General features: G+C 34.6%; 2 long non-coding RNA genes across 3 annotated transcripts; one reads left to right on the top strand and one right to left on the bottom strand.

Moving 5' to 3' along the window:
• Nucleotides 1-74,741: 74,741 nt before the first annotated feature.
• LOC105486074 (uncharacterized) lies at nt 74,742-202,367 on the bottom strand. 2 transcript variants are annotated; one of them, XR_011620526.1, is made up of 7 exons: nt 202,164-202,367; nt 151,958-152,085; nt 119,265-119,377; nt 119,083-119,182; nt 87,511-87,631; nt 81,344-81,465; nt 74,742-75,632 (listed from the first exon to the last, which is right to left on the bottom strand). It is a non-coding gene; the product is annotated as an uncharacterized lncRNA (long non-coding RNA). The 2 variants fall into 2 exon arrangements; XR_011620527.1 differs by lacking the exon at nt 81,344-81,465 and having other exon boundaries at nt 119,083-119,179.
• Nucleotides 202,368-202,414: 47 nt separating this feature from the next.
• LOC139362169 (uncharacterized) lies at nt 202,415-224,512 on the top strand. Its single transcript, XR_011620525.1, has 3 exons — nt 202,415-202,488; nt 202,584-202,857; nt 224,406-224,512. It is a non-coding gene; the product is annotated as an uncharacterized lncRNA (long non-coding RNA).
• The last annotated feature ends 63,846 nt before the right edge of the window (nt 224,513-288,358 follow it).

The raw sequence follows: 288,358 nt of genomic DNA, 5'->3' as shown, positions 1-288,358 counted from the left end.
CAGAATTTAGAATTATCAATTCCCAGAGGTTAGAAAAGGTAGCATCCCTTGAAGAACAATGTAGTTGCTTTAGTATTCTAATGAGCTCTAAGATAAAGCATGAAGAAAATTAAAAGTTTCTCTTCTCTGTGTGGTAGAATGGAAATCCTCTAATTAAAAAAACATTTTCTCTCCTACTCTGATTTATGGTCTTCTGTTGCTTCACCAGTATGCCTTTTACTGTATCAACTTCGAAGATTCACGTTGCTTCTTAGGAAAACTTAAGAGTTAAAGGCATGCTAGTATTTCACAAGGTGTGGGGAAGGGAGGGAGCAGTTCACATTGAATAAAAAAAGTCTAACCTGTAGAAAATTTGCTCACACTTGGTCCAGTAGCTATCAAACAGTAGGATGTTCTATATAATATGGACTTAGTAACCAAGCATCACTGACTTTCAGGGTGCAACTTTTGGTTATAGCCCAAGTTGAATGAGTTTGTAATAATGGAAATACATGTCAAGAAGAAGAATAGACCCTATCATTAATTCAATATTTTTATGGGTTTGCAGGTATTTTTTACAAGAAGATAGTAGAGAATCGAAGGGAAAGCAGATGTGTCAACCGGGAAAGATACATAAATTAAGGGACACAATCGTGTCAACAAGAGAGGAGATGTTAGGCACCTTAAGAAAATACCCTTGTGACAGTTTTTTTGTGAGTGTGATTTTGGGCCAGTCCAAGTGAGAAATCACTTAAAACATTCCTTTCCCTACACAGGTATGCATACATACCTTGTGGGAAAAATAAAGTTGTATATTCACTCAGCCTGGATTATACCACTTTCCTATACTTTCCTTGAGGCCAGAGAAGATGGCGAGTAGAGAGAGCAAACAGCAGCTCATAGCCTAACTGCAAACTGAAGGGGAAGAACACTCTACGCTTCCTGAGTAAGAACTTCTAATGAAACCATAGTAATTAACCATACAATTAAAATAAGTGACTTCCGAAAAAGGATGCTGTAGACATCTTTGTTCCATACACAGTAGATAAGAAGGACATACTATGACATTTGGCTTAATTCAATACACATATAACATAAGCTTAATAGAATCTAAGAAAGAATTGTGCCAGTTGTTGGACATAAAATATATTCACTTATTATTCAATAAATCCTAAGGAAGCCTTTCCAAATGTGATTCATTCGGTGAGCAAATATTTAAGAATAAGTAACAATAGAAATTTTAGAAATATTTCCCTTTTGAAAAGTTTTTAACAATCATAACAATAATTAACCTTGCCAGGCATTGTGATAACTAAACACTCCACATGTATTAATTATAACTCCCTGCTATCTCACAAGGAAGGTAAAAGATACTTAAATTTAGACTGGATGAGTAACCTCCATTAGGAAAGACTGAAGAGATCCAGAAAAATTAAATAATTTTATAACTTTCTCCAACAACATGACTAGAAATACAAATGGATAAGGAGATTGAATGAGCTAAATATATTTCATTCATTCTTTGCTTCTGAGTTTTCAGTTGCTTTTGTGGTAGGTAAAACAAAACATTAATTAACATGAAAATGTAAATGTGAATACTGAAAACTGATCTGCTATTTTATTTAAAATTGTAGCTATCTAATATCCTTGTATAGTTAGTTCACTCAATTATAGACAAACTATAATCAATCCCAGCAGGACACATTAGAGGCAATTATTATGTAAGAAATCATACTGTATTTTATAGAGTATAAAGTCTATCTCACCAGAAATAATACTTGCCTCTGCTGAATTATTTTAAAGACCTCTACTGGATGGACAGAATTAAGAAGAGAAACTTCCTAATTTTTGAGCTTATGGGGACCAAATGAATAAATATCAGGATAGAGATTTGGTGGACTTAGTCAAAACACTGACAAGATAAATGCAACTATTAAATATATTCACTGTACCATCATTTCTCATATTGATTGCAGGGGAAATTATAACCTCTTAAGCGGATAGAGTTGGGTCCCAGAGTTTGGCCTGAATCCTCTTCAATCCCCTGGAACATTCTAGTTTTGTTGGGGAATAGGTTAAATAAAAGATGCATAGTTATTCCCTAGTGCGAAACCTGTCTCTCCCTTTTAATAAGATGTACTAACATCCCAATATGAATAGATGTTTGAGAACAAATGATATTGTTTTCCTAGGATGGTAGATTGATATTACACCCTAAACTAATCAACAATAACTGTCTTGCTCTTATATCCTGTGTAAACAAACAACCAAAATGATGAAACAGAAAGTTTGAGTGTTATTGTAACTGCTATTGAGTAACAAATCCTGATGATTATAATGTTTTAATTGTGGCATTTTAAGATCTAAAATAATTCAGAATCACTCACAAATAACATTTAATATACTTCATATATTAAGTATATACTGCTTAATTATATTATTTAAAACAAAACCTCAAAATCTGCATTTGATATGTTAGATCACTTACAAAATTTCAAACATTCAATAAGACAAAAAGATGGTATTCTATAGTCATCTTAGATGAATTTAAATGTAATACTCATGGTTCCTAAAAAAAAAAAAAAAAAAAAAAATAGAATTACCATATGATTCAGTAATTCCACTTATGAGTATATAGCCAAAAGAATTAAAAGCAGGATCTCGATGAGATACTTGTGTACCTATGTTTATAGCAGCAATGTTCACAAAGGCTACAACATGAAAGCAGCCAAGTGCCTTTCTACAGGTAAGTGGATAAGCAAAATGCGGAACAGGTTGAGTATCCCTTACCTGAAATACATGAGACCAGAGTGTCATAGATTTTTTATATTATTGGATTTTGGAATATGATATATAATGATATATATTGGGGATGGAACTCAAGTATAAATAAGAAACTCATTTGTGTTTCATGTACAATTTACACACATAGCCTGAAAGTCATTCTATACAATATGTTTATATTTTTGTGCATGAAACAAAGTTTGTGCTAAGTACTTATGTGTGGAATTTTTCACTTGTGGCATCATGTTAGTGATCAAAAAGTCAGATTCAGGTATTGGAGCATTTCACATTTGGGGTTTTCAGATTAGGGATGCTCAACATGCATATAACTACAAATAATATTACTCAGCCTTATAAAAGAATGAAATACTGACATATGCTACAACTTGAATGAACCTTGAGGACAGCATACTAAATGAAATGTCAGTCACAAAAAGAAATATACTGTATGATTTCTTACATGTTCTCTCAGTAGTCAAAATCATAGAGACAGAAAGTAGAATGGTGGTTGTGACGCATGAGGGGGAAAAGGGAATAGGGAGTTATTGTTCAATGGATACAGAGTTTTAATTTACAATATGAAAAGACTTACCGAGATGGATAGTGGTGAGGGTTGGACAACATTATTAATGCAGTTAATACCATTGAACTGTGCACTTAAAATGTTAAAATTATAGATTTCATATTATGTGTATTTTACCACAATAAAGATGTAATACTCCTATATTTGAAATGTTGAATATGCATAATTACTTTAATTAGCTTGCCAATATCACTTTAGTGGTAGTGGTGACTCAGAGTGAAGAGTATAGTGTTTTCCATCACCAAATATCTTTACTTACTCACCAGCTGAAAGATTCCTTGTTAAGTACATTTCAACTTTCTATTTTCAAACGTATGACATTCTATGGTTCTACTAATTTAATCACCAAGCCGGAGCATGAAGGTGATAGAGTCCCAGTCAAGTCTGTAATAGATGTTCAAACAATTATTGTGTATGTCCCATAATGAGGAATTTTTTTTATGAGTCCATAATTACAGGTAAAGTCACAATGATTAAAACAACAGTTGATACAGAAAGCGTAGATAACTTCTGGAAACTCCCTGAAGAGCTTTACAAATAGTACTCAAAGTTTTTCTCTCTTATGTCACCACACGTATTTGAAATAGTTGAATATTTCATATTTGGAAGACATTGTCTTTGGAAAACATATCATGGCTGAGGGACTGTGCATCAAGAGATATACTCAGAGAGATTGAAGGAACCCATAAATGAGGAGATTGGGCATCCCAAGGTGCCCAAATGATCAGCCATCTGCAGAAAATAATAGCCCTAATTTAGTGCTATTCATAGAACAGAGCATGACAAGAGAGTTTTGGGGAGACCTTGGCATATGCCATCAGGAGCTTGGGACACATGTGAACACATAGATTTATATATATGCCGCACCTGCATTACAATTCTGTATATGGAGAGATGGGTAGAACCATTTTAAAGCATAAGATGAGATGAAAGGGCTGCCTGAATGCCCACCTTTTGTCCTAGGAAGAACTTATGTGTTTTCTTGTGCAAAATGAACTTAGCAACAAGAAGTTTTTCAAATTAAAAGTAGGCAAATAAACAAAAAATACAAATAAAAATGCTTTAATTTATTTTACCTAAATTCTAACCCCTACTTCTTCCACCCTTATCCTGAAAGATTCAGAAATGAGAGAGAAGAGTAGGACAGAGAGGAATAACCATGAATAAACGAACCATGTTTCTCTGACACATTGCAATATTGTGGGGGGGAAAATAAATAAAAAGTGAATTGGATTTTGATAGGAACATTAAATATATTTGCAAGCCAACCTTACTTACTAAAATGTAATGTATTCTTACTACTGAAATAGATGACCCCCAGAAGAAAGGAAGGGATATTTGAGCACATATAAGCCTTTAATCGGGGATATTGTCTTTTTCCCATTTGTATCCCCACCAAATTCAGACTGTTCAAAATCCAATTCATAATAGTTTTATTGTAAAAACTTTGTATGAAGTTTCAATGCAAGTAGACAAACACTCATGTCCCAGGAAAGAAAAGATGCATGTTTTATGCAATACCGCTCATGTTTAGTAAATACTTTTTTAGAGAGATGGCAAATGGCCCTTTACATTGTGTGAGTCAAGCTCTGTCATCTAGCTGGAGTATGCAGTGGCACCATCACAGGTCACTGCAGCCTTGACTGCCTGGGCTTCAGTGATCCTCCCAGCTCAGCCACTCCAGTAGCTGGGACTACAGGAGCATGCCAACATGCCTGGCTAAGTTTTTTAAATTTCTCATAGAGATATGGTATCATTATGTAGCCCAGGCTGGTCTCAAACTCCTGAGCTGAAGCAATTCTCTCATCTCGGCCTCTCAAAGCCTAGGATTACAGACTTGAGCCACTGCACCCAGTCACAGCCTACTCTTAAGCAGTAGAAAACCTTTTTGCTTGTGGGTGGGGATTTTATATAAATTATCCAGAATTCTGCATAAGCCATCTGTCTATTCTCACCTCTTGATGTAGTTATTCAATCATTTATTTATATCAGTATGAATGCATGGATATTAATTGTGTATGTTGGATTATAATTCAATATATTAATATAATTCAGTACTACTTTAATTTGTTCCTCAAATTATTCTATCTCTGACTATTGAAAGCTCTTTCAGTTAGCCCTCATGTTTCATTGTTCCATTAACATAGTTGTTTTGTGTTGTTTTGTTTTGTTTTGTTTCGTTTTGTTTGAGCACGTCCTTACTTTCTGGTACTTCAGATCCCCCAAGCTCATCTTGTATTTTTCCTCTCAAGTCCTAGAACAAGCCATATCTCCAAAGAGTCCTAATTGTTTTTATTAAACAATGGTACTACAAAGCAAGATTTAGGAATTAGGTTTGCTTGTTGCTACTAGGGGCCAACTGCTTTTGAAGTCTTGCTGATAATAAAGAAAGGAAAATATGTGTGTATGTAAACTATGATAGATGTGTATATCTATATAATATTTTCATATGTAACCATCTGTTTCTATATTCAGGTAAAGATGAGTTCTAATGATGTTTCCAACTATTTGTCTTTTTATCTCAAGAATCATTTTAAACCTCATCTCCTTGTTTATCAGTGTATTCTCATGATAAACATGGGAAATTTGGCTCCCACCATCTATCATGGACATTCTTAATTGTTCAATTCCAGTATACGTATTTGGTAATACTGAAATTAGTGTGTACCCCTGTAGGAAACAACTGTGTAAACTAGAGTTCTGTGCTTGTGAAGTCTCTTGCTTTTAGTCGTACATTCTCTCCACTCATTTCCAGAGTTACTTAGGTCAGCACTTTCTCTACATTCCCTTTAGTAAGGTTGTTTCATACTCCTTTAAAACATATTGATCGTGTAGTCACAGTCTGCCTTAATTTATAAAACCCCCAAATCTTCTAAAATATAAATTTGTGTGTAGTAAGGTTCATTCTTTTTGCTGTAAAGTTCTATGGGTTTTAATAAATGCCTAATGTCACTTATCCTGCATCATTGTAACATACAGCATGATTCCACAGCCCTAAGAAGTCTCCTGCACTCTACTTATTCAATCTGCAGTACCTCCCACCTACTGGCAATTGCTGATTAATCTTGTATATATTTCATCTTATACAAAATATCATACAGTTGGAATCATTCAGAATATGGCCAATGGCTTCTTTTACTTGGCAAGATGTATCGAAGGTACATCCACACCTTTTGGTTGTTTGACAGTTCATTTATTTTTTATTATAGAGTAAGATTCAATTATGTAAGTGTACCACCATTTGTTTATTCATTGACCTACTGAAGGACATCTTGAAATGTGATTGCTGGAATGTGTAGTAAAACTGTGTTTAGCTTCATATGAATAGCAAAACTATTTCCAAAATGACCATCCCACTTTTCATTCCAACCAGTAATGAACGACAGTTCCTGTTGCCCTTGATTCTCATCAGCAGTTGGAATTGTATTTTAGACTTTAGCCATTTTAATGCAGCCACGCACTACATAAAGATGATTTAGTTAATAAACTGGATATGTGATGGTAGTCCCATAAGATTATAATATCAAATTTGTACTGTATCTTTGATATGTTTAGATACACAAATATTTACCATTGTGTTACAATTGCCTACAGAATTCAGTACAATAACATTCTGTACAGATTTGTAGCCTAGGAACAATAGACCATACCACATAGCCTAAGTGTGTAGTAGTCCATACCAGCTAGGTTTACATAAGCATGTTCTATGATGTTTGCACAACAACCAAATCATCTACTGATGCATTTCTCAGAATGTGTACCTCCATTGTAAAGTAATGCATGACCGTGCATGTGTAGTGGTATTTCATTGTGGTTTTACTTTGAAATTACCTAATTAAAATATAATTTTTTCATATGCTTATTTGCCCTGCTGTATCTTCTTTGATGAAATGTTGATTTATATATTTATCCATTTTCGATTGTCTTTTATTTATCTTGTCAGTTTTATAGGTTCTTTGTATATTTTGGATACAAGTCCTTTATCCAAAATGCTTTGCAAACATTCTTTCTCAGATTTTGGTGTTTTTTGATAATTTTAATTTTGGCTTTCACAGAGCAGATGCTTTTAATATTAATAAAATGCAACTTAACAATTTTTCGTCCATAGATTGTGCTATTGCTGTCATATTTAAAGACTCATCACACAACCTAAGATGACAGGTTTGTCACTAAGTTTGGAAAATTCTTGGCCATTATTACTTCAAATAATTTTTCAGCTCTGTTCTCTTTTTCTCCTTCTAGCATTTTAATTATGCATATGTTATACTTTTTGACATTACCCCACAGTCTTAGATATTCTTTTGTATTTTTTATCATCTCTTTGTAATTCACTTATGGAAGTGTTTTTGACATATTTTCAAACTCACTTATTAATTCCTTGGCCATTTCCAGTCTTCTGATGTACCCATCAAAGGAATTATGTTAGTGGTTTTTATTTTTTCTTGGAGCTTCTACCTCTCTGCTCACATAACCCATCTGTTATTGCATATTATATCTTAATTCCAATACAGTTCTTAATTATTGATTATTGTAATGATTGTGTGATAATTCTAGTATCTGTGTCATATCTGAGTCTGTTTTTGATGTTTGCATTATCTTTTAAGATTTTGGATTTTTTTCTTTTCTTTAATATTTTTTATTTTTATTGAAAGCCAGACATGATGTCTTCAGTAACAGGAACTTAGAGTATAGGCCATTAATGTGATGTTTTCTAGTTAATTTGTTTGGGGGTTGGGCTGTGTTTGATGTTTATCATAACTGTAGGTGCCAAAGGCTTCAAATTCTTCCCCAGTGTCTTTGTTTTTGTTTCTCTTGTATTTTGGCTCTCCCTAAAATCTTTTTTTTAAATAGAGTCTATGCCTTGGAGATCTTTTAGGTGTAGTCCACTTTCATTATACTGAAGCCCTGTTGATGTGGTGTCGGGTAAGGTGTAGGTGATAGGAAGCATTCTATAATCTTATAATCAATCCTCAGTCTTTTAGTGGACTTGCTTTTCTGAGCTGTGACCTTCACAAGTATTTCTCATCTCAGATACAAAAAATTTCAACCTATATGTGCAAAAGCCCACAGGGAGAAACCCCCAGGGGAACCAATGCCAAGGTAAGAAAATAAACTGTAATTGATGAATTTCTGGAGGAACATTGTAGACAACTCTGGAAAGGGTTCAGAGTATACTATGGGGTTATATAAAGATATTTCTGTTTTTTCAGTGATGGTTACATGTAAGCATAACATTGTCAAATTTCATCAAATATACACTTAACTTTATTGTATTTTATTGTATAAAAGATGCCTCAATAAGGAAAACAATTGACTATGTCCATTTATTATGCAATTTAATTATTCAATTTTTAAAAAATAATTTGATTCTTATTTTCAGTATCTCTGAATTTCTACTTATAACAACCTTTGGCATATTCAATATCCTCCCGGTTTTTCTGAAGATATTTGTTATGCTTATAACTTTAATTATTGTTATCCCATTGCCATCAGTTTTTCTTTTACTTGTATATTACTCAATTTTTTATCTGTTTCATAGTGATTTTGTTCTTCCAATAACTCCTATTATTTCTGTGTAAACTTACATTTTCATCTCTAATGAAAGTCAGCTCTTTTTATTATTAAGGATTACTTGGAGTTTGGCCAACTGCCTCAGTCTTAGCCTACACATTTAAAGATGAGTTGATGGGCAGAGGCAGAGTCCCTGTTGTTGCAATTTGGGTATGTTCTTTTCTCTCTGCCACTCTTCCCATGCTCTTTGATTAAAGAGGCCATTGTTTTATCTTGTGTCCATTCATTTTTCAGTTGAAATTGCATAGCCCACAGCAGGGGTTAGTGGATTACTTAGGGCCTTTCAGGCAGCCTGCATATTTCTACCTTATCTCATAACAACCAGGTGAAAAGCATCCCAAAACTGCCACTGGAAAACTGCATGTCTTGTTTGTGCTGCCATCGTATCTCCTGGGTATATACTCATCTAGATTTTGTCTGGAAAACTTTTTATCTCTTTTCATTTGTTCATTCTTGTATTTCTTTCAGATTTCAGCTTTTGCTAACTTTTTTTTTTTTTTTTTTTTCATTTTAGACAGAGTCTTGCTCTGTCACCCAGGCTGGACTGCAGTGGCGCAATCTCCGCTCACTGCAACCTCCACCTCCTGGGTTAAAGATTCTCCTGCCTCGGCCTCCCAAGTAGCTGGGATTACAGACAAGGGCCACCATGCCCAGCTAACTTTGTATTTTTAGTAGAGCTGGGATTACATCATGTTGGCCAGGCTCATCTTGAACTCCTGACCTCAGTTGATCACCTCAGCCTCCAAAAGTGCTGAGATTACAAACATGAGCCACTGCGCCAGGCCAGCTTTTGTTATCTTAACAAAGAAAGGTCTCTGGACAAGATTCTACCCTAAGATAATTAAGTTAGAGTCTTCTGTATTTTCTAAGTTAAGACACCCCAATGGAATTTAGTGTTTCTTATGTCACAGGAATTAATTAGCTAAACCTTGTGACGTACAAAGCTCATGTATTTGCCTAGTAGGCAATAAGCCTTATAGGAACATACAAATTCTGCTTTCAATTTTACCTCCAAAACTACTCATCTATATTTTTATATTAATAAAACTAATTAAAGAGAAATGTCAAAGGTGTTTAATTCATAAGGAGAGCCAAACCTTGGCTAGATCCATCCAAAATAATAAAAACTCAAACATGCACAGGCATGTAGGCGCATACACGTTACCTTCGCAGAAGTCATTGTTATTTCATGATTTGGTCTGAATAGTGTAACAAAACAAAAATATATATATACATTCATATCCCAGGTATTTTCTACTATGGTATTTAACTGATTTCACCTATAGATAGGAATGTTCCACTAAGGTTTCTCCATACTTATTGCTGGACATATATAGTTGATGGTAGTGATAAAGGAAACACTGTTAGTCTTGGAATTGCAGTTAAGGATATTAAGACATTTTGCTTTATAGAAGTAGAAAGAAAGATTTTAAAATGATCAAATGTTAGAAGTTTCACTTGGACCTGGGGCTACAGAATAAAGTGACTCCTTTACCTATCTATAAGGACTTCAGATAATCAAAAATCAGTCCAGAAATCAGACCATAGTAGAAAAATTATCTAGTTTCTAAGGTTTCACTGTCTTTGGCTATGAAAGATTAATCATAATAACTAGTAGAATCAATTCTTTTGGGCACTTAATTTTTCTCTTTAGTAGGTCCCATTTAGGGCCTCGATAAATTGTTTCACTGATTTCAAATGTTGAGTCAGCAAGATGTAGTAATTAATGATTAACTAAAGTTTATACAAGAGTATCTCTTCTGCCCTTAGCTTTCAGGAATCTGGTTTCTCTTCCTATTTCTTATTGTTGCTGCCATTTAGAAAGCACCCCACATCTCTCCATAGTGGCCAAGCAAAAAAGAATACAAAGTCTATCAGAGAACAAAAGATTCTTGGGCCAGAAACTAACAGCATAATATGTAGGAAAAATCATCTTCTTGAAAAGCTGAGGAAAAAATGACAACAAAGTTGGCTTAAGAATAGTTAACAGAATATCTTTGGTATGTTTCTATTTTAATTAAAGATATGGATTGCTGGCTTCTTTCACTAATCCGGGAGAAAACAAATAGGGGAGATGGAGAAAGATGGGCAAATAAAAGCCAATACCATTTGTCCCCCTTATGCAGGAACATAAATTTTAACAACTACACACAAATGTACCGTCACAAGAATTAAAAATTAGGTGAGTAATCACAGTACCTGGTTTTATCTTCATATCACCGAAAAAGACATTGAAGTGTCAATAACATTCGTCTCCCATGCCCTGACACGGACCATGTGGCACAGAGAATCTGTGCACTTGGGAGAGAGAAAGCAAAGTGACTGTTAGGTTTTGCATTGAATTCAGTGCTGCCCCGTCACAGCAGAAAACAGAAGAAGGCTATATCAGCAGGCTGATGTCTGCCCAAAGAGGGAGCTTTGAAACAGCCCTTAGCCAGAGGGGAATCACCAATCCCAGCAGTTGGAGTTTGAGTTCTGGCGAGTCTTTCCATCATGGGCTAGAGCGCTCTGTGGCCCTAGGTGAACTTGATGGCCACAAGGCGTACAATTCCTAGGCAAGTTGTATGGCTGAATTGGGGCTGAGACTCAGTGGAATGAGAGGAATCATGACCTACAAGACACCAGCCAGGACAGCCAAATGAGTGCTTACACCATACTCCCCCAAACCCCAGCACTGGCCACATGGCACAGAGACATCTGTGAGCTTGGAGAGGGAGAACATGGCAACTTAAGGCTTTCCATTGAAGTCAATGCTGCCCTGTGACAGCAGATACCTGAAAGGATCAGTCACCTGCAGACTGAAGAGGCCCTGGGTTCTGAATAACCAAGAGTCATGCCCAGTTAATTCACTGTGGGCCTTGGGCTCTGAGATGTGCTGGCTTCAGATGCGACCCAGCACATTCACAGCTGTGGTAGCTACAATAAAAGATTCCTTCTGTTTAAGAAAAGCAGGGACAAAATATAAGGGAATTCTGTTTTGCATCTTAGGAACCAGCTCAACTGCTTTGGAATAGAGCACCAAACATGTCCTTGGGGTACCTGAGTCCAAGCCTGGGCTCTTGGTCAGCATTTCTGAACCTGCCCTGGGCCAGATGGGAGCGCACTATTCTGAAGGGCGAGTCCCAGGCCTGGCAGCATTTATCACAAACTGACTAAAGAGCCCTTGGGCTTTAAGCAAACATCAGTGCTAGCCTGGCAAAAACCATATAGATCAGTGGTGGTAGTGGGCACAGGGAGAGGCTCTTCTGACTGTGGAAAGGGGAGGGAAGAGGGGAACAAACTTTGTCTTATGATTTAAGTGCCAGCTTAGACACAGTAGAATACCACATTAATTTCTAAGGTTTTTGAATTCAATTCCTGGCTCTCAGACAGCATCTCTGAACTCATCTGGGGCCTGTGAGAATTTGCCACCCTGAAAGGAAAGACACAAATCTGACTGACTTTACCATATATTAATTGTAGAGCTCTGCAACCTCAAATAAACTTATGAGGTAGCTACATAGTGGTGACAGCAGACCCTGAGAGACCCAGTGCTCTGCTGGTTTCAGGTCCAAACCAATACAGGCCCACTGGTGGTGGTCATATGAATGCTTGTGCCCTCTCACCCCTAGTTCCAAAAGACTCAGCACAGAGAGAAAGAACTTGTTTTATGGAGAGAAAGTGAAGGTAAAAAACAAAAGTTTCTGAGTGATAATCCAAGTAATTCTTACAAAACTCATGCAAATCCACAAAGGCAGTACCTCCATAAGTCTACAAGAACCACAGCATTATTGGGTTTGGGAACCAAGTACCTTCAAATACCTGGAAAGCCTTCCCAAGAATTATGGGCACAAACAAGCTCAGGTTGTGAAGTCCACAAAAAATGCCTAACTGTTTACTGCTCAGGCAACAGTGAATATCTACAAGCATCAAGATCATCCAAGAAAAAATGACCTCACCAAATGAACTAAATAAGGTGATATGGTTTGTCTGTGCCCCCACCCAAATCTCATCATAATTTTAGCTCCCATAATTCTCACATGTTTGAGAGGAACCTGGTGGGAGTTAACTGAATCATGGGGGCAGTTTCCCCCATACTGTTCTTGTGGTAGTGAATAAGTCTAATGAGATATGATGTTTTATAAGGGGAAATTAATTTCTCTTGTTTCTCATCATCTCTTGTTTGCTGCCATGTAAGACATGGCTTTTGCCTTCCACCAAAATTGTGAGGCCTCCCCAGCCACATGGAATTGTGAGTCTATTAAACCTCTTTTTCTTTATAAATTACCCAGTCTCAGATATGTCCTTAGCAGCAGCATGAGAACAGACTAATACATTAGACACCAGGGATCAATTCTAGAGGAACAGAGATATGCAACATTTCAGACAGATAATTCAAAATAGCTCTGTTGAAGGCACTGAAAAAAAAAAAAAAAAAAGGAAACAAAAATAAAAATTCAAGATAAGAGAGAAAGCAAATTTGGAATTCTATCAGATAAATTTAACAAAGAGATTGAAATTATTTAACAGAATCAAGCAGAAAGTCCAGAGTTGCCAAATGCAATTAACATGCTGAAGAATTCATCAGTGTCTCTTAATAGCAGAATTGATCAAGCAGAAGAAAGAATTATTGAGCTTGAAGACAGGCTATTTGAAGATACACAGTCATAGGAGACAAAAGAAAAAAGAATAAAAAAGAATTAAGTGTGCCTATCATACCTAGAAAGTAGCCTCAAAAGGGCAAATGTAAGAGTTATTAGCTTTAAAAAGGAGGTAGAAAAAGATAAAGGGGTTTATCTTTAAGTTTATTCAAAGGAATAGTAAGAGAACTTTCCAACCCTAGAGGAAGACATTAATATTTAAGTACAAGAAGGTTATGAAACACCAAGCAGATTTAACCCAAAGAAGCCTACCTCAAGGCATTTAATAATCAAACTTTTAAAGGTCAAAGATAAAGAAGAAATCCTAAAAGCAGCAAGAGAAAAGAAACAAATAACATACAATGGAGTACTAATACATCTGGCAGCCAACTTTTCAGTGGAAATCACACAGACCAGGAGTGAGTGGAATATCCTATTTAAAGTGCTGAAGGAAAATAACTTTTACCCTAGAATAGTGTATCTGGCAAAAATATCCTTTAAGCATCAAGGAGAAACAAAGACTTTCCCAGACAAAAAAAAGCTAAGAGATTTCATCAACACCAGACCTGTTCTACAGGAAATGATAAAGGGAGTTATTCAATCTGAAGAAGAAAAGGATGTTAATGAGAAATAAATAATCATGTGAAGGTACAAAACTGACTGGTAATAGCACACAGAAAAATACAAAATATTATAAAACTGTAACTGTGGTGTGTAAACAACTATTATCCCAAGTAGAAAGACTAAACAAAAATCAATCAAAAATAATAACTACAAAAACTTTCCAGACATCAACAATACAATGAGACAAAAGAAAAAAAAAAGTTAAAAAGAGAATGGACAAAGTCAATATAGAGATTTTATTAGTTTTTATTTTGCTTGTTTATGCAATCGATGTTAAGTTGTCATCTGTTTAAAATAATGGGTTACAGGACTTTGTATATGAGAGAACAAGATGGTGAAACAGAAAGCTGCACAGATCATCCCTCCTGCAGGGACAAGTTAACAACTATGTATGCAGCAAAAAACACCTTCATAAAAACCAAAAATCAGGTGAGTGCTCATAATATCTGGTTTAAACTTCATATCACTGAAAGACCCACTGAAGAGATTTCTTTTTCTTAAGTCCTGAATTGCTGACACCATCCCTCCCCTTCTCACAGCAGTGGTGGCGTGGTATGGAGAGCCTCAGTGGGTGCTACGGGAAGGAGAACACAACAATTGTGAGGCATAAAACTCAGTGTTGTCCTGTTAGAGCAGAAAGAAAAACCAGACCAAACTCAGCTGATGTCCACTCAAGGAGGAGACTTTCAAACCAGCCCTAGCCGGAAGGTAATTGCCAGTCTCAGAGCTCTGAACTTGAGTGCTTGTAAACTTCACCATTGAGGGCCAGAGCACTCTGTGCCTCCAAGTAAATTTGAAAGACAAAGTCTAGGCTATAAGGACCACAACTCTTAGGTGAGTCCTAGTGCTGAGCTAAGCCCAGAGAAAGTGGACTGGGGGTATATGTGACATACTGAGACAACAACTGGTGCAACCAAGGGAGTGCTGGTATCACTCCTCCTCTAACCCCAGGCTGTACAGCTCGAGGCTCCAAAAGGGACTCCTTCCTCCTGCTTGAGGTAAAGAGAGAAAAGAGTATGGAGGACTTTGTTTTACATCTAGGACACCAGTTCAGCCATAGCAGGTAGGGCACTAGTTAGAGTTGTGAGGCTCCCATTCCAGGCCCTGGCACCAAGACGACATTTATATACACACTCTGGGCCAGAAAGGAGCCTGCTGCCTTGAAGGAAAGGACCTAGTCTTGGCAGCATTCATCACCTGCTAACTGAATAGTTCTGTGGCCCTGAACAACCGGCAGCAATAGCCAGGTACCACATCAACAGCATTGGTTGAGCCTGTGGGACTCACTGGCTTCAGGTGAGACTCAAGATATTACCAGATGTGGTGGCTACATAGCAAAAGTCATCCTGTTAGAGAAAAGCAGAGGGAAATGCAAATAGGACTTTGTCTTGCTACTTAGATACCAGAACAGCCACAAGGACATAGGGAACCAAGAAGGCTTTTAGGATTCCTGATTCTAGGACTTGTCTCTTGGACAGCATTTCTGGACCTGCCTTGGGCCAGAGGGGAGTCCACTGCCCTGAAGGATGAATCCTGGGACAGGCAGCATTCACAACAAACTGACTCAAGAGACCATGGGCCTTAGGGAAACATCAGTGGTAGTCAAGCAGGACTCCTCATGGCCTGGAATGGCAGTGGCTATGGGGCAAGGATCCTCTCCCTTTGGAAAGGGGAGGAAAGAGTGGGAAAGGCTGAATTTTGTAGTTTGACTGTCAGCTAAGCTACAATACAATAGAACAGCAGGTAGATGTCTAAGATTTTTGACTTCTCAGCCCCTGAGTCCAGAATGGAACTTCTGGACCAACCTGAGGACTGAGGGACATTGCAACCCTGAAGGAAAGGACACAGGACTGGCTGGTTTTGCCACCTGCTGAATGTAGAGCCCCAGGGCCTTCCGTGAATATACACAGAACCCAGGCAGTGGTTACAGCAGGCCTTAGATAAGACCCAGTGCTGCGCTGGCTTCAGATCCAACTCAGTGCAGTCACAGTATTGGTGGTCATAGGGGTGCCTATGTTGCTCCACCACCATCTTATGTTGGCTCCAAAAAGAGGGAGAAACTAGGTATGTTTGGGAGAAAGTAAGGGAAAATTACAAGAGTCTGCCTGGGAATCCAGAGGATTCTCCTGGATCTGGTCCAAGACCACCAAGATTGTATCTCTAAGATTCTGCAAGAACCACAGTGTTACTGGGCTTGGGGTATCCCCTAAAGCAAATACAGCTTACATCACACCACTCAGGTTTTTTTCAAATATCTGGAAAGCCTTCCCAAGAAAAATGGCTACAAAAAAGCACAGACAATGAAGACTACAATAAATACCTAACCCATCAATGCTCAGACACCAAAGAACATGTACTAACACAATGTCATCCAGCAAAACATGACCTCAGTAAATGTAATAATTAAGAAACCAGGAACCAATCCTGAGGAAACAGAGATATGTGACACCTCAGACAGAGAATTCAAAATAGCCATATTGAGGCAACTCAAAGAAATTCAAGATAACAAAAAGAAGGGATTCAGTATTCTATAGATAAATGTAATAAATGGATTGAAATTATTAAAATGAATCAAGCAAAAATTTTGGAGCTGAAAAATGAAACTGGCATACTGAAAAATACATCAGAATCTTTGAATATAAGACTGGATCAAGGAGAAGAAAAAATAATGAGCTTCAAGACAAGCCATTTGAAAATACAGAGTCAAAGGAGATAAAAGAAAAAAAAGAATTTTAAAAAGTGAGGCAGGCCGGGCGCGGTGGCTCAAGTCTGTAATCCCAGCACTTTGGGAGGCCGAGACGAGCGGATCACGAGGTCAGGAGATCGAGACCATCCTGGCTAACATGGTGAAACCCTGTCTCTACTAAAAAATACAAAAAAAACTAGCCGGGTGACGTGGCGGGAGCCTGTAGTCCCAGCTACTCAGGTGGCTGAAGCAGGAGAATGGCATAAACCTGGGAGGCGAAGCTTGCAGTGAACCGAGATCTGGCCACTGCACTCCAGCCTGGGTGACAGAGAGACACTCCATCTCAAAAAAAAAAAAAAAAAAAGTGAGGCATGCTTTGGTTAGCTGAGGCAGGTGGATTACCTGAGGTTGGGAGTTTGAGACCAGTCTGGCCAACATGGTGAAACCCCATCTCTACAAAAAATACAAAAAAAAAAAAAAAAAAAAAAAATTAGTAGAGTGTGGTGGCATGCACCTGTAGTCCCAGATACTCAGGAGGCTGAGGCACAAGAATCACTTGAACCCAGGAGTCGGAGATTGCAGTGAGCCTAGATCACACAACCTAAATGTTCATCAACAGATGATTGGATGAAGAATATGTAATACATATATGCAATGAAATACTATGCAGTCATAAAAAATGTGATCTTGTCATCTGCAACAGCATGGATAAAACTGGAGGTCATTATGTAGATAAAATTAGATATAGAAAGACAAACTTTGAATGTTCTTACTTATTTGTGGTGCCAAAATTCAAAACAATTGAACTCATGGAGATCAAGAGTAAAAGGATGGTTATTACAGGCGGGAAGGGTAATAGGGTGTAGAGGGAAAGTGGGGATTGTTAATAAGTACAAAATATGTATATTCTTGGAAAGGATAAATAAAACCTAGTGTTTGAAGATGGTGACTGTAGTCAACAGTAATTGAATGTATATTTAAAAATTACTAAAAGAGTATAATTGGATTGTTTGTAACTCAAAGGATAAATGTTTGAGATGACAGATACCCTATTTTCCATCATATGATTATTGTTTATTGCATGTCTATATAAAAATATCACATGTACGGTGGGCATGGTTGCTCACACCTGTAATCCCAGCACTTTGGGAGGCCGAGGCAGGTGGATCACGAGGTCAGGAGATGGGGACCATCCTGGCTAACACAGTGAAATCTCGTCTCTGCTAAAAATACAAAAAGATTAGCCAGGCGTGGTGGTGGGCGCCTGTAGCCCCAACTACTCGGGAGGCTGAGACAGGAGAATGGCATGAACCCAGGAAGTGGAGCTTGCAGTGAACCAAGATTGTGCCACTGCACTCCAGCCTGGGCAACAGAGCAAGATTCCATCTCAAAAAAAAAAAAAAAAATTGCATATACCGCATAAATATATACACCTACTATGTACCCACACAATTTTTAAGAAATAGAATAGATAAATATTTTTTATAGAGAATATAGAGCTTTAAGTGCAGTGGAAAGGAAATCTAGAGTTCCTAGAAAAAAAAGATAAATTTGACTATGCATTGAAATCTCTGAAACAAATACATGAAAAGAATTAAAAAATAGTACAAAGGAGTTTATTTTTTAAAAATTTACAAAAATGCCCCCTGCCAACCATCCTTAAACACTTTCTCATCCACAATACTTCACCAGAGGCAGCACTGTATATGTACACATACATGTTTATGTGTGTGCGTATTTATGAGTATGTATATATATGTGTGTGTATTGTCATTTGGAGAACCTAGGTAAAGAGTACACATAAGGCCGGGCGCGGTGGCTCAAGCCTGTAATCCCAGCACTTTGGGAGGCCGAGACGGGCGGATCACGAGGTCAGGAGATCGAGACCATCCTGGCTAACACGGTGAAACCCCGTCTCCACTAAAAAAATACAAAAAACTAGCCGGGCGAGGTGGCGGGCGCCTGTAGTCCCAGCTACTCGGGAGGCTGAGGCAGGAGAATGGCGTAAACCCAGGAGGCGGAGCTTGCAATGAGCTGAGATCCGACCACTGCACTCCAGCCTGGGCGACAGAGCGAGACTCCGTCTCAAAAAAAAAAAAAAAAAAAAAAAAGAGTACACATAAAATAACACACAAAACAGCATTTCTTACTACTGTATTTTTTATTTAGTTTTGCATTTACACTGCAGTATAATATACTCATTTCAAACGTCTCTTGGTTTAATTTTGAAACTTGTTGTTGCTGTTGTAGGTGCAGAAGTTTCCATCTTCCGTATGTTTTTAAGATGATATATAGAATAGCAGTAAGAAATGAGGAGAAGTGTTGGAAATACTATATTCAGCTATTGCTAGAGAAATTATTCACAATGATCCTCATACCAACTTAACTGAGGTTGATAACAAATGAAGCATTCCTAATAGCTGCAGAACATTAGGCAAATAATCTGCCTGTTTGGAGCCTTTTTTTTTTTTTTTTTTTTTTTTTTTTTTTTTTTTAATTTAACAATGAAGGTTTTAATGTCTGATGGCTCTAACAGAGGGTTTTTTATATCAGATGGGTGTTCAAATACTATGAGAGGCATGGATTTAAGTCCTTTCTAAATAACAATAAAAATGAATGTTAAGTAATTTAATGAGAAAAACAATTAAGAAAAAATAATATTAACAATATTAATCTTCCCAAAGTGCCTGAGAATCTAAAGAAATACTCAGTTATTGAATAATGGAGAGAGGAAAGATTTAATATGCTGTAATAACAGTGGGGAGGATGAACATAAGCTGAATATTTTCTGCTGTCGGATGCCTGTTCATGAGGCTACCTGTATCTCAGATGGGGATTAAGCACTTTCAAACCGATTCAAACATTTTCGTTGTATTCAGCCTTCTGAGAATTTTGACTTTGCCAGAGGCTTGCAATACTATAGGGTGAAACCTAAGCAATGATTACAAGCATGAACTCACTATGAGATTAGGTCTGGGTGAAAAATCCTAGATCTTCTCATCTTGTATGAGTGACACTTACTTAAATTCCGAAAAAGGGCAACCCCCTTTGGGTCCCCTCTCATTTTATAGGAGCTCTGTTTTCACTCTTAAATGTTGCAACTGCACACTCTTCTGGTCTGTATTTGTTACAGCTCGAGCTGAGCTTTCACTTGCTGTCCACCACTGCTGTTTGCCACCCTTGCAGACCTGCCGCTGACTTCCACCCCTCCGAATCCAGCGGGGTGTGCACTGCACTCCTGATCCAGCCAGGCGCCCATTGCCGCTCCACATCAGGCTAAAGGCTCGCCATTGTTCCTGCACGGCTAAGTGCCTGGTTTCGTCCTAATTGAGCTGAACACTAGTCGCCGGGTTCCACGGTCCTCTTCTGTTACCTACGGTTGCTAATAGAGCTATAACACTCACCGCATGGCCCAAAGTTTCATTCCTCGGAATCCGTGAGGCCAAGAAACCCACATGAGAGAACAAGAGGCTTGCCACCATCTTGGAAGCGTACTTTTTTCTTGAAAGTATAACCTCAAGAAAGTCATGGGAGTTCTGGGAGCAAGAACCCCCTGGTAACATTTTAGCAACCATGAAGGGACCTCCAAAGTTGTGAGTAATATTGGACAACTTTCACTTGCTATTCTGTCCTATCCTTCCTTAGAATTGGAGGAAAATACTAGGCACCTGTTGGCTGGTTAAAAATGATTAGTGTGGCCACCAGAATTAAGACTCAGGTGTCAGGCTGTCTGGGGAAGGGCTTTCTAACAACTCCCAAACCTTCTGAGTTTGGAAGGTTGGTCTGTTTGGAATCAGCTTCTGCTTTCAATTTTCCTGGGGAAGCCAAAGGCCGACTAGAGGCAGAAAGCTGTCATCTCGAACTCCCAATGTTAGCTGGTTGACATCATGGTGCAGCCAGAAGTCTCTACTCAACATTCGCCCATGCATGCACCCCTACCTTTCCTTCTGACCCATACTTCCTCAGTCCTGACCATGACTTTCTTGAAAGTATAACCTCAAAATTCTCCTTACCTCTGAATCTACTTCATCCAATCCCTGCCTCCTAGGTACTAATTGTTCATACTTTCATTTCCTCTCCCAAGTATTAGAGCAAGTTGTATCTCCAAAGGGATCTAAGGAAGCTCTACGCTGTGCCCTTAGGCATCTAGGCTATGAACCCAGGGAGTCTTGTCCCTTGTGTCCCTCCCAATTTAGGCGTACAGCTCTCAAGAGGCGCAGTTATGTGGGACCTGTTCTCCACCACCCTTGCCAGCACCCCAAGTTTGTAAATGGCTAAGGGGATTGCTATCCCATTGTGTAAGATGCTCTCCTACCTCGATTTGTACCCAGCTTACCCCTCTGCAATACAATCCCCAAGCCTTGGCTCTTTGGCCAGGGCCTTTGAACTGATGACCCAGTATTTTAACAACTGGAACTGGGTCTACCACAACATAATATATTAGGATGAAAGCAAATTGAGTAAGTCAAGGAGAGAAACAAAGAGAGACGGAGAGAAAAATAGAGGGAGAGAGAAAAAGAGAGATAGAAATAGTAAAGGAAAAACAGTGTGCCCTATTCTTTTAAAAGCCAGGGTAAATTTAAAACTTATGATTGATAATTGAAAGTCTTCTCCATGACCCTATAAAACTCCAATACTACCTTGTTGTCAGTGTAAACAAGGGCTTAGCCTGAAAACACTGAGACCACTGACAACCAGTAGCCTTCCTATCAAAAATCCTTAACCCAGGAACCCATGGATGGCCCAAATGCATTCAATCTGTAGCGGCAACTGCTTTGCTAACAGAACAAAGTAGAAAAGTAACTTTCAGAGGAAACCTCATTGTGAGCACACCTCACCAGTTCAGAATTATTCTAAATCAAAAAAGCAAAAAGGTAGCTTACTAACTTGAAAATCTTAAAGTATGAGGCTATTCTGTTAGAAAAAGGTGATTTAACATTAACCACTGAAAATCCCCTTAACCCAGCAGATTTTCTAACATGGGATTTAAATCTTAATTACCAAACAAAGGTCCAACCAGACCTAGGAGGAACTCCCTTTAGGACAGGATAATAGATGGCTCCTCCCAGGTGATTGAGAAAAAAAAAAAAAAAACACAATGTTTATTCAGCAATTGATAGGGAGACTCTTGTGCAAGCAGTTAGGAAAATTGCCTAATAATTGGTCTGCTCAAACGTGCAAGCTGTTTGCACTTAGCCAAGCCTTAAAGTACTTACAGAATCAAAAAACTCTATCTCCATCCTTACTCAAAAGGTTACCTACGCCCTGTCTGAAATGAATTTGCATAAGAACTGTTGCATATGAGAATGCATCCTGATAGGGCAGCTGGGTTGTTATGAAATATTTAGGAACACAGCCCAGCTCTAGAACTCACTCCTGAGTGCAAAGACAATGTTGGGTATGCTGGTAAAGGACCACTAGAATCCAGCAGCCCGGACTCCTTTCTTCATGGTCAAAAAAGGCAGGAAAACAGGTGCAAGACTGCTACATCGGTGAGCATAACTAATCCGATAAGCAGAGGTCCATGGGTGGTTATGTACCCTGGAAAGGAATAAGCATTAGGACCATAGAGGACGCTCTAAGACTAATGCTCAACAAAAATGACTACAAAATGACTAGGGGTGCTAGCATCCCATTTTTTTTTTTCTTTTTCTTTTTCTTTTTCTTTTTTTTTTTTTTTTTTCAGATGGGAAATGTTCCCCCTTAGGCAAAAACACCCCTAAGATGTATTCTGGAGAATTCAGTCCAGTCAGAGTGTATGTACCTTTTTCCTTGTCAGACTTAAAGCAAATTAAAATAGAACTAGGTAAATTCTCAAATAATCCTGATGGCTATATTGATGTTTTACAAGGGTTAGACAATCCTTTAATCTGACATGGAGAGATATAATGTTACTGCTAAATCAGACGCTAACCCCAAATGAGAGAAGTGCTGCCATAACTGCAGCCCAAGAGTTTGGTGATCTCTAGTATCTCAGTCAGGTCAGTGATAGGATGACAACAGAGAAAAGAGAACGATTCCCCACAGGCAAGCAGGCAATTCCCAGTGTAGACCCTCACTGGGGCACAGAATCAGAACATGGAGACTGGTGCCACAGACATTTGCTAACTTGCATGCAAGAAGGACTAAGGAAAACTAGGAAGAAGCCTATGAATTATTCAATGATGTCCACTATAACACAGGGAAAGGAAGAAAATCCTACTACCTTTCTGGAGAGATTAAGAAGTACCCCTCTCTGTCACCTGACTCTATTGAAGGCCCACTAATCTTAAAAGATAAGTTTATCACTCAGTCAGCTGCAGACATTAAAAAAAAAAAAAAAAAAAAAAAACCTTCAAAAGTCCACCTTACGCCCAGAGCAAAACTTAAAAACCCCATTGAACTTGGCAACCTCGTTTTTTTATAATAGAGATCAGGAGCAGCAGGCGGAGCGCGACAAACGAGACAAGAAAAAGGCTACTGCTTTATTCATGGCCCTCAGGCAAGCGGACTTTGGAGGTTCTGGAACATGGAAAGGCTTGGCAAATTGATGTCTAATAGGGCTTGCTTTCAGTGCCTACAAGGACACTTCAAAAAAGATTGTCCAAATAGGAATAAGCTGCCCTCTCATCCATGCCCCTTGTGTCACTGGAAGGCCAACTGCACCAGAGGACGAAGCTCCTTTGAGTCAGAAGCTACTAACCAGGTGATCCAGCAGCAGGACTGAGGGTGCCCAGGGCAAGTGCCAGCCCATATCATCACCCTCAGAGCCCCGGGTATGCTTGACCATTGAGGGTGAGGAGGTTAACTGTCTCCTGGACACTGGTGCAGCCTTCTCAGTCTTACTCTCCTGTCCCGGAGAACTGTCCTCCAGACCTGTCACTATCCAAGGGGTCCTAGGACAGCCAGTCACTAGATACTTCTCCCAGCCACTAAGTTGTGATGGTGAACTTTACTCTTTTCACATGGTTTTCTAATTATGCCTGAAAGCCCCACTCTTTTGTTAGGGAGAGACATTCTAGCAAAACCAGGGACCATTATACACCTGAACATAGGAGAAGGAACACCCGTTTGTTGTCCCCTGCTTGAGGATGGAAATAATCCTGAAGTCTGGGCAACAGAAGGACAATATGGATGAGCACAGAATGCCCGTCCTGTTCAAGTTAAACTAAAGGATTCCACCTCCTTTCCCTACCAAAGGCAGCATCCCCTTAGACCCAAGGCTCAACAAGGATTCCAAAAAATTGTGAAGGACCTAAAAGCCCAAGGCCTAGTAAAACCATGCAATAGCCCCTGCAATACTCCAATTTTAGGAGTACAGAAACCCAACGGACAGTGGAGGTTAGTGCAAGATCTCAGCATTGTCCCTCTATATCCAGCTGTATCTAACCCTTATACTCTGCTTTCCCAAATACCAGAGGAAGCAGAGTGGCTTACAGTCCTGAACCTGAAGGATGTCTTTTTCTGCATCCCTGTACATCCTGACTCTCGATTTTTGTTTGCCTTTGAAGATGGTTCGAAACCAACGTCTCAACTCACCTGGACTGTTTTACTCCAAGGGTTCAGGTCTAGCCCCATCTATTTGGCCAGGCATTAGCCCAAGACTTGAGCCAGTTCTCATACCTGGACACTCTTGTCCTTCGGTATGTGGATGATTTACTTTTATCCACCTGTTCATAAACCTTGTGCCATCAAGCCACCCAAGCACTCTTAAATTTACTCGCCACCTGTGGCTGCAAGGTTTCCAAACCAAAGGCTCAGCTCTGCTCAAAGCAGGTTAAATACTTAGGGCTAAAATTATCCAAAGGCACCAGGGCCCTCAGTAAAGAATGTATCCAGCCTATACTGGCTTATCTTCATCCAGAAACCCTAAAGCAACTAAGAGGGTTTCTTGGCATAACAGGCTTCTGCCAAATATGGATTCCCAGGTACAGCAAAATAGCCAGGCCACTATATACACTAATTAAGGAAACTCAGAAAGACAATACCCATTTAGTAAGATGGACACCTGAAGCAAAATTGGCTTTCCAGGCCCTAAAGAAGGCCATAATCCAAGCCCCAGTGTTAAACCTTCCAATGGGGCAAGACTTTTCTTTATATGTCACAGAAAAAAACAAGAATAGCTCTAGGAGTCCTTGCACAGGTCCAAGAGACCAACTCGCAACCCGTGGCATACCTAAGTAAGGAAACTGATGTAGTGGCAAAGGGTTGGCTTCATTGTTTATGGGTAATGGTGGCAGTAGCAGTCTTAGTATCTGAAGCAGTTAAAATAATACAAGGAAGAGATCTGATTGTGTGGACATCTCATGATGTAAACGGCATACTTACTGCTAAAGGAGACTTGTGGCTGTCAGACAACCTTTTGCTTAAATATCAGGCTCTATTACTTAAAGGGCCAGTGCTGCAACTGCAAACGTGTGCAACTCTTAACCCAGCCACATTTCTTCCAAACAATAAAGAAAAGATAGAACATAACTGTCAACATGTGATTGCTCAAACCTACACCACTTGAGGGGACCTTCTAGAGACTCCCTTGGATGATCCCGACCTCAACTTGTACACTGATGGAAGTTCCTTTGTAGAAAAAGAACTTCAAAAAGCAGGGTATGTGGTGGCCAGTAATAATGGAATACTTGAAAGTAATCCCCTCACTCCAGGAACTAGCGCTCAGCTGGCAGAACTAATAGCCCTCACTCGGAAATAGAAGGGAACCGCCAAGCAGATATTGAAACCAAAAGAGCTACAAGGTGGGACCCTCCATTAGAAATGCTTATAGAAAGACCCCTAGTATGGGGTAATCCCCTCCAAGAAACCAAGCCCCAGTACTCAGCAGAAGAAATAGAATGGGGAACCTCATGAGGACATAGTTTCCTCCCCTCAGGATGGCTAGCCACCGAAGAAGGAAAATTACCTTTGCCTGAAGCTAACCAGTGGAAATTACTTAAAGCCCTTCACCAAACCTTTCACTCTCACTGCACCTCCTCCATGACGCTGTACTACCAGTAGCTCCCCTTACCAAGAGCTTCTATGGAGAATGCAGCTTCCCAGAAATATTGATGCCCTGTCATATAGGAGTTTTTGTAAAGGAAACCCCACTTTCCCCACCCACATCCATATGCCTCTGCACTTCAGGCCACACATTTCAATCCCTGTATCTTTAACCTCTTTGTTAAGTTTGTCTCTTCCAGAATCGAAGCTGTAAAACTACAAATAGTTATTCAAATGGAGCCCCAGATGCAGTCCATGACTAAGATCTACTACGGACCCCTGGACCAGCCTGTTAGCCCATGTTTCAATGTAAATGACATCGAAGGCACCCCTTCCGAGGAAATCTCAACTGCACCACCCCACTATGCCCCAGTTCAGCAGGAAGCAGTTAAGAGTGGTTGTCGGCCAACCTCCCCAATAGCACTTGGGTTTTCCTGTTGAGAGGGGGGACTAAGAGACAGGACTAGCTGGATTTCCTAGGCCGACTAAGAATTCCTAAGCCTAGCTGGGGAAAGTGACCGCACCCACCTTTAAACACGGGGTTTGTAACTCAGCTCATACCTGACCAATCAGGTAGCAAAGCAAATCATACATCACCTGAGAGCACAGGGGGAGGGACAATGATCAGGATGTAAACCCAGGCATTCGAGCAGGGAGCCGCAACCCCCTTTGGATCCCCTCCCATTTTATGGGAGCTCTGTTTTCACTCTATTAAATCTTGCAACCACACACGCACACACACACACACACAAAGACTAAAAAAGTCAATTTACTCATTGAATAAATGGAATTAAACTTTTTGCAAGCAATATTTGGAATGATAAAATATAAATAAGAAATATTTGTGTTTGATGAATGAGAGCTAACAGAATACAAAGCAAAGAATATCATGAATCAAAAATATAATAATATGGTAAATAACTATAAAAATCAAGGCAACTGTATAATACAGACAAAAGCATTGTACATTTTTAGTTAAAAGAGCAATTATATAGAAGTATTACTGGTCAGGTTGTTTATGCAAAAGAGTCTTGAAAGATTTATAATCTTAGAATGAACATGAGGATTGGTGGTAAAAATAATTTCACGTTTGTCCATCAGCTATGAGTTAGCTAATAGCCAAAGGGAATGAAACATTGTCATTAAGGACAAATGAGAGATAATGAGATAGTTTATAGGTAAAAGGGAAGAAGGATGTAGATTTAGTTTTGTTTTGTTTTTACTTTAGTTATCTGGGAGATATGAGAGAACAAGTAGAAGTTACTAAACAGATTATTATAAAATAACTATATAAATAAGCCCCTAATATTAAAGTAAGTTTATAAAAGAGAAACAAAAAATAAATTTGGTTAAGGGTTTGAAAACCACATTTCCATTTCTAAGAAAATAATTACAGTGATTTATAGTTTCACAAAAATTACTTTATTTCTACATAAGTTTTTAGTGACATACAAAATTAAAACTTGCCTATGTTAACATAAGATTGCCACTCACTGGTTATTTCTCATATTAGCTCTTCATCTTGTTATTATAACACAAATTATATGACCTTAGTCCCACCAAGCTGTATATTCAAAAATCTAGGTTATTTATCTAGACTTTGTGTTTCAGGTTAAGATTTTGCTGAAATTGTGAGAAAAGAGATTGAGTTATAGTTCTTTCTTCAAAAAAAGTGAGATCCAAAACACATAATTTGAAAGAGATAGCACAGGTTGTACTTTATACAGTAAGCAGTTTCAGTATGCTTACCATATAAATACTCTGCTAAACTTGTACTTGCAAGTCTGGTTAAGGTTAGGAAAAGATCTATATCAACTTAATGAATACTACTTCTGCTGACGTACTCAGAAAAGATAGTTTAAATTACAAGATGTTACTCTTATATAGGACAGGAAATTTTAACAGGAGCTAGAATTCAACATATGTCATTTTCAATAGATCTTCATGATGTCTTTTCTTACTATACAGATTTTAAAGATTTATTTGCATGGAGTTTTACCCCAACAAATACTATATATACAAAGACTTGAACAATTTGATAAACAGTTTTCTTAACAGTGCTTATTATTTCTCTCATTTTTCAATAATTTCATTAAATGTGTTATCCAGTTTTCCATAGACACTACAAAAGTTTGGGTATAGATATTAATGAAAATATTTATGTGCACCAAAATATAACATTGCCATAGAAGTTATGAAGCAATGAGTATATTTTAGTTTGCCTTACATTAAATTTATTTATATCCTTATTAGAGAAGACACAAAAGAAAAAGAAAGCAAGAGTTTTTAAAGAAATTCCAATAAGTGCAAGCATTATTTAATGCTGGACATTTTTATTAATAAAAAAAGCTCACCTTCACTTGCACGTTTTAAAATAACATATTCAACCACAGACATGATATCTGAGTAGAGAAACATAAGTTTGATTAGATTATGTTTAATCATGGCACTAAATACTAAGTTCGATCATGACACTAAATGCTAAATTGATTTACATTTATTTACTGCTTTTAAATCTCTGAATATCAATTATTTTATCCAAAAATTAGGAATGAAATTATTGTAAATGATATGAGTAGTTAATACCAGAGACATTATGAAATAAACAATATCAATGAAGTGTTTGTATAACTCTAAACTGGTTTATCCTCACACACAGAATTTTGAGCTAATAACAAAAGTATCTAGTACTTTTTAAAATAACTAAAAGTGAAAATATAAACTAAAATACAGCTTAAAAAACAGAATACTTTTAATTCCATCAAAGTTTCTTTTTTGGCTGGGCGTGGTGACTCACACCTGTAATCCCAGCACTTTGGGAGGCTGAGGCAGGAGGATCACCTGAGGTCAGGAGTTTGAGGTCAGCATGGCCAACATGATGAAACCCTGTCTCTACTAAAAATACAAAAATTAGCTTGGTGTGGTGGCACGTGCCTGTAATCCCAGCTACCTGGGAGGCTGAGGCAGGAGAATTGCTTGAACCTGGGAGATCGAGGTTGCAGTGAGCCGAGATTGCGCCACTGTACTCCAGCCTGGATGACAGAGCGAGACTCCATCTCAAAAAGAAAAATAAAATAAACTTTTTTTTTTTAATCCAGTGTTAGGTGGAAGACATGATAACATTCATGTTTATTTCTTATCTATTCTTTCATGTTAAGAGAAAGGCATTCTAACATTTTATTTATAGAATAATTTTTTTTTGAAAATGAAGGGCAAACACATTCATAGATTGAAATTCCCAAGAAACCTAGAGTGTGAGTAGTAGAGATAATAGATAAAGAATTAATACAAATGTAGAAAATATTATTAGATTTATGGAGAAAACTAAGATATTTCAAGTACATTGGGGGAAGAAGAAGACAGGCACAAATAACTCCAGGAGACAACAATGGAAAACATTGAGATCAACCTTTTGTTTTGTTTTGTTTTTGTTTTTATTTATTATATTAAATAACAGTGGAACACTATCTAAAGCTTTTCTAAGGTAAGATTCCTTAACACAGTATATTATCTTGCTGCTCCCATGTACAAGAAACAAGTAGAAATTCAGAATCCAGGAGTCTTCTTTGAAAATTACATGACAGCACAATCCAGCTAAAATTGAAAAGGAGATATCCCAGCAAAAAGACAAATGTCCATCTATGAATTAACTTAAGTACCTAATGAAGATAATATCCATGATAAAACATTATAAAGATAAGTATGCTCAACCATAGAAGTAAAATATTAATAAAATAAATCAAAAACATGCAATTGCAATCATTTCCTCATTTCTGCATCAAAGAGTAAACATTGTCTGAAATTTATAAAGCCAGTTGTGAAAGTAACTCAATTTCTGGTAAATACAGTGTAAAGTAAATATTACTCATATAGCAATAAAATGCACTTAAGGAAGAAAGGAAAATAATGTAATAAAAATGAAAATAGAAAAGCATATAAGTATTTAAAATTTAAAGTGAAATAGGAAAATCATCATAAAATTAGTAAGAGAATAGAAAAATCACAGATGAGTACTTTCCTAAGCTTTATGCAACTGTTTTTGAATACCTGGATACAATAATATTTCCTAAGACATCTTAGTTTGAAAAATATGTCAAAGAGATAGACAGCCTAATGACAATGAAAGCAATTCAAGAAACTTCAACAATCAAATGTCACCCACTAAAAGGAATACTCTGAAGACCATTTATAAGATAATTCTTTCAAAGCATATTAGAATAAATTATTTCTGTTGTATTCAAATTTTTCAAGAAAGGAGAGTGAAGAAAAAAGACAAATGCTTTTTGTGAATCCACAAAGACGCTGACAATAAGCCTGGATGAGAAGGCACAAAAATATCATTATTTTAAAAACTCACTTATGAATTAAAAATAATAATATTTTAACAAGTAGAATTCAGGAAAATATTTGGAGGATCATTACAACCGAACAACATATAACAGGAAGGCAATAATTTGTCTTAATATTAGAAAACCTATGGTAAAATATATTCTATTGAGAATTTCAATAAATTTTGGTAGAAGTTCAAAATATCTGTTTAATATGAAATGTAGAACGATGTATATAACATAGTGCTTACCATTTAACAATTTAAAAAAGGATAATTTACAAGTCTATAACTTTCTGAGTTTCCCAGACAACTGACTTTGCAAGGCAACCAACCAATTTACCCAAACTCTAAGGAAAAACAGGCATCTGAAAGGATATATAAACACTGGTGTGCAAAATTAAATGCAACTGAGCACCAAGGACAATTCAACTACATATTATTAACAAAATAGTGTCTTGTGTGTTCTAATCAGATAATAGTGAAGCCTTGGGAGACTGCAAATATGAGGATAAATCACACCCAGTTGCAGGGTTTTCTCCACACATTTCAAAGGCACTTTAAAAATTGAATGGTTAAAATGCCCAAAGAGCAGCCTTGTGATAAAAGACTGAGTAGAGGTCCAAAACATTTATTGAAGGAAAGACATGAGAATCCTCCCCGATATTTTTTCCCAGATCCCCTAGGTAGTAAAAACCTTAACATACTGGGGAAAAGAAAGTAGATTTGATTTTCCACAGGGAGCTCAGGATAACCCATGACAGCTATAGAAAAGAAAAAAACAGAATGTAACCTCATGAAATCATTTAAAGTGCATGTGGATCAGCAAAATGGCAGAATAGGAGGTCTCAATCTTCATTACCTCCCAAATAAAGTTCAACTAGCTATTATGCACAGACAAGAACACCTTAGTGAAAATGCTTCAAATTGGAAATATGCCTAAGTCTCCAGCACAACTCAGAAAACAGAATAAAAACCAGAGTAGAAGAAGCGGTCTCACTTTGACTATGTCATCCTCTCTCTTCACACAAATGGGAACAGCACTGCACAGAAAAGATTTCTAGGGGTCAGTTTCTACAGAGGAAAAAGAGAACTGGAGGCAGATATCCAGCTTTCCTATCATTCTGAGACACTTTCCAGAAAGGTTACTCCAGTCACACCTCATGGGAACAGCAGGAGAAATTGGCATGGCTAGACCATGTGAGGTGAGGTTAACACAAAGCAAGGAAGTGGAGCCCACAATAATCAGGATGCAGATCTTGATGGTAGCTCTGTGTACTTGCCAACAGTAGTACTTGATCAGAGGTACCAGCTAGGAGCATTGCCCAACTGCAAGGCTGAGCTGCTTGCTCCTAGAAGCCATGGGAAGTTCTACTTAGCTTGAATTCTTAGCCAGCCTAAGGAAGAAAGTAATGAAGGATCTCCAAAAACAAAACAAAACAGAAAACAATGAACAAAATATCAGTAGTAAATTCTTAGCTATGAATAATCATCTTGAATGTAAAGAGGTTAAATTTTCCAATGAAAAGACATAGAGTGACTAAATGGATTAAGAAAAGAGAACTCCTTGGAAGACAGTGTGGCGATTCCTCAAGGATCTAGAACTAGAAATAGCATTTGACCGAGCAATCCCTTTACTGGGTATATAACCAAAGGATTATAAATCATGCTACTATAAAGACACATGCACCCGTATATTTATTGTGGCACTATTCACAACAGCAAAGACTTGGAATCCACCCAAATGTCCCTCAATGATAGACTGGATTAAGAAAATGTGGCACATATACACAATGGAATATTATGCAGCCATAAAAAAGGATGAGTTCATATCCTTTACAGGGACATGGATGAAGCTGGAAACCATCATTCTCAGCAAACTATCACAAGGACAGAAAACCAAACACCACATGTTCTCATTCATAGGTGGGAACTGGATACAGGGTGGGGAACATCACACACTGGGGCTTGTTGGTGAGTTGGGGATGGGGGAGGGATAGCATTAGGAGAAACACCTAATGTAAATGATGAGTTGATGGGTGCAGCAAACCAACATAGCACAGGTATACCTATATAATAAACTTACGCGTTGTGCACATATGCCTAGGACTTAGAGTGTAATTTAAAAAATAATAATAAATAAATAAAATAAAATAAAAAAGAGAAATCCTATTATATGCTGTCTAAAAGAGATTAATTTTACCTTTTAGCAGACATATAGACTCAAAGTAAAGGGATGGAAAAAGATATTCCCTATACACTGAAGCCAAAATAAAGCAGGAGTAACTATACCTATATTAGACAAAATAGAATATAAGTCAAGGACTGTAAAAGAGACAAAGTTGGAAATTATATAATTATAATAAGGTCAATTTATCAAGTAGATGTAACAGTTGTAAATATATATGCACCCAATATTGGAGCACCTAAATATATAAAGCAAATAGTAAAATATCTGAAGGGAGAGATAAAATACAATACAATAACAATGGAGGACTTCAATGTTTCACTTTTAGTAAAGGATAGATCATTAAAAGAGAAAATTCATAAAGAAACAATGGACATTAACAACAGTTTAAACCAAGTTGACCTTTACAGAAATATGCAGACCATTCCATCTGACAGTACCAGAATACACATTTTTTTCAAGTGTACAGAAAACACTCACTAGGATAAATGCTATGTTAAGTCAAAAGAAAAGTCTTCATAAATTTACAAAAGATTGAAATCATGTCAAGTATCTTGCCTGACCACGTGCTATGAAACTAGAAATCAGTAATAGGAGGAACTTCAAGATATTATCAAATATATAGAAATTGAACAACATGCCCTGAATAACAAATAGGTCAACAAAAATTAAAAGGGAAATAAAAAATACTTTAGATAAATAAAAATGAAAACATAACATATCAACACTTACAGGATGCTGCAAAGGCAATTCTTAGAGGAAAGTTTATAGTAATAAATGCCTACATAAAAAATATAGATCTCAAATAAACAACTTCATGTTACACCTCAAAAAAACACGAAAAAGAAAAAGAAACTAAGCCTAAAGGTAGTAGAAGAAATAAAAGTAAAGGTCGGAGCAGAAATAAATAAGAGTCTAGTAAAACAATACAAAGATCAGTGACAGTAAGAGTTGGTTTTTTGAAAAGATAAAGAAAATTTACAAACTTGTAGTTAAACTAAGAAAAAAGAAAGAAGACTGAAATAAATAAAATCAGAAATTAAAGAGAATAAAGAGGAGACATTACACCTGATACCATGAAAACCAAAAGGATCATAAGACTATTATGAACAACATGGCAATAAGTTAAACAACAATGAATAAATGAATACATTTATAGACACATAAAACCTAACAAAGCTGAATCATGAAGCAAGAGAAAATCCGAATGGACCAATAACAAGTAAGGAGCTTGAATTAGGAATAAAAAGCCTTCCAAAAAATAAATTAAAAAAGCTAGAGACCTGAAGGCTTCATTACGGAACTCTACCAAATATTTAAAGAACTAATATCAGTCCTTTGCGAGCTCTTTCAAAAAATCAAAGAAGACGGCACGTTTATATCCTTTTCACAAGGCTGGAATTACCCTGATACCAAAGCCAGGAAAGGACATCACAAGGAAAGACAACTACAGACCTACAAGTTAATATCTTTGATAAGCATAAGTGTAAAAATTCTCAACAAAATGCTGGCAAAAAACAAATTTAACAACGCATTAAAAGGGTCATTTATGATGCTCAATTGGGATTTATCCTGAGGATACAAGAATTGTTCAACATATGCAAATCAATACATGTGATACATACCATTGGTAGACCAAAAACAACATGATTATCTCATTAGATGCAGAAAAAGCATTTGATAAAATACAACATTCTTTTATGATTAAAACTCTCAACAAATTAGATGTAGAAATAATGTACCTAAACACAATAAGGGCCACATATCATAAGCCCACAGCTTACATTATATGAGGGGTGAAATTCAAAGGACTTTCTGGGTTCAAGATCTGGAAAAAGACAACGATATTCACTCTCCCCACTTATATTCAACATAGCATTAGAAGTCATCGTCAGACAATTAGGCAGAAAAAGAAATGAAAGTCATTCAAATAGGAATGGAAGAAGTGAAATTTTATCTGTTTGCTGATGGTACAATTTTATACATAAAAATCCCTAATGATTGCACCAAAAAAAAACTTTAGAATTAATAAATGAATATAATAAAGATGCAGGGTACAAAATCAACACACCAAAACTAGTAATGATTTTATATACTATTTCTTCTGAAAAAGAAATAAAGATAAAAATCTCATTTACAATAGCTACAAAAATAAAATCCTTAAGGATAAATTTAACAAGGGAGATGAAAGACTTGCACGCTGAAAACTATAAAATATTAATGAAAAAAATTGAAAGAGAAATAAATAAATGAAAAGATATCCCATGTTCATGAATTGGAAGAATTAATATTGTTGAAATGTCCATACTACCCAAAGTGACTTACAAATTCCAAACAATCACTATCAAAATTCCAATGCCATTTTTTATAAAAAGAGAAAAAAAATTATAAAGTATATATGGAAGCACAAAAAGCCTCGAATAACCAAGACAATACTGAGCAAGAACAAACCTGGAGACATCATGCTACCTGATTTCAAACTGCACTGCAAAGCAATAACAATTAAAACAATATAGTACTGGCATTGAAGTACAGTTGACCCTTGAACAATACAAGTTTGAACTGCACATGCCAGCTTATACATAGATTTATTTCTGCCACTGACACTTCTGAGACAGCAAGACCAACTTTGTTCTCCTCCTCAGCCTACTTAACATGAAGACAAGAATGAAGAACTGTATGATGATCTGATTGCACTTAATGAATAGTAAATATATTTTCATTACTTATTATATCTTAATAACATTTTATTTTCCTAGCTTACTTTATAGTAAGAATGGAGTATATAATATACATAGCATTTAAAAAATCATGTGTCAACCTACTGTTTATGTTGTCTGAAATTATTCTTATCAATAGTAGGCTATCAGTAGTTAAGTTTGAGGTGAATTGAAAGTTATACACAGATTTTTGACTGTGCATGGAGGTCGATGTCCTTATCCTCTGCATTGTTCAAGAGTCAACTGTAGATTCATTGACCAATGGAACAGAATAGAGAACCCAGAAATGAGGCCATGCATGTATGGTCAATTCATTTTTGACAAACATATCAGTAACACAAAATGAAAAAAGAGCAGACTCTTCAATAAATGATGTTGAGAAAACTGAATATCTACATACAAAAGAATAAAATTGGAAATTTACCTTACAGCATACATAAAAATCAACACAAAATGGATCAAATGCTTAAACATAAAGCCTAAATCTGTAGAAATATTAAAGGAAAACAGAGAAAAACACTACACAACACTGGTTTGGGTAACTTTTCTAAAAAGTATGAACCCATAAACACAGGCAGCAAAAGCAAGAATACACTAATGGGATTACATCAAACTAAAAAGCCTCTGCACAGCAAAAGAAACAACTGAGTGAAGAGACAACCTACAACATAAGAGAAAATATTTGCAAATAATACATCTGACAAGGGGTCAATTTCCAAAATATATAACTAACTCAAACAACTGAATAATGAGAAGACAAATGACTCAGTTTAAAAATGGCCAAAGGAAAAGAATAACTATTTCTCAAAAGAAGGCATTCAAATGGTCAACAGCTATAAGACAAAATGCTTCCTATCACTAATTATCAAGGAAATGTAAATTATAACCACAATGAGATATTACCACACACCTGTTAGAATAGGAATTATCAAAAGGAAAAGATAAATGTTGGTGAGGATGTGAAGAAAAGAGAGCCATTGTACATTGCTGATGGGAATGCACAACCATTCCCACATCTGTATACAATCATTGTGGAAAACAGTATGAAGTTTCCTCAAAAAGTTAAAAATAAAACTACCATAAAAATCCAGTAAGTCCAATTCTGGGAAGACATCCAAAGTATATGAAATCAGTATGTCATAAAGATATCCGCACTTCCATGTTCATTGCAGCATTATTCCCAACAGCCGAGATATTAAATCAACCTAAGTGTCCATCAATGGATACATTTTTAAAGAAAACATGGCATTTATAAATAATGGAATACTATTTAACCTTAAAAAAGGGAAGTAAATCTTATCATTTATAATGTCATGGATGAAACTGAAATTATATGTTAAGTGAAATAAACCAGACATAAAAGACAAACATTACATAATTTCACTTATATATAGAATGTAAAACATTTGAAGTCATAGACAGTAGAATGGTGGTTACCAGAGGCTTGGGGGTGGAGTGACTGTGGAGATGTTAGTCAGAGGACATAAAAGTTCAGTTACACAGAAAGAGTAAATTCAAGGGCTCTATTGTACATCACGATGACCACAGTTAATAACAATTAACTGTACTTGTCTCTGTGTGTATGTGTGTGCATGTGTATATATATATATATATACACACACATACACACACTCTATCAAGTATAATTGAAAATTGCTGAGAATAATTTTAAGTTTTCTCACCATGCATACACAAAAATGGTAAGTATATAAGATAATGCAGACATATATACATCAAAACATTATGCTGTACACCATAAATATACAGATATTACTTGTCAATTTGAAATGTTTATGATTACTAGAAAATAATAATATATTTGGAAAGAGGGTCTTCATGATGAGACTTTTATTTTTAGTTTACACTTTTCTGTCCCATTTGAATTTTCACTATATTCTATGTTACTTTTATATTAAAAATAGATAAAAATAAATATGTGGGCTGGGCGCAGTGGCTCAAGCCTGTAATCCCAGCACTTTGGGAGGCCGAGGCTGGTGGATCACAAGGTCAGGAGATCGAGACTATCCTGGCTAACATGGTGAAACCCCGTCTCTACTAAAAATACAAAAAACTAGCCGGGCGTGGTGGCGGGCGCCTGTAGTTCCAGCTACTTGGGAGGCTGAGGCGGGAGAATGGCGTGAACCTGGGAGGCGGAGCTTGCAGTGAGCCGAGACCAAGCCACTGCACTCCAGCCTGGGAGACACAGCGAGACCCCGTCTCAAAAAAAAATAATAATAAAATAAAATAAAATAAAATAATAAATAAATATGTGAATCTGGAAATACATAAACAAACCCTATTGTTCTAGCCAAAAGGACTATCAAACGAATTGGACAAACTGTATATTGTCTCCCAAATAATGTGATTATGAATTGCAAGAGTAAATTATTTAAATAATCGATTAGAGTGTATCCTTTTGCTTCTTAACAGAATGTATGTCTTATTGGATATTACTTTTGTGTTTATACCAAATTTATATGTATATCTGTGAACTCAGATTTTATTCCTCATTGAAAACCTGATCTGAACTTTCTATCTAATCCATCAATTACTTTACAGGCATTCCTGAGAACTACAGAACTAGAATTTGAGCAAAATTACCATGGCCAGTCTCTGAGAACTGATTTCATGATAATTAGAGCTCACGTTAATATTAAACTAGGGGAGAAAGGTGGATAGAATTGTTGAAGAAACTTCAAGTAAATTTCTTTGCTAAATTTTAGTAATGTAATTTTCTTTCCTCAAAGACCGCTGAAAATGCATATTATTAAATTGATATTTTGATTAGTTTTTATTTCAGAGGTTTATTTGTTCTATTTGAGGAAAGGTTTTGTCTTTGAAGTTTAGGACAAGTAGAAAAGCCTGATACTTTGGGGACAATGGATCAATATACCCATTTCTTTCTTTTGAAACAGAAAAAAAAAAAGACAATTAGTTTTGAAAAGAAACCTATTTCAGCAATACAATTTCATGCATTCCTAGATGCAACTAAATTTTTCATTGCTGTCACCCCAAAACATTTTACATCTAGAAATAATTTCATGGATCTGTTTGAGTCATGAAATATGGTACACAATATTGAGGTAAATGTATTACTCTAGGGATTTGCATGCCTGGCAGAGGCGATTTTATTTCATTCTATTCTGGCTGTCCAAAAGTATTTTTTTTTACTGAAACTGACATTTAATGTTGTAATTTTATATCTGATCAATGAAGCTTTTATTTATATCAAGGGCTTTCATGATGAGAAAATAAAAGTTACAATTTACAACTCCTCCAGTCTTACCAGGGCACATTTCCCAGGAATGGCTTTCCATACCAATTCAATTTAAGAGTTTACTAAATCGAATAAATAAATAAATACATATTTTACTACTTCAAACTTCTTAGGTTACCTGCAAAGTAAAAATTTCACAATTAACTCCTACCCCTTCATCAAAACTGTTCTTGCTAAATTTTGTCCTTTCTTGCTAAATCCATTAAATCAGTTTTAGTCCGCAGCTTAATCATCACATAAAACTGACCATATCTCAGTTCTTGCAATCTATTCTTCCTTGGCTTCATATTGTACATTTATCCTTTTGTCTCCCCTTTCTCAGCAACCTTTTCATATCCTCTTTGTAATAATTGATATGTAAATATCTGTGGAAAAGAGCTAAATTCAATTCTGTCATACTTATACTTCTTTTCTCCATTTTTTTTCCAAATAGATATTATCTACTGTCATAAATTTTAATGCCAGAATTATGTTGACAATTCACTTTAGTATATATCCACTTTATTTTCTAAAGTCCAACATTATGTGTTTACTCATTACTTTGCATTTAAACTGAGGTTTATCACAACTATCTCCTACTATACATCTTCAGAAATGAACACTTGCATTTCTTCCTTAAAATTTAACTCTATTAATATTAATATACATTTCTGTGAATTGTACAATCATATACTCATGCACACAAACCATAAAGCTTCAAATTATCCTAGAAATCTATTCTTCAACTCACAGGCACACACATTTCTATCCATTCTACGTCCCTAACATGACTGTCTTCACTACCTTCAATATTATATAACCATGTTATCTTTAGCCTATATATAAGAAATTGCTTCTATATAGAAGCAATAACTCTTTTGGTGTATTCATATTTTTATGGTTCCCAAAAAAGCAAAAATCAGTTACATCTTTAATCATTATGCCTAGTACCTATTATAAGACTTAACTATAAGCACTTGTTAAATAGTGTGGACCAATAAATAAACCCATCTAATTAAAATATTCCTTAAAATTCCTTTTCTTGAAGTTTTGTTGATGAGTAAAAAGATCAGCTGTATCAGTGAGAATAATTCAATTTATATATTTTCTTTTATATTTTCCTGCTAACTTAGCTCTCACTTTTTAATATTTCTTTCAATTTGATAGGAAATCACCTATACCAAATTCTGGAAGAAGCACTCTTTCTAGGAATATATTGAGTTAGATGCCAAAGTTCTGCTATTCCCTGGCTGCATGAAGCAAGGAAAGCAGTTTATTCCTAATATCATTAGCAGGAAGTAGGTTGAAAGAGGCAAGAGCAGGGAAGTATAACCGTACAATGTCTGTTTCATATTGGTTGCTTCCTCTCTGGAATATTAATAGTACTATACATACATATGCTTTGTCATGTGACTTTGCACTGGCCTTCACTGAAGCCTGAGTATATGTTTCAACTCTGTAGATCTCAAGCCTGGTCATATGATGGGCTTGAAGCCTATGGAATGTCGGTCAAAGTCATAATGTTAGTTTAAAAACAAAAACTTAGAGAATTCTGCATGTTTCTGCCTATCCCTTTTGTGCTTCTACTATCTGCCATAAGAACATTCCTATGATCACTGAACTACCAGATGACTGGAATATGTAAAATGAGGACAATAAAATTTTGTACAAAGTGAGCAAATCCGTTCACATAAATTAATTTCTTTAGGTCCTGTCACAACCACTTACATTTTACCAGATGGTCCCAAGTGTAGTAACTCATTTTAGTATATATATATACACACACTCTAAAATATATATAAAGATATAGATAGATATGCTAAATACATATATACTGAATGAAATGAATATGTGTGTATATATATCTTGTATTTTATTTTATATACTATATATAAAAACATACAAATTTATAACTAAACTATTGGTAAGCAAATTGCAGTATATATGACACATAGTAGAAATGTAAAAACTATAATTATAGAAATGAAGTAGTTGTTTATTTTGACCGCTTATGACTTTTATTTGTACGATGTGATACTGACTAAATTCAAGACCAGTTATTGGACTGTGCTAAATTCAATACCATTTTGTAACTCAGGACCCATAAGACTTCTGGTAATAATCATTTTCATTCCCTATCAAGCTAGAACATCACTATAATTGCTAATTATATTCTTTTTACTTATATATGCAAACACAAAATCCTAAGTCTAAAAAAGTTGTAAAAAATATTTCCACAAGAGATATAAACTTTTATAAATTTTTTCTGTTTCATACTGAAAGTCACTAATTTAAAATTGGTGATGTTGCCTTATCTTGCCTTCTTATGTATCAGCCACTTTGCTTTCCACATCCAAAACAAGTCTTCAAAAAAAAATCCTTTCTATTTCTTTCTATTTTTTCATTTAGTTTTTACTTCTTAATGTGGATACTAGGCCTCTATACAGGAAGAATGGGTTTTGACTATGATGAAGAATTTAAGACCAGAAGACTTAGATAGAGCAGAGTGTTGTTATGGCAAGAAAAGGAAAGATAAAACAGGAGGTAAAGCAGAGGCCATCTAGAACTGTGCTCTGAGTATTAAGTATAGATTAAAAACCAAGAATCTTGGTGGACAAGGAGCTGGGGGCTTTTGCTACAGTAATCTTCATGTGAAGCAGTGCAAGATGAATGCTAAATAATCCTAGACTGCAGAGGAAAAATAATTGTGGTAATTCTTCATAAACTAATTTTTTTACTTATTTCTTGGCTTGTGGAGTTTCCATCATTTGCATCTCCTCATCAATAAAGAAGACTTTGCCAATGACATTTCTGAAATTTGTATTATTTAGAATTCTACTATAATCAACATATTTTGACACTATAGATTCTCTATCCTCTTTAGAGATTCTGTTATTTCAGCATCCCCCACTCTCCCAGCCCAGAGTGAGAACTGCTGATAACAGAAGTTTGATGATGATCAGCCAGGGACACATTGCTTCATGTGTAAGTAACACCAGAATGTAAGAAAAATGGAAACAAATGGGAGAACATACTAAGCGATGTAAAGATAATAAATATAAACTATAGTATATAAGGAAAAATGGAAGCAAGTAAGACTCTAAACTGAATAAGAGACAATACTAGTAGAAATGATAGATTTATAGTTAAAATTTAATTAATTTTATAATTAATTTAAATATGCAATTAGCACATGCCTCTCCTTTAGTTAAAAAAAACAAAAACAAAAACAAAAAACAGGTGTTTAAAATAAACCTAAAATCTGGCTAGGTGCAGTGGCTCATGCCTGTAATCCCAGCACTTTGGGAGGCCAAGGTGGGCAGGTCACCTGAGGTCAGGAGTTTGAGACCACCCTGGTCAACACAGTGAAACCCCGTCTCTACTAAAAATACAAAAATTAGCTGGGCATGGTGGTGCATGCCTGTAATCTCAGCTACTTGGGATGCTGAGGCAGGGGAATAGCTTGAGCCCGGGAGGTGGAGGTTGCAGTGAGCCGAGATTGTGCCATTGTACTCCAGCCTGGAGGACAAGAGTGAGACTTCATCTCAAAACAAAACAAAACAAGATAAACCTAAAATCTCCATCAAGTTCAACCAATTCTTATCTTCTTTCCTTCTCTTCAACTGAAGACAATGTTTATGATTTTGGGTTCTATACTTGCAGATAGTTTTTACATTTTTTATCTACACAGGCAAACACATTTTAATATTTTACTTTTGGCGTATTTGTTTTTGGTTGAAGGTTAACATAATTCTAGTCTATATTAATTTTTCTGAACTTTTAAAGAAACTAAATAATGTGTATTTGTGGTGGATCCATGTAGATACATGTGGATGTAGTTCATTCTTTTCAAAGTTACATGGTAGGCCGGGCGTGGTGGCTCACGCCTGTCATCCCAGCACTTTGGGAGGCCGAGGTGGGCGGATCACAAGGTCAGGAGATCGAGACCATGGTGAAACCCCGTCTCTACTAAAAATAGAAAAAATTAGCCGGGCGCAGGGGCGGGCGCCTGTAGTCCCAGCTACTCGGGAGGCTGAGGCAGGAGAATGGTGTGAACCCGGGAGGCGGAGCTTGCAGTGAGCCGAGATTGCGCCACTGCACTCCAGCCTGGGCGACAGAGCGAGACTCCGTCTCAAAAAAAAAAAAAAAAAAAAAAAAAAAAAAAAAAGTTACATGGTATGTTCATATCTGTCTATACGACATATATTTAACTATTAACATTTAATAGATATTAATGTTTTTCCTTCTATTTTTCACTACAACAAAAATTGCACAATTTACATCTTTGACTATGACTCATTAGAGATGAGTAAGATATTTAATAGGGCAGAGGTATTAAATGAAATTTTGGAAACCATTAATTTATATGTGTTTTTATTGGCCAGAATTTAGTTTCATGAACCACTAACTGCAAGAGACTGTGGGAAATACAACTTTTCGATGTACCTGAGAGGAAAATTCAATAGAGAGTTATCACGGCATTTTCCATACACTTTCAATGACCTTAGTCAAAACCAAAAATTTATTTATGTTGAAAAGCTGCAGCATAATGTTGGCAGGAGCAATTGAGCAATGTGCTAAAAAATTTTTGTAACTGAATTGTATATTTTATTTTTGAATTGAAATTTTATATTTAATAATAGAGGTAAAATAATTATTGTTTTAAGAATATTTCTAATCTACTCTAAATACTGTTTTCATTTTATGATGGTGATATTTGTTTTCAACCTCACATTTGACTTTTGCCTCAGATCCATATTAATTTTTAATATTTTTTCATTATTTAAAATATATGTTTCTCATATCTTTATGAATATAAGTATGTATTTATAGATGTGTGTGTATATATAAATGTACATGGGAGTTTGTATATGTGTCTGTGTGTATGGTTGCTCTTTTATTACAATTGGTATAATACTTAAATATTCCCAAGTTAATTGAATTTTGATAAATGTGTTAAAAATCTTTCCATATAATGATGGCTTAATTATTTTCCTTGATTTTCTGTTATTTTGTATTGTAATTTAAAGACTATTTAAAAGGTGAAATTTAGACATCAACTGTGATTACTGACTGTTACGGGCTAAATGTTCCTGTCCACTCCAAATTCATATGTTGAATCTCTAATCCCCAATGTGGCGGTATTTGGAGACTGAGCCTTTGAGAGGCAACGTGAATTAGATGAGGCCATAAGGGTGAGGAAACCTCATGACGGGATTAGTGCCTTCATGAGAAAAGACACCAGAGAGCTTGCTCTCTTTCGCTGCATGTCTAGGTATTTTGGGAAGATCACGTGAACACATAGCAAGGGAGCAGCCATTTGCAACAAGACTAGAAGAGATCTTTCCCCAGAACTGGTCCATGTTGGCACTCTGATCTTGGACTGCCCAGCCTTCAGAATTGGAAGAAAATAAATTTCTGCTATTCAAGCCACCAAGTTTGTATTTTGTCAAGGCCACCTAAACTGAGTAAAACACTGAAATCTGAGTTTAACTTTTTTTTTTTTTTTTTTTTTTTGAGGCGGAGTCTCACACTGTAACCAAGCTAGAATGCAATGGCACGATCTAGGCTTACTGCAACCTCCACCTCCCAGGTTCAAGTAATTCTCCTGCCTCAGCCTCCTGAGTAGCTGGGATTACAGGCGCCCGCCACTACACCCAGCTAATTTTTGGATTTTTAGTAGAAATGGGATTTCACCATGTTGACCAGGATGATCTCGAACTCCTGACCTTGTGATCCGCCCACCACAGCCTCCCAAAGTGCTGGGATTACAGACCTAAGCCACCATGCCTGGCCATGAGTTTAACATTTTATTTTGTTTTATTCCACCCTTATCTCCTCATTTTATAAAAGCTCTGATTTGGCTTTTTGTTTTATTTTACTTTGAAATTTATTTTTTCTATACTTTCCTTCAAGTTTTTAAAAGTTATTTTATATCCTTTACTTACTCCTAAATTAATAGCATGTATATATAATTTCTATGCCATCATCTAGTCTATTGTCTCACCTTTACACAGAAAACTTTTTCATTTAACCCTATAATATCTGTTAATGAAGACTCAACAAGAGCCTTAATCATCAATTAAAAAATAATTTGAAAATGTTAGTAATTGAAAAATTTAGCAGAGCACGGTGGCTCATGCTTTTAATCACAGCACTTTGGAAGGCCAATGCAGGAGGTTCACTTGAGCACAGGAGTTCAAGACCACACTGGGCAACATAACAGGACCCCATCTCTACAAAATAAAACATAAAAAAATTAGCCTGACATGGTGGCATACACCTACACTGCTAGCTACTCGAAAGGCTATGGCAGAAGAATCACTTGAACCCAGGAGTTCAAGGCTGCAGTGAGGTATAATTACACCATTGCACTCCAGCCTGGGGGACATAATAAGACCTTGTCTCTAAAAAAAACTGTAAAAATGTAAACAAAACAAAACAAAAACAAAACAAAACAAAACAAAAAAACAAGAAAAAGAAAAAGATCTCCTTGGCTCTCTTATGTGTGTAAATCAGGGTGTTAGTCCAGATATTTAGAGGAGGATGATATTAATAAATTCAACAGTCAAGCTAGCATGGTGCCTCACTCCTGTAATACCAGCACTTTGGGAGGCCAAGGTGGGTGGGTCACTTGAGCCCAGGAGTTTGAAAACAGTCTGGTCAACATGGTGAAATTCCATCTTTACAAAAAATACAAAAATTAGCCAGGCTTGGTGGTGTGCGCCTATAGTCTCAGCTACTCGGGAGGCTGAGGAGGGAGAATCACCTGAGCCTGGGAGATTAAGGCTGTAGTGAGCCGTGATCATGCCACTGCACTCAAGCCTGGACAACTGGAGTAAGATCTGTCTCAAAAAAAAAAAAAAAAAAAAATCAATCAAAATATTATTTATGCTTATACTATCACTTTTTGTTAAAGGACATTTCCTCATATTTTAAAAAATTATCTGTTCCCATAAGTAAATTGCAATACAGTTTAAATTTTAGCAGAGATATTTGAATTTCATAATGTTAAAAATATTAGTTCAGTTACCTTATAATATATGAACTTTTTAAAGTGAGAGCAGTATCCTAAAGAATGAGCAGAATTTGTTCATTTCTGGGTCAGATAATTATCATTATTTTGCTCAGTGTAGCTATTTGTAAGATTTCTACTTCTATGCAATCTCCAAATAAGCTAATTGTTGAGGGAAACCTTTTTATCTTATTTTAATTTTTAAAACAATCTCCTCCATATTCCACAAACATCACTTTTAATTGCTGAATGAAAAAATGTATTGCAATGTTTTCAGCTATTCTTTAAGCAAGGTTGTGCAACCTTACAACTTCATCACAAGTAGAAATTTCTCTCACTTTCAGAAGCATATCAATAGCATGTTTAAAACATATACCTGCCACTTTGTTTAATTGCCTACATGTGATCCTACACATTGAATAATTAAAACTAGAGTAAAAAAAAATTAATTTTTAGGACTCAACTGTTTGATGGTTTTGTTACAAAATAAAAAAATAAAATAAAATAAACAGCCTTATCGGAAATAATGTGAAATAAAACAAATGTAAGATTAAAAACAAAACAAAACAAAAAAGACAGATTTTTCAAAGACCTGGAAGAACAGATGTATGATCAGCATCACCCTGTGAGTGACAATGCTCAAGAGGTACAGGAAGTAGGTTTCTCCATCCCCTATTGCTCTTGTGAGAACACAATGCTGAATACACTCTACAGAGATTTGGCAACTTAGTAACCCATGCAAAGCCCTTTTGGGGAAACTAGGAAAGCAGAATAATAATGGAGGAAGTAATAGTACCTGGGTAAAAAAACTACAATCTCTGCTTCAAAGGATAAATGCCTTCAATTAGAGAACTGTGCATATTTTATCAAGACCTCTCTACCTGTACATGCAGGTAGGCATAATGCTGTTTTGGAGTGCTATTTCCAAAAGAATGGTACCTGACAATTAATGCAAACTTTGTATTGTCTTTTATTCTTTTGGTAGATCAAGGCTCCACTGGACTCAAAGATCAGCTAGACTAAGTTAAGGGTCCTGCATTGGATTTCCATTCACTCCATTGATCTGCTGATTCTCTTACAACCATGGCTACCTGGAGCATATTCGTCTCAAAATGGACGGCAAAATGGCAAGAGTGAAAGCCAAAAATATGAGCACACGCAATGTCTCTACTCTGGTAATTTCTGCTAATATTGTGTTGGCTAAAGCAAATCACAAGGCAAAATCCAAACTCAATGAGCAGCAGAATTTACTCTTCAGACGGGGGCAGTCATAGCAAGGTTTACGAAAAGAGGAAAACATGTAAGCAAACAGTATAACTCTGCCTGATCTCTGAGTCATAATTATTAATTTCCCTTCCATTTTCAAAATGCATTTACTTCTCCAAGTCACCAGAAAATCTTCTCCCATCATGTCAATACCCATTTAGAGAGGTGTTGTAAGAATGACAGATAGTAAATGCTAAAAAGTAACTAGTATACATCTTTGGATATAGGAGAGGCATTCTGTAGCTATTAATATTAATCCTAACAATGATACAAATGACATTTAATTTTATTGTAATGTTAATACAGTTAAACACCATTCTATATTTTTAGGTAAAATATTATCACTATGATATGTTAGGGGATATTTGAGTTAAATGTTTTAATATTACAATAATATACTCATATGTTAATCACAAGCACATTAACTCCTGAATGAAGAAAACAGAATCGAATCAAATGAGTTAGACAGTCGTCTTAAGACTTAACCTTCAAATGGAAATGATTCCAAGGGAATGCAAAATCCCTGCAAATGCAGAATTAGCTGTAAAATGAATCCTACTTATGTAATGGACCCCAGAGGTACAACACACACACAAAAGTCATCCTATCATAAATAGATTTACACATATTCAAGTTGAAAGGTAATTTACTTTTTGAATTAACAAACCTGATACAACCCTGATTTGTTCTATTTAGAATGAATATGGAATACATCAAGCACAATAAATAGCAAACAACTGGTAATATTCCCCCAGTTTTAAAAAATGATTTAGTTTTCACTAAAACTAAATTCATGCAATAATTGCAAATGCTATTTTATCCTTTGCTTGTGTCCTAATCAGCTAGCTTTCAAGTGATTGAAATTATTCCCTTTTTTTCTCCTTTCTTTTCTTTTTTTTTTTTTTTTTTCCCCCAGCTGCCAGATGGAAATGTGTGCATTGGCCTCCACCACATCATCAGCATCTCTGCTTAAATTCTGGTGAGCTCTGAGTGCTCCATTACCCATTGCATTCTGCCCCATTTGATCCAGGCGCATTTGCCACTTTGATGCCTTCAGAGTACAAACAAGGTGCACTAATCAAAGCTTCCCTGTTCCATTTTGAGAGAACCTCTCATCATTGCCACGGTTTCAAATCTGGTGCACAACATTACTACTTCATTTTGTTCCCTTTGATTCTATCAGCCTGACACTTTGATCCCTGCATTGCACTAACTGGACTCATCAAAGCTTTCACACTTTTGTTTTTGACAATCAGTGACAGAGATTCCAGCGGGATGAGAGACTTTTACTTTCCCTGTTTTGTTTCTGTTGAATTTTCAGTTATCAACTGTTTCCTATTTTTTCCAGTTCTAGAATGTGTTCATTAATTTTATTGGTGTTATATTTTAAAATGTATACTTATTTTTAACTAAAGCTTGCCAAAAGCAATCAAATATATCCATACCAGAGTTGTATATCTCAGAATTGTTTAATGTACCATGGTGTTTAAGCAATGACTCTAAAATGCCAATAGCTTAATGGAAACAATTACTGTGGTGTGTAAAGCAACAGCACTGATATAAACCAGAGTATGTCAGAGTTCCATCTTAGGCCAATAGACTTCATCCAATGACTTTATCAGAAAATGCTTTTTGTCTTACTGTTATATAGTTAGGAAGACTTCTGAATGTGTTTTAAATATATCTACTGTCCAGGTAAAAATGAAAAAAAAAATGCTCATAATTAGGTTGCCTTTCTTCAATTTTCTTGCATGAATGTTTTTTTATTTCAGGCCTAGAAATCTTGATGATGTGTTTTCCTGAACAGCTTTTTCATGACTGCTATCAAATCATAATTGTCCAGGGATCTATTTAACTGATGAAATAGAGTAGAAATAAATGTTCCAGGAGTCACAGAAGAACACTGGGGATTCTATTTTTGTAAGTCCTCTAATTGTACTTCCTCAATTCTGAGGGAATTATGGAGGGAACTTTTATGTCAATGGATAGGTTTTTAAGACCTCAAGGTTGATGGTTGGTGGTAAAAGTTGGAGCTCTGGAGAGGGGCTGTGTCAGGCTGTCTATGAGAGAAAGAAAGAATGTCTTCAGTGACTCAGGCTGTCTATAAGAGAAAGAAAGAATGTCTTTAGTGAATCTGTTACTTATAAGACTGCTCTATACTATTATTTTTGTATGAACGGTATAAATGAACAATTAAGTTATTATTTTTACCATTTAGGACTCTACAGATATAAGAAACAAAACAATTATGAGGTAAACGATTATCAAGAAGCATAGTGATGTTGATAGTCTTAATCTCTTGAGATTTTTAGGCACGAAAGAAAAGAAACCACTAAACTAGTAGAAACATAGGAAAGTTTTCATTTTGCATTCAAAGAGGTAAAAAAGTCTGTGACAAAAGTTGTAATACCCTCTCCTGAAGTACTCGCCTAGTTATACCTTTGTGTCTCTTGGTGGTTAAGTACTCCCTTGAAACTTCATAAATGGGTGTCACTTGTGGGACCCTCATGCTCCATGATAGACAAGTCCTACTGATGATACTTTAATAATATAACCTTCTCTCAGAAAACTGAAACACATTATAGAACAAATAATTTGTCCCTGTCTTCAATAACCTATGTCCTTAGGAGAGAAGAAGGAAGAAGAAATAGGTGCATTGGTGAATGAAAGAGAAAACGTTTGGAATATCTTGGATAATCATAAAGTAGTGAATTTTTTTTTTTTTTTTTTTTTTTTTTTTTTTTTTTTTTTATGATGGAGTCTTACTCTATGACCAGGTTGGAGTGCAGTGGCGCGATCTCGGCTCACTGCAACCTCCGCCCCACCGGGTTCAAACAATTCTCCTGCCTCAGCCTCCCGAGTAGCTAGGACTACAGGCTTGTGCCACCATGCCTGGGTAATTTTTTGTATTTTTAGTAGAGATGGGATTTCACCATATTAGCCAGGATGGTCTTGATCTCCTGACCTCGTGATCCGCCTGCCTCGGCCTCCCAAAGTGCTGAGATTATAGGTGTGAGCCACAATGCCTGGCCCATAAAGTAGTGAATTTAAGCAAGATTTCAAAGTTCATTTCGGACATGTTGCCACACTTAGAGAAAGAGAAGAACAGTTAAAACAAAAAATGTCTAACAGTTTTCTCTATCGATCTGTGGGAGGTGAGGTGTGGCTCAAGTTTCTTGACAAAGGCAATGTAAATATTGACTCACTACCTTTGTTAATATAATATAATTTGGATTTTTCATTGATATTAATTCAATCAATAAAAATTATTGGAATTTATATTCTGATTTATAACAAGATGAATAGAATTGTTATATAATAATAATAATTATTATTATTATTTGTTTTTTTGAGATGGAGTCTCGCTTTGTCGCCCAGGCTGGAGTGCAGTGGCACCATCTCAGCTCACTGCAAGCTCCACCTCCTGGGTTCACGCCATTCTCCTGCCTCAGCCTCCAAGTATCTGAGACTACAGGCGCCCGCCACCGCGCCCGGCTAATTTTTTGTATTTTTAGTAGAGACGGGGTTTCACCGTGTTAGCCAGGATGGTCTCGATCTCCTGACCTCGTGATCCGCCCACCTCGGCCTCCCAAAGTATATTATATATACTTTATATATATAATATTCACATTATATATATATAAAGTGAGAAGAATCCCTTGAGTTGTGGTTTTCCAGAAACTTTGAAGAGCTAAGAAAACTTTTCTAACATTACTAATGAATGACAACTTGACAGGTCATAATATTTTCAAACAAAAAACCATTCATATCCCATACTTTGTAGACATTGCCTCATAAATTTCAAATTTATTTGTGAAGAGACTTGTGGGGCCCTATAGACATTTATTCAGTTCTTACTAAAATTGAATTTTTCCTTATTTTATTTATATTTCTTATAATTGAACATTTCCAATATGATGTCTCTGAGTTATTATCTTTCACATTTTTTCTCTTAGACTTTTGTAAAAATTTGTATTTTCATACATAATCTCCTGTTCAGCTTAGGTGTATTCTCTTCTATTATATTTAATACCAGAATTTGGTCTAATACATAGTAAGCAAAACAGCCCTTATAACATGCTTTGCCTTTAATAGTTGCTCAGTATACATGTAACTAAATGAATAAATGAATGAGAAAGATATTTAAAAGAGCCAGAAGTGAGGGAAGAGAACAAGCTGAGCTCATATTTGTAGTACTTCTTTAAATCTAATTGGTCATATTTTTATAAATTTGACAATCACTGTAAAAGTCTAGAAATAATTCACCAAATATTAATAATGAAATAACTTTTAGTGACTAGTCAAGATAATGAAGTCATGAACATAAATCTGCTCTCAAGATTGAGATATGAATATAGTGTTGGCAGTCAGTGAGGACAAGGATTGTCAATCTAACCACTGCCAATTGGAAACACACACACACACATATATATATATGCACATATTTTTTTAGCCAGAATCTCACTCTGTTGCCAGGCTAGAGTGCAGTGGTGTCATCTCCGCTCACTGCAACCTCTGCCTCCCTGGTCCAAGTGATTCTCCTGCCTCAGCCTCCAGTAGCTGGCACTACAGATGCCCACAACCACACCCAGCAAATTTTTGTATTTTTAGTAGAGACAGGGTTTCACCATGTTGGCCAGGCTGGTCTTGAACTCCTGACTTCAGGTGATCTTCCTGCCTCAGCATCCCAAAGTGCTGAGACTACAGGTGTGAGCCATGGCACAAGGTGGGAAACAAATAAATATATTAACAAATTACCAACAAAGACTGTATCAAACTTGTTCTCTTTAGGGGTAAGTGATTGATAATAATTATAATAGCTAATTATTAGTGACATACTATGTGCTAGGTGGTTTACTAAATATTTTACATACATTAATTCATCCTCTGTTGTCTCTTTAATCATCATAATCTTTTCCCATATGATCTGTCTACAATCATCTCATTCTGTCATCTTTTTTCATCCTATTTTTTAAATCTTCTTTAATCTTCTTTTTTTGTTTGATAACTGCTGCTATATTCTCTTGCATTTTTAAACTTTCCCCTTTCTGAAGATTTGGCTTATGTAATAGACAAGTTTCAGAGTTATGTTCTTCCTTCTCTTCTGAAACTTTAAATTATTTCAAAAAACTTATTCTGGGCCTATAGAATAGTGCCTAAGAAAGAGTGTGGGCTCTGGAGACAGACTGCATGGCTTAGAATCCTGCCTTAATTACTTTATACCTGTGTGAACTTTAGCAATTTACATAACTTCTCTGGGCTTTAACTTTCTCATCTATTAATTGGTACTTTGTGCATAGTGTTGTAAAAAAATGTAAGGATATACTATGGCAATTCTATTTCTTTTTTATTTTATGCCATTCATTTTGAGCTGCCCCTTCTCTAAGTATATATTAAAATCGTTAAATTGGTGAAAGGAGCAAAGCTATACTGATTGCCTTAAAATTAATCATTGTGAAATGTTAAAGCAGATGCCCAATCCAGAGTTTAGTTTTTATTTCATAATGTGAGAATTGACTATTTTACATAATAGAGCATTTAAAATTGTTCTCGATTCTTCTCTATCTGCCTCATTGTTAGTGGCATTCTCTCAAGCTGTTGTATGAGATCCACCTGTAATGAAGTTTCATGGAGGTAAATCTGGGCATCATTTCCTCATAGTTTTAGATAAATAACTGGAAATCTAGAATAGACTCAATATTAAGTCCCAAATGTCAAACTTTACATTTTTTACATATGCTTTAAAAAAACATTCAAACCTTTGTTACAGCTTACCAATAAAATTATTTATTTTATATACTTAAATATCTGATTAAAATTTAATTTGCTCTAGAAGCTTTTAGCATGCCTCCCATCCCCATCCTCACGATGGTATTATGCATTTTCCTTATAATTTATATTGTATTTAATTTATGCATTTTCATTAGAATTTATAATTTATAAGTTTTTGTAATGGTTATGAGGAAGATTGAAATATTAAAAGGAGGTTATTTGTACTCTTGGTTATATAAATGCCAATTGGCTATTTTGTTGTTTTTACTGTATGTATACAAAATAGTGAAAAACAAAATGTCACTTCTGAAGTTAAAATGATACATCACATCACTTTGGATATCATAAATCCATCAGTTGAATACAATCAAATCAAAGCATTCATAATTGGCCAAGACATGTATAGATCTGAGTAAGATACTTACAATTAATATACGTTTTGTTATATTCTCAGAAGAGATGCCAATGCCTCTTGTCCAAACCTAGATGTAGATATACTTTTTCTTTTTTTTGAGATTGTTTATTTAAACATTTACAAAGCATTATAATGGAATTTAAATAAATCTCAGATATCTTTGACTAAACAAATGCTTATTAATGTATCATGCATCATTCAGGAGCATATTGGCATATGCCACTTCTTTCATAATGTACCTATGACTTTGCATGAGATTTTAACAGATATTTGAATACATGCCATTAATATGAATAATTTAAAAGAAAACAGTTAAATTAGATATTTGAAAATCTAGCTCAAAATATTGTTTTTCAGCTGAAAAATGAGAGAAATAATTTCAGACATTGCTATACCATTAACATTTTGGAGTAAAATGACAAAATGATTCATTAAAAATTTATTGTATGTTTATTTTAGATAGTTCCTTTTTACTAATTATTTGAGTAATAGTATTTTAGTCAAATAAATTGGTTTTAACATTTTTGTAAATAATTAAAATTATTGTTTTCATTATAGCAGTAAGTAGACTTCAGCTCAAAAACGGTCAGTTTCTTATTTATACACACACACACACACACACACACACACACACACACACACACACACATAGTTTAGTTGGTAGGAGGGTACTTTGGCAGGCTTTCAGAGGGATAAGATGAAAAACTAGAGAAATTGTACCTTTCTTCTCTCTGATTTTGTATTTCTTGCATTTATGATATTAACATTATGTGAACACCAGTGCTTTCTTTTTTCAGAAAAGCATAAATCTAGATCCCTCTTTACTCTATAAAGAATAGAGAATCATCAGCTTTGAAGTAATGAGTTCACAAAAAAATTCAAAAATAATTTCAAAGATACTATATGACATATCTCATAGGGTAAAGAATGCTTTCAATAAAATCGCAGATTTGGAATTCTTTTTTAAAACAATGGTAGAGAGGTTACTCCTTTCAAAACAGTGATTAGGAGGTTTATGATTTTGCTAGAAAATACCTAGTTGATGTCTGACAATAAATACTTTTTGAATAAAAATGAGGTAAATATTTTGCAAGACTGCATAGATTTAAAAACTCATTTTAAAGTTTTCAAAAGTTTTTATTGTGAAATGTCCATACTAAAATGCATGTACAGAGTTTGAAAAATAGGACTAAGATGTATACCCTTCCCCATATTATTAGACTCACATAAAATATTTCTAGTCCTATAGGAACCCCAAATGTGCTGTGCAATAGCTACAGAGCTTTCTCTTTACCCCTGAGGTTACCACTCTCCTGCCTTTTGTGCTGTGCTCTTGCTTTAAATAGTGATATTTACCTGTGTTCATAAGTATGCATAACCTAGTTTTGCCAGTTTTGAAATTTACATAAATGAACAGTACTAAATAATCTATCTGTGATTTTAGTTTTTTTAATCAATATCATGATTATGATATTAAATCAAGTTAATGAATATAGCAGTATTCCTTTTGATTAGAGTGGAATATTCCATGATGTGCAAACAAGATTTAACCCATGCTATTGTTAGAAATCCTACAGGTTGATTGTTGTTTTTTGAAATCAAGAAGAACGTTCTGAGGAATATTCTTGTGTATGTCTCTTGATGCTGTGGCATAGAATTACTACGTCATGTTTTGTTAACTTCAGTAGTAATATTAATTTATTTTCTAAAATTGTGCTAGTTTATACTGTCACAGTCTGGAATTCTTATTATATCATCTCTCTACACAACTCAACAAGACCTTGTGTGGCTTTACATTTTTTGCGAATCTGAGGGGTATAAAATTACGTATTGTGGGTTTAATGTATATTTCCCTGGTTATCAGTGAGGTAAGTGGTAATGTACATGTTTATGTGCCATTTGCATGTCCTCTTTTGCAAAATGTCTATGTTTATTTTTGCCAGCTTTTCACCTTTTCTGCTTTATGAGTAAACTATATTTTAATCTGTTTATTATCTATAATAACTTTTTGCTAATTGTGTGCTATATGTATTCCCTGCTCAGCATTTTTACTCACCTTATGGTGTTTTTAATGAACAAATATATTGCTCAAAATGTTAATGTAATAGAATAAAACAATCTTTTGCTATTAGAAAATATTTTTTTTCTCTCTTTCAAAATCCTTACTAATAGTTTTTTACCTTTACTTTCTTTTACTTCTCTGGCTAACACCTCAAGTAAAATGCTGACTAGAAAATGGGTATACTTCTCTTGGTTCTGATGTTAAAATATAGTAAATACATTAGTATTTTACCATTTAATATAATGCTTGCTGTAAGATTTTTGTAAGTGCATCTGTTAATTTAATAATTGTATTAGCAGTTTGAAGTTTTCATCTGGAAGAAGTTGAATTTTATTAGATACTTCTGAATAAATTGAGATTATCATTTGTATTCTTTATAAATTATTTTATATGGTAAATAATATGAGTTAGTTATGTAATGTGGAATACCCATTCCTGTAATTATGATGCAGTATTCTTTGTATACAATTATTCTTCACTGTTATATTTAGCAGGATTGTATCAGTCTACATTTGTGAAATTTCTTGCGTTGTTTGTTTGTATTCCTCTTTTATGTTTCATGTGTTAGCTGTTACTGTGAAACAAATTATCCCATAATAAGTGATTTGCAACAGCAAATATTTACTACCTTAGAGTTTCAGAGAGTCAGGAAGCTGGGTGCGGTTTAGTTGGGTGCCTCTCACGCAAAGGTCCATTTGTAGCTTTACTTGGAGATGATCTCCTAACAAGTTCACTCTTGTGATTCTTGGCAAGATTCAGATTCTCAGGGTCTGTTGGACTGAGGCCCTCAGTTTTTCAGTGTCAGGTAACTGATGAATCCTCTCAGTTTTTTGCCAAACATGGTACATGTCACAACATGGCAACTGACTTTCCAGCAGATCCATGGGCAAGAGGGTTAAGAGAGGATGAATGAGATAGAAAGCTTGGTTAACCTAATCTAAAAAATATCATCTCATTACTTTTTCTATATTCTTTGTTAGATGCAAATTGCTATGTCTGGCCCACATTCAAGGAGGGATAATTACGCAAGGGTACAAATACTGAGGGATAACTAGAAGCTATCTTGGAGCTTCCTACCACAGTGATTTATTTTATTTTATAAATACATGTTATATAATAACACATATTTCGGCTTATTTATTTATACCTTCTTTTCTTTGTAAAATTATTTGTCTCTTCATTTTAAAATTTATGTGATCAAGAATTGTCTGATTCATTACATTTCTTAAAGACAAATGGAGCTCTGTGTTGCTATATTGAATGTTTGTATTTAACTTTTTCTTTTTACTTTCCTTAATTCCTTCTTTGTTGATTTTTCTTTTAGCTTGTGTGTTTATAACTTTTTATCTTTATTTTCATATGTAGTTTTAAGACTATGTATTTCCCTCTAAATGATGCTTTAATCATATCCCATAAATTTTAACATGTAATATTTTTGTCAATCAGTTCTTAGAATTTTCTAACTTTCATCAGGATTTCTTCTTTGATTCATGTTTGTAGAAGTATAATTTTAAATTTCTGAATATAAAAATATTTTTCTAAGTAGCTATCATATTTTTAACTTAGTTGCACTGGCGTGTTTGTGTTCTGAATAAATTCAAACAATAAATTATTTAATGTACCATTGTGGATTAGCATATTGACAAATCAATTTTTGTTTGGTGTCAGTTTGAGACAAATAGATTGTCTAGTTCCATTTGCATTGTTATCAAGGAATATTTGAGTCTGAGCAATTAATAAAGAAAATAGAATTATTTGGCTTATGGTTCTGCAAGCTGTACAAAAAGCATGGTGCTGGCATCTGCTCGGCTTCGAGATCGTCAGGGTACTTCCTCATGGCAGAATGCAAGAGGAGCCAGCATGTGTAGAAATCACATCATATGGGAGGAAATAAGAGAGAGAGGAATATTCCAGACTGTTTTTAACAACCAGCTCTTGTGAGAACCAATAGAGCAAGAACTCACCCATTACTGTGAGGATGGCATCAAGCATCTCATGAGGGATCCACCACCATGACCCAAACATCTTCCATTAGACTCTCACTTCCAACATTGGGAAACAAATTTCAACATGGGGCTTGTGGGGACAAATATCCAAACTATAGCATATAGGTATTTTATCGTGTAATGTTTTCTTTTTGCCTGAAAGAAATCTTCTGAAGGTTTTGTGAATTGACCTATGGTTGCAAAGTCCCTCTATTATTTATTTATTTTTGTGTGATCATGTCTTAATTTCACTTTCTTTTTTTTTAATTTTTTTTTTTTTTTTTTAGACGGAGTCTCGCTCTGTCGCCCAGGCTGGAGTGCAGTGGCCAGATCTCAGCTCACTGCAAGCTCCGCCTCCCGGGTTCCCGCCATTCTCCTGCCTCAGCCTCCCGAGTAGCTGGGACCACAGGCGCCGCCACCTCGCCCGGCTAATTTTTTGTGTTTTTAGTAGAGACAGGGTTTCGCCGTGTTAGCCAGGATGGTCTCGATCTCCTGACCTTGTGATCCGCCCGTCTCGGCCTCCCAAAGTGCTGGGATTACAGGCTTGAGCCACCGCGCCCGGCCAAATTTCACTTTCAATAAAAGTTTGAATATATAATTGTTAGCTGACAACTAATTTTCTTTAAGCAAAATTATAACATTATTCTGTTATTTTCTATTTTCAGTTGCAATTTATGAGAAACCAGCACTCAGCCCCATGGGATAACAAGGGGCAAGTGAATGAGCATAGAAAAGCATGGTTGGTAAAGTGGGGGTTCTCTTAGTGTTGAGGAAAACTTAAACAAAAGGCTCCTACAGTTGTGTGGACCTGGTGGTCAGAGGGAGCACTGGGAGTGGAAAAGTATTGAGTAATGATCTGAGTGAAGATAAACGTCTTGAAGGGTTACGGCCCTCCCCATTTAAGAAGGCCTCCAACTAGAAGCGCGGGTGCTAGGAATGCGGCTATGCATGAGAACATGACCCAGGCAGGAGGACCTGAGACCTTGATTGCAACTCCTTTCAGAGACCATAGCATATTGACTCTACATCAAGTCTGGTGTGAGGAAGTGGTTATCTCCTGTGACGTCTGTTGAGTAAAGCCTTTTCAATTGCCTATGGTCAGCCTGAACAATCATATAGAGTGAAGTTGGCGAGAAGCAGAATCCCTTCATTTCATTTCTTCATTTTTCAGGACCTGAACAAGAACCATGGGTTACCCCCATGTGAATCCAAACAGGTGAGTCATTTTTCAGGACCTAAACAAGAACCATGGGTTACCCCCATGTGAATCCAAACAAGTGAGACATGGAAGGGCTGTGACAATCACTGGGTACTAGTCTGAAGCAATAGCAAACCAAAGCCATGATCAAGATAACTCCAAGCAGTAAGATCAGACCTGCCTGAAGGGCTAAAAGTAACCATCAGTCCCAGTAGTTATTGTGATGGTTAATATTCCGTGTCAACTTCATTGGATTGAAAGATACAAAGTGTTGATCCTGGTGTGTCTGTGAGGGTGTTGCCAAAGGAGATTAGCACCTGAGTCAGTGGACTGGGAAACACAGACCCACTCTTAATCTGGGTGGGCACAATCTAATTAGCTGTCAGCAGGGCCAGGATAAAGCAGGCAGAAAACCGTGAAAAGGAAAGACTGGCCTAGACTCCCAGCCTACAACTTTCTTCTGTGCTGGGTATTTCCTGCCCTCGAACATAAGACTCCACGTTCTTCAGTTTTGAGACTCAGACTAGATCTCCTTGCTCCTCAAGCTTGCAGACAGCCTATTGTGGAACCTTGTGACCGTGTAAGTTAATACTTAATAAACTCTCCTATTTCTGTCTCTCTAGAGAACCCTGACTAATACAATTATCGAGTCAGGAAAATATGGGTCAGAGCCCTATCCCTGGCCAGAGGTATCAATTCAGACACAACATAGCTCTGGCCAGTAAGTTAAGGCTGACCTGAAGCCTTCCAAGCAGAGGTAGTGCCCTGATAGAGGACACACCCCAAGGGCATAGCTGGTCCTTCTGGAAGCAAAGCATTTACAATGTTGGGACACTCAAGCAGAGCATATATACACCTGTTAACATCAGGTTAGCAGGACCTCCAGAGCAGCCTATGGTCATCAGGCCTCCAACCCTAGGATTCCCAGGTCAGTCCAAAAAAACTCGGTTGAATCCCTAGTTTTAGAAGAGCCACCAGCAGTGGCAGTAGGTTTCAAACAGTTTTGCTTATTCATAACATCTGTTTTTCAGCCTCACAAGTATGAACAACAGCTGAAGGTGAGGGGTTCTGCATGGGATGTACAGCGGCTGAAGCCATGACTTTCTACTGTCTCACAGGCATTCAGGAAATGAGGTCATTCTCTGATGCTCCTTCTGTCGTAGGCGGGGTCATAAGATCACTGTCAGTTTGAATCTGAAGTGCTCACAGCAGCTGAGCAAGGCAGCATGGAGAATGAGCTTTTTGGTTTGTTTGTTTCTTTGGAGTACAAAAAAGCTTTTAGGAGCAGTAAGATAAAGATCATTAACATCCTCCCTGGTGCCTCCCCAGGTGTCAAGGTTTTAGTTTTGTTTTATTCACTGCTATCGTCAGTGTGTTCCATCTAGTAATAAAAACTTTATTATTTAAAAAAGTTATCAACTATTTTTTTTTGGGGGCTGGCACGGGTTGGGTTGTGTGTGGATGGAGTCTTGCTCTGTTCCCTAGGCTGGAATACAAAGGCGAGATTTCAGCCCACTGCTACCTCTGCCTCTTGAGTTCAACCGATTCTTATGTCTTAGCTGCCCAAGTAGCTGGGATTACAGGCACACACCACCATGTCCAGCTAATGTTTTCTATTTTTAGTACAGACAGGGTTTCACCATGCTGGCCAGGCTGGTCTCAAACTCCTGACCTCAAGTGATCTGCCCTCGTTGGCCTTCTAAAGTGCTGGAATTACAGGTGTGAGCTACTGTGCCCAGCTGAAAGTCATCACCTATTCTTATTTAGACTTTTCATCTGAGAGATATGTTAGGACAAAAGCATTTGTATGAAAAAAAAAATTCTACAAAGTAATCACAGACACATTATGGTTAAGAATTGGTTAGTATAAAATCTTGAAGTTTTAAAATATTTCAAAATGAGTTTACATATCTCCCATTCCTTGCTTAATAGCCATTGTGAGCTGTCATTGATTTGAGGCTTCAGAAAGAAATTGAAGGGAATGCAAAGCCCTTACAGGATCCCTCATGAGACTATGGTGTCAATAATTATAAAAGGAGAGTGTAAATTTGAAGAAAAGGGGATAGATAACCATACTGAACACGAGAAATACCCTTTTGAGGAATTGCTGCATTGAGACCTTAGATGACTTACATGCAGTCCAAGTTTGGGTTATTTTGTCCTCACCTATCGGTCACCTACACCTGTGATTTAATTTTTCATTAAGACATGTGATAATCCTGTGTCTTGGGGGTGATATGAAGCATTGAAAATTCATAGTATGTCCCATGTCTGAGCCCATTAATGTGTAGCTTGGGTCACAAACCTGGGCCTGCTGTCAAATGCACTGTGATGAGGAAACTTAACAGGAAACAAATGTACCCTTGTAGGACCTGAAGAGTGTGCCCTGAGTCCGTAGAATGCATGGGGATGGCTAAGCTAAACCCAGAGAAAGTGTCCACTGCCGTCAGGATCCTGTGAAACTCTCCTAATGCGATGAAATGCCCAACATGACCTACCTGCCAAGAATATTCTGGTTCTTGACTTGTGGAATATATTCATAGGTGGTGTATTTAACCTTGACCAGAATTTGCAGTGAGGGCAACTTTTCTTTGACAGTGGCAGTTCATATGTGTCAGCCCAGTCTAGGATGGTGTCTGAATTTCCATGGGCTGCCCTCTTGTGTATCCAGGAGGTAATCAGTCGCATATCTGGTTTCTCAACAGTGGAAGATACTTCAGTTTTTGTGTTTCGTTGACAGGTGTAGTCAACTCACTGGTTATGTTTCCCACTGTCAATGTGGAAGTCTGTCTAATAAGCATCCATATGGATAACAAAAGACTTACAAGGACTGGAATTGGTTTTTACCCAAATGTTTCCTCACCCAGGAGAGCTTATTTTGTAAATGTCTGTCTGAGACTTGCCAGTGTCTCCAACAAATAGTTGTATTAACTGTAACCCGTAAGTCAAGTAGGTTCACAATCTTCCACATACCCTCTATAATTTTCCTTATTGTAGCAATTATATCAGGACTTGGTGGCAAAGGCTAGAAGCCATCTGCATAAATAAGACATCAATACCAATAACACATTCAGGAGTGAAAGCCTTAACAAGAGAGATTTGTAATAACCAAAGGGAACCACTCATAGTCGATCTCGGACAGGGGTCCTTGTAGTGATCGCCTCAGACCCAAAACCACAGAGCATTATTATTATTTTTTTTAACTCATCTTGGTGCCAGGGATTTCAGGGAACATGGCTATTTATGTTCAGGCTCAAGAAATGCAAATTTTATTTATCTCATTGAACCTTAACCTTGGCAAAGGACTTCTGATATCCCCTACATCCCACCAAGGGAACAGATGTCTTGTAGTTTCAGGGACCACCTGGTAGAATTTAATCGTAAGTTTTCTGAGACAAGGGCAGCTAGTGAAGAACTAGGTGGAAAAGCTAGCTGAGGGTGCAGAGCTGTTTCTTGGCCAGGATTCCCACGGAGCAATGCAGGGCAGGCATATGAGAGGAGAGCAGGGCTTCTGGAGGGGATCAAATGAACTCTCCTGGTCTCATCATGGTGCTGGGCAAAGTATTAATATACCAAAGGGATGGGAATTCCTTTTTCTTCTAAGGTTTCAGCATCTTGATGCACCACAGAGTATTTATCATTGACCTGCTTAGTATTACTCAGCATGTAGAAGCCCCCTACCTCTCTCTGGTCTTATTGGTAGAGGGCTCTAGGCAATGGCTAAGAAATTGCTTTCCTAGCTTTTGCTGGACCCCTATGCTTGATCTCTAATCGGATTCACCAGATGCTCAGCTGGAGGGTCAGAGACTAATGAGAAAGACCAGTGATCCCGCTCAGAAATGAAAAGGTTATAAAAACCATTTCTCTAGCATCCTTTAAGAATATCCCAAACACTTTCCAAAATCCCCCGTCAGGACTGGTGAAGTGCCCACAGGCTTTGCTAGCACTTATCAAGGCCAGTTTGTGAAGTGTTCCCTGGAACCCTGAGACTCTTGCAAATGATGCACTTTCATAATGCCCCAGGTACTTTGCTAAAACCTCCCAAAGGTGTCTTATAAAATCTTCAGGCTTTTGTTCTTCCAGAGCTTTCTTCATAAACTATCCTGTTCATTGTACGAATTTGTCAGGAATCCAGCTAAGTTGGAGAGAATATGCAGAGGCTACCAGGTGTCAAAGTAGTCAATTAAAGCAACAAGCAAAAATGGAAGTTAACAGTCAAGGCTTTAATCAATTACATCAATAATATAAGCAAGAGGGTAAACCAGAGGAAGTGCTAACTTCTCCTGTTTTATTTTCCCCCATGAAACAATGTACTGGTTCGAAGTCAGGTAGATCAGCGCAAATGTAGGGTCCCCAAATTTTCTTTAAAAACAGCAGTGTAATGAGCAGATACTAAGAAATTACAAGATCAAAGGCTAAGTGGCAGTAGGGATCCAGAGAGGTAAAGGTATCCTAAGAGCTCTTCTACCCTGAGAGCATTTGTTAATATCTAGAACCCAAGCTTTTTTTACATGGCCTTGTAGGGCATGAGGGCAGAAACAAAAGCCACTATTCATCCAAGAGAGAGTCTACAGGTACTACTTTCTCTCAATACCTGGTGCACAAAATTCTATATCTTCATTCTAGGTGTGAACCAGAAATAAGCCCATCAACACCACCTTCACATCATGAAAACTATCCATAAATTTTTTATTGTGGCTAAGCAAAACAAGGGAGAAAGTCCTTCAGAATAATGAACCGCAGGAAAAGAAGTATATATTTGCAGCCCAAGCTCAAATGCCATGGGTGAGCAGAAAAAAACATGCAAGTTAATAATTTAGTTAAAAGTAATACTAAACTAGTAGTGCATCCAGGCAATTAAAAAATATAAATTAGAATCAAGTAAAGAAGGCAAAAGAAGCAAATAAAAAAAATACAAATCAACAGAAAATAGAAACAGACAAGTAAAGTCTTCAGATACTTTAATTATCTGTACATTATTAAATAATGTATGCTTAAAATGTGTTAAACTATATTAAAGATGTATGTTTACTCTATCTAAAAGATAAGAATTGAGCTTAAAAACATTGACAGGGAACGAATATAGTTTTAAAATGACCTCACATATTTGAGAAAAAAAGAAAAAGCAACTGAACATCTGTTTAAAAAAGAGACCATACGTAATTAAAATATGCAACTCTAATAACATATTTTTGAATAAGAGAAGGAGTTAAAACTTTCTAAATTTCATGGATTGTCTAGGAGGATGATGAAGGTATTAATTAATTTTAGAATTTGAATCATTAAGTATATATGTTAAAATGCCTATAATACTAAAAAAGATAAATAGTATACTTAATTTCCACAGTAGTAAATAGAAAAAAAAATCACAAGGAAATGAGCAAATAGGCACATAATAGAACAAATAGAAAGCAAAAATGATATCAATAATTTATTTTGTAGCTATGATGAAGACAGTGTATCATTGGTGGAATAATAGTCACTGGAACAATAAAACCAGTAAATGATAAAATCAATGTATTTTAAATATTATAATTATAATACATTATACATATATTGTGATACATTGATATACTATAATGAAATCAATATATCACTTATGAATGGACCCTGGATATATGGCATAGTTGATTCTGTCAAATATAGGCAAAAATGAAGAACAGAATAATTTATGATGGATACTGGTGCTATGCTCATGAATTTTTCATACTCATGAAAAGCAAAAAATGAAATTGACCTGTATATTAAATCTCAAAATAATTCAAGGTCAATCAGACTCAAATGTGACAAAAATGTGATTTTTGAAAAAAATTTAAATTGGAATAAAAAACAACCACTTTTCATAATGGAGGAGATGGATAATTTGACTACTAGAAAATTAAAACCATTGTTTTCAGAAAATTCCACAAACAAGGCAAAAAAGCAAAGTATTAAGTCAGAGAAGATATGAATTGCCTATCAATCACCAAGTATTGGCAAAGCACAAAATATCTCCAAGAAAAAAATATAAATTTGTAATCGAAATGGCAAATAAACAATTAAAATTATTGTTGATTCCAATAGTAATAGGTGAAAAGTAAATTTAAGGCACAATTATTAATAAAAGTATCACACAACAAAGCAGAAAGGCAAATATTAAAAAAAAAAAAAAAAAAACTTTCCAAATGGTAACTTTCATATAGTGATAGGAAGTATATACATTGTTAGAATCACATTTGGAAAGATTTTGACATCATCTAGAGAATTTAAAAATGCACAAATATTTTAACATAGCAATTTTACACCTAGGTACACACCCTAGAGAAAATTTTGCACTTATATCTTCCAGAAGACATATTTAGTCATAACTATAGCATAATATAATGGTATGTCATACAATTCATATAAATAAATCAAAGCTACACACACATACACACACACACAAATCTTACAACAAACATAATTAAAAAAAAAAAAAAAAGTCACAAAAGATCAAAAACAGCCTGAACTAAAATATATAATTTGGAAGTTCATACATTGGTAGTAGAACTTTTAACAAAAAATCAACAATGCCAATGCGGTAGATTCATTGACAGAGGAAGGAAGAGGATGTGATTAGGCAGAGAACACAGGGAGTTACAAACGTGCTTTTGTTGTCCCGGTTTTGACTTTATGAACACATAGGCTTTATATACTCTATTGCATGTATACAAAAATAAATCCTTCTATTGTTAAAATTTCCTACTCTATAGGATAAACTACACACTCCTAAACTTGTCAAATGAGGTCCTTCAAAATCTGACCTCATGCTACCTTTTAAATCTCATCTCTCAACTTTCTGTTAGGAGATTTCTGTTTCTAACATATAAGATAATCCAATGACTTTCTTACTTTTCTGACTTTGACCTTGCCCCTTATTCTGACTACCATTTCCCTCTTTAGTTTTTTTTATTAAATGAACAAAACCTTCATGGTAAAAATCAAATATACACTCTTATTCTTGTTTTCTCTGAAACTTTAAATCAAAATTAACTGCCTGTTTTCATGGTAGTTTTTATATTCTTCTATGATAACATTTATTGCATTGTATTTATTTATCTCCTTACATGTCTGTCTTCAAGAGCAAGACATACTACTGACCTAGTATTCATGTTATAGTATTCTTTGTCTTCCTGAATCACACAGAATTGTGTGATACTTTTTAGATTGATCAGCTTTGGAATTACCTTCCTGTTGAAATGTGAGTCCCTATATAAATTTTAAACCTCACTGATGGCTGCTTTGAAATTGTCTGAGTTGTGTTTTCTTTTTTTTTTTTTTATTGAGACCGAGTCTTGCTCTATCACCAGGCTGGAGTGCAGTGGCCCAATCTCACCTCACTGCAACCTCTGCCTCCTGGTTTCAAGCGATTCTCCTGCCTCGGCCTCCCAAGTAGCTGGTACTACATGCATGCACCACCATGCTCAGCTAATTTTTTGTATTTTTAGTAGAGACAGGGTTTCATCATGTTGGCCAGTATGGTCTCAATCTCCTGACCTCATGATCCACCTTACTCGGCCTCGCAAAGTCCTGGGATTACATGCGTGAGACACTGCACTCGGCCTGAGTTGGGTATTCTATTGTATGTCGACATCAGCATGTGTTCATGTGTCTTTGTGTGTGATGTGGGGGTTTAAATGTAATAACTGTGTATGATGTGTGGGTGCATTGCTGTTTCTGTTCTTCTGAATGTGGGTAGGTAAAGAAAATTGTGTAGATGAAATTCAGTATGCTCAAGGTATATCTAGCCTATTGAATGGAGAATTACCAGTTTTGCACTAATTCATTGGCTTTGCTGCTCATTGTAACCATTGTAAATGCTCTATTATACATAGACCTGAAACTGGGCATTATATTTTATTTTATCCACCCTTGAGAAGGGAAATTAAAAGGAAAATGAAAACCAGAATAGCATTGCATTTCTTATTATGTTTTTGAACCTAAAAACTAGTGGCAAATTCTAGGAAAATTTTACCAGTCTATGACCACGTGAAAAATAAAAGTTAAAATATCAAAAAAGTGAAATTGATGTGATATTTTGTATTAATTAACGTATTTATACTAGTAGAGGAAATTATCACATTAAGGATAAAATTTCTGCTAATTGAACATATCCTTTTATGTAATCTCTGCACAGATGTAACACATTAAATCTTTACCTTTTAGAAAAATTTTATTGAAATATTCTGCACTTATTTCTAAGGAGAAAAGCTGAATGCCTTTTAAAAAAATTGGTCTTACTCTAGTTTACTTCTGTTATTTTTCCATATACAAAGTTAACATTGCTACGGGCTGCAGGTGGTGGCTCATGCCTGTAGTCTTATTAATAACATTTTGGGAGGCCTAGGTAGATGGATCGCTTGAGCTCAGGAGTTCAACACCAACCTGGACAATATGGCAAAACCTCGTCTCTACAAAAAATACAAAAGTTAGCCAGGTATGGTACCATGTGCCTGTAGCCTCGGCTACTAGGGAGACTGAGGTAGGAAAATGGCTTGAGCCCAGGGGCCCAAGGCTGCGGTGAGCCATGATCGCACCACTGTACTCCAGCCCGAATTTCAAAATGAGGCCCTGTCTTAAATAAACAAATAAATAAAAATCACTGCTATGCGTTTAAAAACATACAATTTTGGAATGCTAAGCAAAATTTAGTGTCAAGTTGTAAAACATTTCACCTTATGTTTCCTAGATTCTTTCTGTGGTAACTGTACATGTTTTTCACCATTGATCATGAAACAAATCCCATCCTCCCCAAAACAACATCTGCTGAAACAGATTTGTCAGTAGAGAGGGTTTCCAGATCTGAATTGTACTGTTCAAACCATTGTCAGTATTCAACTAATAGCTACTTCCATTTTGGGGGCTATATTTAAGCATTCATTCTTGATTCAAGTTGTCTTGTTCCAAATACAGAAGTTAATTTTTAGATGTTCTGGCTAACTTTCAAGTCAAACTTATCACAGTCTACTGCCCAATTCTAGAATTCACCTCTGACCACTTAGGTCCTATGTACTGAACATGACTTAGTAACTCTAAAACTCATTTGCTGTTGTTCCTTCACATATCTTTCATATGCCAATTGACTAGGAGCTCTCTTGAAATAAGTGACTAATTTTATTCCTGATTATTTCCTCAATGTTTATCCTGTGGCTTGTGAAAAAATGTTCAATAAAAATTAAATGAATATGTGAATGAATATTATGATGGAATAAGATGATTATAACCAGAAATATCAATGAGAGTTGAGGATTGAAAACTTGCGGTAATTTATTTTAGGACCATGTCAACTAATTTTATTAATAATATGTTCATTTTTATCTCATGTTGTACAATGACCACAACAATGAGAAAGGTGGTAAATGTCACTACAAAGAAGGATGTGGTTTAATTTTATTTCGAGAAAACCTTTTTTTTTTTTTTTTTTTTTGAGATGGAGTCTCGCTCTGTCGCCCAGGCTGGAGTGCAGTGGCCGGATCTCAGCTCACTGCAAGCTCCGCCTCCCGGGTTCACGCCATTCTCCTGCCTCAGCCTCCCGAGTAGCTGGGACTACAGGCGCCCGCCACCTCGCCCGGCTAGTTTTTTGTACTTTTTAGTAGAGACGGGGTTTCACCGTGTTAGCCAGGATGGTCTCGATCTCCTGACCTCGTGATCCGCCCGTCTCGGCCTCCCAAAGTGCTAGGATTACAGGCTTGAGCCACCGCGCCGGCTATTTAGAGAAAATCTAATAAGTTATCTGAATAATCATATAAGTTATGAAATGTAACATAACCTTTACTGAATCATCTATTTTCTTTTAGTGAAAAAGGCATATTTTTGGATAACTGTTTTATAACATGCTCATTTTTAGATAAAACTCTTTGTTCTTTTATTTTTATTTCACGTGATATCAATGCATAAAAATATTGCAAACAGCTTGCATTTCTCTGTGCTCTGAAGTCAGCAATTTGAGCTGCAAATGGGAAGTTAAGTTTTATGTAGATTTCTGAAATTTTCTATGCTGAATAATACTTCTATTAGCTTGCAGGGGCTGCCACAGCAAAATACAACAGTCTGGGTGGCTTAAAAAACATTAGTTTATTTTCTCATAGTTCTGGGGGCTAGAAGTCTGAGATCAGGGTATCAGCAGGCGTGACTTCTCCTGAAGCTTCTCTCTTTAGCTTGTACATGGCTGCGTTCTTGCTGTGTTCTCCCATGGGTTTTTCTCATGTGTGTTTCTCCCTGGTTCCTCTCTCTGTCCTAATTTCCTTTTCTTATACAGACACCAGTTAGACTGGATTAGGACCCACACTAACGGCTTAATTTTTACTTTATCTCCTCTTTAAAGGGTGTATCTCCAAATACAGGCACATACATTCTGAGGAACTGAGGGTAGGGCTACAATATATGAATTTTGGGGTAAGAAGGTGGTACATAAACATATAAACATTTGAGTAAAATAAACACAGTTGCCTTTAAACTAGATTTTATTTCAGTATACTAAATGTAAATATATTTTTAAGATTATTCTAAAATTTCTTATAGTCCTAAATACACACACACACACACACACACACACACATATAAACTCATGTACTACAGAGCAACTATGAACCACATGTACAACAGTGGTTTAAACTGTACCTTTTCTATGTTTGGATATGTTTAGATACACAAACATTGTACTACATTTGCTGTTTCATTGTATTACAATTGCTTATAGTATTCAGCATTCAGCAACAGGTTTGTAGCCTAGGAGCCATAGGCTATACCATATAGCTTCAGTGTGTAGTAGGCTATACCATGTAGGTTTATATCAGTACATTCTATGATGTTTGCACATGATGAAATTGCATAAGGATGCATTTCTGAGAACATATCCCATCCTTAAGCAATGCATGATTATATATACGTACCTATGTGTATATATATGATTAATAGCATATGCTAGTGATTATTTACAAATTTAACATTTTCTTGAATTTAAAAATCAAATGTTTAACTATATAATTATAATTTATAATTAATCATTTTTCATCCTTTTCAGTAATTAACAAGGCAGAAAAAGAATAAGATAATTATTATAATAACATCTATATCTGCTTTTAAAATATGCTAAATTCTATTTAAACATATAATGTTTAAAAATGGTATTAGTGTCATCCACCTTAGAATGATATATTTCTAAGATTCCCTAAAATAATTTCTACTAATGTCTTTTTAATGTATAAGAAAAAGATAAAATTTCTTTCAAAAACTGTGTCTGAACAGTAAATGTACTTCTAAAATTTAGAAGTTTTTTTTTTTTTTTTGAGATGGAGTCTCGCTCTGTCGCTCAGGCTGGAGCGCAGTGGTCCAATCTCGACTCACTGCAAGCTCCAGCTCCTGGGTTCACGCCATTCTCCTGCCTCAGCCTACCAAACAGCTGGGACTACAGGCACCCACCACTATGCCTGGCTAATGTTTGTGTTTTTAGTAGAGACGCGGTTTCACCTTGTTAGCCAGGATGGTCTCAATCTCATGACCTCGTGATCCACCCACCTTGGCCTCCCAAAGTGCGGGGATTACAGGCATGAGCCACCACACCTGGCCAATTTAGAAGAAATTTTGACTAATTTCAGTCCATATAAATTGATTGAATATGAAGTTAATGGGCACCACAAAACGACAAGTCAGTATAACTTTACAGTAGACGGAAAAGTTTCTTACCTCTGCTCCTAGATGCAGAAACTTTATTTTTTCCTCTGTCTCTCATCTGTTTCTCTTCCCCACTCCATCTTCCTCTCCCTTTCTCTTTCTGTATGCAGTCAGTGACTGAAGCTCCTCAAAAATGTCTTGATGGGCCGGGCGTGGTGACTCGCACATATAATTCCAGCACTATGGGAGGCCGAGGTGGGCAGACTACCTGAGGTCGGGAGTTCAAGACCAGTCTGACCAACAAGGAGAAACCCCGTCTCTACTAAAAATACAAACTTAGCTGGGTGTGGTGTTGCATGCCTGTAATCCCAGCTACTCGGGAGGCTGAGGCAGGAGAATGGTGTGAACCCGGGAGGTGGAGGTTGCAGTGAGCCCAGATTGTGCCATTGCACTCCAGCCTGGGTGACAAGAGGGAAACTCCATCTCAAAAAGAAAGAAGGGAGGAAGGAAGGAAGGAAGGAAGGAAGGAAGGAAGGAAGGAAGGAAGGAAGGAAGGAAGGAAGGAAGGAAGGAAGGAAGGAAAGAAGGGAGGGAGGGAGGGAGGGAGGAAGGGAGGAAGGAAGGGAAGGAAAGAGAAAGAAAGAAGAAAGAAGAAAGAAAGAAAGAAAGAAAGAAAGAAAGAAAGAAAGAAAGAAAGAAAGAAAGAAAGAAAGAAAGAAAGAAGGAAGGAAGGAAGGAAGGAAGGAAGGAAGGAAGGAAGGAAGGAAGGAAGGAAGGAAGGAAGGAGAGAGAAAGAAAGAAAGAAAAGAAAGAAAGAAAGAAAGAAAGAAAGAAAGAAAGAAAGAAAGAAAGAAAGAAAGAAAGAAAGAAAGAAAGAAAGAAAGGGAAATAAAAGAAAAAAAAGACAAAAGAAAAACCAAAAGAAAACGCCTTAATGGCAACAGGAAAAGTCAACTACCACACAAGTGTGAAGACAAGAAAAATAGTAGAGCCAGTCTATACTCAGGAGCTGGATATTTTACATGTTTTTATTTTTTGTAGTAAAATGTGTTCATCTGCTTTGAAATCACCTTTTGTTTTGCTTTTCTCCTTTTCCATTTTTCTTTTCCTTTCTTTCTCTTTATCTGCATTGGAAGCAGCCAATAACCTTGTGCTGGGTATTGTAAGGATCAGTAATTTTACTTAGTAAGTAAGGCAAATACTTTTTTCTCAAATAGATGAAATGCAGGGAATTAGAAGAGTGTCTTTTTTGTTTTTATAGTTGGATGTACCAATTTCATATTCTTAGAGACTGTTTTACATTCTGGACTTTCAAAAGGCATGAGTTGTGTGTCAGAGAATAAATAATTTTTGCATTCCTGAAAGTTAACTAATTATTTATTAGAAAGTCAGAAATATATAGAAAGCAAGGTAATATTTGAGAAAGTGATATGGAATTAATAAGTGGTATAAAATTAATAAAATATATATTAGAGTTTCCTGTGAGATAATCCTTCATTTATTTATTTATTTTCCTTGAGGCAGAGTCTCGCTCTGCTGCCCAGGTTGGAGTGCAATGGCACAATCTTGGTTCACTGCAACCACTGCCTCCCAGGTTCAAGTGATTCTCCTGCCTCAGTCTCCTGAGTAGCTGGGACTACAGGCGTCTACCATCATGCCCGGCTAATTTTTGTATTTTTTTTTAGTAGAGATGGGGTTTTGCCATGTTGGCCAGGCTGGTCTTGAACTCTTGACCTCAGGTGATCCACCTGCCTCAGCCCATCAGTATATCATGAGATGCTATACTGTTATTGTCAGAAGTAATTAATTCCAACACATTCTTTTGTTTGTTTGTTTTTTGTTGTTGTTGTTGTTTTGTTTTGTTTTGTTTTTGTTTGTTTGAGACAGAGTCTTGCTCTGCTGCACAGGTTAGAGTGCAGTGTCGCAGTCTCCGCTCACTGCAAGCTCCACCTCCCAGGTTCACTCCATTCTCCTGCCTCAGACTCCTGAGTAGCTAGGACTACAGGCACCTGCCACCACGTCTGGCTAATTTTTTTTTTTTTTTTTTTTGTACTTTTAGTAGAGACAGGTTTCACTGTATTAGCCAGGATGGTCTCGCCCTCCCGACCTTGTGATCCACTCGCCTCGGCCTCCCAAAGTGCTGGGATTACAGGCGTGAGCCACCGCGCCCGGCCAAGAAGCTCTTGTAAGACTCAGCCACACAATAAATATCAACAATATTAGTTAAAACTCTTCAAGTAAGTGAATTCATTGTCCATCATATTAGATTAAAACACTTAGTAATGTGGTCGGTCATTTTTGTACTAAATGTCATTTTTGTACAAAATGCCTAGGCATTTTGCTAATAAAATTTGTAGCTCGTTTGATATGTTTGGGCATAGAGTAAGTGAAATTACATTCTCCAAACTTAAGTACATGAAGTAACACTTAAGATGATATATTAGGATATCAATTTATAATGCACATTATACAAAATTACAGCTATGTTTACCGTAAATATTTCCATTTTTATAGTTTTTTTCTTACTAAATGATTGAAAGTCAATATGCAAGCCCATATGAGAAAGTTAGCTTGCAACTTAAATTGAAGAAATATATCACAAGCATTAAAAATCAAATATGTTCATCAGATTCTAATATGTTACATTTGTCCTTAAGTGTGATTAAAACCTTTTAGAGTATATTAAGTAAAAGTATTATTCCTTCCTATTTATTTTCATGCCTATGACAGGTTATTCAGACACGTGTCAATAAGTACTAATCATATACTTTAAACTTCATACTTTATGACTTCAGTAGAAATCTTTTCAACAAAATATACTTTATAATTCAGACCTATCATATATAAAGTAAAATTTTAATGGAAGCTAGAATATTTGGGGTTGTGTTTATAATATTTTATGTGTTTATACATTGCATTTTCTCACCTTTTCGTGGGATCTGAAAATCATATCAATTGAGCTCATGGATATAGAGAGTAGGCTGGTTACCAGAGTCCAGGAAGGGTAGTTGGGTGTTGTCGGGGAGGTGGGATGGTTAATGGGTACAAAAAAAAATTAGAAAGAATGAATAGACCTACTATTTAATAGCACAATAGGGTGACTATAGTCAATAATAATTATACATTTTTAAATAATTTAAATAATGTAATTGGATTATTTGTAACTCAAAGGGTAAATGCTTGAGGGGATGGATGCCCCTTTCTCCATGATGTACTTATTTGACATCACATGCCTATATCAAAACTTCTTATGTTCCCCACAAATATATACACCTACTATGTACTCACAAAAAATGTTTAAAAATACAAAATATTTTTTAAAAGAAAAAATAATCTCGTGATGGCAAAAAAATTTAAAAATGTTGTTTATCATGATTTATGACATGTTAAAGCATGAATCCAGAAACAAAAACAAAAAGAGCTTATTTTCTTATTTACATTACTGTTTTTTCTCAGCATTAACAGGAAATGTTTTAACTACTATAAGTAATATATCTAAGGCGGCTAATATTCTATATTCTAAAACAAATAGAATAAGATTATTTCCCAAATTATGTTGTCACACACTGAGTATTAATGGGCATAAAGAAGGGAACAAAGACACCATGGCCTACTTGAGGGTGGGTGGTGGAGGAGGGTGGGGATTAAAAAACTATCAGGTACTATGCTTATTACCTGGGTGACAAAATAATTAGTATACTAAACCCTCAAGACATTCAGTTTACCTATATAACAAAACTGCGCATGTACTCCTGAACCGAAATAATGGTTAAAAACATAAATAAATATATTATTATAGTTAGATTTGTTAAAAACTAATGAATGTCATAAAACAAAAAGATAGTTAAATATTATTAGATACTATTTATGTAAATAGTAGTCTTAGACATGCATTTTTCTAAACTGCCAGAAATATGTAAAAACTTAACAATATGCACAGTAGTGAATTTCTATATCCATTCCTTCATTCATTTATTCATTTCTCTTTTATCAATTTCTTAGTGAGTTCAATAATGAGATGCACAGTTTTGTAATGAAAAGAGCATTTATACAAAGTCAGGCATATGTTTTCAATTTGAGCTTCGGTGCGATTATCTGTATACATGAAAAATATGACAGCTCACACTTAGCTTTAGAGATGAAATGAGTTATATAAAAGGATTTAGCAGAGTGCAAGGCATGTGGAAGGCCTCTGTGGGAATTTAATGTTTAATCATTATTATTTATGTGTGCAAAGTCCCATTGTTGTCTCTGGTCTAGTGTGCTTGCTTTTACACGTATACTATATACAGAAAATGTCTTAATGTTGATACCTAGATTCCTATGGTAATATAATTGAAGTTACAGGCACTGAACTTGGTTTAATTAGTTATATGAACTACATTAAAGAAGCTACTATTCAATTCAGAAAAAAGCAGCATTTGCCATTGAAGCTGTAAATATGCTTAGATATTCTATGGTAACTTGCTTTAGACTAGTCAGGTAAGTGTTGGGATTTACAAGTTTCATGTCTGGAGACTGTAGGAATTCACACCACTGTCTCAGAGTAAGATTCCTGTAACTCTAGACTGGATAGGGACTAATGAATCTTTTCATTTATTTATGAAAGTTCATGGTCTCTAATGGTGCGTCAATTCAGCAAATATTTACATAATTAGAGAATATACTTTGTGTATTATCTAAAGCTATTTATTTAAACTTTAATATTTAGAGGCCTGAAATTATGTTTTACTTCATTTATGGTGATTACATACATAAACCAGAAAGCCATGATACTAAAAGGAACAAATTAAAGCTAACCTTCATCTACTTTGAAATGTACAATGAAAATATTTTGGAGAACAGAGAGCTTTCTCTCCTTATTAACTTTTCAAAACTGAGCAGTATTTAAATCTATTAAATGGTTTTTATTATATTTCTCTTAAAATATTAGTCCAGCATTCTATGCCTATGACAGTTGATTCAATCACCTGGTCAACACAATCATTTTATTTTATGTCTGCTGTAGCTTTTAAGAGTGAAAACGTTCTGGTATTATTTGTGGAAAGGCAGTTTGTAGGAACAAATATCAAACTGTTGCTTTTAGAGGATCTGTTTTCTTTATAATTGCTACTGGCATTAACAGTCATCTCTGAAACTTCTAGAAAACTGGCTGATGGATTGGTATGCAGAATAATCAAAAGAGCCACTGGAGATAATGACATTCTTTATTGGGAATTGCTTGAAGAAGATTTCCCTTTTAGCAAGATAACTACCACATAGGGTTAGAAAGTGTAGAAAGGGTTTTCCTTTCCTTTTCGGCCTAAGGCAAAACTATAAGCTCAAATGGACTTTGTCCCTTGCAAGACATTTGCGTTCTTCAGCAATTCTTAGTTTAATGGGCTTAACAAGAAGAACGGGAATCTATTGCATGAAACAGCAGGTCAGCATTTGCTCCTGCTTTGACTGCTGTTGAAAAAAATCAAATCGTCTTGCACACAACAGTTAAAATATTTTCTTTTACCAAGTATGTTATTTGGTGTCTTACAAGGCTTATAACAACAACTAACAGGATTATTATTATTATTATTATTATTTTTAGCACACACTGTCTTCAATTCCCTTTCACACATTCATGTGAGTGTAATGCAACAGTATAAATAAATGAATGTTTTTTTAACTGTGCTGCATGAACCTAAATGACTCCTGGCTTTATCTCTTTTTTACATCATTTGTATGTTTTGGCAGGCATTTCATTTAGTTTTTGGTCTAATTTGACGAAAAAATATGTCAATAAAACACAAGAATTACACAAATTGCAAACTCCAAAATTTTACCAAGCCACACATATTGCTTAGAATTTCTTATCACTCCAAATGCAAGTTTGTTCCCTTCATCTCTTCTTTTCTATACCTATTTCCTATTGATATCTTCAAATCTATTCTATTGCATCACTCTTCTTGTCTTCCAACAGGTGAATCAGGGTTTGTGATGATAAAACTGACCTTGATTTGGGTGGAAAAAAAAAAAAAAAAGACAGTAACCCAATGCTGCAACTCAATGCTATTGTCAGTTCTGAATCAATTCCTTTTTTTTTTTCCCTGCACACTCACATACATTCACACAAGACCCCAGCTAGTACTCTAGGACAATGCTACCCTATGTAAATATAAGACACAAATGAAAACCACCTATTTAATTTTAAAATGTCTACTAGCCAAATTAGAAACAAAAAGAAATAAGTAAAATTAATTTTAAGATTATATTATTGAAACCAATAGATTCAAAACATTATCATTTCAACATATAATTAATGTGGAATTATTAAAGTGATGTTTTTACATTATTTTATCATACTGAGTCTTCAAAATGTAATGTGTATTTTATACTTTAATTACTGCTAGGGCATGTATGTGGGAAGGGGAGAGTTGGCAAGACTGACTTTGTTTGAGCACGTCTGATGAGCAGGCACCCTTGGCCCTGCCCATTTTCTGAGTATAGTTGTTCTGCATACCTATAAATTCTATAAACTGTCTGCTGCCTATTCAATAAATTATTTTTTTCTTTAGTTTTTTTAGTTTTATTTACCGGTGCTTTGCCACCAGGAACCCTGATTGATACAAATTTGCATCCCTTTCACCGGCTCCTTTTCTTCTGCATACATTTAAACCATCCTTAATAAGCAAAATCATTATTAGTTTGTTCTAAATAAACTGCAGTCAGCCATGCTTATCAAATTAACAGCCTAATTAACTGGATATACTGCTGTAAGCTTAATATATGAATTGAGCTGTAATGGAATATTTAAGGCTCTATTTTTAACCTTAGTACTTCTTAATCTTCTTCTCTCTCCCAAGCAAAGTTCTTTCGATACTACCACAAAAGTATTGCTCTTTCCAGTCTCTTATTTCTTTTATATTACTTTGACTTAATTTTTCACGTGCATAATGGAAAAAGATACAATGATTCTCCCTTTTCAAAGACATTCTTTATATAGTGTTGGTAATGATCCTGCAAAGTAGAAAGCTATTTCTGGATATACCTTGTTCAAAAGTATTTAAAGCCAATTTTCCCCCTGCAACCTCCACAAATTTTAGCATAATTTACAAGATCTTTAGATTGCTTTTCAAAATTGGAACTCTTGCATTTATATTCAGAATCATTTCCAGGTGACCCTCAGTTTAAAAATGGCAGCCATAGGACCCTTTTGACATCACAGCGTAAGACACATTATTCTCACACTGCTGAGTTAGACATTCCTTTAAAATATTTCCACAATACCTATATCTCGGCATTTCAGAATTTATTACAATGTATTATAATCCTTCATTCATTTTATGTCTCTCTCGTGTATACTCTAAAATTTCTGTGGAACAGACAATAAATATTTATTGAATAAACTGAAACAAATAGGCACATCATCAATATAATGGGATTTAATAAAAATGTATATATTTGTTTTAAACTTGTTACTGATAATTGTCCAACTCTAAGGTATTTTATTGTAGGAAAAAAACTTGCAACTTTGATATTGAACCTACATTAGAATACTTGTTTTGCCACTGAGGAGCTGTGTAACTTCAGTGAAGTTATGTAACATATCTGAGGCTGAATTCCTTTTATTCTATAATGGAGGTAACAATACCTGTTATGCAGTTCTGATGTCAGAAAGACAGGTGATTAGAAAGCTGTAGAGCTTGCTCTCTATCACTAAAGTCAGCCAAAATAACAAATATCCAACTACCTTTTGACAAAAATAAAGGAGAGCACCAGAGTATATCAAAGGAGTAACAAAAATTTATGAGCACAGAAACTCAGGATGGCCACAGAGAGAATGAAAAGATACACCTGGGCTCCACTACCACATCTCTCAGCCAGGCTCAGCTGGGAACTAGGAAGAACTTCTCCCTGTTGGGGAAAAGGTAAGCAAGAAGATTCCAGCAGCTACCCCTCAATATCTTGGACACCTATAGTCCTCACCTCTGGGGTCCCCTGCAGTCCTCATAGGCACTAAGCTCAACTAAGGGAACTACCAGGGGTCCATACAGTTGTGTGAGCCAGAGAGAAAGAGTAAACCTGTATCCTGCCACCAGTGGCCCTCATGGCTACTGCGCTACACTGTTTTGGATTTGGTACTACTGTTGATGCGTGTTTTGCTTCAGGGGTGAGTGGTTACTGTGCCTTTTCATTTCTGAGGCTAAGCTGTCAGTGAACCACCCCTGCCCAGTAATTCAACCACCCCAACCCAAGCTGCAAGAAGCTACGGCACTTTTCTGTGTGGGGCTAAGTGGCAGTGGAACCTCTCCACTTACCCCTAACAGTTGTGACTGTGGCTTGCCTTTTAGCACCCAGGCTGAAACTGCACACTTCCTTCAGGGAAAACAGTGCCTTAGTGGAACTTCTCCATCTACCCTTCCCAGTCACTGCTGCACCCTGTCTTCAAGATCTTGAGCTGGATCTGTGAGCTCTCTCTCAAAAGAAATAGCTATTTGGCAGAGTGACTCCAAAAAAACATTTCCAGTTGCTGCGGAATCCTGCCCCATAGAACGCCAGCTGAAGTCACACACTACCTGCCAGGGAAATGGTGCTTTGATAGAGCTATTTCATATGCCTCTCCCATTTGTTGCTATCCCCTGTCCCCTGTGTTGGAGCTGAAGCAGTGCCAGACATCCAGGGAAGCAGTGCTTCAGATGCCCAGAGCAGTCACATACTCCATTGCCTAAGCTACGTGGCACCATGCATCCCAGGGAAATGGTGTCTGGGCTTCCAAGAATAATCACACTGCTTTCGATTGAGCTGAAGGGGCACATTGGCCCCAGTGCCTTGGCTGAGCTGAGAAGCCGCACATTTAACGGCTAAGCTGATGAGTATCACACATCCCAGAGAAACAGATCAGTGGCTGAGCTGAGAAACACTGCCCTCTAGGGCAAACTATGCTAGCATTCCACTTCATTGAAGCTGGTCTAGCCTCCTAGAGTCTGAGCTGCTGAGACTTGTCTCTCTCTAGGGAGTGGAGTCAAGTTGTGTTGCTCCCTACACTCGGGGCTCACACACGCAAGCTGTGTACCATCATTTTAGGGTTTTGCTACCACTGCACCTGGCCTAACAAGTGTCTGGAATACTGCCAATTTCTACCATCTAAGAGCCTAGAGTCACCAACATACAGTGCCTCATTTCCTGGGACATAAATTGTTACTGAGTCCTATTGGCTTTCATTCATAATTTGCAGCAATATTCTGCTCATCAGGTCCAAACCTTCAGAGAACACCTTCTTCCCTGGAGTCAGGCCAAGACTCTGCCCTGTCCTCTACAGTCAGAATTACAACCACAACCTGGCCATCTGTGCCTGAGCTGCTAGGGGATGTCTCTGAGTCACAGATCCTGGCTGTTTGGGCAATCTACAGTAAACCCTGCACAGAGAGTGAAACTTCACCCCAACACTCAGGTACCAAAATGGATTTGTAAGATCTTAAGCCTAAGACTCTAGCTCCACATTCACTATGAGCACATGCACCTGGAACCCATTACCACTACGGATACTTATAGGCCATGTTGGATCTAACACTAGGAGGGATCCTCTTTGCTGAGTCTCCTCATTTTGGAGAAAACAAAAATAAGACTACCCCAAAATCCCTTGCTTCCAAGAACTTTAACTACTTATACTCTCATTGCCACTGCCACATATTTCTATAGCCTAAGTCACTGAGATAGTCACCGTTATTGCTGACTTGATCACAGCTGAAGAAGCTGCATGGAGAATATATCACTGTATCTACTTATTACCGGAGTCACCATACCTATCTCAACCAGAACAACCCAACTTCAGGTGAAAGTCTTTCTCTATGAAAGCCACTTGTGAAGTTTAAAAGAGTCAATTGCTGAACAAGATATACAGACAAAATGCAGGGACAAAAGAAACATGATAAAGTAAGGATATGTGAGATCACCAAAGGAACACAATAGCTCTTCAATAACATCCTCCAAAGAAAAAGAAGTCTAAGAACTCCCAGAAAAGATATTCAAAATAATGACCTTAAGGAAGCTCAGTGAGATACAGCAGACTACAGACAGACAATTCAATAGAATCAGTAAAACAGTTTGAAATATAAAAAAGAAATTTTATAAAGAGATAGATATCATAAAACAGAATCAAACTAGAAATTCTACAGCTGAAGAAATCAATGAATGAAATAAAACATACATTAGGCACCTTAATACTAGACTAGATTAAGCAGAGGTAATAATCTCTGAACTTGAAGACAGGTCATTTGAAATTACCCAGTCATAGAAAAAAATAAAAATATAAACATAAAAACTGAAGTAAGCATACAGGACTTATGGGACATCTTTTTAAAAATGCATATATTTGCATTATGGCATTAACAGGAGAAGAAGAGATGGGAAAAGGCATCGAAAATCTATTTAATGAAATGATGGCTAAAAACTTCCCATCTTGGGAAAATTGTGGACACCAGATTCAGAAATCTCAAAGGCTTCAAATATATTCAATCCAAAAAGACGTTCTCTAGGGCACAAGAGAGTGAAATTTTCAAAAATCAAACACAAAGAGGAAATTCTAAAACCACCAAGAGGAAGGCATCAAGTCACATATGAGGGAAGCCCCACTGGACTAATAGCAAATTTCTCAGCAGAAACTCTTACAGGCAAGAGATAATGGGATCATACATTCAAAGTGCCAAAATAAAAAACTATTATCAATCAAGAATACTATACCTAGCAAAACTATCCTTCTGAAATGAAAGAGAAAATAAAGTTTTTTTCCCACACAATCACAAACTGATGGAATTTATAACCATTAGACAAGTCTTAAGAGAAAGTTTCTAGAAAGTCCTAAATATGGAAGCAAAAGGACTATAATGATCTTCATGAAAACATGCAAAAATATAAAACTCACTGGTAGAGTAGATACACAGAGGACTAAGAGAGAGGAATAAAAACTTACCACTACAGAAAAACAAGCCATATTGATATATAATAAGAGAGAAAGGAAGTAGCAAAGGGTACACACAACAACCAGAAAACAATTAATGAAATCACAGGAGTAAGTCCTCACATATTATTAGTAATAACCTTCAATATAAATGGATTAAATTCCCCAACTAAAAACCATAGATAGGCTGAATGGATAAGAAAACAGGACCTAACTATATGCTACCTACAAGAAATAAACTTTGTCTGTAAAAACACAAACAGACTGAATGTGACAGAATATAAAAAGGTATTCCACACAAACAGAAACCAAAAACAGGCAGGGGTAGCTATACTAACATCCATTAAACCAGACTTTAGGTCAAAACTGAAGAAAAGACAAAAAGGTCACTCACTATATAATAATAAAATTATTAATTCATCAGGAAGATATAACAATTATAAATACAAATACACCCAACACTAGAACACCCACATATATAAAGCAAATATTATTACATATAATTGGAGAGATAAACTCCAATATGATAATAGTGATTTTAAATGCCCTACTCTCAGCAATGGCTAGATTATCTAGAAAGAAAATAAAAATAAAAACATATCAGGGCCAGGCAGAGTGGCTCACATCTGTTAATTTTAGTACTTTGGGAGGCCAAATGGATCACTTGAGGTCAGGAGTTCAAGACCAGCCTGGCCAACATGGTGAAACCCCATGTCTACATCTCTATTAAAAATACAAAAAATAGCCAGATGTGGTGACACGTACCTATAATCCCAGCTACTCTGGGGGCTGAGGCAGGAGATTTGCTTGAACTTCGGAGGCAGAGATTGTGATAAGCCAAGATCACACCACAACACTCCAGCCTAGGCTACATAGCAAGACTCCATCTAAAAAAAGAAAAAGAAAAAGAAAAAGAAAAAGAAAAAGAAAAAGAAAAAGAAAAAGAAAAAAAAATCACTGGATTTAAACTGTGCTTTCAACCTAATAGATCTAACAGACATTTACAGAACATTTTGTCCAGCAACAGAAAACAACATATTCTTCATATTGAGGCATGGAAACTTCTTCAGGACATACTATATGCTAGGCCACACACACACACACACACACACACACACACACACACACACAAAGCTTCAAGAAATTTTTAAAATTCAAAATATTATCAAGTATCTTTTTCTCACCACAGTGAAATAAAACTAGAAATTAAAAATAAAAGGAACATTCAAAAACATGCAAGTACATGAAAATTAAATGTGTTCCTGAATAAATGACAAATAAAGAATTAAAAATTATTTTTCATGCTAAACATATTAGTCCATTCTCACATTTCTGCAAAGAACTAAGGCTGGGTAATTTATGGAGAAAAGAGGTTTAATTGACCCACATTTCTTCAGGCTGTACAGGAAGCATGATTGAGGAGGCCTCAGGAAACTTACAATCAAATAAGAAGGGAAGAGGGGAAGAAATCACCTTATTCACTTGGTAGAGCAGAAGAGAGAGAGTGAAGGGGGAGGTTCTACAAACTTTCAAATGACCACATGTAATGCTATCATGAGATGGCACTAGGGGGATGGTGCAAAACCATTAGAAACCACCCCCATGATTCAATCAACTCCCACCAGGCTCCAACTCCAACACTCAGAATCACAATTCAACATGAGATTTGGGTGGAGACACAGAGTCAAACAATATTATTCCACCACTGGCCCCTCCTGTTCTCACATTTCAAAATGCAATCATGCCTTCCCAACAGTCCCTGAAAGTCCTAACTCATTCCAGTATTAACTCAAAAGTCTAAGCTTAAAGTCTCATTGGAGACAAGGCAAGTCCCTTCTGCCTATGAGTGTGTAAAATCAAAAACAAGCTAAATACTTCCAAGATACAATGGGGATACAGGCATTGGGTAAATGTTCCCATTCCAAAAGGGAGACATTGGCCAAAAGAAAGGAGCTATAGGGCTAATGCAAGTTCAAAACCCAGCAGGGCAGTTATTAAATCTCAAAGCTCCAAAATAACCTCTTTTTACTCCATGTCTCACATCTAGGTCACACTGATGCAAGGAATGAGCCTCCACTGCCTTGGGCAGGGTGGTCCTGTGGCTCTGCTGGGTATAGCCTCTGTGGCTGCTCTTAAGGGCTGGCATTGAGTGCTGTGAATTTTCCAGGCCCATGGTGCAAGCTGTCAGTGGATCTACAATCCTGGGGTCTAGAGGATGGTGGCTCTCTTCTTACAGTTCCATTAGGTAGTGCCCCAGTGGGGATTGTGCATGGGGACTCCAACTCCACATTTCCCCTCTGCACTGCCCTGGTAAAGGTTCTCCATGAGGGCTCCACCCCTGCAACAGACTTCTGCCTAGACACTCAGCCATTTCTATACCTTATCTGAAATCTAGGAGGAGATTCTCAAACCTTAACTCTTGCCTCCTGTGCACTCACAGACCCAACACCACAAGGAAGCCACCAAGGCTTGGGGCTTGCACCCTCTGAAACAATGGTCCAAGTTGTACTTTGACCCCTTTTAGCCACAGCTGGAACTGGAGCAGCTGGGACACAGTGAACCAGGTGTCAAGGCTGCTCAGAGCAGTGAGGCCCTGTGCCTGGCCCCGGAAACCATTTTTCCCTCCTAGACCTCCAGGCTCATGATGGGAGGGGCTGCTGTGAAGACCTCTGACCTACCCTGGAGACATTTTTCCCATTGTGTTGGCTATTAACATTCATCTCTTCTTTACTTATGCAAATTTCTGCAGCCTTGAATTCCTCTCCAGAAAATGGGTTTTTCTTTACTGCATAGTTGGGCTGCAAATTTTCCAAACATTTATGTTCTACTTCTCTTTTATATATAAGTTCTAGTTTCAGGTCATTTCTTTGGTTATGCAAATTATTGTAGGCTTTTAGAAGCAGCTGGACTACCTCTTGAACTCTTTGCTGCTTAGAAATATCTTCTACCAGATACCCTAAATCATCTCTCTCAAGTTCAAAGTTCTACACCTCTCTAGAACAGCAGCACAATGCCACCAGTCTCTTTGCTAACGCCTAGCAAGAGTGACCTTAACTCTAGTTCCCAAGAAGTTCCTCATCTCCACCTGACCACCTCAGCTTGGACTTCACTGTGTATATCACTATCAGCATTTCTGTCACAACCATTCAATAAGTCTCTAATAATTTTTTTGTTGTTGTTTGTTTGCTTTTCCTTTCTTTTTTTTCTTTTTTTTTTTTTTTTGGACACAGTCTCACTCTGTCACCCAGGCTGGCGTGCAGTGGCACAATCTTGGCTCACAGAGATTCTCATACCTCAGCCTCCAAAGTAGCAGGGATTGAGGCATGCATCACCAGACCTGGCTAATTTCCATGTTTTTAGTAGAGACAGGGTTTTGTCATGTTGACCAGACTGGTCTTGAAGCACTGACCTCAAGTGATCCACCCCGCTTGGCCTCCCAAAGTACTGTGATTACAGGCATGAGCCATTATACTCAGCCTCTAGGAAGATTCCAACTTTCCCTCATCTTCCTGTCTTCCTCTCATCCCTCCAAACTGTTCCAACCTCTGCCCATTATTCAGTTCCAAAATCCCTTTCACATTTTCAGGTATCTTTATAGAAATGTCCCTGTACTCTGGTACCAATTTTCTGTATTAGTCCATTCTCATCCTGTATAAAGACATACCAGAGACTGGGTACTCTATGGGAGAAAAGAGGTTTAATTGCCTTACAGCTCCACATGCTGTCCAGGAGGCATGCTTCAAGAGACCTCAGGAAACTTACAGTCATGGCAGAAGGCAAAGGGGAAGCAGTTACAATCTTCATATAGTGGAGAAGGAGCGAGAGAGAGAGAGAGAGAGAGAGAAAGCACAAAGAGAGAAGTGTTACACACTTTCAAAAAACCAGATCTCATGAGAAATCTATCATGAGACAGCATTAGGGGGATGGTGCTAAACCATTAGAAACCACCCCCATGATCCAATCACCTCCCACCAGGCCCCACCTCCAACACTCAGGATCAAAATTCAACATGAGATTTGGGTGGGGGCTGATTGTAGGTTATAATCTACATCAAAAAACTAGAAAAAATTAAATCAACCTAATGATGTATTTCAAGGGACTAAGAGAGCAAACACAAACCAAATCCAAAATTAGTAAAAGGAACAAGCAATAAAGACCTTACGAGACAGAAATACGTGAAACTGAGACCAAAAAAAAAAAAAAGACAAACATCAACAAAATAAAAGTGTTGGTTTTTTGAAAAGATAAAAAATCAGCAAATAATTAGGAAAAATAACAAGAAAAAAAAAAGACCTAAATAAGTAAAATGAGAAATGAAAAAGAATATATTATAAATGGCATCATGGAAATATTAAGAATCATTAAAAACAATTATGAACATATATACCCCACATACAAACTGAAATTGGAAAGCCTAGGGGAAATGAAAAAAATTCTCGGACACAGATGACCTACCAAGATTAAACCAAGAAGAATGGAAAACCTGAACAGAGAAATTATAAGAATCAAGATGGAATCAGTAATATAAAGTGTCCCAACAAGAAAACAGACTAGGAACTGATGGTTTCCCTGCTGAATTCTACCAGGCTTTTAAAGAACAATTAATACCAATTATTTGAAAACTGAAAAGGGGAAAATTCTCCCACACTCATTCTGTGAGGTCAGCATCACCCTGATCGCAAGGTGTTAGACAAGACACAACAAAATAGAAAACTATAGGCAAATATCCCTGATAAACATAAATGTAGAAATTCTCAAGAAAATACCAGCAAACCAAATTCAGTGATGCAAGGATGGCTCAACACACACAAATTAATAAATGTGAAACATAAAACCAACAGAAAGAAGGACCAAAAAATACAATTCTCTCAGTAAAGAGATGAAGTTATGTAAATCTAAGTTTCAGATAATGATGATTTTTGTGCTTAAGCATCCTAAGTTTAGTGAATCAGAGGGCTTAATCAGCAGATTTGAATTTCCTTTATACCATCTTTCACTAGAAACAGTATGGCCAAATTTGCTTATTTGTAATAAATTTGGTATTTAGTATTTTAAAATAATTATTCTCACTTGAAAATAATATACTTTTGTTGGAAATTTGTTTTGGTATATGTAGGAGGATTGTTGTCTATTGTAAATTAATCTACTCATCAATTAAACTATTGAGTGCTGCTACATAAATGGATAATTGCTAAGGGTATATCTCCTAGATGCAGTTATTTGAATAAAAGACAAAAAACAATGATTATAAGACCCTTTGTCTTAATGATATTTTGTGGAATAATTAGAATCACACTATATCTCCTAGATGTAGTTGGATTTTAAAAATTTGTGTCAATGAATTCATTTGGATGTCAATTAGTGATTGAGAGAGATGGGCAGTAGAACAGCCTAATCAGTTTATTTCCACTCTTAATTTCCAGGCTTGTTTGATAGACTTCTTTATATTCTTAATAACTTTAAAGCAAATCATAAAAAATGCTGTTTAATATTTTAACAAAATGTTCCTCTGGTGGGACAAAATGCTACTGCCCTGACCAAAATCCTGTAATTCATCAAGATTTTAGTCATTTTAAGGGTGTGTTATTGATTACTCATGTATAAGTGACTTTGCAATACATTTTCCAATAAGTTTAGTATTAAGGTCATTTTGACTTGTTATTACACATTATCTTGGCCTCTTCATTACAGCTGGTCTAGCAGTCACAAGTTTAAATATGATACTACATTTGATGTACCTAAAATTGTGTTGAAACACATAACTTCAAAAGGGTAAATTTTTTGCTATTAAATTTTTTATTCTCTATTGTATACAATCATACATGGGAAGAGCTTAAACATGCTTAATTTTCAAAATAGAGAACAATTTGGCAATGTAATGATAAATTATGCCTGAGAAAATAAAATAAACTATGTCAAACTCTCCTTTCCTTATAGGTGATATGTGTATTTCAAAATAACCATATGTTAAACCTTATTAAATTTTATGAAATACATTGATATTAGTGTCACTTTAAAAATGAGTTTCTATGAGGTGATACTGCTAGGAAGTACTGTTATGGCATCAAACAAGTGCAGTTGGCAATTATTTACATTCTGACTGAAATCTGAATTTTTTATCCCAGTGCTAATGGTACTAATGAAAAATAAGAAACTTTGTCTATTTAGCTGAGGACTATACTATAATAGGATGAGAGAGGAAAATAAACCCCATTACACTCATGGACTTCTTAACATGTCATGACATGGAAAAATGCATTCCTTAAAACAAAGTCTCTTCAGTTTTATCTATGATCTATAAAACCAGATTCTACTGCTTTTTAGTATTTGCCATATAATTAACTTGTAGAATTGGCCTTAAAACTATAGAAACATAACAGCTGTAGCTCTAAAAATACAGCTTTTAAATAATTTTTAATTGAGGACTTACATTGATACTATTTTTTAATGTTACCTTTTGCACACCAGAAAATAATGAATAACACCACAGGATTCAGAATCCTATTTTCTTTCAAAAATATAAAATCTTCATTTAGGTTAATTAAAAACAAATAATAATATATTATCTTCCAGGATAAGACATAGAAGCCTTAAATAAAAGTTTCTTGGGCAAGTATTATTTTCTCCCGTGTTTTCCAAATTAAGCATCACAGCTAAAGCCCATTCATTCAGTGAATAAACAATTATAGATCAATTGAAAGTGACTGGTTCTGGCAATAGAGCAATGAAAAAATAATGATTTTTTCTACTAATTATTGCATCTAGTGTCAAACACTCATATTAAATAAATCATAGCTAAAATAATAATACACTCACAAACATAAATAATATGAAGATATAATCAGGTAAAAGAATAAAACAGAGAAGCATGACATAGATTTACCCTGAAAAATCTCTTCTATTCTGAAATATAAATAAGATACAAGTGTTACCTAAGCAGATGCAGTGAGCGGCAAAACAAAGAGCAAGAATAGCACATTCAAAAATCCTTTTAAGAGGCCAGTTGGAACGGAATATCAAATGGAATACCAATCACAAACCTGCGAGATAGAACTGGAGAGAAAGGCAAGGATGAAATCATGCAACAGTGTATTGCCCATGTTAAAGACAGCATATGTTATGCAAAGAGCAATCGGAAACTACTAAAAGTTGTTTTTTGTTTTTATTAATAGTGGATGTTTGACATGGAAAATGTAAATTTTGAAAATGCTGTTTTAGTTAGAGTGTAGAGAAGTATACAAAGCTGGTTAAGAAGGGACCCATAGATCTTTTATGGCTATTTCTAGCTATCAACAGCATTCCTGTTCTCCTAAAACATTTTCCGTCAGGCTTCCAGCACTTGAAATGTAGCATTGATACAATATTTATCTTTGTATGTTTTGTTTTGCCATAGTAGACATAAGGAGAGCACATGGGAATCTATTATCATACTAACAGATGTAAGAGTGGAAAGATATATCTTGATGTATTTTCTGGAGTTTATGGGTTCGTGTTATTAATCCCAAGTTGCCTACAGATCCCAAGCCTATAGAAAGTGTATAAGGTTGTCAGATGCCTACATGTAAAATTAATTCAGAGTTGAGAGTTAGGACCATATGTGCAGGGTTTACAATCCAATGTATTAATCTATTACAATATGGTTTATTATGAGAGATGGATTATTATGTTGAGAAATTGAAAAAACTAAATCTTTTTCAATGCTGGTCAAAACGTATTTATTGAACTGGGCTTGTGTCCACTTCATTACCTATTCCCTTCCCATGGTACTGAAATTTTCAGTCTTTACCCATTTTACATTCCTCCAGTGATACTGACACCAAAACTACTAAGAAGGTACTGTGCTGGCAAAGTACTGATTAATTGTGATTTCTAAATATAATCACAGCAAATGCTTTTTATTTTCCTCTAAAAAAAAAGGAAATTCTGTCCACACATTCTATTTGATAACTGAATTGTGTGTGTGTGCATGTCATGTGTTTTCTCTAACTATATTTTGTTAGAAAGTTAATAATCATTCATGTAAACATGAATACATATAATTATAAAAATAACTGAAGCCATAGAAAGACTCAGCAGAAAAAATGTGATTATATTAGCATTTAAAAGAACAATATTAATAATTTTGTTTAAAATCCAGTTAAATAGTTTGGCATAGAGCAGTTAATGAAGTGGGAAGAATACTAGGAGCAAGTGTTAAAGAACATAAAGAAAGAAACTTTCATGCAATTATTTATTTAACTGTATACCAAATCATAGAGAGAGAGAGAGAGAAGCAAACAGAGAGCATTTTATTTAATGTTTCTGTTTTAGAAAGTAGCCTTTAGATCTGTTCATGAGAGTAGAGATTTGGTTCCTTCGGATAACTCAAGGAGAGAATGACATCATTTCATCTGCTCTCTAGGAGGGTGGAGTATTCATTGTGTTTCAAAAGACAAAACTCTCTTCTGAGTAAGATAAAGAGTTCTTTTGTTGTTAAGAACTGGAGCTCATTTTTTCATTTAGAATCACTTTATTGTGGAAGGCTACATCTTAGGTTTTGGGCATGAAATTAGCTAAATTGAACAAAGCCCCTGTTTTTATAAAACTTAGGGAATACTAATCACAGAAATAGGAATAAAATTACAATTGTGGTAAGCTCCACAAAAGGTTATTGACATAACAAATAATATAAGAAAATTTTCTTTGATAAAGAAGTTATAGAAAGTGTTGACAAGGGAGCTGAGATATGAAAGATGAGAGAAGTCAGATCATTCAGTATAACAAACGTCTTTGGACAGGAGAATGGTAAGTACATAGAACAAGAGAAGGCTTGAGCCCCTGAAACAATGTGGGTGTTAAATGTGATTGGGGTAAGAGTATGTTAGGGAGGAAGAAGAAATTTCATTTAAACTTTACGGTAGGTTACTATCTATCTTACCATCTCTTTAAAATGGTTAACCAGGCTCCAATTTATGGATTAAAACAATTAAATGAGAGCTCTTGAGTGAGGACATAAAGAGGAAGGGATTTTTACCAGGGAAGAAATGTGATATATGGAAAAGATCCTGTGACTAACATATAAATACTAGGTCCCATATTTAGGCATTCTTGCCTACAGAGTGTTAGAGACAGTAACTTGGAAGAAATAATCCTTGTGGTACAAGATTTTAAATGACTGACTTGTAATGCATGAACAGAGTCAGAACAGCAGCCCCTACACAACTTACAATGGCGGTTTCTCGGTGGGGTTAAAACATATATATATATAATAATACTACTTTGCCCTTCATGTCTTAGCATTCCACATCACTTTATAACCTTATGAGGAATCTTTCTCCTCTACACTCAAGTTACTAATAATTATTAGCATAGGGTAGGAAGAGGCTCTTATATCAGGAATTTGAGGCTAAAAGGAAGCATTAAAAGACCCAAATTAGAGACAGAAGGAAGTGATAATTCTGTTAAGACACTATTAGCTACCGCTTATTTAATGTGTATTGTGAATCACACACTGTGATAAACCTTTCATAAATTGCTTCATTTTATTTTCTCAATAACCCTATTGAGATATCACTACTATATTTAGACTCTTAGAGGTTATAAAAATTGATCAAGATCATTAAGCGTTCTGTGTGTAATTACAAAATCCATGCATTTCCTTAGACCTGTCAACCGTGTTGAATGATGATGGTACACTGAGCTACATGGGGTCTGAAAAGATGTCATGGAGTTTGAAAATGTGGGACCCTGGTAAGGTTAATATTCACAGAGTGATGAGAGATAAAGTCAGTTGTAGAGGAAAGAGAAGTGAAAAAAAGAAGTTAAAAAAACGGGAAGTAAGAGCTTGGTGTATTCATAAGCAATGGAAATTATACGACTGAGGCCAAGACAAATGAGATTCTTTTATTTTTCCCAAAAAGATGTACTGACTTTTAAAAGACAAAAAAAAAAAAAAAATGACAAGGTAGAAATTGAAGAATTCAGAAATTGAAGATGTAACTGACGTCAGAACTTTTCAGAGGTGGAAGGCAGGGATATAATTCATAGTGTGCAGATTGAGTGATTTGCCTAGGAAAGAAGTAAGCATAACTTTTTTTTGATGCAGAATAGAATACAGTAAAACCAGCTGAAAACAAACAAACTTTTTGTTTGTTTGTTTACCTGTGAAGTTTTTCTTTTCCTGCAGAACAACATAAACATTTCTCATTCTGGAATTCAAGCTGTCCATTAATTGGTATCAAATCACCCTTCCCTCTTGTCATGTCACAAACCAATCTTTTATTCAGGCTAAATCACTAAATTCATTGTTATTGTCATCTGAATACAGCTCCTGTTTTCGCATGTCAATGTCTCATTTAAATAGTTCTCCCAGCACAGATGTCTCTCCCTTCCATCACAGCCACCAACATCTCTTATGTCCAGTCTCAATCTACCTCCTCTGTAAAGTCTTCTTGAAAGCCACAGTTTAAAATTATCAATCATTCCTTCTCAGAAGGAGTTGCATGTACAGAGTGTTACTCATTTATAATTGTACATTCTGGTACTATTTATTGCATTTTATGAGTATGCATATATAGTTATGGACTGAACTGTGTCTCCTCAACATTCACATATTGCAGTCTTTTTTTTTTTTTTTTTTTTTTTTTGAGACAGAGTCTTGCTCTGTCTCCCAGGCAGGAGTGCAGTGGCACAATCTCGGCTCACTGCAAGCTCCGCCTCCCGTGTTCCCGCCATTCTCCTGCCTCAGCCTCCCGAGTAGCTGGGACTACAGGTGCACGCTGCCACACCCGGCTAATTTTTTTGTATTTTTAGTAGAGACGGGGTTTTACCATGTTAGCCAGGATGGTGTCAAACTCCTGACCTCGTGATTCACCTGCCTCGGCCTCCCAAAGTGCTGAGATTACAGACGTGAGCCACTGTGCCCGGTCTATATTGCAGTCTTAATTGCCAGTACCTCACAATGTGATTGTGGTGAAGACGGAGACATAAAGAGGAAATTAAATTAAATTTGAGATCATATGGATAGGCTTAAACCAATATGACTAGTGTCTTTATAAGAAGAGGAGACTAGAGATACATACACATACAAAAGGATGATCATGTCAAGACACAGGGGGAAGGTAGCCCTTTACAAGCCAAGAGGAGAGGCCTCAGAGGAAACCAACACTACTAACACATTGATCTCAGACATCTAGCTTCCAGAATGTGAGACAATACATTTTTATAGCTTAAGCCACCCAGTCTGTGGTATTTGCTATGATAGCCCTAGAAAAAATAAATATATACAGACACATATATATAACATATATATAAATATTAATATACATGGACATATACACTTACATATTATACATAAATACTATATAATATACCATACAGTATATGTAAAATACACCTCTTTATATACAATTGAATTTTATTTTACATATATCATCAAGAAATAGGTGATAGTTTCCTTAATATAAACATATATCACCCTTAATGTTTCACACAGTGTCTTATATACAAAGTTGGCATATTGTAGTATTTAAACATTCACTCTATGGAGCAAAACAGATAGGAGTTTTAGAAGCTTTTTACCTAACTCCTCTATAAACTTTCATACCACAGTTAACACTTCTTAGCCTTAGTTTCTTTACCTGTCTCATAAAGATAAGGAGTGTTTGTTCCTCTTAAGTATACTATAATATTAAATGAGGATATTAATGTGGAGTGCTTAACATTGATGGCAGCAGCAGGCCACTGAAGCCGCTGCCGCCATAGCACTAGCTGCAGCAGAGAGGCATACGTGGTGGCAGCAGGAGTGGCTGCAGAAGCAGCAGTGGTGGCAGTGGGTCTCCAGTGCTCCATGTTTCTGAGGAAGCCTACTGTGCCACCCCTACCCTTGCATGGTTAGGAAGGATCTGCTCCCAGGCCCAGAGCCTCTGCCATGGCCTCAACTTTGCTTCCTGCTGCATCCTGGGGGCCTGTGAGCACTTGGCTGAAGATGCAGGCAGGACTTGCAGGGTTGGTCCCAGGAGTTTCAGGTTTGTTTGTAAAGGGTTGGACAGGGCCGCCAAGTAACCTCTCAGGGGCCCAGGAACTCCCGGTCTTGCCCTCGCAGGCTTGGAGGTGTCTGCTCTCAGTCTCTGGCTTCTGACTGCTGTAGCCACCTGCTCTGAACATGGAGTAAGTTGAGTAAAGTTGAGGCAAAGCCCACAGGTCCTGTTGCAACCCAGCTGAGTGTGCACATGCTCAAAGCAGTGCTGACACACCAGCCCCCTGACACTTTGGCCCCCTCTGGATTTTGGGCACCAACAGTCATGCGAGGGTGGTCAGGGGGTGCTGAGGACAGCTCAGCACTGGCCTGCAAACACCCCTTGGCACAAAGAGCCTGGGCACCATGAACGCAGGCAGGAGGAAGACAGGCTTCTGGGTGGAAGGGGGTGGGTCCGAGATGAAGCCTCAAGCTGAGGCTTCAAGCTGAGGAGGGTCTGAAGTCTAGGAGCCCAGCTGCCTGTCCTGCAGAACACAGTGGGAACTTGTGGTGCCGTTTCCGGGCAGGCCCATTGTTGGGAACAGGCCCCCCAAAATCTGGCCATAAACTGGCCCCAAAACTAGCCATAAACAAAATCTCTGCAGCACTGTGACATGTTTGTGATGGCCATGATGCCCACTCTGGAAGGTTGTGGATTTCCTGGAATGAGGGCAAGGAACACCTGGCCAGCCCAGGGCAGAAAACCACTTAAAGGCATTCTTAAACCACCAACAACAGCGTGAGCGATCTGTGCCTTAAGGACATGCTCCTGCTGCAGATAACTAGCCCAACCCATCCCTTTACTTTGGCCCATCCCTTTGTTTCTCATAAGGAATACTTTTAGTTCATCTATAATGGATAGAAACAAAGCTCATCACTGGCTTGCTGTCAATAAATATGTGAGTAAATCTCTGTTCGGGGCTCTCAGCTCTGAAGGTGTAAGACCCCTGATTTCCCACTCCACACTTCTATATTTCTGTGTGGTGGCTTTAATCCCTCTAGCGCTGCTGGGTTAGGGTCTCCCCAACTGAGCTGGTCTCAGCAGTCCATAGCCTACCAATAGGCCGGCACACATTTCCTCCCCTCTGAGGCCTATAAAAGTCCCAGACTCAGCCGGACTCCAGGAGATAATGAGATGGACAGCCGCAGGGAGGAGTTACCCTCTCTGCTAAGAGCTGGACACTCGTTGGGATGACCTGCCTGGCAGAGAAGAGCTACCCTCTCTTCTGAGATCCGAAGAACTGATGTGATGACCAGCTGTAGAGAGGAACTACCCTCTCTGCTGAGAGCTGAACACTTACTGGGACATCCTGCCTATGGAGAGGAGTTGCCCAATGTGGGTCTCCTCTGAGCTATTGTATCCTCAATAAAGCTCCTCTTTTTCTTGCTCAACGTCCACTTGTCTGCATATCCCATTCTTCCTAGACACAGGATAAGAATGCCAGACCTGCCAAATGGCAGGGCTAAAAGAGTTGTAACACAAACAGGAAGGAAGCATGCCTCTTGCCCACCACATTATGGGCAACAAGGAGATATGAGGGAAGGAGAGAAAAGCTGCAGCTCTTTGGGTAGCCCAGAGCTAGTAGCTCCCAGAGCCATGGCTGTGACTTCCTCTTTAGGGCTCTGTGGTTCCTGGCATCTCCAAGCTTCCAGGTGCCACACAACATTCCCTGGTGTCAGCTGTAGAAGCTGCTTATGGAACTCCTGGCTCAGTCACAGCCTCACAGGGAACTGGCACCCATGCTCATGCCTGGAGCTGCCCACCCTCCCACAGCCAGTGTGCCTGGCTGTGCACAGTGACTGGACCCTACACTCGCTCACACACCTCTCACTGCTCTGCACCTGGCTCATCCTTAGCAAGTGTGGGATCCAGGTTGGTAGCAGGAGCTGAATGCAGCCTACCAGGCTGAGTGGGCAGAACAAGCCCAGTGGGCCAGAGCAAAATTTGGGCAAAAATTGGCCACAGATATTTGTGGCTGGCAAGTGACATCCCAATGATCCCATAACAATCTAATACAAGGTACAGAGTAATTGTTAGCTAGCATTACTTTACATAGTCTTTGATTCATAAATTTTAAAGTTACTCATTTGAGAAACAAATGATTTAAATATGCTCGAGCTCAATCTTCTAATAAATTTACTGCTAGATATCTTTAACTATTAAATATTTTCCAAGATTTTGTTTTTAAAATAGAATATATGGTTTCAGATTATATTTTTAACATTGGCTAGCATTTATGTATTAAACAGATATTTTGTAGAAAAGTACACATTATTTTTCTGATAATCCTGATAACCACAATCTATATGAACAAGTTTAAACTATTTTACTTCAGATAGTTTAAAATGAGCACATAGTCATTTATCATACAGAACAGATTTACAGGATTCTCATCGCTTAAAATGAAATTATTATAAGGAATGAAGCACTCTAGTACTCTTTTTCAAAACTTTCTGAATTGACTGTAGAGAGTAACCTATGATTCCAAACCAAAGAATAGGCAGATATCTTAAAAGATATTAAAAGAGCACCAAAGCTGCTTTTCAGCATGAGTTTCTCTCAAACTCCTGGAATACTGAACTACTTTGTACATACTAAAAGGAGGACAAAATATAAAACCTAGACTCTACCCAATGTGGAAAGTATAAGAAGACATCTTAGTTAAGTTGGAAGGCAAAAGCATCTCATTATAGAGCTGAAATAGTTTAAAAAACAAACAAACAAAAAAAAACTTAAACAAAAGGAATAAGACAGAAACTCACCTATTTCAATTGTGGCACTAAAGAATAGCAGGGGCAGATTCCCCCTGAGAATTCATACTACATCAAACACTGACATGGATGGAATCACTGAATTCCCACAGAGCAGTTGAAATATTTCGAGTAAATTAACATAAAATAATTTCAGATTGGTAGTACCATTAATCACTCATGAGAAATAAATTAACCTGTAGAAACAAATCAAGTCCTATCTTTTACAAATTTGTTCAGAAAAAGTGTCAAATAATATAATCAGTACAAAATCAAATGCTACAAAATACAAAAGGACTCAAAGCAACACAAAACACAGTGAATTAAAATCAGCGAAAACAATAAGCAGCTGAAAATATCTGAAGAGAAGATTTCAGGTAACAAAATTTTCAGAAAAAAAAATTTAATATTGGCTAATATATGTTTAAAAAATTAAAATAAAAATGAGAAAGTATAAATAGAGAACTAAAATTAAGGAAGAGCAAATAAAATTTTATAATAAACCAAAAGGGTATCTAGAAATGAAAAATAGAATTGTTGAAATATTTAAAACCAATGACAAAATTTATAGATTAATAGACTTAGCTGAAGAGAAAATCAGTTAACTAAAATAGATTTCTGAAAAAAAAAAAATTTCCATAAAAAATAAAAGTTATAAAAGATGATAGTATGAAAAACAAAGATCAAGAAATAGGTAGTGAGAACGTAAATTATACTCAGTGTTTGAAAAAAAGTAAAAAGGAGATTCTTAATGAATTAATTAAAGACATTCACAGATTCATAAAGCCATATAATACTAACTAGAGAATAGAAAAAGTAATTACACCTGTATCTACAATATAAAAAGACAACAACAACAAAACACTAGAAACCAAACAGAAATAATAATTAGACAACAAACTTCTCAATAGCAATAATTTAAAAAAAGTGATTTTTTTAATTTGATAAGCCAAAACACGATTAACCCAGAATTGTATTCCATAAAAACTATTTTTCAAGGGCGAAAATAAAATAAAGACAGGTTCAGACAATAAAAATCCAATTTATCAATAAAAGAAAAACTAAAGAATGCCCTCTAGTCAGAAGGAAAAAGCTCATTGATGAAAGGTCTGATGAATTGACCTGCAGAAACAAAGTAAGCCCTACCTTTAAAAAAATATGCTCAGAAAAAGTTCCAAGGAACATGATTAGTGCAAAATCAAATGTCATAAAACACAAAGGGACACAAAAAGAACACAAAACACAGTAAATTAAAATCAGCAAAAACAATAAACAGCTGAAAATATCTGAAGAGAAGATATTTTAGGAAAGCCTGATAAATATGTGAATAAAAATTGGGAATATTAACCATATAAAATTATTTACATGGTTATATTCATACAGAAAAATTATTCTCAACCATTACCTTAAAATATACACAAAAAGTAATTTTAAAAGGATTAGTCTTGAAAGTAAAGCTGCCTGTATGAAACTATACAACTTCTAAAATCTAGAAAGTGGAGAATATAATATCTGCATCCTTGGTTTAGGGAAAGATTTCTTAGAATAGAAAATGAGTAATGCCAAAATAAAAGAAAATAAGTTAGACTTTATTAAAATTAAACCTTTTGAAAATAAAAAGACACTAAGTAATAAAAAAGATTAAAAAGACAATATATCCAAAAAATTAATCTGAAAAATAAATTATTTACAGAATACATAAAGAACTCTTCAAATTTGGTAAAAGTAAAACACCTAATAAAAATGTATAAAAGACTTGAATAGAAACTTTCTTATACAAAGTGACTATAAAAAAATATTCAACACCTTATTTATGAGGTAAATTTAAATTTAAAACATAATGAGATTTCGCCTCATCCCAACTAGAAGGTTTAATATTAAAGACTTAACATGCCAATTGGTAATTAATATATGGAATAATTGAACATCAAATACACTCTTCATGGATATGTAAGGTTATACAAACCCTTTGGCAAAGAGTTTTATGGTGTAAAGTACATAATTACCATAAGAAATTCCACTTCTAAATATTCATTCATGAAAAATAAAAATACACAAAACAAAATACACGTATGCAATGCTCATAGCACAATGCTCAATGTTCATTATAAACAAAGGTGGAAACAAACCAATTATTCATGAACAAGAGAATGGATAAAGATAGATGAGGTATCAATATAACGATATACTAGGCAGTAATACAATGAAGGAATTCCTGGTGTCCACAGCTGCATGAATTGACTTGAAAATCTTTATGCTGAGCTTAAGAATCTGTACAATAAAGAAGACAATTTTATGACCCTATTCTACAATAGGCAAGTTCTGTAACAGTCAACAATAATTCATATTAATAGAAATCATATTAATGGTTGCTTGAGGTGAGAAGAGTGGGAATGATTTATAGGAAAAGAGCACAGGAGATGTTCTCAGGTGTTGAAAATTTTCTATATCTTGGTGGCTGTTATATTTAACAAGTGCTTACATTTGCCAAAATTATGCAAAGTAGTCACTTAAATTCATGGGTACATTAAAAAAAAAATCTCAATAATGTATATTCAAATAATATATATTGACCAATTTTTTATGTAAGAAAAATATCTCAAATTATTTTTAAATTTAGCATTATTATTCACCATAAACAAAACTTTCAATAGTTGCTAAACAATGACTGGTAAAATTCAAAATCTGCTCAAAGATTTAAAAAAAATCTCATGGCAAATTATGAATGATTGATTGTTTCATTATATGAACAGATATTATCTACCAAAGTTTTAAAACAAATATTACTCTTAATGATGAAATGATGAAATATTATCTTTACATAAGGATAATTTTTCACCAATACTATTTAATACTCACCAGAGGTTCTAAATTTTGAGGTAAAAGAATATGAAATAAAAAGCATAAAAATGGGAAAGGAAGATAAAAACCTATTTATTCACAGATATCAATTTTATACTAAAAACAAAAAGAATAAACACCAGTATTAGGACTTTAGAAGTATAATTTGTTGTATAGGAGGTTTATATACAAATATATTTCTATCTACCAATAATAAATTCTTGCATTTTAAAAAAGATAGCAGCGTAGCACTCTACCAGTGCCAGGAGCTGGACACCTACCTGATACCCCAGATCCCCCACAGCCACTACTGATTGCTGCCATCTGCAGGTACAGAGCCACAGGACCCCAAGAATGAGCTTACAAACTGGCCTTTACAGGCCCTGGGAGCTCCTCTCACTCTTCAGAGCTTCCACTGCCCTGGCTACTAAATATTTTATGTACATCAGCCTGAAAAGGACTTCTGGCTGTGCAAGGATCCCTTAAAGATTTTCCGCTTCAAGTCCCTCTCTTTGAAATCTGCCATGAGCACAAAATTATGGTAATTTTTGACCTAAGAAGATTTTAAAACCATTTAAAGGCCAAATAAAAAGATAGCATTGACAATCACAACAATATTAAGTAGCCAGAAATAAACTATATTCAAAGTCTTTGCAGGAGAATTATTACATTTTATTAAAACATGCTACAAAATTGACAAATTTTGTTGTTCTTAGATTTAAAATGTCCGTATTTTAAAGATTGTTTAAAATATTTAATTTGATCTATGAATTCAGTACAATCCCAATTAGAATCCCAATATTTTAAAATATAACTTAAAACCAATGTAACATTAGTAACAAAAATTGTATGGCAATGAGACCTAACATACTAGTGTACAAGAAGTTGTTGAGAGAACCTGCCCCATTAGGTATCAGAACTTATTAAAACTTACCATAACTAAGGCAACGTAATTTATTATAGATATAGAGTAATAGAAAATGACAAATTCAATCAATGCATATGTATAATCGTTATTAATGACAGCATGAGTATTGCAGTTGAAGAAAACAAAGAATGGCCTATTCAATAATTTATGTAGGAATAATTGCTTATTATTATGGATTGAATGTTGTGTCCTCCTCCCCCAAATTTATATGTTGAAGTCCTAATCCCCAATGTGATGATGTGTGGAGAGAAGGGTTTTGGGAGGTAATTAGGTTTAGATGAGGGTGACCACGGAACTGAATCAGCCGGAAACCTGATCTCAGAGTTTCCATGCTTCAGAGCTGTGAAAATAATATCTGTTTTTTAAACCATGCAGTTTATGTTATTCTGTTACAGCAATCCAAGAAGACCAATACAATTATACATTTGGAAAAAATGTAAATTTTCCTCCTTAAACTTTAAATATTTGAAAAAAATAGTTCAAAGTGAATTGTGGATATAAATGTCAAAGGAAGAACTTAACAAAATAGTGGGCTTTTTGAGATGAAAGTATGAATTTCTTTTAGAAAACAACATGTTTAAGCAAAAAGAAAAATATTTATAATTTGTATATTAAAATTATCTGTTTATCAAAAACATTGTATGGAGTCTATAAAGATAAGCTACAAAATGAAAAAAATATATTTGCAGCTCATTACTTGCATTTCACACACACAAAAATACAAATAAAAAATAAAAATTTTTAAGGCTTTCAAATTGTTTAAGAAGGAGGATATGACCTGTCCTTCTAATTTTGCCACACCAAGATTGCTATTTTTAGCTACCCAATTTCCCAAACAGTTTTGCTCCCAACCCTGTTTGTGACTTCTTTAATTAACTGGTGATGTTCTTTTAACTCTAATCCTCTTTTGTGCTAGCTCTGGTAATCTAATGCTATCATATTAGAGAGGCCAAACATAAATGTCACTTCCACAAATCTTCCCTTTTAGGAGAAGCTTTTATCTTCTTGGAAATTTAATAGTTAGGGATAAATATTACAAAGTGAATCAGTTCTAATATAGACAAACATAGGGAGCAATGGAAACACTCATTCATTTATACTACTTGAAGTGCAAATTGGTGCAACTATTTTGAAAAACAGACTTTCCCTAGTCAAATTAAAATGTATGCATACAAAATGACTTGAATCTACTCCAAGGCATATACCCAAAGTTTTACATGTGTGTGCCAAAATACACATCCTAAAGTGTTCATAGTAGCATTGTTCATAATAACAAAAAACAAAAGAAACTAATCCACATATTCATTAAAAGGAAATGGCAATATACATATGCTATAATGTATTGGACAGCAATGGAAATTAACCACTACATGCGTTAACATAGATAAATCACACAAATTTAACATTAAATGAGCAAGTCCACAAATAATGCATACAATACTATGGAATATTCAAAACAGGATAAACGGTTAGTTATATATAAAAGTGGCAAAACTCTAATGGAAGGTAATGGAACTATCACTATGACATTTGAGGTAATATTTACCTCTGGGGTTTTGCGGAGGACAATCAGAAAGAGCAGAGAGTTAGCGCTTACAGTACGAGTAATACTTTACTTTTTTTCACCTGACTGACCTATACATGTATACCTTTTTTAATTTTTAGAATGTAGTGATGTATTTGAACACTCTTTTGTGGGATCAGGTGTTTACTAATAAAAAACCAAATGATTATTGATGAAAATGAATGACTCTTGATCATAGTCCTGTAGAAAACAACAAACCCTTGCCCATAAATACTTACATTAAAACACAGGAATACCATTATACATACATATATAATTTATTTTTATATATTTATATAAAAGAAGTTCTGAATTCAAAATAATATGGACGATTAACCAGCCTCGGTTTCATTAAAATGTCAGAGAATTTGATCTTCATTTAATAGCATTTTGCAGAAATGAGCCACCATTTTACAGTTAAGGCTATCACTACTCAGCATGGCATTATTTTGGACAGGGAGATTGATATTTCTTGCAACAGGCTTCACGATAACCAAAGTTGTCTCACTTTACCTGTTCCTAGGGATTACAGATTAGAAATTATTAAAAAGAGGGGATTATATGATGTTATATCATGTAGTGTATGAATACAGAATTTAGACTAGTTAATTCAAGATTGTGAGCTCACATAAAAGACATAAAATTATGTACTTACCATCTCTTTAAAAAGTATGTTCTTACAATAGTCATCTGATTTCTCGTGATTAAGGAGACAATTAGTACATTTATTCCTAAAATAGTTACAGTCATTCCTGTTCATTAAATCATCTAGTGGTCTGGATGCAGCACCAAGTGGATGGGATATTGATTTCCTGGGGTTGCCATAACAAAATACCACAATCTGGATGGCTTAAGAAATATAAATGTATTGCACTTTTTACAGTTCTAGAGGCTACAAGTCTGAAGATCAAGGTGTCAGCAGGGCCTTGCTTCCTCTGAAGTTGTTAGGATTTGTTTTAAGCCTCATTGGGAGCTTCTGGTGATTTTATGGCAATCTTTGTTGTTCCTTGACTTATAGGTGCATCACTCTGATCTCTGCTTTCATGTCCATGTGGGGTTCTCCCTGTCTATCCCTGTGTCCAAAGGTTTCCCTTTTAAAAAAGACAAGAGTCGTATTGGATTAGGGACCTAGGGACCACCCTAATGACCTCATTTTAACTGACTATTTCATAATATGAGGTACTTGGGGTAAAAAATCCAAGATATTTTGGGGGAATTCACAATTTAACACATAATCTATGGTTTCATATGAAATATTTTATTAGTAATTTTAAATAAATTCAAAATTTGTTTACAAATAAAATTTTGTTTTATTTTAAAATTAACTATTCAATGCTTAGTTTTAATTTTTCATGCTGATTTATAAAAGCAAAAGAAATGGGAAATTGTTTACAAAGTAATTATAGTCTTGATGAATACTGAAACACAACCTCTAAAATTTTGATGATTAGCCATTGGCGTAAAGTTTTTCCTCTTATATTCTTCACATAAACATGAAAAACAGGTGTACAACATGCAAAATATCAAAGAAAATTCTTCTTTGCATAAAAATTGAATGGCATCTGCATTAAATCCAAAGCTACTTTAAAGAATGTGTAAGATTCTATTAGGACCAATTAAATTTAGATTTAGGGGAAATAAAATCTGAACAGTATAGGAATCCTGTTTTTTTGGAAAGTAAAATTTGGCTTTCCGAGAAAAAGTCCACATATTTAGATATACAATTATATTAATAAGCAATGGAAATGTAGCTTTGTTAAATTGTGTCCAATTGAGCAAACGTTTACTGAGTGCAAGGTATTGTTTAAATCACTGTGGTTATAAATGTAAATAAAGATCAGAAAATTTTCCTTTACAATCTTAGACTGATATTTCACACTATAGTTAATGTTCTTGTTTATTCTCTTAATTGGATTAAAAATAGGAACTTATTTTATATATCAATAAGTAGCATGAAAACATGTGATAATAATAAAGATAACTACAACTTTGAAAATTTGCCATGTGCCATCCACTGTGAAATACTATATATGAAGTATATCAGTTGATCCTCACAATCACACCATGAGATTTCAGGTACTTCAGATACTCACCCTTTAAATATCAGGAAAGTGACAATTGTAGAACATAAATTATTTGTACAGTGACACATAGCTAAGATGTGAATTGGAACCCGGGCAGCCCAAATTAAAAGCCAAAGCAAGTGTCTTAAAATCTTTATATAGAAAGCCCATATGTATAAATAACATTTCCATATTAGTCCTGAACTGCAGTTGGGAATATTAGAAAATTAGTAAATGGTAAAGAGGAGAGTTTACTTCAATAGTAAGAATCTTATCTTCCTTTATCTCTCCACTAGCATTTATTTGTGTGTGTGTGTGTGTGTGTGGTTTTTTTTTTTTTTTCTTTTTTACTTTTTGAACTTAAAACACTAGATAAGGCTTCATATACTACTGCATGTAAATTTAAGAACAAACTATATATATGTAACATAAAATAGTATACGCAAGAATTCTATTTACATAAAGTTCAAGTTCTTCATCTTTAAGAAACTGGTAAGACTTTGAAATTAGTATTCAAAGAAAAAAAGTCTATCCTGAACTACTCTGAACTTCTCCATCATTTTACATTTCAATTGCTATACTTTTGTTTTTCATGCTGTTCTTTATTTACAACATACGAACTAGATTTGACTACATCTTCATCTCGTGTCCTTTTAATTTTTTTCAAAAAGCTTTTTTTTAGGCTTTGCATGTATGCTAAAATGCTGAAATTTTAGTTTTAACATCTTCCTCTAGAAAGTTGCTATAATGAAACACTAAAAATACTGTTTGACTATTTTACTTATTATCCCACAGGAATTTTCCTCCAATTGCTTTGCCCTTCAACTTCATTTTCTTTGTGTATTTGTTAACATCTGCCATGATTAGCACTAGCACTGTGTTAGGTAGCCCAATAGGCCGACTAAGTTCAAGGTACCAGTAAAGACATACAACATGTCTGCAACACACTCTCTAAACCCTCGGCACACACACCCTTCTTTGAAAGAAATTATATTTAGGGTACCCATAGAACTTGAGAATTCAGATTTTTTTAACAATTTGATTATAAAATCTGATGAAATGATATATGATAATCTAGTCCAGTTCATATAATATTTTCAGACTTTTTGGGTTCTCTGTATACAAACACGCAGACATTCACACACACATATACACATGCACATAAGCATAGAAGTTATTGTCTTGGGATAGATCAGAGTACTATTGAACTGTCCTAACTTACCAAATGATTTATTTCATTTTTAATTATACATGAAGAGGATGTTTCATAATTTTTTTGTGCAAGAAAGTTATTCTGTCACATTGAGCATAAAAATGAATCAATTTTTGATCAATAAACGTGGGAGTCATGCAACTTTCCATATGACTTGATTAGACACATACCACCCCACATGACTGCACCACTTAAGCATTTTACGCACAATAAAATATAGGATACAGAGGCACAGGGAAGAATAGAACTTTTGGAAAAAGGGCTATGGAAGGCTCCATATGAGAGATGACATTTAAGCTGGATTTCAAAAGATGGATAAGAAATAGACAAGCCTAAAAGAGGGACATTTTAGATAGAAATAATAGTATGAGAAAAGATCGGTGCTGTCAAAGTCTATGGCAATTGCCTATTTTTCAGCCTATCTTCTTCTGAAACAGTATTTATAATCTATTTTCACAAAGCTGACTCCTTCTTGTCATTTCTTTCTCAGGTTTAGTATAACCTCACTCCACATTCAAGGAATATTCCCTCACAATCCAAGTAAATGTTTATCTGATCACCCAGTTTTATCAATTTTCTTTTTTCTTTTTCTTACTATTTATAGATAGGATGGCTGGGGAATCACTAAGAGAAAGTGATATTTGAGCAGAAACCTAAATGAGGTGAAATGATAAAGATAAAGCTATTGCAGAGGAATGTGCCAATCAGGTGGAGCAGTGAAAGCAAAAGCATGCATTAGCGTGGTATGTTTGTGAGCACCAAGACTGCCAACTTGGCACATGTGGTAGAGTTAGTGTGGTAGAGAGTGGTAGGACATAGTGGTCAGAGGTTGGATAATGAGAGGTTTTATAAATCACTGAAAGTAGTTTGAATTACAATTGTAATATGATAAAAAGCCATACAAGAAATTTGTAATGAGATGAGGAACATATCATTTACACACATTTTTTAAAAATGTGATATATGGGAAAATGACTATAAGATAGGCAATGTAGTTTCAGCTCAGAATATTAAAAAAAAGTTGTACCTATTATATAATCACAAACTCTTGGAAAAAATATGCCTCCAGAATTGCATGGTTTCTCCTAAGTAGGGAGACCACTGGTAAATTATTCTTAAAAATGTTTCAGCCATTCATGTTGACCCATCTAATATATGGATGTCCTGAATGCAGCATGAAGCAGAAAGACCAGTGAGTTGGACATCCCAGTGCTCTAGGCAAGAGAGAATGAATCCTTGGTTTTATCCGTTGAGGTTAAGTGAATAAACCTTTAGCGCCCTAAGGAGGTATGACTAACAGCTTTTCCAGGAAAATAAATATATTGCATTACCAGCTGTGTCTGTATTCCTATATCTCTATTTAGTTTAGTTTTTTTTTTTTTTTTTTTTTTTCAACTTGTTGCTATAGATAGGGTGAATCTTGAGAGCTGTATAAGTTTAGAGTAAACCAAACCTAAACAGAGCGGTAAGTTGCATTCTTTCTGCTGGGCCTACATCTGGTTCTACTTTAGAGTTCGGTAGGAATTTTTATCCTTTTAGATCAATGAAAAGCAATCAGGAAAATCCCTATATTAGACCAGAATGAGCCTTCACAGTGAAGTACAGCATACATTGAAAATACTGCTCACTTTTAATTTGAAGCGACTGTAATTAACGGATTGTGATTAATGTGTATTTTTCTTAGAAAATCATACCAATAGCTTTGTAGGTTTTCCAGAAATCTAGATGCAACATCAGGAAATAGGATGTAATTCTGCTATTTTCCTGTGACATAATCGAGAGCCCACAGTTTCTTCTATAGAAACATAATAATGGAATTTCTGCTAGTGATACAGTGATCCAATCATCCCTATTAAGCTTTATTACAAACTAAATACAAACTTATCAGTTTATATGTGCAAAACACCCACCATTAAATAAGCCACGTCAATTTTAAGTCATTGAAAAGTACTACTTTTACCAGAAACCATGAAGCACCATGGAAGATGTATATATATTGCTTAGTATTGAACAAAATGAGGAAAGAAGAGGTAGGGCATATCTTTGGTATCTGTCTCTTGATAACCCAAACCTTCAACACATCATTATTTCATGAAACCATAATAAGGTCTAGAAAGCAGGATTTTGGAATGATGATGTAAGGGTCACTGAAAATCTAGTATATAAACTTACATTAAAAAGATTTACCTAATCAACACATATGTACACAATAACTGCAGAATTCATATTCTTTCCAAGTACACATAAAACATTTAACAAACTGACCATAATGATGGACAATATGATGAGGCATAAAGCAAATCCCAACCAATTTCAAATGATGAAAGAATAGAGTATAATCTCTGATCAACAAAGAATTCAGCCAAAAATCACTCACAAAAAGTTAACCAAAAAATCCCAAAGTGTTTTAAAACAGCAACACATTCTAAGAAACTGATAAGCTAGATAAGAAACCACAACTGAAATCAGATTGTATTTTGAACTAAACGATAATGGAAATACAACCTCCCCAAACCCACAAGATGTAACTGAAGGTGTGCTTCAAAAACAATTTATCACAACTGCAGATCAGATCCCGCAAAAATTAAAGAGGGTAGTGGGCTGGATTGGGTCCTCCATAAAAACATTTTTTTTTTTTTGGTCCTAACTTCCAGTACCTGTATGTGACCTTATTTGGAAATAGGGTCTCTGCAAGTATAATCAAGTTAAGATAAGGTCACATTAGATTAGGATAAACCCTAATCCAATATGACTGGTGACCCTATAAAGATAGAGACATTTGGAGACACAAAGGACAGACACACAGAAGGCCATGTGATCATGAAGAAGAGATCGGAGTAATGCACCTACAGGTTAAGGAACTTTGAGGATTGCCAGCAAACACTGGTAGCTAGGAGGACACAAAGAAGAAATTATAGCCTAGAGCTTTTCAAGAGAGTATGGCCCTCCCAACATCTTGACACTGGACTTCTAGTCTCCAGGACTGTGAGACAATGAATTTGCACTGTTTTATGACAAAGTAAAATACCTTTCAAGATTACTGTTTTCCACAACTACAGGTTTGTTTGTTTGTTTTTACGCTATAAGAAGCATTTATTCTATAAAAGTAGTTGAATCTTTGTAAGAGTAGTAACCTTTGTGGCATTTTAATTTACTCCATTTCCATTCCCATCTTCCTAACTCTGCACTGTCCTCAAAAATAACAGCTACTGTGCAACCATGGTAGCTGCAAAAAACAACAGTGGAAAAACCACTGGAGTAGGCAGAATGAACCCGTCTCCAAAAAGCCTCATCTTCAACGAACTTCACTATCTTTTAGCTCCATGGAAACACTGAATTTGCAGAACTTGTCATAATTTCCTGCCTTAAATCTCCTCCACTCAGAAGAACTTTAACCTAAGGGCATTGTCAAAAAAAATGAACAGCAACAGTTCAAATCATATCGTCTGAAGCTGTGAAACTAGTTGTGATTGATAAAAAGCAAGAACTATAAATGAAAGTCTGGGGAATCAGGTGTCCCTAAGGGGCACTAAAAAGCTTCCACGTAGAGAGATCTAGGAGGTCGTGACGATTGTGAGCAGGTCCAGTAAAACTCTGTGAAGTCGCTTTATCTCTCAGTTCTGGTTGATGTTGAGGTCATTGCAAGAACTAAATGTAAGAAAGAGTTGTAAATTACTAGAGAATCGAAAGCAAGAATAGACACACACACCGGGGCTGTCAGCAAAAGATGAAAGGTAGAAGACTTAACCAAGTTAGAAGATCATTGAACAATGATTTGAGTGGCCATCCATCAAGGAGAATAAGCCTTAAATAAACTAGTCCCGGAATGTCACTAAACAAAAATCATCAATAAATTATTTGCGTAATATGGCATTTGAGACTGGATGAGTTTTCCAAAGGAATGAATGGAATCATAATAATAATGAAATATAGATTTCAAAAGAGGGAGACAAAAACCTGGATATTAGGTCGATGGAAAGAAATCAGAAAAGAAGAGATAGAGGCAACCAGGAAGGTGTGAATAAATCTACAAGTGTGCAACATTGGGGTCCAATTGAAGAAAGGATAACAAGGAAAAAGGTGCTATCAAAAACAATAAATATAGCTAAGTCAAAAATGAAAGAGTAGGAGATGAGGTCAGAAAAGGGAAAATGGGTATTGTGGAAATGCTGAAATTCTTAAAATGATTGAAGAGGTATAAGGGAGCATTACAGTAATGGTGAAACTTCGTTAGAAGGAAAAATAATTGAATTGAGATTAAGATACATTTATCAACAGCATTCATAATTAAACTGATTTTAATCCCTACAACAGATTCTTTTTCTACAGATTCGGGCACAATATTATGGTGTATGAAGCTCATTTCAATATCAAATATATGACAGATGGAATTTTGGAGAGGATTTTTTTTTAGTTGTATATAAGTGTACCCATCAATTGGACATAATGTGTCTAGTAAAGACAAAGAAAATCATACAATATATATCAAGAGAGAAAATTCAATAGAAAGAATTAATAGTATGTTTGCTGAAAAGCTTAACACAGACATACAAACTGAATTATCACAGAAATAAAAACTGAAGGAAATAGCAGCTAAGAACAAAGAGAATATACTGGGATTCTCAGACCCTAGAAAAGACCCCACAGAATTGGTGCTCAAACTCAGTTGGGCTTTGGCAGGCTGGTACTATAACACTTACATGATTAGGGTGGTTTGAAGAATTATGAAAAAGGGCCGGGCGCAGTGGTTCACGCCTGTAATCCCAGCACTTTGGGAGGCCAAGGCAGGCAGATCACGAGGTCAGGAATTTGAGACCAGCCTGATCAACATGGTGAAACCCCACATCTATTAAAAATACAAAAATTAGTCGAGAGTGGTGGCACATGCCTGTAATCCCAGCTACTCAGGAGGCTGAGGCAAGAGAATCGCTTAAACCCAGGAGTCGGAGGTTGCAGTGAACCGAGATCGTGCCACTGCCCTCCAACTTGGGTGACACAGCAAGGCTCAGTGTCAAAAAAAAAAAAAAAAAAAAAAAAAAAAAAAAATTTTAAAAAGTTAGAGACTGAAACTAATGGCTGCTGTGCAAATAAAAGGCAATTGCCAATTAAGCTGACAGAAACCGTACATAAAATTGGATGAAAGAAAGCCTTTCTCCTACCCTTCTGAAAGACAATAGCTTAATAATCTGTACAATATGCAAATATAAAGCTTAATATAATAAGCATTGAAAATCACTAAAGTATTACCAACTAATGAATAAACGTAATATAAAAATCCATTTTGTAAATCCTGTGTTTGCTAGAACTCTATATTTCAACTCTCAAGATACACATTTCAGGGGAAACTACCTTACCGATCAATTCTTTCTATCAAAAGATAGAAAGAAAGAACTCAGGTCAGAGATCTTCAATTTTCATTAGGCAGGGGCGTATAAATAAGAAAAGTTACATTTATGTCCATTATTTCTTAACATAAATTTTAGTAAGCACCCATTTACCCAAAAATAATCAGAAAATTGGGTCTTTTGGTTAATTGAACATTCTTGTAATTGACATTTGTCAAATATATCATACATGGATTAACAGTGTTCAAAAAACTAGAATAAAATTACATTCACTTGACATCAGAATTATAACTTTAAGGCTCTTCCCAGCTGTATAATTCTGAATCTCTTCAGAATACACAAGTGCTCAGACATTACTTAAACTGTGTCATTGATTTAAATTAATCAACAAATAATTATACTTGTATAACATTTAGGAGTAAAAGGTTAAGCTAATAAAACTGAATTGCTATTGACTCCTAGACACAGCTTGAAATTTGATTATATGAAATATATTTGTGAAGTAAAATTAAAATAAAATAGAAAATGTTATTGGATTAAAAAATTCTGCATTTCTAGTTGTTGGTTTTTCTTGGTTAATGGGTACATACTCTATCAAATTTTAATAAAATAATTGGAGTCTACCTTAATAAGATACATTTTCTAATATCATTATGACTTTTCTCTACACTTACATGGTATTAGCAATAAATTATACTAGCAACAAGTAATCAGCAATATATTAGCATTATATTTTCATTTCTCCTTTGAATTTATTTATCTGATAGTAATCTTTTACATGATAATGGAAAAAAATCAGAAGTTTCATATTTGTGCTATGAAAACTATTTTTACAGCAAACTGATTGGAGAGCATGTAATTTTTTTGTCTTCTATTGATCATCACTACCAGCTAGTGATAACTAAAACATAACAGTTTAGTTGTAATCCTTAAAACATAACAGTTTTAAAAATGTGGCCGGGGGTGGTGGCTCACACCTGTAATCCCAGCACTTTGGGAGGCCGAGGCCGGTGGATCATGAGGTCAGGGCATGGAGATCATCCTGGCTAACACGGTGAAACCCTGTCTCTACTAAAAAATACAAAAAGTTAGCCAGGAGTGGTGGCGGGCACCTGTAGTCCCAGCTACTCAGGAGGCTGAGGCAGGAGAATGGCGTGAACCCAGGAGGCGGAGCTTGCAGTGAGGCGAGATCATGCCACTGCACTCCAGCCTGGGCGACAGAGCAAGACTCCGTCTCAAAAAAAAAAAAAAAAAAAAAAAAAAAAAAAGGTATTGCAAATTTATTTGTTCCCTGAAAAGAAGATAGCCTTTTTCATACTGGAACTGTCAAAAACTATTACATTAACTGGTTCAAGTGGTACAGGTAGAAAAAAGGATATTATAGTTTAATAACTTAAAAAATCATTTGCCATGTTCCATTCTTTGGTTTATTAATAAGGTGTTCTGAAAACTATTACTATGTGGGAAGAAAAAAATTCCCACAGTATATTGTCATTACCAGGTATAGACTACAAATAATAAAACTTATAATTGGTTAAATTGTGAAATAAAGAAGGTTCTGATTAACATTGATCATGGCCACTGATTTTATTTTCCTTCAATTTTATTTAAAAAATTAGCAACCCCCCTAGTGAGTATTTTTTTTTTTTTTTTTTTTTTTTTTTTTGAGACGGAGTCTCGCTCTGTCGCCCGGGCTGGAGTGCAGTGGCCGGACCTCAGCTCACTGCAAGCTCCGCCTCCCGGGTTCCCGCCATTCTCCTACTTCAGCCTCCCGAGTAGCTGGGACCACAGGCGCCCACCACCTCGCCCGGCTAGTTTTTTTTTTTTTTTTTTTTTTTTTTTTTTTTTTTTTTTTTTGTATTTTTAGTAGAGACGGGGTTTCACCGTATTAGCCAGGATGGTCTCGATCTCCTGACCTCATGATCCTCCCGTCTCGGCCTCCCAAAGTGCTGGGATTACAGGCTTGAGCCACCGCGCCCGGCCCTAGTGAGTATTTATCCAAAGGAAAGGAATTCAATATAGTGAAGAGATATATGCAACCCCATGCTTATTGCAGCACCAGTCACAAGAGCCAAGATATGGAATCAACCTAAGTGTCCTTAAAAGATAAATGGGTACTGGCCAAGATGGTGAAATCCTATCTCTACTAAAAATACAACAATTAGCAGGGTACAGTGGCGGGCATCTGTAATCCCAGCTACTCGGGAGGCTGAGGCAGGAGAATCACTTGAACCCGGGAGGCGGAGGTTGCAGTGAGCCAACATTGCGCCACTGCACTCTAGCCTGGATGACAGAGCAAGACTCTGTCTCAAAAAAAATAATAAATAAATAAATAGAATAAAGAAAATATGGTGTATATACACAATGGAATACTATTCAGCCATAAAAGACAATGACGTCTTGTCATTCCTGGCATCATGGATGGGCCAGAAAGACGTTTGTTAAATGAAATGAGTCAGACACAGGAAGATAAATATCCCATGTTTTCACTCAAATTTGGGAGCTAAAGAATGCTGAGATCATAGTAGAGAGTATGATTGTGGTTGTTAGGGGCTGGGAAGTGAAGAGGAGAGGAAAGCACAGGGACAGGTTGGTTAATGGATACAAAATTACAGCTAGATAAAAGAAATAAATTCTAGGGCTCTCTATAGAATCGTTGGGTGAATATAGTTAACAACAATTTGTTGTATATTTTTAGAAAGCTAGAAAAGAGAATTTTGAATGTTCTCAATATAAAGAAAAGATAAATATTTGAAGTGATGCATGCGTTAATTACTCTGATTTGATCATTACACACTGTATGCATGTATTCAAATATCACTCTATGTCTCATAAATATGTACAATTATCACATCATCTTTTTTTTTTAATTAACAGCCTTATTGAGATCTGATTGGTATATAGTAATGGCATATATTTCAATTTATAATTAGATCAGTTTTAACATACCTGTCAAACTGCCAACACAATTGGAATGGTGAACACAAAACACAGCCAAAAATTTCCTTACAATTCTGTGTAATTCCTTCCTTCCATATTTTCCTGCCATCTTATATCCCCTGACAACATCTAATCTGCTTTTTTTTTTTTTTTTTTTTTTACTATATATTACTTTGAATTTTCTAGAATTTCATAAAAATGTGAACATACGGTATGCACTTCTGGGAGATGGGGTCTAGTTTCTTTCACTCACAACAATTATTTTGAGATTCATCCACATTATTACAGGTAGCAAAAGTTAAATAATTTTTATTGCTAACTAGTACTTCATTGCATGAACATATTGTCATTTGTTTATTTACTTGTTTATGAACATTTTGTTTGTTTCCACTTTTTGGCTGTTACACGTAAAACTGCTATGAACATTCATGTGCAACTTTTTGTACAGAAGTTTACTTTCAAAAATATTGGGAGAGGAATGGTTAGGTGATATTAGAGGTGTATGTTTAACATTTTAAGAATGCCCAAATTGTTTCTAAAGTTATTGTTACACTTTCATTTCCAGTAGCAGTACCTGAATCCCAATTATCTAAATCTTCACCAACTTGTTATGATCAGATGTTTTATTTTGGACATTCTAATAAGTATGCCATAATATTTTATTATGGATGTAATTTTATTATCCCAGTCACTAAAAATGTCAAACATCTTTTTACATGTTTGTCATTTGTATTTTTTTGCTAAAGTGTTGCTTACATTTTTGTCTGTTTTTTGAACTGTATAGTTTGTTTTCTAATTGTTGAGTGTTAAGGGTTCTCTATATATGCTAAATTCAGTCCTCTTTTAGATGTCTGATTTACACTTTTTTTCCCCCAGTTTGCGGCTAGTCTTTAATTCTCTTAACAGTTAGTATCTTTTAAAAATTAGAAGTTTTTAACTTTGGTAAAAGCCAATTTAGCATTTATTTTACCAATTCTAATTATAGTTTGTTACCTAAGAATTCTTTGCCTAACTTAAAGTCACAAATATTTTTATCTTATGATTTCCTTTAGAAATTTATATTTTTATGTTATATTAAGTTATATTAATCTTTTTAGTTATTTTTTATAGACGTGAGGTATCTATCTAAGGTTTCTTTTCTGGAGCCTGAATATCCAATTATTTCAACACTATTTATTTTAAAAATTATTGTTTCTTCACTGAATTGAATTGAGCTTGCATCTTTGTCTGAAATCAATTGGCTGTATAGGTTCCAGTCAATTTCTGGACTCTCCATTCTGATCCATTGATTTATTTATGTATCTTGTGTTTATTATTGGTTATTGTACATGTGCTATAATCACCACTTAATGAATGATGAAATCATGAAGATTACAAATGCCATCTATTATGTTAATTGGTTTTATTTTTCCTTAAGAAATATTTTTATATTTCAACATTACAATACAAAAATTTTAACATTCTACAGTAATATGTTGCTTAACAATGGGAATACATTCCGAGAAATGCATAAATGCATCCACAGGCAATTTTGTAATTATAGGAACATCATAGAATGTACTTACATAAACCTAGATGTTATAGCCTACTACACATTAGGCTGTATGGTATAGTCTATGTCTCCTAGGCTACAAATCTGCACAGCATGCTCTTGTATTGAATACTGTAGGCAATTCTAACAAAGTCATAAAAATTTATGACTCTAAACATATTGAAACATAGAAAAGGTACAGTAAAAACACAGTGTTATAATCTTCCGGGACCAGTGTCATATATGTGGCCTACCACTGAGCAAAACATTGTTATCTGGTGCATGACTCTGTATGTATAACTACACATAAACTCTCATATATATGTGTATATTTATATGTAGGATAGTCTTTAATTGTTGAAATAAAGTAATACAAACATATGTACTACTTTTCTTTTTTTTTAGGGCATGAAATCTGTGTTTATTCATTTATTTATTTATTTTTTCATTTATCACAAACCCTTGTAGAAAAGCACATCTGCCAATGATCTTTTTTTAATTTTAATTTTTATATTTTTTCACTTTAAGTTCCAGGATACAAGCGCAGAACGTGTAAGTTTGTTACGTAGGCATACATGTGCCATGGTGGTTTGCTGCACCTATCAACCCACTATTGAGGTTTTAAGCCCTGCATGCATTAGGCATTTGTCCTAATGCTCTCCCTCCCCACTTCCCCCATCCCTTGACTGGCCCCAGTGTGTGTTGTCCCCCTCCCTGTGTCCATGTGTTCTCATTGTTAAACTTCTGCTTATGAGTGAGAACAGGCAGTGTTTGGTTTTCTGTTCCTGCACACACACAATTTTAAAGTGAAGAGTGCTATATGTAACAATTGTCTGAAAAAAATCTTCTATATTAACGTTTTAATAAAAATGAGATAATCTTAGTTGTCAGTTTTTCTCTCCTGATATTATCACCATATTAGTATAAACTATATTGCTTATTTATTCTACAGTTATTAATGAAGCATCTACCTTTTTTTTTCTTCTTTTTCTTCTATAGTTCTTTTTTTTTTTTTTTTTTTTCTTTCTTAAGATGGAGTCTCGCTCTGTTGCCCAGGCTGGAGTACAGTGGCGCTATCTCGGCTCACTGTAAGCTCTGCCTCCCGGGTTCATGCCATTCTTCTGCCTCAGCCTCCTGAGTAGCTGGGACTACAGGCGCCCGCCACCATTCCTGGCTAGTATTTTTGTATTATTTTTTTAGTAGAGACAGGGTTTCACCTTGTTAGCCAGGATGGTCTTCATCTCCTGACCTTGTGATCCACCCACCTTGGCCTCCCAAAGTGCTGGGATTACAGGCGTGAGCAACCACACCTGGCTTATTTCAACTATAGTTCTAAGCATTGGACAATATCATTAAAGAAAAAAAAACAAAAATACTTACCCTTATCAAGTTTGCATTATATTTTGAAGAAATAGAAAAATAAATAAGTAAATTATATAGCATGTTGGAAGGTGATAAATGTTCTGGGAGAATTTAAAAAATCAGAGAGGATGATTTGGGCATATTGGTGAGAAGAATGTGTTGTTATTTTAAGTAACATAGTGGAAAAAGGCCTGACTGAGTTGTAGTAATATCTGAGCAGAAACTGTAGGTAGTAAGGGAACTAATCGTGGGAATAGCATGTCCAGCAAACCACAAGGCCCTGAGGAGGGAACACACCCACCATCACAAGAGACAAGCACAGGGGTCACAGGGCTGCTGCCGAGGGAGAAAAGGGGGTTGAGTGAGAGAAGATAGTGTGAGGGAGGTAACAATGGGGCTATAAGGGAGCATCTGGAAACCAATGATAAAATAGTTGGCTTTTATTTGGGTGTGATGTGCAGTCTTTAGAGAGTTCCGTGGTTTAATTTATGTCTAACCAAGTTTCCTCAGGCTACTGTGCTAAGAACAGATTGAAGGGGTCAAGAGTGGAAATAGGGATGGCAGTTAGGAGACTATTTAAATCACCAAGGTGAAAGACAATGACAACTTGACCCAAGTTATGGCAATAAGATGGCAATAAGTAGAGTCTAAACATATTTTAAAGGCAGAGCCAAGACGCTGTGCTGATAGAACAAACGAGATCATGAAAGAAAACTTCCCCAATTCTTCCCCAAGTATAATATGTGATACAGAATTAATGAATTCGACTATATACATTTGAACCACATATGAAATAATTAACTTAATGATTTCCCCTAGTATTCTAATATTTCTAATCCAAAAGAGGCTTCCAAAAAAAAAAAAAAATGCACACATACAATTATAATAGCACATAAAAATGTAATGTAATTTTCTTCTTTTATTTATGTGAATTCTTATTCTAGATCATTATAAACAATATTATTATCATCATCATCTTCATCAATTTTAGGAGGCCTCCATTTGCACAAAAGAATCATTAGAAAGGGCTAAAATGGGCCGGGTGCGGTGGCTCACGCCTATAATCCCAGCACTTTGGGAGGTCAAGGCGGGCGGATCACGAGGTCAGGAGATCGAGACCATCCTGGCTAACACGGTGGAAGCCCGTCTCTACTAAAAATACAAAAAATTAGCCGGGCCTGGTGGTGCACGCCTGTAGTCCTAGCTACTCGGAGGCTAGGCAGGAAAATGGCCTGAACCTGGGAGGAGGAGCTTGCAGCGAGCCGAGATAGCGCCACTGCACTCCAGCCTGGGCTACAAAGCGAGACTCCATCTCAAAAAACAAAAAACAAACAAACAAAAAAAAATGAAAGGGCTAAAATGTTGTTACTTTCCATTGAAGACGGTCTCCCTTTGTGTTACAAATGTGCACTCTATTTTCCATGCTTTCCTCACAGTCCTTTTCTAGGAAAAAAGTCTCAGCATTATATTTCTGAAGAGAGATGACAATATGTGAAAGCATGCATCTCTCCACAGTAATCATAATGTCTGGAATATTCTAATGTCCTTACTTTGGTAGACTGGATCATGGTTCTCACTTTCTACCTGTCTCTCAACCTTTTTTACCCCTGACTTTGTTATACAAGGTACCTTGTTTATCTCATACTTACTAATATTTCCTTGGCCAAAGCCAGTCATTTGGCCACATCCAATATCAATGGTTTCAGGAATACTTTCTATCATTTTGGTAAAAACAAATCTAAACTTAAACATGAGAAGGAGTTACACACAAAAAACTATATATCCAGGTTTCTTTTCAAAAATCAAAAATCAATCCTAGCAACACTAAACAAAGTTATAGATGATACAAAATATGACAAGTAGAAAGTCTAGTTGAGCCACTTTCTCTCCAGTTAGCCACTTCCTATCAACAAATGCCATTTGAGTAGCCCTCAAGGGTATTGACCGGAGTTGACCGTTTGGGGTTCAATCCTTGCTGTAGTACTTAATAGCTGTGTGACTTTGAGCAAGTTTCATTGATGATTCCTCAACCATAAAATAGAGATGATAATAATACTGTAGGGGTTTGTTGTGATAAATTAATGATTTAATGAATACAAATGGTCAGATTATTTTCTGGCATCTAGTAAGTGTTTAATAAATATAAGCCATTATTTGTCTTTTTAATAGTAAATACTATTTTTTCTATATTCATGTTTTTGGGGTTTTTTTGGCCGTTTTTTTATTTGTTTGTTTTCAGGGATGTCATTCAGTTCCCCAGAAGAAAAGAGATGGCATGCATAAGTTAGTATAATTAAGGAAAGATTTAATAAAAGGACAATGTTTAAATGGGTAGAGTGTAGGAATGGTGGGAGGTGTCAGTAACCCTAGGCCTGAAGGCTAATTTGACTCATCTGAGGTCAGTACTATATAATTGCTGTGTACTTCTCTTCAACAGGTTAAAAGGTACTTATTTACAAATGTTTTATCTGCAAAAGCTTATCAATACATACTATATTTACAGAGGTAAATTCAATGTTATGAAAAATTCCTGGAATTGTCTATAATGTCACACTTCCCTCTCCTCTTATATGTAGACACGTGGTAGATAAAATATTTTCTTAAAAAAGATAGAAAATATTTATAAGCATAGAAGCATGAAAGCCAGTAAACAAATGTTATTTTCAGGATAACTAAAATACTAAAGTAGTAAAGTTACAAGAAAGCAATTCAATTATTGCAATGGTTTGAATGTGGGTTAATGTTGTTATTGTGAGATTGGGCTAGTTAACTCAAGAGTCAGCTTGCTATAATGGCCAAGTGTGATGGCTGATGCCTGTAATCCCAGCACTTTGGGATGCTGAGGTGGGCAGATCACAAGGTCAGGAGTTCAAGACCAGCCTGGCCAACATGGTGAAACCCTGTGTCTACTAAAAATACAAAATATTAGCTGGTGTGGTGGGAGGTGACTGTAATCCTAGCTACTCAGGAGGTTGAGGCAGGGTAATCGCTTGAACCCAGGAGACAGAGGTTGCAGTGAGCTGAGACTGTGCCACTGCACTCCATCCTGGGCAACAGAGCGAGACTACATTTCAAACAAACAAACCAAAAAAATGAATTTGGCCCTTTTTGCTCCCTTGCTCTCACAATTTCTTGCCCTTCTGCCTTCAGCCATAGAATGATGTAGCACAAAGGCCCTTACCAGACGCTAGTACCCGATATTCCTCTCCCTGCCTCCTGAACTGTGAAGAATAAATTTCTTTTTGTCAATTTTTTTTATTAAGCTTCTCTGCTTCTCCTATTTTACACTGCTCTCAAAAAGATAATAGTTCCAAGTAATAATTTTTACTTATGATTAATGCTTCAAATTAGTCTGAAAATGGAAGCCAGTATTAAGCAAGAAGAGAAATAGGAGTCATCCTGATAAACTACAACAGAAACATTTTATGGAGAATGTTATCTTCTGTGGTATGAATAGAAGTATATTAAGTCCTCTCTTATCCTACAGTTTAGGAAGAGATTTTCTGCTGACAAAATCATATGCCAAAAATATGAATTTATAAGATAATTAATATTATGAATTATTTTATAGTCTTACATTAAATATCATTGTTGTGATTGCCTGTAGTAAGGCCCATGACAGATTCAAAGCTTATATTATCATACTTATTGTTTTTAAAAAAATATGTTTTAAGGTATACTCATGCTTCCTTTATTCATTTGTCCAATATGCACAGAAAAATGTAAATGTTACATTTAATTTCTAGTGTAGTTTAAGCCACTTGTTTGTCTCTCTCATGGAATGTTTATTTAAGAATCCTGATATAGCATTATATTTATTCACGGTACTTGTAGTTTTATATGGTCTCTCTAAAATGTCTACCTGCAAGGAATAAGAAGATTGGATTTGACACCAGATCATCTACTGACTGCAAAATAATTTTTATCCTCCATTGCATATACTTCACATTAGAAGTAGAAGACATCCTCACCTGAAACAGATGCAGAAAATCCTTCTTACTTAGGAGTGTTCATTTCTCACAAAATCTCTAGGTTGTCCAATGCTTATAGTGTGATATTCTGGGAATCCTTCTTTAAAAAAAAAAATCCGTTACAAATTTTGCTACAATACACAGCCTATTTTTCACACCCACATACCCACACATCCACTAACATTAGTTTTCTGAAGTGTGAAGCAGGACTTCCTGGTGGCATCTTCACATTTTACGTAACTGTTGATGAAGCCACTGCTGACACTGGGAATGTCACTGTAAAATCCTGAGACTTCTGGAGGAAAGAAAGTGTTATCCAATTATTTGCTTAAAATATAGCACTGGCAAGTAACTGAGAAGGCAGTATCAACCTAACTGTCAACTCTTCAAACTCGACAGCCTACCAGTTTGAGGCAACTTACTTGTTAAAAGCTTTTATTAAACAATTTAAAAACTATGAATTATAGAGTTTTCCTCAATTAGAAGACAAGAAGAAAATATCTACTTAGCAAAAAAAGAAAAAAGAAAAAAGAAAAAATGAGGAGATATGATTTAAATTGGTTAACTTCACAGTCTGAATTCAGGGGATAGTTGCAGAGCTCAGTTTGCATTGGGTAGCTCTCAAATGATTGTGCTCTTAAAGAACTATTTTGCAAGCACATCAGGAATAGTCTTAGAGAACTGTAATTCTCTGAATAGTTCAGAAAAAAACAAACAAAAAAAACTTTAGATTGAATTTCTCTGATCATTGAGGGTAACTGATATTTCCTTGGTCTGACTTATTTTTCATTTATATCCATACAGTTAATTGCAAACCCTTATGTCTATTTACTGTTCTATACAGTTAATTTTATATCTTGTTTCACCATTTTGAAATGGTTTATGTGAGGTCCTGATTATGAAAGCATAATTTTACTCTCACTGATCCAAACAGGAAGGGAAAAAAAACCCTTTACGTGAACTTATAATTTTAAACAGAGACAAAATTGAGATCATTATTTCAATTAACAATATTAAATGATTGTGATAAAATGCAGATGACTCATGAGTTATTGTTGCATTTATTTTTCCTGTTAATGAAGATAGTTATTAACTGGATAAGTTATGTGGAATTATTGTAATGATCATTAACTGAGTATATAGCCATGTTTCTTCTGGAATTTTTAATACTTTTACTTTTCAGAATCTATGGCATTACTTCTTAATCTTAGTTTTGCTTAAAAACTCAGTTAAATATTAAACATACCATACATAAAATTAGTATTTTTATCATGCAGCCACTGATGTGAATTCCTGTGTGTGATTTTGCTACAACCACTTACAACATTTGTAATACCATTTCATAAATCTTCGGCTAATGCATTGATTCTACACAGTAAAACATAAGTGAATAATACTTAAGCAAGCATAGATATCACTGTCCTCTATTACTCAGGCAAGTTCAAGAAATGGGTATACATTTCTGCTTTTAATATTTACCATGGAAAATTATTAGTAACTTCCATCTAAGCAATCTTGGAGATATTGACTTCTTGCTTTATTTACCATAATGTCCTGTAAACTTTATAATAAGCTTCATCTATACATATGATATTAATTTTAATATATTTTAAATGTTGATAAGTAAAAATAAAAATACAATGAAACTATTTTCATATGCATATAACAAATATTTATTGAATTCTTATTAAATGCTATGCATGACTTTAAGAAAACTACATACATTAATTCATTTATTCCTCATAACAACCCTATAAGATACAAAATATTATAATCTCATTTTTACATATAAGAAGACGAGGACACAGGAAAGTTAAATAAAATATCCCAAGATATATAGCTAATGAGTGTTAGAAACTGATTCCAAAGATAATAAACCTACTTCAGAAGCTAGAGTTCTTAAGGGCTACATTATAGAGAACTTCTATTTCCAGCTTGACTACTTTGAAGTAATTAGTTTTAATAATATTGTGTACATTATTAAGTTACTATAGTCTTTGTTATGTGTACATATGATAAGGTAATAGTTTATTGTCTCAAAATTCACTTTCTTAATTGATGACTTAGCAGCACAACCCTTTCTTTTCACTAAATACTCTTATAATTTTAATATGTATAGTTTGGGTTGTGTGTTTTCAGTATTTTGGAACGTTATGTACATACTGCTGCTTTCTTCCCAATATTTGTCCCTTCATTCTTAGGATGAATGAGTAAATACATGGCTACTTTGAAAAGAGTTTATATTTCTCATTCCATTTCATATCTAGGCATAGTCAATGAGATGATGTTTAATCAGAAAATGTCCTGTATTTTCTTCCATAAACCTTTTTTAAAGGTGAAAATCTCCTACCTATTCTTATTGTTTTTTCTTCCTTCCCACTGCCTAGAATGTAAAGAAGATGGCTTGAGCTGAATCAACCATGTTTGACTATGGGATTGCTCTGAGAATGGGATTTGCACAAGGCTAAGTAACATCATAGAAGTAGCCCAAGTGCCTGAGGACTTTAAATACCCAAGCCTCCATGACAGCCTCAATTTCCTTTCTTATATTGTTTATGTGGGAAAACAATAAACTTCTATTTTGGTTAATGCACTATTATTTTGAATTATCTGTTACAGTCAAACTGGGCTGAAAAGTCATCAAATCCTTGTGCCCAGCTTCTATACAAATAGAGATTGCTACTCTACTAAATTAAAGTTGAGTAGTATTGGTCAATGTTTTAGCAGGAAATATTTTCAGTAACTGTCCTTGAAAGGACAAATATCCTTCTCCATGACACAAATATGCTCACTCTGAGCGAATGTGGTCAGACATTCACAGTGGAGGTGTTGAAAGGTAGACCAGAAAGATAAAATGGAATCTGAATGGAATTATTTATTATGTTAGAACTGTTATCATTCCCCTGGTCGTGGCCTCACTGCTCTTCACCCCCACATCTTGACTCTGACTCTTGTCCATTATAATTATGCCTGGCTTGTACTAGTCTCAGTTTTCATTGAAAATTATTACTTTTAATATGAAAACCTAACGTATAAAATGGTAGTATTTAGTTGAATAAACATAATGACAATTGAGCTTTTTGATGACATTTAAATGCTCAGAAATATGACACAGGAAATTTCTATATATAATGATAGTATAGTAATTTAAAATATGTGAATGTGAAAAATTCAATATAATTATTCAATATAATTATTCATTATAATTTAATATAATTATTCATTCTATATGAGATTTAGAAATACTACATAAATTTATCTTGCATTTTTCATATTATTATTATTATTTTAGACAGAGTTTTATGCTCTTATTCATGCTGGAGTACAGTGGCATGATCTCAGCTCACTACAACCTCCACCTCGCAGGCTCAAGGGATCCTCCCACCTCAGCCTCCAGAGTAACTGCAACTACAGGCTCATGTCAACACACCTGGCTACTTTTTGTATTTTTAGTAGAGATGGGCTTTCTCCATGTTGCCCAGGCTGGTCTTGAACTCCTGGCCTCAAGTGATTCCCCTGCCTCATCTTCCCAAAATGTTGGGTTTAAGGGTGTGAGCCATTGCACCTAGCCATTTTAAAATATCATGTTTAAAAGATTAATGTTATTCATAAGTATTGGTTAATTGAACATCATTTTGGATATGCTATATATTTTTCTTCATTGTGAGACATATATGTCCACAAAAGATATTTCACTTGAAAGACTTAAAAAAAAAAACTTGTACAAACACCTTTTGTGAAAGAGACATATGACGTATAACACGATTATTGTGATTCACATCACCCAAACAAACATTGAAACACATAATTTGATCATGGATGTAGATCCAGCTATAAGGCATGGATTCTTATTGCTAGTGTATCTTGCAATAAGAGTGTATCTTTATTGTGACTATACTGAAATTCATATCGAGTTAGATATTTTTATGGTTCTACCATATATGATGTTCTGTTACATCAGAAATGATATAGAGCAACAAATCTAAGATACATGGATATGACTTGTTCCACTAAAAAAAAAATAACAAAAATAAGTAACATTTGAAGATAGCTGCTTTACTATTACCAAACCCTTAGAAAAATCTTGTGCATGGTGTTTTCCCATTACCCACTCATTTATTTAATTATATAAATAATGCAATCCATTGGAGTAAAATACCAACATGTCAAAGTGTTTGTTTATTTGAAGAGTTAGGTAAGATAATTGGTAAGGTTTTTTGACAAGCAAATTTTCTAATTTTAAGTAAATATTTAAAGATTATTGATAATATTTCAGGCACTCCAGGCAACATTTTCATGTACAGAGAAAGACTGATTCTAAATGTGTATAACTTGTAAAAATCAAACACTTGCTGCTTTAAAAATGATTTCGGGAGGCTTGTTTTTATCATATAGACCTTTCTTATAAAAAGTGAAGTGAGGAATAATATTGGAGTTATTTAAAGATTCAGCAAACTTAAATTGGAAATGAACCACTTTTTGTAGTACATTTGTGAAGCTCAGGAAAGATTTAGACTTTATTTGTACTAATAAAATGTCCCATTTTTATCAATATTTTAAAGAATATTTTTATTAGTACTAATAAAATGTCCTATTTTTATAAATATTTTAAGAATATTTTAGTGCTATTTATATGCCCTATTTTTATCAATATTTTAAAGAATTTTTTATTAGTACTAATAAATTATCCTATTTTTATCAATATTTTAAAGAATAATTTTTAAGTAGAAATATATCCTAGAATTGTATATTGCTCCTCTTTTCTTCCCATATGTATGTACAACTAGGGTGACTTCTATTTTCCAGATAATTCTTTTCCTGGGTTTAATCTACATATGCAATTCTCTATTCAACATTTCTAATTTTCCCTAAAATTTGTTTAACTGAAACTACAACTTTCTCCTTTCCCAAACAGCCAAATTTTCAGTATTCTATTCCTCAGGACACCAGTGATGTAGAAAATTAACCATAATTCTCTCTTCCCAAATCCTGTGTGTGACCATCACTTCCTAATCTACACCCACTAAAGCAAGTGCATATAGTCAGATTTTTGTATTCCCACACATGATGGCATTAATTTTAAGGATTAGAGGCTAGAATAATTGCCCAGTATTTTAGAATTAAGTATTTATCCCCTTCAATTCACTGTTAATATATTTTATATATTTATAAAATATAAATATTCTACTTCTTGCTTCAGTCACTCACTTTTACCTGTAGGAGAAAAACAACATATTCAATCACCTAAAAAATGGACGAAGGCGGTGTCAAGTTCTGCCTCTAACATCATCCCTTACTGAAATTCTCATCAGATATCACTCGCTAACCATACCAAATACTTGTAGTTCTGAAAGTTTGTTTTTCTAAGAATTTTTTGTTTGAAATTCTCCCACCACCACCCCCTTACCCTCACCATCACCACAATCTCTATGTCACCTTATCTCTATGAGTAAAGCCTACTCATTGTTCAAGAGTAAAGTTATATAACCTCTGTGAGGTTTTTCCTGGATTCCAGAGATACAATTTACCACTCTTTCCTTTGTATACAACTGTACCCTCTGTTTACTTCTACAGTGACTCCAGAATCTTAGTATTGTATTTACAGTTTATGTGTCAGTTTCCCCTTAACAGATTGAAAGCTCACTGGGGTGTGTATTATGCCTAATTTATTTTGATATTTGTACTATCCAACACGAGGCCTTCAGAAAGTCATCACTGAACGAATAAATGAATTACAAAACAACAACAACAAAAATAAAATCTATAGAGTCCTCGACCATGAGCAAAGATTTTTCATATTGCATCCTGCTGTGGTTTGAATGTGTGCCCCGCAAAATCCAGATGTTGTGAATGTGATAGCATTAAGAGGGGAGGCCTTTAAAAGATGATCAGGCCATGAGGCTCCTCCCTTGTGAACGGGTTTAAGGCCCTCATTAAAGAGACTTCATGCAACATTCAACTGGCTTCCCCTTCCACCTTCCACCATGTGAGATATAGCGCTCCTTCCCTCTAGAGGACACAGCCCTCACCAGACAACTGAACCCACTTCCCGACCGCCAGGACTGTGAAAAAGTTCTATTCTTTATAATTTCCCCACCTGAGGTATTCTACTGTAGCAGCACAGACTAAGATGCATCTTAAGAAATAAATTTCACAAATACGTAAAACACAAAATGTAAAAAATCAAGATTTCAACTTTACATACTAAAAACTCTAAAATATTATTTTCCTAGTGACATTTGAGTAAAGGAGTGGAAATCTGAAACCAAGTCTAAAAAAGAAACAGTTGTATTTCAGTTTTTCAAAAAGAAAGTGTTATTGAAATATCTTGATGATTTGAAAAATCTGTATGATTAGAATTACATAAGAATTTAGATTCTATTTGGGCTTTGTCATAAGAAGTTATAGGATTCTAGGAAGTTATTTACTTTCTCTGAAATTCAGTTTTTTGAGAGTAGGACTTAGTGACTTCTAAATTTATGTTTAGCTCAGAAACCTCAGAACATTTTATTTTATAGTTGTGGAGTTATATAATCTTGATAATCAAAATGATTTTTATTTTTAATTTCCTTTACTAATGTAAATAAAAACTAGAGCTTAGTATTGAAATGTAAGCTTTGTTCAGGAATTTTCTAAAAATCTTCTTCCTGCATGCTCTTTTCTTTAAAAAAAAAAAAGAAAAATTGTCAACACAGGTTTCCAGTGACTTTATTCAGTTTATTGGACATTCAAAATACTTCAGACTCAAATTTTCCAAATAAGTGATTAATTTTAATAAAACAGATTTATATACATATTTGGAACAACATCTTAACCATATTTGAAGTGTGAAAGCAGTTTATACCTTGCCCTGGCATCATGACAATTATATTTGCATTTAATCACACAGATGGAGGAAAATGCACACAGATACAGAAAAACACATACCTATTTCATACCCAGAAAAGAAAAGAAAAAAAAAAAAAAAAAAAAAAGCCTGAGCAGCCTGTCCAGTAGGTCCAGCTGTAGTTTTCAAAATAAAGGAAGCCTTGGCCTTTTCCTGAAAATTACTGACTCAGTAACAACAACAAAACCCCATTGTATCTTTGCTTTTTATACTTCTGCCTACAGGGATAAACCTGGTAGCTAGAATTCACAAACACATTTATGGGAAGGATTCGTGGGGACTTATGCTATTAAATTTATAGATTTTCCCCTTTTTTATTACCAGTATTCTTCTTTGTCCTCAGTTAGGGCTCCTGTGACTTGAAACAAACTTCTCTATTTCAACTTGTCTGGACTGGTTTTCTTTCCATATATCAGAGATCTGCTCTTACTTTTCGGAGGATGTTAATTCCTTTTTAATTTGTGTTTTTCTTTTCCTTAGCTCTCTATATTGTTTTTTGTTTTATCCAAAATGTATTGCTTTTCTTTTTCTTTTTGGCTTTGTTTTATGCGTTAAATTTTCTTCAGATGTTTGGTAATCTTTTGATGACTATTTACATTTAAGCGGGAGAAACTGAAATAATAAGTGGAAGCTGCGGGGTAGTGGCTTGGCTTGCTGAACATTTAACAGAAAGTTGTGTACCTGATTGGTGCCAGAGGACACTATGTCAGCCTAGAGGGACCTTGTCTCTCATGCCCATGTCTTTTAATGACGCTGTTGTACAAAAGCATACATTGTTTTACATGACAATATATACCTACAAGTAAGAGAAGATAGATCTGCCAAGTAAAGTGTCTTCTGGGGAGATTTGAATCCATGTCACATTTAACAAGCCATGCGGAGGTGTTTTTGAGCATAAGGCATTCTGTTTATATCATGCAATACTGACTACCAAGGCCAAGCTTACTGGAACATTGTGACTCAAAGATCTATAGGCTGGCTTTCCATTATCTTGTAGGTACTCTAATTCCATTTTATCTGGATAAAAATTAACTACCCTGATTTACTTTCCTAAGGAATGTGAAAGTGAGACAAATTAAGGGGAACAGACAGTAAAGGAACAAGAAGAAAAAATATCTAACAATTTGTAGAAGCCATTAGGCACTAGGAAGTATAGCACTAATTGTCTAGCATTACTAGTAAGCTAATTATATATCATATTCTATTATAATTATATTTTTTCAATTATCATAATTATAAATGTATAATGATTTTTATAAGCCAAGAAAATGTGGCATTAAAACCTTAGGGTTATATTCTGGGAAATCACCTAACTTACAAAAATTAATTTTCTCAATCCTCATAAACACCTATGAAGAAAATGATTAAACCTGTTAAAAAAAAAAATCTACTTTAAAAAGATTGGAGAGCTAAGACGACCATGAAGAAAAGGGGCCAATATCTGACAGAAGAAGGCAACAAGAGACAAACCCAGTGCCTCAGATTTCCTCTAGAGGAATCTGCCAATTCCAAATGAAGTGATCAAAAGACAAAACTGGAACAGACAAAAAAGCAAAAATTGACAGGCTATATCCAAGAATGAGGGTAAGCAAAGGAGACCGACCTTAATAGGGTCAAAACTCAGTTTCATGTTATCTCAATCCCTGAAACTGTTGTAAGAAAATTGCATAAACCTGGTCACTCAATAGAAGCAAATGTAAATCATTCCTGGAAAGTGTCAAAGATAAAGCTGGACACTAGTTAGAGTGTTAAGAATAGATTTTACTCAGTACTATACTGTTTTAATCACTAATATGCTGTAAGGAAAATAATCTAGCGTGAACTGAACTCAAATTCAATTTGTACTTAAGTGACTTGGCATTTTATAGGAAGAATGAGAACATAGGAAGGGAGGCAAGCAAAGGATTAGTAGAGGCAAGAGAATGAAAACTTCTAAAATTTGAGAAGCAGGGGTGTAGGTTCAGGTGAGATCCACTGGCATTTGTTAATCAGAGCTTATGGAAGTTAGACTTCTACCCCTTCAGGGACTGGAAGACAGGGGCCGTATCTTCAGGTCTTTGCTAGAACAAACAATAAACTCTTTCGGCATCCTTGAATTTTCTCTGGCATGCACTTTAACGGGGAGCTATGATTATCCTAAGAACTCAGCCTTCAGCTGTTAGAAATTACATTAGTGTTTTGTTCAAGTCTTAATAGATCAATTCTAAGGCCTCAGAAGGGACCTTAGAGGGCTCAGAGGAGCCTGGCTAGAGTTTGATTAAGGAAACAATCTTTGACAAAAGATAGTAACATTCCAAGTTTCAAATTTATCTCATAATTTTTCATAATTCAAGAAAGAACAAAATATATGGTGATAAGATAATGAGATAGAATACTCATATAAAATTTTCATATAAAATTTTCATAATTCAAGAAAGAACAAAATATATGGTGATAAGATAATGAGATAGAATACTAACAGAAAAACAAATAATAAAAACAGACCTTAAGAGATCTATATAATGAGATTATTAGATGTAGAATTTAAAATATTTGAATAGATCTGAGGTATAGATAGTGCAATTTAATATAAAAAATGTAAGATAAAAATATTTAAAAAGAAAGAACAATATTCTCATTGTTTGCAAATAGTGTGATTATACAAGAAATCTGGTAATCTCCAAACAAATGCTACTTAAATTATAAGTATTAAAAGTAGACCAAAATAAATGTCCACAATTTTTACATGAGTTTGAAAATACTATTTTTAAAATGCATTATTTACAATAGTCACACACACAATAAGAATGTTAATTGACTATTTTTTAGAAAGCAGTAACTATATTATTAAGACAAAATCTTAATTTGTTTTATAAAACCATACATATAATAATAATATGATCTGATTGTGAAATGACAAGTAAAATGATTTTCTCAGTGTAATAATAGGTAATACTAATAGCTATTCATGCATTAAGAATTCTTCTGAGAAATAGATTTACATATTCAATGTGACTTCACAACTTAATTTGAATATATAATAATATTTCAAAGGTAATATGGCCAAAATAAAAATATTGAATTCTTCTTCCTATCTCAAGGTGGACATGTATTATGCCTTAAGACTAAGGAGTTTTGAGGCACAGTGATTTGAAATACGTTGTTGTCAAACTTTCATTAAAGATGGAGACCATCTTCTAGAATTCAGTACTAAGGAGAAGAAAAAAAGGAACTGAAACTCTTTCCATATGCCATGGGGAATCTAGAAGCTTACTCCTTGTTTGTTGTTTGAACAGAACAAAAAAATAAATTAAACTATAATCTTTTGAATGATAAGATAAATATTAACATATAAGTCAAGCAATATTTTTGTACTTAGCATTGTCCTTCATATACATACCTAATAATCGCAATATTTTGATAAGCTATGAATTTACAACTGTTCACCAAGGAGCTAATTATAGATATGAACTTGATTTTATACTATTGAACACAATTATTAATACTTCCTTACACATTATGTGTTTTTAATCAAAATAAGTGCAAATTTGGTTCAACAAATACTTAGTAAATATCTATCACTTGCCAGGCACTTTCCTGTGCTCTGATACTATGGCGATTAAATAATAATAATAAATTAGATATTTATCTGCCAACATGGTTTCATGGGTTCAAAGTCTAAAGGGCAAAACATGTCATTTCAAAAATGAGTCCACTTATCCTTTTATAATAATAAATCAGGACATGGGCTATGAAGAAAGTGAACAGAGTCCTGGGCTAGGAACAATATAGGATGAGAAGAAAACTATTATAATAAGGCTAGTCAGAGACTCTCTGAAGTAGAAATAAGCAGAAATCTGGAGGAAAATTATACTTAAATATGAGGGAATGACATATGCAAAGGTATTCTGCTGAGGAAGGGGCTGGTGTGTCTAAGGAAATCATGGCCCATATAGGTAGAATGTAGGAATCTGGGGAGAATGTTGAAACTGAAGACTATGCAGAGACGCTGTAGAACATGGCTAAGAGTTTAAATTTTGTTTCAAGATCAGTTTGAATTTTATTCATGTGCCATAGAACCTCATTGAAGAATTTTAAGCAGACAAGATAAAGAGATCTAATTAGCTTTTTTAATGAGATTGCTCTGTATTGCAAGAAGAAAGGATAAGAGCTGGGACAGAGCAGAGAAGGTTTTGTCAAAAGGTTATCCCAACATTATAGGAAATTTGCAGAGAGTGGTTTGGGGTAGGGCTGTGCAGTGAGGATAAAGAAATGTGGATATGTTCTGAATGGATTTTATTTTGTGCTGCAAAAAAATTAACTAGACATCTCAGATTCACAGTTCTTTGCATCTTCTACCTTGAAATATCCTGCTTTATCTGCTTCTGAAGGTCACACATTTTCCTTTACTAGAAGCCAGCAGTTTACATTTTAGGGATATTGTAACAAAAATTTGAATGTGAAATGTAGGTTACACTGCATGATTTCTAAATTTAAGTTCAACTTGAAGTTCTACTTTTTTGATAAGAAAGGACATTTTATTAATAGGGGAAGTCTTAAAGTAAGATGTGCTTCTTAGATTATAAAGGTCATTTTCATCTCAGAACATTTTTCTTAGGAATGTAGATTAAGATACTGGTAAAAGGACTCTGGTTGGAGAACCTTGATCCCAGAACAATTAGATGTAAGTCAGGGATGGCTCCTTATATTTTTGGGACAAGAGAAACTGGCATCAGACAAGGTATGTTTAATCCAGTAATTAGGTCCATATTGGGTAGAAATGCTTGACTATATCCACACTATACCACTTCCGCTTGTTTGGATTAAGTCTTGGGTCTGAAGATAACCTTCAAAGCAGGAGTCAGAAATCATGTCTTCTAAAATTAATGATGTGTATAGAGTAGTTTTGAACAGACTTCAATTAACCAAGTCAAATATTATTTTGTGTTGCTATAACAAAATACCACAGACTTGGCCATTTATAAAGAAAAGAAATTTATGGTCAGGTGTGGTGACTCGCACCTGTAATCCCAACACTTTGGAGGGGGTAAAGGCAGGATGATCTCTTCAGGACAGGAGTTTGAGACAAGTCTGGGCAGAATAGTAAGACCCAATCTCTATCCGCTCAAAAATGTTAATTATCCAGGCATGGTGACTCAGATCTATAGTCCCAGCTACTTGGAAGGCTGAGGTAGGAGGATAGCTTGAGCCCAGGAGTTTGAGATTGCTGTGAGCTATGTTGTGGCACTGTACTCCAGTCCGGGTGACAGAGTGAGACTCTATCTCTTAAAAAAAATAGTAAAGGAAGATATTTCTTACAGTTCTGCAGGCTGGGAAGCCCAATATCAAAGTGCCAAAATCTGGCAAGGGCCTTTGTGCAGCATCAGACCATAGCAGAAGGTTGCAAAGACAAGACAGCACGTGAGCAGGAAAGCAAGTGGGGACTGAAATCCCTTTTACAACACACCTACTCCTGTGATAACTAACTCACTCCCTCAATAAAGACAAACTCTTTCATGAATGCAGAAACCTCATAACCTTATCATGTCTTATTAAGCCACACTTTCAAATGCTGTTGCATTGGAAATTCAGTTTCCAACACATGAACCTTTGGGGATACCTTCAAACCATAGTATACTGCCCTTGGTTCCCAAAATTCATATCCTTCTCACAATGCAAAATACATTTGTTCCATTCCAACAGCCTCACAAGTCTTAACTCATTCCAGCATCAGTATACAAGTCCAAAGGCCAGAGTCACATTTAAGTTCAATATGGGTGAAACTTAAGTCATAATTCATCCTAAAATAAATTTCTCTTCAACTATGAACCTGTGAAATTAACAAGATATGTGCTTCCAATATATAATGGTGGGACAAGCCTAAAATAGACATTCCTATTCCTAAAGGGAGAAATAGACAAGAAGAAAGAGGTCCCTAATAAGTCCAAAGGCCAATGGGGAAAACAACATTAAGTATTAAGTCTGGAAAATGATATTTTTTGACTCTGTGTTCTACATTCTAGTGGGGTGAGGATTGGACCCCAAAGCCTTTCGCAGTCCTGCCTTTATGGGTTTGCTGAACACAGGCCATGCTGTCTCTCTCACAGTTTGGTGTCTTCTACTTGCAGCTCCCTCAGATTGGTTTTGCACACTGGTAACTCTACAGTTCTGGTGTCTTGGGGTGGCCCTGCTTCCATGGATCTGATAAACATCACCTTACTGGGGACTTTCCACGGTGGCTCCTTTCCTGTGAGAAGTCTCTGCCTGGATCCCCAGACTACCCACAACATCGTTTGAAATCTAGGTGGAAGAAGTCATACCTACATAAATCTTTCATTCTGTGCACCTGCAGAATTAGCACCAGAGAAAACCAAACCCATGAAGACCAAGATGACCAAGAAGCCTAAGCCACTGAATGACTGGGAAGTGAGATTGAAAGTTTCTTTCCAAGATTAAGACTTTCTAAACCACCTTGTCAAACAAACAAACAAACAAACAAAAGCCTGTTTGTAATTTGCTCTTCAAAAATCTCTTGACAGGATGCCAAGTAGAAATGAAACTTACTCTTAAAATATATTTGAGATATAATTAATAATTTGGCTTAAAAAAACTAATGGCAGGAGTTCTAAGTTTTATGTCCATTATATAAAGAACTTTGAAGACAGCACTCCATTCCTTATGGAACAATCATAGCAAACAAACTAAAAATCAAAAATGTTTGTAATATCCATCAGATAACTGAGGTAGCAGAACAAACTGCTATCCTGAAAACTGGAGAAACATGTGAACCTAATGTAATAGTCGAGATCTCTTTACATGGAGCAGAAGCTACTGGAACCAAATGATAGTAGTTTTGATAAATAATTGAAGGCTGAGTGTGGGCTACGTTGAATATGAGAAAATTCTAGGGGCTATAGCCTTCAGAAGACCCCTCACTTTCATCAGCTTTACGTTCAACCCACCATGGTGAAGATGCAGGAAAGATCTCCCCATGACTATAGAAGGGGGACAAAAGGAGTAATCCTTGTTAATTAACACCATGACATTAACAAAGGCCTACTATCCTGAAGAAGACTGTACCAGAGTTTTCTAGAGCCTTAATAGAAGGTCTTTCTTCCTACCCTAGCCCTCACCAGTATTTCTATATCAGATAAGAAGGGGAAAAGACAAAGAAGAAAAAAAAAAAAAAAAAAAAAAAAAAAAAAAAAAAACTTACACAGGTCACAGGCCAGAGACACAGCATACTAAAAGACTGAGATAAATTTTAAGGTTATAAAAAGCCTTCCTCCCTCACATGTTAACATTACACCACCAGATATCATGTATTTAATAATAGTGGGTAACAGCTGAAAAAGTTGCAAGATACAGACTCTCTCTAATAAGGAATACTTAAGAAGCACAAAGTCATGAGGAGTGGCAAAAAGAACAGCAGAAAAATTTAAAGCCTCTGCCATGCATATTGTAGAGACCAAGAAAGAAAGCCCAACTTCTAGTTAAATTAACACAAATTCTCACAGTAGATAAATATTATACTTTGTTTCTATTATCTGATAAACATATCTGGTTTCTGGCAAAAACCACGAGGCATGCCCTAGGCCCTGAGGGAAAAGCCTGAAGAGATAAAACAAAGATGAGAACCCGACTCAGATTTGACACAGATGTTGAAATTATTAGACAGACAACCTAAAAATAACTATGGTTAATATGCTAAATACCACCATAGAAAAAAAGTTTACTGTTATAAGAAAGAACAGATGGGTAATGTAAATCAAGAAATGGAAATTTTAAGAAAGAATCAACAGAAAATTCTACAAATGAAAAGTATTGTAAGAAAATTTAGAATGTCTTAGATGGATGCATATTAGACTGGAAATGACCAAGGAAAGAATCAGTGAACTTGATATGTCAGTAAAAAGTACCAGAATAAAATGCAAAAAGAAAAAAAATGAAAAAACAGAACATGACATCCAAGAATGACAGAACAATTTTAAAAACTGCAATATAGACATAACTGATATAAAATCAGAAAAAGAAAGATAAAAGGCAAGCAATATTTGAAGCAGTAATGGCTGTGAACTTTTTAAAATTAATGAAACACATGTAACCACAGATCTCATGTTCTCATATTGCTTAGTACTACTATTCCTCCCCCACTCCAGAAGCAAGTGCTTATTGAGAAAAAGAAGCAGCCAAATTTAGCAGTTATTTGATTAGTTGCAGTTATAAAGTTGCTTTTTTTGTTGTTGTTTTTCACTTTACTCAAGTCTCTAGTTACATAAGACTGTTGACTGCTTCTGATTGGATGAGCTTAAGTTCTGTTTTACTTTTCCTTTGCTTTTTAAAAATTCTTAAATATATTTTACTTAAAAGAGCAGTTAATGTCACACCAATATCTTGTTAGTTGAGAAACTGTATACTTTTTATAAACATAATTAAAACCTTATAAAATTCAGAGTACTACTATTCTTAGTACCACTGTTCCTGAAGCTAAACAACTCATTCTTCCTAGTGCAAACTATAAAAGAATATAGAAAAAATACAATAAATTAGATAAAATGAAAACTCTAAGTGTTCAATTAATCCAAGCAATGATAGAAAAGGAAGATAAGGAGACAAAAAACGGAAGAAATAATTATAAAACATGTAGCAAAAGTAGTTGGATTTTACAGACAGCAATTAAATTGTATGACATTGACGGCATGTTTTTAAAAAGGACATAACTTGTAAGACTTAAAAATAAAAGCAATATACAACATGCTTTCAATAGATGCATTTTAAAATATAAAGTCATGGAAAAGTTCAGATAACATAATGGAAAAAGATATAGCATGCAAAATATAAAATCTAAAAGTTAATGTGGCCATATTAGCATTAGACAAACCAAACTGCAGTACAAGGAGTATTGCCAGAGATAAAGAGGGGCACTTCATAAAGATAAAATGGTCAATTGAATTTTTCTAAATATATACTAAATGCCAGAGCATCAAAATTCATGAAAGCAAAATTGGCAGCACTAAAGAAGAAAAGTATACATTTGTAATACTAGTGAAGAATTTGACATCCTTCTCTCAATAATTGATAAGGCAAGTAGACCAAAATATAATATTGTAGAAGATTTGAACAACACAATCAACTAAAACAATCTAATTGATATTTACAGATCACCATGGAGCTATAATATATGCAAATTATTAACTCAATACATTTCAAAGTATTGAAATCATACATAGTATCTACTATTAGCCCAACAAAATTAAATTAGATATCTAAAAAACATACATAGCTATTCCCCCAAAATATTTAGAAATAAAGCAATATTCTCCTAACTAGAACTACTGGTTAAAAAAGTAAATTACAAGGGAAAATAGAAATCATTTCCAGTTGAATGACAATTAAAGCACAATATATCAAAATTATTAGGGGATAAAATTAAATATTTGCATGGAGGAAAATGTATAGCTTTAAAGGCTTATATTATTTTAAAAAAAGGGGGGGAGGTATAAAATCTGTGAGCTAAATTTTCAACTTAAAAGTCAGATGAGCAAATTAAAGAAGCCAGAAAACTATATTAAAAAATTTTAAGAACAAATTAGTTTTTAGAAAAAAGAAAAGAATAGCAAAAATCAATGAAATACAATTCAAATTGATAAAAGAGTTGGTTCTTTAAAAAGATTAATGGAATGGATAGACAAATAACAAGAATGATCAAGAAAAAGACACTAACATTTTCAGCAACAGAAATTAAAACATGAGGCCAGGAGCAGTGGCTCACACCTGTAATCCCAGCATTTTGGGAGGCTGAGGCGAGCAGATCACAAGGTCAGGAGATCAAGACCATCCTGGCTAACATGATGAAATCCCATCTCTACTAGAAATACAAAAAAAAATTAACCAGGCATTGTGGCAGGCACCTGTACTCCCAGCTACTTGGGAGGCTGAGGCAGGAGAATGGCCTGAACCCGGGAGGCAGAGCTTGCAGTGAGCAGAGATCGCACCACTGCACCCTAGCCTGGGCAATACAGTGAGACTCCATCTCAAAAAAAAAAAAAAAAAGTCATTACTATGGATTCTATAAATATTAAACATATAATGAATTCATAACTATAAATAATATAAATAAGCTTTTGATAATATTTGAGATTCAGAAGAATCATTTTCTTGGAAAATACAGGTGACCAAAACTAGCAAAAGACAACATATAAGCTTTGAATACCCCATGTAGCTTTTTTTTAAATTTATAATTTAAAATCTTTCCACAAAAATTCTAAGCCCAGATTGTTCAATTAGTAAATTATTTCAAATATTTAAGCAAAATCACTGGTTAATTAGAAGATAAGTGAAGGCTTCCTCAAGCATCTAATTCAGCTTTCAAAAACTTCCAAAAGCATTCCTGATAAACAAAGTTATAGATTAATATCATTCATGTATTTAAATTGAAAAATTCTCAAGAAACATCAGCCAATTGAAGCCAATAATATATAAAATATGTTGCGGGAAGCCAGGGACCCCAAACGGAGGGACAGGCTGGAGCCACGACAGAGGAACATAAATTGTGAAGATTTCATGGACATTTATCAGTTCCCAAATCATACTCTTATAATTTCTTATGCCTGTCTTTAATCTCTTAAACCTGTTATCTTCATAAGCTGAGAATGTAGGTCACCTCAGGACCCTGTGATGATTGCGTTAACTGTACAAGTTGATTGTAAAACATGTTTGTTTGAACAATATGAAATCTGATTGTAAATCACGTGTGTTTGAACAAAATGAAATCAGTGCACCTTAAAAAGAAGAGAATATCAGCGATTTTAGGGAAAAAGGAAAATAACCATAAGGTCTGACTGCCTGCAGGGTCGGGCAAAAAGAGCCATATTTTTCTTCTTACAGAGAACCTATAAACGGACCTGCAAGTAGGAGAGATATCGCTAAATTCTTCTCCTAGCAAGGAATATTAAATATTAAGATCCTAGGAAAAGAATTGCATTCCTGGGGAGAGGTCTATAAACAGCCGATCTGGGAGTGTCTGCCTTGTGTGTTTGAGATAAGGACTCCTGCAGTACCCTCAGGCTTACTAGGATTGGGAAATTCCAGTCTGGTAAATTTTGGTCAGTACGGTTCTCTGCTCTCAAACCCTGTTTTCTGTTAAGATGTTTATCAAGACAATACGTGCACAGCTAGGCATAGACCCTTATCAGTAATTCTAATTTTGCCTTGTGATCTTTGCTTTGCCCTTTGCCTTGTGATCTTTATTGGCCTCAGAAGCATGTGATCTTTGTGACCTACTCCCTGTTCATACACTCCCTCCCCTTTTGAAATCCTTAATAAAAACTTGCTGGTTTTGAGGCTCAGGTAGATCATTACAGACCTACTGAAATGTGATGTCAGCCCTGGTGGCCCAGCTTTAAAATTTCTCTCTTTGTACTCTTTCTCTTTATTTCTCAGACCAGCTGACATTTAGAGAAAACAGAAAGAACATATGTTGAAATATTGGAGGCAGGTTCCCCCGATAAAAATTATATCAATATAACACTACCAGGAGAATTAACTTCAGGAATGACAGGTTGGTTTAACATTTGAGAATCAACCAATGTAAATCAACACATTAAAAAGCTAGAGAAAAAAATACATCATCTATGTAAACGAAGGAAAAAAAAACTTGCCAAAGATTATATATGTATTCTGGATAAAACTTCTCAGCAAATCGGAAGTATAAAATTAATTCCTCATCATTAATGGTGAGATGATGAAGTTTTAAAAGTTCCTCACCTATAAAAACGCAAAATGGTAAATTTAGCATCGTCCTTGAGGACTTTGTTAAAAAATGTGATAAAAAATAATATTTATGAAAACTGAAAATAAAAGAAATGCAACTGTTTGCAAAAATATAGTTATTTTAAAGAATTAATAATATAATAAAGCTAATAGAATTGTAAGTTAATATAGTAGAAAACTAAGATAACCTAGTTTTTTTTGTTTTTTTGTTTTTTTTTGAGGCAGAGTCTTGCTCTGTCACCAGGCTGGAGCGCAGTGGCATGATCTCTGCTCACTGCAACCTCTGCCTCCCGGGTTCAAGCAATTCTCCTGCCTCAGCCTCCTGAGTAGCTAAGATTACAGGTGCGTGGCACCATGACGACCTAATTTTTGTATTTTTAGTTGAGACGGAGTTTCACCATGTTGGCCAGGATGGTCTTGATCTCTTGACCTCATGATCTGCCCGCCTCAGCCTCCCAAAGTGCTGGGATTACAGGTGTGAGCCACTGTGCCCAGCCCAGTAAGCTAGATTTTAAATTAAATGTAAAAGCTAAAACTAAAAATATTCTAGATGAAAAACTAGCAGAATGTATTCATAAGTTGGGTCAGCAAAATTTTCTTAGGACAAAAAGTTCACATACGTAAAAGGGAAACAATAATTTAAAATTGGACTTCTATTTTAAAAATACCCTGTCCATAAAGATAGCTTATTAAGAAAATGGAAGAGAAAGCCAATAATTGATAAAAATATATTCCCAATATATTTATCTAACAAATAACTTATATAGAAAAAATATAAAGAATTCTTGATAATAAATATTAGAACTAAATATAGCAATTTAAAACTGAGCAGACACTCAAGCAGATACTTAAAAACAATATTTCATAAGGAAATGAGGTGGTGGTCAAAGTCTTTACCTATCAGGAAAATGAAAACTAAAGTACTTACTCAGGAAAATGAAAACTAAAACTACAATGAGACACTGTCATAACCACAAGGATAGCCAAAGTAAAAATATTACACCATTATTAAGACATACAGAAATTTGAACTCTAATACTCTAATAGTAATTATGTAGAATGTTGGAAGCACCTTAAAAATACTGCTTGTAAGATACAAAGTTAAAATACACTATGACCCAGATATTTCATTTTTACAAATTTATCTAAAATAAGTGAAGCCATTTTTGTACAAAATTGTATATCCAATTATTCCTAATTTTATTTGTAGTCCCCTAAGAAAAAAAAAAATAACTTGAAAAAAATAATCCCCAAAAGTCTATAAATAATTGAACAAATAAGCAAATTTTGATGAATTCATTTTATGGAAAATCGTAAAAAGGAATGATTTATAATTAACAAATAATATTAAGAACATGATGTTGAATAAAATATAAAATATGACTACATATTTTCATTTATCTGATGAAATTCTAGATCAGATATACCTAATCTATAGAGAAAAATATAAGACTAGTGTTTGTTTCTGTGTGTGTGTATATATATATATATGGCAGAAGTGTTCTGAATATAAATGAACATTTTACAAATTTATGTGATGACTGAAAGGTTCTAAATTGTAATATTGGTGTTTGTTATAAGAAGAAATGAAATTTCCAAATGTATTGAACTCCATAAAATATTTATTAAATTTTATCTCAATTAAAAGAAGTTTGGCCAAAAATAAAAACTGGCAAAAAAAATGAATAGAACACGTACCAGATGACTCAGCAATCTAATTCCTAGGAATTTTCCCTAGTTAACTGGAAAGTTATGTTGACACAAATCAGTATACAATTATTTATACCAGTTTTATTTATAATCACTAAAATTTGGAGACAATCCAAATATCCTTCAATGAATGAATGAATAAACAAACTGGATAACATTTATACAACTGAACGCTACTCAGTAACAAAAAAGAATAAACTACTGATTCATGAAACGATGTGAATAAACCTCAAATGCATTTTGTTAAGTGAAAGAAGTCAGTTCACAAAGGCTATATACTGCATTATTTCATTTATATGACATTATGGAAGAAGTAAAACAGTAGGGATAGTATTTAGATCAGTGGTTGTTGAGAGGTGGGGTGGAGGGCTAGGTTAACTACAAAGGGACATCAGATGAAAACATTTGAGGATGATGAAAATGTTCTGTGTGATGGATACATGACTCTACATTTCTCAGCCCACAGAAGTGTACCCACAGAGTGAATTATATTGCACATTTAAAGACAAAACAAAACAAAACAAAAATATGATGTCTGGGGGCCCAGAATGGAATAGAGACTGTATAAAAAATGAATTTTATTATATTACAAATAAATGATAAAACCATATTTAAGCAAGTAAGTAAAGGAACTGACTTTTTTTAGTTACTTTGGAAAGATGTTTTGACTGGATATTGCAAAGATAGAGAATTGTACAAAAACCAGTGTACTCTAGTAAACAAGTTTGTTTTGCACAGGGATATGTATTAGCAATTCTGAAACTACACATATATGAGGTTTGAGCAAATATGTAAATGTATTATAGGTAATACAAACCAATTTTTTATTTAGTTGGAAAAAGGAGTTTCAAAGGAGCAGAAAAGTAATAATGGAATGAATCTTGTGGTGTTAACGCCTGTGGACTGATCAGATATATCAGTATGAATTCATATTTTGCTCTATTCTGGGGTGTGTGTATGTTTGACATTATTCACATATGTGATGTGCATATGTATATTATATATAAACACAGATTAATAAAGAAATAAATACACAAATATATATAAACATGAGCTAGTACAGATACATTTATTTCCACATTCTGTCGGTGGAGTGGGCCTACAACTGATGACACTCTAGTAATAGTGTACCCAGGACTAGGGAAATAGTTCCTAACTACCACTATTCGGTAAAAGGGACAAGGGCTCCTTGGAAAAGTAGTTCACAATTTATTCCAAGTCTGGAAAAGGTAAAAGACGAGAGGACCCTGAAACAACTCGTGGTGGCAGAAGGTAAGAAAGGCTAACAACAACTAAAACACAAAGATAAGAGCATATCAAAAGTACACAGGAGGCAATTTGTTTTTGTCATTTTGTTTTGTTTTTAAAAAATCTACCCCTCTGAAATAAGGAGCAGGGCCAGGAAGGAACTCCAGAGATGTTTGGTTCTCATCTAGTGAAAACAAGCGTACATAAAACTATCCCTCTAAGATATTAAGTGGCCAGGACTGGCGCCGGGAATGATGAATGCTGGTGGGAATGATACACAAGAGACAATCTGAAAGAACCCCAAGTGGTCAACACTCAAACAGCTTGAAGAAAGTATAAATAAAAATATTATTGGCTTTAGACTAAAGTACAAACAAATATCCATGAGTGCATACTGATATAAAGAAATGATTGAATAAATAATATATGGATGATGACAACTCTCACAGAATAAATCCATTTTTAAAATGTTAAATAATTGAGGAAAACAGAAAATCACTATTAGAATGCCACAGGTATAAATGCACAATCCACCATGAATGTTAAAATTAGTGGGTAAAAGTTTCAGGCAAACAGAATATATGCATAGTCTCCATGTAACACCCCATAATATTTATTAATTACAAAGGAAGGAGGAGATCTATAGTATATAAAACTGGGTTATGTTACCTTATCTGAGTGATGAAGGGTAATATCACCAGTAGAAAGCCATAATATCATGTTCTCCTTGATAAGATACGATGAAAAAAACTTTACCTCTGAGGTATTGTTCCACAGTTCATTACTCCAGTTGAATAACGAGAAAGCATTGAAATAACCAAATTGTAGAGCACATTACAAAATTCATGAACAGCTCTCTTCAGTTTCTATGTCATGAAAAATAAGGAAAGACTGAGAAACCATCAGAGATTGGAAGTGTCAAAGAAACAATGGAAACTGAATATAATGTGGGCCCCTTGATTGAAACTTGGAATAAGAAAAAATATATTACCAGAAAAACTGGTGAAATCCAGATTAATAGTTTCATTTACAGTATTGTGCCATTGTTGACCTCTTAGTTTTGACAAATGTGCCCTGGTTACATAAAATGCTAAAATGAGGGAAAGTTGGGATGAAAAGTACACAGAAAGTATCTGTAATATCTTTGCAACTCTTCTGTAATCCTAACATTATTTTTAAAATTAAATTTAAAATATTTAAAATCCGTGGGTCTTTGAACATGTACCAGAAATGTGAAAAGACTATGGAGATTGTCTGTACTTTAAAAGTTTCAGTGAGTTATCTTGTAATATGAACTTCGTCTGGTGCAGATTTTAGAGTTGTAATTTTAATTAAAAATTCAATTTTCCATAGACTAAAAAATATAGACTCCCTGCTACCTACCAACATTCTCACTTCCCATCTGTTGTTATACCTTTTTAAAAATATTACAGCTCTATACAGGTAAAATTGATGTTAATAGATTAAACACAATTAACAAGCACCATTGGCAAATATTGATACATGTCTTCACAAAAGATATCCTCACCATTATCAAGAAAGCGAACATGCATCATCTCCATACTGCTTCATGTCTCTTGTAATCCCACCCTCCCCACTTCCTTATCCTTTCACCTTCCCAGGACAACACTGTTATCTTTCTGTACCATGTTGGTTTGCCATTTCTAAAGATTTATGTAAATGAAATCACACATAATTCTTTCTGACTTCTTGTACTCAGCATAATCATTTTGAGATTCATCCATGTTGTTGTGTATCAATAGTTAAATCTTTTTAATTGCTGAGAAGTCTTTCTTTATGTGGATATTACATAATTTATCTTTTTATCTGTTGATTGCCATACGAGACATTTCCAGTTTAAAGTTATTACAAGTAAAACTGCTGTGAGCTTCTGTGCACAAGTATTTGTTATGAATGTATACTTTCATTCATCTGGATTTTATGGTAGATATGTTTAACACTTTAAGAAATTGTCAAATTGTTTTCTAAATTGCATGTACCATTTTACATTCGCACCAGTAGTGTATAACATTTGTAATTCCAACACATTCATATTATCATTTTGTATAGACAGTCTTTATAGCCAGTCTAATAGAAATATAGTGGTATATATTGTAATTTTAATTTAAATTAGCTTTTCCTGAGTAATATTGAGAATCTTTACATATGCTTTTCATCTCTTTATGTATTTTCTTTAATGCAGTATCTGAGGAAAATTTTTATTTGTTTAATTTTTTTGTTTTATTATTATGTTTTGAGAATCTTTAATATATTCCAGATACAAGTCCTGTTCAGGTATTTTCATTATGAATATTTTTATCCCATCATGTGGCTTGATTTTTTATTCTCTAATAAGTCTTCTACCTACAGTTAGGATGGCATATTTTTTTTCCTTCTTTCCTTTTCAATGTCTTATTATTATTTATTAATAATTAATGTCCTGTTATTTAAAGTTAGCTTTTTTGTAATAAGTATAGCTATGTCTCTCTTGTTTTTACTTTTATTCAATCTTTTTTATCAATTTTATTTTTACTGACAATTTTTCTTATTTATTTGTACTATTTGGAACACTTGCATATAATGTGTCTATTTATATTAGTGCCAAGACTATAATCTTCCTCTGGAATTCTATTTGCCATAAATGTTCTTTGTTCTCTTTTTACTTTTTTCTACATTTTTTGATTAATAAATTCTATGATTTCATTTTATCTCCTTTGTTGTTTTATTATGTATAGTTCTTTATTTTATTTTATTGGTTTCTTTTGGGTTTATCATATTCATCATTCATTTAATACAGCCTAACTCCAATTGATATTACAGCATTTCGTTTATAGCACAACAATCTTATCATAGAAGAAATTTTCCATTTCTTCTTTCCTGGCCTTTATGACACTATTGTCATACAACTTACATATATATGTGCATATATATGTTAACGTATAGACACATATATTGACATATTAATGCATCTATTGACATATATGTCAATATATACATATGTATATGTGTTAACATACATGTTTACGTGTGTTAACATGCAAATGTTACTATATGTGTGTTTATCTATGTTAATATGTGTGTGAACAAATATGTTTATATAGATGTTACATATATTTATATACGTGTGTTAATGTATATTATGTATCCCACATATTTAAACAATTATCTTTTGAATTGATTTAAATAAAAAGAAAAATCTTTGATATTTCCCCTAGAGTTACCATTTCCATTGCTCTTCATTTATTTGTATAGTGTAAATCCATATCTCTATCAGTGTCATTTTTCTTTTGCCTTAGAAGAATTAACTTCTTTAAAATTTCTTACAACACAAGTCTTCAAGTGAAAACTTATTTTAGCGTCTGCATGTCTAAAAAGTCTATATTTTACTTTCTCTTTTGAAAGACATTTTCATTGAATATGAAATTCCATGTTGACCGTTTTCTTTCTTTAGCATTACATTAAATATTTTTCTCTTTTGTTTTCTCACTTGTGTTGTTTCCAATCTATTATCTTCTTTATTGTTTCTCTTATGTATATATTTTTTCTCCGACTACTTTTAAGATTTGCTCTTTTTTTAAGATAATTTTAAGTATAATATTCCTTGGTGTATTATTCTCCATATTTTCTGGTGCTTGAGTTTACTTGGCAAATTCAATGTATGACTTTATAATTTTCCTCACATTTGTAAACAAAACAGCCATTATTTTCTTCGAATATTTTTGTTGTTCTCTCTTCTATCTCCTTTAATTATGATTACATTCAGATACCTGAAATTGTTCTGCAGCTTACTGATGCTTTTTTCTATTATTTAAAATTATTTTTCTGTGTCTATTGTCTATTCCTATGTGTTCATTGTCACCACTTTCTTTTGGCAATGTATAATAGTCATTAATCCCAGCTAGCCCGTAGTCATCTCAGACCATTATAGTTTCCATTCCTGATTTCAATTTTGCATTAAAAAAAATATTTCCATAACTCTATTTAACATTTTTTTAAAAATGAACACAATTATAATAATGTTTTATGACTCATGTCTGCTAATTTTAACATCTGTATCAGTTTTGGTTGGTTTCAATACAATGATTTTTTTAAAATGGTCATTCATATTTTCTGCTTCTTCATATGCCTGGAATTTTTTGGCTAGATGCCATAAATTCTGAATTTTACCTTGTTCAATGCTAGCTATTATCCTACTCTTACAAATATTTCTGAGCTTTGTTTAGCACGCAGTTGCAGTTTGATCTTTTGAGGTTTTACTTTTAAGGTTTATTAAGTGTTTGGTCTATGAATAGTCACTCCTCACCCCAGAGTTAAAGTGTTCTGAATATTCTACCTGATGTCCTTTGAACTACAGGGTCTTTCATTCTGGCTGGTGGAAGCAGGTATTATTTCTGCTCCTCTGCAAGCGTCTGGCACTGTTATCTTTAATAGTCCCAAACAGTTCATTCCTTGCCTCAGTTCATTTCCACATAGGCATGCTCTGACCAATATTCTTCTGAACACTATGGAAGAACCCTCTGTATATTTCCAAACAAACTTCTCCACGCGGCTATTTTCCTTTTGCATGCTGTCCCATGTGCTGTAGCAGAGCTGACATCTCTGACTTCCAGAGGCTCAACATAAGAAGTCTGCCAAGCTCCACCTACCCTCCCCTTTTCTGCACAACAGACTGAAATCTATCTCAAGGCAGTAAATTGGGGCAACTCTAGGGCTCGCTGCTTGTTTTCAGTATCTTATCAACCATTATAGTATATAGGACCCACTATAGCATCATTCCAACCTATATTTTCAGTCTTATAGCTGGAGTCTATGTCTCTTTTATGCAGAAATAGGTACTAAATTTCTCTTAGTACCTCCACTATGGTTGTGCTCATGCTCTCCCCTTGGCCCAGGACACAAAGTTTTCTGTTTATGACTGGCTAAATCCTAGACCTTGAAGTCCTAGCTTAGAAACCTCCTCTTTCAAAACGTCTTTCTAATTGGTGTCACACCACAGCCTTGTTTCTGTATACTCTTCTTTCACTTAACTTACTACATTACATTATAATAATGTGTACAAATTAGAAGGTGATATTAATTGTGGAAAAAATTTTGTTTCACCATTGTATCTGTAAACCTTAATACAGATTAGTTTCTAAATATGTATTTGTCAAATTATAAAATTCTGTGTTTTTGTATCCTTTACAAATATATATACTGTGCTTCTAACTGTTGAACTATTTTATTAAAATAATATTACTGGGCAAATAAAACTATCATATTTGTTATGATTCAAGAGGTCTATAAATAATATAATTGTCTTTTTAAATTAAAAGCCAGTGATGTGTGTATTTAATTATTTTAGTTAATCAAAACATAACATTCTTAAAAATGTGAATGTGTTTATCAGTTCAGTGCTTCTACTATTCTGAAACCTTCACTATTTAATGAAATCACTGACTTCTAAACATAGTTAGTGTTTTTAATTTATTTTATTTGTTATCTATGATTGGTTTATAGTATAATTATATGTTCTTCATCAGTGATTAAGAACCTTACATAGGAATTTATGGGATTATATATATTTTAGTACATCTCGTGATTATAATCACCATAAAGGGACAATTTTCTCTATTAAAGTTACTGATTATTTGGTAATTAACATATTCTAAGAACTCTGCTAAGTACTGTTCTTTATACATAGTATCTTATCAAGTTTTTATCACAAATCTATACATTGGGTTTTATTTCTCCTTTTTATCAATAAGTAAATTAAGACTTAGAAAAGAAATTTGAGAGGCATAAAAATGGTTAAATGGTTAAAACTTCCTTGAAATTATGGAATAAATCAAGTTACATTAACTCTTGCCCATTTTACCAAGTGAACATCTCTACTTTGTGCATTATCTACAAGGTACAGGGGTTCAGACTATCTGAGTTATGTTATATAATAAAATAGTTTTAAAACAACAGCTTGCATTTTCATAGCCCTTTACAACTTTCAGCATGCTTTTACAAACATTTTCACTTCATAACCCTGAGGTAGTTAAGGCAGATTTATGTCTCCACTGTGCAGTTAAGGAAACAGAAGCTCAGTCACTTGAAATGATGAAGTCAAGGTCACAAGAAAACCCATTCTTTCTCACGAGCAGACAGTAGGTATTCTCTCCCTAGTCTTTCTGCTTCTTTAGAAAACAATAATGACCTCATAGCATCTATAACTCATTACTTTCTCTGGCAGAAATCCTTTTATTCTATATATTTTCATGGTACACTTCCTTTCCTTATTGTAAACAGGTCTTTGCTCACATGGTAGCTCCTCAGGAATCCCTCCTACCCTCTTCCAGTACATCTACCCGTCTCTTATAATGCTCTAAAATCTTAATCTTTTTTGAAGCTTTCTTAATAAAAGTTTCCTTTTCTTCATAAATGTTTTCAACTGCCTTCTATTTCTTTATTGTCTGTATAACACAATAGAATATGACTGAACCCTAGAGTTAGAAAAAAACCTCGGAAAATACACGTGTTTATAAAACTTGGTAATTATAGTAATTAAGTGAATTTTTTCTGATTTATTCATCATTACATATAGGTTTATTTTTAATTAAAGGAAAAATTGAAATATATCCTTATCCATTTTTATTTTATATGACTGTGGTACATTTTGATTATCCGTGCCAAGACTTTGTGATCATATACTGAAATAAACTAGTGACTCATACATTCACAGATTTACAATTTCAGCATGATGGTAAAACATTGGCAATTGCTGTCATTAAGAAATGTTGGTATATCTAATACTGTTTTTGAACCTTAACAAAATTCATGCTTTTGTTTATTTTTATCTATTAACAGCATCTATAAAAATCTGCATTTCCAGGCTGAGGCAGGAGAATGGCGTGAACCTGGGAGGCGGAGCTTGCAGTGAGCCGAGATTGTGCCACCACACTCCAGCCTGGGTGACAGAGTGAGACTCTATCTCAAAAAAAAAAAAAAAAAAAAAAAAAAAAAATCTGCATTTCCTAAAATCCCTTAATTATGTAATTTTTAAATACATTGAAATATCAATATGTAAATATTTAAAAATATACACTAATATCAACATAAGCATAATCTATTATTTTAATTTTGCCTGTAAATCATCTAGTTGATGACTTGTATTTAAGCTATACATCATTTATAATAGTAACTAAAGCAATAGTCAACGTTAGCTAGTTCTCCCCATAATTATGTGACTTGATAATTACTTACCAATTTTGAGGAACCATTTTTTAGATATTTTACACTGTACCATTTTAAGATTAAAAACTTCACTAAGATGTTCTTTTGGAATTTTGACTGTAAGTAAATGATAAGCCTTACTGAGAAAAAAAAAAAAAAAAAACTATTTTCTTCTGCTATGTGCATTCATTGTGACAGGTTAGGTGTGGTGGTTCACGCCTGTAATCACAGCACTTTTGGAGGCCGATGCGGGTGGATCACTTGAGGTCAGGAGTTTGAGACCAGCCTGATCAACACGGTGAAACACCCTCTCTACTAAAAATACAAAAATTAGCTGGGTGTGGTGGCATATGCCTGTAATCCCAGCTACTTGGGAGGCTGAGGCAAGAGAATCGCTTGAGCCCAAGAGGCAGAGGTTGCAGTGAGCCAAGATCATGCCACTGCACTCCAGGCTGAGCGATACAGTGAGACTCCATCTCAAAAAAAAAAAAAAAAAAAACTTCACTGTGACAAATTAATGTCATTATTCAATCTTATAATGCAAAAGAAAATTAAGTTAAGCTAAAAATTATTTAAGAGTTTTATTTGACACTTTTAAATTCTTAGTTATATGTCCTTCTGTAACTTCAAAAGGGGAAACCAACAGAGCAAAAGTAGTCTACGTTATATTACTTCTAATTAAAAATAAAGTATCACTTTAATCACTATATTTTTTATTCTTCTTTGGGAAAGTATAGCTTATAATAGTTCTGATAATAAATATGCAAAGTATTTTTTTAAATTTTTATTTATAACTGTATTTTTTACATATTTATCTTGTATTACTAACTGGTAAAGTTTTAATATAGAAACTAATTCACAAACTACTAGTTTTATATCAAGAAATGATTGCTTTCAAATAAAACAAAGGTAATACAATAAAGTCAGTTGGTAACTCTGAGAAAATAAATGCTAATGTCGTTACTTTTTATACTCTCTTTGACCTAGCACTCAAGCAATGTGGGCTTCGGTTTCATCATTGCGTATAAAGAGTAGGGGCTCAGGTTTAGCTTATAACTGCCGCCATGGTCTGACTGTTCTTTACACCCCTCTCACTTTCAAAACTGTTCCAGTAATGACAACTAGACAACTAAATCTATTGTCATCCTATATTTAGGGAAAACTATTCTGTTACAGAAAATGTTGACTAATATAAAATAATGTCCATTGGTTTAATAACTATAGAAAATAAGTTATTTGTCCCTTTCTAAGTTTATTTTATTCGTTATTATTTACTAAATTAAATATTGAGAATAGTATAATCAAGATTATTTGTATGTGGATTTTAGTTTTATAAATATTTCAGTATAATACATTTCAATGTACTGTTTGTTATTTTTAATTGTGGTAAAACATGCATACTAAAATTTACCATCATGACCATTTTTAAGTGCATAGTTGAGTAGTATTAAATGTATTCACATTGTTGTACTTGATTTATATTTAATGAATATACCAATCATGAATCATCAAATCACCCCCTGAAAATCATTACTTAATGGATCCCAAGCAAAATTACAAAAAAGTAAGAGTATGTTAAAAATCTCAAATTCATTTCTATATCCTAATTCAAAACCATGGGAACCCTTTTTATAGTGGCAGACACTGACCCTTGTGTGCAATAAGAGAAAGACAATACACAGTCTACAAGGCCACTTGAAATCCAGCATTCCTGGCACTGCTCCTGGATGCTCTTGGGGGTTAATGATAATCTCTGTATCAATAGTTGGAGTAGAATGATTAAGTGATTTGGCTACAGTCACACAGTGAATAAAACTAAAAATCTGGCCTAGTTTGTTCTGTTGCTGAATACCTAATGTGTATATCATATATATTGGATATTTGTTAAGTAGCATGCACCAGTAAAGGAATATGATTTCTGAGACATGCACATAGGTATCAATTTTTTCAGCTGAAGATGTGGGCTACAAAAGGCAGTATACATGTAACAAAGTCTCTGAAACAGAACACTGAGAATTGGTTGTTTTATTTTATTTTGCACAATAACCAAAGTGATTACTTTCAAAACACCTAATAAGGAGCCAGATCTATCTGCATTCACATTCTCTACTAAGTATCAATTAGTTTTGAGGAATTGGGCAAGCCCCTCAAACACTTAAAGCATCAGTTCCTTCATCTAGTAATAGTCACTTCTCATCTAAAAATGAAAATAACACTAATACCAAAAACATTTTCCTTGTTGTGAGGCTAAGCCACTTTTTATTACATACTTTTTGTTGCCATCTCAACCTCCTGGGCTCCAGGGATTCTCCCGCCTCTCGGACTCCCAAATAACTGGGACTAGAGGTGCATCCTACCATGCCTGGCTAATTTTTGTTTTGCTTTGTTTTTGTAGAGACAAGATTTCTCCCTGTTGCCCAAGCTAGTCTCAAACTCCTGGATTCTAGAGATGCTCCGCCTTGGCTTTCCAAAGTGCTAGGGATACAGGTTGAGCCACCACGCCAAGCCAAGTTCATCAGTTTTTATATACTGCTCAACTCAGTGCTTTAAGTTCTTTACTTGTTAATATAGAAATCATTATATCACCTATGTTGCATAAGTATTGTGATAATTAACTGAATTATACAGAATTTATTTAGAGCAATGCCTGGCACATAATTTGTGTGCAAAATGCTTTAGTCTATATTGTGATAACATTCTCTGTTTTATAAGTAGAGTTATTTTAGCTAGAAGAAAGAACTCACATGAGACAGAGGTTTTACTGTGATAAAAATGCAGAGCTCATCATCTGTGAGGACTGCTGAGACAGTGTATCTTCTTGGGAACTAAAAATTTTCAAGAATCCTGGTCTAGGAGCTCAAGGAGCCACCTCCATTTGGCAGTGGTAAGAGAATTTGAGAAGTTTTTGTCTCACCAATCAAGTGGCTGGGCTTCATTCAGGTGTCCATTCTGTTCAATCAACCATAACCACTGTCACAAGAGCTAAGATATAATGTATACAGAGCAACCACTTTGATGCCTCCTGATAGGAAAGGCTTCCTAGAAGAGATTCTATGCAACATAGTCAATAAAACTGTCAGTATAACCATTTTGAAAATGAAGAACCACTAATGGATACATTGTATTACCAAAGTGTATGCTCTTCATGAAAGGAAGAATCCTGTGTTCCAGGCTCTAGACCTTTCAATTTTTCAAAAATCTTTTATTTTCCACAAAAACATGAGAGTATAAAATTTTTAAAGTTCTAATTATCTGTACTAAAAGTCTATATTAGACAGTCTTTAAGACATTAGCTTACTTCCTGAGAACTATCCTCACCCATAGACCAGGCTGTTTCTACAGAATCCCACCCTTTCTCCTCAAACTCTTACTATCAAAATCCAGATAAATGAATCACATTTAGGAGATACTCTAAGCTAGAACAGTCACAGTCTTCTTCTAGGAACTGAGTCTTAACAGTTAGGTATTGGCACGAAAGTTGAAAGATTACGTAGATTCAACATCCTGAAGTGTTGAGGCAAAATAAAACGAAGATTGTGCCTGAAAAGTTCCTGAACAAACAAAATCAGCGAGGCCGTAAAAATAGCCTTAATGTTGCTTAAGACTGCAGACATCAATGAAACTAAACTTGGGTCATTTCTGCTAAAGGCTTGTGTTCCAGAAAAACAAAACTTAACCTTAGGTAATCCAAAACAGCCAATTAACACACAGTTACATGACCTAGCAAGGTAAACCAAAGAAAGTAATTTTGTAACTGTAACCAAAGAATTTATTTGTTTTACTTCCCTGTTTACTCTATAAATATTTGCATGTGATGTTTTATCAGAGTACTGAACCTCTTTTGGATTGATGCTTCCCAGTTAAGGAATTGCTGTTTGCTCACATTAACTCTATGATTTTATTGCTGTGCCACTTTTTCTTTTAACAATAAAAAGTGCTGACCTGAGAAATATAATTCCAGTGAGAGAGGGGAGTGGTCCTTTTTTACAGGAGAAGATACACAGGAAGAGGCGGGTAAGAATTGAGAGAGAGAAAAGTAAAAACAGAATTAACTGATTATAATTAACATTCCAGATTCACCTGATTTCTTCTTTCTTGTCCTCCTCCTCTAGGGGATATCTGAACACCGAAGAACTAACAATATTAACACTCTGCTCCTGCTTTCTTAAGTAGCTCAATTAATTTCCATTATTTGTAACCGAAAGAACCTGCAGTAGAACAAGGAACATGGAATTCAAAAAATCTAGTCTGTTAAAAAGTCTGTTTCTGCACCTCCTCAAGATCCTAATAATAAATGCAAAAAGAAAAACAAACTTTGGGCCAGGCACAGTGGCTCACACCTGTAATTCCAGCACTTTGAGAGGCTAAGGTGGGGAAATCACCCGAGGTCAGGAGTTCAAGATCAGCCTGGCCAACACGGTAAAACCTCGTTTCTACTAAAAATACAAAAATTAGCCGAATGTAGTGGTGTGCGCCTGTAATCCCAGCTCCTCAGAAGGCTGAGGTAGGAGAACCACTTGAGCTCAGGAGGTGGAGGTTGCAGTGAGCTGAGATCACTCCACTATACTCTAGCCTGGGCGACAGAATAAGACTCTGTCTCAAGAAAAAAAAAAAAAAAAAAAGTAGTGAAACAAATGCAAAGTATTTCACATATATGTATTTTAACAAATATTATCAAATAATCTCAGAGAACACTTTACTTTTAGAAATGTAAATGCATTCAACTATATACATGTTAAACATATTTTATAATGACACATGATATTGACTCATAAATATACATTATCAAATGCCTAAGACATACAAAAGGCCATATTTATAAATTTATTAACTATGAAAGAAGAATATTTAATTCAAGTAAAGAAATTTGCTTTGATCTTAATGATAATCATAATAAATTTGATTTATGGAGTGAATTATATTTCTTCCTATCAAACTACAACACAGAATACTTCTTGTTCTTAGCAATTCTTCATTATATGTTTTTGAATATAATAGCTGAGATTAAGAAAGGTTGACAATAAAAATAATGCATTTTCAACAAATTAATTTGAATTATTAAATAAAAACTTAAGTATATAGGTAAAAATTGGTTTGAAATGGCTCTTATTTTTATATCATATATAATGGCATTGTAATACTAAATCAAAATATTACTTTAGATTTTTAAATGTTCATGGTAGAGCATATTAAATGTGGTGACCAACCTCATAGTAATAAAATACCTTCTTAAGGAACAAAAGATATCTAACTAAATTTTGTATTTTTTTTTTTTTTTTTTTTTTTTTTTTGAGACAGAGTCTAACTCTGTCACCCAGGCTGGAGTGCAGTGGCACGATCTTGGCTCACTGAAACCTCCACCTCCCTGGTTCAAGCAATTCCCCTGCCTCAGACTCCTAAGTAGCTGGGATTACAGGCTCATGACACCACCTCCGGCTAATTTTTTTTTTTTTGTATCTTTAGTAGAGACAAGGTTTTACCATGTTGGCCAGATTTGTCTCGAACTCCTGACCTCAGGCAATCTGCCTGCCTCAGCCTCCCAAAGTGCTGGGATTACAGGCATGAGACACTTGGCCTGACCATTTTGTATGCTTATTAGAAAAATTTAAACTAAAAAAATATATTATAAGATGGATTATACCTATATATATATATAGTTTTCATTAATACATGAGGTAGCAAGGTAAGTATGAAAACACCTTAAGCCGGGCACGGTGGCTCACGCCTGTAATCCCAGCACCTTGGGAGGCCGAGGCGGGCAGATCACGAGGTCAGGAGATCGAGACCATCCTGGCTAACGTGGTGAAACCCTGTCTCTACTAAAAATACAAAAAAATAACCAGGCGTGGTGGCAGGCACCTGTAGTCCCAGCTGCTCGGGAGGCTGAGGCAGCGGAATGGCATGAACCCCAGGTGGTGGAGCTTGCAGTGAGCTGAAATCGCGCCACTGCACTCCAGCCTGGGAGACAACGAGACTCCATCTCAAAAGAGACAGACAGACAGACAGACAAACAAACAAACAAAAAACTCCTTAAAAGGAAAATCGAGGCATAAAGATGAAAAAATGAAAGTCAGTGCCTGTACTAGAACCAATAATCTTCCTAATGTTCACCTAGGGCTTCATCTTCTACCCCAGTTTCCTTCCACAAAGCCCAACAACTGTTTAATTCTATTCCAATGGTAAAGCGGGGAGGGACTACTTCTCCAAGAGTCTCATTCTATTTGTGTATGTTGTGTGTGTGTGTGTGTGTGTTGCATGTGCTGTCAAATGCTAATATTCTGTGTTAGCGGAGCAGATATGTGATGGCGTTTACACGAAAAGAGAAGATAATTTGCAAGTCATACATACTATATTTTGATTAAAATGCTGTTGACATGCTTTTTTGAAAAGGCCTTTTCTAAACTTTCTACACATTTCCTCTGAAACTCCAGTAGAGTTTCTGCATTATGGAATACACAAGGAACATACAGTGAGGGAAGATAGTGTGTTGAGAATTATAGTAGATACCTAAGTGAGCCTACTAGAAGGATACAATTTCCTTGGGTAAGACATGAGAATAAATAAATGCAAACTGGTTATCTTTAGCACCTAACAAAGTTTCCAGCATACAGTAAGTACTCAATAAATACTTTTAAAGGATAATAAAAGCTTTTAGAAAAGGATAAAACATTTTAGAGAAGCCCGGGAATTCTTTTGTTTGATCCTTTGTGTTGGAATAAAAATAAGGAATTAAAGTGGAAAAAAAGATAAAATCCATCTCAGTAAATTTACAGGAACCAATTCCTGGAACACTTTATCTACTTATTCCCATCCACATAGATTAAGCTATATATATATCACAGCAATGAGATAATCAAGTGCTTTATAAAATTCCTTAGTAGTCAGTCAGATTAATACTCATCTTAATTTTACTTATAAACATTAAAATTTATGCTATCTAAACAGACTGCCTTAACATTCATGAATTATGTGATATTATGTGACTTGCAATAATGAATAAAACATTTTCATTGATTTAATATAGACAGTATTTTCCAAGCAAATAGGACAATGGAGTAGATTGGTTATAATATCATCATCATCACTATCAGTCACAAATGCATGTGATATTGGTCTATTTGCACATGATGTTTTGCTGGGCACTGCTAACACCTTCTTCAGTGAATAAATCAGGAGGCAGATGACAACAGTCTTCTGGAAAGCAATCAAACTTTAAAACTTTAAAATAATATTGAAATATATGGTTAGGCAAGAAAAATGTTTGCCTTAAAAGTTCAGGATATTATGGGAAGTCAATGTAGATATTCAAGATTAAGTCCAATATAAAATTGTGCACTATATTTTGAGAGTGATACTTATCACAGAGCTTTTACTCTTCTAAAGTGCTTTTGCATTTACTAGAAACAAATTAGAGCAGGGAGATAACTTTTTTCAAAATATTACATTTATTTGAATCTCATTTATACAGAGCTTTGAATTTGGCAACATAATTCAATGCAAATCTTTCCAGTAACATGTCCTTTATCAAAGCTCTGAGATTTATTTCCAATTTTTCTACAAACAAGTCCCTTGTTTACTATCTCCATTTGCTATTTTAGCATGTCAAATAGCAAAATGAAAAACAGAAGGAAAATAGCATGAATCTGTCATGGCACTAAATACCAGCCCCAATTTTGCTTCCCTCAATCTTAAGGGGCAAAATGTGGCTGGATAGACAATAATTTTTATCTTCTTAATATACAGTATTTTTGTGTAGTTCACCACAAATCAGTCTCAAACTTAATAGGACACTTTAAAGACGCATCTCCCAATGTTCTTACTCAGTTCCATTATATTTTATACGTTCATTATAAGCTAAAATGTTATGTAATTGAAAAACAAGTCATGTCAATTATGTTTATTGTTGACAAAATGTTTACCCCATAAATATCAATTATTCCTAATTATGACTTGAGAAAGGTATAAAACTGATAAATTTCATCAAAGTAATCAAATGAAATAATGTTCTCCATCAATGAGACTCTTCTCTCTGTGATTTTAAAATGTTCACAAGCCACAAAAGTTTCAAAGCTGACATTGCTACTACAACCAGATTCCAGGATTACCAACACACACAATGCAAATGGCATGACTCTCATTTCACACCTATTTAAATGAGGAATTTAAAAGATGGACTTGGCCGGGCGAGGAGGCTCACGTCTGTAATCCCAGCACCTTGGGAGGCCGAGGAGGGCAGATCACCTGAGGTTGGGAGTCCGAGACCAGCCTGACCAACATGGAGAAACCCCGTCTCTACTAAAAATACAAAATCAGCTGGGTGTGGTGGCACATGCCTGTAATCTCAGCTACTCGGGAGGCTGAGGCAGGAGAATCGCTTGAACCCGTGAGGCAGGAGGCAGGAGGTGGAGGTTGCAGTAAGACGAGAGCTAGCCATTGCAATTCGGTCTGGGCAACAAGAGCGAAACTCCGTCTCAAACAAACAAACAAACAAACAACAACAAAAATGGCCGTTTTTCCTCATAATTAGAGTGTATATGGCAGACACTTTTCAGTCCTAACCATCAAAACATTTCCTCCTCTTTCTTCCTTGCCAGAAAGTCATTCCTCAGCATCTTTTTTTCACTACAATTTTGTCCAGAGAGAAAAAAGAGAGATAATTTTCTTTCTGATACAGAGAGAGGTAAGAGAGAAGCTTTCACACTTTTTGTTTTGAGTGTTCATTCAGTGAAACAGACATAATGATCCAAGTTGCTGCACCACTTTGTGACTGTTTGAGACTTGAAGCCATCTAACCTCTGAACCATCCATCTAAAGTTCTTACAATATGCAATCTAAAAATATAGGCTAATAATCTAACGACCTTTCAGATAAAACACCAAGATAATCAAGGTGAATGCTAATTTTTTCCCCCGTAGAATTAGCTATGTGTCAACTCTGTGTAGATTATTATTTCCGTAAACTGAAGTAAGAGAGAATAGTTTGAAACAAATTATAATATTAATTTTAAGAATTCATTTCACTTAGTATTATACAGGCATTTGCCTAAAGTCATGCTTCTCAGAATCTACGTAATAATTTACTTACTTTATAAATATAATGGGTGTGGTTTTCTTTTTGTGCCATGGTGTAAGCATGGCAGTATAATGTATAAAATAACTTTTTATCAAAAAGAATGTGTTGGAATTAATTATTTCTGACAATAACAGTATAGTATCTCATGATAGGTTGAGGCAGGTGGATCACCTGAAGTCAGGAGCTCAAGACCAGCCTGGCCAACATGGAGAAACCCCATCTCTACTAAAAAAAAAAGTACAAAAATTATCCAGGCATGATGGCAGATGCCTGTTGTCCCAGCAACTCAGGAGGCTGAGGCAGGAGAATCACTTGAACCTGGGAGGTACGGTTGCAGTGAGCGAAGATCGCGCCATTGCATTCCAGCCTGCGCAACAGAGTGAGACTCTGTCTCAAGGAAAAAAATAAAGAAAGAAAGAATTACCTCAAAGAAAACTCTAATATTAATTTTCTTAATTTTATACCACTTATTAATTTCATTTCACTTTCTCAAATATCCCCTTGCTTTCTACGTATTTCTGACTTTCTAATAAATAATTAGTTAACCTTCAGGAATAGAAAAATTATTCATTCTCTGCCACGTAACTCATACTTTTTGAAAACCCGGAATGTAAAACAATTTTTAAGAATATAAAAACATTCTGAGTTGTAATTTAAATTAATTAAACAATATAGTTAATAGAGTGCTTAACTGCCAAAATCTTTAAGTTAAAATAGTGAATAATATAATTACTCATGTTTATAATAAACAGTTAGTTTCCAGATGTTTTTCTTTTTTTTTGTTTTTTCTGATGAGGTCTCACTCTGTCTCCCAGGTTAGAGTACAGTGACGTGATCTCAGCTCACTGCAACCTCCACTTCCCCGGCTCATACAATCCTCCTGCCTCAGCCTCAAGATGAGCTGGGACTACAGGTGTATGCCACCACACCCATCTAATTTTTTTGTATTTTTGGTAGAAACGGGGTTTCACCATGTTGGCCAGGCTGGTTTCGAACTCCTGAGCTCAGGCGATCATCCCTCCTCAGCCTCCCAAAGTGGCTGGGATTACAGGTGTGAGCCACCCAAATGTTTTTCATTATTGAAGAAACATTTGCAAAAAAAACTTACCACCAAGCTTATTGTTATTACAATTATTACTATTATGGGAAATACTTAGAGGGTGAACACTTAACATGTTCATTTCCTTTTTCCAGTTTTTGTCTGTTCATTTTCAAATTACAGGAAAGTTGCCTTTATGACTAAGGTTAATATGTTTAATTATACCAAGATATATCACACGGGTTTTAAAAGGAAACTCATTTTCCCGTGTTGAGAAATCAGTCTGATGCTCCCTACTAAGACGTTTGGACAGATGATTATAGCTGTTCAGTCAATGCACAAGCTGCATCACTGCCAAGACTTCCTCCCTCCAGTCACGGATTAGTGACCTTTGGGCAGCTGCCTATGCAAGAACGAAATGATGCATGTGTGTGTCTGCTCAAATCCTCTATAGTAATTCTAATTGACTGCAGTGATATCTCCTGGTGACAGTGGAGAAGGTTGACAGCTTCAGGCCTTGTTGCAGCCAAAAAGCTACTCTTATGGAGATCTTAGATGAGTATATTAAGTACTTCCACTAGCTCAGCTGGTGAAGTTACTTTAGCTCACTTGGCATGAGCACTGGCCTGAGAATAGCAAATCAGCTCTTAAAACTATCTTCTTGTCATCTGAATTGTAAATGTTCAGTGAGCTAATCCACATCTTCTTTTATAAATAGAACTGACCCTGTAGCACTGTAGTACCATCGGGAAACTTTTTTCTCTGATTTTGTTAACTTTTCCTTTGCTTAACCCTGTTTGCCCTTCTATACAGAGTAAGTGGCAATCTTAGAATAGCTCAAGATAAAATATCATAAAAGAGGATCACAGGTGAACAATATAGTATATCAATGTGCTGGGCTTTTATGTAGTAAAAGGCTGTCAGGAGTTAGACTTCTTTAAATTGTTTGTTGCAGAGGAGTAGAGGAGTATCCACTTTAGAAAACTCAGAGCAAAGGAAACATTCAGTTAGACAACTCTACAAAGTGCTACTTCTTTTAAATAACATACATCATCAGAGTTTTCCCAAATTATCTGAAATGGTTCATGAACCTCTATTTTAGATGGTTTAAGGAAATGATAGAAGTTCATCATTTTTAATATACCATAATTCAACATTGAGAATAAACTGTTTCACTAGATTGTAATGATGTAGTCCTGCTTTAGGCTGGACATAACAGTATGTTTACACATTTTCTTTATCTAATGATACATAAAATGCTCTTTTAAACACAATCATAAACATCAACAAAGACATCTGAAGACTCTGAAGTCTTGCTTTTAACATATACAAATAATTGCCCAAGGCACAAAACTTCAAGTTTTCCAGCAAATAAAGCACGCAATTAACAAAGGAGCTAATTGAATTTTTTCTTACTTGAAATACTTGACAGAACAGACTATGCTTTATTGACTTTTACATACCCAGTTCCTTGAACATAGGACAGCATAAATAGTAGACGGTTAATAATTTATTGCTAAATACAGAAATGAAGAATAAATGACACTTAATTGCAGCAACACAATCTTGCCATTTCTGAACTTAATTGGAAAGTAAAATTGGCAAAATCAAATTTGGATGGTGCAGTGATAATTCATCTGTCCTCACAAGGATGTCCTTATAAGTGAATTTAATTGCTTGTTTTATCTAATTAGAAAACCTCTAAATATCCCAAAGATTATTAAGTTTTCCTCATTTATCACATTTTAATATTATCCAAGTGTTATAAATTACATTGCATAGGAATTTTACTAACATAGTTCTGTTTAGGATAAGTAATATTTTCTCATTAAAATTGTTTTTGTAATTTTTCCCCAAAACTATAAATCATATTATTCATATATACATCTTGTTATCTGGCTTAATTTAAAATTGATAATGCTCATGATATTTTCTCTCTATAGGAAAAGCAGAGCAAGTCACTTTCTACACTGATGCAGATTTATAAATGGATAAATCTAATCCCTTAAAACATACAATTACATATAGTAACACCCTAAGAAAGCAAGCTGGTCTTTAAGTTAGGTTTTAGTTCTGTGTTTCCAAACTCAGTTTCACAAAGGTTTTCATTATTGCTCATTTTAAATATCATTTGTCAAGTTCAAGTGCCCTCAGGAATACCTTCCCCTGTAGAAGCACAAATGATATGATTAGCATACTAATAAGAAACAGTGGTTAAAAAGCAAAAAGAGTCACTTGGGCTACCTCTGAAAGCACCAATCCCTTCACATAACCAAGATACCATTTATATGTTCTAAGATATTTGTGATGGAAAAGTAAACAAACAAGGAATTTCTATAGATTATAACAAGACACGTTTTAAAACTATTTGGTTTGAGATTCAGATCTGCTGAATTGCTTAATTACTCAAATTTCACTCTCCAAAATTATTTTTTATTATATTGTCTTATAATGACCTTAAAAGAGAAATTAAAATGCAGAAAAGCATTCAGGGAAATTTATGGTTTGCATGTCTTTTCCAAAACTCAGGTTGAAACCAATTGCTACTGTAACAGTATTAAGAGGCAGGGTCTTTAAGAGGTGATTAGTTCATGAGAGCTCCACCCTATTGAATGGATTAATGCCACTACCACAAGAGTGGGCTAGTTATTGTGGGAGTGGGCTCCTGATAAACAGATAACTTTGGCCCTCATTTCCTCTCTGTGTCTTGTGTGTTCACATGGCCTTCTGCCATGTTAGAACATAGCAGGAAAGCCCTCTCTAGGTGATAATACTATGAGCTTAGATTTCCCAGCCTCAAGAATTGTGAGACAAATAAACTCATTTTCTTTATAAATTACCCAGTCTGTGGCATTCTGCTATAGCAGCAATATAAAAACTGAATCAAATGCAATGGAATGATATGTATGAAAAAGTTATGTGCTTATTAAAATCAAGGCTATAGTTTAGATCTCATCTATCCTGTTATTTGAGTAAACATTATAATTAACAACAAAAGATCACAATTAAAAGGCCATGCGATAATTTTATTAACTCTACAGTCCCCACCAATTTAATTTTTAATTTTAATATCAGCAATATATAGTTTATCTAAACATGTGCATTTTTTTCTTAATGGAAGCATAGTATGTGCTTGTTTGTAGTTTGAATGTTCTCATCAGAAAGATCCAGCTTAAATCTAGAGCACTATCATTTCACTTTGTTCAATTGCTAAATATTCTGGATCAATTACTCACCTATAAATAGAGGGAATAGTGCTCAATAGAGGGGATACTAATCAATAGTGGAAAAGTGCTCAACAGCAATTGCTCAGTGAAAGGTTTTTTACTGAGCAATTGTATAATATTTTACATTGATAATAAATAGCATTACAAGTAATAACAACAATAATAGTAAAATCATGATTTTTAGATTTTATTATTGTTATTATAATAGTAATATTGTAACTGTATTTTGGATTTGAAAAGATCTGTAATTTGGATTTGAAAAAGAAAATCATTACTAATGCTAAGGTGTACTGCAATAATCATTCAGGAAGCTATGGTTGACAATATTACAAAAAAAACAAAAATCATGGTGTCAAATTTGTATAAACTAACAAATTCATCTTTCCACCAATACACAACAACATACAGAACTTTAGAACACAAATCATTTGCTATATTTTGTCAGTATACAACCAAAAAGGTATATCACAGCATTCTATGCGAACAGTCTTTCACCAAGGTTCACTATTTACTTTTTTGTTTCTTTGCTGGAGGTGTGGAAGGATGGATTTCATGGTAAATTGATTTTTGGAAGCCAAAAATAGCACTATGCTTTCACTTAAAATTTCACCATGCATATTACTAATTGACAGAGTTGAGGAAGCCCTACAATTGAAAAAATTGCTTTCTCATGTTCCTTGAGTGGTGTATCTACAGAAAATCTGTTTTGTAGACATGAAAGAAGCAGAAAGAAAAGATTAAGAACAGTAGAAGCAAAGATTTTCTTAGAATTAACTCATATGTAATGAAGCTAAATTTATTTCGGAAAAAAAATAAGCTTATTGGAGGGAGTTTCAATTTTCATGTGTACATTACAATGAACATTGGTCCAAATGGATAATAATCAGAGTAATCACATCAATAATTACATTGAATAATTTTTTTTTAATTGAGACAGTCTCTCATTCTGTCACACCCAGGTTGGAATGCAGTGGCATGATCTCGGCTCACAGCAGCCTCCATCTCCTGAGTTCCAGCAATTCTCCTGCCTCAGTCTCCCAGGTAGCTGGGATTACAGACATATGCCATCATGCCCAGCTAATTTTTGTATTTTTAGTAGAGACGGGGTTTCACCATGCTGGCCAGGCTGGTCTCGAACTCCTGATCTCAGGTGATCCACCCACCTCGGCCTCCCAAAGTGCTAGCATTACAGGCATGAGCCACCACGCCCAGCTGAATGAATATTTTAAGAACATAATGATAAAGCGTATTCAAACAGGAAGGGAAGAAGTCAAATTATCTCTGTTTGCAGATGGCATAATTGTATATTTAGAAAACTCCATCGTCTCAGTCCAAAAACTCCTTAAGCTGATAAGCAACTTCAGCAAAGTCCCAGGATACAAAATCAATGTGCAAAAATCACAAGTATTCCTGTACACCAATAACAGAGAGCCAAATCATGAGCCAACTCCCATTCACAATTGCTACAAAGAGAATAAAATACCTAGGAATACAATTTACAAGGGATGTGAAGGACCTCTTCAAGGAGAACTACAAACCACTGCTCAAGGAAATAAGAGAGGACACAAACAAATGGAAGAACATTCCATGCTCATAGAAAGAAAGAATCAATATCGTGAAAATGGCCATACTGCCCAAAGTAATTTATAGATTCAATGGTGTTCCCATCAAGCTACCACTGACTTTCTTCACAGAATTAGAAAAAACTACTGAAGATGGTATCAAGCTACCTGACTTCAAACTACACTACAAGACTACAGTAACCAAAACAGCATGGTACTGGTACCAACACAGATATATAGACCAAGGGAACAGAACAGAGGCCCCAGAAATAACACCACACATCTACAACCATCTGATCTTTGACAAACCTAACAAAAACAAACAATGGGGAAAGGATTCCGTGTTTAATAAATGGTGTTGGGAAAACTGGCTAGCCATATTGCAGAAAACTGAAAACTGGACCCCTTCCTTACACCTTATACAAAAATTAACTCAAGATGAATTAAAGATTTAAATGTAAGACCTAAAACCATAAAAACCCTAGATGAAAACCTAGGCAACACCATTCAGGACATGGCCATTGGCAAAGACTTCATGAATAAAACACCAAAAGCGACGGCAACTAAAGCCAAAATTGACAAATGGGATCTAATTAAACTAAAGAGCTTCTGCACAGCAAAATAAACTATAATCAGAGTGAACAGGCAACCTGCAGAATGGGAGAAAATTTTTGCAATCTATCCATCTGATAAAGGGTTAATAATATCCAGAATCTAAAAGGAGCTTAAACAAATTTACAAGAAAAAAACAAACAACCCCATCAAAAAGTGGGCAAAGAATATGAACAGACACTTCTCAAAAGAAGACATTTATGCGGCCAACAAACATATGAAAAAAACCTCATCGTCACTGGTCACTAGAGAAATACAATTCAAAACCACAATGCAATTCAAAACCACAATGAGATACCATCTCACACCAGTTAGAATGGTGATCATTAAAAAGTCAGGAAACAATAGATGCTGTGTAAAAGCGTTTGTGGGAGTGTAAGTTAGTTCAACCATTGTGGAATACAGTATGGAGATTCCTCAAGGATCTAGAACCAGAAATACAATTTGACTCAACAATCCCATTACTGGGTATATACCCAAACGAGTGCAAATCATGCTACTATAAAGATACATGCACATGTATGTTTACTGCAGTACTATTCACAATAGCAAAGACTTGGAACCAAACCAAATGCCCACGAATATCAGCATGGATAAAGAAAATACAGCACATATGTACCATGGAATACTATGTAGCTATAAAAAAGAAGTAGTTCATGTCCTTTGCAGGGACATGGATGAAGCTGGAAACCATCATTCTCAGCAAACTAACACAGGAACAGAAAACCAAGCACTGCATGTTCTCACTCCTAAGTGAGAGTTGTACAATGAAAACATATGGGCACAGGGAAGGAAACATCACACACTGGGGCCTGTCAGGGTCAGGGGAAAGGGTAAGGGTAGCATCAGGAGAAATACCTAATGTGGATGACGAGTTGATGGGTACAGCAAACCAACATGACACATGTATACCTACGTAACAAATCTGCACATTCTGCACATGTATCCCAGAACTTAAAGTATAATTAAAATAAAACATAATGAAACATGTCTTCAAATTATGAAGGACCAAAGATAGTAAAAAAAAAAGGGGGGGGGCGGTGGTCTTCAAATACATCAGCCTGTATGTCATACATCCAATTTTAAAAGTCCCTATAAATTGGCAGCTGCAGCCAAAGTACTGTATATAGCAGTCCTTATGTTTTTCACATGGTATACAGTTTCATTTGTTCCATAAGAGAAATATCATATATTGAGACTATGGTTATATTTGAATACGAAACACACTTAATTAGAATGAGAAGAAATCTATCAGGGAAGAATCTCAACTTGAGATTACAGCAAAGAGTGATAAGATGACTAAGAAAAGAAAGCAGGTAGGTTTTCCAGAACTCAACAGTGCTGAAACTCAAGAAATCCAGCAAAATAGTTTATTAGTTACCACAGAGCAAACAGCAGGAGCTTTGGCATGGTAATGAAGGATTTTCTAAGGTAGAGTCCCATGGGGGGAAAGGATGGGCCCTGATGGAGGAGGTGGTAAGGTGGGTGGTATCACCACAAAGAAGTCCAGTTCAAGGGCTCAGTACTTCTTGTAGCAAGGTAAGAATAAGCCATCCCCATCCCTTGGGGAGCAAGGAGTTGCATAGTAGTCACATGGTTTTCTTGACCTACTTAAGTGTTGATGTGACTAGCACTGCTTATTACCAGGAGATATTGGGCCTTGCTGTTTGAAATATTCAGCAAGGATCTGTAAGGACACTCAGGAACTATGGGAGACTACTTTCCCAAAAAACAAAACAAAACAACAACAACAACAAAAATCACCAATATCTGAATTAAATTAGCATAAAGAAATTAGATTTTGTAACATACCTACAGCATTTTTTAATGCTCCTTATGATAGTTGATATTCATATAAGATTACCTGAGAGCCAACAATTTTAACTCCTTTTATACCCTTCAAAGTAGCACACTCTCACTAATTTAATTTTTCTCTCTTTGGATTTTAGGGAGATGATCTACATGTTTAAGCATAACTTAATTTGCATAATAAATTACAAAAAAAATCCCTAAAATCTCTTAATTAACATTTTTATAACTTGATGCATCACTATAAAAATAGTGTAAAAGGAATTTATATCTGGGCCTCAATTCAGGTAAGTTTAGCTGAAAGTTTGGTTGTGGTCCAATTATTTCCCACACATTATGGCGGATCAAGCTATGGTAAGTTGAAGTTTTGTTATTTGGCAAAGTGCTATATATTTCATATTATGGAATGTATGAAACATTATAAAAATACTGGTAGTCATCTAAAAAGTGAAATCAAATAAAACAATCTTTGCAATCATTTAAATACAGAAAAACCAAATTTCAGAGCTATATTACGAAGTGTTCCTTTAGTATTTATGGTCTGGTAAAGGAGACATATATTTTCATGCATTTATGTTAAAGTGTGAATTCCAAAACCAATATGTATACAGTGCTAAGAGACTACAGAGAAGATTACTTAAAATATAGTCTGTGATGGGGGTAGCAATGACATCCTCCCCAGATATAGTGTTGTTTTAGCACCTTATCAGAGGAAACATTAACTGAATAAACAAGGGAAAGAAAGTTCAAAATGAGGGTACAATCTGAAAAAGAGCAATGTAGCATAGAATAGTGGTAAAGTTGGAAACTTTGGTTGGAGCACCAACCAAAGTCCATATCATAAAAGGCCTAGAAGATCATCTGGATTTGGTTTAAAAATTTCATCCATAAAGTCACGAAGAATCACAAAAAGGGGATGGCCAACTAAATGCAGCTAAGAACACTCTCAGAATATTGAGAGCAATGAGTTGCACAGATTCTCAGGCTGGTGTGGGACCTAGGCATGCCTCCCTCAACAGGGCTGATCCAGTAAGAGTGTGGCTTATTTCCCTACCAGGTCTCTGCCTGAGGGATGCTCATGACCTGAAACACCAAACAAAAATAATAATAATAGCAGGTAGAGTGTCAGAGTTCAGAGTTGCCTCCCACAAGGCTCAGGAGTGGACCTGGTTGGGGTGGGGTACAGGGGAATGCCACCTCTCTACCCCTCACACCACAAAGCACAGCTGCAAATCCAAAGTTACACAAAGGAGCAACTATCTACCACCCCATTGCTTTCAAGCACCATCAATTGAATTGCAGCCCAAACTACAATACCAAAAACCACTTTGCTAATTCTCTCCCATTTGAAACCTAGGGCAAGAATTCAACAACAAAGACATTGTACAGAGTCTGTCCTCTTAAAACTTCCAGAAATGAAGCCAATTGAATATACTCAATTTACACCAGATTTAAAGAAACACCAACCCTACTAAGTAAAACAGAATCAAAACAGGAATCCAGAAAATTTAAAAAGCCAGAGGGTCTCCTTATCTCCACATGAGTTCCCCAGCTCCCCAGCAATTGTTATTAATCAATCTGAAATGTATGATATGACAGGCATGGAATTCATATTCTGGATATCAAGGAATCTCATTGAGAGCGAGGAGCAAGTTGAAACTCAATCCAAGGAAGTCAAGCAATTCAATAAAAGAATTCAAGAGCTGAAAGATAAAATAATTCTTTCAAGAAAAATCCAGACTAAACTTATTGAGTGAAAAATTCACTGCAAGGATTTCATAATACAATCACAAGTATTTACGGCAGTATAGACCAAGCTGAGGAAAGGATCTCAGAACTTGAAGACCAGTACTACAAATCAACTCAGTCCAACAAAACAAATAATAATTAAAAAAGAACTAAGTAGAATGAACAAAACTTCTGAAAAATATGGAATTGTGTAAAGAGACAAAAATCTACAAATCACTGGCATCCCAAAGAGAGAAGAAGAGAGAATAAGCAACTTGGAAAATATACTTGAGGATAAAGTCTTTACAAATTTACCTAGTCTCACTAGAGACGGAAACCTTACAAGCCAGAAAAGATTGGGGACCTACTTTCAATGTCCTTAAAGAAAAGAAATTCCAACCAAGAGTTTCATATCCTCTGAAACTAAGCTTCATAAGTGAAGAGGAGATAAGAGGAGATAAAATCATTATCAGACAAGCAAATGCTGAGGGAATATGTTTCAATTATGCCAGCTTTATAATAGGTCCTTAAACAAACACAGATACAAAAAAAAAAAAAAAAAAAAAAGAAGACACCTGCTACCACAAAAACACACTTAAGCACATAGCCCACAGGCCATGCAATCCTCACAGTCAAATTTACATAACAACCAGCTAACAACACAATGACAGGATCAAAATCACACAGATCAAAACTAATCTTGAATGGAAATGGGATAAACGCCCCAATTAAAAGACATAGAGTGTCAGGCTGGACAAAAGACAAGGCCCAACCATCTGTTGTATTCAAGGCAATCATCTCAAATACAATGACAGTCACAGGCTCAAAGTAAAAGGATGGAGAAAGATTTTCCATGTAAATGGAAAATAAAAAAGGCAGGAATCACTATTCTTATATCAGATAAAACAAACTTAAAGCCAATAAAAATAAAGATGGAAAAATTGAAGGATATTACAAAATAACAGGGGCAATCCAACAAGAAGCTTTTAATACACTAATTACATATGCACCTAACATTAGAGCACTCAGACCTATAAAACAAATTATTCTTGGCATACAAAATGACTTAGACGACTACACAGTAATGGTGGTGTACTTCAACACCCCATTGATAGAATCAGATAGATCATCAAGGCAAAAAACTCACAAAGAAATTATGGACTTAAACTCGACACTTGACCAACTGGACCTGATAGATATCTACAGAATACTCCACCCAGCAACTACCGGATATATATTTTTCTGGACACTAAACATATGCTAAAATCAACCACACAGTCATAAAGGAAATCTCAGTAAGTTCAACCAATTGAAATCATACCAAACATACTCTTGAACAACAGTGCAATAAAAACAGTAATAAATATCAATAAGATCTCTCAAAACTATACAAATGCATGGAAATTAACAACTTGCTCCTAAATAACTCCTAAGTGAACATCTAAATTAAGGCAGAAATTTAAAAATTATTTATAATTAATGAAAATGGGCATATAATTTACCAAAATGTCTGGGATGCATCCACAGTAGTGTTAAGAGTAATGTTTATAGCCTTAAATGCCTTCCTCAAGAAGTTAGATCTCAAGTTAACAATCTAACTTAGCACCTAAAGAACCTATAAAAAAAAAAGAAAACAAATCAACTTCAAAACTAACAAAAGACTAAAATTAAATAATGCAATTGAGATGGTAAAATCCATATAAAATATCAATGAAACTAAGAGTTTGTTTTTCAGAAAAAATAAGATTAATAAGCCACTAGCTAGATTAACAAACAAAAAGAAGATCCAAATAAGCACAGTCAGAAATGACAAAGGTGATATCACAACTGATCCCACAGAAATACAAAACATCCTTAGAGACTACTATGAGCAACTCTATGCATACAAATTAGAAAATCCAGGGAAATTGAAAAAAAACCTTGGAAGTACACAACCCCCCAAGATTGATTCAGGAAGAAATTGAAACCCTGAATAGACCAATATGGACTTCTGAAATTGAATCAGTAATAAAGAACCAGCCAACCAAAAAAGCCCTGGATCAAATGTATTCACAGCCTAATTCTACCAGATATAAAAGTAAGAACTGACGCCAATCCTACTGAAACTATTTCAAAAAAATTGAGGAAAAGAGCTCCTCCCTAATTCATTCTATGAAGCCAAAATCAATCTGATATCAAAATCTGGCAGAGACACAATGAAAAAAGAAAACATCAGGCCAATTTCCTTAATGAACATAGACACAAATATTCTCAACAAAATATTAGCAAACTGAATCCAGCAGCATATCAGAAAGTTAATATGTCACAATCAAGTAGCATTTATTCCTGGGATGCACAGCTTGTTCAACATATACAAATCAATAAATTTGACTCACCACATAAACAGAGTTAAGAGCAAAAACCATATAATCATCTCAATGGACATGGAAAAAGCTTTCAATAATATCCCACATCCCTTCATGATAAAAACCCTCAATGGACTAGGCATGAAAGGAACATAACCCCAAAATAATAAGAGCCATCTATAATAAACCCACAGCCAACATCAAATTCAATGGGTAAAAGCATGAACCATTCCCCTTGAGAACTGGAACAAGACAAGAATGTCCATTCTCACCACTGGTATTCAGCACAGTATTAGAAGTCCTAGACAAAGCAGTCAGACAAGAGAAAGAAATGAAAAGCATCTAAGCAGGAAAAGAAAAACTCAACCTTCACTGATATGATTCCATACCTAGAAAATGCTAAATAATCTGCCCAAAGGCTCTTAGATCTGATAAACAACTTTGCTAAAGGTTCAATATACAAAATCAATGTATGAAAATCAGTAGCATTTCTATGCACTAATATGGGTCCAGGCTGAGAGTAAAATCAAGAACATGATCCCACTAGCAACAGCCACAAAGAAAATGAAATGCCTAGAAATACAGTTAATCAAGGAGGCAAAATATCTCTAAAAGGAAAACTATCAAACACAGCTGAAATAAATCAAAGACAATGCAAATAAATAGAAAAAATATTCTATGGTTATGGACTAGAAGAATCAATATTGTAAAAATGGCCACACCACCCAAAGCAATTTACAGATTCAATACTATTCCTATCAAACTATGAACTTTATTCTTCACAGTATTACAAAAACAACAACAACAACAACAACAACAACAACAACAACAACAAAACTATTCTAAAATTTATTTGGAACCAAAACAAATCCTGACCAGCCAAAGCAACCCTAAGCAAAAAGAACAAAGCCAGCGGTATCACATTACCCAGCTTCAAACTATACTATAAAGCTACAGCAAACAAAACAGCATGATATATTACAAAACAGACACGTAGACCAATGGAACAGAATATAAATCTCAGAAATAAGGCCACATACCTACATCTATCTGATCTCTGACAAGGCTGACAAAACCAAGAAAAGAGCAAAAGACTCCCTGTTGAATAAATAGTGCTAGGGTAGCTGGCTAGATATATGTAGAAGATTGAAGTTGGACCTCTACCTTTCACCATGTACAACAAATAACTCAAATGGATTAGACATTCAAATGAAGAGTTCAAACTATAAAAATCCTAGAAGATAACCTAGGAAATACTCTTCTTGGCATCAGCCTTGGCAAATAATTTTTGGCTAAGTCCCCAAAAGCAATTGAAAGATAAACAAAAATAGATAAGTGGGATCTAATTAAACTAAAATACTTATATATAACAAAATAAATTATCAGCAAAGTAAACAGCCAACCTACAGAATGGGAGAAGATATTCACAAACTAAGCATCTGACAAATGCTTAATAGCCAGAATCTATAGGCAACTTAAATCAACAAGCAAAATAATAATAAAAAACAATAAAAAATAGGCAAAAGTCATTAACAGGCACTTCTCAGAAGACACACAGCCAATAAACATTTAAAAATGCTTATCATCCCTAATCATCAGAGAAATGAAAATCACAATGAAATACTACCTCATACTAGTCAGTATGACTATTATTAAAAAGTAAAAAAACAAAAAACAAAAAAAACAGATGTTAGACAGGTTTCAGAAAAAAGAGAATGCATATACAATATTGGTTGGAATATAAATAGTTCTGCCACTGTGAAAAGCGGTCTGGAGATTTCTCAAAGAACTTAAAATAGAACTACCATTCAATCTCGCAATCCCATTTTTGCATATATACCCAACCGAAAATAAACCATTCTACCAAAAAGATGCATGTACTCCTGTGTTTATCACTGCATCACTGTGCTATTCACAATAGCAAAGACATGAAATCAACACAAGTGCCCAGTGACAGTAGATTGGATAAAGAAATGGTGATACATGTATACCATGGAATACTACAGAGCCATAACAAAGAACAAAATCATGTATTTTGCAGCAACATGAATGCAATTGGAGGTCATCATCCTGAGTGAATTAACACAGGAACAGAAAACCAAATACTGCATATTCTCACTTGTAACTGGGAGCTCAACACTGAACACATATGGACATAAATATGTGAACAATAGACACTGCAGACTACTGTAGAGGGGAGGGTGGGAGGAGAGGATATGTTGAAAACTACCTATCAAGTACTGCCCTCACTACTTGGATTATAGGATCTGTACCCCAAACCTCGGCATCACGTAATATTCCCATGTAATAAACCTGCACATGTACTCTGTGTAACTAAAATAAAAGTTGGAATTTTTTAAAAAAAAACACACAAAATATGCAGAGGAGCAACATCTCATAATGCATTATTTTGAAACAACCCTTTTTTATTTGGTGTGAAAAGGAACTCAAGGGACGTCTTAAATCAGTCAATTTAGGAAGGCAATAGAAGTAATTACTCATATGATAAATTATATGATGGCTAGAACTTAGATTGTAGCAATAGATGAAAATACAATGAAACATATTTAAAAGATATTGAAGAGGTAGCATCATAACATTTTTGGTGGTCAATTAATTGTGCTTAGTGAGGAATAAACAGAAGTTACAAATGATTGCCATCTTCAATACATGGTGATCAAAGGTATTATCAACAAGATGGGCAATTTAGAAAAAATGATCTGCTTGAAGACATTGTGGTAGATTGAATTAATACTCCCAACTGTTCACTCTTTATCTCTGTAATGGAATTTGCAGTCTTATGCATTGTTATGTCATTATCTTAGAGGAGTAACGTAAGACCAATTTTATTGACTTTGGGCATAGCGAAATGACAAGTTTTGACCCAGGAAATGTGAGAAGACATCATGTTTATTATAACTTCATCCAGGAGAAAGTTTTAAATGTGACTCTACAATATGGCTTGGGCTGTTGCATTTCTACACTTTTCCATGAGAATACATGTCCAAGATATCATTTGTTTTTCAGTCTGTATCCCAGAATTATAAGACATGTGGAGACCAGACAAGCTTAGCAGAGATACAATTGATGTACAGCACTCATGCAGTGTAAGCAAGAAATGTTTGTAGTTTCAATCAAATTTTAAAATGAAATAATTTGTTATCACAACACAACGTAAGAAAATAATATTTGGTTCAATTTCACAGTCTGAGTTATTTACTGTGAAATCTATGAAGACACGTCTGATAGTAAATTGTGAAGGTACAGAGGTACAGAAACAATAAAGTAAGAAGCAGAAGATGAAGATAGATAAAAAGAGAAAAATATACCTTTCAAACTCTCTTGGCATTAGTAAAACTTATTAAATTAGCTCCTTTTCCTTGGCACTAAGAAATCATCTCTAGCCCTTATATCCAAAGATGAGAGTTGCACAGCACAGCTCATAGTTTATGTTCCCAAAATAAGAAACCCTTATGGCTCAAAAAAACCAAGAGCAAAGATGTACGTAAGCCTGTGTTCAGTGAATTAGCATTGTACAATGATGATTTTTGGAAATCCCATTTTATATTACTATATCTGTGTCTAGTATTATTAGCATCTTGGGACTATTTTTTAACTCTGCAGAGTTATCTAATAGTGCCATCAGAAAAATAGTTGAATTGGTTTTGTTAATGACATGAAGTATTAAGATGTTCAATTTCCTTTTTTTTTTTTTTTTTTTTTTTTTTTCCTGAGATTGGATCTTGCTCTGTCATCCAGGCTGGTATGCAGTGGTGTGATCACCGTGGCTCACTGCAGCCTCAACCTCCTGGGCCCAAGCAATCCTCCAGCCTTACCCTCCTGAGTAAGTTAGAACTACGGACATGCAACACCATGTTCAGCAATTTTTAAAATTTTGTAGAAACAGTCTCACTATGTTGCCCAGGCTGGTCTAAACTCCTGGCCTCAAGCAATCCTTTTACCTTGGCCTCCCAAAGTGTTGAGATTACAGGCGTGAGCTACCATGCCTGGGAATAATGTTTAATTTCTAAGATATTTTGACTTTGCTTTTATTTCAATTTATTGCAGTCTTAAGCATTAGGTGGATATTTTCTTGTGTTAGTTCACACAATTAAACTGTTACAGTGTCTCATTATTAAGCAAGTTAAGCTCTTATTTTATCAGCAATGTGAATTAGGTTTTTATTTTCCCAACTCTTTGACCCTCTAGGATTGATGCAGCTATAAGAAAACGAACCATTTATAAAACAATAGTCTTGCCAAGTTATAATTCATCTGTGTTCCTAGGTTATTTGTAAAAATGATTTCTTCCTATTGTAAATATTCTTATTAATAGGAAATTTCTAGATTTTACATGTCCCATTTTTGTTATAAAGTCACAAGTATATCTGAACATGTGGTATCTATAGCCGAGAAATCAAAAATAAAAAGAACTCCAGGCTTTGTTATTCATTAACACTTACAAGAAAGAACAATGTATTGATTTCTGTATCTCTAGCATCTACACAGTACATAGCACATAATAAGCACTAAATAAAAGATGGAAGAATGTCTTTCCTAACCAAGGCAGTTTAATAATATGTACAAAGATGCATATACAGTACATAAGAAGTGTTTGGGAATACATGGGCAAAGTCAGATTTAGCCAGTGCTATTCAGGAGTTTATTGTTAAGAACAAGTTAATGAGTGCACAATTGCAACATGTAGACAACTATTGGGTATGCCACAAGAAACCCACCATTAACATGTGCAAGCCTGCATTTAAGCTGCATTTATGTGCAGAAAATCAGGTTATCCTTGAGAGATGAGGAAAGAAACCTTTTATGCAACGTGAGTCTGAGTCAGCTGTCAGAATTCCAAACAAAAAAGAAAATCATGGAGACAAGATTTCAACTGTTCAACATGACTCTGATTTTGACATTTCATCTGTATTTTTGAAGAGAGGCAAAAAGAATTTCTCAAATTTCCGAATGGGGGGGGCAGGATCAAACAAGAGAATAATATTTATTTTGTACTGCAGTAGTCTTTGTATATAAAATGTCAAATATTTTATCCTCTCAGTACAAGGAATGTTTCAGTAGATGCCAGTGGTAATGTCAAAGGAATAAATTCTTTGGAGAAATCTCAAGTCTACATCTTACATCTCAGTTGCATCTTACAGAGGAATCACCTCTGTAATATATTTTCTCTTACAATTCTAATTCTGTTTAAAAATATAAATATGTAGGGGAGATGTTTTGTTTTATGTGTTTATAAAATAGGCTGATTTTTAAAAATAAATTTTAATCTTTAATTGAATTTATAAGTGAGTTTTAGGCTTAGTTTGTCACAGCCACAGTATGGAAATGTAAATTATGACAACTAAATATGTATAGCCTTCATAAATGTAAATGTAGCTCTATTTTATCAATAAAGACCCCAAACTTTGTATTTCTTTACTTTGACGGTGATATGCAGCACATTTTTGGAAAAATAATAACATAGCAGAGAAGTAAAATGCCTGGTTTAAATGAAGGATATTGTTGTATGTCCTGAAACACAAAAAAATAACCATGACTCTTTAGATAAAAGAAGAAAGCTAAATTCATTTAGTATTTACTGTTCATTATGTCATAATATGTTATTGCATTTAATATTCTTAGTAGTTCTTTCATTTTTTAAAGCCCCATAGTTAACATTATACACAGCAGTTCTTTTCAAAGAACACTGTTAATTTCAACTTTCAGAAAACATAATTGAGGCTCAGAATGCTCAAGAAAATTGTGCAAGATCACAGAGGTAGCAAGCAAAAGAGATCTGATATAAAACTACTCTATCATTATTTTATTCATGCAGTAAACATTTATTCATCATCTAAAATAGGCCAGGAAATGTTCTAGATAAATACATCTCCAATGAACTTCGGAATTTCATGCTATCATATTAGGTAAATAATTTTATCTTTTTTTAGTGTCAGTTTCTCCATTCATAAAATGCAGATAATTCTACTACTTTCCACACAAAGTTGAAATAATATACATGAAATTGTTTTATAAATTATAAAGCACGGCCGGGCGCGGTGGCTCAAGCCTGTAATCCCAGCACTTTGGGAGGCCGAGACGGGCGGATCACGAGGTCAGGAGATCGAGACCATCCTGGCTAACACGGTGAAACCCCGTCTCTACTAAAAAATACAAAAAACTAGCCGGGCGCGGTGGCGGGCGCCTGTAGTCCCAGCTACTTGGGAGGCTGAGGCAGGAGAATGGCGTGAACCCGGGAGGCGGAGCTTGCAGTGAGCTGAGATCCGGCCACTGCACTCCAGCCTGGGCAACAGAGTGAGACTCCGTCTCAAAAAAAAAAAATAAAATAAAATAAATAAATTATAAAGCACTATTCAAATATTAGCTTAAAGTACTTAATTGGTACTACGTATTTGTATTCAGTTAAAAATATTTGTACCTGCAATGGAGAAAATAAGCATAGAACTTAGGGTAAGCACTCAGTGGTTGTAAGCCATATCCAGCAATAATTTATAAAGTACCTTCCCAGGTATAGGGCTAGGATAGAAGAAACAAAGAATAAAATTGTTTAGAAGATGGGTTTTGAATCCAAAACATGAGTGGGCTCCAAGTTAGAGTCAGAAGTATGTAATTTCTATGGATATAAGTCTTGGTAGACTTAAACACTGAATAAAAAAAATTTGGTGCTACCCTGAAGTGTTGCTGGTCTATGTGTTACATTGTTGTTGCTATTGTTGCTCTTGTTGTTGTTGTTGGGGAAGGGGGGTAGAAATGGAATCTTCTTTTTTAAAAAAAGAATGTAAAGTAGGCACATTATTGGTAACAAGTAAGGATATTAGCATTGAAGCAACAAACCTAAGTAAATAAATACAGAGAGAGAGACATGAAAGCAGAAAAAAAAGTAGGCATAAAATGAAAAACAAAAAGAGAAGATGAAATGTAGAAAAAGCAACTGGTGGCAATTCTAGCGTGATATATACTATTGCTATTTATTAAGTCAATTTCTTTATATATAAACAGTGATATTGTTTGGTTAATATATAAAGTGAAATATTACAAAGTCATTATAAGATATTATTATACACATTTAATTGGACTTAATATAAGGATCAATCATTAAGATCTCCTAAATGAATATGGTTTTGCTGGCCTTTTCATTAAAGTTCACATAATGTCTTAAAATTTTATATGTATCATGTCATGATTCTTTTCCAAATATATCTACATTGGCACATTATCAAAATAAACAATGAATGCTCATACCAATACTCAATATACTAAATAGCACCAGTGTAATGCTTAGAGTTAAGATATCAAATTAAAGAGTTATTGCTTTGTTTCAGATATATTTTTTATCATAAAGTCAAAATTGTAAAGCATTCTTCCAGAGCAAAATAAAAAAAATTGCTTTTATGATTGGAGTAGGTAAAGATGCGGGAAGCACACATTCATACTGAATGAATCCACACATTAATAATTTAGGTTGACTGTAAGAAGTTGGTCTTTGTTTTGCTATTTATGTAGACTTAAATTCTTAAAGTATTTATTTTATCCCATAAGCAATTAATTATATATTAATTGCTAGTTATAAAATAATGAAAGGATCACAAATTATAGTGAATTAGAGGGGACTTTAAAATTATATATTACAGTGATATTAAAATTTTTATAACATCAGAACTCTTAAGATGATATCTGATTTGAAAATCTGATTATAAAATACATAAAATGCTGGGTAATATTAATTTAATATCCTTTCTCATATATATAATGTCTGAAGAAAATGGAGACCAAGGAAGATAATGGGATGTGGTTTAGAAATGTTGTTAAGCAATTGAGTTGCCAGACGCCATCAGGGAATAGTCGGAACCCAGGTATTAAATCACTTTTTATATAAAGATCAGGGGTTTGTGAAAGGTAGAGATGGATTGGGGAATACTATACACAAAGCTAATTTTAGGATAAGATAAATACCTGGGAAGAGGTTTTAAAATGGAAATAAACTCGCTCCAAAGTAAAGCACACCACAAGGAAAATTCTAAACCTGCTTTATTACCTGATGAAGTTGAAAGAAAAAAATTTAGTCACAGATTGATGTCTGAATTTACAGTGTTATCTCAAGACTATTAATTTAATTAAGAGGAAATTAGTTTGTGGTGTTCTCAGGAACCTGACAAGATCAAGCACGATTCTTCCTGGAAGAATATCCATGTAATCCAGTCACAAGGATCACCTGAGATAAGACTTATAACAATGACAACTCACAATCAAAAATTACAAAACACAATAATGAATGCTGGTGAGGATGTGGTGAAAGGAGAACCCTGACACATTGGGGGGAAAACACATCCCATAGTTGGCATGAATGTAAATAGCATAGCCTTTATGGAGAACACTATAAAGGTTCCTCAAAAATCTAAAAATAGAACTACCACATGATCCAGCAATTCCACTGCTAGGTACATATCCAAAAGAAATACAATCAGCATATGGAAGAGATATCTGCACTCCCATGTTTACTGTGGCAGTATTCACAAGAGCCAAGATTTTGAATCAACGAATCAATAAAGAAAACATGGTACATATATAGGAATTAGTATTAGCCATACAAAATAATGAAATCCTGTTATTTGTAGCAACATAGATGGAACTGGAGGACATTACATTAAGTGAAACAAGCCAGGCAGAGAGAAACAAATTTCACATGTTTTTAGTCATATGTAGGAGCTAAAAATTAAGACAATTGAACTAATTGAGATAGAATGAGTGCAGTTACCAGAGGCTGGAAAGGGCACCACGGAGGAGTGGATAAAGTGGTATGGTCAAAGGGTGCAAAAATACAGTTAGATAGAATGAGATCTAGAATTTATTAGCAAAACAGAGTGAGTATAGTCAACAATAATTTATCATATATTTTAAAATGACTGAAAAGAGTGAAATTGGAATGTTCCTAACACAGAGAAATGATAAATGCTTGAGGTGATAGATACTTCAATTACCCTGATTGGATTATTACACATTGTATGCCTGTATACAAAAATCACATATGCCCCATAAAGAGGTTTAAAGAGACTGTTAAATAAAATTTATGTGCGGCCATTGATTTGCACTAAGCTCCTTCACTAAAAAGACAAAACCAATGTCAAGTCTAACTGTAATAGCTGAGCTTTAGTTAATTGGAGGAGGCTTTGTAACCAATTACCCAATTAAGCCGTAACCAATTAAGTGTTCCCTAAATGACACATCTATTTTCTATAAATGCTGTCAGATCATGTTATTGGTTGGAATTCTCCGAACCTGATCTGGTTTGGAGAGCTGCCCGTTTGTGAATCATTTCTTTTTTATTTTTGTTTCCTTTGTTTTGCTTTGCTTTGGTTTTCTTTGCTCAAATAAACACAGTTAAAATTTCAACTTGTAAAAGGTTTTTACAACTTTTTAACAAGACAAAAAGTTGAATCTTCTAAAAAATTAATAAATTTGGTAAATCTCTAACACCAGTCAAGAACCTAAGAGAGAACACAAATACACAATATTATACATTAAAATACAAATGCAGCTACAAATGCTGCAGATATAAAAAGATGGAAAAAACTACAAAAAAATTTTGAAGAGATTTTAAGCAAAATAAAATGGAAATGTTTCTGATAAAATACAATTTTCCAAAACTGATTCAAGAAAAAATGAAAACTAAATAGTATTAAACAATAAAAACTAAATCAATCATTTTAATTATTCATACACACACACACACACACACACACACACACCCCTAGATGGATTTTATAAGAAAACAAATTCAAGGAACCAGTCATTTCAATCTAATATAACATTTGAAAGTATAGCTACTCTCTTGAATCTATGAATTGGAGATTCAGAATCTTACTACTTAGACTTATTGCCCTCTCCTTTCTGGGTTACTCTTAGAACCATGGTCCTGTCAGCCTATAGGTTGCCAGTCGGAACCTCTGTTTTTGCACCGTACACAGCCACATGCAGTAATCCTAACTGAAAGGAATAAAGGAGCACAGTTTGAAAAACACAAATTTATTCCAACTTTTTTACTTACATGAAAGGATATTGAAGACAAAAGAATTTGTGTTTTTCAGTGTTTCTAAATGTTTTCAGTACTATTGACTACACGAAAAGTCTTTTGAATTAAAATACCTCACCCTTAATTTATGATGAGTTTATTTTCGCTGAAAGAAAACCATCAGAAACAACATTTTCTTCCCTATATTGAAAGGTTTATGTGGTTGACAAACTAGAACTCCAGACACATTTTCAACACCCAACACAAAGAAAAGTCATCTCCCATTTTCAGAAAATAAATTGTGAAATTGCATGTTAAGACACCACTTGGAAACTTCAAACATTAAGAACATGCATTTTTGAGGAGGGAAACATAAATCTTTATCACACACACACACAAATGCATAACATGAGTGTCTAAAGTAAGGAGATAAATATTTATGGGGTATCTTATCCTTTCAAAACATTTATAAGTAGGAACTTTCAGTTAGCTCACACAATAGAAGCCAAACGAGCTGCAGGCTTACATGACTAAGATAAGAGAAGATAAAACACATGGAATTACGCATGGTCATATATAAAATGAGAAAATACATACAAAATAAGAATTTCTTCCCATTTACCAATGTAATATAATACAACTTTTGGTTAGAATCAATGTAATTCTAAATTATTTTTAAAATCTTTTCTTTATGCTCTATATACCATAAACAACTCAAGAAACGTAGCTCATATGCTTTTTACAGCATTGCTTAAAGCTATAAGAAGAATTTTCATTTATCAGTACTTAAATATTCATTAATATTGCCTGTAGAAGTAGGTAGGGAAACAAATTATAATTATTATTCAAATTTTATTGTGTGTTGTTACTGATGGCTAATATCGAAATTGTTTTTATATAAAAGTAAAATATTAAAGCATTTAATAAGAAAAATTACCTTATCTAAAATATTTGGCACGTTTATAATGCTTAACAAATCTTTATAGTAACCAAATGAATGTTTTCTCATTTCAGATAATTAAAAGACTATATACTCATCTTCTAAGTATAATTTTAAACCCATATTTCAATTTCCAATCCACTCTTTCTAAATAAACAAGAAATAAATGTTCTGAAGTAGTTAATGTAATGACTTAGAAGTCTATCATTGTATAATGTGTTTAAGTTATGATCTGCTATTTAAATGATAAACATATGTATGTATATACACACATATACACACATATATATACTGAATGTATATGTACAACTTGCTATAAAAGAGTAGTAAAATGTTCAACTTTCTTATCATCTCAAAGTTTTGTATTCTATTATAACAATAATCACTACCACAACAAAAACAGCAGCATTTAATGGCACTATTAACTCAAGAACCTAAAACACCAACTACATTAATTATATTCATTATACTTAATTGAACATAATCATCTAACTTAACAATTCCTTGTACACTAATTAATAAAACAGCATGCCTTCTGGATCAGAAATATACAAAAATAGTTGTTCTTTATGAGATAATTTTGTTAAAAATGTGTGAACCACAATTTAGTATATATAAAAGATGTTGAAATACATTTAATTTAGTAATTTTAATGTGTTTAGTGTAATATTCACACTGATAATGACTTAAGAATATAATGATGGATTTTTTAATGTAAGCAAATGTTTTTCAATAGTCCTTGAAAATATTTACTGTTCTTATTAGCGTGTGATTTAGCCGAGTTTGCTACCCTCAGTAGTTATTCAAATTTTCATCTCGCCCATCAAATGCTTAACCAATCCATTTACCCTCACTCCAAGTACATGACTTTGTGTTCTACCTAATATAATATTTATTGCAACTTTGCCTCTCCAAATAATAACCTAAACTAAATATTATTCTGTTTTTACACTTCTCTGAGTGAAAGAGGTATCCTTGCTGTCCAAAGTTTCTGATCCCAGTGAAACTATTTATAAAAAGGTCAATAATTACTGCCATTATTGCTACATTACACTGATACTTTTTTATTCCTTTCTGCTCTTCTCTGGAACAGTTAACTGAAATTTCCTTCCTAAACTGTCCCCTCTCTTGTTTTAAAGGGCATCCCAACCTCCTGGTTTCTTTCTCAACCTCTTTGTGAGATTTCTTTCCTATTCAGTGACAATTTCACTACCATACTCACTTGCCTCCTTGGATATCTGTCTTTCCTTTATGTACATTTCTATCATATACATTTTAGTTAGATGTCCAACAGGTAACTCAAAACCAATTCCAAAAATAATTTAATAATCTGTTAGCCTCTACTCTCTATAACTAACCCCAAATCTTCTCCTCTTCATGCCTTCCCTAACATAGTACATGATGCTGAATTTCATCCCACCATTCAAGGCAAAAATCAGTGAGACATATAGACTTCTTCATAGATAAGCTGTACACAATTCCTATATATTCCACTTGTTCAATATGTTTTTTAAAAAATTTACTGACACAGGTTAATTTTAATCCCTTCCTCCTGGCTGGAAGTAGCCTGAAGAATACTCTTTCTGCTTTCAAATTTTCCACAATTCCTTTTCCACAAAAAAAGCAAGAGTAATTTATATAAAGTATATATGTGTCATAAATCAGATATCAATACTTGCCTGCTGGAAACATTCTAGTACAATTAAAATAAAAACTAAATTATTATTTTCTTTTTTGTCTTTATTGTTTTTTAAAAATTTTAGTCATTTTTTACTAATGAATAATATGTGTACATATTTATGGGGTTCATGTAATATTTTGATACATGCATACAATGTGTAATGATCAAATTGAGTTATTTAGGATATCCATCATCTTAAACATTCATTATTTCTTTGTGCTAGAAACATTTCATATTTTCTCTTCTAGCTCTTTTGAAATATACAATATATTGTTGTTAATTATAGTCACCACACTGTGCTATTGAACAATATAATTTATTCCTTCTGTCTAAATGAATATTTGTACTGATTAACTAACCTCTTTTGGTCCATGTCCTCCACACCCTTCCTAGTATCTGGTAACTATCATTCTACTTTCTGCCTCCATAAGATAAATTTGTGTAGCTACCCCATGTGAGTGAGAACAAATGATATTTGTCTTTCTGTGCCTGGCATATTTTAGTTAATATAATGACCTTCAGTTCCATCCATGTTGTTGTGAATAACAGGATTTAATTCTGCTGTATGGCTGGATAGTATTTCATTGTGTGTGTGTGTATATGTGTGTGTGTGTGTGTGTGTGTGTGTGTGTGTATAATCACATTTTTTGATAAATGGATAAAGAAAATGTGATTTTATATATATATACACACACACACACGCACATATATATATATATATATGTGTGCCCATTAGCTGATGAATGGATAAAGAAAATGTGAGATATATACATATAAATATGTATATATACATTTATCCCCATATATATATTTCTTGTTTCTTATATATATCCAATTTTAGGCCCTCATTGAATGAATAGTTTGCAAATACTTTCTCCCATTCAACAGATTTTGTCTTCTAAATACACATATATGACAAAATATATAACATATATGTGTGTATGTGTGTGTACATATATATGTGTGTGTATATATATATAATCACATTTTCTTTATCCATTTATCAGTTGATTGACACGGGTTCCTTCTGTACCTTGGCTATCGTGAACAGTGCTTAACTAAAAATAGGGGTGCTGGTATCCCTTTGATATACTGATTTTTTGTTCTTTGGAGAAATCCCACATAGTGAGATTGTTAAATCATATGGTAATTCTATTTTTGGTTTCTTGAGAACCTTCATATTGTTTTCGTAATGGCTGTACTAATTAACAGTTCCACCAACAGAGTACAAGAGTTATCTTTTCTAGTTCAATCTTATGAAAAACAATATGGAGATTCCTTAAAAAAAATGGAACTAACATTTGATCCAGCAGTCTAACTACTATCTACTCCCTACCCAAAGGAAAAAAAATCATTATTTTAAAAAGATAAAAACCAAAAATATCCACCTGCACTCATATGTTCATTGCAGCACTATTCACAATAGCAAAGTAATGGAACCAACAGGTGTCCTCAGCGGTTGACTGGATATCGAAAACGTGGTATAGATACACCAGATAATACTACACAGTCATAAAAAAAAAAAAAATGAAATTATGTCATTTGCAACAAGATGAATGGAGCTGGAGGCTATTACCCTAAGTAAAGTAAGATACAGAAAACAAAATACCACATATTCTAACTGAAAAATGGGAGCTAAACAATGAGTACACAAGGACATAAAAATGGAAATAATAGACATTGGGGACTCCAACAAAGGAGAGGGAGGGGGACAAGGGTTGAACAATAACCTATTGGGTACACTGTTCACTATTTGGGTAATGGATATGCCATAAGCCCAATCCTCACCAGTACACAGTATACCCGTGTAACAAACATGCACATGTAATCTCTGAATATAAGATGAAATAAGTTTTGTAAACAGCTGTAAAAATGAATACTTTAAAAAAAATATATAGTAATTTTGAAGAGTTCCCTTTCCCCCATATCACTGCTGGTATTTGTTAATTTGGGTTTTATTTTTTATAGTAGCCATTCTAACTGGGGTAAAATGATATCTCATTATGGTTTTGATTGGCATTTCCCTGATGATCAGTGATGTTGAGTATTTATTCATATACTTGCTGATCATTTGTAGGTTTTCCTTTGATAAACGTCTTTTCAGATTCTTTGACAATTTTTTAATCAGATTATTAGTACTTATTTATTTAGTTTGCTGCTAAGCTCAGTTTCTTGTATATCCCCAATATTATTTCCTCATTGGATGAATAGTTTGCAAATATTTTCCTCCATTCATCTGATTCTGTCTTCATTATATTGATTGGTTTCCCTTTCTGTTCTGATGTTTTTTAGCTTAATACAGTCCGGTTTGTCTATTTTTGGTTTTTGTTGCCTGTGCTTTTGAGGTCTTAGCGGTAATACTGTAATACCTTTGCTTAGACCAAAGACTAGATAAAGTGATCCTTACATACTCAACTAATACCTTTTTCCCCAGCTCCTTACACTCCAGCTTTCTGACTCTATCTAATCCTCTAGTACAAAAATAGTGTTTAAGAAAGCTGCTTGGAGTGATGCGGTATTCACTGCATGTGTCCAACTTGCACCACAACTGGAAGAACCCAAAAGGCAACCCACCCTAGGTTATATACCTCAAGGGCCATGTGACTCCCTGGAAAAAGTTTTAAAGAGCACCCTGCCTCCAGTGAACAGATACAAAACCGAGGCTATCTCAGAGAGTTCTGCCCTAACTTAAGATGATATATTCTGTAGGAGAGACAGAAAAAAAAAAAAAAAAGATTTAGTCTGTTTCAAGCAGTGGTTCTTCATCTAAAGATACTGCATTATCAGTACATTCTACAGTTTTTCTGAGATATACAGACAAACAAAGAAAGGAGGGAAAACTGGGTCAGTCCAAAGCCATCCAGAGAACTGTCCCGCATATGAAACTATAAAACTTGCTCTAAAAGTAATAATGTAATCCAATTTAAAATACTCTAATACTGTAATGGTGGTGAGTAAATCAATTTTAATGCTAATATAAAAAAACCAAAGTATTAAAAATAACCATAGCTATAATAATTTGTTAATGGATAGACAATATATAAAAAATGTAAAATGTGACATCAATAACATAAAATAAAGGAGAAAGATAAGTTAAAATGTAGAGCTTTTATATGCAATCAAAGTAAAGATATTACCAGTTTAACTTGTCATTAGGTTTTATAACTAAAAGATGTTTTATGTAAGCCTCACAGTAACCACAGAGAAAAAAAGTTGTAGTAGATACACAAATAAAAAAAGAAAGAATTAAAGCACACCACTAAAAAAAATCATGTCACAAAGCTGGACAGTAAGAGAGAAAGCAAGAAACTACAAAAGAGTCAGAAAATCAGTTTCAAAATGTCAGTATAAATCCTGACCTATCAATAATTACTTTAAATGTAATGAAAGAAATTCTCCAGTCAAAAGACAGAGTGGTTAAATGAATTAAAAAAAAAAAAAAAAAAAAAAAAAAAAGCTCCATCCATATGCTACCAGTCTACAAGCAACAACTCACTCAAGCTTTAAGCACACACATAAGCTGAATGTGAAGGGATGGAAAAAGATATCCCACACAAATGCTAAACAAAAGACAGCAGAGGTTGCTATCCATCTATAACACAAAATAGAGTTTAACTCAAATTTGTCACAAGGGGCAAAGAATTTCATTGTATAGTGATAAAGGGGTCAAAGAATCAAGAGGAAATAACAATTGAAAATATGTATGTACCCAACACGAGAGCATCTAAATACATAAAGAAAATACTAACAAAACTAAAGGACAAAATGACATATTAATACAATAATATTAGGACACTTAAATATATGATTTTCAGTAATGGATAGATTTTGCAGACAGAAATTTAATAAGAAAACAGTGGATTTGTATTAATACAACACTATGGACCAAATGAACCTGACAGACATGTATAGAACATTCTAAGATCACCAGAACATCCATTCTTTCTGAGTATAAATGGAACATTCTCCATAGATCAATGTAAGGACATAAAGAAAAGCTTAACAAATTTAAGAAACTTAAAATCATATCAAATATCTTTTCTGACCATAATGGTAGGAAATTAGAAATCAACAATAGGAGGAATTTTAGAAAATTTATGAATATGTGAAAATTGAACAATACAATTCTGTAAAACCAAAAAGTAAAAGAAGAAATAAAGATATGAATAAAAAGAGAGCTTGAAGTTCAGGCACGGTGGCTCATGCCTGTAATCCCAGCACTTGGAGAGGCCGAGGCATGCAGATAACCTGAGGTCAAGAGTTTGAGACCAGCCTGGACACCATGGTGAAACCCCGTCTCTACTAAAAATACAAACATTAGCTGGATGTGGTGGCGGGCACCTGCAATCCCAGCTACTCGGGGGTCTGAGGCAGGAGAATCGCTTGAAACCAGGAGGAAGGGGCTGCAGTGAGCAGAGATCGCGCCACTGCACCCCACCTGGGTGGCAGAGCGAGATTCGGTCTCAAGAAAAGAGATCTTGAAACAAATAAAAATTGAAACACAACATACAGAAACTCGTGAGATATGGCAAAAACAGCTGTAAGACGACTGTTTATGTACCTCAAATAACTAGGGAAACAAGAACAAAAGATCAGAGCAGAAATAAAATGGAGACTAGGAAAACAACAGAAAAGATCAATAAAACTAAAAATATTTCATAAAGATAAACAAAATAGCCAAACTTTTAGCTAGACTATAAAAAAAGAAAACATAAATAAATAAAATCACAAATAAAAAAGAAGACATTACAACTGAAACAGAAGTCCAAAAGATAATAATATATTATGGTAAATAATCATGATCCAACAAATTGCATAACTTAAAACACATGGATAAATTCCTAGATACATACAATCTACAAAGATTGAATTACTAAGAAATAGAAAATCTGAACAAACAAATAACGAGTAAGGAGGCTGAATCGTTAATAAAAATCCACCACCCATGAAAAGCTCAAGACCTGAAAACTTCACAGCTGAATTCTACCAAGCATTTAAAGAACAAATAACAATCTTTCTCAAACTCTTTCAAACAATTGAAGAGGAAGGAATACTTCCAAACTTTGTTTACAAGGCTCGAATTACCATGATATCAAAGCTAGTAAACGACACAAAAAAAGAAAAACGACCAGTATAGGCCAATATTTCTAATGGATGTAGATACAAAAACTTTCAACAAAACAATTAGCAAATCAAATCCTTCATTAAAACAAAAAAGTCACTCATCACAATCAAATGGGCTTCATCCCAGGGTTACAAAGATGAATAAACGTACGTAAATCTGTAAATGTGATATACCACATTAATGGAATGAAGAGGAAAAACCATATGATTATTTAAATAGATGCGGAAAAAACATTTGGCAAAATTCAACATCTCTTCATGATTAAAAAAAAAAAACTCTCAACAAATTAGATATAGAAAAAAATGTATGTCAACACAAAGAAGGTCATATATGACAAATATTCAGCTAACATCATACTTAACAGGGAAAAATTGAGAACTTTTCCTCTAGACTCAAGAACAAGACAAGGATGCCCACTCTCGTCACTTATACTCAAGTGGAAGTGCTAACTATGTTAATTAGGCAAGAGAAAGAAAGAAACATCCAGACTGGAAATGGGGAAGTTAAATTGCCCCTGTTTGCAAGGACACAATCTTAATACAGAGAAACCTTAATGATTTCACCAAAACTGCTAAAGCAATTAAACAAATTTACTAAAGTTACATGATAGAAAATTAACATACAGAAATCGGTAGCATTTCTACACACTAAAAGCAAACTATCTGGAAAAAAAAATATCAAGGAAACGATCATATTTACAACAGCTACAAAAAATACTTAGGAGTAAATTTAATCAAAGAGGTGAAATATCTCTACACATAAATCTATAAAACATTGATAAAATAAGTTCTAAAAGACACACACAGAAACTGGAAGATACCTCATGTTCATGGACAAAGAAGTACTCTTGGTGATACCAGAAAATGTATATACTTATGATAAGTTAAAAAGAACATGTTTTTAGGTTCTTATAATCATTGGCTTGCTACCACATGGTTGTTTGAGGAAATGTTAGGGGAAAGGTAACATAACCACCATGTAGAAAGAGGTTACTGAATGAAAGCGATATCTAACAATCTTCTTGACATCTCTTGGATGCTGTTGGTTATACCACCTCGATCTTAAATGTCTGTTGCAGAAAAATTAAGATATTTCAGAATGTTGGATGCCAATTTAGAGAAGTTAGGATTTTTTCTCATTCCTTTCCCCTGATATTTTACTTTCTATTTGGTATAAAATAGTCCATAATTTTAAGCCTGGATTGTTATTACTTGAATTTATTAATGGCTAGCATTTTGATTAAACTCTCTTGACTGGTTTTCTCGTGGTTAATTTTATTATACTTCAAACTCTTTTCACTTGACTTGCATTGCGGAAATATATTTATGTTAGTATGGGCCTTTATGTCTGAAAGAACATCTTTCTGTTTTCCTGCTATAAGAACATATGCATACTGGAATATTTTCATATTTTAGATTCTTTAAAAACAGACATAGAATTTATTTTTCCTTAAAATAAACATGGAATAAACAGAAGGTATGGGATACTAGAAAATATTATAAACTCAACAAATTCTATCATATGTATTTATACGTATATTTTATTTTGTATGTTATTTTTTACTATCTATATTTATAGAAAGGAAACTAAATAAGAAAAATAATGGGCTTTATATCTTTATTTAATTTCTTCTACTATCTTATCTAAAATATTTTACTTTGTGAATATTTTCTATCAAACATATGAATATTTGGATTTAGCAATAGAAAATCACTGTAGAAATCTGGAAGTCAATACTCATAGCTTATGCACCACACACGTATACATACATCCTTGCCATGACATTTTAATTCCATAAAATCTAAAGTGAGTATAGGAACATATCTTTTTGAGTTAGAAGTTTGACAATCAAAAATTCAATGGAAGGTAAAAACACATAAGTTTTTATTAATTTGAACATCAATATTTCAAGTGATATTTTGGGGAGCATCATGAAATAGGGAGGCAGTTTAATAGCTGAGGAAGACTGCTACCATAGATAGTTTTAACTCTGCCATTTGACAGCTTTGTGAAATTAAACAAAGTACTTTGCCCTATCTTGCTTTATTTTCCATATCTCTATGAACCTTAGTTACTAGCTGGTTACAAATCAAAGATCAAATCAATATGAATTGTTATTTGCTAAAATAATGAATGAGTTTGTTGGTTAAAACCTGCATGGACCTTCCTCCTCTTGTCCACTGATCTGTTGAAGATAAGGCAATGTCTTGCAGGTATCTGCTAATGAGTGGTAGGAGAGCTTCTTTTGGTTTGCTGTTATAGTGACAGAATAGCTTTGGGATTCCACATTTATGCCAAATACATTTCCACTCCATAGGCCATACCAAACCTGTTCTAGGTTTCATTTCTGGTGTTTTGTTTCTAAAGCAGAAAAGCCTGAATTTCAACTTCCTCCAGTTTAGAAAATATACTCATAGTCAAGTTACCTTCTGGAGAAATTTAATTCTTTGGAATTTGTTTTTACTTGCATTTAGGCCAGGAGATTATATTTTATCATCTCTTTACTTCATTTATTTTACTCTTGTATTTTTAGTGGTTTTTAATGAAAGAGGCAGTACATACCTAGTTTACAACATTTTATTGTCCATAAACAAAGCAATCTCCCATCCATATTCCTGTAAACTGGAGGCTTTGTATATGTTTCAACTTTTATTTTACGTTCTAAATAACAAATATGTTTTGAGAGTTACATATGGCCTCCTATTTTAAAGTATGAGATATCTAAGTCAGATAAAGTTATAAGCCAAATAATACTTGCTATCTCAGGTCATGTATTAACTCTGTTTGGAATGAAGACTATAATTTACAAAGCTAAAGCAATGGAAAATAGCAGAGAAAAGAGTAAAGTCAAAATTAAAGGCAAGTGGCCCTGCGCCCACAGCCACCATTGCCTGTGGATGCTGGCAGCCCTTTTGTCTGTGCATCACCAATGCTGAACAGTGCAAACGCATGCACAGAGGCTGACAGCCCTGAGCCTGCCAGCACCCCACTACTGTCATGCTGCTACTGCTACCAGTGCAAGCACACACAGGAATGCCGTAACCCTATTCCCACCAGTACCCTGCCCCAGCCAATATGTGTGCACCTCACCACACTGCCAAGCTGCTGGCACACATGAATGAGCATGACTACCATGGCTGCTGTACCAGTGAAGCACTCTGACTGGCGTCACACATTGGAGTGTTGTGACCAGCAGACTGGGAACAACTCAGCCCCTCTAGTCCAGCAGGCTCCCAACCTTGAGAGGTCAGAGAACAAAGCCAGGGGCCTAGTCCCATCCCCCGAGTTACAGCACACAGTCCAGGAGTGATAATCTGAAACTTGGCTCCCTAAAATCTTCTAGAAACAAAATTTAAGAGCTAACTGAACCCACATTACACCACAATAAAATCCCCAGAGGCATCAAATAAAAACAAACAAACAAACAAAAATTCAAAAGACAGAAACATCCGTCAATGATTGAAAGAACATCAGAACACACAGATAAGAAAGAACCTGTGGAAGAACTCTAGCAAATCAAAACCAGAGTGTCTTCTCGCCTACAAATGACCACACTAGGTCCCTGGCAATGGTTCTTAATCAGTCTGAAATGACAGAAATAGAATTTAGAACTTTTGTTTTATGTTCTTTTTTTGAGACAGGGTCTCCCTCTGTTGCCCAGACTGGAGTGCAATATAATGGCGCGATCTCAGTTCACTGCAACCTCCGTCTCCCAGGTTCAAGCAATTCTCTTGCCTCAGCCTCCTGAGTAGCTGGGATTACAGGTGATTGCCACCACACCTGAGTAATTTTTGTACTATTAGTAAAGACAAGGTTTCACCATGTTGGCTAGGCTGGTCTCACACTCCTAACCTCAAGTGATCCACCTGCCTTGGTCTCCCAAAGAAGTGGGATTAGAGGTATGACCTACCATGCCCGGCCAGAATTCATAATACTGCTAGAAATGAAGATCATTGAAATTCAGGAGAATTTAAAAGCCAAATGCAAGGAATCTAATGCATATAATAAAACAACACAGAAGATGAAAGACGAAAATGCCATTTTGAGAAAGAAGTAAACAGATCTGACAGAGCTGAAAAACTTACTTCAAAAATTTTATAATAACAGCTGGGCATAGTGGCTCATGACTATAATTCCAGCGCTTTGGGAGGCCAAGGTAGGTGAATCACCTTAGCTCAGGAGTTTGGTAACAGCCTGGGTAACATGGTGAAACCTTGTCTCTACAAAAAAAAATGTAAAAATTAGCCTACTTAGGAGGTAGATAGCTGAGCCCCGAGGTTGAGGCTGCAGTGAGCCATGATCACATCACTGCACTCCAGCCTGGGCAACACAGTGAGACCTTGTCCTAAAAAAAAAAAAAAAAAAAAAAAAAAAAAAAAAAAAGAATTTTATAATATAATAACAAATATTAACAGCAGAATCAACCAAGTCGAGGAAAGGATCTCAGAGCTTGAAGACTGGATCTCCAAAGTAACTCAGTCAGAAAAAATATTGTAAAAAAATAAAGAAAGAAAGAATGAATGAAACCTTGGAGAAAAATGAGATTATATAAATCGACCAAATCTCTGACTGATGCATTGCCATCCCTGAATGAGAAGTGAAGACAGCAAGCAATATAAAAAACATATTTGGGGATATTGTCCACAAAAATTTCCCAAACTTCACTAGAGAGGCCAACATTCAAATTCAGGAAATGCAGAGAACTCCAACGAGATCATGTACAAGTTGGTACTCTCCAAGACACATAGTCATCAGATACTTCACGATGAAATGAAAGAAAAGAAGTGTTAAAGGCAGTTTAAGAGAAGGGGCAGGCCATCTATAAATGAAGACCATAATTTACAAAGCTGAAGCAATGGGATATGACAGAGAGAATAGTGAAGTCAAATTTGTTGACCTTAACAGACCATTAGACTAACAGCGGACCTTTCAGCAGAAACCCTATAAGCCAGAAAAGGTTGTGGGCCTATACTCAGCATTCTTAAAGAAAGGAAATTCCCGATTGGCGCAGTGGCTCACAACTGTAATCCCAGCACTTTTGGAGGCCGAGGCAGGCATATCACCTGAGGTCAGCAGTTCAAGACAAGCCTGACCAACATGGTGAAACCCGTCTCTACTAAAAATACAAAATCAGCAGGGCGTGGTGGCATATGCCTGAAATCCTAGCCACTCAGGAGGCTGAGACAGGAGAATCATTTGGACCCGAGAGGCAGAGGTTGCAGTGAGCCGAAATCATGCCATTGCACTCCAGCCTGGGCAACAAGAGTGAAACTCCTTCTCAAAAATAAATAAATAAATAAATAAATAAATAAATAAATAAATAAATAAAGGAAATTCCAAAATTTCATATCCAGCCAAACTAGGCTTCATATGTGAAAGATAAATAATATCCTTTTCAGAACGGCAAATGCTAAGGGAATTCATTACCACTAGACATGCTTAAGAAGAGGTCCTTATGGAAGTACTAGACATGGAAATGAAAGACAGTTACCTGCTACCACAAAAGCACACTTAATTACATAGCCTATTTACAATATAAAGCAACCACACAATCAAGTCTGTGTAATAACCAGCTAACAACATGATGACAGAATCAAAACTGCACATATAAATATTAATCTTGAATGTAAATGGGCAATTAAAAAGCACAGAGTCACAGGCTGGATAATGAAGCAATACCTAACTGCATGCTATCTTCAAGAGACACATCTCATTCAGTGACACCCATAGGCTCGAAATAAAGGCATGGAGAAATATCTACCAAGCAAAGGAATAACAGACAAAAGCAAGGGTTGCTATTCTAATTTCAGACAAGACAGACTTTAAACCAACAACAATCTAAAAAGACTAAGAAGGGTATTACATAATGGTGAAGGGTTCAATTCAACAAGAATACCTAATTATAGTAAATATATATGAACCTAACATAGCAGCACTGAGATTCATAAAGCAAGATTAGCACATAATAATAGCAAGACTGCGACACCCCCACTGATAGTACTAGACAAATAATTGAGGCAAAAAATTTAAAAAGATATTCATGACATGAAATTGATATTTGACCAAATGCCCCTAACAGATATCTACAGAACACTCTACACAAAAACAATATACAATCTTCTCATCTGCACATGGCACACAATCTAAAATCTACAACATTGGCCATAAAACAATTTTTTAAAAAATCATACCAACCACATACTTAGACCATAGTTCAATAAAAATAGAAACCAATACTAAGAAGATATCTCAACATCATAGAATTACATGGAAATTAAACAATCAACTGACAAATGATTTCGGAGTAAGTGATGACATTAAGGCAGAAATCAAGAAATTATTTGAAACTAGGAGAACAAAGACAAACATGCCACAGTCTCTGAGATTGATCTAAGGCAATGTTGGGAGGAAAGTTAATAGTGTTTAATGCCCATATCAAAAGCTTAAGAAGATCTCAAATTAACAACCTAACATCACATCTAGGGAAACTAGAGTAACAACCACCAACGAACCCTAAAGCTAACAGAAGACAAGAAATAACCAAAATCAGAGTTTAATTAAGTGAAATTGGGATGTAAAACAGGCAAAAGATAAATAAATCCAGGAATAGGCTTTTTGAAAGAATAAATAAGTCTCTTTTTTTATTAGTCTAGCTAGTTATCTATTACATTATCTATCACTAGCTAGACTAATAAAAAAAGGAGAGAACATCCAAATAAACACAATTACCAATGACAAAATGAAGAATAAACTACTATGAACAACTCTGTGCACACAAACTGAAGAAAACTAGAAAAAATGGATAAATTCCTGGAAACATACCACCTCCAAAGATTGAACCAGGAAGAAACAGAATCCCTGAACAGACCAATAATGAGTTCAGAAATTGAATCAATAATGAAAAGCTAACCAACTAGAAAAAGTCCAGAATCACATGGATTCACAGCTGAATCCTACCAGATGTATAAAGAAGAGTTGGTACCATTACTGCTGAAAGTATTCCAAAAAATTGAAGAGGAGGGACTCCTCTCTAACTTATTCTATGAGGTCAGCATCATCATGAACAAAAACCTGGCAGAGACACACACAAACAAAACTTCAGGCCAATATCTTTTATGGATATAGATGCAAAAATCCTCAACAAAATATCAGCAAACGAAATCCAGCAGGACATTGAAAAGCTAATCCACCACAATCAAGTAGGCTTTAGCCTTGGTATGCAAGGTTGGTTCAATGTACACAAACCAATAAACATGATTTATCACATGAACAGAACTAAAGACAAAACCATATGATCATCCAAATAGATGTAGAAAAGGCTTTCAATAAAATCCAACATTCCTTCATGTTAAAAGTCCTCAACAAACTAGACAAAAACATTGAAAAAGCATACCTCAGAATACTAAGAGCCATCTATGATAACCCCACAGCCAACATCATACTGAAAAAGCAAAAGCTGGAAGCATTCCCTCGAGAAGGGGAGCAAGATAAGAATATCCACTCTCACCACTCCTATTTAACATATTACTAGAAGTCCTAGGCAGAGCAATCAGGCAAGAGAAAGAAATGAAAGGCATAAAAGTGGGGCAAGAGAAGATCAAACTCTCTATATTTGCAGATGTTGTGATGATTCTACAAGTAGAAAACCCTATAGTCTCTGCCCAAATGCTCCTAGATCTCATAAATAACTTCAGCAAAGTTTCAGGATACAAAAGCAATGTATATATGTCAGTAGTATTTCTATACATCAACAACATCCATGCTGAGAGCCAAATCAAGAACACAATCCCATTCACAATTGCCAGAAAATAAAAAATAAAATATTTAAAAGTATAGCTAACCAGGGAGGTAAAAAAATCTCCACAGTGAGAATTACAAGACATTGCTCAAATAAATCAGAGATTCACAAAAACAAATGGAAAATCATTACATGCTCATGGATAGAAAGAATTGATGTTGTTAAAATGGCTATACTGCCCAAAACAATTTACATATTCAATGCTACTTCTATTGAACTGCCAATGACCTTCTTCGCAGAATTAGAAAAAAAAAAATCTTAAAATTCATATGGAGCCAAAAAAGAGCCTCAATTGACAAGGCAATCCTAAGCAAAAAGAACAAAGCTGGAGCCATCATACTACTTGACTTCAAACTGTACTACAAGGATGCAGTAACCAAAACAGCATGGTACCGGTACAAAAAGAGACACATAGACTAATGGAAGTGAATAGAGAGTCTAGAAATAATCCAGCACACCTACAACCATCTGTTCTTCAACAAAGTTGACAAAAATAAGCAATAGAGAAAGGACTTCTAACCCTAACTCTATTTAATAAATGGTTCTGGAATAACTGACTACCCTTACACAGAAGAGTAAAATTGGACCCCTTCTTTACACCATATACAAAAATCAACTCAAGGTGGATTATAGACTTAATTGTAAAACCTAAACGATAAAAACCCTGAAAGATAATCTAAGAAATATCATTCTGGACACAGGAACTGGCAAAGATTTCATGATGAAGATGTCAAAAGCAACTGCAACAAAAACAAAAATTGACAAATGGGATTAATTAAGCTGAATAGCTTCTTCACTGCTAAAGGAACTATCAGCAAAGTAAACAGACAACCCACAGAATGAGAGAAAATATTATCCAACTTGCCACTCTGTGCCTTTTAATTGCCCTTTGTCAGACTATGCATCTGACAAAGGTCTAATATCCAAAATCTGTAAGTATCTTAAATTAGTAAACAAAAAACAAACCACCCCATTAAAATGTGGGCAAAGAACATGAACAGACACTTTTCAACAGAAGACATACATGGGGCCAAAAAGCATAGGAAAAATTGCTCAGCATCTCTAATCATCAGAGATACGCAAATCAAAACCACAATGAGATACCATCTCAAACTAGTTAGAATGGCCATTAATAAAAAGTCCAAAAACAGATACTGGTGAGGTTGTGGAGACAAGGGAATGCTTATACACTGTTCTTGGGAATGTAAATTAGATCAGCCATTGTAGAAAGCAGTGTGGCAACTTTAAGAAGTTAAAACAGAATTTCCAGTCAACCCAGAAATCTCATTATTGGATATATACCCGAAGGAACATGAATTGTTCTATCGTAAAGACACATGCATGCAGATTTTCATCACAGCACTATTCACAATAGCAAAGACCTGGAATCAACTTAGATGCCAATCATTGGTAGACTGAATAAAGAAAATGTGGTACATATGTACCATAGAATACTATGCAGTCATGAAAAAGAACGAGGGCATGTCTTTGCAGCAACTTCGATGGAGCTGTAGGCCATTATCCCGAGCAAATTAATGCAGAGACAGAAAACCAATTGCTGCATGTCCTTACTTGTAAGTGGGAGCTAAACACTGAGCACACATGGACACAAAGAATGGAACAACAGACACCAGGACCTACTTGAAGATGGAGGCTGTGAGGAAGGTGAGAATTGAAAAGCTACCTATTGGATAATATGCTTATTACCTGTTGACAAAATAATCTGTACACAAAACCTCCATGACAGAGTCGATCTATATAATAAACTTGCACATGGACCCCTGAACCTAAAATAAAAGTCAAAAAAATTTTTAAATAAAGTTAAAGGAATCTTTCAATAAACTCTTTTCTAGAAATGAGAAATAATTGATCCCTTAAATGATCCAATATCATAAATTGGTCTACATTTTAAGATAATACATTTAAAAATTACTAAAATATTTTCATATCTCTAGTAAATATTTGTATTGCTCCAGACAAAGTTTTAGGAATTCCAAATGTGTGTTAGCATTCCTTATCTCGTAATTTTTTTTGACATTAAAAATTTTATATATTTACAGTGTATGCATAATATTCTGATATATGTATACATTGTGAAATGGTTACTACAACTAGGCTAATGTATATCTGATAATAAATATAAGTAGATACCAAAAAAGAATTTTTAAAATTAAGTTGAATTCTTTATTTACCTTATTTATAAATGTATACTACTTATCCAGTAAGTGCCAAGTATTAAGGCATATGATTGTAAAAAGGAAAGACAAGTTTCCTTGGAGAATTCATAGTCAATTAGGGAAGATAGACAATAGATTTTGACAGGTGTTTTGATGGGGAAGTATAGCATGCTGTGAGAACTATTACAGAAGCTCCTAACCAGTCTAAGACTCTGAGAAATGATTCTTAAAAGGTAATATATAAGATATAATCTGAAGAGTAAGTAGCAGTTAGGTGCTGAAAAGGGACTGGTGAAATGGTAACAACATACGGAAAACCTGTAAGCAAAATATCAGCATGCTTGTACCAGGAAATACAAGAAAAGTTTAGTTTATCTGGAGCATAAATTGAAAGAGGAGAAAATAAACCGAACAGAAAATCTCAGGCCAAATTTTTTAGTACTTTGCATGTCATGTTAGTGGTTGGAGTTTTATGTTAAGCATAATGAAATGTTTTTAAAACATTTTGATTCACGAGGAGAAATGATTAGTTTGCATTTTTCAAAGATCACTTCAGTTAAATGTAATATATCAGTTGGAAAGTGTATATATATATATAGTATATATATATGAGAAAAATGACTAGTTATGAAGTTGTTGAGGTCAAGTTATGAAGCTAATGGTCAAGTTAAGAGATGGGTGTTGGCACTGGAGGTAGATAAAATTGAAATGGTTTCAGGACTATATACAGCAAGAATAAATTAGATTTGGTCGCCAAATGAAAGTAAGGTTGAGAAAGGCAGGGTAACACTAACTCAAGACTATAAATGAAGAGATTAGCTTTGAATAAGAAGTAATTCCTCTTCCATCTAAATGAGTGTTAATTTTAAATGTTGATGGAGGTAATAAAGGTGAAAATGTAGGCCTGTTGGCAGTAACTACTACTATGTTATGTTGTTTCTAATTTTTTAGGGAGGCACAGGGAGGACAGTGTGGCAGTTAAGAGGCTGAAAGTATAAGGACAATAATGAAGAATCACAAACCAATGAAAGTGCTGTTGACATAAATGACACTATTCTCAGGCAATGTTAAGAAAAAAAATAAACTGCATTTTCCAGTGGTGCCAGTTTAACAAGCTAGGTGATTTTCTTCAGGGAATTAGGTTTTAATTTTACCAGGCTGGTGGAACAGAGCAAGAGTATTCTGGGGCTACAGTGATTGAAGTAACATGACTAACCTCTCTGGTTTTTGGCAGGACTGTCTCATGTCTCAGTCTTAGCACAAAAGTCCTGAGTTTCCAGAAACCCCTAGTCTCAACCAAACTGTGACGGTTAATCACCTTTAGTGTTAGAAAAATCTATCATAGCAGGGTGGAGAGATCTAGATGAAATTAAAGGCATAAATGGACTTGAGGACCCAACACGATAGAGAAAAAATAAGTTAGGACGGCAAAGAAGAGAGAAAGTTGCTAGGAAGTGAGATTTAAAGGGTCTGAATTTAATATTCCTTAGTCCTGCAGTTGCAGGTGTTAAAGTCGAAAGAGGAGGAAACTAAAAAGTGTTATGAAGATAAGCTGTTGGAGATGAGAACGTGAAAGGCCTGAAAAGCAATATTGTTGGATGGGGTTTCTACAATTAGTATTAATAATGCACCTCATGGGACAACATTTTCAATAAAATGGTAGGTACTATGGATGTGTAAGGGTAAACGCATTTATCCTAATGGCATGAGCTCTAAATGGAAAAAGTGGATTTTCTTTTTTTATTTTTTCCATTTTAAAAAAATGGATCAAGGAATAACAACACAGAAACACTGAGGAAGTGAAGAGAACATTTACCCTAGTTTTGGACACTGATGTGTAGTCAGAGTATGTAAGACAACGAATTCCACCTGGAAGGGAGTCAAGGAAGAAGTCTCCTCAGGATAGGATCAGATTTTGTTAATGTAAGAAATATAAGAAATGTTCATTGAAGAGACTTCATTAATCCTTAAGAAGTGGTTTTTAGAGACAAATAAAAATGTTATTCTACTTGTAACCAGACCATAAATTTTTCCTTAACATTTTTTCAATGATGGGTGTGTACTAAATTTTGACAGGAGAAATATAACCTATACTGAGCTTTAAGACTTTGTAATGAAAAAAAGACCCTATAATTTTTCACTTTGTCCTTCAAATTAAAATCAAATCTCATTTCAACTACCATATGAGAAAATGCATAGAGAAAGCAGGTTTACATGGCAGTGTTAAATTATACCCCTAGACGACAGACAAAATAGACTCCCATGGCTAATGGAGATGTTCACAGTTAAAACAGAATCAGGCAGCCATGACTGGGTGAGAGAATGGTCACATACTTTGTGTTCTTGGGAAGATGTTGTAAAGGTGCTACAGAAATTCCCTTTCAACAGTCAAACCAAACCAGTCCCTATAGTTGGTGCCAAGATAAACTGTGGCTGGACTCCCTCTACCCCTGCCACTACTGAAACCGGTCATTTGAAAGAACCATCTGACAGAGATATCTGGTTTTGAGCTTGGAAACCACCCAATCAGAGCTTGAATATTTTGACCAATCAGAACAGAACAAGTTTGAAACTGCCATTTGCATAAACGTGCCTGAGTGAAAACCTGGGCGAGAATTTTCTCTATTTAAGATAGCTCCTTTCTTTGTTCTTCAGAGAGCACATTTTCATTGTATTGAAGGCTGTGCCCTTCCAATCTGCAGATTTGTTTTTTTTTAATAGAAAATAAACTCTTCATTTTTCCTCCATAGATCGCTTGGTCTTTTGTTAACAAAGCACCATAAGGTATAAAACATGTGACTGTCCAGGAGATCGAGACCATCCTGGCTAACATGGTGAAACCCTGCCTCTACTAAAATTACAAAAATGTTAGTCGGGCGTGGTGGTGGGCGGCTGTAGCGGGACCTGTAGTCTACAGAGCGGAGATCCACCACTGCACTCAAGCCTGGCCTACTGAGCGAGACACCGTCTCAGAAAAAAAAAAAAGGAAACAAAAACATGTGACCGTCGCAAGTCTGATGGTGATATAATTGACAGAATACGAATAGACACAGGTAAAGTATACATCTTACCTCTGTGAACCACAAACATAGCAGTCTCCTAGTCAGAACTATGTTTCCCTGGCCTTTGAATCCTCACAAATTCTGTCAGGTACCAATAGTAATCTCTACTGTTCGGATATAAGTAAAAAATATTACACTCAGCATGTTCCTGGGTATGCACTATAAGGTTCAGTGCATCAAAAAATCATGTTTTTCCCCTTGCTACCCAGGGTTCAGCCTGCTGGGGGTATCTTACTGCTTAAATTACAAACACATTATTTATTATTATAGAATGAGGATATATTTATCTAGTGAGCTTTAACAAAATAAATGGCAGATGTGGAATATTCTATATATCTTGATTTTAGTTAAATAGGAAGAAATTTTTTTAAATTATGAGTTTTTATTTTGTGATTTAATGTAAGAAAAAATAAATGTAAATTATGCTGATGATATTTGGATATAAAATACTTCTCCAAGTTTCTACTAATAATTTAACCATTTAAAATTCGGCACATAATGTTGAACTTGATAAAAACCTAAATTTTAAATATATGCATTTATTTAAAAATTGAATCTTCAGAAGTTTGGAATTATTCTAATTTGCAAACAAATATTCTGACAAAAAATATTTAATGCTGAAATATTAATGATATATTTGTAGTCTAATAAAATTGCAAATTATTATAAAGAAATGAATTTACTTAGCATATTTGTCCAACATGATTTTTACAAGCCTTCAATGTTTCTATAAATTTTAGAATTAGCATTACAAAGAAATTATAGAAACAATACTCTGTTATGGTCACAGTTACTAAAAACAAACAAAAAACAAAACAATTCTCATTCAGAAACCTTTTGAGATTCTTCCATGTGCAAGACACTGTGAAAGATACTGGACTAACAAAGAATCCAAAGCAGATACATTTTAGTTTTTGAATATTGGGAGTTTATATTCCAGCAAAGCAGACTATATAGAAGTAAATCATAAAATCATATTATGATAAAGGATATGATATAGATATATTAATTAATAGCTAAGAGTGTGGATTGTATGATAGAGGTACAGACATGCATTAGAGAACTGAGCTTAAAGCAAAAGTAGGAGTTAATTACTGAAAAGCACAACTAGCAAAGTGGGAGCAGAGGAATAAAGATAAAAGAATATATGTAAGAAAAGTTGATATAATAAGATGTATCAGTTTCCTAGGGCTGTGATAACCAGGTACTAAAAACTGGATTGTTTAAAACAACAGGAATTTATTCTCTCAATTCTTGAGTCTAAAAGTCTTAAATCAAGGTATCAACATAGTTGGTTATTTCCTAGGGGTCTGAGGGAGAAACTGTCCCACATCTCGCTCTTGGTTTCTAGTGACAGCCCAGGTAACACTTGGCGTTCCTTGGATTGTAGATTCAGCACTCTAATCTCTGCCACCGTTTTCACATGGCTTTATCTTTATGTCTCCATGTCTTCTCATAATGTCACCATTCACACTGGATTAGAGACTCGCCCTACTCCAATATAAAAGACTTATCTTAAATAATTGTATCTGTAACAACTCTATTTTCAAACCAGACTGCACTCTGAGGTCATGAGGGTTAGAACTTTAACCTATGTTTTTTTTGGGGGGGACGTCATTAAATAAATAACATAAGGGCTAGCATATATTAAGCAGTAACAAAGCAACGCGTATGCATTAAGTATTTTACCCTCAGTATATGGGTATTATATGGCTATGTGGTAGTTAAATGTTATAATCTTAATTTTACAGATTTAAATTTCCTGGTCACAGAGTTAAGCAACATTAAAGCAAATTTAAAAGTCTATATTTTAGACACTATGTTTCCTGCCTCCCAAATAGTTAAATTTAGTTGGATCCATTCATGGCATATGTCAACAGAGGAGTTTGTAAAATAAAGAATAACGTAAAAAATGGGATGAAATTTGTACTTTACTTGGAGACTATCATAAATTACATTTGTTTCTTATTCATATTCTGATCGATATTTCATTTAAAAAAATACTGGTAAACATATGAGCCATAGTAGTTTCAGAATATATTGAAAGAGAGAGGTATGTTAAAAGCTAGTGAAGTATTACCTAAGAGATCATGAATGCCTGTGATAGTGACAGAAGACAGACAAACTCCTAGGCAAGCAGAGTCAGGAAATCCAATCCTCAAAAGAAGGACAGCTTAAAGCCTGCAATCCAAGCTGCCAGTTCCAGATAGAGGCCACGGCTGCAGTGAGAACTATCCCTTGTCCTACCCACTCTCTCTCAATTGGTTCCTTCTGAATGATGTCCTTTAACCAGTCCAATGGTGCTTTTTCCAATACCACCCGTGGACCAATCAGCATACACTTCCCCATTCTAAGCTCATAAAGAACCCAGGACTCAGCCTCACAGATGGCTAACCCGCTTTCAGGTCCCTTCTGGCAGCTGAGAGTTTTCCTTCTGTCATTCAAAATTCTTTGCCTTATTTACTTTCTGGTGTTGACATATCTTATTCCTTTGTTGCAGGACAAGAACTTGGAAGTTGCTGAGCTGCGGATGGCGGGAGTAAAAAACTTGTAACCTTCCCTCCTGCTCCCCGAACAATGTAAGAGAAGAAACCGTTGAACACTACTCCCTCCTGTTAGCCCAACTGCGAGAGCTAAGTCCCTGGCTTACCCACCGAGCTAGTTGTGGGAGGTGGGAGTAAAAGAGCTGTAACCTTCTCTCTCACTCGAGGAACTACCCTCCTGCTTGCCAAATTACAGGAGCGAAAAAACCACATATTAGAGGAGACTTCAGGGTATGTTTATATCTATATTATAGGATTTTTAAAAGATTAAATGAAGTAGCATTTCTGAAATGTCTGGAACATAATGTTTGAAATAGAATAGAATATCAATAAATGGTGCTGCTGTCATTATAGTTGAATTCACAGAGAAAACCAAGCACTTGTGTGCATACACACACATACACAAACAAAATCCTAAAGACTATAAAGTTCTTATAGAAATAACATTAAAAATGTTTTTTTTTTGTTTTTAAAGTGAGGCCTTAATATAAAAAGTATATCCTGTAGCATTTTTAAAACTAATAATTTTATATTATTATTGAATATATCTAACCTCTTGACCATTTTTCATTGGCAGAAAATTAAGCCTGATAGTCTCTCTAAACAACTTTGTGCACATATAAATAAAGGAGGAGGTACTGCTTACACCTAAAACCTAATCTCAGATGAGTTATGGAATGAATGTAACTACTACTGAGCTAAACATTAAAAACAAATGTGTAACATTTCATAAAGACAATACGTGCAATATTTCATTTATACATAATGTTTATTATTTATGTGTGCATCTAATATCTAAATGTTATTCTCAGCTTTACCACAATATATAAGAGGGAATTCTTTCATCATCTTGACGTTTTGGACAGTTTACCATAATCATACACAAAGATTCAGTAAACTAGATTATCAGAAAAAAAGTAGTCATAGAATACAAAGTGGCATTAACTATTCAAGAGTATTTAACTTAACTAAATATATAAATAAATGTGTTCCTGATATGCCATTTCAAGGCAAGTTCAAGCCCCATACGAATGAGACAATAAGAGTTTTGTTTTGATATTTTAAAATTACCTTTTCCTGTAAAAGGGCCAGCTCCCTGGATTTAAAGAAGAAAATAATAGGAAAAGAAGGGCATTCTGCGAGTTCAACCTTCTCTTTCTTTTATTATTTGTTTTAACTTAATCAAAGTTGTTGTTGCTTTATATTTAGACTGAGATGATTTTATGTTTCTTAAATCCTAATACAAGAGTTCGAAATTACTAGAATTTTTCCTAAATATGTCTTGGGAAAATGGCATTATATATATAGAAATCTTAAAAATAGTACTTCATTTGACAGTATATCTGAGGAAAAATAAGGTTTAGTGGTTATCTTATTTGGTTTTGTCATGCTACAACAGAATACCTGAGTCTAGGTAATGTATAATGAACAGAAACTTATTTACCGTGGTTCTGGAGGCTGGGAAGACCGAGATCAAAGTGTGGCATTTGGTGAGAGTCTTCCTGCTGCACCTTTACACATGGCGGAAGACAGAAAAGCAAGAGCGAAAAGGGGGACAAACTCATTCTTTTGTAACAGCATTAATTCCACCCATAAAGCCAGAGCCCTCATGACCCAATCACCTCTGAAAGGTCTCATCTAATAACACTGTCACAATGTCAATTAAATTTCAACATGGGTTTTGGAGGAAACAAACATTCAAACCAAAGCAGTGGCTTTATGGAAGAAAATCCAATATAGAAATTCAGGAACAATACTACTTATTCCACTCTCCCTTAAGCAAAATGTAGTGTAAATACTATTTAATTCATTGTGCTTACCTGAAGACTAAATGTAATTGCTTACCTGAAGTCGCCCATTGATTTACCCCTTACAGTTAAATCTGGTGAAAATGAGCTTATAGAGATCCATGCTATGGTTTATAGGAAAAGTTGAAAAATAAAAATATGTAGTTTGCCCACCCAACATTTTTTCAACAACATCTCCTCAAAGGATGTAGCAAGAAATAATACAGTAAAGTCCATATTTCCATGGAGTAGGAAAAGACTTGACTAGAGTAATTATCAATATTGTTAGAAGAAAAGGTCAACATATATGCTAAATCTCTAAAAGATGTTATTGTTTTTATTAGACCCTACAGAGCTTAAAACAAATGTAAAAAGATCTCTCAGATGTACAAGTAACTTAAAATCTAGATCAGAATATGATGCACTTATATATTACAATATATTAAATAATAAACTGGCCAGACATTAAAAAATAGTGAGCTAAATGCCCACAGTTCAAGTAGTAAGACATTTGAGAAAGGGATAGTCGGCAAGATGAAAAAGCGATAAACTTAAATCCAAACACATGGCTCTTATTCCTACCTCTTACATTAAGTAGTTCTATGTATTAATTAAGATCCACATGTTTAGGCTTTTTTTTTCTTTTTTTTTCTTTTGAGACAGAGTCTCATTCTGTCGCCCAGGCTGTAGTGCAGTGGCACAATCTCAGTTCACTGCAACCTCCACCTTCCAAGTTCAAGCGATTCTCCTGCCTCAGCCTCCTGAGTAGCTGGGATTACAGGCGCATAGCACCACACCCAGCTAATTTTTGTATTTTTAGTAGAGACAGGGTTTCACCATGTTGGTCAGGCTGGCCTCGAACTCCTGACCTCATGATCCTCCCGCATCGGCCTCCCAAAGTACTGGGATTACAGGCATGAGCCACCATTCCCGGCCCATATTTAGGCTTTTTTAAGACTTCTTTTACAATTGCAAACACAGAAGACAAGTTTAATTATATTACATGACACTTCCAGAAAAAGTGAAAAATATTACCATTGATAGCATACAGTTCATAGAAACCATCATACAACCACTTCATTTACTAGAATTGACAGTTAATCTGATGATTTCTGATTTACCTAAATTAAAACTTTTTATGTTTATATGCAAGGCATATTCTGGGTTTAAGCTTGTAGGGTGAAAGTGTTACATATGTTGTGCTTCATATTGTTTCAAGTCCTCCAAGCTAGTTTTAATGTTATTTTCATGAAGTTTATGCTGTTGAACATTGAAAGAAGATGTTTAAATATTAGTTTAAATTGGGGTCTTTTATATATTACACAGTATCACCTCTTAGAAATTTCATAATTACCTTATGGATCATACAATTGCATAGTATTTTAAGAGTATAAATTCCAAATAAGTATTAAAATATGTTACTATTTTTATAAAATTGATAATTTTTTACTTTTTTGAAATAAAAGTAAAATCATTGTAAATAGCCTTACTTCTGTTTTTTGTCTGTGGCGCACAATGTTTCAAAGTTAATTTATAAGTGTAGCTGGCATCAACTCAACAAAAAGAGTCAACCTCACAATGGTTTGTGTAATCGCTCCTATCAGGGAATTGAAGACTTCCTGGTATATATTCTTTGTATAATATTTATAGGCTCTGGGAACTAAGGTTAAATTATAAATAAATTGAAGCATATTTTTATTTTTTAAAAATACATAATTTCATGAGTACATGTTGACTGTTTTTATACATTAATGTTCAGAGAAAATAATTTGAGTTTTGTTTCCTAAAAGCCCTAAGATTATGAAAAATAATTTACAACTTTTTAAAAGAGGATCAGCTATAGGGAATGCATAATAAAATGATTCATCATTCATGGTACTTGATATTTTGTTTTCATTGGGTACATTAAATTTAGCATAAAAAGATCAAGCAAAAAAAATATAAAGACTTTTTCAAACACCATTTGCCCCAGCAAGTGTTGGACTCTGTCAGTGAGTCATAGTGGCTGTTAACAACAGGGTTAAGTACAGAAATTTTTCTGCTTAAAAAACTTAGTTGTGCTCATTAAGGAAAAAAAAAAAAAGTTCAGCAGTGATATTATATTAAAAAGGAATTTCAGCATTGTTCATTGTTATAGTTGTCTGTTGTCATAGTCTGTTTTGTGCTGATCTAACAGAACACCACAGACTGGGTAATTTATAATGAACAGAAATTTATTTCTCACAATTTTGGAGGCTTTGAAATCCAAGATAAGGAGCCAGCATCTTGCAAGGGCCTTTTTGCTGTGACATAACATGGCACAAGACACCATTTAGTAAAAGGACAAAGAGAGAGTGAGACAGAACAAGAAAACCAGGACAAAATTGTCTCTTTACAAAGAGCCTACTCCCACAATAACAAACCCATTCTCATTACATTGACATTAATTCATTCATGAGGGCAGAGCCCTTATGGCTTAATCACTTCAGAAAGTCCCATCTCTTAATTCTATTAAATGGATATTAAATTCCAACATGAGTTTGGGAGGGAACAAGAATTCAAATCATAGCATTTATCAAAACTAAAGCAAGCTGTTAGGAAATAAAATTCTTCAGTTTTGAACTAAGGGTCATGAGAACCAATCTAAAAAGACATAGTTACTTTATAGTCATAGGATCACTGGTTTTAATATTGATTTTATATAAGAATAGTTTTTAAAATCCTAAAACCAAGGTCATATTTATGTCTAACCAAATAAGAATCTCTGTTCATAGATACATTGGTTTCAGAACTCTTCAAAACTATCTGAGATCATCCTTATGTTCATCCAGACTGATAACCAATGATCTATAATGCCATCTTCTTTCTTAAAAAACAGTCTTATAGAGATACTTGAGGCTGTGTGGTCAGCAAAATACCATAAATATTCTCTTCATTATAGATGATCAACTAGATTTATTCTTAATCAAAAGTGCCTAACAGTCAGTTGGAGGTACATACTACTGCATAGTAAAATCAAACATTTCATGAAATATAAAGAGCTTCCAATTCAGCACAGAAACAGAAAAGACAAACTTCAGTTTGACATTGCTTAAGCCCAGTTCCTGGATATTCAGAGGATATATTCTGGAAATTTGGGGATGCAGAGACATAAGTCATTGTCATTTGGGCTTGCCTCATTCAGGTTCCCAAAGCTGATAGTTAGGTTTGAAATTACTTTGCTCTAGACATATCTCTAATTATCATACGAAGTTTCATAGAATTATAAAATAGTAAATTAAATTTTAAACACAATAATTATGGGTCAGATAGTTTTTGGGGACAGAAACGGGAGCATAAAATTTGGAGGTTTCAGCCCATCACAATTCCAGAAATATTTATTATAGAATTTCCAGCTGAAATTAACCAACAGCAACATATCTTCCATTAGTTTTGATATAGTAATTTGAGAGAATCAAATTCAGGTTTTTACTTAGTATATAAACCTCTTTTGAAAATTTAATACAAGAAGCATTTATAACAAAATTGAAGTCCTTTAGCAAGATGCTCAAAAGGAGTGCACTGTTAAGACAGTGTTCATTCACTGAGATGGGAGACTTCATTTGATATGTACTTTGCCTATCACTTTGTAATGGCAAATATCATAATAGAGAATTTAACATGTATGAAAATATTCGACCAAACAATGTTTATTACTTCTGTTAGTAACAACATATCTTGAAAGGATAAAAATAAGCTTCACTCAAATATCTTCATTATAAAATGCAATATTAATCCGGGACCTATTAACTCTTTCATGGCTGTATTACGTAGGTTCAAAATATCTAAATTTACAATTATCTTTTTAGCTTAGCTTATTTTTTTTTCCTTTAACTATGAAGTTCTATAAAATGTAGAGAAGTCATAGGTCTAAATTGAAATAAATCAAAATAAGCTAAAAGAATGGAATAATCATATCATAGAAGTTCTGGCTTCAGTGCTAACATATTAAAGCAGCTAGGAAATTATCACTCCTGCCATCATAACTGCAAAAACATAAATATGGAAAGCCTGAAAACCAGTGACTTTTCTTGGACACATTAGAGAACTGAGTGCATTATCTTGTTCTTGCATTGCTATAAAGAACTACCTGAGACTGGGTAATTTATTTTTTAAAAATAGGCTTAATTGGCTCCAGGTTCCACATGCTGTACAGAAAGCATGCCTGGAGAGGCTTCAGGAAACTTAAAATTATGGCAAAAGGCAAAGAGGAAACAGTCATGTCCTACATGGCTGAAACAAGAGAAAGAGGCAGTGGGGAAGGTGCCATACACTTTTAAACAACAAGATCTCATGAGAACTCACCATCATGAGAAAAGCAATGGGGAAATCTGCTACCATGATCCAATCACCTCCCACCAGGCACCTCCTCCAATGCTGGAGATTACAATTTGATATGAAATTTGGTCAAGGACACAAATCCAAACCATATCACTGAGGCTGCAAGGCAAAAAGGCACTGGGAAATCTGGAGAGAGATATGGATCCAGAGAGTCACAGGCTAGATTGGCTTACCTGGAACAGAAACCACTAGAGCCAAAAACTGATAGGATACCTCACTGTAATTGTAACTGAATACTGAAAGTTGAGTATGGACTAGCATGAAACAGAGAGAATCCCTGGAGATTAATTCATAAAGAAGTCAAAACATTTTCGGGGGGGGATTACCTCCAGGAACTTCACCTCCTCTAAGTTCTCACAGGGGAAAGTTAAGAAAGATGCCTTCCTGGCTCTGGCAAAGTTAGAGGAAATATAACTATTTCAAAACGACTTAAGAGTGTTTGCCATAACAAAGCTCTGTGCTACAGAGTAAAAGACTATACCAGAACCATCCTGATTACATTTTACTGGAAAAGTTTCAATCTAGAGAAGCACCATATAAAAATTAAATTGATATGGATTTTATATCTAACTGTAAGACCTAAAACTCAAAAATTATATAAGAAGGTGTTGCTAAAGGAGATTAACATTTGAGTCAATGGACTGGGAGAGGCAGGCCTACACTCAATCTGGGTGAGCACCATCTAATCCGCTGCCATTGAAGCGAGAATAAAGCAGGCAGAAGAACAGGGAAGGATTAAACTGGTTTAGTCTCCCGGGCTTCATCTTTCTCCTCTTCTGGATGCTTCCTCCCCTGGAACATCAGACTCCAAAGTCTTCAGTTTTGGGACTCATGGACTTACACCAGTGATCTGCCAGGGGCTCTCAGGCCTTCAGACACAGACTGAAGTCTGAATTGTCAGCCTCCCTACTTTTGAGGTGTTGGGTCTTGAACTGTCTTCCATGCTTCTCAGCTTGCAGATGGCCTATTGTGGGACTTCATCTTGTGATCATGTGAGTCAATACTCCTTGATAAACTTTCCTTCATACATACATCTATCCTATTAGTTCTGTCCCTCTAGAGAACGCTGACTAATACAGTTGTATTTTATTTTCTAATATTTTGTGGAGGGTTATTGTATCTATATTCATAAGAGATATGGTTCTGTAATAATAATATTACTAGTAATATTATTACTATAAATTATCAGGACCAGATGTTTTCAATGCTGAATTATATCAAACATTTTAGGAAAGAATAATATCCATTTAATGTGGTGCTCTCATACGAATAAAGAAGAGATCAGTGGAACAGAGTAGAGTCTATAAGTAGATCTACATATAGGGTCCATTTATTTTAGATAAAAGTGCAAAGAAAATGCAAAGAGAAAAGGTTAATATTTTCAACACATTTTATTGGAAAAGTTTCAATCTAGAGGAATGCCATATAAAAATTAAATTGAAATGGATTTTATATCTAATGTAAGACCTAAAACTCAAAAATTGTATCAGAAAACCCTGGAAAAAATATTTATGAATTTGGGTTAAACTGATATTTCTTTAGCACGACATTTAAAAGCATAATCCACAAAAGAAAAAAGTTATGATTTACACCTTATAAAAATTCTAAATGCTCATTAGGTCTATTTTACCTAATGTGCAATTTAAACCCAATGTCTCTCGGTTAATTTTCTGTCTAGATGATCTAGCTAATGCTAGCAGCATGGTGTTGAAGTCTCCAACTGTTACTGTGTTTGAATCTGTCTCTTCATTTATATCTCATAATATTTGCTTTATAAATGTCGGCACTCTGGTGTTACGTGCACATACATTTTAAATTATTATATCCTCTTGCTGAATTTATCCGTTTATCATTATATCATGATCTTTGCCTCCTTTTATTGTTTTTTACTTAAAGTCTATTTTACCACATATAAGTATAGGTAACCCTGTTTGCTTTGCTTTCCGTTTGAATGGAACATCTTTTGTCTGTTCCCTCTCTTTATTTTCAGTCTCTATATGTCTTTACAGGTGATATGAGTTTCTTATAGTCTGAATTTAGTTAGGTTACTTTTTTTTAATCCATTCATAGAGTATAACTTTTCTTAAGTGAAAAATTTAATGCTTTTCCCTTTGAGGTTATTATTGATACTTATGAGCTTGTTCTTGCCATTTCATTAGTTGACTTCTGGTTGTTTTTTGTATCCTTTGTTCTTTCTTTGTTATTGCTTATTATTGTAGTTTCATGGTTTTCTGAAATGGTCCTATTTTAGCTTTTTCTATTCCTTGTTGGTGTGTTTGTTGTAACAGTGGGTTTTACACTTTTATGCGTTTTCATGATGATAGATACCACTCATTAACTTTCAGGTATAGAACTCTCTTAAGCTTTTATTGTAAGGTCAGCCTAGCATTCAGAAATTCCCTCAGCTTTTGCTTGTCTGAGAAAGACTATATTTCTTTCATTTATGAAGAATACCTTTAGAGGATATATTATCCTTGGCTGGCAATTTTTCTTTCAGCACTTTGAACATACCATCCCATTCTTTTCTGGCTTGTAAGGTTTCTGCTGAGAAATCCACTGTTAGTCTAATTGGTTTCCCTTATAACTAACGAAATGCTTTTCTCTTGCTGTTTTTAGAATTATGTCTTTGTCTTTGAATTTAACAATTTGACTATGATGTGCTATAGGAAAGGCCTTTTTGCATTGCAGCACTCTAGGGATCTCTGAGTTCCCTGTGTCTGGATGTCTAAATCTCTTTCTAGACTTGGAAAGTTTTCAATTCAAATATTTGGTCACATTATTGTGTTCATGTGACACTAAGGCTTTGCTCATTCTTTTCAATTCTGTTTTTCTTTTAATTGTCTGACTGGGTTATGACTGGGTTATTTCAAAAGACCTGTCTTCAAGTTTTGAAATTCTTCCTTCTGTTGATCTAATCTACTGTGAAGCTTTTGAATGTATTTTGTATTTCATTCAGTGATTTCTTTAGCTCCAGAATTTCTTTAATTTTTATGATATATTTTTGGCAAATTTCTGATTTGTATCCTAAGTTGGTTTTCTGATTTATTTGTATTATTTTTGATATTCTCTTGTATCTCACTGAGCTTCTTTAATATTATTCTGAATTCTTTTTATGGGATTTCATAAATTTCTTCATTGAAATTTGTTGCTGGAAAATTGTTGTGTTCCTTTTTCATTTTTCTTGTGCCCTTATGTTGATTTCTACACATGTGATGCAACAGTCACTTCTTTTAATTTTTTGAATTTACTTTTGTATGAAATAATTTTTTCCAGAAGATATATCTATGGTGTTGATGAGATAGGGCACTTTGGCTTTGATTCTGGTTGCATGCAATAGTATAGTCTCCATATGATTTTAGTTTTAAACAATGTCAGTAGTGTCTAAGTCTCCTCAGTGGCTTAGGGTGCGCTTGGTAGTGGAGGCTGTGGTAAAGTTTTATTGAGAATGGGGACGCTGGGTGGGCCTGTCCTCAGGCCCCAGTGGTGGTAGTGGTAAGCTGAGTGTTCTTGTCTTTGGGCATCAGGGTGGTATATGATGGCACTAATGTTAGCATCCAGGTGGGCCATTTCTTGGGCCTCCATGCAACTTGTGTGTGTACTGGTAGTAGCAATGGTGGGTTAAGCCAGTGAGGTAGTCCTTAGGGCCCTGGACTATATGAGTGGATTGAGTGATATCAGCAACAGTGGTGAGATTAATCTGTAACTCCAAAGCAGTTTATTCTGATGTTTGTGGTGGCTGTGACAGGCTTGATGGGCCAGTCCCCAGGACCACAGGTGGCACATCCAGATGGTTCCCCACTGTGGTGGTAGCAGTACATTGGGTGGGCCCAACCTCAGGCCTCTGGGCAGAGGGCTCAGGTACCTACTGTGGTAGACAGGCTGGATGGTTCCCAGACCCCAAAACATCATGCTTAGGCACCGGAGGGGCAGAGCTCGGTTGGGCAAATGTGTTCTCAGGCCCCCTTGTGGTGCTTTAAGGCAGTGGCTGTGGTAAGCAGGAGTGAGGTAATCCCCAGGCCCGAGGCAGTGGATTGGGGCATCAGTGGCCACACTACAGCCTTGCTACTAGGGAAGGTAGGGTTACTTGCTGTGATCGCAGCCATATGCAGGTAGCTGGGGAGTACACTTTACTTGCACTTCAGCCCTGACTTTTGCATCCATAGCTGCAGCTGCTGCAGGTGGGGAAATCTAATGTCAGGGCATATGGAAATGCATGGTGGCTTTACTGCTGGGGCAACAGGGTCTTTGCCAATGGATCACCTTTACCCTTGAAGTCAGTAGCCAGTTATGGTTGTGGTTATAGGCAGGGCATGTCAATAAGTCTTCAGAGATGTGGAGATGCAGGTTCTGTTATGCCCCAGAGTAGGATGCAGTCTGGTGGTGTCTGGGCTCTCAATATGGCATCTTGCTGTAGCTCCTTAGGGCTCAACAAGTATGTGGGACCTAGCATGAGCTCCCTCTCTGAACCAATGCCTTGCACAGTCTCTAAGCAGCTCCCTATTTTAGCCTTTAGGTCCACGAGGATCTAGAGTCTTTTTCACGATTAGGATGCAGGAGTCTGCAGTGGGGATGTGAACCTCTGAAGTTCACTCACTTACCCTTTCCCCTTCCCCGCAGAGGCCCCCTGCTGATCCCAGCTGAGGAGTCTGCCTCACTCACCTCTCCTTCCTTGCTTTATGTTCTTCCTATCACTTGACTACTTTATTCAAGTTATCTCTCTCAGATGACCTATCTGAAGTGCGATTATCTCACCACTATTTTGATTCTGCTTTTCGGCAGAGACAAATACCAAATGCCTCTAGTCAGCCATCCTGAAGCCCTTCTGGACTGAACACTGAATATACACAAAAACACTCTCTCAAGGCAATTATGCTAAATGGAAGAAGTCAAATAACCAATGTAAGCATACTGTATGTTTTCATTTATATAAAATTTTAGAAAAGAACAAACTAATCACTGTGACTGAAAGCAGATAAGCAGGTGCCTTTGGATGGGACAAAGGGTTAGGGAAGGACAGAAGAAAAGTACTCCAAAGGGGCATGAAGGAATTTAGGGACTGACAATACATTTATAATCTTAAGAGTGGTGAGGATTTCACAAGTGTATAGATATTTCAAAACTTGTCAAATTCTACACTTTAAATACGTACAATTTATTGTGAGTCAATTATACTACCATAGAATTTTACAAAATATCTTGACAGGGCATTTTCTTTCAGCTATAAATCTATTTTACTTATCGCCTTCATAAGATTTATATCTTGGAAGAACTGGTCTTTTCTTTCTGTATTTCTTTCCTTACCTTGTGTTCACCCTTAATTCATGCCAATCTGGCTTCCGCCCCTAACTTCTGTCAAAATGTTTGCACTAGAATAACCAATGTCCTCTACATTACTTAATCCAAATTACTTTTTCCTCTCCTGTCTCAATTAACTCCTCAAGTGCATATAACATTATTGACTATTTTCTTTCTGCTTCAAACGCTTTGTTTTGCTGTTACAAAACCATTTTCTTCCAACGTTTTTGCTACTCTCATTCTCCAATGTTGGCTGAATCTTCTGAACTTGTTCAGTAAACTTTGCTGTTCCCAGGAATTAGAAGTAGCCCACTGTTTTCTGCTCTATAATCTACACCCTTATTTATTTTAGTTAGCTTCCTTATATTCCAAATTATTCCAAAATACTTTTTCATGGCCTAGCACTCTCCCCTGAATTCTACCATTTATTCAATGTCATATGGTATCATCACTCAGATACATAAAGATATCTTAAATTTACTAATCATTTAATTCATCCCCTTCATTCTCTACAATGTAGCCAATGGGGAGTTTTAAAAATGCAAATCTCATTTGCTACCCACTTTTGAAAATACATCAGTGGCTTCCCAATGATTAGCTCAGATTAAAATGTAAGTATTTCGCATGATCTAAAACATAATCTTGCCATTGCCTGCAGTAACTCATTTTCTATGCCCGGCCCTTTATTCTTTGGATTCTGGCTGTACAATACTGGCCTTATTTTAATTACTAGACATTGCTTTCTCTCAAACAAGGCCTTTAATATGCTTTTCTTACCGGCTGGAACTCATCCCAAGTATTCCCTGCATTTTATGTTTTTAAACTATCTTCCTCAGATCTCAGCTCAAATAAAAATTCTCATTATGGAAGACTTTTCTGATTTCCTATTATCCTATCTAGAAGTAACGTGTTTCTTTTTCTCTTGGCACTTTTACATGTTTTGATTATAAATTGATGTGATTATAATTTTTGATCGTAATTTGACTAGTGGCTATATTTTGCCAATAAACTATGAAACCAGTAAGGCCACAAAGATGGCTATGTTACTCATTTATCTTTCCTCATTGCTTTCAATGGTGCCTGACAGAAGGCAAATTAATAAAAAAAATGAGTATTGGGTGAGCTATATCAAAGTTAACTCTTTTAAAAACTGTTTTAAGATACTTAATAGTATATTCTAAACAGCACAGGCTTGGAGTCAGAAAGTCACCGGATCAAATTTAGTCTCCACCACATCTTTGATGTGTGATTTTAAACAATTTATTCCACTCTCTGATGGTAACTTTTCTCTCTTTATTATGGGTGCAATATTAGCTCTACTTTGAAGTGTTTATGTATATTAAGTTCAATGATGAATATATAACTCTCAGTAGAGAGCCTCCAGAACCTCGTGATCAGTTTTAACATTCAGTAATATATTTTAAAAGGAAGTTGCAAGCAAATATTTAGTTATTTCATACATTTCAGGAAAGAGTAAAATAAAATACTGGCTATGCTTTGATATAACATACTTTCAAAGACAATATTTAGCTTAACAAATTGAATTCAGTAAGCCCAGTTTAGAAAATGGTCAGCCCATATTGCACCGATATGCTTGCTCTTATGGTTTGAATCTGTGTTCAAATACAAAAAAATTGATATGGCTTGGACCTGTGTCCAATATAGAATATTGGTACTGAGAAGTGAGGCATTGCTATAAAGATACCTGAAAATGTGGAAGCAACTTTGGAACTGGGTAACAGGCAGAGGTTGGAACAGTTTGGAGGGCTCAGAAGAAGACAGGAAGATGAAAGAAGGTTTGGAACTTCCTAGAAACACGTTAAATTGTTGTGACTGAAAAGTTGATAATAATATGGACAGTGAAGGTCAGAGTGAGGAGGTCTCATATAGAGATGGGAAACTTATTAAGAACTGGAGAAAATGTCACTTTTTTATGTATTAGCAAAGAATCGAAGGCATTATGACCTTGCCCTAAAGATATGTGAAACTTCTCACCTGAGAAAGATGATTTAGGGTATCTGGTGGACGAAATTTCTAAGACGCAAAGTGTTCAATATGTAGCCTGGCTGCTTCTAACAGGATATGATCAGTTAAATGAGCAAATAATTGACCTGAAACTGGAATTTATATTTAAAGGGAAAGCAGAACATAAATGTTTGAAAAATGTATAGCGTGGCCTGGTGGAAGAAAAGAAAAACCCATTTGCAGGGGAGTAATTCAAGCAGGCTGCATAAATTTGCATAACTAAAGGGAAGGCAATTTCTAACAGTGAAGACAATGGGGAAAGGGCCTTGAAGGTATTTCAGAGACCTTTGTGGCAGTCCCTCCCATTACAGGCCTGGAGGCCTAGAAGAGAAGAATGGTTTCATAGTCCAGACCCAGTGCTCCACTGCCCTGCTCAGCCCCAGGGCACTGCTCCCTGCATCCCAGTCACTCCAGCTCCAGCATGGCTAAAAGGACCCCAGACACAACTCAGACCATTGCTTCAAAGAGTGCAAGTCATGAGCATTGGCAGTTTCCATGTGGTGGTCAGCCTGAAGGTACACAGGGTACAAGAGTTGAGGTTTTAGAGCCTCTGCCTAAATTTCAGAGGATGTATGGAAATGCCTGGATGTCCAGGCAGAAGCCTGCCTGGGGAGGAACCACCATGGAGAACCTTTACTAGGGCAGTGCAGAGGGGAAATGTAGGGTTGAAATCTCCACACACAGTCTCCACTGGGGCACTGCCTAGTGGAGCTGTGAGAAGAAGCCACCATCCTCCAGACCCCAGAAAGTTAGATCCCCTAAGAGCCCGCATGGTGCACCTGGAAAATGTGCAGGCACTCAGTGCAAGTCTGTGAAAGCAGCCATGACGGCTACACCCTGCAAAGCCTCAGAGGTGGAGCTGCCCAATTCCTTGGGAGCCAAGGAGATTATTTTGGAGCTTTAAAATTTAATGACTGCCCTGCTGGGTTTCAGGCTGGTGTGGGGCCCCCAACCCCCTTTCTTTTGACCAATTTCTCTCTTTTGAGACAGAAGTATTTATTCAACGCCTGTACCTTCATTTTGTCTTGAATGTAACAACACATTTTTAATTTTACTAGCTCATAGACAAAATGGACTTTCCTGGTCTCAGTTGAGACTTTAGGCTTTTGACTTAATGCTGGAATACATTAAGATTTTGAGGGACTGTTTTGAGAAGAACACGAGATTTGGAAGGGGTCATGGGTGGAATAATATGGTGTGGATCTGTGACCTCACTCAAATCTCATGTCCAATTGTAAACCCCAAAGTTGGAGGTGGGGCCTGATGGGAACTGATTGAATCATGGGAGTGGTTTCTCATAGTTTAACACCATTCCCCTTGGTGTTATCCTCACAAGAGTGAGTTCTCATGACATCTGGCTGTTTAGAAGTATGTGGCACCTCCCCTCTCTCTCTTGTCCTTCTGCTCCAGCCATGTGAAGTGTTCACTTCCCTTTTGCCTTCTGCCATGATTATAAGTTTCTGGAGACCTCCCTAAAAACCATGCAGATGCCAGTATCATGCTTATCATGCTTCTGTACAGCCTGCAGAACCATCAGCCAACTATACCTCTTTTCTTTATAAATTACCCAGTTGCAGATATTTACAGCAATGCAAGAACAGACTAATACACTTGCCTAATATTTATTTTATTATTTTAAGCTCTACCTACTACCACTTTCATTCTCCAGGCATTTTTTCAATAATACTTAGATCAAAAGTGTAATTTTTCCCATAATGGTTAGAGTTATATAACTATTTAAATCTATTATATCACATTATTTACAATCTAAATAATTTCATTAACTCCCAGTCTTATTGGCATACTTTTGGTGGTTTATTAGCAATATCATGAACTAATATGATTAAAGTCATAAAGAAATATGTGAATTAGTCCTATTTTTGTTAATTGTGTAATACTAAATAACTAATTAATAAAGGCATGCATATTTTCAGCCATTATTCATGGTGTTTTGATGGATACAATGTATGAAACTAAATGTGTCATTTTTTTCTTCTTTATGGAAAAATAATAGGTCTATCATTTTCTTGACATTGGAATAAAATGTCATTGAAATGACATTGGTGTGAAACTTTTTGCCGAAGAAAACCCAAAATATAATATAAAAATAGAACAAAAACTAGAAATAAATGGTTTAATATAAGTAACATTTTCAGATTAGATGGACAATACTAAAATTTAAGAACATGATGATAAAAATAATATTTTAAAATAGCTCTAGTTTTCCAGCAACAAAAGTTTCATTTCATAGGCCAACAAAGTATGCCAATGAACATATAGTTACAAAAAGGTTAGTTAATGCAATCATGTTAGGTACCTTTCATGCTTATGATTCAAAGATATATAAAAAAGCAGAAGTTAATAATTATATCTCTAAGGAAATTTTAACATCATTGTGCTAACATATAAATGCTAAATGAATTTTTTATTGAAATCAACATGACCTACAATGCAGTAAATCAGTAGCATGGCAAATTAAAATGCCCACACCTCCACAAACGAGGTTGTATTAGTCTGTTCTCACATTCCTATAAATAACTACTTGAGACTGAGTAATTTATAAAGAAAAGAGGTTTAATTGTATCACAGTTCTGCAGGCTGTATAGGAAGCATGGCTGGGAAGGCCTCAGGAAAGTTACAATCATGGTAGAAGGCAAAGGGGAAGCAGGAACATCTTACATGACTGGAGAAGAAGGAGAAAGACAGAGATAAGGAGGAAGTTCTACATACTTTAAAACAACCAGATGTCATGAGAACTCACTCAGTATTAGGAAAACAGCAAGGGGGAAGTCTATCCCCATGATTTGATCACCTCCCACCACGCCCCTCTTCCAACACTGAAGATTACAATTCAACATATGGGTGGGGACACAGAGCCAAACCATATTATTCTGTCCCTGGCCTCTCTCAAATCTCATGTTCTTCTCATATTTCAAAACACAATCATGCCTACCCAACAGTCCCCCAAAGTCTTAACTCATTCAAGCATTCAAAGTCTTATCTCAGGTAAGGCAAGTCCCTTCCACCTATGAACTTGTAAAATTAAAAAAAAAAAAAAAAAAAAGTTATTTACTTTCAAGATACAATGGAAGTACAGGCATTGAGTAAATGCTCCCATTACAAAAGGGAGAAATTGGCCAAAAGAAAGGGGCTGCAGGTCCCATGCAAGTCTGAAACCCAGCAGGGCAGTCATTAAATCTCAAAGCTCCAAAATAATATCTTTTGACTCCACGTCTCATATCCAGGCCACACTAATGCAGATGGTGGGCTCCCAAAGATTTGGGCAGCTCCACTCCTGAGGATCTGCAGGGTACAGCTCCTCAGCTGCTTTCACAAACTGACATTGAGTGCCTCAGCTTTTCCAGGTGCATGGTGCAAGCTGTCTGTGGATCTACAATTCTGGGGACTGAAAGATGGTGGCCCTTTTCTCGCAGTTCCACTAGGCATTGCCCCAGTGGAGATTCTGTGTGGGGGCTCCAACCCCACATTTCTGCTCTACACTGTCCTAGTAGAGATTCTCCAAGAAGGCTCTGCCTCTGCAGCAGACATCTGCCTGAACATCCAGGCATTTCTATACATCCTCTGAAATCTAGGCAGAGGTTTCCGAGCTCTCTCAACTCTCCCTTGTCACATTTGCAGGCTTAACAACATGTGGAAGATGCCAAGGCTATGGCTTGCACTCTCTGGAGCAGCAACCTGAGGCATATCTTGGGTCATTTTAGCCAAGGCTAGAACTGGAGAATCTGGAATGTGGGGAGCAGCATTCCATAGTTATGCAGGGCAGTGGGGTCCTGGGCCTGGCCCAGAAAACCATTCTTCCCTCCTAGACCTCCAGGCCTGTGATGGGAGGGGCTGCTTTCAAATGCCTTCCAGGGCTTTTACACATTGTCTTGGTTACTAACATTTGGCTCCTCTTTACTTATGCAAATGTTTACAACTGGCTTAGATTTCTCCCCAGAAAATACGTTTTTCTTTTCTTCCACCTGGCCAGGCTGCAAATTTTTCAACTTTATGCTCTGCTTCCCTTTTAAATATAAGTTCCAGTTTCAGATCATCTCTTTGCTCACTCATATGATGTATGTGGTTCAAAGCAGCCAGACCACATATTGAATGCTTTGCTGCTTAGAAATTTCTTCTACCAGATACTCTAAATCATCTCTCTCAAGTTCAAATTTCCACAGATGCCAAGAGCAGGGACACAATGCCTCCAGTCTCTTTGCTAAAGCATAACAAGAGTTATCTTTGCTCCAGTTCCCAATAAGTTCCTCATCTCCATCTAAGACCCCCTCAGCCTAGACTTAAATCACCATCAGCATTTTGGTCACACCCATTCAACAAGAGTCTATGAAGTTCCAAACTTTCCCTCACATTCTTATCTTCTACTGAGCCCTCCAAACTGTTCCAGTCTCTGCCCATTACCCAGTTACAAAAGCTGCTTCACATTTGCAGGTATCTACAGCAATGCCCCACTTCTCAATACTAGTTCTCTGTATTAGTCCATTCTTAAATTGCTATAAAGAAGTACCTGAGGCTGGATAATTTTTAAAGAAAGAGGTTTAATTGACTCACAGTCCCACAGTCTGTACAAGAAGCATGGCTGTGGTGACCTCAGGAAACTTATAATCATGGTGGAAGGCAAAGGGGAAGCAGGCACATCTTACATGGCCAGAGAAGAAGAAAGAGAGAGATAAGAAGGAAGTGCTACACACTTTTAAACAATCAGATCTCTTGAGAACTCACTCAGTATCAGGAGAATAGCAAGGGGCACGTCTGCCCCAATGATTCAGTCACCTCCTACCAGGCCCCGCCTCCAACACTGTGGATTGAAATTTGACATGAAATTTTGGTCAAACACAGAGCCAAACCATATCAGATGTGGTTTACTTCCTTTCCCTTTGACTTTGTACTGGACCCACAACTTTCTTGGACAACTAGAACACAACAGAAGTGACATTATACAACTTATTAGGTTGAGCCATTAGAGATTTGCCATTTTTGCTTTAACTTGTTTAGAAAGTTCCTTCTTGGAAATCACTCATTATGAGAAGAGAATGTAGGAAAGCCATATGGAGGACATCCAAAGTGCTCCTATTGACTTCCCCAGCTAAGCATTCAGTCAACAACTGGTGCCAACTACCAGCCATGTTATGTGAGCCATCTTATGTGTTCCCGTCTTTGAAACTCATACTGACTATAGCCCCAGGAAGCAATAGGTGAAGCAGAAGACCCACTCAATTGAGTCTAGTCAACTCCCCCCAAAATAAGATATACTAAATGTGATTGTTCTTTAGAACCGCTAAATTTTAAAATGAGTTGCTATACAAAAGCATAAACTGAAACAGAAGATAAAGGTTTAACTCTGATTTTAAAGTCTAACTTTGGAGTCAGACTGCTTTTGATCCCTGAACTAGCAGGGGTTGTTTGACCTTGACCAATTCACAATTCATCCCATTTCTCTGAGTCTCAGTTTCAATATGAATCACTTCATAGGATTTTTGTGAGAAGTGAAAAGAAGAGTTCCTGCAAAGCACTTATATGGTGACTGGAACTTAGTAAAAAGTTCTGTAAATGTTGGCTGTTGCCATGTTGCTGCTATTGATGTTGATGGTAACTTTGTCTGTAGAAAATATTATACATGAAGTTTCACTCTGCTGAGGACTTCTGGTGTTAAGCAGGGGATGGAGAAATAAAAAAGCATAGGATCAGAAGGGCTTATGTCCAGAAACATATTTCAAAGGACATCTTTTAAATAAAAGCAATATTTTTGCATGTAAAGGCAATTTAGAAATTGAGTCTATAAAGCTATGACTTATTTTTCATCAATTATATTTTTAGATAAAGCATATTATACTATGCCTCCTTTTCTAGAAATATTCAAATTCATGCATTTATTATGATGTTGTTATGAAGCCTGAATACCTAAAGGTAGTGGACTATCTATAGTTTGGAATAATAATAGAACTGGCATTACTACTTACTTAATGAAAAGAGTTGTTTTGGTTATTTAAAATAAAACTGAAGTTATCCCAGAAATATGTTGTAAAGCATAGAAGTCATACACATGTTGTGATAATATTTCCTGATATGCCCCATTGCATTCTTCATTCCTCAGATTAAATTTTACTTTCTGACGCGAACTCTCATTTGTACTGGATAGTCATAAAACTGTTTCCTTTCTTATTTATATTTTAAAAATTTCTGACCGGGTGTGGTGGCTCACGCCTGTAATCCCAGCACTTTGGGAGGCCGAGGCAGGTGGATCACGAGGTTAGGAGATCGAGACCATCCTGGTTAACACGATGAAACCCCATCTCTACTAAAAATACAAAAAAATTAGCCAGGCGTGGTGAACCTAAGATGGGTAGAAGGAAAAGATACATTCCCTCTCCTACATCAGCAATACCTTAATACCAAGTGGAAGTAGCAGTATATAAGGACATATAAAGAATAGAAACCGGGAATGTCTTGCAGGCACAGCTAAATTACATGAGGAACTGGCTCACGTTCTCAGTTCCATCTATTCTTGCTGATCGCAGCCTTTCTCTCAAATCACAACTATGGCTCCAAATTCAAACTCAGCTTAAGGATGGTATCGCATGTTGATACCATGCAGATACAAACAGCAGTCCCATCATATTTAGGTGGAATTAAAGGACAGTGGAGAAGAAAATATTTTCCAATAGTCAGAATTTCAAACAATACATTTGGTTGTCCATTTTACTTGAAGGAGAGATGACCTGAGACATAGATTGAAGGAGAAAAGATGGTCCTCTTTCCCTGTCCTTGGCCCACAAATGACCACTAAGATTCTGTTCTGAAATGTGAAATATGAGAAAGCTATGCAAAGATACAAAGTTCAGCTATAAATTATTTGCACCACCTGTGCTACAGTCAAGTATAACAAGGACAGCAACTGCAGCAGCAATAAGAATCAGCTGAAGATAGAACCAGTGGTAGCATTCTAACTAGGCAATTTCCCTGGGTTGTTCTGCTCACATTGGTCCTTGTCCAAGTCTTGTTTTACAGAGTACTCTTAAATTTCATGATCTTGCAGAATCCTTTCTAAAACTTATTATTTTATTCAAAACAACCAAAGGTAATATTTTGAAATTAAGACGTATGGTACATTGTCTTTTGCCTCTGTGTAAAAATAATATAAACATTGTTTAATTTACCAAGTTACAGATTTAAGTGAACATTAGTTTTTCCTATACCCATGTGTAATTTTTTGTAAAATCCAGTTTTAGCATGATTCCTGATAAGTCATTTTAGAAAGAACCCCCAACTGTTGGTATCTTATCACCCTAGACATCTGATCTGCATCCTTATCCTCCACCTCCAGGTAGTGTTTGATCATTGTGGCCTATGTCCAACAAGAATCATATTAGATAAGTTTAGCTAGATTCTCCTCTTACCCATAATGTTTCCTTTTGGTAATTTTACATCCTCCAACAACAACCTAACTACTCAGCTAGAAATTTCCATTTGGTCATGCCATATTTGGAATTGAGCCCAACCTCCCTCTACTCATGATAAATCCCATTGAAATGGTCCCTATACCTATGGCAATAGTCCTCCCTCCCCACAGACACACCTTGAATAACATCTGCCTTATCATCTTTAAAAAGCATAATTTTATTTTAACATAAGAAATATGTTTTATGAGTTTAATGCTGAGTCTATTAAAAAATGAAAAATATCTTTATTTCTAATGTATGAATATCTATGTACAGAGATTTGTGTTTCAGAGCTAAATTGACATTCTATGATTACATTTTATGCATAACATAGCCACAATAGTTAACAACAAATTTACATATATTGAAATGCACTAAAATATTATTTGCATGCTTTTGCTTATAATGTGAAAAAAATTGAAAGTGATTAGAAAATTTCTAAAATATTGAAAGAATCATACTAATTGGTACTTGGTAGCTGAGATTGATATGTTTTTTTCTAAGAGGAAATATGAAGATTTTTCAGAACATTATTGCACTTGAAATAGAACGCAAATTAAAATTTAATTTGTACATTTTAATTGGTTTTAACACAGGAAGTAGTCTAAGTATACTAATGTGGCAGGACTGTGAAATAATCAGTAAATAATAAAATAAATTTTAAAAATGCATAATTGGAAAGCAATAATAAATAATGTTTACTTTGTTTTGAATAATCTATGAACTATAATTACTGCTTCTGTTTATTCATTTCTGGCTCAAAAACATAAATCAACTTAAGGCCAAGTAGGCTGCTTTCTTTTTCTATTGATATTTTGGGGAGTTTTTTATATTTTTTGTTTTTGAATTTTTGCAGGGGGCAAATTTCTGCTTTACCCTTAAGCTGGAAGAAGACTCTGCTAAATCCACAAATGAAAAACATAATTTAAAACTTAAGTGCATCATTTACCATTTGAATTACCATAATTAAGCATGTTAATTAGTCCATTGCTTCAATGTCTGAGTTTTTCTGTGTTCAGAGTACTCAAATAACACTGAAGATATTTTTTTTTTACCACTGAGCCAATAAAGAAACTATCATCAAATGGAGCAAGTGACTGAAAGGAACTGTGGTCACTACAAATGTCAATGAAGCCAGAAATAGTCCTTTAAAAATCAGCTATGCTGCCAATGAATGCAGAAATGGCACAGCTTATAAGTCATTGACATAACCAACATAATAGTATAATACTAATCAATTAATACCATAGCTAGGATATTCCAGCATTTTAATTCATTTTGACATGTTCAATTTAAAAGACCACATTCCATGTCTGTAGAGATACATTATTTGTATTACCAAAATTGTTTATATTTTTCTACCTTTTTTAAAAAATAAAAGTTATTTAAAGCAGTTATTTGAACTTTACTCTGTCCTTAAATACGGCAGTGGGGAGCAGGGAAGCATTAGAAATAATAAAGAACATTCTCTTTTTCCAATCTCCAAACACATATTTAATCGGAATAATGTAACTGATGGATGTCCTCCACAAAAATATCTAGAGGTGATGGACCATGCCCAAGTTGCTCGCAAGGTACTTAATAAATGAGGACAAGAGAGAGAAAGAAACAGAGGCAGAATAAGAAAGCATTTCAGACAGAGTAAGTTCTAGCTTTTTTTAAAGTAGAGACATAAAAATGTCAGAATTATTTTAAACTGTTTGATATACAAATATGTAATAATGTCTCAGTATCTCAAAAGGAATAATGCAACTTACAAACGCTCTTAGGTCTGAATTTATGTACTGAGTTTTTCTAATCCAGAATCTAAATTAAAACAAGTCTCGACTCTGATTACATACTGATGCAAATTAGTTTGCCAGAGTTATCATGATAAAACATATGCTTATACAAATCCGTAGGCACATGTAGGCACATATTGATACTGCCTAACATGCTACCCCAATTGGTATTGGTATTGTGTGAAATATTTAATTTACAATTAAAATTATAACAAGGCAACGGCTTCTGCCAGGCTCTCTCCAGTTCACACTAAAATACCTATGAAAAAAATACTTTTAAAATCTTGAAAACTTACTTGTTTGAAAATAAAACTATTGCTGCTTTATAATTAGTTTACCTTAATTATAATGTCTAATAATTTCATGAAGAAAAAACCATCCAATGTTCTTTTACATCTAGGAGGGATCAGCCTCACAAACAGCAAATAAAGTAGAAAGATTATTTTCCCTTCCTTCACTGAATGCTTAGAAACCAGAAACCCATAAGCTGTAACAGCCACACTTTAAAAGCTGACAGTGTTCCATTACTGTAGATTGTTAATTTCTAAGGAATCCTATCTTTTATCATTAATCCTCTGTTTTCCATGTCATGAAGATATATGACTGCTTTGACATTCAAAATATTTTAGATTAAAACAGAAATTGGGGATTGGCAGTGTATGTTTTCTATTGCTGCTGTTAACAAATTACTATCAACTTAGTGCCTTAAAACACAAATCTAATATCTTACAGTTCTGGAGTTCAGAAGTCTGACAAAGGTCTCATTGGACTAAAATCGAGGAGTTGGCTAGACAGCATTCCTTTATGGACACTCTAGGGAAAATCTATTTAATGGTCAGTTCCAGCTCTTAGAGTTTGCCTAGATTCCTTGGTTTGTGGTTTGCTTCTATTTACAAAGTGAGTAATGGCAGGTTGAGTATTTTCATTGTATCACTCTAACCTCACTTCCATAATTGCATCTACTTTTCTGACTCAGGCTCTGACACTTTTGCCTACTACTTCCACATTTAAATGATCTTTTTTATCCCATTGGACCCATTAGTATAATCAAGATAATTCTATTTTAAGGTTGAAAGACTAGCAACTATAATTCCATCAATTCTCCCTTGCCATGTAACTTAACATATCCACAGGTTCTAGACATTCAGACATAGACATATTTGCAGGGAAGGGTTGGGCAGGAGTAGGATTATTCTGCCTAACAAGCACTATAATATTGCTTGCTGCAAACTATTAAGAAATTATATAATGGACACAAACTGAAATGCTGGGAGGAGTAAAATTTGCAGACTATATTTTCCAGGTACTCTAATAATGTATTATAGAAGTAATACATGGGATACAAGTAAACTGCCTCAGGTAAGCAAAGTCATAAGAGATATATGACAATGTAATACTGAAATGAAGTTGTTAACAAAACATCCATCAGCATGGTACACTAAGTTAATTAGAAAAGCACTCCCACAGTCTGAATGCAAACATATAGGTACTGTGGATAAAATCTAATATAAAAATGTTTCAAAAAACATAGCTGAATTCAAAAAGAAAAAGAAAAAGGGAATTAAAAAAAAAAAAAAAAGAAGTAAAGAAGTAAGAGGAAAAACAAAATTAGCACAGGCCAGAAGTACAGGGGAATCTGAAAGCCTCTGCTGTGAGAGGGAGCTGATGGTCTGAGAATATCTGAGTTCATGCATCAGTCTTAGAAGTCCCTGAATTGTGTTTTAATGTGCTTATAAAGATGGGAAGCACTACCTTGAACGAGCATGAGGTGGTAGGCTGAATCTGAGATACTTATATCATGCTCCAAAGTGGTATTTTCCTGATTTAAAAAAAAAAAAAAAAATTAAAAGGTGTAAAAACTACTTCGATGGCTTCTCCTGCTTCTTACTGAGGAGAGTAGGTGTTTAAAAACATACCTGAAAAAATTTACTTCTTGATCCATGCACAGTGTGAATTCTGAATTTGAAATATATTTTTGATGCTGAAATCTTAATCTATGAAATTAAAATAAAATCAGTATGGGAAAAGTGAGACAACTAAGGACTTCAGCAAAAAGAAGAAAGAAGAAAAAAAACTTTTTACCAAAGCTCTTTAAATCCAAAGAACAAAAGGTTACCTAAAGTAAAATATAAAAAAAAAAAAATATATATATATATATATATACTTTATATATATCTACTTTATATAAGTAGATACTTTAAGGAATCTACTTTAAGGAATGAAACACTAGGAGAGTTTGTCATTAGACATAGCCATCAGGTTATTTAAAGATCCCATGACTCTAAATTGTAAAAAACATGAGATTATGAAATAAATATGTTTTAAGTAATTAGTAAGAAATAGATACCTTAAAGAAAAAAGACACTATAAGAAAGTGATTTTTAAAATATGTAACTTCCAAAGTAAAAAATATATTTTTTATTAAAAATGAAATTCAATAGATAATTAAAATAACAGACTTATTTTGTGAAAGAAAAAGTGAGTGACCTGAATATTCCAAAAAAACATAATCACCCAGAATAAATTACAGAAGGATAGAGATAGAAAAATGTTAAGACTGAAATACCATCATCTTTAGCAGAACAAAAATAAATAAATCTACAACCGATATATTCCTCTTCTGAACAGAATGTAATAGCTTTCAGTACTACTATTACCAAAAACAAAAGGAAAAGCCAAGCAAAGTGGAAAAAAAAAAAAAAATTCTTAAAGAAAATCAGAAAGCTTCAGAAGCCTGAAGGACCAGTGGGGCCAACATTCTGAAGAGAAGAATGTCATAGAAAATCAAGCTGACATTCTACATATACATTTCTCCAAGAGGTATTTACCAAAAATGGGCACAGCAAGAGATTGAAAATCCAGGTTTAGCTGAGACAGAACCACTACTGAGGAACAAAAAGACATCAGAAGAACTTTAAGCAGTCTCCAGTGCTAGAGATAAAATTGGAGATTTGAGCAACATAAAACAAACTGTCAGATTTACCTTTATTGCTCAAAATCTGATGTGACAAGAGGTAGAAGGTTACAAAGCTAAGTTGAATGCATTCTGAAAGAAGGGTGCTTTCTAATATCAGTTAACACTGAAGACTCAAAGATTTATCTTTAGAGTCCAGCTAAGAAAAGGTCCCAGGGAATATTCCAGACTTTTGTTGCAATTTGTTGCAATTCCTAACTAGCTATACCCAAGGAAAATGGCTAAAGGGAGAGAAGGGAACCCTTAAGAAACATAACCTTAGGTCAATTCAGTTCAACCCTGATTAATTTAAGGTAACATTTCTTAAAACGCCATCTGCATATGTGAAAAATCTTTTCATTCTAATACTAAGATGCTATTTACCTTTTCCATTTTGTTGACATCTGCATTGATAGTGCAAAAGCAATGGTGGTTAAAAAAGTTGGGGTCATAACACAAATTAAAGCGCTAGCACCAAGCTGCACTAGCACTCATATTGCACTCTGCTTCACAGCTTGGACCAACAATTAAAAACCCCACACAGTTTTTTAAAATGCCAATTTCACATATGACAAAGAAGTAAAAAGTATTAATTTTATTAAATCTTGACCATTAAAAATAAAATATATTTCTTGATGATGATAATGTAATCATGAGTAAAGCAATTCTGCCCTTTTCTAAAAAATAGGGTATTAACTTCAGAGTCATGTGTGTTTTTGAATTGTAAGCTGGACTGGATACACTTTTTTCATGGGACATAACTGTTGAATGGAAACCTAAAATGAAGAGGTCAAGTGAATGAAGCAGGAGCAATATTTGAAGAGATAATGACCAAATGTTTTTCTAAATTGGATATAATAAAGAATGTATCACCGGTAAGAGAAATAAAATAATAAAAAATGTGATTCATACAAAAGAAAGACAGTATAAAGACAGACAAAAGTGGAATAAGTAGAAAACATACAATAAATCAATAGATATACATTTAAATATATCACTTCTTATATTTAATGGAAAGAAAATAAGTACTCCAATTAAATACAATATTTTCAAACTGAGATAAAAATTCCCATGTCTGCTGCTTTTAACAGACATGACCTAAAACTAAGAAAACAAAAAGATTGAATATAAAATGATGTTAAAAATAAAGCCATAAACAAGCACAAAAAGATGGTATGAAACAAAAAGAACAGAAAATGTAGATTCTAAGATTGAAACCATTAGTACATGCAAAGAAGGCCATATCATAATGATAACATGGTCAGTCCATAAAAAGACATAACAGTTATAATTATATTAGCACCTTGTAATATAGCTTTAAAATGCTGAACCAATAATTGGCAGTAATAAATGAAGAAATGGGTAAATTCAGAATAAAAGGATTCATAGTGATATATGATTGTCATACATATTGACATATGATAAATAACATCAACATATTGACATAAAAAGAAAGCTGTACCCTACAATGACAGACTTTAATTCTTTTCAAGTGCACATAAAATAATTACCAAAATTGATAATTTTCTTGATTCTTTAGCAAGGCTTAATGTGTTTCAAAGATTTAAATTATTTAGAGAATATTCTCTGATCACAGTGAAATTAAGCAAGAAACCAGTACAAACTACTAACTAGAATATCCCCAAATGCCCTAAACAATGCATAGATTGAATAAGAAATCACTACAGAAATTTTAAAAAGTATTTTAACTGAAATCTAATTGAGATAGAACCTTTTCAGTTTTGTAAGATGCAGTTAAAGCAGAATTTAGAGAACACTCAGACCTTTAAAAACATATAAAAGAATGAAAGTTGAAAATAAATGATTTATCTATGCTTCCACTTCAAGATGACAGAAAAATAGCACAAAATCTTACCAAAGAAAACAGAAAGGAGGAATTAATAAATGTAAAAGTAAAATCAGGGAAATAGAAAACAAATGTACAATGCAGAAAGTCATCTAAGATTAAAGATTTTTATTTGAAATATGAATTTTTAACTACTTTTAATGAGTTATTTGCAGAACTAGTCCAGAAAATAGAAATAAAGAGACCAATATCAATTTAAATGAAGAGAACATTATAGATCCTGTAAACAGTAAGAGATAACTTAAGAATATTGTAAACTTTAATAAGTTTGAAAATATAAATGAGATGGTCATACGCCTTGGAAAACACAACTTAGAAAAAAACTGGAATACCAGATTTAGCATGTTTAAAGAAAATGAATAATATAAATGTCCCCAAATTCATGTATAGCTTTTGTGCCATCCTAATCAGGATCCAAGTTGGTGCCTGTGTGGGTACTTGTGTGTCTACATAGAAGTTGGCAAACTGTTTCCAATGTATATATGGGAATGTAAAGAGCCAAGAGTAACAAAGACAATCTCAGGGGAGAAAGCTGGAGAACTTACATTACCAGGTATCAAGACTTATTATTAACTACTGCAATTTACAAACTGTTTTATTGACAAGCCTAAAATATATTTTAAAAGTGTTTAAATAGGGTCTAGAAACAGATACCATGCAAGGTCATATAATAATAAAGCAATGGCGCAATACATTAGGTAAGGAAGATAATTCCAAAAATGGTGTTGAATCAACTAGGCAGTTACATTAAAAACGAATCTTAACACCTCATATCATAAACAAAACTCAACTGTAGATGGTCTATAGATCTAAATATAGAAGGATTTTATTAGAAAACACAGGCGATTATACTTCTGATCTTGGGTATCAATGATTTCTTATGAAAGAAAAAGAATAGTATAAAAAACGGTACCTTGGATTACATTAAAATTTATTTGGTCAAAATACACTATTGAGAATGACAAAAAGTCTGGGCTCACAACTTGTGGCTCTCAACTGTAATCCTAGCACTTTGCGAGGATTGCTTGAGTCCAGGAGTTCAGGAACAGCCTGGGCAACATAATGAGACCTCCACCTTCTCTACAAAAACTTTAAAAGTTAGCCAGGAGTGGTGGCTCATGCCTGTGGCCTAGTCACTTGAGAGGCTGAGGAGAGACCATCACTTGAGCCTAGGAGGTTGAGGCTACAGTGAGCCATGATCGCAACACTGCAATCCAGCCTAGGCAAGACAGCAAGACCCTGTCTCAAAAAAAAAAAAAGACAAAAATATTTAATATTTGCATATTAAAATCAATGTCTTCAATATTTATATTGTTGGATATATATTTGTTATATCCAACAAAAACATAAATGAAATAAAGACAAACTCTTAAAAATCAATAAAAAAGTAGAACACAAAAGGGAAAAATATTTACAGACTCTTCAAAAAAATCCAAGTGACAAATTTATATATATGAAAAATGCTGAAATTCATTAGTCATAGTTATTAAAGAGATTCAAAGTAAAATAGGTTGAAATACCACTGTATATCCACCACCATAATATTAAAATGAAAAACGAAACTAATTTCAAGTGTTAGCAGGTGTATGGTGTATAGAGAAATTTGACCTCATATGCTGCTGATGGAAGTTCAAACTGGTAATATTTATAAAATAGTTAGGTTGTAGTTCTACAGCTTGACCCACACATGCAGTGCAATTGCATTATTACCATTCTACACACACACACACACACACACACACACACACACACATATATATATAAACATTTAAAAACATATTTGTCAAAAGATATACAACATATATTCATAGTAGTAATATTTAATACAAATTTGGAAAATAACTCTAATGTCCATCAATAACTAAAAAATAGTGACATATTCATGCAATGGATTGCTATATGGCAAGGAGAATGAACTATTAAATCTTTGTGCTGCAATATGAATACATCTCACAAACAATGCTGAGGGAAAGAATCAAGACACACAAAAAGACAGGCTGTAGAGTTCCATACATATAAAAGCAGCAGCAGCAGCAACAGTAACCTCTGATGTAAGAAGTCAGGATAAAGATTATTCTGGAATTGACAGTGACTCCAAAAGGGTCAGCATAATGTGGAACACTTCTGGAATGCTGGGGAAGTTCTGTTTCTACATCAGGTGGTGGCTCCACAGACGTGCTTTTTTTGTGTGAAAATTTGAGTCTAACATTTAAATTTGGTGTACTTTTTCTCGAAGTAAGTCATAGTTCAGTAAACATTTATACCAAATAACTTAAAGATAAAATGCAAGTTATAATTGATAAATATCCAAATTTGAAATCATATTATTTCAATAAATGTAATTTTATGCATTTATTTTTAAATTTTAAACATTAATGTGTATTTTACAAAATATTGCTATTTGCAATTTAAATGTTCAATGGTCATTTCCTTGTTAATGATTTTACGTGTCTTTCATGTTCTGTGTAGAGGACACATATACAATTTCATGATAATTTCAACTCTTGAGAGTTGCAAAATGTTTCTTTTTTGGCTTTGTGTAACATTAGTGAATGTGTAACTCCAACCCATGAACTGCAATACCAAAAGAAAGAAGTTCTGCACTATTTATGTGATATGACATTGTGCAAAACCTATTGCTCTGGTCCTTTCTAAAGGAAAGATTTGTCAAGTTAATTAATGTGTCCTCTATTTTTCCTTTGCACTTCTGCTACTCAAATCCTCCTTACGCTCAAGAGCAAAGTCCATCTCCAACAAAGGGAGCAGTCCAATCTATACATTTCATAATTAATGTGGTCACCTTTTTGGTTTAAAGCATAGGCCAAGAGATGTGGAGAATGTTTTTCTGGAACCTGAAAGGTGTAGCAAAGTATATGTTTAGTGCAATGGGTTGTCATACGGCAGCAGTGAGTGCTGCCTTCTGCCAGCAGATGTATGTGTTGGAGTGTGTTCACACAGGCTCCCAAGAACTGTTAAATTTTCAAAAATTTTGCAAGCCAATTTTTAACATAGACACTACTAGAAATGGGACTTTATAAACATATTTAAATAAATTATATTAAAAGTAAAGGAATATTCAAAATTCATCAATTCCTAAATACTTTAATACAGTTTGCTGCTTTCTATGCTCTTGAGATTATCTCATCTAACCGCTGAGATGGGGCTATCATATAATGGTGTGCTACTGTGCATCTCCTTCCACACTAGTAGCTTGAAATTAGCCATATTGGGAGAATATACATTAAAAAAACCGGGCAAATACTATAAATCAGGGTTCGATTTACAGTTTTGTTGTCTAGACTTTAAAAAGTCATAGAGAAAATGTTAATAACTTGCATTAAGCCTAAAAATGTGTCTTGTCTGTAGCCACTACCTTGCTAGTAGAAAAAAATTGGGAAAATATTATTCCATTATTCCAAACCTATTATCTGATTTGGCAAAGAAGTTGCTCACATCACTGATGAACAAGTGAAGTTCAAATACATGTCTGTGTCATTTCACTGCCTTATTAATGTAAATGAAAATATCAACCAACGTTCATGTCAGGACTACACTTGTTAGTGAATACACTGGTAAGCTGGCTTCATATACAGGAGTTCAGCAAAAGTCAATGAAAACATTCTGTGAAAAGCAATTGGCTATACAGAATTACAATAAATAATATTGAAATAATATTGAATATTTTATTATTATTTGTAAGTTGTGTGTTATACAACTTTATATCAATAAAATGTATGATAAACATATTAGCATGTGTATATATACATATACATATACACATTTGTGTGTGTATCTATATAAACATATACATATATGCATTTTGGGAGCCTATTAATCATTTGCCATCGTAACAATTAGAGACACCCAAGTGTTATCTAATAAATTAGATCTAATAATACTTTTTTGTGATTGTCATGTAAAGGACCTTCCAAAGTCATGGCCAAGAGAAGGATTCCTTTTGACAGGATATAGGATTGGTACCCATTATGAAGGTTCAGTAACTCTCCTAAGACCCATAATTAGTAAGTGGCCATAGGAGGCCCTAAAACCAGAAAGTCTTAACTCCAGAGGCTACTTTTTGACTCTACAATCTTTCATGAGAGCACAGCATTCATCTCAGGAAAGCACAAATGTTTTCATATTAGAAAATAAGAGCAAATAAGACATTTTTTAATTGTACACGCATTTATAATAATAAAAAATTCTTGCAAATAGAAAAGAAATAACTTTATAGTGTTTAACTACTAAAACTTACAACAAGCATCTCACCGATATTTAGTAATATACTAAATACTTACAAGCATTTTATTTAATATGAGATGTAAAACAATACTTTAAAAAATTGCACATGCATTTAAAATAATAAAAACTTCTTGAAAATAGACAGGAAATAACTTTATAGTATTTAATAAAACTTATAGCAAGCATCTCACTTACATTTAGTAGCACTTTATTTAATATTAGGTACTGGCCGGGCGCGGTGGCTCACGCCTGTAATCCCAGGACTTTGGGAGGCCGAGGCGGGCGGATCACAAGGTCAGGAGATCGAGACCACGGTGAAACCCCGTCTCTACTAAAAATACAAAAAATTAGCTGGGCGAGGTGGCGGGCGCCTGTAGTCCCAGCTACTTGGCAGGCTGAGGCGGGAGAATGGCGTGAACCCGGGAGGCGGAGCTTGCAGTGAGCCCAGATCACGCCACTGCACTCCAGCCTGGGAGACACAGCGAGACTCCGTCTCAAAAAAAAAAAAAAAAAAAAAGAATATTAGGTACAAAACAAGATTTACCACTATCATCCACAGTAATCAATACTTTGTTGGAATTAGTTAAGGCTTTATGAAAGCAAGTACAAATGAGTAGTTTAAAAATTTTAATGTAATAATAAGTGTATTTGCTTTATGCAAATATTATATTATTGTCTACTAGAAAATCCAAAATACTAAGCCAATGGTAGTATCACTAAGGAGTGGGCAAAGTTCTTAGGGAGGCAATATCAGATACTAGTAAAGATTTCACGCTGGACGCAGTGGCTCACTCCTATAATCCCAGCACTTTGGGAGGCCGAGGCAGGCGGATCACAAGGTCAGGAAATCGAGACCATCCTGGCTAACACGGTGAAATCCCATCTCTACTAAAAATACAAAAAAAATTAGCCAGGCATGGTGGCGCACAAGTGTAGTCCCAGCTACTCGGGAAGCTGAGGTAGGAGAATCGCTTGAACCTGGGAGGCAGAGGTTGCAATGAGCCAAGATTATGCCACTGCACTCCAGCCTGGGCAACAGAGCAAAATTCTGTCTCCAAAGTTTATTTATTTATTTATTTATTTTTAAAGTAAAATTAAGATAAAATAAAATGGATTTCAAGCTCTGGAGACAAATTGCATGCATTCAAATAAAGCTTTACTCTTATATGACTTAGCCCACGTTACTTAAGCTCTTTGTACCTCGGTTTTCTTATTTGCATAATGGAGATAATAATGGTATCTTCCCATAAGAATATATAATAAGTTGATATATGGATGGAACTTTGACAACATCTGTCACATAGTAACCACCATGTAACTTATTGATTGTTATTTTTATTATTAAAAACCCACAATAATATTCAAAAGTGAAAATAAATAACACACCCATGGTTATAAGAATGTGGAAATTCATATCATAAAAATGTCAATTTTCTACAAGTTAGTCTACAAATTTCATGCAATTCCAATTCAAATCCCAAAAGTGATTTTCAAAGCTGACAACTGAACCACAAATGTATATGGAAGAATATAAAGAAATGTACAACCAAGACAAATTTAAAGCTACAGCATTAGAAGGAACATCTCATCCTGTCAATATCAGAACACTATATTAGTACCAATTGTATGGTACTGGCACAGGAATAGACAAGCAAATAATGAACAAATCAGAGAGCCATGATTCATATCCTCATATATAAATATTCATATCTAATAGCAGTACCTTTACAAATAATTAGGGAAATGCCACAGTATCTATTCAATGGATTATGTTCGAACAATTGATTACATGATTATATGAGAAAAAAAAGTAAATTTGTTCTCTATATTGGTATCATATAAAATAAATTGTATTTACAATCAAACTCCTGAATGACAGCACTCAGAGATAGAACACTGTATCAGGTCAAACTCAATCCTACATTAGTGCCTCATAAAGGTCTATAAATGAAAAAATAATCCTTCTCCTACTACTAAAATATTCTCATTTTATGTTAAGGAGAGATTCAACAGAAAGTTGAGAGAAGTGATTAAGATATTACCTTATGATTCCATGTATATGTTTTGAAATTCATGACACTCTAGGAGAACTGTAAATCTACTTTTGGGCATTTGTAGTTACAGGTGAAATTCAGATAGATCCCCATTAGTGAATATTTGTTTTTGTTTTACAACATTTTTTCCTTTCATCTGGAAGATGAAACTCTATTTTGTAAATAAGACTGACTCATTGTGTGGTTCTGATGTGTCTCCTACCACAAAATTAGGAGTGTGTCATGAAATTTTCCAAACTCATTGCTTTGGACATGGACATATGACTCAGGGTGGATCAATTACAGTCCTCTCCAGACTTATCTGGAAGAGATATTGGAGAAGTAGACCTCCACTTGCCACAATATGTGGATTTAAGGCATTCTGAGACTGAGACAGCAAGTTGCCATCTTCACCATAGAGAACCTGTGCAGAAAAGAAATCAACATAGAGAAAATCTAAGCCAAAGGAAATGAGTAGGACAGACTCCTGATGATATAAAATGCACTTTAATAGATCATGACATAAGCCAGAAATATTCCTTTATTTAGCAGTTTTTATTTTGAATTTAATTATTTCAGTTAAAACTTACTGTTTTCACCATAAAAAATAATTTGGGCGATTTGAACATTGAATTAGGACCACATAGTTATAACAGTATTATTATAAAATTGATTACAAACAATAATGTGAAGCTAGAAGTAAATGATGTTTCATTCAGGATAAATTCATTAATACATGTATTTACTGTTACTTCTTCAATAATCTTGCTTTTATTTGGCAAGATCAACTAGCTACTGCAACAAATGAACTCAAAATATGAAATAGCACATATTGGAAATGTATTGCTTGTTTACAAGAGTAAACAGATCAGAGAACAATCCTCCTCCAAATGGCCAACAGATACTCTGCCATCTTCACCCTATGCCATCCAAGACTTCTCTGGCAGTCTTCTCCATTCCACTAGACAGGAAGCAAACAAAGCTTAAATAACCATACATGGGAATCTTTAATGAGTCAAGTCTAGAAATGACATATATCAACTATGTTTATACTACATTGATTAGACCTCAGGAAATGTCTACACAAAAAAGCAAGAGAAGCTAGGAAAAGTCTATTTCTAACATCAATTAGAGGAGAATAAGGATATTGGTGAGCAGTAAGCAAGTTCTGTACAAACAGTTATTGTAATAATAAATATTCATGTGTACCTGTTCCCTCAGGTAGTATATGCTCACCCCATGGCAGACAAAACTAAGTCCCATCTATTTAGTATAATCAGCTCAAAATTCAGGATCTGTGGGTATTGAACACTCCTCTCCATCATGACTGGGAGTGGTTGTTGTGGTCCTGCAAAGCATGATATAAAAACAATCAGTCTTACGTATGTTGTCAGTGGTAGAGCAGGGATAAGATAACTACAGCAGAAAAGTAACATTTAAGAAAGAGAAAAAAGAACACGGAACACACCCCTCTTAATAATAACCATACAGTCCTGCTGGATAGGTCTTACAAAGCACCCCTACTGAGACACACCTGATTTGCTCTACTGTGGGGAAAGTTCTTTAATGAGACCCACATTCCTGACCAAAAGTTACTTCCTTGTTTATTGTTCTCCATGACCTCAGGTTCTGCTCCCTGGGAAACACTTGCTTGTTCTTTACCCTTGGGAACTATCCATCTTACACTGGTTGTTTCTTTCTTATGAAAATGTAGGAGCCAGAGGATTGTTTTGAGTGCATTTTTCCTTGTAGCTCAGGAGTTTTTTGAGCTAGGAGGAGTTCTCCTAGCTCAGGAGAATTTTGAGGAAATTGAAAAAACAATTTCCTCAAAAACTTAATAGACTTTGGATGTATTTCTTTCAAGTCAATTTCATGTGCTAATAAGCCAATCATAAAGATCCTTCATAGACAAAACTCTAGAGTCTATTTTTTTTCTCCTTTGCCCCTTTCAGTAGATCATTATTTCAAATTACCAGGGATAGTTACTAGAAAATAAGCTTAAGTAGGAATATCATACACTGAATCTGGTTATTATTTGAAGGCTTATTCAAATTATCTGAGAAATTTTAAGACCTCCATCTTTTATGTAAATCTCTTTTCAATTTGATTTCATAGTTTTTAAAATCTAGAAATAGGTGTTTCCAATTATATGTACTTACTAATTTTTCTCTATTCACTTTTATTTTTTCTGTACATTGGTCATGTTTTCTTAAGATTTTGCTTTTCGTATAGCTCCCTGCTAAAAGAAAGAAAGAATATAACATAGGCTCTTTAAACAATAACAGACATACACCAAAAAATGACCAATAGACATAAATTTTGGTTGGGCTAATAAAAAAAGAAGGTAGGGCAACCTATGTCAGGTGGAAGGATAGACACATAAATAAGATATATTAGAGATTTAAATATAATCATATTGTATAATAAATATATATTATATTATTATAAATATAATAAATATATATACTTAGAGATTTAAATATAATCATATTGTATAATAAACAAATTTTATGTCAACAGTTTTGAAAAGTTAAATGAAATTGATTTTATATTTTTTAAATATCAAACTGATTAAGAAAAAAAAAAACCTCACTTGTACTATAATAACTATTAAAGAAACTAGCATAGTAATTTAAAAAAAGAAATCCAAAAATCACCAGGCCTAGATTTTTTTTTTTTTTTTTTTTTTTTTTTTTTTTTTTTTTTTTTTTTTTTTTGAGACGGAGTCTTGCTCTGTCGCCCAGGCTGGAGTGCGGTGGCCCGATCTCGGCTCACTGCAAGCTCCGCCTCCCGGGTTCATGCCATTCTCCTGCCTCAGCCTCCCGAGTAGCTGGGACTACAGGCGCCCACCTCGCCCGGCTAGTTTTTCGTATTTTTTTTAGTAGAGACGGAGTTTCACCGTGTTAGCCAGGATGGTCTCGATCTCCTGACCTCGTGATCCGCCCGTCTCGGCCTCCCAAAGTGCTGGGATTACAGGCTTGAGCCACCGCGCCCGGCCAGATATTTTTAATAGGCCAATTCAAATAGACTTTCAAGGATAAGATATTTCAATATAGAGAGCAATTTAGAGACCAGATAGAGTGCATATACCTTACTTTGAAATTGATACAAAAAATAGACGTTTCTCATTTATGAACATACCTATAATAATCCTAAAAATAGTATTAGAAAATCAAACCAAGACTAACATAAAAAAATGCAACATGACCAAGTTGAGTTTATTTTACAAATATGAATGTACAGTAATATATTAAAAGAAAAAATATAAAATCATCCTAATAAATGTAGAAAAGTTACTTGCTGAAATTTACACATATTAATATTGATAACAAGTGAAAATTTAGCGCACTAGGAATAGAAAGACACACAGGCTGACAAAAGTGATGTTCAAATAATCACAATAAAGCAAACCTTATTTTTAATGAGAAACAGTTACTATCATTAACTCTGAAGTAATATAAAATATAAGTATGCTTGTTATCATCACTTTTATTCAAAATCTTACAGAGGTCTGCCACAAAAAAAGGGGGAAAGAAAATCACTGGAAAAAAAAAAGAAATACAATTTTGATTATTCAAAATTCATATAATTATCAGAATTGAAAACTAAAAAATAATCAGATAAGTTACTAGAAGTGGTAAGCATTCATTACCAGGGCTTATCAAAAATTAAATGTATTTCAAGCATGAAGTAGCTAGGTAATTTATTTTAAATAGCATTATAAATAGTAACACACAGTGTGAAATGCTAAAAATAAACTTAACAAAAGAAGAAACAACCATAATGTAGATGTTAAGATAATATTGATAGAGAGTTAAGAATCCCTAAATAAAGTCTTATTTATATTCATGGAAAACAAGGAGAAATACACTATTATGAAGATGTCAATTCTCTCCCAAGAAAATTATAGAATACATTAAATTCTAATTTAAATTCTAGTATTTTCCCCTCTGTAACTGGAAAATGTATTATAAATTTCATACGAAAGAGTAAAATGCCAAAAACATAGCCAAGATACTCTTTTTGGAACTCTTGGGTTCAAGCGATCTTCATGCCTTGGCTTCCCAAAGTGCTGGGATTATAGTCTGAGCCACCACGTCCAGTCCTGATAGTCTTTTATATTTTAAATTTTTAGTTCAGGAGTACATGTGCAGATTTGTTACACAGGTAAACTTCTGTCATGTGGCTTTGTTGTACACATTATTTCATCACCCAGGTATTAAGCTCAGTGCCCATTAGTTATTTTTCCTGATCCTCTCCCTTTTCTCAACCTCCACCCTCTAAAAGGCCCCAATGTGTGTCGTTCTCCTCTATATGCCCATGTGGTCTCATCATTTACCTCTCACTTACAAGTGCAAGCAGTACTTGGTTTTCTGATCCTGCATTAGTTTGTTAAGAATAATGGTCTCCAGTTCCATCCATGTCCCTGCAAAGGACATGATCTCATTCTTTTTATAGCTGCATAGTATTCCGTGGTGTATATGTACCACATTTTCTTTATCTAGTCTATCATTGATGGGAATTTAGGTTGATTCCATGTCTCTGGTATTGCGAACAGTACTGCAATGCACACATGAATGCATGTGTCTTTGTAATAGAATGATTCACATTCCTTTGTGTATATATGCAGTATTGGGTTCTGGGTTTGCTGGGTCAAAAGCATTTCTATCTTTAGGCCTTTGAGGAATCACTGCACTGTCTTCCACAGTGGTTGAAAGAATGTACACGTCTACCAACAGTGTATGAGCATTCCTTTTTCTCTACCACCTTGCCAGCATCTGTTATTTTTTGACTTCTTAATAATAGCCCTTCTGACTGGTGTGAAATGGTATCTCATTGTGGTTTTGATTTGCATTCCTCTAATGATCAGTGATGTTAAGCTTTCTCTCATGATTGTTGGTTGCATGTATGTCTTCTTTTGAAAAGTGTCTGTTCATGTCCTTTGCCCACTTTTTAATGGGGTTGTTGGTTTTTTCCTTGTAAATTTAAGTTCCTTAGAGATTCTGGTTATTAGACTTTTGTCAGATGCATAGTTTGCAAAATTTTTATCCCATTTTGTAGGTTGTCTGTTTACTCTGTCGCTAATTTCTTTTGCTATGAAGAAGCGCTTTAGTTTAATTAGATCTCATTTGTCAATTTTTGCTTTTGTTGCAATTTCTTTTGGCAACTTTGTCATGAAATCTTTGCTCCTGTCTATGTACTAAATGATATTGCCTAGGTTGTCTTCCAGGGTTTTTATAGTTTTGGGTTTTACATTTAAGTATTTAATCCATAAGATAATCTTGAACAAACAAAATGTTAGAGATGGTGTTATGGTCTTTTAGCCATAAAGAGTTTTTATTTTAAAAAGTCATTATTAAGGAATATATTATTGATGAAAGGTGATCAATGAAACGGAAATTAAACACAGAAGCATATGTCCTTAATAAATGAAAAGAAAATGGCATTTTACATCAGTGGAAAATTTAGGTTCTATTTTACAAATAGTACTAAAAGAATTAATTTTCCCTATGATTTTTGGGATGCTTTCACAGTTGTTGAAATCACATACATATATAAACATATACATATAATCATTAATCAATGATTATAGTAATATACAGAAAATACGAAATTAAAAGAAAAATAAAAGGAAAGTAAATGTCACTTATTAGCATAAACTTGAAATAAAAATTAATGAAAACATCACAAGAAAGACAAAATCAAAACTCATGGTTAAATTTAGGTACAAAATTTAGGTACAAAATATAGACAAACTGAGGTCAATCAAAGTTAAAAGACAATAACAATAAAATAGCTATGCCAAAGTTGGGTTCATTCCAGGAGTGCAAGTATGGTTATTTATTTTTACAAATCAATTAATATAATGCATCACATCAGCATATTAATGAAAGGAAATCATATGTTACTCTCAATAGAAATGGTGATAAAATTAAACATCCATCCATAACTCTAAAAAAATCTATTGGCAAAGTAGAAAAATAAATTGACTTCCTAAACTTGATAAAAAGCATGCAAAAACAAACAGCCGACAGAAAAAAAAAAAAACATAATTAAGACATTTTCTCTAAGATCAAGGACAAGACAAGGTAGCTGGTGATTGCCTTTCCTATTCTGAAGAGTATAGGAGTATAAGCTATGGCAGTAGGCAAGAACAATACACAAATGCTTAAAAATGGGAAGAAAAATACTAGGCTGTTATTCAAAAATAAGAAAATATGCTATATCATAAATACAATTAAAACCACAGATAAAATACTATAACTACACAAGGTTTTATAAAGGTTGTAGAGTACAAACCAATATATCATGAAGAGCATCCATAGAACAAAATGATTTCTTACAAATCAGTATTTTTTTTTAAATAAGCAAATTAGCAAAGTGTGTAAACAGACTATTTACAGAGAAAGAAATATAAAGGGCCAGTATATGTATGTGTGTGTATACATATATATACATTTAAAAAATATATATATATATTTTTCAAATGCTCAAATTTACCAATCATCAAGGATATACAAATTAAAACAATATAAATATTTTTCACATATTGACTGATAATACAACTAAGGTCATGTATTGGTAAAAATTTATAGAAACGTGCATTCTAATACATATTTGATGAAAATGTCCATTAGTAAAATCCATTTGAAGGATAATTAGGTGGAACATCATAAAATTAGAATGCCCCTAACTTTAGATAAAGCAATTCAAATTTCTGGAAATCTATCCAACATTAACATTTACACAAGAGCACATAGACATATTCATTCATGCATGAATGCATTCATTCCTTACTAAGTGCTCCATGTACTAGAACCTATCCTAGGTACTGCAGAATTAAAAGAGAATAAGACAGAGAAAGACTTACCCTAACATGCTGGAAAGTTTATATACTAGAAGAATATGGATGCAACGAATCAATAAAGAGCATAATAATTAATAGGATCATAAAAAACTAAAAGAAATAATGACTAAGAGTTTTCCTTTTCTGAGGCATTAATAAATATATTGATGAGCAGAGGACACCATCATTCCTGAACAGATTGATGGCAATTGTCTTGTGAGGGTATGCAACGGAATAAGTTCACTGTTCATAGTGGGAGAAATGAAGCCCCAACAGAGGCCATGTGAGTAAAGCATATGGAATTAACACAAATGACGAAGGAAAATAGGTCATTACATTACACTGACTTGTAGAAATTTGCAGCACCCTCCCTCCCCATCTTAGTCTATTCACGTGTACTGACTCCCTGCTGCCCAGACTATAATCTTCCTAAGAACAAGAGTTATGTCTGTCTCTCTTGTTTCTCTAAACCCAGTACTTGGCATATCTTAGTAATAAATAACTTCATGTATTTATATAATTATTAACTCATGTAGGGTTTACTGTGTGTGCCAGCCATAATTCCTAATGTTTTAAAAATAAGAAATGAAAACTCATTCATTTGCACCTCATAACAACTTGATGAGGTTGCTTTATTTTTATCCCCCTTTCACAATTGAGGAAATGGAAGCATAGGGAGTTAAAGTAACTTAATCAAGGTCCAGTGTGGTAGAGACAAGACTGTGCACCCTAGACATCTGGCTATAAAGAACCTGCTTTTAACCACTATTCTATGCTGATTAAGAGATTGCTGAACTCACTTTCTTGCAAACAGTTAAACTTCCTGGAACTGCATTGACAGAAACCTTTCATTCTGGAAGAGAGCCTCTGCTTAATGTAAAGACTCATTCAAGAGTTTTCCCTCTCCATCAAGTGGTAGGGGGGAGGGAGAGGCTTGCCTCCCATGGTACATTTATATTGCAACCTTTAGAGAAATTATTAGCTGATTTAAAATGGAAATGAACAAGGCAGCCTAAAACCTCTTGACTTGGAGTTTAAAAAAAAAAAAAACATTGCTGTATTCATTTAGCCTAAGAAAGAACAACACCATAGTTAAATTTAAGTATATCCAAAGAAAATTCCAATTAAATTATACTGATGGAAATTTGAATGATCATCCCATTAAATTTTTTGAATATAACTTTCCTCACTAGCCAGTAAAATATTTTTCATTCAGAGGAGTTGAGTGATCTGTCTTTTGAATAATAGTAAATACAGCTCACATTTATTTTAGAATGTCAGAAAACAGCTCAGTTGACAATATTAATAGAGTAGAAAATCCATGATCGCAGAAGTTTCATGTCAAATATGACAACCTTCTAAATTACTTGTCAAAGTTGACCTGCACACAAGCTTAGATGAACTAAGTTAGGCAAGTTAACAGTGAGTGTAAAAGTGAAATACATCTCAGAATTTCAATGATAGTGATCACTGAACAAAACTTGGGATTGAAAGAACTACAAATAGAGGAAAAACTCATCTATTCCTGTAACTATTTAACAATGAAAAGCATATTTAGACCAAGTTCAGAGAAAAGAGACCTTTATAACATATTTAATGTAACCATGCAAATAAACACAATGAGCTTTTGTTTTGATTTACTGTCAGACAAAAGGAAGTATTTTCAATAGTGATGCCAACAAAAAATCTGTATTGTAAAAATCAAAGATGATACTTACAATTAGGAATATTAACTCATTTCCTAAATTCAAAAACATTTTTGAAATCTGGGACTAGTTTTATGAGATAAACCATCAAGGAATTATTAGCAGCAGCAGGTACTGGTATTCCTCATAGCTGTATAATAGCTAGCTGTGCTATACACCCACAAGGTCTATAGTTAGAGGGAAATAAAAAAGTAAAGTAAATAGCTGTCATTCATTGAGCAGATTCTAACAGCCATGATATACTGTACTAGCTATTTTAAAATATCATTTCATTTAATGCTCAGAAGAAACTCCAGTAGACAAATAGATTAGTGTACATACTTCAGTATGCTAGTTCGTTATAATTTTCCAGCGTTGGCAAGGAAATTTTACTTTATAAACAATTCTGGATCAGAAAACACATTGTCTACCTACTGCATACTTCCTGTACCACAACAAAGAGTCTAAAATGCATTGATATTCAGTAAATATTCTTAGTATATTAAAAACTTGTTTTACTATATTAAAGTCCTTAAAGAAGGGTATCAATATTTTATATATGGCCTTTTAGTCCTTCAATTTCTCAATTCAAATAATAAAGAACAAGTTATAGCTTACATCCTTTTTCAAAGAGAATTAAGAGACAAAGCCGATGTAGTAGCACTTGGCTGTAATCCCCAATACTCAGGAATCCAAAGCAGGAGGAATGCTTGGGTCCAGGAGTTTGAGGCTATAGTGCACTGTGATTGCACCTCTTAAGAGCCATTGCACTACAGCCTGGACAACATCATGAGAACCGATCTATTAAAAAAAGACAACGGAAAGAAACTTAAGATATAAACAATGTATTTGCAGGTAAAAATACTTTAGTTATAGTTTTCTAGATGACTTTAACAAGCATTTATATAGGTCCTATTATATAAATGCTGGTCACTATGCTTGGCGCTAGAATCTACCTACATCAGGACTTCACATCTAGTATTGGCATGTGTGTCCATCCATGCATGTATATATGTATTTTGGGGAAAGGGATACAAAACTAATAAAGGGATACAAAGCTAATACTCATCAAATAAAACAACATGTCTAATATATGTATGGTTGAGTAAACTTTAGTATATTAATTATTGCTCTTTTCCCTCTCCCATATTGTTACCTTTTTTCTGCCTCTTCTTCAAGCAAGTAGTAAGCCTCAAGCCTCACGTATTTGGAATAGGTATATAACTAAAAATAAATTAAAGTTAGCTTGTCCGAATTCTGAAAATTTGTTTTGTAAGTTCTATACCTACTGAGCATAATAGTTTTTGGAACAAGATAAAAAGAGTCTTGGAAAAGCAGGAATTAAGTTGAGGTTCCCCTTAAACTATTGTTTGGTGGGGCCCATGGGTACAGATCCAAACAGTAATGGGACATTGCTTCAAGGCCTCAAAGAATGGTCGTGGGCTGGTCACCAGGCACAGCAGAGATTTGACACCTCAAGCATGGCATGAAAACAGCTAAAAAGTGTTAGTCGAATAAACCACTGTAAGCACAGCCAGTGAGAATGTCAGTGTGGACCATCACCAGTCATCAGAAATTCCTGTCCATTCCCTGGGCACAAAGCAGGCATCTCAGATTCTGAACGGACATTAGGTTGGGGAAGGAGAACCTACCACATTGGAGATATTTCTTGTAAATTTAGAAAGTCACAGTATAATAGTAAAATCAGTTTTATTTAAAGGAAATAAAGTAATACTTTAAACACACCTTAGTTTGCAAACTGTAATAAATATCTGACTGGTTGTGAGATAATAAAAGTATTTGTGAAGTACATACAATGAAAAACAAAAGCAAGTGATTAATGTATCACAGGGAAAGTGACATCTGAGTAATGTTTGGAAGATGAGTGAAAGCTTCCTTAGCAGAGGTATTACACATGCAAAGTTAGACATAACTCTTAACACCATACTTTGACCTAGATATCATCAGAAATCCATTAGTGTAGCGCTGGAATGTAAAAATTCACAAGCGACTGATCATAAGAGAGGTGAAGTTGAGAGAAAAGCAAGATGTATTGAATGAATAGGATAATAATTTTCAGTAGCAGTGGTTCTCAAAGTATGGTCAAAGGACTCCTAGATATTCAACACTTTTTCAGTGGATTCACAAGGTCAGAACCATATTTCTTATAATAATAAAGCATTATTTGCTTTTAACACTCTTTTTCTCATACAAGAATGCAGAGGAAGTTTCTAAAGGCTACATGACATATGACATCACAACAGACCAATGCAGAAGGGGATAAAACCCCATGAATCTCCTATTGAGGCAGACATTAAAGAGATTTGCAAAGATGTAAAACAATGCCACTTTTCTCACTTTTTTTTTGTTTCAAAATTAACATTATTTTCCATAATATTTATGTTAATATACAATAAAAATGTTTTGGAAATGTTTGTTTCAATTTCTAATATAGTAAACACTGTTTATCTAAAACAAACTTTAAAAAGTGTTTGGGGTTGGTCTCAACAACTACTAATAATGTAATTTCAAACCAAAAAGTGTGAGGACCCATACTGAAACTTAATAAGAACTAAGTTTAGAGGCTTCATATTTCTTAATGCTAATGTAACTAGTATGATAAAAGGAAAAACATAAATAGTCATTCTGGTTATTATACTTGACTATTGAATTGGTATGGGTAAACGGTGTCAATACATTGATAGTTAAGACAGCGATGAAGGCAGGTGATAAAAATGTAAAATGGAGCTGAAAAGTAGTATAAATAATATTCATTTAAAAGTAATGAAGTTTTAATCAAATATGTCATTTCTATTAAAATAGGCTGTCATGGCTGTTTCCTCACTGCAATTATTACTGCTAAAGAAAGAGAGGAGGAGGATGAGAAGGTAGAATAAGAGGAAAAAAATTAAGCTTTTGCATGCTGATTGGTACTTTAAATATTAGGTTGATCATCATAAAGCATAAAGAGTAAGGAGAAAACACTTGTTTTTAGTGTTCAAAATGAATATTCTCTAGGATAAATTAATTGAGCCAAAAATAACCTGTTCCAAAAGCTTACGTTAGGAAATGCTACATGAGGGCAAGAAATGTTTGAATATTTGATACCCGATATGGTTTGGATATGTCTGCACTCAAATCTCATCTCCAATTGTCATCCTCACGTGTTGAGGGAGAGACCTTGGATCGTGGGGGTGGTTCCCCCCATGCTATTCTCTGATGATAGTGAGTTCTCAGGAGAATATTTGCCTTGCTTCCCCTTTGCCTTTCACCATGACTGTAAGCTTCCTGAGGCCCCTCCAGCCATGTGGAACTGTGAGTCAATTAAACCTCTTTTGCTTATAAATTACCCAGTCTCAGGCAACATCTTCTTGGCGGTGTGAAAACAGACTAATACAAAACCAATACAAAATTAATATAGATGTTTAATTTCATAAAAAAAAATTGTCATTACTGAATATGACCACCCTTAGGTTAGCAATTTTATAAATATTTCTAACACCATTATTCTGAAGAGTGGCCATACTGGTTTATGGCTTAATAACTCAAGGACTATTTTACTAACCCAGGTATCAAAGAATCTAACAGTTAATTTGATTTGGAACAAATATGGTTATTTGTAACAATTTTACAACATAATAGACAACAAAAATTGCTCAGTTCAAACAAAAACTAGGATAGAGAATATACAATCTTGGTTAATGTTTTCATCGTTTTGTAGAAATGCTCATAAATAAGTCTATACATTATATATCTATAAATAAATACACTAAGACAACAATGCAATACCACCACCTAGGAGATGCCACACACCTATTAGAATGGCCACAATCCAGAACACTAACAACACTAAATGCTGTTTACTATGTGGAACAACAGAAACTCTCATTAATTGCTGATGTGAATACAAAATGATACAACACTTTGAAAAACAGTTGTTTGGTGGGTTCTTATAAAACTAAACACACTCTTTCCACACAATCCAGAAGTCATGCTCCCTTGGTATTAATCCTAAAAAGTGCAAAACTTATGTCCACACAAAAATATACTCAAAGGTGTTTATGTTAGCTTTGTTCATAATTGCCAAAATGTAGAAGCAACTAAGATGTCAGTCAGCAGGTGAATAGATGAGTAAATGGTGGCACATCCAGCCAAAGTAATGCTACTCCGTGCCAAAAAGAAATGAGCTATTAAGCCATTAAAAAAAAAAAAAAAAGGAGGAAACATAAAAGCATTTACTAAGTAAAAGATGCCAGTCTGAAAAGGCTATTCACTCTTTAATACTAATTATTTGACTTTAGGGAAAAAAGAAAAAGTATGGAGACAGTAAAAAGATCAGTAGCGGCCGGGCATGGTGGCTCACGAGGCCTGTAATCCCAGCACTTTGGGAGGCTGAGGTTGGCGGATCACGAGGTCAGGAGTTCAAGACTAGCCTGACCAACATGGTGAAACCCTGTCTCTACGAAAAATACAAGAAAATTCGCTGAGCGTGGTGGTGCACGCCTGTAATCCCAGCTACTCAGAAAGCTGAGGCAGGAGAATTGCTTGATCCCAGAAGGCGGAAGTTGCAGTGGGTCGAGATCACACCACTGCACTCCAGCCTGGGCGAAAGAGCAAGACTCTGTCTCAAAAATATATAAATAAATAAAATTAAATTAAAAATTAAAAAAATAAAAAATAAAAATCAGTAGCTGCCAAACTTTACAAGGGAAGGAAGACGAACAGGCAGAGTGCAGAGGATTTTTGGGGCAGTGAAACTTCCCTGTATAATACTATAATGGTGGATACATGCCATTACAAATCTATCCAAACCCACAGAATGCACACCACCAAGTATAAACCCTAATGTTAACTATGGGCTACAGGTGATCATGATGTCACTGTAAGTTCATCGATCATTACAACTTTGTTGGACAATATTGATGATGGGGAGGCTACATATGTGTGGGAGCAGGAGGTATACAGGAAATCTCTTTACTTTCAACTCTGCTTTGCTGTAAACCTAAAACTACTCAAAATATTAAAGTCTATTATAATAAATATGTGCAACTAAAATCTCTGTACTTTCTACTCAATTTTGCTGTAAACCTAAAACTGCTCAAAAACTTAAAGTATATTAAAATAAATAAATAACTACAAATAAAGAATGTGTCTTGGTTCATATTTACTAAGTTAGAAATTGTAATTTCTTGTAAGATTTAAAAACAGGATAGGAGTTAACTCAATACCCTCAGTAATAGCATCTTCCTATTAAAAATAATATTACAAGAAGACTAAGAGGCAGGATGATAAACTTTTTTTTACTCATGATCAATATTTTAAGAAAGGGGACAAAATTAGGCAAAAATTATCATATAATACTTTGTTGAAACAAACACCTTCTAAGAACCATATTTGATTAGGTTAAGTGAAAAAAAAAAAAAGGAAAAGAAAAACAGAATAGAATTTCCATTGTTGCAATGTTCTCAAAATTTGAGCCTAATTTCTTGATAAATATAGCTAAAAGAGTAAAGCATTAAAGTCAGCATAGTGCTTTGATAACAATTAGAGGAGAGTATAATGACACAGTGTTGGTTGTTGTTATTTTAATGTAACATTTTTGTGTGTCAACAATGTGCTTCCATTTTGGCAGTGTTTCACCCAGTACAAATTCTACAAAGAATATTAGAGAGTATTTTCTTTAGACGTAGTTCACAGAATACAAATGAACATATTAAATATTGATGTTTCCTTTTCTGCAAGGTATTTTTACTTTTACAATATCTTTTATCTAATTTCTATTTTATTCATATTCTGTCAGATTAGCCTCACCTCATTAGAACACAATAACACATCCATGAAAAAAGAGATCAGAAATAATAAACAAGAACAAAAACAACCTATAAACTCTCAACTGACTTAACATTTGTGAAGGACTATTTCACCGATAAATAAGTTTCCTGAGTATTGAAAAGCTTGCTATCATTACTACATAAATAGAAATAACCCAGTGATTAAATGGCTGGTATTCACATCAGAACCAAGAGTGCATACTAGTTTTGAAAGAAAATCAGAAATATGTAACATTTTATACAACGCAAAATTACATTTTTACTAAGACATACAAGTGGTAGGAGTTTTAGCTTTTTAACTGTGAAACATTGTTCTACTTAAAAGCATATCGTATTAAAAAATCCAGTGTCATAGAAAAACTATTAGAAACATTGCAAAATTTAGTTCTAAGAATTTACTTTTTATTTTTCTTTTTCTGATATACATGCTAACTTTAAACAATGACTGGCAGTAGAGCAGAGACTACAAGTTGTTTACCAAAAAATAAATTCTGTTCCTTTCAATAGTAGAACTACTATGTATATCCATGTCCAACTATACTATATGTGTCCCTTGAGGTTATATGTAGCCATTTAAATGAATTATTTCAATGGTATGCATACAAAAGTGATGTGTCTTACTTCCAATCTGGGCTCTCAAGATCAATATTACCTTCCTGTGAAATTAAGCAATTTAATATATTGTTAATATAAGTATTGTTATATTATTATAGTTATATTATTATATATAACATATTATATATAGTTAATGTAAGTATTAATATATATACTTCAGACTTAGAAAATAAAATACTATCTTGTCTTAACCATTGTTGTTTTGGCCTCTTTGTCATAGCCACTAGCATTTCTGAATACTAATATAGCAAAGCAAGTGTCTCATCCTAGTCTCAGTGAAGTTTCAAACTGGCTCAGGTAAAGATATGACATCATTCCTTAAAATATCACATGCTCATTCTCCACTGACTCTACAGCATCCCAAGTAGACTTAAAAACTAAAACTATCCCTCAGATAACAAATCACATTATGTAAATAAATTATAACCAAAATAAGAAATAAAGAACCACTATATTGCAAGCAATCAGGAAAAGTAATCAGGACTTTTCCAGCTACAAGGGGTCAGGATTCCAACTTCAATCAGTTTAAGCAACAAATAATAAACAAACTCACTTTTTTTTCTCTCTGTTTTTTCTCTTTTCTTTCTACATTAGACAATGTTGATTTTCCAGCTAAATCCAATTCTAACCTCATTCTTTATTGCTGACTGAGTTGTTCAAGTGTTCACACTTTCATAGTAAAATCATCAAAAAGCAAAGAAAACTCTATCACCTAAAAATGAAGCAAGGTAATTACATTACCCTAACCATGATTGGTTTAGAGCTTGTAAGAAGAAATTCTGGCAAATGAGACATGAAATGTAAAAGTCTTCTGAGTGGTGGGACTTCTTTGGATATTATTTTTCTTTTAAAAAGAGACAGATGACCTGTAGATATCACAAAATGATAGTTTATTATGAACAAAAAATTCCAAGATATTCAAAAGTTTACCAAAAGTGGACAAATCTTTAAACAATTACACGTGAACAAAACTATTTCAAAACATCCAAAACCTAAATTTCCTATACCATTAACATTAATCTATATTTGATTTAAATAATAATAACAATCAATTAATTAAATAATTGTATTAAAATTTGAAAATCTTCTTGGAAAGAAAGCAGTAGGCTTGAATGTTTTTGCTGGAGATTTTTATTAAAATCTCAAAAACAATTTAAATATATATAAATCATTTAAGAGAACTGAAAAAGAGGATATGCACCTTCTATACCACAACCTGACAAGGACAAAACCAAAAAGAAAAGTTATAGTTTTATCTCACCTATGAACACATGTAAGAAAATACTCAGCAGTTTTTTTAAAATTTACTAATATTTCTAATTTTATAAGCATTAATAAATTTGCTGAATTACATAAAAAGGATAATATATCATGTCTAAGTTGGATTTATACCAATAAAGAAAAGTTGTCTTAACATTAGTAAATCTGTATTTGTATTTTGCCATCTTATTTTAAAAATCATATGGAATTCTCAATACAGACAGACAAAACATTGTAGCACTCATTATGAAAATGTAAGCAGACTCTAACGGAGAAATTCCTTAGACTTAGAAGATCTAAAGAGCTTTACAAAAATATATTTAATTTTGAAAGTTTTCCCTTTGAGATTGGGAGCAAGATTGGGAACGAGAAAATATGGGATTTCAATGAACACTGTGCTGGAATCTGCCATCGGTGTAGTAAGGCAAGAGGAGAAAATAAAATTTACACAAATTTTAAGAAAAATAATAAGACTATATTTTAATGAAATATCCAGTAAGGAATCATTAAATTATTTGAAATAGCAAGAATTTATCTATGCTGTAGAATATGTACTAAACCAATGAAAATCATTTTGAATGTTATTAATAAAATATGAAATTCTCAGTAATAAATTCACAAATTATGTGCAAGATTTAATAAAAATGATTGATGAATTTTAAAGAATTAAATAAATCCAGATATAGAGTACTACGTGGATTGGAAAAATCAAAACTTCAGAGATATGAATCTTCTCCTGATTTGTAGACTAATTTAATATAATCATAAACCAAACTTTTATTAGGGTGTATGTGTGGAATTTGACCAGTTAATTCAAATATTTTTGTGGAAATCAAAGGTCAAGATCTTTTAAAATAATCATAGGATTGAAGCAAATACTCTGTGAGATATTTAGGCTTGTTACAAAACCACAATAATTAGGACAGTTTGGTAGTGACGCTAAGGAAGGGGATGGAACAACGAAACAGAATGGAGAGCTTGAACCCAGACACATGCATTATAGATATTTTGCTTATGAAAAACAAGCAATGTAGATTTGTCAGAAAAGAATTGTATGGAAATATCAGACTCTCAAGAAATATGATAATTAGGTATCTACATGAAAAAAATTAAACGGGACCAAACCAATCACACTAGGCAAAAATAACACCAGATAGATTATAGATGTATATGTCAAAAAAATAAAAAATAAAAGCAAATGCAAACAAACAAAAAACTCTGCAAAGGCTTAAGAGAATAACATGGTAAAACAGGATAGTATCTTTATAATCTTGGGAGAAAAAATTAAACAAAACATCAAAAGTACTTTAAAGTGAATAAATTTGCTTTTTTCTTTAAAGTGTTCATCAAAAAAGATGAAGAAAGTAAAAGGATGTCACAGCACAGAAAAAGATAACTGCAACACATAACACTGACAAAGGATTTAAAAGCGGAATATGAAAGGAACTCCAAAAAAAAAATCAATTAAAACATCACAGCAAACCATGTTTTTAAATGGTCAAAAGACTTGAAGAGAAACTACAAAAAGAGAAAATTTAAATGCTCTATAAATCCAAAAGCTGTTTAAGGTTATTAGTAAGCAAAGAATTCCAAATTAAAATCAAAACACCACTAAACAGCCACTACTTTGCAACAATCATAAAGCCTGAAAACATCAGCTGATTCTTACTGTATGGAGCACCTAGAATCATTAAAACTGCAGATGAAAGCATATATTGCTGTAATAACTTTTGAATGCATACATTCGACTCAATGCTTTCGCTTCCTATATACAATAATGTTTGTGAATGTATTCTAGAAAAAAATGTAGCAATGATCATAGCAGCACTATTATACCTGCCACCAAACAACCAAATACTCAGTCAAATGGATTAATAAATTGTGGTATAAGCATATAATGGAATACTATGCAGCATAAAGGGGAAAAGTAAAAGCTATATCCAACAACATAGGAGAATTTTATACAAACATGTTATTCACTGAAAATAACACCATAGGATAGTGCATGCCACAAAATTTGGTTATATAAAGTTCAAAACAGGACAAAACTAAACTATATTAGTTGGGGTTACATACACAGATTTCAAGATTCTAAAGCAAGAAAATTCTTCCCACTTTCTGGGGCAATTTCAAAAATCAGAAACCAGATAAACGCAGGTAACTGTCTTGCTTTTAGAAAATAAAAAGCCAGGGCATTGCTGCCTCCATGATTCTAGCTACTTAATGTACCTAATATTATCTATGGAGGCATTATCTATGATAATTAATTTATTTATAGTTTGTGGCATAATTTTTACCATGTGCTGTAATAAAAAATTCTATTATTTTCTGAAACAAATACCAAGACATTCATGAGTGCATGCTATATTTTTCTACCCACATACAAATTACCACAAAGCTTCCTACAGGCATTATTCTCAAGCAAATCAGAATGATAATTGGTATTTGAAATGAACTAAATGACTAGATACTTCACAGATACAGTCATTATAATCTCAAATCCTTTTAAAGATTTCTATCAATGATTTAAATTTGATGGTTTTGCTAATACTGAAATGAAAAGATTCACTATGACTTTTCAAAGAAATATCAGATGGTGCAATACAGAAAAGAACAGCAACAACAAATGAATCATTGGTAACCTCAAGGAGATCTGAGTTGCTGGATAACATAACATTTAAATTTTAAAACCATTTTTTTAAATTAAAAGTCTATGCAAAGATCATGGCTACCTGGAATTCAAGAAAGAGTTCTGTTGGTCAAACATCTTAATTTAAGCATCACTTAAGCATAGTATTTACTAGAACACTTACAGCATTATTACATTCTTTACTTCTGCACCCTCCATATTAACTACCCAAATGGTTCGTTAGAGTAATAAAATCTGTGGATTGTCACTGTTAAGATGGAAACTTTGTGACTGTTAAGCTGCTATCACAGGTAACATATTTTCTTCTGTGAGGGCAATAGGATTGATTATATTAAAACAGGCCTTGATTTCTTCTTTCTGCCCTTTCCATAAATCGTTAGAACTATAAGCATGTAGGCAGACACAAAAGCAAAGCAAGGTGGGTGTTGTTTACTGTCGTAATACAACTGATTTCTCTTGTGTCTCTAACTCTCATCCCCAAAAACCAACGCATACAGCTTAGGCTTGGAATTTTCATATTTCAAATTCAAATTCAAATCTTTCCTTTCCTTATACCCACATTTGTCAGTTACAGTCTGCAAGGCTAACTTTGTGCCTATTTCACCACTGGGAACTTTATATTCAGTGACATATGGACTGGATGTTGATTTTGAATCTCAAAAAAATTGCTATTTAAAAATAAAAGAAACATTACCTTGGAAATAACCTTGTAAAGGCACTTCAAATCTTTCTTCTAGCTGAAAAAAAAAAAAAAAAATCCCGTAAAAAGTCAAAAACAGAATATAATATTCTTTTCTTGTCTGGTTTCAGTCAGACTTTAGAAAAAGTAAACAGAGAAAGAAAAATTGCTAAAAGTGAAGCCTTTTTGTCAGCTAAGAAAATACAAAGTCTCCAGAGGTTTCTCTTTTCTCTTTCCTTGGTTTCTTCTGTCAAATTTTATAATAAAATCAGCCACAAATGTGAAAAAGAACATATATTTTGTTTCGTCTAAAGAAATACCTAAACTTTATATGGTGCTTTGAGAATTACTTAGCCCATATAATTTCTTTGATATTAAGAAAAATATACTAAAGTCCTGTTATGAGATGAGATGGTTTCTAATAGCACACACAGAATTTGAGTTAATTTGATTTAAGATTTTGTTCAAGGGAGCATAGCAACCAAAAGGATTCCACCAATCACCAGGAATGAAAGCTTTGATCCCAAGAACAAAAGAATAGAGAAGCTGTTTTGCACTATTTTCTTTTCTGTTATTCAATAAAACTACATTTTCTATTTGTACTCCTTCATTTGCCTATATTTTCCCATAGCGTCTCCATTTAAAAAAACAAAACAAAACAAACACTTTTCACTTTCTTGCCTCTTTACTTCACATATGAAACATTTTAAAAATTCTTAAAAAATATAGATTAGGGTTAAGAAAGAGTTCATGTATTTTTCACTTTTCTACTTTTCTATAAGAAAACTAAAATACATTTTTGAAAGCACTACTTCGGTATAAAATTGATTTTTCTTTTCTTATATAATACATAGTTTGTTCATAAACTCCATAATATGAGAGCTCATTCTAAAACTGACCTTCAATTTTAGCATTCTGTTGGTAATCTTCTGCTTGCAAAAATGAACATTTTCCTTTTCAATTGTATGTATTTTAATATACTCTGTAGCCACATTTTTTCCTCTGGAGCTTAACAGTACAATCAGGCTTGTCATGAAGAGTGCCATTAGCCTGAGAATGGCAGAAAGGACACGTGACACAAAACTGGACACTCCAGTGCATTTCACCTGTGGGTAAAATAGTTGCTGAATAGTTTTTGAGTAAATAATAGTATATACATTCTTTAGTGAAAGGCTGTTTTACACTGACTGTATTATCATTCACTTGTAAATATTTCCCTCCTGGAAACTTAATTATTTCTTTTGCTATATCTTCAACTGCAATAAATAGTCTATCGATACTCAATTTCCTTAAGGATATACTACAATTAAGGCACAAACACTAAACTAACAGGAACAGATCACACCCCAAAGAAAAACATGAAAAACAGATTTTGGAACCATACAGTGCATTTCACATGTTTTGACAAACCATTCTGTATATTTTCAAAAGAAATATTTTATTCATTTAAGACATTTAATCATGGATATATGAAAGAGAAATGGATATTTATTATATGGAAAGGATGTATGTAAAAGAAAGATTTATTGATGTAACAAGAAAATAATTTCTTTCCCTAAAATTATAGAGCATAATGCATAATTTTATATCTATTCTCAATAGCTGAAGTTAGGTGCTCGAAATATTTTCAGAATTATTAAATAAAGATGTGCCTTACAACATTACTATGCATGGACAGTACAGTGACTGCAATAAAATTATACTACTAAGCTATTAACCTTGAGGAATCTGTCATGAACTTGCACCCCACAAAGGAAGAATCTGAGCGCTCACTTATCATAGATGACTTTAAGGAGAGGAACCTGAGCGCTCACCTATCATAGATGACTTTAAGACTTCTTAAGGGCCGGGTGCGGTAGCTCATGCCTGTAATCCCAGCACTTTGGAAGGCCGAAGCGGGCAGATCACAAGGTCAGGAGATTGAGATCATCCTGGCTAATACCGCAAAACCCTGTCTCTGTTAAAAATAAAAAAAAAGTAGCTGGGCGTGGTGGTGGGCGCCTGTAGTCCCAGTTACTTGGGAGGCTGAGGCAGGAGAATGACGTGAACCCGGGAGGCGGAGCTTGCAGTGAGCCGAGATCGCGCCACTGCACTCCAGCCTGGGAGACAGAGCAAGACACCCTCTCAAAAAATAAAAAAATAAAAAAATAAAAATTCATTAAGCCACCTTCTGTGAGTTCTTAGAGCAATTCCTCAGGATTCTATTAGGGGAATAAAGCCAGAATTCAATTAAAATTCATGACTTTATGCTATTTAATACCACACACAAAGAAATTTTAGAGTTTTGTGAATACACTCTGTGAATACAAAGGCAGAACATAAAATTGATATTTGAATTATGACAGATATACACATATACCCACCATGCACATGCATATATACATATGTGTGTATCATGTTTATAATGCTAATAAATGTTTTATAGTATTGGGAAAGTAAAATTTAAAAGATAGCCACATGTGTATATCATTGTAAATATGTCTTCCAAATGACCATATGAAAACTCAGCATAAAGAGAAAACCAAATGGTTCATTTGAATATCAACATCAACACATTTCTGAAGAAAATCAAAATAAAGCATTAAATACATATTACATTTTTAAAAAAATTTTAAAGGTTCAAGATGGCATCAGCATCTGGATCGCATTACTCGGAAAACTCGGTACTATTCAGAAAATACTAAGAGTCCAGGGTTCTAATTGCCATATACCATTATTTCACTTTGTCACTTAAATCAATTACCCTATCTAAATCTTAGGTACCTCCTTTTTAAAATTACAAAATGGATTAGATGATTTCTATAGATGCCTCTAGCTTTAATAGTCTATGATTCTGATTACATTCTGGCTTGAGACCAAAAAACGTTAGAGCAAGATAAGAGGCTACCACTTAATAACGTTATGACCTTTATTAATATTTCCACAAAGCTAAGAGTAGCAAAAAGCTTGAATGCAGCAGAATGACTAGCTTACACTTACCCAAGAGCTGCATGTTTCATTTCCTCATTTTATTGAGGCCTCTGCTGAAATATATCTTTATCAAAAAGCCCTTTCCTGAACACCCCATCTAACCACCACCCATCATTCTCTACACATTACCAGACTTTATTTTTCTTTCTAGCACTCTTTGCCAAAAGATATTTTACATTTTAAAATTTTTGGATGTTTATAATCCCCACTGATATAAACTCCATGACAGCTGTTTTGTTTTGCTTTGTTTTGTTTTAAATTCACAGTGGTGCTTCCAACAGACTGGTGCCCAGCATATAGAAGGTGCTCAGTGAAGTTTGTTGATTGAATGACTGATGCTTTCAACAATGAGTAAATGCATATGATTTGATCACAGACGCATGTTAACACTGTGTAGCAGAAAATGAGGCTGAAAAAATAAGCGGGAACATGGTTAAAAGTAAGTTGGAAAGGTTGTCTTAACATTCCACGCAGGGTTGTCCAATAGAGCCTTTAATGATGAGAGAAATATTCTAGAACAGTGCTGTTCAATTCAGTAATCTCTAGCCACATGTGACTTTTGAGTATTTGAAACTAGGCTACTGTGATGGAGGAACTCATTTTCTTTTATTTACTTTTAATTAAGTTTATATTTAAATTTAAATAGTTGCATAAGGCTAGTGGCCGCTGAATTGAACTGTGCAGTTCCTAAGGAATTTGAAACTACTCCAAAAGCAATGGGAAGACACGGGAGGTTATGTAGTAGAAAAAAGTGTGATAAGACTATATTTTTGAAAAATGATACTTTTGAAAGTAATATTTAGAATGAATTGGAATTGAGAGAAATTGTAAAGCAAAATGGCTAAATAGAAACTTGCAAAAATTTGATGTAAGGAACTGAGGATCGGAATTAGGGCAGTGATAGAATGAATGGAAGGGATGGAAGTGATAGGGAAACATCACAGTGGCAAAATCAATAGAACTTTTTTTTTGTTTATTTGTTTGTTTTTTACTATGATCCTATATTTGCTGCTACAGAAGATTAGGTAGATAACAATTCCACCTACAAAAAAGAACTCAGGTAGTAGAGCAAAACCATACTAAGTGTAATGTCAAGAGAAATTCACTGACTCAAAATTCAGCTCATTTTAAATCATTTTAAAATCCAGACACATAAATTACAATTACAAGTCAAAAAAAATAGAAGCATTAAGTTAAGAAAAAGTTTTCTTTGCATTCCAAGTTGGTTGAAAATCAAGTGTAAGTAATGTTTGTAACCAATTCAAAATTGACATTGAAATGAGGATTGCTTCTAAGGTCAAACATCATATATATACACACACACACACACACGTATATGTATATATATACACATATATACACATATACACACACATATACATATATACATATGTGTTATGTATATGTGTGTGTGTATATATGTGTATATACATGTGTGTGTATATATATATTGGGTGATGTTTGTGTATGGGTGTGTGTATATAAATATTAGGTATGTATGCGTATAAATACAAACAATTTGAAAAACAATTGAAGATGTTTTCAAATAAGTCTACCCTATTTCTTATTCTTATAGAAAGCCACCTGGGACAAGCAGGCACATGCTCCTCTTTTAATGAAGGGAATAAATTTTTATTTTAAATTTACTTTTAAACAGTGAAATCCTTTCTATCACAACACAAGGAAGACTTCTCCCATATTGGCAACTGTTTTTATATGGTTGGCAGGTTTCAATGAGTCTGAACATGAATAAAATCCAACTACATCACTGGATGAAAAGCTCATGGACTTCCGCTTTTAAAGATGAAATAGAAAATAACTGTCAGATACTAGAAAGCCAAAGGGTGATTTATAATTTAATCAACAAAGAAGCCTTGACCCTTATTTGCACTATTAAAATCTTAATATAACAAAGCCATGTAGTAGGACTGTTAGGATTTAAAAGCAAATAAAATTCCTTGGCAGACTAAGGATTTTTGCCATCTGTATCTTAAAGCAGGAGGAAGCATATTCTGTGTTCAGGCTCTGTAATAAGCATATTAAAGTCAAAGGTGCAGCTAAATATCCCAAGCAAAGTAAAAATGAAAAGAAATGCCTGCAGGGCTCGTGTTCTGAACAAAAAAACTGTCTATATTTTGAGAAATTCCACTCTCTATGAACTTCCGCTAATGATTACAACAGCAGGAGATGGAGCCAAGGAGACTCCAAGTAAATTGAAAAGCACGATTTTAAGAGAAGCCCCCAATACCTAGTAGAATGGTAAAGATTTACTCTGACTTCAACCTATACCAACTAGTAGGACATATATTTGTACAATAAATGTATGTCCTGAAAGCATGATAGGGCATAACTCAGTGGAGAAACTGACACATAAAAGCTACCCTCTCTGTTGCTCTACTAAAAAAGATGTGATTATAATTAAAAACAAAAGAAATTGTTTTAAAGAAGTGTATTTATACTAGGATTTCAAATCTAGGAACTCCTGAAATTTTTCTAAATGAGAAATAATACCAAGAAGAAACCGTAGGTAGAAACATGTGTAAAAGATGGCTTACTACATGGTGATTAATATTAGTCTGACATGTTAGATGTTATTTCGAATACCAAAATTTTCACTACAGTCTATTATTATACAGATACTATAATTTTAAAGAATTAATTATATGATAAATTGACAGTGGTCCTATGCTAGAAGGCAAAAGGGATTAGAAAATTCACACAACTGCACAACTGTGAGCATTTTTATCCAAAAGTGCTATATTAGCCTAGACACTGCATTTTGAAATACAGGTTTTCTTAAAAATCTTACCTGCTCATTATAATATTTCATATCTTTTTGCAAATAGGGTCAAAAGATCAGTATGCTCACTTTTTCTTCTTCCCTAGCCCATCTATAACCTCAGAGATAACTATGTATCTTCATCATTAGTCTGGAGCTAGTAGATGAGTTTGGAATCACTGAATCTGCTCTTAAAAGGTAACTTCTGAGACAGAAGGTTATAAATTGCCCATTACAAATATATAAATCTGATTTTAATTTTAAAGCACTGGCATTTATATATTCTAAAACTGTATAAGCTTCACTAGAATTTTTTTTTTTTAAAAAAAGCAACCATAGTCAAATGGTATTGTAGACAAATAGTAAATAAACTTCTTGAATTGAATATTTTTTCTTTTTCTTGCCCATACTGCCCTTATTTCACTCGTCTAATACATACGCTAAAGAGCAAACAAGAGGCCGGACACGGTGGCTTATGCCTGCAATCCCAGCACTTTGGGAGGCCAAGGAGGGTAGATCACCTGAGGTCAGGAGTTAGACACCAGCCTGACCAATATGGCGAAATCCCGTTTCTACCAAAAATACAAAAATTAGCTGGGCGTGGTGGCACATGCCTGTAATCCCAGCTACTTGGGAGGCTGAGGCATGAGAATTGCTTGAACCCGGGAGGCAGAGTTTGCAGTGAGCCAAGATTGTACCACTGCACTCCAGTCTGGGCGACAGAGCAAGACTCTGATTCCAAAAAAAAAAAAAAAAAAAAAAAAGAAAGAAAGAAAAAGGAAAAGAAAGAAAGAAAGGAAACAAGAAAGAAATAAAATCCACTTGCTTAAGCAAGTTTTATCCGACAGAGGCTCCCTATACCTCACCCCAAAATTCCCAAAGAGAAAGAAAACACATTACATTTAACTAACATGTAAACCAAAAGGATCATAAAAGTGAATAACTCTACATGAATCTGGATAAAGAAAGAATGCTTGTAGGGATAAATCTGGACATAGTTTAAATGACATGGCTCTTTTATTTCTTAAAATTGGTGATATAATTTAAAATAAGTGAATCTGTCATTCCAAAGTTTAAAACTTTATTTAAGGGAAGAACTGAAAAAAAGTCAGACTTGAGTTCATATTTCAGCACTTAACTTCCTAGCTTGCCCTTCATCAATTTAATGAATCTGAGAGTCTTCAATAAAATTATCATAGCAACATGTATTTGTAGCTTTCACTAGATAATTCATTGAAGTATCATATATAAAATATTTGATAAACAGTAAACTTTTTCATGTAGTCAAATACCTAACTAATATAAAGTATGATCAACTCTGAAATCAGTTGGGAAGATTCTTTAACCAAAGCACTATCAGAGCAAAGCAATTTCAAAGGAAACCCTCTTTTATTCATACTTACAGGATAGCTAAGGCCCACCACAACAAATCTCCTAAGAAAATGAAAATGAGCAAATTACGACTAGCTTCCAAGTTAAGTTGGAAAAATCATGTACACGAATTATACAACACATCTTAAAGTGACAGAATTGCTCCCACTAAGCAAGATTTGATTACAACCTAAATATATTACCATCTCTGGAAAAAGAATATGTCAATCAGCAAAGGGTTTAGCTGGTGATAGATGCACAGAAAAAGAAAAATTAAAATTAGAAGCAGTGGTAACATAGGGTAAAAAAAGATTTTTTTAAGTACCAAAAGCACTAACCATAAATAAAAAATGAATAAAATTGACTACATTACAAAAAGAACTTCTGCTCATGAAAACACACAATAAAAAGACAGCAAAGACAACTACTACGTGAAAGAAAGCATTTATAGTATGTGTGACTAACAAATGGACTCCTATCCAAAATCATACCATAAGAAGAAAGACAAATAAGACAATCAAATTGAAAAATGGGAAAAACAGTTGAACCAGCAAAAAGTTTATGAAAGTATAAATCCAATAACCTATGAAGATATATCCAATTTTATTGGTAATTAGAGAGATTTAAATTAAAACTACCCTAAGCCTGGCAAGGTAGCACACATCTGTAATCCTGGCTACTTGGGAGTTCAAGACCAGCTTGAGCAACATAGCAAAATCCTTTCTCAAAAAAAGAGAGAGAAATTAAAACCATCATGGAATATAACTGCACATCTATGAAATTATAAGAAAACTAAAATTTCAGCCAGTGTTGTGTGCTATTAAATATGTGAAAACATTGGGAATTCACATAAGCTGCTAATGAAAGGTATATTGCTATAACTACTTTGTAAACCTGTCATCTAGTGAGCATATATCTCATATAAAACTGTGCACAGTTACACCAGAATAAATAAAAAATGTTTATAGTTTGTGTTTGTGATAGTCGAAAATAGAATGTGATAAACTTATGTAACAGATGAAAAACATATAGCTAGGCTGTAAAGAAAATAAATTTGCTACCGCCACTCTCAATGATATACATAGTTCTTATAAATATCATATTAATTAAAAGAAGCATAACACAAAGTATAACATATAATAACGTTTCATCTATATAGAATTGAAAAACATGTAAAACTGTCTTATTTTACAATATGAATAGTAAGATTTTAAAGAAAAGCAAGAAAGTAATTCCCATAAAGTCATAATAATTCCATTGAACAGGAATGAGGTGATCCTTAAAGGAAACAGTATATTTTAGATTTCTGGGAATGTTCTGTGTCTTGATATGGGTAGAAGCTACAAGGGTGATCACTTCATAATTTTTAATTATATTATACATTAGTATTATATATTTTTCTGTATATTTATTATATTTCACAATTCAAAAACACATTTTCAAAAATGTGGTCATGTTCATTTTAATGAGCTGAATAGTGGCCCTCAACAGGTATGTGCACCTGTAACTTTAGAATGCTATTTTATTTACAAGAAGAGTTTCTGAAGATGTAATTAAGATAAGGATCTCTAGACAAGATCATCCTGGGTGATCCTAAATCACCCAGGGGTCCCAGTGGGTCGTAAAGCCAATGACAAGTTTCCTTAGAAGAGATAGAAAAGGTAACACACCCAGACACAAGGAAGAAGGTCACGTGCAGGTGAAGGTAGAGATTAGAGTGATGCTGCCAAAAGTCAGGCGAATCCTTAAGCTACCAGAAGTTGGAAGAGGCAAGCAATAATTCTTCCCTGAAGGCTCTGGAGGAAACTAACACCTTGATTTTGGAGTTCTGGTCTTTACAACTGTGAGAAAATAAGTTTCCGCTTTTTTTAAGCCACCAAGTTTGTGACTAATTTTTAAAAGAAGCCCCAGGAAACAAATACATGCATCCAAGCAGACAATATTATATAGTGAGTTTTTTAGATTTTGTATTGTGGAGTTGACCTTGAGTACAACTCTGATTCAACCACTTACAAGCCTTTTAATCTTGACCTCAATTTCAGTTTTCTCATTTGTAAAAGGAGAATAATCTTATCAACCTCGAAATGTTGAAAAAAATGTAAATAAAAACATTAAAAGACTTCATTGCACTAGCACATATTAAGGGCCCAAATAATTATACACATTTATACCTTCTCCCCACAATGAGCCATAAATAGTGGATTATTCTTCATGTAAGAACATCATATTAGGAGATGAATGCATTAGAATATTTTAACTAACCTTGTACTAATAATACACTGAATCAAATTAATATGCTATAGTCTTATTTCAGACCATCAAGCAACTGGTCCCAGCTGGGGCTTACCTACACAAAGTAAAAATATTTCTCTACCACCCAGGTCTTTATCATTCTCATCTTTGTTAGTTATTGATAATTTATTTAAATACATACTACTGGTATATATCAGTCTTGCACTGCTGGTCAATGTCTAACAGTAACACTGCTCAAAAGATCCTCTGAATTAATGAAAGAATCAGGAAAAAAAAAAACTGATGGAAGAACCTATAATCAAAGACAAAATTACATCTAAGACTCCAGACAAGAAAGCAATTGAGAAAGACGGGAAGATACCAGTTTGACTCAGGAGACACAAAGATGGACATCAAATATGGTCACATCAGAACAACAGCCAAGTCCAGTTCCAAGTTGAAGATGTGCATAGCCTAGCAAAATGTGAGAAGCGCTCCACCCCATTTGGTGATGGATCAAGGATGCAATTCAACTGCACATTCATTGTCCTTCTGATAAGGAGAAAGAAAAGTCCTCAAAGAAAGTCTCTGAAAAGGAAGACAAGGACAAAAACAAACCAACAAAAAAGGTCCTAAGGAAGATGGTGTCCAGAAACCTGAGCCAAAATTATACACACTTTGCTGGAACAGATTTCCATGAATTTATTGTAAGTACACTGAAAAAGAACCCCCCAAAATGATGCTACTAATATTAAAATAGGAGATTCTGAAATTTATTAAAACAATAACCAGTTAAGAGGTTCCCTCAGATGACTTCATATCACTAGAGGCAGTTACACTGGATAGCTGCCTATTTTGGGATGGACCACAATGTTGCTCAAACTTGAAAATCTGTCATCATCAACAAAACCAGTAACACAAGGCTGCCTGAACAGAGTTTTCAGGACATATAACGGATGAGAAGAATATAGAATTTTAACAGAGATTGATTCTGAAGTGAAACAATTCAGTACAGAATGAGATTGTCTGGAACAGATATCTACATGACAGCTGCGGATTAGTTTAAGGGGCTGAGCTGCCACTCAAGGGGCTGAGCTTTCCCTAAGCATCCAACAGAGCAGCACCAATAGTGAATTCAAATCTCCAGAGCCATGGCCTTGAAACATGTGACCCTTTGCTACCAAAGCCAGCTACTTCAGCAGAATCTCTATCTTCACCTGACTACAGCATTGGAAGTAGTAAAGGTGGCAGTGCAAGAAGGATCTCCAGGCCAGGTATGGCACTAGGTGCCTTGGAATTGTGCAACCAGGTAATCTCATCCCCGTCAGTCTGGGGCCTTCTCCCCTATACTGCCCAGCAGTAGCAGCAGCAACTTCCTCTCCTCCCACCCATGCCTCAGCAACAGCCTCCCATGAATAATCACAAGATCTCACTGGCCGACAACATCAGCAACCCCTTCGGAGAAACAAGGCTTTACCACTAAGATTCTACTGAAACAGCTGACCCATCCTCCTCTCTGTTCTGGTCCCCACTTATCTTTCAGCATCCTCAGCAGATAAGCTTCATTGCAATACAGCCCCTCCCACAGGACAGCTCCTCCCTATCTCCAACTGTTCCACTCAGCAAGTTCTGCCCAGAACTACATGCAGCCCCCTCAACAGATCCAGATTTTTTTACTATCTCCTTGGACAGTATTCTAATTCCAACCAGAAATATTGACCTCTCTCTCTCTCACTCCGTGGTCTACAGCTCCCAATGTGGTCAACAGCTACCTCAACCATCCTAGAAGATTGGTTTATATCCTATAATGCCTAACTAGGAGCAGGCAGCTTATAGAAGCTTGAATGGGATCCACAACCCCAGTACCAGGACCTGCTCAACAGCCAGAGAAGCAGGATGGGGGGCTAGATGCAAGCTTGGTCCTTCTTACCAAAATGTGGTCCAGCCTCCCTTCTAGCAACCCATGCCAGTCCCTGTGAGCCAGTCTGTGGAAGGAGGCCTCCTGGCAGGTAGCATACCAGTGTACTATAGCAGGATTTCACTGAATCATCAAATGGTATGAATCCTTCTCTATGTAGGGTTTCGGCAACCTCCTGGCTCTGAGCAGTAGCAAATGCCTGAGTCTCCCTCTTTGACTAAAAAGAACTATGACTTGAGGGTTATGGAACGAGCCAACTCCTAGTAAACAGAAAAGGGGAAGGGACCGGCACAGTAGGGGTGGGGGCAGGGTGGAGGGGACTAGAAGATGCTGACAGCATAGAGGCTTGAAGAAAGGAGACAGACCCTCAAGTGGAGCCTAAGATAAAAGGGATACAGATGGAAACAGGCACTCACTGGTACTGAACTCCATCTTACTCCCCTGCCATGGGTCCCTTCTTTTCCCTTGGATGGTCCCCTCTCCTTTTGTCTCTTTCCCATCCTCTTCTGTCACTTTTCATCTCTTCTCCCAACTTTTCAATCTGAAAGGAATTAATTTCTTTCATATGTTTTGGTCAGGTAGCATTGCAAGGGTCCCACACTCCCGTATTCCTCTATTTATTTACAATCCCAAGCTTCCTTTTCTCTTTTAGTCTTTATGAATATATTGGAAGGACAAAATTAAGAAATAGAAAAATTTATTTCCCCTTTTCTCTTACTTCCTGCGTCTTCTCTCCCCAAATACCACAGAGTTAAAACTTGGGCTTCTTCGGCTCCCCAGAACACTTTTATATTGTTTAAGGTTCACACCGCAGTAATAGACACAGTGTTTAGTTGCACATACAGATGTTGGTTGGGCATATTCACTGTGAATTTTAGTTAATCTGGTTTATTATTTGGGGGTTATTTGGAGGAAAGTTAGTTATGTATTTAAATACAAAAAAAAATTATGTCACTGAAAAAAATATATAGCGATCAGCTTCCACTTTGGAAACATAATTAGAATGTGCACCTTCAGCACCTGATCCTAGATAAATTGTTTTGAAATTTGTCACCATTAAAAAGTTTTTTCCCACTGAAAGCATACTTATATTGTTCATTCTGACTAACACCATCTCACCTTCACTGAGCTTTTTAACTTCCTAATTTTTAAAAAAAATGTAAATTAATTATGCCTAAGAGTTAAGATCCCTCCTAATTAAGAAGAGGTAGTGGGACAGATTGAGATTATGAGTTGAGATTGGGGCATTGGTTAAATTCACAGCTCTGTGTCTCAATTTAAGTTATTTAACCTTTCAGGCCTACATTTTTGCACTTATATAAAAAAAGATGATAATACCTAAAGTAAAGGATTAGTGCACATACATTCATTAAGTAGAAAATCATTATATAGCATCATTTAAAAATTCGACTTGGTCATCAGGCTCATCATGTTCCTCATTTTTGACTGGTATCCTTCTGATTTCACTTTTACTCTCTCACAAACCTAAATTTCTGAGATACTGTCCTGTCCCTCATTTTTCATTCAAGTTCCTTGAAGGATTTGTCTCTACTTCTCTTTAGTTCTTCATCTGCATTCATTGCTCAACCTGCAAAAATCTGATTTTAAAATAAGATTTTTAACATATTTTTTCTGGTTCATATACATCTACATCTACATTTCAAAATGCAATCTATGTGCCAGTAACTTAAATCAAAACTGTCAGGTACATACTCCTTCCTCTATTCTCTTATTTTTACTTAAATACAGAAAGCTGGTTTTTAGCCTGCTGGGTTACCATACAGATTAAAAGACTCTATTCCCAGGATTTCTTTGTAGTTTCATGAGATACAGATAAATTCTGGCCAAAGAGATGTAAACAGAATGGTGATGGAGGTTGACTAAGTGTCTTTAAAACAGAAGGGTGATGTCCTCTTCCTTTATTCCATTTAGCTATTGGAGACACCATTGTGATGAAGCATTTACATGCAAAATTTTGGACCTAATAGGACGAGGGCCAGCCCTTGGGATGGCAGAGTGGAAATCTGGAAAAAGCCTGGATAACTTTGTTGAGCTCAAATTAGCCTAAGTTGCCTTCCATAGCCTTTTTCTACTAGAGTGAAATAAACTGTTATTTTGCTTAAACACTTGTGATATGGGAATATTTCTGTTCTGTGTAGCTAAGCTAATCTGATCAATTCTACATATTTGACCTAGACATCTCTGATGAGCTGCAGTACTGTATTACAGGCTGCTGTTTAATATTTTAAAATAACCTCAAGCTTAACTTGCCTGAAACCAAATCCAACATTTCTCACCCAAACTTCTATCTTTCCTGTATTTCATATCTCAATTATCAATGCCAGTATCTAGCCACTAATTCAAAAACATTAAACAACGTTTGATCTTTCCTTTGTAATAGAAAATAGTCAAAAATACTATCATTAAATAACTTTTTAATTCATTTCCTCCTTGAATTTACTCCCTTTTCAATAGTATATTCTTTTTATATCTTCATCAGTTACAGCAATTTAATAGTACATATCAATATGTTCACTGAGTCTTAAATATTTGGGTAAGACATTTTATGATATTGGTCAATTTTATTAATATTTTAGTAGCAATCATCAATAGTGATGTCTAAAACTCATGGACAATAACAGTAGCAATTATTCTAGGAATAAGCTAACCATACATTGCAATACTACTGATAGGCTGTCTCATTCATTAACACTGTTTTTTTGTATTTGGAATTGAGTACTAGAGAAAATCAATTAAACACTCTGGTATATTGTAGGAGTATATCTTTACTGACTGAAGAATTCAATCAGTATATATATATATTCATTTTCAAATCAACTTTATCCCAGTGGTGGGCAACCAAGATTTGAATTCCATAGCTAACAAGTAACCATTTCCTCACAAGAACATTTTGCTATCTCAGCTAATGCAAAGTGTCATTAATGTGAAGTCACTAAAATAAAATTTAAAAATTATTGAATTACAGAATAGTTTTACAAAATTGAAGGTGCAGTGAGTTCTGCTTGAGCATGTTTTTTTCTCAATTTCATTCATGTGACAAGTGAATGAATGCAAAACAGTCACACAAACACAAGAAAGGGAGAAGAAACTACAGCAGATGAGAGATGTTAAACATTTTTTGGTAAAAGAAAAATAGATGGATAAATGGTAACGGATACAGTATAGTAAAGAAAGCCAATGCCAAAGCTCCCTCAAGGGAAAAACCAAAGGAAGCAAGCCAAGTCCCTCCTTGTAGACACTGAATTACTCAGAAATGGGAAATACTAGTGACTTGTAAAGAACTACTAAAGCTTGTGGGATGAGACTGAAAATAATGAGGTTTGTTGAATGACAGGAAAGATTACTTCTCTAAAAATACTTTTAACTTTCCTACCAATCCTTAAAGTACCCCTCTCTCCTCAACACACATGAACTTTATGGAGATGTTAAGCAAAAGAGGGTTTTATCTTTGGATCACCAGACATAGCTGATAGGAGTGGAGGGAAATACAGGAGACAAATAAAAACAACGGGCTTAATATGAATGTCTGCATTATCAAAAATGGAACTCCCCAGCCAATTTCATACACTCACCTGCAGGAGATTAGAAAATTCTTCTCTACGAACATCAGACCAGGATAAATGGATCCTAAACATTTATACTTAAAAATACTCAATTAAGTGACTCTCCTTTATGTGAGGTATACCAGCCATTTGCAAGTTGACTCATGCACACTAAGCATCCAATCGACTTTTATTCTGAGCAGTAAATCAACATTTTTGTTCAGCATTCAAAACTGAATGGATGGTCAATGAGTACCACATATAAACCAATCCTCTAAATGAAAAGTGAACAAAATCAATAAATAGAAAATAAGATCTTGGATGAAAAAGAAGAAACATAGAAGGATAATAATTCAAAAGAAAATATTAATTATTTCAGAGACATAACAGAAGATAATGTATCCATAAAAGCACAATGAGATTATTTAAAAAGTAAACTCAGAGTAAAAGAAATAACTCTTAGAAATTACTGAATGTAACAACAGACATAAAAATATCCACAGAAGGGTTGGACGGTCCAGTTAAGAATACATTTTAGAAAGCAGAAAAATCACAAAGATATGGAAAATAGACAATAAAAGGTAATACAATTCGAGCACTGATTTAAATTTTAAGGAAAAAAAATCAAAAAATATAAAGGAAAAGAATAAAATCATCAAAGAAATGATATCAAAATATTTTTGAAGATTGAAAGATATTTATCTTTCAGAATGTACAAAGGCCTGCTGAGTACTCAACCCAGTGAAATGTATTTTTTTTGTTTGTGTTTTTATGGGGAGTGGCACACAGGGTATACTGTTTTGAAATTGTGGAATACCAAAGATAAAGAGATAATAACAAAATCTTCTGGAAAGATTAACAAGCACAACAGTTCACATTAGACAGATCTGCATTTAGAATCAGAACATCATAACATTTTTCAAGAGAAACACTGGAAGTTAGAAGAAACAACTTCAACATTTGGAAAAATACTAATTTCTAAGCTAGAATTCCATCTTCAGTCAAATACCATGTTCAATAATGTTTCTGATAATTGTAGAATCTCAAAAATGTAATGCCCATGATTCCTTTCTCGTAAGTTTCTGGAGGAAATGTTTTCCTAAAATTAAGAAATAACAAAAAGAGGATAAGTGAAAGACTGAACACATGAGAAAGGCAAAAGGAATGTCTAGGATGATGGTGATAGGAAGTATGGGGTTAGCAGCTATGTAGCTGACCCAAAGAGCAGCTGTTTCAGAAGCTGTCGTTAAAAAATTGAAAAAAAAAAAAAAGACCCCAGGAGATTACCTGATGTGTTTGTACTGACAGGATTTATAGTGTTTCTGGAGTGTTGGAGTCGTAAGTATATGCAAATTAAACATACGATAAAACAAGATATAACCTCCAATAAAAACAGTTGCTCAAGAAACTAACTGTATTCAAAGTATAATACTAAGCTCAGATAAAAGCAAATTTATATGCTCATAATAATGTAAACACTAAATAATATTTTAACCAAAAAATATAATAAAGCTCTTTTGGGATAATGGAGAGAGAGGAAACATGTTTTTATATGTATGGGCAGATAGTTAAAAGAAATCTCACTCTGAGACATTAATAGAAACATACATTCTAAAGCAGAAAATCAAGAAACAGAAATATTAGAGTACTGCTTGTGCCATGCACAAATACCAGAAGAAACAGCTGAAAGATTCACAGTATTGCCCCTGGGGACTGTGTATATTGATAGGGAGGCTGGAGCAATAGATCTCTGTTTTGTTCACTGTACTGTTTGATTAAAATTCAAATTTATTGCATTAAAAAAATTTTAAGTATTTTTAAGAAACTGTAATAATGTGAAGTATGTTAAGCTCTAGAACAACCAAATATTTCTTACGAAGATAAATGATATAATTAGTAAGTTGTAGCCATGACATAGTTATTGAAAAATAATGCTTTGAACATTTTCAACTATTCTTAAAATTTTGAAACCTGCTGATTTCTAAGTATGTATACTTTTCCTTAGTATATACATAAGTATATATGTATACTTTACATACTTACTATGTATACTATTTTTTAGCATACCCTCTTTTTCACTGTCAAAAAAAATCATACTAGACCCAAATTTTCAGAAATTCTAAATTAATGAATTATGAATTAATGTCTCATACCTGTTAGACGGCAGAATCTCAAATACTGCCATGAATTCTGCATTTGAATAAATCTTAACTGAAAAGTAACAAAACCAAAAGTAATCTCTGCACGTCTAATATTCTACAGCATAAAAATGTCACTATTAAAATTAAAATATATATATATATAAGTCTCCATTAGCTATCTGAAGTTGAGAAAACACATAAACAAAAATGTTCTCCATTCTATTACTTGTGCATTATCAGCAGACTTCATTTCTGCAATTTATCTTCCCACAATCGTGTGTTAATTTTATGAAGAGTTACTCCGTTGCCTTTTTACTAAAGTGAGAGGGCAATGAAAACATTATGGGATTGGCCTATAATGCATTTGTAAAGGTGAAAACTTAAAGTGAAATCAAATGGGACATAGGAAATCAAATGAGCTTAAGGATTTAACTATAACCATGGAATAAAAGGTTATTCAGTTTTGCAAATTCAAAGCAGTCTCTGACGAGTCTAATTAATGAATAAAATTCTTGTTTCTTTTACAATAGACCTTTAAACTATTTCTACTCAGCAGTCTTAAAATGATTTCATTAGGAGGTGCTGGAGTTATTGAGCTGAAATGGCAGCTGCTGTTTTTCTTAGTTTCCTTTATTCCATAAAAGGATTGGTAACTTACGTTTGGCTTCAAAACACTTCACTGGCAACTCCCCTCTGCTTTTGTTTCTCCCTCAAAAGTTTAATCTAATTTAGAGTTTTCAAAGGAGATAGATTAGATTCATTTTAAAAGTAATTAAAAGCATGATGCCTTTCATTCACTGATTTCTAAACTGGGACTTACCTTTCAAAGAAATATTAAAGTAAAATAGGTAAAGTTTATCTTAGTAAATATAATTATCTGGGGAACGGCGGATCCATATGTGAACTAAGCTCTTTGTGCCTGTGGTTTAGCAATATCCACAGGAAAGAAAGATGAAGTAGCTCTCAAATTGCATTTTGAATTGTTCAATGGGTGTCAACACATTGAATCCCTTACTCTTAAAGATCTACGTGATATATTTTTATATTTGAATACTTCTTTATTGTAAAAATATACTCAGTGCTTTCTGGGAACAAAATAGGGTTGATACTGACCCTAGATTTGACCATAGATTTACACAAGTTTCAACAAAATATTACTTAGACAAAAGTTTATGGTCTGGAATCTTTTGGTGAGCCATTTTAGAGTGAACAAAACGAAACCAAATGAGTAGGAAGAAATGTAAATGACTTTTAAAATCCTCTGATTCAATTAATTAAGGGCAAGCTCCCTCATACATTTCACAACTAAGGATTCTTCTGAGGATACAAATAGGCTAATTAAATAGGTAACATTGTGCCTCTTAATTACTCTCATTTCTCCCAGAAAGATATTATATAAATTTAACAATCTTTCTAAAGACACTAAGACATATAGTTTCAACTTTATGTGATGAAATTAAGTTAGAAACACATTTACAGGTAAATTTGTATAATTCCATATAACTTCTGATAAAATAGAGCTCATTGTATCAGAAGGAAGAATGATTTAAATGTGATTGAGAAAGTTTTTAATATATAATTGTAAATATATTAATTCATTGCACTGTAAGCCTATAAATAATAGAAAATTCATTGAGAAACAGGTTTACAGTTAACGAGGCATGGCAAATCAGTAAGTTAAATATATATGGAGCAGTTTTTTAAAACTAGATTGAATACAATCTGTAATGATGTAATGTATCCATTAGAATCTAAAAATAGATAATACATACAAAATAATTTTCCTTATCAAAGCATTTTTAAAATAACTAGTCAAGGACTTCAGACACTACTGAAATTATTATTTTCATTAATGTAGTTTGTTATTTACTTTATATAAATATGGACAATTTCATAGACATCTTTCTAAAATGAATTAAAAATATCTCTGCCTTATTAAAAGGCATATGGGTGACAATATTTAACATTTTCTTCTTGACTGTCATCATTATGAACATCACATATGTAGAACTTGACTGAATTTACCCAGGTTTCTGTTTCTCTAATATTATTACGTCTAGTGATATTCCCGCCTTTATCCTAGGATCCATCTCTTCTTTTCTAGTCCACATACATCTATGACCCAGACATAACTAAGTGGTGGTTCAAAAATTGGGTACTCACACTGGCCCTATCATCTTACCACTTTTTCTATGCGAGTATTTTTATCCAGAAAAGTACTTGTAAGCACCTACCACAAAGTTCCAACCTATAAGTAATTATTTAATGTTTTTCTAAAATAAGTAAGTATGTGAAGACAGTAAGCAAATAAATAAGGAACCTTAGGTGATAGACACAATGGTAGAATAAAACTACGAAACTTTAGCAAGACAAAATCTTCCGGAGAACTGTAAGAAGTGAGCATTTTTCACTACAGATTTTGCATGCAGTATAGGAAATAACATTTTCCAAGATTAGTGCTTATCTAATAATATAACCGAATGAACTGAAAGAAATCTTATAAAATGTATATTGGAAGCATACTGAAGACGTGATACATTCCAAAAGTGCCCATTATACTGACTTTCAGCATCTTTAAGCATTTTCATTACTGCTTGACTACAAATCAGATTTTTGCAAAGGCCAATCAATGGAGGCACACGGTCAGAGTAGTCAAGTTTGACACAGTTCACTGTCATCAGTTTCTATATGAAATTTACTTGTTCAAATAATAGTAATTAGATTTGTCTTTGCTTTTTATTTCCTTGCATATATTTTACTGTTAGCTACTCCCCATAAATGATAACAGTTTTATTAAGGTAAACAAGAAATTCCTCCCAGGGTTCCTGCTGGATACGCAACATCCTAAACCAATTATTTACCTCCACTGACACTTAAAATACTAACTCATATTTCTGCAAAAAAGTTAACTATCAAAAAATGGAAACTTATTCAAAATCTCTTTAAAAGCCTTCTTGCCATTAGAATGATGAAGTTATTTCAGTGCTTCTGCCTCCGATTTAGTGTGTGGGGCAAATTGCCGAGTGGGAAAACATTCAATTTGGTGGCTAATGAGAAATCAGCTTTAAAGCAACTCCTGAAAGAAACCTTAAAAAAGAACAACCAAATTTTTGTTTTTTGTTTTCTCTTCTCATGGCATAACAACCATATTCACTTATTATCCCATTCAACCTCATATCTGTATTTTATAACCACCACAAATTTCATAGGAAACAAGTGTTTAATTTAAAATTAAGAGATTCCTTTAACTTGTTCTACTTTTTCTGTTCTCTATGGCACTTTTAATGTCCTAGTATTCAAGATGATTTATTTATTTAATATACTTAATTGATATTGTTTGTCTATACACACACACATATGAAGGCAAGAACATTGTTCACTAATGTGTTCAAGCATCTTGGCCTATTACAGGTGCTCTATATGTGTTGAATAAATAAATGAATTAAGCAAGTAATCAAAATTACTTGCCATTTTTCATTTCAAAGTGAAATTACATGGGACATTACAAGTTATTAATTTCTGGAAGGCTTTATATTATATAAATGTGAGTCCATAAAAGTAAAGGATCTAATATCTAGATTATCATATAGGTCTATGTAGGCACAACCTGTATAAATGATTTTTCCTAGGCCCTAGTTAAACATGCAAAATAAGTCAGTTGTACTTATATCACAACATCCACATCTCGAAGATGTTTGTTTTATTATTTTAATTTAACCTAGGCAACAGGTTAAGTATTGAAATCTCAACTAATACATTTAAAAGACTTGTTGGTGAGACATATCCTATGGTAACGTGGTAGTTTTAGGTCTAGTATTAGTTTCAGGTGAAAAGTTGCTCTTTCTCGACACACTATCTGACTCAGGAGCTATCAAAATGAGTAAATTATTCAGAAAGTGAAGATAAAACCTGGGGCCCATTGCATGTCTCCATCCCAAAAGAGACTCTTTGATCGGTCTCCTATTTTAGCAGATTGTCATGGCTTCACATTTTAAAATGAACTTAGTTCAATACATTTAACTAAAATCTCCTTGGGTTTCTATAGATGTATCCCTATTTTTAACTCTAAATGCTGGAGTGTTCAGACTTTCAAATGCTGAAGAACTATATCTTATCAAAAAGCAATAAAAATTCATTGAAAAGTACTTAAGAAACATACAAGTTTTGAGACTCTATCTTTAAGGACCTTGAAAAAGAACATGGAAATATTATGAAGAAATAGTTTCAATCTGGATTTATTTAAATCTGCTTATTTCACATAAGAATCAATGATGTTGACACATCTGCTTGTGTTAAATGGTGCAAAACAATTGGCCAGTGTGAATGTGAGCAAATGCACCTACTGGAAAATTATAAGTTGATTATGAGTCAATAATTATAAAGTAATTGAGTATATTAAAATAAATTAATTATGGTGAGGGAAAGAACAAACAAAAATAAATAAAAATCCCGCAATCGGGCAGGGCGCGGTGGCTCACGCCTGTAATCCCAGCACTTTGGGAGGCTGAGGCAGGTGGATCAGGAGGTCAGGAGTTCAAGACTAGCCTGGCCAACATGGCGAAACCCCGTCTCTACTAAAAATACAAAAAATAGCCAGATGCAGTATCAGGTGTCTGTAATCCCAGCTACTCAGGAGGCTGAGGCAGGAGAATTGCTTGAACTTGGGAGGCAGAGGTTGCTGTGAGCCAAGATCACGCCACGGCACTCCAACCTGGGTGACAGACTGAGACTCCATCTCAAAAAAAAAAAAAAAAAAAAAATCCCACGCTCAAGAAAACACAAATAGGCCACGTGTGGTGGCTCATGGCTGTAATCCCAGCACTTTGGGAGGCTGAGGTGGGAAGATCTCTTCAGCTCAGGAGATCAAGACTTGCCTGGGCAACATAGTGAGACCTCATCTCTACTAAAAATAATGATTTTATATATATATATATATTTGTTGCTGTTTGTTTTGTTTTTTGTTTGTTTCTTCGAGATGGAGTCTCGCCCTGTCCCCAGGCTGGAGTGCAGTCATGTGATCACAACTCACTGAAACCTCCACCTCCCGGGTTCAAGTGATTCTTCTGCCTCAGCTTCCCGAATAGCTAGGACCACAGGTGTGTGCCACCATACCCAGTTAATTTTTGTAGTTTTTAGTAGAACTGGGGTTTCACCATGTTGGCCAGGCTGGTCTTGAACTACTAACCTCGTGATCCACCCACTTTGGCCTCCCAAAGTGCTGGGATTACAGGCATAAACCACTGTGTCCAGCCAAAATAATGATAACATTAAAATTAGCTGGGCATGGTGGTGTGCGCCTGTAGTGCCACCCACTTGGGAGGCTGATGGGGGAGGATTGCTTGAGCCTTGGGAATTTGAGTCTGCAGTGAGTAAGACTCTGCCTCAAAAAAGAAGAAAAAAAAAAGTAAACATAAATAAAAATGAAGTAATGTTTACTATCAGAGGTTATATTCTGTAATGTCAACCCTACACTGAGAATATCTCATTCTCAATGTCCTCCTCTACACATGAGAAATTTTGATTAGATAAAATAATTTCAGTTTCAAAGGAAAAGGGGTGTCACATTTCACAAGGTTCAGTATGTAAAACAAAACAACAGGAAAAGCATGCAGGGCAGCAGAGTCTGACCTGTTTACCTCTCTGACTTTCACTTCCACCACCCCATATGTCTCTGAATAACTGTCATTAAAACCTTGAGACACACTTTGTAAAAGTTTCTCAAAGGAATGAAGTTAATAGACTGCCCTAATGCTCAACATTTTTATTCTCCACGAGATGCCACAGTATAACTATCGATCATCAATTTAAGGTTTATTCTCTTTCTTCATACCATATATAATTTTCTCATCATTCTCATGAATATAATACTTTCAGGGTATATATCAGGCATAAAGAACGGCAATTTTGTACTTAACTTTCTCATAGATAGGTATCACACTTCAGGATAATAAATCAGAAAAGTATTGCATTTCACAACTTAGCAGTCAAAGCATATTTGCTTGTAACTTTTAAAACAGAAAATGAAAGAGACAGAATAAAAAATTCTCTGTCATTGGCTTGATATGTAATTCTAAGAGTTCATTTAGTTTTAAATTCTCATTTTAATATTAAATCAAGTGGTCAATGAGTATTATACTCTTTCTAATGTATCTTTATTTAGCAATTTTTTTTAAATGCATTTAACTAATATTCAGAATAAACTTGAGATTCAAAATACTTCTCACCAGCATTCTCTTATCAAAAGAAGTTTACTTGGTGTTCTTATATTAAGACCAAAAATGGGAGGTCATTAAGAAACCAGGCTAGAATGAAAAAAAGCTTAAATATAAAATTTTTAAACAATTGAAAAACCTCTTATCTACCTGCAGTAACACATGGAATTTAGCTGTGTATACTGCCACCTATAATTCACTGAAATATAACACATTCTTCTTAGATAAAAGAAAATTCACAAACGTTCCTGAATGCAATAAAATTCTGCAAGGACAGTGTGAACGTCAACAATTTAAGACAGAAGCAGCATATTACATAGAGGTCCTTAAGTATCGTGACATTTATCTTTTTAATTAAGTTTTAAAATTAAAACTTTAAGATTTATTACATTTCTGCTATTACATGTAAAATTCTTCTTTGTATACAATAGATCTGATTTTAAAACAGAGACATAAATAGGAGTTATTGTTACAGTCCCCAACCTAAGAATCAGATCTCATGCCCCCAAGCATACCCTTATTTTAAACATAAAAATATTATGTAACTTATGAGAATGCCAGCTAACCCCAAACTACGAATTTTACAAAGAAAAAAGAGAAACATATTTACTTAGAGAAGTATTTGTTTTAAGATTATAAATAAATTTTCCCATCTCAACATAGCCTAATTCTGATACATTGTTAAAAAGAATAACGATAAAGATCAATAAACTTTTAAAATAAACATATCATGTGTTCTAGGTTAAATATTTACTCATTCTTTGCCTTTCTGAGATAAATATAATTTTATTTTAATTCTAGGAAAAAATATAATTAATCAGATAAGAACCAATATACTAAAACAAATAAATGAAGACATAAAAAAACCTTTAGAAAAATTCCAATGTGAATTGCAATAAGAAATAAATAACCATCAAAAACATCAGTAACTTAGATTTTCAGTCAGAAGATAATTTGTCAATGCTATCTGTGCATGTTAGAAATAACAGACTTCAGGATTCCAAAATATACTGTCTACTTGGGCTCTGAAAACCAGCTTACTATCTTTCCAACTGAAATAAGCCACCTTCCAGAGTGTCTTGGATTTTACCACCAAAAATTGAGCTTTTAAAAAATTCTCTTAATAAGGAATATTTTAAAAAGCTAACAATCCTACTTACCCCCTCTTGCTACTCCAATGTCAAAAGATGCTTACATTTTAATAACAGACATATCCAAACTGTTCAAGCCTTAGTTTCCCTGTCCAGAATCTTCATCTGTTGCTATCATCACTGGTTTCACATGACTAGGGCCATCTAGGTGTAGCTTCCAGGAGAAGGTTACTTTCCATTGAGTGTATTGAATCATGGAAAAAACTTCCCATTTCTGCTGTCCTTCAGAAACTTCAGTTTCATTTTGGTTTTTTTTGTTTGTTTGTTTGTTTGTTTTTCTGTTTTGTTGGTTGGTTTTTGTTTTTGTTTGCCTTGGGGAGTAGACATGAAAAGGTACAATGTTAAGCCCGGTTTTAAAAAACATATCTGAGTGATAGAAATATTCAGTACGCTACAAATTTAGTTATCCCGTGGTTTTATATTTTTAATGAATGCTTAAATCCATCTGGAATTCATATTTGTATATTATATAAAATGAAAAAACTAAACCTTCTTTTTCACAATGATCGTTCAAGTTCTCCATTGTAATCCAAGTATATTCTGTGTGTAGCATCATCTGATTTTGTGATCACTTCTGTTTCACAGATCTGTTTCTATTTTTCATGACAAAACAAAGTTTTAACTGCAATGCCATTTTTTCCTCACGTGTATGTGTGTGCACACAGGTGTGCATGTGTGTACATTTCCACTTAAACTCTTGCACTCTGGACAACCGACCTATGCCTTATTAGATAGCCAAAATACAGAGTTAAGTATTTACATACTCCATAATATCTAAACCACAAACAATATGAGTGTGTCAGTTATGGAATAAAGAAGACTGGGGTTAGCCATCAACCCAAGAGAAGAAAAAAGAAAATATACCATTGTGACCAACATACCATATTTGAACTGAAGTATCTCCATTTCAGAAGGTTGAAGAACAGAGAAACTAGAAGCTAAACAGTGTCCCCTCTGACTTGAAATTCAAGACATCATTTTAAATATAACAGGTTAATCAACCTTTCTTTTTAACTTCACCCTGCAACATGCTTCAAAATTAAAATACCTCCTGAATCTACGTAGGGCAGCAAATGTCTTTCTGTATCAGTCATACTCACTCTTAACATCTAACATTCTCATCTCAGGGGGTTTCTTCTTAGTATGACATCATGACCTTATAAAATGAACAAAACGATTCAGAATATTGACCATTGTACTTACTCTATACATATTTATATATTCAACACAGTATTATGAAATAGAAGAAAAATCTGAAAACAAAAGAAAATTATAAGAAGAGATACCACTTTTGAGTAGTGGCAGTTTGGAGAAATGCACTGTATTAATTGGGAGACATCAAGTATTGTAACACATTTGTAATTAGGTACAGTGAACTTTTCATTTTAGGTAAAGTTTCTTAAAAATAACTAATTTTAAAATACTTGTTACAAATACAGATTATTAAAAACATAGCTTGTGAAACTAACGTATAATATCTTAGAAATATATTTTAAAATTTAAAACAGAAAGGTAAAAAGTCAAGCATTCATTCATCCAGGCAGCACATCTTCATTAAGTACTAGTTAGTTATGCAGCCAACAAATCCATCAAAACCTGTGACCAACTGAATGCTTGTCAGGTTCCTTGAGCTTAAACAATACTTTTGCCACTTGTGTTATCCAGCAAAATGTAAATATATTATTGTTAAATTAGGTACTTTGTTAGGTAGTCTGACTGGCTATGGTTTTTAAAAAAAGCATTGAGAAAATCAGCAATCAGCACTTTACCATTAAATTAGCAGCAGCCGCCAAGGTTCTCAAATATATATGCTAAGGAACAAGCAATAATATTAGGTTTTTATCATAATTCTAAGACTGAACATTGGCTGTTAGCCCAAGACATACCAAAAGCATTGCTCAGGTGTGAAAGCTGAATAAAGATCTCACGCATTTCCATTGACATCAAATTGGACAAGTTTCTAGTGGAGATGGGGAAAACATAAATCAAATGAAACAAAATTGAGGACTGCTGAAATTATGCATTTAAGCAACTGGGTCCAAATTCAGGATATTGGCCCATAATTGAATACATTCATTTGCTGTTTCTATGACCTTTCTAGAAAAGTGTTTTTGCTATCCCTGCCTTCATTTCTTTAGTGCTCAAGTGCATCTAACTCTCTTCGGATATTTATTTCTACCAATCTGTACCACTGTTGCCCTTAAAATCATAATGAAAGCTGTCCTTCTCTAGAAATCTTTAATTTATTTTATTCAAGTGTTTTCTTTTTTCTCCATGCTTTAGCACTCATAGTCATTATATGTTTTAATACTTTTAATACTCTTAATGAAGTTATATATATATATATATATATTCTTTATCAAATTGATTACAAAATCAAGGACTATGAAATTCTTGAGAAACATATATCATAATTTACATTTATTTTCCATTCTCTCACTATTCGTATGGCTAGACTCCAGTGCATGTTTTTGAGTCTTTGCCTCTCAAATTGTAATAATTACTAAAAAGAATGTTAATAAAAGCAATCATAGGCAGAAAATGGCAAGGAAAATGCAGAAAAGAAAAGAAAGTTCAAATACAATTGAGGCTTAAGGCTCAGAATTCGGTATTCTAATGAATTCATCCTATTTTAGGAGGCTTATTTTTCACTAATTTGTTTTAAATTTTGAGAATTTTAGTACTCATTGGCATGAATAAAGGAGAAGGTATTAAGATGCTACGCTAAAGAATCGGAAAAAAGCTAAATGACTCTATCAAATTAGAACCCTTTAATAATAAAATTTTGACAAATATTTAAATAAAAAAACTTAAAAATGAATGAGCTATCTGATTATGAAAATGATTTTTATAATCTATCTGCCTATCGGTTTTATCATATAAATTTTAACTTACCAAAAATATAAGTTTATCTGAAAGAAAGCAAATAAATGTGATATATGATTATGGGAAAAGCTCATAATTGACTTTTATGTTTTTGAAGCTTAACTAAAATTTAGTTAGCTGTCTTCTTCACTTATCATTTGCATCTAGTCTTCAAAATTATATTGCAATTTCCCTCAAAATAGGGACACCAAATGTTTTGGTATCTGCTTAGTAAATAATATATATTTGACAAAGGAAATAAAATCCTCAAGAAAAGTAATGCCAATTATTCTCAACAAATATCTGTTTATAGACTACCTCATCCAAAACACCTTATCATACAAATAGTTAATATTTACTGAGAATCTGCTATAGAATAAGAATTCTACCTATATCATTTCAGTTGAAACCTCAAAATAACAAGGTCAATGTATCATCGTAGTTTAGTAAATGTTTCAAATGTTTGACACACTTAATAGAGCTTCAAAATAATTTGTCCAACTTCAAATATTTAGAGAAGCAAGAATATGAACCAATTTGGTTTAATTATCAAGGTTATGTTCTTCATAAATTTACCATATCATATCCTGTCACAGATGGGTACCTTCAGAAATGAGTAAAAAATATGTATAACCTACCCTATAGAGCCTATTACATATACTCTGAATTACTGAGTACACTTCTAAAATAAACCTGATCTTTTTTTCTCTGTCAGTTCTTATACCAAAATATTAATACAAATTTTACTTACAGTAAATACGATGCCACAATCATCTTCGTTGATTATGTCTTTCAAAATTTAAAGGTCCACTTTTCCACTTTTCTCCTGGCATGAATAAATTTAATCTTTTAATTTTCAAAACTTTATAATTAAAACTTTTTTTTTTTTTTTTTTTTTTTTTTTTTTTTTTTTTTTTTTTTGAGACGGAGTCTTGCTCTGTCGCCCAGGCTGGAGTGCAGTGGCCGGATCTCAGTTCACTGCAAGCTCCGCCTCCCGCGTTATGCCATTCTCCTGTCTCAGTCTCCCGAGTAGCTGGGACTACAGGGCCCACCACCTCGCCCGGCTAATTTTTTGTATTTTTAGTAGAGACGGGGTTTCACCGTGTTAGCCAGGATGGTCTTAATCTTCTGACCTCGTGATTCACCCGCCTCGGCCTCCCAAAGTGCTGGGATTAAAGGCGTGAGCCACCAGGCCGTCTGAAACCATGTTTAAGCAACATTGAAGAAGAAATTAGCATGAAGTGATACTTGAAATTCATTTAACAAAAACACTTTTCCCCTTTTAAAGACTGCTTCAGAAATGTTTACAAAATAAACACCAATATTTGCACCGTGTAAACTGGGTACATTTCTTGATTTTCCTTTGCTTTCAATCTCTGATGAATTAAGAGAACATGGCATACTTCTGGGATCATTGATCAGTGTTCTTTAGGAATGATGAGGCACAGGTACCTTCATTTTGAACTTGTTTCATCAATTTTCTTGTTCCTTCCTTTAAAAAAATGTGGAATCTATGATTTCCACATTGGGCACTTCTGCATGAGGAAAAGATGACTGCTTATAATGTCACTCTCTGTGAGAAAACGTATTCGAGCTTTGTTTCACTGATAAAAATTCTTAAAGAAGAAAACCCTCAAACATATTTATGAATTCCTCCAACACTTAACTCAGTAATGTACTAGCCAATTTGACTAAGACTAAAATCAGCATATCTGTCAGTCCAAAATCTGGATTAACTCCATTTCTAAGTTAATTTGAATTTTTTGTTTGTTTTACCTCCTAAGTAAATTCAATTCAGACAGACTGAAGAAAGCCGACGGGGTAATAAAATGAGCCTGTATATGGGCAGCAAAAGATCTGGATTTGAATTCTGTAATAATGCAGTGAGTTACTTAAAACTCTGAACATCCTTATTAGCCTTAATTCGAATGTTGGGATAATAAAACCTATATAGATGGAGAATACCAAATATAGCTTATGTAACAATTCTAGGTAAATATCAAGCTGCTTAAAAACCATTAGTAACTTTCACCTAAAATGAATAGATGAAATTGCAATAAAATAGAGCAATAAAGTGCAGCATTTGCCAAGCCCATTTAAATAAGATATCATGGAAATCGTGTTTCTTATACAAAGAGTTATACTAAGCAGGCAGTGAGACTGAGAGAAATATTTTTTTAAAATTGAGGTATCTGTTTTACTGTTTGTTCTGATTTACTATTTTAATTCTAATGTAATTCTAATTATTAATGTAATTCTCAAACTGTGATTTATATTCTTTTGATAATGTCTGTCCCCAATGTTTTAAAACTCTTCAGAATATAGCTCTATGACTTGCGACCCTAATCAAAATTTGGGTTCTTATTCTTATTATACAGAATAATCTTATTTTGTATTTTAAAAATCAAAGGGTTTCCTTTTAAGAAAATAGTTTACACTTTCCAGGCAAACACTAAAACTATGCAGGTTTTGTATCTCTATCAAATAAAAAGTAAAAAAAAACCATTGGATAAGGAAAAAAAAAGAGCTCTTTCTAGACATCTTCTCTCTTACTCATATGAACTTGATCAGAACTTGCAATTAATTTTTGAAATTGTTCTATATCGACCTCTATATTTGAGGCTTCATTTTCTGTCTCTGGGCCATGTCAGTAAAATCTACACATCTCCTTGTTAAGCAAAGCAGCTGGCTTTTTAAATGTCTTTTAGTTCTTATTTACAATCCTAATCACATCATTGATTTCAGTAATCTTTCAGTAAAAGTAGTTGTTAATGCTGTCAAAAGCAGAAATGGGGATTCAAGTTTTTTTGTTTTTTTTTTTTTTCTCTTTTTTTTTTTTTTTTTTTTTAATAAACCTGGATAATTAAGATTAAGCCTAATAATGTGACTTTAGAGGCCTCTGGGTGATTAGCAGTTTCCTGTGGTTGAGGATGCAACACAGCACAGACACCACCTTCACTTAAAATCTACATACCTACCAAAAATTATCCACTTATACAAACCACAAATGGTTAAATAAAAATGCTAGGAGTAGTCAATCATCATAACACAAAGGAAACTAGATTTTTGTATTTTTCAGACTCAAAACACAAACAGCACATAAAATTTTATTTGACTGATTTTTTTCTGTAATTTAAGATAACCCATAGGGTATATTTTATCTACTAAGGCTACAAAACTAAGGTGCCATGACGTTTTCACTAGCCCAGGTATGTTTCTAATGCTCTAAAGTATAAAACAATGATCTGAAAAAGAGAGGATAAAACAAATATGAAAAGGTTAAGAGACATTTTGGAGAAATAAGATGTTTTAATATCCAAAGTAATGGAAGAAAAGAGTAAGATGAGGTAATGCATTTTAATTTATAAAGAAAGAATTCATGTGGCAATAAAGACTGTCATTTTGAATGAGATCTATTTATTCACATTCTTAAAGATGGTATGGAAAAAACAAAAGTTTTCAAAGGACTATTTACTACCAAAAGACACAATATGTGACGAATCTGACAAGAATGCCTGTTCAATATTCGTCATCAACCCACCTCCCCAAAACCAAAATAAAAATGTATGCACGCACATATATATATGCATATGTATACATACACACACACACTTTGGAATCAGTATCACAAACCAGTGCCCAATTTAAAAACATTCCTGGACCTCTTATTGATTAATTTCTGTTACAGAAAGGAGCAGAGTATAGCATCTGAACTAAAACAGTATTACTAGAAAATGATATTGTGAACATTAGGATGTATAATTCATGTTGCTTTCATTTGCTCGGACCATTGTAAAAATCCATAAATCATTTTTTGTTCATGTATCGCTTAAGTGCAATTTGTCATTTTGCATTAGAGGGTTGCTTCAGCTCATTCAGTGCTTTTAATTCACTGTTTAGAGTTTAACAAAATGTTGGCCCTGCTTGATAACTGAAAAGGCACTGAAATGTGAAGCCACCCCAATATTAACTAGGTTAAACAAAATGGAGAAGCATATTTCTACTTTAAATATCAAGATAATGGTGCTTGATGGGATATCTAGTATTTTCAATCCCAAGAACAAGGATTGGTTTGTTCTCTGATGGGCTTCAACGATTAAAACACAGTAACTAAAGAGTTACCTGAATACTTAAAATTGCATATGCTATAAATCTTCCCAGAAATTCTAGTCAGCATTCACTTTTTACTACAGATGAACAAAAAGTAACACAATGTTTGTGGCATTGGTTCCAAAGCCTTGTCTTCCCACCTCTTAAGTTGGACTACACCACCACAGATAAACCTATTTCATGCTTACCCATAAAAGATGCAATGCACTTTGGGCCTTTTGTATTTGCTCTCTGTGCTGTGCTTGCTGAGAATGACAAGTGCCAGGAACAAACATCTTGGTCAATCCTGGTGGAGTCTGGTTATTGATAAAGTAATTTTTTTCTTCCAATTCTAAAAAAGAAAAGAAAAAAAAAAAAAAACACTTCCCTCAAAGCTCTGGGCACATAGCAATAATAAGAGGATTTAGAAACAAATTGCTTTCAAGTCATGTTAAATCACTGCAAACACTCATTTATCCAAAGGCTGGTTAACAAACTTGTTTCTGCCCCACCCTCTGCAGCAAAGGGCAGAGAAGAAAGCAATCCCTTAACTCAGTTTCAAAGTTTGTAAAACACACTTGTGGGATCCTTAGCGCCCCCCTGTTTCTGCTGCACTTAAAGCCCAATGAAATAAAAAATATGCACTACTACTCTAATATATAAACCAGGACTTTTATGAAAACTGATTTTGATAACCTCCCTCCAAATAATAAAATTGCTTTTCCTCTGTTTCTTAGGGTGCTGTTTGTCCTGGGTCAAACAGTTTGCGTTCCTAGGGGGTGGAAGGGGGAGGGTGAAGAAGGGACTACATACAATAGATTTCCTTCTCCTTTTCCGCTCCAGTAACGGGGGAATTGAAGAACACAGAATATACATGATGCTCTACAGTTCAAAGATGCAGTCAACCTCGTTACTGAGGGTGCCGTATCAAACCTCATTTCACTAAATTCCGGGGTCCACAGGAGTAAGAATGAAAAAGAAAAACGAAAGGCAGGATCTGTTTAATTGACACAGCAAGGGAAAAAGTAAGCCTGTTACATTTTAGAGGCATTTTAAAAGGCAAATGTGGAGTGTT

The sequence above is a fragment of the Macaca nemestrina genome, chromosome 3, assembly GCF_043159975.1.
Source record: "Macaca nemestrina isolate mMacNem1 chromosome 3, mMacNem.hap1, whole genome shotgun sequence".
In the NCBI taxonomy this organism is placed as follows: Eukaryota; Metazoa; Chordata; class Mammalia; order Primates; family Cercopithecidae; genus Macaca; species Macaca nemestrina.
Note: the sequence above shows the minus strand (reverse complement) of the source record. Positions and strands in the feature narration are given on the sequence as shown.